Source organism: Cricetulus griseus, chromosome 2 (assembly GCF_003668045.3).
Source record: "Cricetulus griseus strain 17A/GY chromosome 2, alternate assembly CriGri-PICRH-1.0, whole genome shotgun sequence".
NCBI lineage: Eukaryota > Metazoa > Chordata > Mammalia > Rodentia > Cricetidae > Cricetulus > Cricetulus griseus.
Genome location: NC_048595.1, coordinates 7,081,103 through 7,366,240, shown reverse-complemented (window position 1 = coordinate 7,366,240; position 285,138 = coordinate 7,081,103). Strand labels below are relative to the sequence as shown.

The 285,138-nt window shown below is 44.4% G+C and overlaps 7 protein-coding genes and 1 long non-coding RNA gene across 21 annotated transcripts in view; 3 read left to right on the top strand and 5 right to left on the bottom strand.

The window, feature by feature from the left end:
- Pex14 (peroxisomal biogenesis factor 14) overlaps nucleotides 1–64,069 on the bottom strand; it is a 143,120-nt gene extending 79,051 nt beyond the window's left edge. Inside the window, exons 1-3 of one of the 4 annotated variants that reach the window (XM_027398247.2) lie at nucleotides 63,924–64,069; nucleotides 38,309–38,356; nucleotides 2,437–2,521 (exon numbers count right to left, since the gene is read on the bottom strand). In XM_027398247.2, the coding sequence (XP_027254048.1) occupies nucleotides 2,437–2,521; nucleotides 38,309–38,356; nucleotides 63,924–63,959 (169 nt within the window). In that variant the 5' untranslated portion in view covers nucleotides 63,960–64,069. The remainder of the gene's footprint in view (nucleotides 1–2,436; nucleotides 2,522–38,308; nucleotides 38,357–63,923) is intronic. The other 3 variants (XM_027398245.2, XM_035439417.1, XM_027398246.2) reach the window with 3 other exon arrangements.
- On the top strand, nucleotides 50,790–63,224 carry LOC118237995. Its single transcript, XR_004768116.1, has 2 exons — nucleotides 50,790–50,906; nucleotides 62,867–63,224. It is a non-coding gene; the product is annotated as an uncharacterized LOC118237995 (long non-coding RNA).
- A 6,615-nt stretch (nucleotides 64,070–70,684) lies between the features above and the next one.
- Dffa (DNA fragmentation factor subunit alpha) lies at nucleotides 70,685–79,229 on the top strand. Its single transcript, XM_027398248.2, has 6 exons — nucleotides 70,685–72,452; nucleotides 74,047–74,208; nucleotides 75,404–75,546; nucleotides 77,762–77,951; nucleotides 78,128–78,279; nucleotides 78,938–79,229. The coding sequence occupies exons 1-6, from the start codon at nucleotides 72,317–72,319 to the stop codon at nucleotides 79,148–79,150; spliced, it is 996 nt and encodes a 331-aa protein (XP_027254049.1). The 5' UTR covers nucleotides 70,685–72,316; the 3' UTR covers nucleotides 79,151–79,229.
- A 6,582-nt stretch (nucleotides 79,230–85,811) lies between these two features.
- On the bottom strand, nucleotides 85,812–89,375 carry Cort (cortistatin). Its single transcript, XM_035439416.1, has 2 exons — nucleotides 87,139–89,375; nucleotides 85,812–86,083 (listed from the first exon to the last, which is right to left on the bottom strand). Exons 1-2 carry the CDS (start codon nucleotides 87,268–87,270, stop codon nucleotides 85,874–85,876), a joined length of 342 nt encoding a protein of 113 aa, XP_035295307.1. The 5' UTR covers nucleotides 87,271–89,375; the 3' UTR covers nucleotides 85,812–85,873.
- A 145-nt stretch (nucleotides 89,376–89,520) lies between these two features.
- LOC100765487 (centromere protein S) lies at nucleotides 89,521–99,587 on the bottom strand. Of its 2 annotated transcripts, none has more exons than XM_027398258.2 (5): nucleotides 99,450–99,587; nucleotides 95,594–95,717; nucleotides 94,757–94,790; nucleotides 91,243–91,342; nucleotides 89,521–89,974 (listed from the first exon to the last, which is right to left on the bottom strand). In XM_027398258.2, exons 1-5 carry the CDS (start codon nucleotides 99,495–99,497, stop codon nucleotides 89,837–89,839), a joined length of 444 nt encoding a protein of 147 aa, XP_027254059.1. In that variant the 5' UTR covers nucleotides 99,498–99,587; the 3' UTR covers nucleotides 89,521–89,836. The 2 variants fall into 2 exon arrangements, with proteins under 2 accessions (XP_027254059.1, XP_027254061.1); XM_027398260.2 differs by having other exon boundaries at nucleotides 91,243–91,309.
- On the top strand, nucleotides 98,260–104,067 carry LOC107977343 (formin-like protein 14). Of its 2 annotated transcripts, XR_003481838.2 has the most exons (3): nucleotides 98,260–98,650; nucleotides 100,340–100,501; nucleotides 103,827–104,067. XR_003481838.2 is itself a non-coding variant. In XM_035439415.1 (2 exons), exon 2 carries the CDS (start codon nucleotides 99,150–99,152, stop codon nucleotides 99,687–99,689), a length of 540 nt encoding a protein of 179 aa, XP_035295306.1. In that variant the 5' UTR covers nucleotides 98,260–98,650; nucleotides 99,110–99,149; the 3' UTR covers nucleotides 99,690–99,897. The 2 variants fall into 2 exon arrangements, 1 of the variants encoding a protein (XP_035295306.1); XM_035439415.1 differs by lacking the exons at nucleotides 100,340–100,501; nucleotides 103,827–104,067 and adding an exon at nucleotides 99,110–99,897.
- Nucleotides 104,068–106,317: 2,250 nt separating this feature from the next.
- On the bottom strand, nucleotides 106,318–126,074 carry Pgd (phosphogluconate dehydrogenase). The gene is made up of 13 exons (XM_027398256.2): nucleotides 125,920–126,074; nucleotides 125,295–125,370; nucleotides 124,221–124,400; nucleotides 121,729–121,794; nucleotides 120,672–120,790; nucleotides 119,711–119,780; nucleotides 117,375–117,509; nucleotides 114,225–114,414; nucleotides 110,180–110,310; nucleotides 109,849–109,982; nucleotides 107,496–107,595; nucleotides 107,235–107,357; nucleotides 106,318–107,136 (listed from the first exon to the last, which is right to left on the bottom strand). The coding sequence occupies exons 1-13, from the start codon at nucleotides 125,925–125,927 to the stop codon at nucleotides 107,017–107,019; spliced, it is 1,452 nt and encodes a 483-aa protein (XP_027254057.1). The 5' UTR covers nucleotides 125,928–126,074; the 3' UTR covers nucleotides 106,318–107,016.
- Nucleotides 126,075–136,411: 10,337 nt separating this feature from the next.
- On the bottom strand, nucleotides 136,412–273,003 carry LOC100770947 (kinesin-like protein KIF1B). 9 transcript variants are annotated; one of them, XR_003481837.2, is made up of 48 exons: nucleotides 253,703–253,882; nucleotides 235,220–235,296; nucleotides 233,600–233,779; nucleotides 233,127–233,192; nucleotides 229,622–229,800; nucleotides 228,962–229,073; nucleotides 226,075–226,152; nucleotides 224,849–224,914; nucleotides 222,229–222,304; nucleotides 221,087–221,165; nucleotides 220,124–220,266; nucleotides 219,100–219,141; nucleotides 216,007–216,218; nucleotides 211,712–211,791; nucleotides 210,197–210,272; nucleotides 206,709–206,788; nucleotides 206,143–206,249; nucleotides 205,269–205,352; nucleotides 204,483–204,663; nucleotides 204,277–204,349; nucleotides 186,743–186,839; nucleotides 185,982–186,130; nucleotides 184,327–184,505; nucleotides 183,227–183,364; nucleotides 181,935–182,183; nucleotides 176,162–176,280; nucleotides 174,134–174,219; nucleotides 173,793–173,922; nucleotides 173,467–173,629; nucleotides 171,610–171,700; nucleotides 169,244–169,362; nucleotides 167,746–167,801; nucleotides 165,640–165,748; nucleotides 164,031–164,097; nucleotides 161,007–161,091; nucleotides 159,794–159,899; nucleotides 152,341–152,455; nucleotides 151,472–151,605; nucleotides 150,471–150,532; nucleotides 149,089–149,234; nucleotides 148,716–148,955; nucleotides 146,062–146,133; nucleotides 144,619–144,740; nucleotides 142,088–142,237; nucleotides 141,566–141,758; nucleotides 141,242–141,360; nucleotides 140,988–141,077; nucleotides 136,412–140,677 (listed from the first exon to the last, which is right to left on the bottom strand). XR_003481837.2 is itself a non-coding variant. In XM_027398251.2 (48 exons), the coding sequence occupies exons 2-48, from the start codon at nucleotides 253,806–253,808 to the stop codon at nucleotides 140,635–140,637; spliced, it is 5,436 nt and encodes a 1,811-aa protein (XP_027254052.1). In that variant the 5' UTR covers nucleotides 253,809–253,882; nucleotides 272,708–273,003; the 3' UTR covers nucleotides 136,412–140,634. The 9 variants fall into 9 exon arrangements, 8 of the variants coding, with proteins under 8 accessions (XP_027254052.1, XP_027254051.1, XP_027254054.1 ...); XM_027398251.2 differs by lacking the exon at nucleotides 140,988–141,077 and adding an exon at nucleotides 272,708–273,003; XM_027398250.2 differs by lacking the exon at nucleotides 140,988–141,077 and having other exon boundaries at nucleotides 216,007–216,140.
- Nucleotides 273,004–285,138: the final 12,135 nt, after the last annotated feature.

Here is a 285,138-nt window from a genome sequence, read left to right as displayed (position 1 = left end):
ATTTACCTCGGAAATGGATAATTACCGAGTGAAGGAGCATTTTAGAGGATAATGGAGATGAGAGATTAGCTTCCATGATTCCGGGCTTAAGTATAGGGTAAACCAATGTGGTTCTCTTTAGAACAAGAAGAGCTGAGTAGACCCCTGGTTCCCAACACCCAAGTTTCTAAAGACTAACCAGCATTCATCTCTTTCACAGTCCTGTGCATACACAGCCGAGAGCCATCAGACAGGCTTAACACCACACCTCTCCTCCAGCCCTGGCGCTGCTCACCTCCACTGCAGTTTTATTTCCTCCCCAGACACCTGCCACCTGAGGTACCATTAGTTCATGTCCTGTCCCCCACCCTGTTAGAACAGAAGTTCTGTGAGGACAGGGCTTTGTCTTTTCTGTTCTCTGTGAATTCCCAGTGGAAAGATCAGGGTATGACATAGGGTGGATGTTCACTCTTGGGTGAACTGATTAATCAATCAGCTGGATGTTTTCCTTTCTCCCTTCCTTCCTTCCTTCCTTCCTTCCTTCCTTCCTTCCTTCCTTCCTTTCTTCTTTCCTTCTTTCTTTGTTTCTTTCTTTCTTCCTTGCTCCTTCTTTCCTTTTCTCTTTTTTTCTTTTTTTGTAAAGAACAACAAAGAATAATTGCATAAATCAGCTCCCCCTCTATAGTGGTTATGAGCCAAGTAACTCAAAAGAAGTATTATTTGGTCCAGAGTTTCTCCCTCTCGCTCTCGCTCTCTCCCTCTCCCAGTCAGGGATTTATTAAAATTAAACAGATTAGATGGAGCTCCTGATACTAAAACTGCTCAGCAAAGCCTGCGGTGGGGAAGTGCCGAGCAAACACCAGAGACATTTGTCTCTAAATTGCTCTAAATACCTTCTGCAAATGAAATTCTAACCCAGCTGCGTTTGAGAGAAAATGAGGACTAACTGGTCATTGTCGGTGGAGGAGAAGATCAGACAGTTATAATACTGCACAATGTACTGGGCTAAGGATCTCTCGGCAACCATAGATTTTGTCTCAGGTTACCCCGGGTAATCAGCTCAGCTTTTAGGCTCAGCTTTCCCCTGCTTCAATGCTTTGATGAGAGAGCTGAAATCCCCAAGCTTTTATGATTAATTACTCCCTATAGGTACACATATTTCAAGGAAAATCTCTTTTATGGCATGATGCTTGCGGAGTGGAGAGGCCAGCCAACACACTCCAAATTTTAATAATCTCCTAATGATGGGGGTTAGCACCATGCAACCAGCAAGCATGCAGCTCCTTCGTGTGAAACGTGCCTTGGGTCTGCTGCTATGGCTGAAATGTTTGGACCTACTGTGCCCAAACCCTGTGAGTGGGGCCCTGTCAGTGGGTAGAGCACTGTTTTGATCCTAGAGCAGCGCTTCGGTGAGATACCATGGGGGCACTTAAAAATGCCTTGAAAATATCCTATCATCCATTTCAATAAAAAAATGACAGGATCACCAGAATTTTGAGGCCAATATTCTAGCTTTTAAAGAAAAACTAGCCAGGCGTTGGTGCGCACGCCTTTAATCCCAGCACTGGGGAGGTAGAGGCAGAGGATCTTTGTGAGCTCGAGACCAGTGGTCTCCAGAGTGAGTGCCAGGACAGCCTCCAAAGCCACAGAGAAACCCTGTCTCGAAAAACCAAAAAAAAAAAAAAAAAAAAAAAAAAAAAGAAAAGCTAGTTTGGGGGTAAAGACCCACACACACACACCCTCAGTGTTATGTAAAGCTCTTTAAGTAGCCTCCTAGATCTCTAGAAAAGTAAAAGTCCTAAGAATAAAAAGTCTGCCTTCTTTTTTGGTTAGATGGTTGTTTTTGCTTTACAAAAAAACCCCAAAAATATCCTAAATTGCAATAGAATGAGAATAGGTTCTATCTGCTTCAACAATACAGAACTTGTCAGGATCCATTTTATTCCAGTCTACAGAAATACCAAAAAAATTAGGAACCTACCGTTTCAATCTGGAAATCAGATTGATCGGAGCTTGGCCTCATCTCAACTGTTTATTCACCTCATTTCCTTGGTCTTTTGCTTCTCTGTGGTTCTTTACCAAAGCAGCTGACCTCTCCTAGCCCAAGAAGGTCTTTTGTAGTCAGGTCACTAGCAGACTGACCAAGAAGCAGGAGTCCTCCAGGCTTATTCAATGGGCCAATTCTGCTACTGAGAGCTGACTGTACCATGATGCTCTTGGTCTCATATCTGCTGCTTACTTGTTCAAATCCTGTAATTTCTCTGCTCCACTGTGAGTAAAGAAATGTGCATCCCATTGAGGGTGGTCACCTCATCCCTGTGTCCCACCCGCACACGTGGACAGCCGTGGGCGACCCTTGATGTGCTCGGCGCCTGTCTCCAGCTGTGATTCGCAGCTGCCACACCCCAGCCCTATCTACAGGCCACTGCCGCTCTACACTGCCAAGGAAACCTGTACCTTTCTTCTTAAGAAATGCTCTCCTGGTTGCAAGTGGGCTCTGCCGGACCCGAGAATTCTGTAGGAACTTCACTGCTGTGGCAATCTGGTGGGGGAATAAAACAGAAAGAGTAAACTTCAGTAATCTGAATTTCAAGGCCAGAAATCTCGAGTTCCCAGGGCCACAGACGGAAAGATACTGCTGGAATCAAATATACAGCAAGCTACTTCTTCAACTAGAGACCACCTAAATGAAGATAAGGCATCTCCTGTCTTCACTGACTTCCCGTTTGAGAGGAACAAACCCCACCTTCTTGGTTTAGCTTTTAGGACCTGCACTGAACTTTTCCCGTCTTCCTGGTTCACGCTGCTGCTTATTATCCTTTTGCCATTCACACCCTCATTCTGGGAAGGCTTCCCTTGCCGTCTCCACCTGTCTACTCATTACACAACACACCAAATACACTACTCTGTGTGTGTGTGTGTGTGTGTGTGTGTGTGTGTGTGTGTGTGTGTGTGTGTGTGCGTGTGTGTGTGCGCGCGCGCGCACGCACACGAGAGAGAGAGACAGAGACAGAGACAGAGAGAGAGACAGAGAGAGACAGAGAGACAGAGAGACAGAGACAGAGAGAGAGAGAGAGAGAGAGAGAGAGAGAGAGAGAGAGAGAGAGCGTGCCATATACAGCCTGTTCTGACTCCTCAGAGCTTTCCCTAAATCATTAAAGCCTTTCCCATCTTCCCACCCTCTTCAGTTCTTCAGTGCTGTAGTGTGCACCATATAATTGAAGACATAATTAGACTGTCTTCTCATGTTCAGGCTGCCTCCCAACTACACCTTAGGTAAGGAAGGGCAGGGAAGAGACGATGCTCCCTATCTAGGACCTGGCAAAGCACTGGAGCTGAAGGGGTTTGGAAAGAAGACACACACAGCTGGCCACACTGGTCTCACCAATGCGGTAAAGCTGAATTCTGATGAGCCTTCAAAGGGCAAAGTTTGGGATTCCCTGGCTATAAGCCAACAAACTGACAGGATATCTCCCTACGACTGGTATGAATATTACTTATTAAATCTTCATATATACAAATAAGTAGGGGGTAGAAGAGGTATCAGCCCCCACACTCAGCACATGCAAGGCATGTGTTTATACCGCCTGACTGCTATCCACAGCAAACATGGTCCTCCAGGGCAGGGAGTGCCAAGCTGCTCCAGTGGGACAGGGGCTACTTAGAACGACCGGCACTATTCACCTCATTGAAACCAAAGGAAAAGCACCATGGTCTCCTGTCAAGGAAAGGCCAATGCAGTTCACTTCTCAGGGGCCAGAAGTAAGGGTGTCCCTGTGATCCCGGACTAAAGTCCCCCTGAGACTCAGGAGAGCCAGGCTGTACCTGTGAGCAGGGTTCAGGCTGCACATCACATCCTGACACCAGTGTTCCCAGGAGCAAAAGAAATGAAGGCAGATCAGGAAGAAAGAGGAGAAAAGGCCAAAAGCCAGGGAAAGCCTCGTTCTCCCGACAACCCCTTAGTGGGAGGCTTACCCTGAGCTTCTCCTTAAAGGCCAGGCTCAGCATCCTGACCCTCCAGAGCTAGACCTGTCCAGAGATACTACTGATCTCAAGAGCCAAGCCCAGCTCCCTATAGATGATGATCCCTCCCCAACACTGCAAACTGCAGGACAACCACAGTTCTAAGCTACAGAAAATTCAGTGTGGAGATTGTAGAACGCCAAAACTGACATTTACCTCTCAACTAGATCACCTCCAGTTACAGTGGGGAAAAAAAAATCTAACAAACCTCTACAATATTGTGATGAAGAGATGGGGGGGGGCAGGAGGGAGGAGAAACAAGAAAAGTCCAAAGGAGACACAAGAGAAAGGGGGGGGGGTGGAAAGAGAGGAAGGGAAAGGAAAGAGGAAAGTGGGGGAGGGGTGCTACACTCCAGAAAGAGAAGGGACAGGTACACATCACAGGCCCGCAGGTCAACACCAATCTGCACAGCACAGGTGACTCAGGTAGAACTCTCTTCACCTGAGGAAATCACACACCTTCTACGGCTGGAAAATGGCAGCCTCTGTGGCTGTGCTGTGTGGACCAGGTGTCACAGGAAATGTGGATGGACAGGTCTTGGGCAGGAGATGTGAACTGCACAGTTCCCATCGTTCACCCATACAAAGAGAAAGCCTTCGTGCATCCTTCCAAAATTCCCCGTGACAGAGAAAGAATACAGAACCTCACCACTAAAACGCCCAGGTTTCACCTTGCTCTTTTAATACAGTCCTTGGTATATGCATTTCTGGTCAGAGAGCAAAGTTCTGATGGGTTTAATGGTGCACTCAATGCAGTGCTTGGCGCATTCCATCAATTTTTTTTTTTTAAAAATTGCATCTCTTATTTCTTTAAATACATTAATCAGCCTAGTGTAGGCAAAACGGATCCATCGGACAATGCAATAAACATGAATTATCATCTATCCAACACGCATAATGGCTTAAAAATACATAATAGCAGGTGTAGTTTAAATGATTAGTTATTACACCTGTGGTGGGTCTGATTCAATTGGGAAAAATCATCTTTAATAGGTTAAAAGGTTTAGATCACCATGCTTTCCTTAAAGTGGCTGCAGAGAGGGAGTGATGGAGTGCTCTGTCATTAGTAATTCATTTAAGAAAAACGTGGGGGATATAGCAAAGAACAGCATAAACGAGCGAATCCAATTTAAACATCAGGTAAAGTAGAAAACACCTTTTAAAAAAGCAAGATAAATGAATTTGGAAGGGAGATGAAATTGACGTATTTATTTTAACGGGAATTTGACAAAGTCCCGGCACACTTCAAACTTGCAAAAATATGAACAATTTCTTTTAAAGTTTCCACTCACTAATTTCAAGTCATATAAAATAATCCTGCCAAACACCTACATAAAGTGTTTCTGAGGCTTGTTTATGTTCCCCTCGATCTTTGTCTGAAAATGCAGGCGACAGGCAAATCACATATTTAACAGCATCGATATCACTACGCTAGATGCAAAAATATAAAGCACCCAAACTAATAGCCTCAACTTAATGTGCTGAGTAAGAAAGATGCCCAGATAGCAGCTACGTGCAAGCGTGACACACGGAAACCTCTCTCCTCTTTCACTAATTACTTCTCCAGCCACTCTTCTCTCTTCTCCTCCTCCCCACAAGACACTAGCACACTGAAGGGGGGGGGGGTAAAAGACTCGTCCAATCTACAATTTTATAGCCCTATGATTCATGCATTGATGGTAGAAGATTTCCCAAAACTCCTTACCCACAATGCAAAGATCTTTGCCCACTGAATTAACGGTCAAGGTGCTCAGCTTGGGCCTTTCACCAGTCTATTGTTGGACACTTTTCATTAACTGACTTTTCCCTCTGCAGAGGTCCCACACTGCACGCTGTGGCTGGGTTCAATGATGGTGTGCCTGCAGCCTAGCCTGTATCATTTCATTTTCTAATTACAAGATGGATGTGACTACACACGGGTTATATTTGTGTCCAACTAAATTACATAAACTCAGGCCAAATCTTCCGCCTCAATGTCAAAAATGTAAAATGGAGACGGGAACTTTATTGCACACGTTGTGCGAGTGCAGCGAGCCATGGAGAATTCTGGCGATAATCTCCTGGCGCCACTGTTGAGCCACTTGTGTGGATCCCACTCCTCACCTTAGACTGAGTTCTTAATGAGTGCACTCCACGAGTGTGCCCCCAACCGGCAGTGGCTAGTGAATGAGTGCACCCTCAACTGGCAGTGGCTAGTTAATGAGTGTGCCCCCAATTGGCAGTAGCTAGTTTGATTTTAAACTTAAGCATAAACTCAGAAAAAAAACCAGAACCAACTGTCCCAACAAGCAAAACAGAATAACTCTGCCAACCACAGACTCAATGATTTTAGGGAAGTTTGTAATTTCACTATTTATCCCTTTAAATCTACAGGGAAAAAGCAAAAAAAAAAAAAAAAAAAAAAAAAACCTGAAGAAGACTAAATTCTCTTCTCTGCAATCTTGTAACAGTGGTTATATTGGAGTCCCTGACAATGACTTGGGGAGGAAGTGTGTGTGTGGGGGGGTGGACTATAAAATACCTTTCGAGTTGGTCAGCTGAGCAAGGTCAGTATGGGAGGGAGACCAGGATCTGCAGCTTCATACAGAAAGGAACACAGCATAATGCATTCCTGGTGATCTGCTATTGGATGCAAAACACACAGTGTGGGGTAAGCAAGCCTGCCAGGAAGAATCCAGGGTCCTGATAGTCTTCACTGAAGAGACACTCTCAAAGAGTTTGTCATTCTCCTACAAAAGACCTGCACACCAAAAAAACAAAACAAAAAAAAAAAAAAAAAAGACCAGCCGGGCTTTGGTGGTGCACACCTTTAATCCCGGCACTCGGGAAGCAGAAGCAGGCGGATCTCTGTGAGTTCCAGACCACCCTGTTCTACAAGAGCGAGTTCCAGGATACTCTCCAAAGCCACAGAGAAACCTAGTCTCAAAAAACCAAAATAAAAAAAAATAAAAAAATAAAAAAGAGCTGCACACTGTGATCTCCACACTGTTTTCTGCTTGAGGGAACCAGGAGAACACAGCCTGCCTAATAACAAACCTGGGTTTCAGGGAGTCTTAGCACTTTGTACCTGACATGTAAACCCTGATGCACTGTCTCTGATGACACTTACTTGGAGTGCCACCAATTCCAGCATTCCTGTGTACAATGTACACATCTATCACCTAAAATGTGATCATTCATTAGTCAGCTTAAAATATTAAAAACATTCAAAAATTAATGATCTTAACAACCAAAACTAAGTCCCTTTTAACCGTGGGAGATGGCACCTAGAGGGCAGGGAAGTGGCTAGCACACAGGCCTGAAACCCCACTCCACTGCCCATCGCTCCTACACGGCTCCCAAGATTAAATTGCCTGTGAAAGGGTCTCCACTCCAGCGTTAAAGAAGACACCCAGGACCCTGTTAACAGGCACTAGACCAAAGAGAGCATGAGTCTTAACGAGGGCTGACTTTAAAAGCCAGGCAGTGCTGAGGAGAGAGCCCTCATGAAGCGGAAATGCTGCATTTTAGTAAGAAATCAGGAGTTCCTTGACAAATATGGTCATCGGTGGCACGAGGAAATAGTTGCAAAGCAGCTGTTAATCAGAGAAACACATCGTAGAACGCTGATGCTAGCACTCATGAAAAAATGCAACGGGCTAATTATGAAGCCATATATCTCACTAAAGAGGCTGTGTGCCTTGAGATTCCAGGCAGAGCACACTCAGATCCGGGGTCCTAGGACAACATAATTCTGGTCCTCTGCACCCAGATTCCTCTCTCATCTACAGTGCAGTGTCAAGCTCTCTGTTCTTTCTCTTATATTTTTGGTTGTGAGCCTAGCCTTTAACGGCTGAGCCATCTCTCCAGCCCTCTCTGTTCTTTCTCAATTCTGCACTCTCTTTCGAGGTAGGGCACAGGCTGGGGAGAGAAGGAAGCAAGCAGGGGCAACCACAAGCCATTCCAAAACACTGTAGGAACACATCCAAAAGGTGACAGACAAGGGAAAGTCTATAAGCTGGAAAAAAAAAAAAAAAAAAAAGGAACTGTTGGGCCAGAGAGGAAGTGTACCAAGAGAGCAAATGTGTGGGAACAACGTCAACGGACAGGACGAAGAACCACGTCTATAAACAAAAAACAGAAACAGAGTGCACGGCAGAAGCTCAAAGAAAGACAGGAGCTTCCAGAAGCCACTACCCGGGAGGGCGTGACATTCAATGCAGAAAAGCGAAGGGTCTCACAGCCAGGTACAGGAGGGAAAGTTAATATGCAGAGGAAGGCTCGCTCAGCCAAAATTCAATACGATTTGCTGCAAGGACAAGGAGGAACAGGCTCCCCAAACCAGACTGGGGGAGGGGGAGGAGCGCCAGAGCACATTCGAGCAAAACCAGTGGAATGGCAAGAGGGGAATAACCTTGAGGTGGACATGCAGTCCAGAACCCAGGCACAGAGTCAAAGTGCCCCCTAGCCGGAGCCAGCGGAGGTGCAGGCCAGAGGTGGCCGCTTGGCTAGCTCACACAGCCCAAATTAAGTGTTTTCACTCAGGGAAAATGAAATGTTTTGCAAGATGAAACAGAATGAAAATTGAGGTTTTAGGTAATTACTAGTTGGCATTTACATATCACGGGCTGGTTCAACACCTATTCATTTTCCTTTTTATTTAAAAAATTGCTCATTAAAAATGAACAGATGACAGTGACAAGGTTTGGGGTTTTTGTTTTTGGGTTTTTTTTTTTTTTTTTAATTCTTTCCCCTTCTCTGAGGGCTCCAAAATTGAGAGGTACTTTTTAGTCCATTTATCTACAAATTAGCACACAAGTATGTGAATGCAAGCATGGGTGCACACATTTATGTTTAATTTATATTAAGTAGAGGACAGAGATGGGAGAGTGTCCACAAAACCCTGAAGTTCACAAACTAAAAACAGCAGAACTTAGCCCTGTACTGAGGGAAGGATCGCCGACCGATCGAGTGTCCTGGTGCTCAAAGGGTTAAAGGAAGAAGTCTCTCTTTCAGTTGGAATTTCCTGGTTGTGGTCATTGTGTCCTTCCTATTGTTGATGGGTTACAACCCTGTAGTAACTATGCTTGTGAGCCCTAATTTCCTGTGTTTTATTTTCCTTGGTCCTTTTGTTTTTTACATTAAAGAAATAAAATACCTCTGGTGGAAGCACAGAGTTGACATGATACAACACAATATATTTTAGGGGCTATTGTGTAAATCTGTATTTAGGGAATTCTAAAGCATGCATTATTGACCCTAGTCTCTCTTAAAACATTGATATATGAAGTAAAAGCCTCTATGAAAAGCGGCAACTTCACACACGCAAAAACTACCTTTCAAAGTGAAATATCTCTGTCATCTACATTTTTCCTTGGCCCTAGTTAAAAATACTGCATAAGCGACAGAATGCCACTGTTTTGTTGCTTTATGGGAGTAGTTCTTCCAGAGAGGTATGTGGTGGTAACCTCGTCCTCAACTACCACACACTACTTAGTACCCAGCAACAGTGCTCTTAGGGACAGAGTGACTTGGGAGAGGTTTTTCTACTCAGCAGAGGACTCTGGGCCAACTTACAGCACAGAGGGAACTGGAGCACGGACAGAGGAGCCAGCCAGCCACGAGGCAGGGCTGCAAATGCTGCAGCCGCTGAGCAGCTGAGTATCGTCGTCACACAGAAGGAGTGAAATACACAAGCTCGCTATAGAGGAAACGAAAACCCCAGCCTCTGGGCTGAGAAGATCAAAGTTCCTTTTTAGGAAAGGTTGGGAAGGAAAAGGATTTTCTTCTCTAGGCAGAAAGAAAAGCAAATTTAAATGCCTTGTCCCCACGCATCCCCACCTGAATTTCCACAGCAACCCCTCTAATTTTTGATGCAGCCAACAAAGCAGTTACCCAAAGAGGGGAGAAAAAAAGGATGACATTTGCCTTTTCCTTGGCTTTGAAATGCAACTGGCAGCAGACTGTTTGAAGTCCTGTCTAGGAAGAAACTGCAATAGCCTCCAGACTGAAAAGAGGAGGGCAATGCCATTATACTCGATCACGGTAGCAGTGACCTCAGCAGAGAAGGCAAAGAGCTGGCTGTGAGCCGGAGGTGCGGCTAGCTAGCACGCCAGGAGCAGAAATGAAAGGTCTATGTGACAGAGTTGAGTGGCGAGAGCTGGGCACTTGGTCCTGGGCAGCACCAAGAAGAGTGAGGAGCTCAAATCCCAGCACAGCATTTCTCAATAGCTCCTTGACTGCTCTTCTCCCAGTGCCCGCTTTTACAAATTCAATATTCCTCTAACTCCCTGCACCTTTAAAGGAGGGAGCGAAAACACCTAGGCTTGGTGTTGTAAAATTAATGAAGGTGTCAAGCTGTTGAGTTGAATCACTCCAAAGGAATGTAATGACTCAGGGTCCAAGATGCTCCTGAGGAGAACCATGAGCTCACACAGTGATGGGCGCCTGTGGCTCCAACACTAAAACTATGTAGCACGAAGTCCTGGGCCCTCTTTCTCTCTCCTGCCTGCTGGATCTGCTGGATTGTACTGCTCCACTCAGGGAGCTGGGGACTTTGCAGATGGAGCACTGTTTCATCTTCCACTCTCCCTGAGAGTGGGAACCTTAAACATTATTAAGACATTACTGGGGCTAGATACAGAATAAACGACTACCAGGTAGTGCGCAGAGTGCTCCCTCTGGAGGGCTCAGACACCTTCTGACCACAGAGCAAGACAGGCTCGTGAGTACCAAGGAAGAGACTCTCTGCACCAAGAATCTTGGTCTACCATCACACATGGTACAAAAATAAAATCAGTTTTTTGTTTTGTTTTGTTTGGCTATGTAGCCCAGGCAGGCCCAGAATTTACAACCCTCCTCTTTGAGTCTCCCAAGAAACTGGGATTATAGACATGTGCTAAATATCGACATGAACTAAATACCCTTGTAGGAGTCGTTACCAGCACCTCTGACAAATATCTAAGGGGGGAAAAAGACCGATGGTTAACAAATAGATTTGAATACAAAAAAAAGACCAGCCACAGCCTATAAGGGGCTTGAGAGATGGCTCAGCAGTTCAGAGCACTTACCCTCCCAGAGGACTGCGATTCAATTCCCAGCACCCACTGTGAGGCTCACACCTGTCTGAACTCCAGTTCCAAGGGTTCCAACACTCTTTCCACATCTGCAGGCACTGGGTACACAAGTGGTACACAGACAAACATGCAGGCAAAACATTCATACACACTGAATGAATGAATGAATGAATGAATGAATGAATGATTAAAGACAGCAAGAATTAAAATGGCAAATTTGGGTAGCTAAAGATCACCTTCAGGTCCACCAAGAAGCAGACTCACGGCTAACACAAGACCACCAAGTCCTAGTTCTGCTGTTACTCTAGAGAATTTCATGGCCTGGGGGGGAAGCAGAAGTATGACTTCCAGAAGCGTGGTTCACAACAGAGTAGATAGTAAAGTGATGGGGACTGGAAATATTCTACTCAAAGGTGGGCTATGAGCAGCTCGTCTTGCGGGGAGGCTGTCCTCCACAGCAGACACACAGGCCTAGAGACTCACACCTCGAGGAACCAGCTCGAGGAGGGAGTGAGGTGGCAGCCATCAATGAGCCTCACATCCACATGGGCCAAGTTCACGGCTGGGTCAGACATCCTCACAAGAGGAACCCTATTCAAGTCCATGTCTGTAGACAGCTTCCTAAGTAAAAGTCCATGCGAGTCGGGCAGTGATGGCGCACACCTTTAATCCCAGCACCAGGGAGGCAGAGGCAGGAGGATCTCTGGGAGTTCGAGACCAGCCTGGTCTACAGAGCTACACAGAAACCCTGTGCAAACCCTCACAAAACGAGTCCTGTGCAAAATATCCACCAGAGAGGGATTTCTGATGCCCACTAAGAAGAGGTCCCGAAGTAAGGACGGCACAAGTGTCAGACCTGTGCCACAGGGCACGTCTTTAGGACCAAGGTAAAGATGATAAAAACCTCAAGCAGCACTGCTAATGAACGTCAACTTAGAAATCTTCAGCTCAGCAAGGAAGCCTGTGATACGCAGTAACAGTTCTCAGGGTTTGGAACAATTCGGCAACCTTCCACTAGACATCCTAGGCATTCTGTTATTAACAAATCCAGCTATTAAGAATCACACATACATAAAGGAGGAAGAAGCGGCGGCAGCAGCGTCCCAGCACTTGGGAGCAGAGGCAGGAGCATTTGTGAGTTCCAGGACAGCCAGGGCTATACACTAAGACCTTGTCTGGGGGAGAGGGGGGAGGACCAACATGAAGGCCTACTAAGCACCAGAGCCATGCTGGCCACAGAACTGCATCTGACCCACAGAGGAAGATGGAAGGAGCCTTTGTATGTTAGTCTGATGCTCTTACGAGCCCTGGGCATTTAGGGCAGACCAAATGAGCATGCGATACACACAGCATTACCGCTAACTTTACACAGTTCTCACCATTAAGAGAGCCAGCTTTATTGAGTATCCTTCTCAAAATCAATGGTAACTCATTTCAAACTCCTTCCAGCTCTGCGTGGGGAACAGACGGAAGTTCACTTCTGTTATCCAAAGAATTATGAGCTATAACCCTGCTCTGCAGTCGTCTTGATTCCTCACTCTCTTTATGGAGTAAGGTACTTGAAAATTCACAAAACTCCCTCAAACGTCCTCAATTTATCTTCTTGTAGCTCAGCGAATTTCCTGAAACATCCATCACTCATTGCCTTTTGCTTGCTATCCCTTCTCTCTCCCTGACTGTTTAAACACACGGACATGGAGTTATTAACTTTTACAGGAAAGACAAATAAAATAACGCTGAAGCAAGAACGCAGTGATGTCAGTCTGCAGCTAGCACCACTCATCTGGGGGAATCTGATTAGCGCTCGAGAGGCAGAGCTACCTGGAAAAGTGCTCACAATCAAATCAAAAAATGATACCAAAACATTAACCTGATGGCTAAAAACTCCACATTTAAACAGTTAAAGTAATAAAGGAGCTTTTATTGAGTATTTTTTATATTTCATTATGCCTCAAATTGACGAGGACTCCCGGATACATTTTCTAGACTTTTGGTTCCTCAAATCAAATGCTCTCTGACATTTTTTTTTTTTTTTTTTTTTGGTAACTAAAAGGAAACAGCATTTCTTGTAAATTTGAAAGGATTAAAGCTCCTATAATATCGAAATCAGCCTTGAATGCAAACACAGCCACAAACAGAAGCCTCAACCTGCTCACCAGACAGCAAAGCATTTCTCTGTGATTTTTTTTTTAAAAAAAAACTTTACACAAGTGTCTACATTTCCTTATTTATACAGTCTGCTCAAAACAGTCAGGGAACAAAAGCTAATGGTGTGGCAGGGCAGGAGCCAGCCAGCTCTTTAGACAGCTGAGGACAGTGTCCAACTGATGCCAGAGTGCCATAAAACCAAGCTCCTTGCATCTCTGTGTCATGACTGAGTCCTTCACTTCTGTAACACATGACCCCTCACTTTTTCTTCTCTCTCTCCCTCCTCCACCCCACTCAGGTTTTTGAGACAGGATTTCTTTGTGTAGCCCTGGCTATCCCGGAATTCACTCTGTAAACCAGGCTGGCCTTGAACTCAGAGATCCACCTGCCTCTGCCTCCCAAGTGTTGGAATTAAAGGTGTGTGCCACCATGCCCAGCTCATTTTTTTTTTTCCTTTCTAAGTCAATCTCATTGGGTTAGTCTAAGACAACTGCCTCAGCCAGGACCTTAGGACAAGGACAGTTTGGACCAGAGCTGAGGCCATGGCTTAGTGTCGAGGCACTGCTGCACAGGCATGGGGAGCTAAGTAGGAATCCTCATACAAATAAAGCCTGACACAGCAGCAGCTGTCTGAAATCCCAGCATGCTACAGCAGAGATGGGGTCCCTAAAGCTCATGTGCCTATTAGCTTGGTGCATACAGTGCCAAGAGAGACTGCCTCAAACAAGATGTGGGGTGAGGACCAGTGCTTGAGGTTGTCCTCTGACTACTTCTGTCTAATGGGGAATGTTCTTTATGCTGTTAACATATGTTTCTCTTATTGGTTGATGAATACAACACTGATTGGACAGCAGTCAGGCAGGGAGAATAGGTGGGGCTACCAGAAGAGGAGAATTCTGGGAAGAAGAGGCAGAGAGAAGCCTCAAGAGAGGCCAAATAGCCACTGGGAAGATAGGATACCCAGGCACTCTCTGGTAAGATGAGACCAGGTAGAAGAAACACATAGATTAATAGTTATAGGTTAATAATTAAGAGAGAGCTAGCCAGTAAGAATCCTAAGCCATCGGCCAAACAGTTTATAATTAATATAAGCCTCTGTGTGTTTATTTGGGACTGGAGGGCAGTGGGATCAGGTGGAATAGAAACTCCGTCTACAACTGTCCAGCACACCCTGAATCTACACAGATATTTCACAGACAGACAAGACAGAGAGAGAGGGGAAAAGGAAAGGGCAAGAAAGAAGAAAGGAGGGAGGGAGAGAATGAGGGAGGGATGGAGGTTATGTGTATATACACGCATACACAGATCAAAAAACAAATTTTAAAAATTAAAAAAGGAGGCCGGGCGGTGGTGGTGCACGCCTTTAATCCCAGCACTCAGGAGGCAAAGACAGGCGAATCTCTGTGAGTTCAAAGCCAGCCTGGTCTACAAAGCTACACAGAGAAACCCTGTCTCGAAAACCACCCCCACAAAAAAAAAAAATTAAATTAAATTAAAAAAGGAGAAATTAAGGACAAGACCCAACTTTTTTCCTTTTGAAAAAAAAAATACATCTATCAAGTTGTGGTGGCACACATCTTTAATCTCAGCATTCAGGAGGCAGAGGCAGGAGGATCTCTCAGAGTTCAAGGCCAGCCTGGTCTACTGAGTGAGTTCCAGGACAGTCAGGGCTATATAGAGAAACCTTGTCTTGAAAAAAAAAGACAAAACCAATTGGGGGATGGGTGGGAACAGGAAAGAGGAAGAAAGAAGTGCCACAAAAAGATGTGGAAAACCCATCTTTTTACTCAGAGAAAAGCATTCTTGACACTATGTACTATTTATTCTAATATAAGCGTGGTTACCTAGTTAGTGTCAGGAGAAACAAGCTAACAAGTAGAAGGCCACCTAGAGAACAGACACACTGCAGAAAATGGCTGACAGCAAATTCAAGAAAGGAACATCCATGAAAAGCAAACAAAAGGTTGCTTTTTTTGTTTGTTTGTTTGTTTTTGTTTTTCCAGACAGGGTTTCTCTGTATTGCTTTGGAGCCTGTCCTGGAACTCCCTCCTTAGACCAGGCTGGCTTCGAACTCACAAAGATCCGCCTGCCTCTGCCTCCTGAGTGGAGTGCTGGAATTAAAGGCGTGAGCCACCCAGGCCCCAAAAAGTTTTAAAAGTTACTACTTCAGCATCATTTAGCATGGTAAACCACTCAGAGCAGGGGCCAATACAAAATCCATCTGCATTTCAACAAGCAAACAGGCCTATGCTTACAACACAATGTAAACATTTACATCTAAAATGATATTAAGTCATCATTTTAGCTTAACCCAGCAGGAATATATGTCATCTGTTTGCAATCATCCCTGGCCAGAAGTGGTGAAGGGTTTGGTTTACTTGTTTTCATGAGGATCTCAATGGTCACTGACAAGGTACACCTAGCCATCCAGAATGACTGGGGGTGAATGGGGGAAGCAGTGACGACACAGACATTGGTTTTCTGAATTGAATAAAAAGAGTTTTTACATGTTAGATTAAGAATCAGAAAGCAAAAGATTAAACAATGAATAGTTACCAAACACTCATTGGGGCCTCACAGTATGACAGGCACTTAGAAAAGCAAAAGCAACAAGCAAGATGCTGCTCTGCCATAATCTAGGGCAGGGAAGAGGCCAAAAGCAATCTGAGGCCACCTGGTCCCACTCATGATCAAGGACTCCTCTCTTCAATGACAAATGATCAGCAAGCCTCTACTTAAATACTTACAGTGGGCAGGGACTCATTTCCTTATTCCCTCAAGAGCCTGTTGCCTCACTTTCCCTTCCTTTCTTTTCCATGTGGAGTCCTCCCTGTGCATCCCAGGCTGGCCTCCAACCACAGACACAGACACAGACACAGACACAGACACAGACACAGACACAGACACAGACACAGACACACACACACACACACACACACACACACACACACACACACACACACACACACCACACACCCTCAGCCTCCAAGCTGCTGGGGTTACAGATGAGTACAGAGCACTGGGTCCCCAGGCCTCCTCCTTTAAAACAATTTAAATTCCACTTTCCTGACTCTGCCATCCACTAGTCCTTTCACTACACAGAGCATTATTTCCTGGCCCATGATTTGAAACTCAGGGAGAAAAATGAGCACATCCCCTCTGCTTAGTAGCCACAGTGAGCACTGGTCTCACTGGATCAAAAATTTTGAAGAATTCTGCTCTTTGGCTTGATGAGAGGAGCCAAGACCTTTCTGGAGAGCCAAGGCTACACCTGTGATGTCAGGACGCATTAGCAGTAACAAAGGCCACAATAATTCGAGAGACCACTTCATACACACGTCATTCCAAAATGGCTAAATTCAATCAAACATGGCAGCGTTTCCTACAACGCTCTGATCACTGGGGCCAGCAAGTGTGACGTGGGCACATTTACTGGAAGCTGCTGGACTCAGAGTGAGCGCCTCCACTTTGAGACCATAATGGACAGGGTTTTTACCAGCCTAAAAGTGGTTTGGCATTCTTCTTTCCCAGGAATTACCTAGAAATTCATTTAACATCTGAAGACTGCAAATGAACTCCAGAAGGTTTCAAGTCCAGAGAGAAGGGAGAAAGAGGACAGGATCCTTAACCGCACCTTAAATACAGAACTCTCAAGCAGGGAGAAGTGGACTCCTCTAAGACGGTAATCAAGAATCAGAGCCAAAGACGCCCAGATTTACTTCAGTCACCAACTTCTTCAGTGACCTTCCGGAGTTTCCGCATCTGTAAAATGGAGCTGCTGCTGTTGCTTCAGAGACTACCCAGGTTACAAGGAGTAATTAGTTAGCATCATACAGCACTTTCATCTTCAAAGCAAGATTATTAGACTATAGAGTAGAGTAGGTGTGGTTTGAAAACTCAAGCATGTAAGCAAACAGAGACATACAAAACTGGCTGGCATCATCTTCTCCAGCCAGAAGGCACTGCCTCTGCAGGCACCTAACAAATGTTCACAGAGAGAGACAAAGGCACAAAACCCTGCCGGAGAAGGAATGGCAGGAGGCAGAAAGGAGAAAAGGGGAGAAAGGTTTGGGGGAAAAGGCTGAAGAAGTGAAAGGAAGAAGTGACAAGGAGGAAGAAAGGGACAGGAAACGAGGAGGACAAAGCACCCCAGAAAAGCAGAGACGGGAAGAGAAGAGAAGGAAAGGCAGAAACACCGGATTCATTAAGGAAACATGTTTCCCTTTTTTCAAAGGAAAAAAATGAAGCTAAAAGTTCAATTTTTTTTTAACTAAAAGAAATGAGGGAAAGAAGGACAAAGAGCAGAACTAGAAAGAGAACAGAAGCTTTCGGGAGAATGTCTGGAAAGCAGAGGATGGAAGAGATCATTAGCAAGTCCAGTGTGTCCATGGTGCTACTGTGTGGATCAATTCATTTAACATTGCCCTGTACATTTACAGAAAAGTACCTCTGATATAATAAAGGCTCATAAACACGCAGAAATTGGGTTAGACCCGTTTCGAATTCCTGCCAAACAATGGTTCAGAAAAATGAAGCTCTATTTTAATTAGCTGGATCCGTGAGTGATTTGATAACGGCAGATGCTGTCTGGATGCTCTCAGCTTGATGGGCTCCACATACATGAACTTAGAGTGCTTCTGATGCAATTAGGTATTTCTTTCTGCTCCAACATGGCAGGCCCAAGGATCTGACATGTTACTACTATATATATATCTGCACATTAATATTTCAAACCACAAAGAGGAGAAAAATGATCATGAGATACATAGAAAAATTACTTTTTAAAGTCATTGGTAGATAGAAAACTTCTTGGGTAGCTGAGAGAAAGCCGCACAGAGCACCATCGGTGTAGAAACACCCAATGCCCCCGCTGAAACAGGACACACTGCATGCACACTTCCAATTTCCCAATCGCAGTCCAGCACCACGGCAAAGGATTAGTGCACCTAATGCAAGCCTGGCCTAGGACTAAGTGGCCTTCAAAATGTCTTTGTAATCAGGTAGCCTATTATAAACCTAGAGCACCATTCCCCGAGATGCAGAGCTCATGATCACAGCCCTGAAAGTCCAAGTATCTTCACCAGGTGCTTTCAAGCCTGGCACCTAGCTGCCCCCTCTCCCTTTTAAGCACTCTCTCTTCCAAAGAGCATTCTGTGCTTTCCCCACAGTGCTCACTGCCCTCTGCCATGACCACTTAGTGCACCACCACCCATATGCACTAAAGGACCAGCAGAGAGCACAGCAGCTTCCAGCGTCAGGATGCGTCTAATAGGAAGATCTAGTCAATGCATTATCTGCCTGTGTGTCGTGGCTGGGCTGAGAAGAGGAGGCTAGGGAGAGGGGGTGCAAGGGGAGCCCCTCCACTACTTCAGAAGTGGGCTACTCTTCTGATTAGGCTCTCAACATTGCCGCCCCCCCCCCCATTAGATGGCATGCAGTGTGGAGAAGACAGAATATGGCTGAGTCCTCTGGCACTGCTGTGACAGGCACATGAAGACACACAACTCGGTTCCTTTCTCCCACAGAGGACAAAGCGGACACAGGGACCTTCACACCATCTCCCCTTCATCGGCGCTAACAAGCTGAGCACTGTAAATCAAGGATGAAATTCCTGTGCCAGGAAGTGAATGAGCGGTGTTTCTTCTGTAAAGAGCCCCAAGATGTCGTCTGCTTGGAATCATCACTTTGGGCAAGAGGTGGGCAGGCAGGGAGTACTGTGGCAGCAGGTCTTCCCCTAATAAACAACTTTATTACATACAGTGGCCTTTCTTCAAAAATTATTTATTTCACAAAACCACTTTGCTAAATAGAGGTTTCAATCTAATTGAATGGCATCTGCATATGGTAACAACAGAGTCTCTGAGATCCCTGCCCTGTCCACAGGCGAAAGGTTCACTGGCTCCTCCCCACTCTGTACACACACAGACCGTAACAAGAGTGTAGAAGACTGCCCCTTAAACTACACAGTCATTGTAGAAGACAGAGTCTGTAAAACAGGATGGTGTTTACAACACCCCAAAGGACACACACCAAGAAGGCAGAAGGAGGGGTCTGTGTAGCGGGGCCCACGACTGTAGGCGGCAGGTGTTGTCTGACCGCACAGGTCTTCAGAAGGCACCCGCCCACCACTACCTCCTCCTTCCCTTCCTGAGGAGATGGGAAGGAGCCCCTCTAAGCGGCTCACTGGAACTCTCCTGGCTCTTGGCCACATCCCAGAGTAGCCAAGTAAATTAAAAGAGATACAAATAAAAATGAATGTTTTTAATAATAGACAAAAAAAGTTTCACTAAATCAAGCAAAGTAGGAGTGAGGGTGTTGTTTTTAAAGGAAAAAAAGTACCCAAAGCAACAGATTACCTATGACTGACTGAAGAAATGTAGAAACAGGTCAGGACTTTCCATAAAGGCTCATGTTAATAAAAAGTAACCAGGATATAGAAAGAAACACTGTTATGAAGAAGAAAGCAGAACACAGAGCCTAGAATCCTGATGCTACTTTACTCCTGGTGGCAGCCGCCTGCATTCCTGGCTACCCAGGAGGAAAGCAGAGGTGGGAAGACGACAAGTTAAAGGCCATGGGCTTCTGAGGGAAGGAGGCCCTGTCTCATAAGACGGGTGACAGTAACAGGAGAGCGGGTCTGGAGTCCAGCACCAGCCTGGGATGCACATCCTGTGCTATGGTCAAGTGTTTCTCCCCCCTGTTCCTCTTGTTCATGTTACCAAGACTTTTAACTTTTTCAAGAACTACATCCCGGGAAAACATCCCTGCTCCCAAGGCTAAACACCTTGTTTAGAAAAACCCCCTTCTGCCCCCCTTGTCCTCTACTAGACCAGCCTGTCCACGCAAACTTCATCATCTACCCTTCCTATCAGAAACACAGCAGAAAGATGCAAAGAATACAGATGAACAGGAGAACCCTGCCACAAGCTGAGCCTCCTGCCACACTCTTGCCCACAGCCTGCACCTCTCGTGCCTCCTATGGCTTCAAAATGCAGCTGCACACATCTCCTCAAATTCAGACTTCTAGCACCTCTAATTACAGGCCTCTTGAGCTAGGCTCCTTTAATTAATGAACCTGACTCCTCTCTCTTCAAAGGAAATCTGCATATGAGATGCACACAGTGAGCTGACCTATCAGTGCTACGTGATCGCTGCCAATGGCAGCCAGCACTCTGCACCCAACAGAAGCAAAGGTCCTGTGTGTGTGTGTGTGTGTGTGTGTGTGTGTGTGTGTGTGTGTGTGTGTGTGTGTGTGTGTGTGTGTGTGTGTGTGCCTCTCCATGGCCCAGTGTGTGTGTGTGTGTGTGTGTGTGTGTGTGTGTGTGTGTGTGTGTGGCCTCTCCATGGCCCAGTCCAAGCCGTCCTCACCCAACACAAGCCAACTGTGTGCTTAAGGCCATAAGACATTTCTAGGAACTCAAGAGAAGAAGAGAAAAAAGCTCTGCTGGGCATGACTGGCAAGACCAAAAGAGAATCTGGTTCTCCCTTGTTCATGTGTTCCCCGATTTCATTTTCTTCCCTCTGCCAGAGTGAGTGTGGACTGCAGGCTGGAGAGAGGACCGCTGCTCAAGGCCAGACCAGCCACAGAGGGAACAGCCTGGATTCTGAAATATCCTGAAAGAATTAAATACAAGAGGCCTGGGACCTGCTATCACAGGACTGAAATAAAACTGGTTAGAACTTAATATAAACCAGGCAGGGAAAGGCTCATGAAGCAATGCCACTGTCCACCAGGCGTGGCAAAGAAGAAGAAGATCCTAGGAGCCACAGGCCTCGGGCTCCCTCACTCATCCTCTGCACCCCTCCTCATTCTGCCTATAGCCCCTCTCCCAAATGTGGCATGAGGTGACTTGTAACTAGAAGCATACTGTCTTCAGACTTCACAGGGTCTGGAAACAGTTATAAACAACACCACACATGCCAGAAGAGACAAGATCTGAGCCAAATTAAAACAATTCCAGGTAAAGTTTCAAGATTTGAGAGGCAGTAAAAAGATCCCACAGGTTTGGCAAAAATGAAAACAGCATCTCACAGCCATTTCTCAATGGTCCTACAGCAGGCTTAGGAAATAATCTTTTCCATTACTTACCAAATAAACACACCTCTTCCACCAGGAAATAGACATTCTTAGGATACACAGGCTTCTCACTTAGGGTCACAGTATAAAACCAGGCTAGAAACTATGAATGAATAGTACCAAGATTAAAACAAAGCTCAGAGCACAAGACTTTGACCACTGAGTTCTCCCACAGTATGTCACAATACAGATGTCCACCATTTCTGTCCGTTTCTGCCACTGTGAACATGGCTGTGGAAGGGAGAAAGAATCACACGGCATTCATTGGTCTAGCTAACAGCCAGCCTGGCACACCAATGCAAGGCACGCTCACGGAGCACTGAATCTTCCTTCTTTGCTTCCCAGCCAGGGTCACTCGCCACTGTTATGCCCAGTGCCCAGGGCCTAACATGGGTCATTGTCTCTGCACTCCCACTATACCAAGCCCGAAACCTATCTGACTCCTTACTCCCAAAGCACAAGCAGCCAGAGATGGCCAAAGAATTTTAAATTTGGTTTGGCTTTCCAAACAAAACATTCTATAAATTCTTCAGAGTTACTTGAAGTGGAAGCATTTAATTTTCTATCAAACAAACAGGTAAGAACAGAAGACCAGAGAATGCAAAAACTAAAGTGAAGGTTAGAATGCACAAAAGTAAGGGGCTGGGAATAGCTGAGATCAGGAATGTCCAGGGATTGTTGGCATGGGAAGCCACACCAGCCAGCCAGGCACTCTCTTTCCAGGGTGTCTCAAGGGGAAATCACCCATCGATCCTAGGACACACGCGCTCTAGGACCAATCCCTTACCTCAGATCTGCCTCTGCCTCAAATTCCTGCTTGCGCTTTAATGTTTAAATTATTAAATGCATTAATGTATTTACATTATTCAAGTCTTCTGTGCATTTTTTCTAAGATAATTTATGTATAAGAGTTTGGATGTCCGTGACTGTTAATGTCTACAACCCTTCCTGTTCATTATTGATTCTGGAAGAAAAAAAAAAGTCAGAGTTTTAATGCCTTATTTTTAATGTATTAAGAGTCTGAATAAGTGCATTCTCTTTTTTCTTTTGTAATTTCATAATTTAAGTAGTGCATTTATTAAACTGACACAGTATGAATTGTGGTGGAGCCTGGCATGGCTCCATGCTGCCTAGCAGCTCACTGCTCTGCTCCTGTGCAGCCAGCGCTCTCTTAGAGGGTTCCCACCGCCACAGCAGGGAAGGGGTCAGCCTTTGCCTGGTGCATGCTTCCTCCTTTTCAGGTTCTTGCCCATATCAGCCCTCCTTACTACTTGGCTCCCAGAATGCATTAAGAGGACCTGTCCTCTGCTCATCGGAAGTCCTCATCTTGATGCACTGCAGGCTGCATCCAAACAGAGCTTGCAATCAGCACACAATTCTCAAGAACAATAAGCATGCTTGAAGCTTACCATAACAAAATCAAGCAAACAAAATAACTACTTTTTGAAAGAACTCTCAAACATCTCTATCACACAACATCTCCAACTTGGGGAATAAAAGCTTGTTTCTACTGAAATCCAGTTCCCTTAGCAAAGAAATCACTTTCAACTATAGCCAGCAGATCGACAGTGACACCCAATGGCCCATTAGTTTAATCCCAGCTGGGCATCCCCCAGAGTCTGCCCCTGGGGAACAGAATTTTAGGCAAAGAGTTCCTGTGTGACCATGGGTGGGGCTTGAAGGAAAATCAGCTACGGATGCTTTTCCTAAGGCTGAACTGCTCAGGGGTAAATGGCTAACCCCACCTCGACCAGACATACATACTTCCGTGCAAACACTGTACAGCGGAACACACCAACAGCTGCTTCTGGTGGGAGGTGTGAGCACGTGTGCACCACGTAAACACCTACACATACATGCAGGTGTACACACACTAGCTGGCTGAACAGCACTGTCCCTATCAACTGGAAGTGGAAAAAGGAAACCAAAAGCTTGCTGATGCTTTTAGAGCCTGACCCTGCCATGTCCCACACTGAATGCATGCGTGCACACACACACAGACCCACATATATCTGAATACATTCGTGCACATACACACACAGACCCACACATATCTGAATGCATGCGTGCACACACACACACACAGACCCACATACATCTGAATGCATGTGTGCACATACACACAGACCCACATATATACCATCTTATATATTTTCTCCCTTTCTTTTTTTCTGCTTTCCTGTTTCCTTTTTTCTCTTCTTTCCCTTTCTTTTCTTTTTTGGCTACTCATTACCATTCTTTAACTGTTACAATTTATATCAGCATATAATGTTAAATAATTACAGGGAACGGAGCTCACTCTAGTGAGGATATAAACGCGCTGTGGGAATCTACAGATTTAAACAAATAACACTCACGGCAGGGGGTGAGCGGATGAATTAGCATTAATATCCTGCCTGGGAGATCCCAGTGCACTGGTACTGCTTAAATACAGATCTTTTCTGTAACAGTCAATATGACAGCTCCCGGCAATACGGCCCCTTTCCCTCTCCCAGTCAATATAGCAGCCGGTGAAAATAGAAACGGCCCTATAGCAATCAATATAGCAGCCAGCGAAAATAAACCCTTCCCTTTTAAGGGCTATATAATAGTCAGCTAAATGGAAGAATTGGCACCCCTGCTGGATAGCTCAGCAGCAAAGCCAAGGAATGAACAGGTCAATGAACACAGGCCCTGCCTAGGAAGGGAAAGGATGTGCCCTGGAAGGAAAGGAAGTAGGAGCTGCTGAGGGACACCGGACAGGCTGCCTCCAGGACCTACGAGCAATCACCCAAGTAACAAGGCCAGCCCACACCCAAGTTTAATTAAAACTGCCAGAAATTTTAGAATAATTTAAACTAAGCCTATTCAAACTGTTGTCCTCAGAAAGGAGTGGTAGTATCTGGATTTGAACCTGGTACCTGCTCCCACCTTAGTCTGAGAAGGTCAGTGCACTAAGTTAACAGGTCTGTGGTTTTCTGGTCCCCAGCACCAGGGCTAGTGAGTGAAACATCCAGCCATGTGAAGGAATATATCACTTGGTGTGAACGGTGCCCAGTGTACATACAGAGTTTGTCTTAAAAAAAAACTCTTAGATATTTTGATGAAACTATACAAATCTGGTACTCCACACATACACACATCATGGAAAGTAGTCTCTTCCTTCAAGGCATGGGGACAGAGGGAGCATTACAAAAGAATTTAGGAGATGATTTTTCTAAAGGCTAAAACTGACCAAAGGCCTTCTTAAAAAAGGAACGAGGATGGGGTGTCTGAGTGAGAAGCCCCTGCGTCTTTTCACTGGAACTAGTTACTGCTGAGATTAGTCCTGCTGGACTTAGGGGTTTGACAAATGTGGAGAGTGACGCTGACACCCGCACAGGTTTCCAACCAACAAGCCCTGAAGTTAATGCTGGGACTGTTATGCTCCAAAGCAGCTGAGCAGCAGAGACCCACCCCGTCTTCATTAAAATTCGACAATCTGTCTGCCATCCTTTGAGTGAATCCACAGAGAGTCCCTGTTTCCCTGGCCAGGTGTTTAACACCCAACGATGCTCATGTCATCATCAATCAGGTGACTCAGTCAAGAGCCACAGTGTCAGGTGTCAGGAAAAAAAGATTCTCCAAGTCCTGGTTGAAAGCCCGAGTACTTGAAGTCTTAGATTACACCACCTTACCTACAGATACCTGCCCTTCACGTCAGAACCCCAGCTACAGAGCACCTTCAGGGTTAGAAGGGTCGGCAGGGTGTAGGAACTCTAATCACAGAAATATGCATTCTGCCACACTCGTACAGTAAACAAATCAATGCCTTAGAAGCCACAGGCCTCGGTACCTGCAAGTCACAGGTCCTACAGCCCCTAAAAGTCACAGTCCCTTAGAAGCCATTCCAGTAAGTTCTAGTGCAGGTGGTCACACTGTGGTTCTACTGTGGCTGTGGCAGCCACTTGGTGTGGGAAATGGATTTGGAGGACAGGCTCAGGGTGCCGCTATCTTACACAATGTGAGGTCATAGCCATGAGTCACTGCTATGACTTGAAGTGGCACTCAGCTTCCAGCACTAACCCAATGAGTGCTTTGTAAACAAGACACAAAAGTGTGGGGTAGATGTCAGAGGGGTGGCTTGGTGGTTAGCAGCACCTGATGCTCTTGCAGAGGACCTGGGTTTGGTTCCCGGCACCCACATGGTGGCTCACAGCCATCCCTAACTCCTGTCCCAGGGCATCTGACACCCTCTTCTGACCTCGAGGGTACCAGGCACACATGACGTACACATGCACATATACAACAAAACACTCATACACATAATACAAATCTAAAAAGTTTTTTTAATTGGGGGTATATACTTTTAATCAAGTAGCATTAAAGCTAGAGAGAATGCATTATGATGTTAGCAAAAACTCTTGTTAACTACAGATGCCACTGTAGTCATCAAAGGTGAGCAGGAGGCAGGAAGGAAGGGAGGGACAGAGAAAGAGAGAGTAATTAAAGAGAAAATAATTCTGAAAGGGAAGAGGGAAAGAGAAACATAAAAGACAAGATAAGAGATAACAGAAGAGCTCACAAAGAAAGACAAACCTCTCTGGCATTTGCAGCTTACAGCTTTCGGGGCATTTGTGAAATGACAGTGGCAATAAAACACACAGAATGGTGAGTCATCTGGTTTCCAACTTGAGTCAAAAGGGGCTGTTTCTAGACAAACTGAAAGGAAGGCAGCTCTGCCTGCACACTTGACAACGCTGCTGCTTGTCATGCGTGCACCACAGCTGCAGGACAGGATGTGGGGAAGAACGAGGAGGTGGGAGTGAGTGCTGTCTTCACTGGTCCCAGTGTCACTGCAGATAAATACTGTCCAGATTTAAACCATAATCATGGAAAGGCTATACAGGTCTCAGTTGCGATACTTCCTGATGCTCCATTCATAAATGCCCCTTTCTGTTGCCCACGTGGCAGTGCTCCACTAACCATGGGTACATGTGCACCCCAGTGGGAATGGTGCACCCTAGGTTCTCAGCAGGAAGCCAGGCACCAACTGTGCAATCCAAGTCTTGACTCATCATCTTCAGCCTGTGTAAGTGAGCACACACTCACTTCCATCCCACACGGGTGCACTGAGTGCCATCCAGGAACTAAGGGTTATGTATAACACACGGCCATCCCATAGCAAGGTCAGCAAGATATCCACGTGCCAAATGCCCAGGAAAGCATACACAAATATATTCCATGTGGACACACATCTGTGTAACACGGAGACTCCTTTACCACGTGGACAGGACAGCTAAAATCCTCCCACACACTCCTGGTGGCCTACTGTGAAATGCAGTTCCCTCTGCTTTGTGCTTTGTATAGACTGCAGGTCAGCAGCACTTAAAGGAAGCTAACTGGGTGCTCACAGAGACCATTCTTGGATTCAGCAGACAGAAAGGTTAAAAAAAATGGTTTCAAGAGATCATTTCTGTAGCAGGGTGTGGTGGTATATGCTCTTAGTTCCAGCACTCAAAAGGCAGAAGCAGGCAGATCTATACATATATGCTACACACACACACACACACACACACACACACACACACACACACACACACACACACACACACACACACGAAGAAAAGAAGAAGAAGGCAGGCAGCCAGGAGGTGGTAGCAGCCTTTAATCCCAAAACTCAGGAAAGCAGAGACAGGCAGATCTCTGTGAGTTTGAGGCCAGCCTGGTCTACAAAGCAAGTTCCAGAACAGCCAGAGCTATACAGAGAAACCCTGTCTCAGATAGAGAGGAGGGGAGGGAGAGGGAGAAGGGGAGGGAGAGGGAGGGGGAGAGAGAGAGAGAGAGAGAGAGAGAGAGAGAGAGAGAGAGAGACCATTTCCCAGACTCTGAGTTGACTCCCTAGATAACACCAGAGAGCCACAAGGAAAGGTAGAGGGCTGGGATGCAGCTCATCAGTAGAGCTTGTCTCTAGCATGTACAAGGCCTGGGGTTCAACCCCCAGTACCTCCAAAAGTAAAGAAACGCTACCTCCTACAAACTAAGATTATACGCATGAAGGTTGGGCATGGTGGTACCTGCCTTTAATCCCAGCACTCAAGGGACAAAGGCAGATGGCTCTGTGAGTTCAAGACCAACATAATCTACAAAATGAGTTCCAGAACAGTTACATACATAAATACCTCAGATACATGACAAGGAGATACAAACTAAGACAGGTGGATGGGTATAAGAACAGATGCCAGGTTACAATGAGGCTAACCTGTATCATGAGAGGCAATCGGGGAAGTCAAAGTATAAAACTTAGGAAGGACTGACACAGTAGACTCAGCTTGGTGGCCGACACAGGGTGATAGCTCACAGTTGCTAGGCGGGCAGCCAGCGCCAACCACAAACCACCACTGGGCTGCTGTCCCTGTTGATGTGTAACTGGTGAGCCTGTGATAGAGCCGGCAATTATCATTAGGCCTCCTGTATTTATTTCACAGACGAAGGAAGCAGGAGAGACCAGTTAGTAATGAGTAAGTAATGACCACAAAATACACTGTATTTCATAGAGCGGCTACGGAGGAGATGCTACTCAGAAAATAAAATGTGAAAGAATAAAATAAGCTGGAAACTCAATTTTCTTCTTCTTCCTCCCAAAGCCATACTCAGGATAAAATGAGGTTTGTGCAGGTTAATCCTTAGGAGGTAAGAAAAGAATGATTAATACATTTAAAAATCAATTGTACATTAAACCAAATCCAGGAACTGCAAAAACAAACACCACAGCGCTCCTCCAGCCAGTATTAGCTACAGTCTGGTCAGCAGGGGATACCCTACCTGACAGAGTCCGATGAGGTAATGGGGGGGGGGGGCGAGGCACAGAAAAGGAACTGCCGATCTATCTGGATTTCACTGGAAATAAAGTGATTTCCAGATACTACAAAGTAAGAAATCTCCTATAAATGAACCTTTGAGGATCAAGATGAAACCTTCAAAACTCTAATGGCAATAACAATAATGATAATCATTTGATACACAGAAGTTATAAAATTAACACAGTGTTAAATGATTTGCAACTGTTTCTAGATATTCCTTCTGCTCATTAACAAAGTGATTTCTGGAGTGACAACAGGCCTGGTGAGGTGAAGCTGCCTTTGTCTTTGAGGGGCACGCTTGTGAGGAGGCTCCCGATTCCCAGGGCTCCAGCAAGCCTACCAGAAGGCAAAGTCACAAGAAGGGGCCTGGCTGCCTGCCCCTCCCACAGGGGCCAGGACTTGCTTCAGCCATGCAGTTGAAGCTCAGGGCCAGGGTAGAAGGGGCTCTTCTGGGAAGGCTGTCTGGTTTACTTGCTTCCAATGAAGCCCACGGCCCAGGAATGTGTTAGACCCCAAAGTCTCAACAAGTGGCAAACCCAGTTTTTCCTGCAATGTGTTTCTGCAGGTTGGACTTGTGGAGAAACCTCTGAAGCCTGCCAGGGTTGCAAGGGAAATGGGTAATCGACCACATGACAGTGTATTCTCACTAAAGAAAGGCAAGACTCATGGAGACGGCTCCAAACCTCACAGCACTGTTAGAGTGTGTTATTGATGGCTAGCAGTTGGCAGCAAGAAGGCACTGACAAAAAGACTACACTCCCTTACAGGCATCTCCAGTCTCTCATCTTCAAAGAAGGCAAGGGCTGCTCCCTTAACTGAGGGAAGAAGGAGTGGATGCTGATGCGGACACGGATAAAGGATTCGCCGGAGGGGCAGAGGAAGGGGAAACAGATGATCCTGGATGTTGAGTTCCCTTTACTTAGGTGGATTCCGGTGACTCCCGGAGGACCTGCACAGCACAGCACAGCTTTAAAAGCTGGAGTCGGAGAGCAAATTGCTTGTCCAACCTTCATTCTGTCAGCAGGAGATGAAATAACAGGCAGCTGCTGCCCCCTAGAAGCTACCTGAGACGTAGCAGCTACCACAGAGACATCAGATGAAAAGATCCCATTATCTCCCTCCATCTCATAACCTGTCATTAGTGAGGTACATGGGTGCAGACGCCTCCTCCAAGCCTGAGGAGGCGCACATCACCTGTGATAAATTAATAGGTGCCTTCTCAACAGCGAAGATGCACACAAAGACTCCAACCAGGGAGAGCACAGTAAGGCAACAGCTTCACAGAGCAAGCCCAGAGCAGCAGGCAGCCCCTGCCGCAGCCACAGCCTGTCTGTGCAGCATCTCCTCACCGTGACAGTGCCAGGGAAGGCGAGGTCAACACTGTGCCCGGATCTGCATTTCCCACCCGTTAAGTTGTGTAGTACGTGTCTGAGACCTTAACCTCAGCCCACCTCAGGCTTGGTCTGGAGGCCCAACTGCCTTGAGCTTCCGGTCCCTCGCTATAAAATAAAGAGCAATCCTCACGCTGGGGTGAGCATTGAACCAGACAAAAACAAAGAAGCAAGCACTGAGGCCACAGAACTCCACAGTGGCCAGCCCTCTTGCACCATGAGATCAGAGCTAATAATTGCTCAGTTAATAAAAAAGGGTTTTTTCAGTTACACTGAAGAATCATTAAAGGTGGAGCCTACTCTACATACCTTCAACATTTATACTACCTGAAAACCTATAAACACACAGTCATTCCCCAATCTTTTGATGTGGAGCCAAGACCTTTTCTTTGAGTGTGGGCCACAGACTGGAGTTCCCAGACGCCTTTCTCCTGAACAGACCCCACCCACAGCACACCCTCCATATTCTAAAGCAAAGCAAGAGCCTACAGACAGTACAAAAGCAACTGCAGCGTGGATTCTTCTGGATTTGTATGTTCCCAGCCTGGTGGTTATTGTCTCATGCTCAATCTGATGACAGTTTTTGTTTTTTGTTGTTTTTTTTAAGTTCACATTCACCACACATAGAGCTTATTTTTAAAAGAATTTTTTTTCACTTTAATCTTTACAGAGCACCTCACTCTTGTAGAATCCTCTCCTCACATCTATCTCCCTGTTTATATCATACTTAGTGAAACAGCATTGCTCAATAGGAAACACACCTGGCAGAGAAGGTTTAGGAACTGACCGACTGACACTCAGTGTGAGGAAGAGTGTGTGGGAGACAGGCCGGGCTGCCTCATGACAATCCTGGCCAGGTGAGGAGGTTCTGGAGGCCTGAAAGGCAAACTGGCCAGTTGCAGCAGTGGTTCTCAACCTTCCTAATGCTGCCACCCTTGAATATGGTTCCTTGTCTGTGGTGACACCCAACTATAACATTATTTTCATTACTACTTCATAACTATAATTCTGATACTGTTATGAATCATAATGCAAATATCTGTGTTTCCTGATGGTCTTAGCAACCCTGTGAAAGGGTCATTCAACCCTGAGGTACCAGTTTTGACAGAACTACTGTCAAAAGCAGCTCCTGATACTTCTAAAGATATGCATATTTGGAGTACCCTGCTTTATTTCACAAGAGAGCCGCAACAGTGCACACAGGATGGTGAGGGGGCCCAGCGGGCAAAGGCACTCGGCGCTCGGCACCAAGAATAAGAATGTGAGTGTGAGCTCTACATGTATACCATAGCATATCATATGTGCACACACGCACAAATAAATAAATGTAAAACAACATTTTTTAATGTACATGCAAAAGCCAGAGGTGTGATGGGAAACTGAGACAGGAAGATCAGAAGTTCAAAGCCAGCCTGAGCTATAAAGTGAGACCCTATCTATAAAAAAAAAAAAAAAAGTATAGGTACATAAGACAAAAAACTGGAACAAAAGAAAAATACAGGAAAAGGGGAAAAACTATTAAGTAAATATTTATTCCCCATCTCCAAAATTCATCTCCAGTGAAGTGTGGAAAAAATATGAAACCATTTATACAAACACTAAACTTGCACACTAGATTCTGTTGTCAACTAGCTCTTGGTGACCGATCACAAGGCTAGAAAAAGAGGTCCTAACCCAAAGATCCCCTCAAGTGGGCCTGGATACTGAGTCACAGCTGACACCAACAGTGAGAGAGGCCTCCTGGAAGATCCCTTAGTAAAAGGAACACCTGGTAACCTGAGCACCACCCCACAGACACAGACAGAGGAGCTGCAGCCCCGGTGGCTTCCAGGCAAGAGGTCACAAAGGTGGCATCGTCTCGACAGAGCCATTCATCCTCATGCACGTACTCCACTGGGGGCCATGTGTTAGCCCCTCTCTGCCTCCAACTGTCAAGGGATGCCCCTAGATAGATTTACCTCTGGAATCACTCAATGTCAGCCCATCTCGAGCCTGCTCGGACAAACTCATAATGGCAGAGCGAAGATTTGTGGAGCAACAAGCATAAATCTTGGTTATAACTACAAACCATAAAAGAAAGGAGAGCTGGGAGGGACGAGGGAAGGAAGGGCGGCAGATACGTCCTTCTCCCAAGCACCACTTTATCTTCCTGGGGCCCTGCACACACAGGGGAGTAACTACAGGACATATTTTTCAAGCCCAATCAGTCTGTGTAGCTTGACAATGGGCTCAAACATTTTTAAATGGAAATTATCCTGGAAACGTAGGGCACACAGCTGTCCTAAGAACAGCATGTTCAGGGCTCTTCAGAGGGCTATAGGGGCTCTGTGTCTGCTACCCTACAAGCCACACTAAAAGACATTTAGACATGAAAAATCTTCGAGTACAATAATGATCACTTTTAAACAAAGGAGGAGCATTTTTAGAAATGTTCCTCTGGCCCAGTAAGAGGTGTGGATTCCACCTGCAGCAGCACTACTGGAACAGCCGAGAAACTCAGTCTATACCTCCAGGAGCAAGGGACCCACAGGATTAAAAAGAAACCCTCAGCGTGCTCAGAAAAAAACATACAACCGCTCCAACCTTGGATCCTACATCTCCAAAATAAGAGCGCAGTTCAGTGATCTACAGGGGCAGGGCCTCTCCTTACCGAAGCTGCAGCAAACACAAAATATAACCATGAGAAACCAGGAAGCTAAAGTATAAACAAAGGTGAAAATGGCCTCACCGCCATTTCTCTAATTATCACCCCTAAGAGTTGCAATTCATCTAATAATTATTTGTAAAAGAATACCTCCAAACTGGGAGAAAAAAAAAAAAAAAAAAAGCCTCCTCATCTACCTGAAAGAGGAAACAACTAAAGGGCACCGCCTAGTCTTCTCCATAAGCCTCCTCAGACTGTAATAGGAAGGATGGAGTAGGAAGAGGCAGTAATTTCAAAATCAGTAAGTGGCCTGGAGATTAGAGCCACCCAGAAATGGAATGAGGCGCTTTTTTCCGGCTCATCCATTTCAGCATTTAGAGCTAACCAGTGTTCCTCCCAGATCTGTCAGGAGGAGGGAAGCATGGGTGCCTTCCCCACCAGGGGCTGGTCTATGTGAACATTAGTGGTAAAAGGGCACACTTTCTTCACTAGAGGTAAGGGAGTGGAAAGGAGGAAAGCCAGCATGTCTTCCTGTCCTGGCTCATCACACAGTGACAGCCTCACCCTCAAGAGGCACAGAGAGCCCTGTCCTCCAACTCTTTACATGGGGTTTTGTTCCTGAGAGTCTCAACAGCACACACAGCCAGTGACAGTTCTACTAGTCAGACAGCTGAGGCTGAAGAATCAGAACAAGGGCAGCCTGGACAATATAAATAATCCTATCTTTTAGAAAAACTAAGTAGTGGGTATTACACTATGTGTCTAGTGTCAACCCTATTCACGGAATCCTGACAGAGGTCTCTGAGCAAGAAAATGGCAGAAGTGACAAGCCATTATGTAATACATAAATTACCATATATACCACCTCCCTAGGAAGAATGACAACTTCCTGAGAGTCCCACATTTCTGGTTTCATTACTCACATGTGTAAAACACTCTTGCAAATGTTAACAAAAAACAAGTGTATGTCAGGTGTGGTGGCATATATCTATAATTCTAGCACTTGGGAACTGAGGCAGAACTGGCATGAGTTTGAGGCCCAACCTGGGCTACACAATGAGTTCCAGACAATTGAGTGAGATCACCTTAATGCCCCCACCTGCACCACATTTCCCCACAGAATACTTTGAATTTTGTATCTTCATTTGCCATTACATACATTATATACATGATAGGCAGGGTCAGGCAGACCTCCATGAGTTTGAGCCTCTCCTGATCTACAGTGAGTTCCAAGCCAGTTGGGTATATATAATGAGACTGTCTCAAATCAAACTAAACCACAAAAAGCAAGAGAAGAATCTTAGGCATCCTGGGTGTGAGCATCCCCAAAAGGACCAACTAAAGGCAGACACACTGTAGAACTCCACAGGATGCAAGGTTCCACTCAGGCTACATGGAGTACTTCCATCCTGAGACCACCAGATCTGCAGGGGCAGGGCATCTTTTCTTGTAAGAGTTCAGTATATTGAGATGGCTCAACAGGTAACAGTACTCACTACCAGCCCTGGCAACCTGAGTTCAATCCCCACAAACCCACATGGTAGAAGAAAACCAATTCCCAAAAGTTGTCCTCTGACCTCTACACAAGTGCTATGGCACATTAAGACCACCACTACACATATACACACATATGTACAGACACACATACTTTAACGCGCAGTACGTTAAAATAATAATCTACACTGAGTCCAAAGATGAGCATCTACAGTTCCAACACTAAGGAGGCAGAAGCATGAGAGATGCCACAGTCTCAGGCTAGGAATGATCATATAGTGAGACTCTGTCTTCAACAAGTTTTAACCTAGAAAAGCTGTCAGGGTAGAAATCTACTATCCTCTTTGGATTATTCTAGAGGAAGGATACAGGGAATAAAGATTGAAAGCAAAAACAGCAGAGTAGGTAGTGCACGCCTGTGATCTGAGCACTCAGGAGGTGGGGCATGAGGAGGCCAGACAAAGACAGCATGAACTACAGATTCAGACACTGCATCAAAACAAACAAACAAACAAACAAATGGAAGATCAGAGGCAGCAAAGACAGCAGGAGACTCAGCCATTAGAGAGAATTTGGTGTTCAAGAACAAGAAGCTGAAATTCTAGTTGAACCCAACACAGGGCCTGTGTAAAGTAGGTAGCAATGGAGTTGCTGAATATTGAGAAACAGAGGGAGACAAATGAGCAGATATGCAAACTGAACCTCATTTACCACTGACTTCAAATAACCAGAATCAGATGACTACAAAGAAATCTCAGGCTACCTAAGCCTAGCTGGTGAGCCCCAAGCTGCCCCTGCACTCACTGGTTTTGAGCTGGAATCCATTTTGTGTCACACACGCCGCACAAGTACTCTACTGCTGAGCTTTCCACGCACAGGCTCTCACCACACAGTTCCAAGGTGGGCCTCAGTGTCACAGTCCTCCTGCCTCAGCCTCCTGAGCGCTGACTAGAAAGTCAGCGCTCAGGAGTGTGCACCATATGCTCAGCAGCCCTCATCCTTAAAAAAACCTTTATCTGATCCCCCAAGGGAGTCTAGGGAACCAGGGGCAGATTATAAATGAGCCCCAGGCTTTTAAAATTAAATAAAAAAACTTATATGACCTTAAAAAAAAAAATGAACCCCAGAAGGGCGCACACATGACCATTGTCCTGGTTTTGTAGGAGAGTCACAGGCTGTTTTCAACACATCTGACAGAAGGCAGGGATCAGCCCTCTCAAAAGCTGTCAAAATTCCTTGCCTCAGGACCAGGGAGACAGCTCAATAGATAAAAGTGGTTTCCTCAGAACTCACACTGGAAAAAGAGAGGCAACTTGGCTGTCCTGGAACTCACAGTGATCCACCTGCCTCTTGCACTACACCCAGCCCTCAATTGTAGTTTTTAATAAACCCTTTACTTTTTTAATGAGGAGAAAACTTACTTCAAAATGATCGACTAGTAAGATGGCTCCGCAGGCAATAAATATCATTTGCCACACAAGACTGACAACCTGAGTTTAATCCCCAGAGCCCACGGGGGGGGGGGGGGGGGGGGGGGACCAGCTTCCCAAAGCTGACCGCTGTATGCATAGAGCCCATGAAGTGCTGCAGCAGATGCATGCCCACACTCACACACACACTAAACACACACACACACACACACACACACACTAAACACACACACACACACACACACACACACTCAGTCATTCACACACACACACAACACACACAGAGCAAATGAAAAATAAATCCATTTTTAAAATGATCATCTAGGTTTTTTTTATTGGTGGTGATTTGTTTGGGGGGTTTTTTGTTTTATTTTCTTTTTTGAGACAAGGTCTCATTGAGCCCAAGCTGGCTCCAAACTTACTGTGTAGCTAAGGATGATCTTGAACTTTCAATTCTCTTGCTTCTACCTCCCAGGTGCTAGGATTATAGGCATACACCACCTGTCCTGTTTTATGTGGTGCTGGGGATGGAACCCACAGCTTCATGTGTCACAAGGAAGCATACTACCAACTGAGCTACAAACTCAGCCCCAATGATCATTTAGTTCTGGAAAACAAAATAAAACTATCTGCCTCCAGCATCAGAAAACCACCATTAAGGAATTTTGTACAAAATTCACAAGCAAGCTGGGTGGTAGTGGCGCACGCCTTTAATGCCAGCACTAGGAAACAGAGGCAGGTGGATCTCTGAGTTCCAGGACAGTCAGGGCTACATAGTGAGGCCCTGTCTGGGGGGGTGGGGGAGGAGTTACAATGAGTTCAAAACAAATGTAACTTTATCATCTTAATCCTCAGAAACTATCCCTAAGCTCCACCCAACAAGGCCGCTGCTCCTTCTCCTCTGAATAAGACGCCCTCTCCCACGCCCAGACAGGCAGTCTGCACCAAATTATCCACAACTTTGTGCTGCTTCCTAAAATTACATACAGTGCTCCCTTTTTGCTAATTGTTTCATGTACACAAATGCCTTTTCTTCCCCAAATAAAATACATGAATTACTTAAAAACAAGGCCTGTTTGATTTTGTAATTGTCTATTCTCCAGTGCTGCAGTTTAGCACTCAGGGAGCAGCCACCACACTGGGACTGAACAACCTCCCTCCCTGCTGCAGGAGCTGAGCACTGAAGCTTCCAAACCACAGCCCTGTGCACTGAGCTGCGGGCCTGAGCTGCTGCCCACTTCTCCTGCCACCGGTCCACAGCAGCCAAGAGCTCTCTGCTACTCAACCTGTGCCCCCGGCCTGCCCCAAAAGCCAGTCCTCCATAGGCTCCTCTGCCTGCCACCCTCCTGCCACCACTCCCAAGAGGGAGGAGTTGTTCACATAAGACCATGCAGCTCGGCTGGTGCCCTCATTTAATCAGGCTTCGGCAAATGGCTGGCCAAAAGCAATAAGGGCATGACTGAGAGACTGTGGGAGTTTAATATAAAAAAATTAATAAAAAAAAGGGGGGAAGGAAAAAGGGTCTACCTTTTAATAGGGCCCTAATTACCCAACTCACAGGATCAGCCCAAATGAGATGGGAGTTTATTTCGGGGTTTTTTTTAATTATTGTTTTTTTTTATATATATATAAATTGCTGCTATGTGTTTTCTTTCCTCTGAGCAATTATGCAGTAAGTACGTAAAGAGGAGAAAAAATATTAATTAAATATAAGGTAATTGTAGAGTTGGCCTGGAGAGAATGAGTCTGAACTCTGGGCGATCACAGGCTACCAGGGTTTGAAGACTGCTCAGGGGCTCCCAGAAAAGAAAGAAATAACATAACCAACCAACAGGCAGATGCACAGCACAGCGAAGGGGCCACACTCGGAACCCTACGCAGCACAGGCCTGCAGGGCCCCACATCCAGGAATTAGCCAGTTTAAGACACTCTGGCCCCCAAAAGATGGCCTGTCCTCGCTTTTTTAAGATGGAAAGCCAAATCAGGACGTTTCAAAGGAGCCCATAGCAGTAAGGGATAAAAAAAGACACTGTGTTCAGTTCAGTTTGGACTTCAGTCTGAAAGGCTTGAAAGGAGACCACAGAGGACACACGGACACTGGTAGAGTGAAGCATGCTAAGAAAAGCCAGGCAATCCCGAAAGGGTGAAAAGAGGTCGATACTACAGAATGCTAATATGAGCCGGTAACTGGTGACAATGAATAACAACATCACTCCCCTGGAAAAGTCTCAGAGGTGCTTGTGCCCTCTGGGCCTATCTGCGTCACAGCCAGATCCATCTCACCCTCTGCCTAGAAAGCCTCAGAACATGCTAGAACCTGGACCTGTTCATACCAGCCAGGACTTCACATCATCCCCTCTAACTTGGCCAAGAGAGAGTGAAGAAAGCATCGGCCTGCACTACGCAGACCGCCAAGACAAAGCCTGGCGGTGTGCCCCTGTGCACACTCGTTACCACCACTCCAAGAGAGGAAAGGCTTGGCAAAGTCAAACCAAATGCTGGCACACCCCTAAAACTGATCTGGTTTGCACAGAACCGGTCTTACTACCCAGCCCACAGGATTTACATCAAGTCCAGAAATGCCAAACAGTGAAAACAGGGCAGGCGGGCAGGGACTCTGGCTCAGACCACTAAAGCAAAAACACTCTGCAAAGAGAGTTACTTAGCTGAATGTGGTGGCATTCGCCCTCTAATTCCAGCACTTGTGAGGCTGTGGCAGAAGAACTGTTGTGAACTTGAGGCCAGCCTAGGCTACTTAGTGAGTTCAAGGATAGGCTGGGCTATAGAGTGTGACCCTCCTTGTTTAAAAAAGGAAAAAGGAGAAAAAGCAAAGGCCTCAGCATCCAGTAGACCTCATTCCTATCAGAGTCTAGGATACTACGGGTGATGCCTATCACAAACTGAATCCCTGGCCACACCAAACCAGAATCCCTCCTCTTACCAGTTCCGTAAAGGCACCTCAGGCGCTTCACTGAGAACAAAGAGTGGCTGCAGCTTTAGGCTACCCTGGGCAGCACGCAAAGTGCTCTCAGTTCCAGAAAAAGACTAAAGAGGTCTTTCTAATTCCTTCTGCTAAACAGAAGTCAAGAGGCCAGAGGTCAGGCGCAAGGCATCTCTAGGGAACACGCACTGGGATGCCACTGGTAGGTGTCGCTTAAGGTGTCACAGACATAGGTCCATCAGGCTTCTTTACAGTCACACAGGATCCAATGACTAGAAAAGGGTCCTGTGGGCCTTCGTACTTACCAATGGCTCTCGAGGCACCACATTTTCACTTCCTGGAGAAGAGCTTGGCTGCAAAGAAAAACAGAAACAAAACTAAGATCACAGTGCCACCCAATGGACATCAGAAAAACAAAGGTGTGCTGCTTCCAAGTCTTTCCCTATTCTTCATGGGCTGCTGTCAGACAAAATTTGTCAGGAAACACAGACTGTCATGGCCCCTCACAAACAGGGCTTGTTTTCACCCAGGAGAACTGAGGATCAGATATAAGCAGGAGGGATGGGGGCCATGACAAAAAAGACCAGAGAAAGGCTAAGCAGAGGCCCACATTTCTTTTTACCACCTTCCCAGCTAGAGGGAACTACAGAGCAGAAAGTGTAGAACAAAAGGCAGCCACAGGGGGGCATTAGCTACCCATACTAGGGGGTTTCTCTACCTGGAGCCAAGTGCTGCTTTCTTTGGGTTGTTTTGTGTCTGTGTCAGGGTCTCCATGTAGCCAAAGCTGACCTCAAACTCACTGCGTAACTGAGTGTAACCTTGAACTCCTGATCCTCTTGCCTCAACCTCCAAAGTGCTGGGATCAAAGGGATGTACCACAAACATACCGCCAGCGGCTAGGCTGGTTAAGTACTGCCCATAACAAAGAACCCTTCTTCAGAATAGTCTAGTGACAGTCTGAGAGATAAACAGACCAACCTCTGAGCAAGCAGACAGTACTGTGACCAGATGAGCAGGCTCCCATCTATTTCCACAGCCTTCCTCTCACACATTCAACCAGTTACTGCACTAGCTAAAACTCAGAATAGGGCTGTGGGGACAAAGCAAGATGCAAATCCCCAGAAGGGCACTACCAACAGCCTGTCTGAATGAGTTGTAGTTAGTTTACTGTTACTGATGTTAGAGTCAATTGCCAATTTTCTACAGATGTCCAGACAAGTGCAGTCAATGTGTATCCCAGGAGCTGGCCTCCATCCCCTCCTGGCTAGTTCAGACAGCCTGTACCAGGCATCCCACGAAAAGGGCAGAAGCTGCAAGAAGAATGGCTCTTGAGAAGAGTCCTAAAAACTGTCTTACTTCACAGCTGACACCACGCAAAAAGCACCTGACACAGTGTCAAGGCCTCTGCTGGATGAAGGACCGTATCCATCTCTCCATCCAGAGTCCTGTCTTAAGAACTCCACCATCCCAAGACCAGAAGGCCAGGCAGCTTGAGACTATAACTGGAGGTCAGTCCTCACACCTGAGTGACCTTCCTCTACCCCCTGCCATCCTCGCAGGCTCCCAGGTGTCAAAAGCTCACACATTTAGATCTCTGGGTCAGATCCCTGACCTCCTTCCTGCCCCTTAGACTGTGAAGTCTGACACAGACGCCCCTGACTCCACCATGGACGCTCTCCTCCAGTACTGATGAAGGCCTCCTTCAAGAGCCCCCCCCCTTACTCCCCAAAGACACCCACTATCTCCTCCCGCCAGGCCTCCCCTCTAAGTAGCCACGGGATCAACCCTCTACTTCTCTTTATCTCCACCGCCATCACTTTGGTCCAAGCTTCCAGAATCACTTGCCTGGACCACTGCAAACGCTTTCTAATCAGCTTACCTGGATTCACGCTGGCTCTCTTCCAATTCACTTTCCACAACACAAAAAGCGAATAATTTATAAAGGAAAACTTGATCATCTCCCTTACTTACTCATCCACCCCGTAAGTCACATCAGCAGCAGCTTCTTGATGTTCTCAGAAGACAGGGAGAGCCCTTAGTGCAGTCTTGGAAAGCTCACATTAACCCTAACCACATCTCAGGTCTCATGTGCCGCTAAACTGCCAAGCTCTGTCCACAACAGCCACCAGCTTCTGCTTTCTTTCAAGGGCTGTGCACAGACTGTGCCATCCTCTCCTCCCCCAGAGCTGGCTAAAGCACTTTCCCCAGGGCGAATTCCTTCTAAGGCCCCCTTGATTAGGTCAGGTCTCCCCATTACAGACTCATGACACCAAGAAAAGAAGATGAGGGCTGGAGAGAGGGCTCGGTGGTTAAGAGCACTGGCTGCTCTTGCAGGGGACCCAGGTCCAGGTCCCAGCGCCCACATGGTGGCTCACAACCACCTGTAACTCCAGTTTCAGGGGATCCAGTGTCCTCTACTGGCCTCTGAGAGCACCATGGACACACTGAGTTCACAGACATACATACAGGCATATACTCATTCACAAATAAATCAATAAATAAATACATATTTTTAACTTTTTTTTGAGACAAGGTTTAGCTGTTTAGCCAATAGCCCTGGCTGTCCTGGAACTAGTTCTGTAGACCAAACTCAAAAAACTAGCTGCCTCTGAATGGGATTAAAGATGAACACTGCCAAGCCTGGCTAAAACACTTTTTTAAATAAAGAAACTGGATGTACTAGCAACGTTTGTAATCCCAGCACTCGGGAGCTTATGAATTAAAGGGCAATCTGCCTTACAGCATGAGACCCTGTCTCAGAAAGAAAAGAGGGGAGGAGTCCAGGAAAGTGGCAGGGAAGAAAAGTGACAGGTGAGGGGAGAGAGAAGAGAGGAGGAGAAAGAGGGCCAAGGGACCAGGGTGAAGTTCACTGGTGAAGCTTTTCAGCCCTGGGGTCAATTCTCAACAAACAAGCAGAGCAGTTGTTCTAACTCACTAATTCACAGGGGATTACGTGCTCAAGTTCACTGTCTGCCTGACGCTTCAATGCACTCTGAGTGCCAACACTCCCTCAGCTCTTCCTTCACTTACTTCTCACACTGGGTGGACAGAATTATTGCTGATCAAGACACGGAAGCAAAGGAGGTCACATAACTCAGCAAGCAGTAGTATCATTGGGATTTGCACATGTCTAACTAAATGAAATAATCAAATTTTGTTTCAATCATATTTTATTAAGCAGCAGCCTTAATTTAATGCTACTCCATAAGAAATAATGTTGTCTATTGGACCAGACAAAACAAACACCAACCATATGGTTCAGCAAATAAGGGCATTTGCTACCAGGCCTAAAGGCCTGAGCTCAGCCTGCAGAACCCCACAAGTTGTCCTCTAACCTCCACACTCACAGGTGTGAGCTCAGGCATATGACACGCATACATGCAGAAAGGTTTGAAATGAACACAAGCATCTTTCATAATCAAGAAGTCTCTCTCTCTCTCTCTCTCTCTCTCTCTCTCTCTCTCTCTCTCTCTAAGACAGTTTCTCTGTGTATCCCTGGCTGTACTGGAACTCACTCTGTAGACCAGGCTGGCTTCAAACTCACAGAGATCCGCCTGCCTCTGCCTCCTGAGTGCTGGGACTAAAGGTGTGCGCCACCAACGCCTGTGGCACTGGTGTACTAAAGCCCCTCCCCCTTTAGTTTTCTGGAGACAGGGTCTCACTATGTAGACCAGGCAGACCTGAAACTCATGATGACTCTCTGGCCTCTGCCAAGTAGTGGGATTATAGGTGTACAACATTATGCCTATCCTAAAATCCTTTACTTAAACAATTAAAACAAAGGAACTACTTGGCATATACAAGCCCAAAGGAAGCAAGCAACAACCACAGCTATATCGTTCCCTGAAACATATATGAACCTGAAACATATATGAGAGTTTTCATTTAATGCTGTGGCCCAATAGTTATCTGCTATGGAACAGTATCACTCCCAAGAGATATTCAGACACATGTGAAGGTCTTTCTGACTCCAAAGCTCCACTGGCTTTGTTTAGGGACAAGCAGCCAGTACAGAACTATTCTACCGCAAACACCTTTGGAAGCCTTGGGGAACCCTGACCAAGGTTCTCTTACCTCTTCACACAGGCAAGTAGTCTCCCATCTTAACTCCAACTTCAGGTGCATTCGGAAGACGACCAGAGTCAAGCAGCTCACTGCCTGCCCAAGCTGGACCAGCCCAGCCAGTCTGCTGGTCGCCTAGTCCAGCCTTTGCAAACTGCCTAAGGTTGTTAACACCTGCCCCTAGAGCTAACTCTTCAAGTGATATCTGCCCTGAAAAAAAGATCCCTACAAACTAAATCCCAACTTGACTCTGGAATTCTTCAAAAGATCCACAGCTAGCAGGGCGGTAATGGTGCACACCTTTAATCCCAGCACTCGGGAGGCAGAGACCAGTGGATCTCTGTGAGTTTAAGGCCAGCCTGGTCTACAGAGCAAGTCTCCTGAGAGGTCAGAATGGGGACGTTGGGACAGGAAGGAAGCAAAGGATTAAGAGTGTTTTAAAAGAATCCAAAGTTGGGGTCAGTGAGATGGCATAGTAGACACTTGCCACCAAGCCTGATGACCCAAGTAAAACTGCTCACTGACAAGCCTGGAGACCTGAGAGCCATAGACCTACATGGTGGAGAGGGAGAATAAACTCCAGCAAGCTGTACACATACAACATACACACATACATGCATGCACACACACATACACAACTTAAAAATAGTTGGATATAGCTGGGCGTTGGTGGCGCACGCCTTTAATCCCAGCACTCCGGAGGCAGAGGCAGGCGGATCTCTGTGAGTTCGAGGCCAGCCTGGTCTACAGAGTGAGTGCCAGGACAGCCTCCAAAGCCATACAGAGAAATGCTATCTTGGAGGGGAAGACACTGTCTCAATAAGCAAAAATTAGGGGGCTGGGGAGATGGCTAGGTCAGTAACATGCTGCTGCTCAAGCCTGAAGTCCTGAGTTTCATCCCCAGAACACAAGTAAAAAGCCTGGCTGTGGTAGTAGTGGGTTTATAATCCCAGTGCTAGGGAGGTGGAGGCAGGAGAATTCAATCCTGTCTACTTGGACACCCAGGCCACCCAGCCTTGCCTAACCTAGTGGGAGACCCGATCTCAAAAATTCCAAGTTGGATCTCTGGCATGAATATGTACACACTGCACACATGTGCAAGAAGACATGAGCATACAGAGACACACAAAAGCAAAAAATACTTTAAGTAAAACAATAAAAAGACCACAGTGGAAGAGAGGGAATGCTGCAGTGTGACAGAGACAAAGGTGTGCCCTCACCCCTACTGTGGAGGGGCTGATCTTCCTCTGCTGAGAAGCTTGCCAAGTGTTCACCTCACCACACAGCAAAGGCCAACCTCCACAGAGGTCATGAACTTGAGCAGTGGGAGAATCTCCCAGACTGTGACTGCGAGTCATTGTCGCTGCCTATGTCCTCAGCCAGGCTACACAAGCAGCCCTTTGCTGCGAAAGAATGAGAAGTGATCCACACATTCTCTGAGGCTATGTGGCATATGGAAAGGGCTGTGCAAACTTGGGCACTAACAGCTGAATGACTGGGCATCAACCTAACTGAGCCTCAGTTCCCTCAGCCATGGGGATGAGTCTGCAACACACACTCAAGAGGAAGAAATAAGAGGTCTTATGAGGCCTTTGCCGCTCCGATGGAGTAACAGGGGAAGGACTAGTCTCCCAGCAGGTGAAATGCTTGAGAACTAAGCTCATGAGACAGATAGAGAAACAGTAGGAAAGACCTGTGTGCTTCCGCCACCCTGGCTCTCCGCCATGGAACATACTTCAGACAGAGAGGAGGGTGCCTGGCGAAGCATGACTGTCTTAGTGTTCTCAGGACTCAGACCAGATTTAAGGGAGGCTAAAACAGAGGAAAGTGGCGGGGAGAGCTCTCAAGAAAGCTATGCAGAAAGTAAGTTCCAGAAATCCACATGGAGTCTTCTTTGACACTGTTCAATACTAAAATCTGTGCACACACGTGGTGAAATTCCACAAAGGTGAGGAGGAAGCTGAAGAGCTCTCAGGTTGCCTGCAGAGCTCTGAACCCCAAGCTGTCAGAATACAGTGTCCTGCTGACTCGGGGCATTCCACAGACACCTGAAGTCTCCATATTGGGGCAGGGGGCGCTGTCAAGTTATCTCCAGAGCAAAGGCTATTCTAACAAAGCTTAAAAGAGGGAATTGAGGGGCTGGGGAGATTACACTTACAATCACAAAGACCAGAGTTGGAATCCCAGCACACATGTAACAAGCCAGGTACACACACACTTGTGTCCCAGCTCTTAGGGGGACAGAGACAAACAGGTGATTGCTGCGGCTTGCTGGTTTCCAGCACAGGGTTAGGAGATACCCTGCTTCTAAAGAACAGGCGGAGCAATTGAAGCAGATACATGGTACCCTCTCCTGGCTTGGGTCTAGCACACAAATCCACTTAAGCAAAGAAAAGAGGAGGAGGAAGAGAAGAGCAGGACTTGAAAGAGTCACAGCCTTCTGTTCAGACAAAGCCCAACATTCTTTAACGACCACAAAATCCAGCCCAGTGTGTCACCACACACCTGTAACACTATCATTCAAGAGGCTGAGATAGACAGATCCTGAGTTCAAGGCCAGCCTACGCTACATAGCAAGACCCTGTTTCAAACAAACAAGCAAATACCCCACAAAGGAGGACAACTGAGATAGCTCAATGGGAAAGGGTATATCCTGAGTTCAATTTCCAGAGCCCACATGGTAGAAAACTGACTCCTGCAAGTCCTATGACCTCCACACACAAACACATACACACCCTAAATAAATTCATAATAACTTGTTTTTTAAAAAAAATAGACAAAATTGCCAGGCAGTGGTGGCACACGCCTTTAATCCCAGCACTCGGGAGTCAGAGGAAGGCAGATCTCTGTTGAGTTCAAGGCCAGCCTGGTCTACAGAATGAGTTCCAGGATAGCCAAGGCTACACACAGAAACCTTGTCTCAAAAAAGAAAACAAACAACAAAAAAGGTTAAAGACCAACCTTTACTACACAGAGAGCTTAAAGACAGCCTGGGATACAAAGATCCTGAAGAAAGGGGGGAAGAAGAGGAGGAATCAAAGGAGGGGGACTGAGAAGGGGACAGAAAGGAAGGAGGAGAGAATAAATGAGTATCAATAGTTGTATTCAAGTACATAAAGAAAAACACGCACTGGGGACTGGAGAAATAGCTCAGTGGTTAAGAACACTTGTTGCTCTTGCAGAGGACTGTGGTTCAGTTCCCAGCATCCACTTGGTGACTCACAACATCCTGTATCCTGTTCTAGGGCATCTGATTCCCTCTTCTCTTCTGACCCCTCCCCAACTCCCCGCACACTGCAGGAACATGATGCATACATATAAATACAGGCACAACACTCACATATGTGAAACAAATCACAAAAATAAAATAGATCATCTGGATATGAAAAGTGTCATATAAAGTAAAAATCAGTTCTTTGTGGGTGGCAATGAACTAAAAGAGCCTTGGTATCAGGCTGTGCTGGGCACCCACAGTGGCCCTCAGCGCCTGACCGGAACAGGAGCTGATATGTGCTTTCGACACTGGCATGTGTGCCTCCCACTCCTTGGAAACCATGAGAGCAAACAAGCTCACCTCTGCTCTGCTCCAACACAAGCCAGGGACCACCCCAAGCAATTTTCCTCCACAAGATCAAATCCCAGCTGCCCACCACAAGCTGCTTCACCACCAAATGGCCCCAATACCTTTTTCTAGAGGCAGGCCAGGCCTGAACTGAACTGGACATTGTGGTGCACACCTTTAATCCCAGCACTTTGGAGACAGACAGGTGGATCTCTGTGAGTTCAAGGCCAGCCTGGTCTACAAAGTGAGTTCCAGGACAGCCAGGGCTGTTACACGGAAAAATCCTGTCTCAAAAAAAAAAAAAAAAAAAAAAAGGAAGGGGCTAGAGAGATGCCTCAGCAGTTAAGAGCACTGACTCTTCTTCCAGAGGTCCTGAGTTCAATTCCCGGCAACCACATGGTGGCTCACAACCATAATAAATAAATAAAATCTTAAAAAAAAAAAAAAAAGGAAGGAAGGAAGGAAAATGAGGGCGCTGGAGAGATGGCTCAGTGGATAAGAGTGCTTGCTACTCAAGCATGAGAACCTGAGTTTATATTCCCAGATCTCCTGTAAAAACACTGGCCATGAAATTGACCTGTAACCCAAGCATTGTGGAGGATGGGAAGAAGAGGCTCCCTGAGACCTACCTACTGGCCACTAGCCTGGCTCCAGGTCCTGTCTCAGGAAATGAGGTAGAGAGTGACAAACACCCTCCTCTGACCATCACATACACACAAATGTGTCTATACTCACAAATATAACACATGAACACAAATAAAGATTTTTAAAATGATAACAGCAGCCGGGTAGTGGTGGCACACCTTTCTTTAATCCCAGCACTACGAGGCAGAGGCAGGTGGATCTCTGTGAGTTCAAGGCCAGCCTGATGTACAGAGTGAGTTCCAGGACAAATCAGGGCTACATGGAGAGACTGTCCTGAAAAAAAGAAACATGGGGCTGGAGAGATGGCTCAGAGGTTAAGAGCACTGACTGCTCTTCCAGAGGTCCTGAGTTCAATTCCCAGCAACCACATGGTGGCTCACAACCATCCATTATGAGATCTGGTGCCCTCTTCTGGTGTGCAGATATACATGGAAGCAGAATGTTGTATACATAACAAATAAATAAAATATTAAAAAAAGAAAAGAAACAAAGAACAGGATCTATAAGAAAAAGTAAGTAAGCCAGGCGTTGGTGGCATACGCCTTTAATCCCAGCATTCAGGGGGCAGAGGCAGGTGGATCTCTCTGAGTTCAAGACCAGCCTGGTCTACAAGAGCTAGTTCCAGGACAGCCTCCAAAGCGACAGAGAAACCCTGTCTGGAAAAACCAAAAAAAAAAAAAAAAAAAAAGAAAGAAAAAGAAAAGAAAAGTAAGTATACTTCAAAACGGACAGGGGGCTAACCAAAATGAAGGATTAAGAAAAAGAATGAGGGGGGCTGGAGAGTTGGCTCAGAGGTTAAGAGCACTGGCTGCTCTTCCAAAGGTCCTGAGTTCAATTCCCAGCAATCACATGGTGGCTCACAACCATCTACAATGAGATCTGGTGCCCTCTTCTGGTGTGCAGATATATATGGAAGCAGAATGTTGTATACACAATAAATAAATAAATTCTTTAAAAAAAAGAAAAAGAATGAAAAATGAGTGTCAATTGTCAGTCAGATGTGTGATCTATCAAATACCATAACACATATTTTATTATAGAACCAGAAAAAAGAGCAAAGCAAACAAAAATGTGAAGAAATAATGGCCGAAATTTTTCAAAGTATAAATCAAACCATAAGCACAAAGAGCCAAGAAAGCCGACAAGTGCCAAGTAGAGCACACAAAGCGCTCAGGAATCAGAGCTCACAAAACACCGAGAAAATCCTACAAGCAATCCAAGAAAAAGAACATTGCCCGAGACTACTCACGATCAGCCATGATGCAGGGAGACTTCAGAAACCATACAAGCTACCACATAATGGAATATATCTGTCAAGTACCACCAGTGGGGCTGTCAACTCAGAACTATATCCAATGAAGCTGTCTTTCAAAACTGAATACAAATGGAAGTGAAGGAGTTGGGAGGGAGGAAGGGATGAATTTGTCAACCAAGTGTCAGACATTAGTACTGGGGCTGTTGGCTAAGGAATGTTAGGAATCACAGGCATTCAAAGCTGAGTCAGGAGAATCACAAGTTCAAGGGCTGCCTAGGGAAAAGTGGGAAAGACCCTGTCTCATAATAAAAAGTAAAGAATTAATAATAATTTTAAGCCTGGCAGTGGTATCTCACACCTTTAATCCCAGCACTCAAGAGGCAGAAGCAGCCTCTGTGAGTTCAAGTCCAGCCTGGTCTCCAGAGCGAGTGCCAGGACAGACTCCAAAGCTACAGAGAAACCCTGTCTCGAAAAACCAAAAAAAAAAAAAAAAAAAAAAAGCAAAGCGTTCATGTACAAAATAATCTTATTTAAAAAGCAATAAATACATTTTTAAAAAGATGAAGCATAGTGATCTATGCCTTTAATCTCTGAGCTCAGAAGGATAGAGGCAGATGGGTCTCCATGAGTTAAAGGCCAGCCTGGTCTACATGGTCAGACCTGTCTCAAAAAGAGAAATGCTAGAGAGATGGCTCAGTGGTTAAGAGCACTTAAGAGCCAGGTCAGGTTCCCAGCACCACACTGTGGCTCACAACCATCTATAGCACCAGTTCCAGAGAATCTGGTGCCCTCTTCTGACCACCACTGGCACTGGTTGCACTTAGTACACATACACAGGCTCACTCACATACACATATGAAAAATATTTTTAAAAAAGAAAAAGAGAGAGAGAGAGAGAGAGAGAGAGAGAGAGAGAGCAACCAAAACTGCATAAGCAGGAGGCAATGATACCTGACGAAAACCTGGATCCCCTGACAGGAAGCCAGAGAGCACCTAGGCTGGAGAACACAAACACCTCCAGCGGCTGTTCCAGAGTTTGACTTTTAAATCTGTGTTACCTGAAACAAGGTCTAGCTCTGTGGCAAAGACTGGCCTTGAACGTTCATCAGCCAATTGAATGCTGGGATTATGGCATATCTGGCTTTCATCGCCCCATCTCAATAAATCAGTCAATAACAGGAAGAAGGAAGGGAGGGAGGAAAGAAGGAAGGAAACTGAAAGTACTAGCAAAAATTAGTAATTTTTATGTTTTTAGAAATTAACACAAAAAAACAAACAAATATTTTAAAGGGCCTTTAATTCCAGCACTCAAGAGGCAGAGGCAGTAGGATCTCTGTGAGTTTGAGGCCAGCTTGGTCTACAGAGTAAGTTCCAGGACAGCCAGGCTATGTAGAGAGACCCTGTCTCCAAAAAACTAACTAAATCAATATATAAATATGGTAAAGCACTGGTGAAATGGTTTAGCAGGTAAAGGTGCTTACTGCCAAGTCTAACAACCAAAATTTAATCCTTGGGACCCACATGATACAAGGCAAAAACAGACTCCCAGAAACAGACTTTCACATGAATGCTATAGCGCGAACACACACACACACACACAACACACACACACACACACACACACACACACACACACAGATTCATGCACACATGCACAGGCACACACAAACATGCACTTGAAAGGCAGATGGGAGGTAGGTAAAACAATAAGATGGAAAGCAAATAGGAAAGACAACCGACATTAACCTTTGACCTCTACATTCAATTGCACAGGTGCGTAGTCAACACACACACACACACACACACACACACACACACATACACACATACACACAATGGGGATGTCTTCTGTACATATGTTTCTCTTATTGGTTAATGAATAAACCACTGTGGCCATTGAGGCAAGATGATGGGATTAGGAGACAAGAAGGATTCTGGGAAACTTAGGCAGAGTCAGTCACCATGTAGAATGTGAGAGGAGCAACAGGTCTGGACTCTTCCTCTGGTAAGATAAGACCACATGGAAATACTTAGATTGATAGAAATGGGTTAAAAATTAAGACAGAGCTAGCCAATAAGAAGCCCAAGCCAACAGCTAATGCAGCTCTGGGACCAGGCTGGCAGGAAGAATACTCTTAACAAAATGGCACCAGCAACATGGTAAAAAGAATTTCCACATAAACCTCACAAAAGCTTAAAAGGGGATTCTTTTTTTTTTTTTTTAACTTTATTTTATGAGCATTGGTGTGAAAGTATCAGATCCCCTGGAACTGGAGTTACAGACAGTTGTGAGATGCCAGGTGAGTGCTGGGAATTGAACTCAGGACCTCTGGAAGAGCAGTCAGTGCTCTTAACCTCTGAGCCATCTCTCCAGCCCCTTAAAAGGGGATTCTAAAAACAAATGAGCAGAGACAAGCACAGCTTCTTGGTAACAGCATTTTTCTCGGGTGAGCTCTATTGAGACAAGCAGAAGCTCACGGCTCCTCTAAGAGCCGTTTCTTTACTCCGCATAAGCAATGAACAGCAAAAAACTGCCTCATGGCTCTTTTACCAAACAAGTGTAAGTAAGCAGATCGTTGGATGTGCACACCTTTAATCCCAGCACTCGGGAGGCAGAGGCAGGCAGATCTCTGTAATTTCAAGACCAGCCTGGTGTAGAGAGTGAATTCCAGGACAGGCAAAAAGTACAGAGAAACCCTATCCCAGAAAATGAAAAGCATACAAGAAATAATTTTTTTACTTTTTAAAAAAAAAGTCACATAAAGATGGAAAATACACAGAGAGTCTGGATACTGTATGTTATTGTGTTATCTTTGAATTTTTTGATTGCTGAGGAACAACAACTGCTAAAAGACATTTGAGTATAAATGCTGCTGGATTAATCCAACTTATATATTTTGAAGATGCTTTGACTTCTAAATTTAAGTATAAGGACAAGTTACTTGGAAAAAGAGTTTCTCTTTTTGTTTCCACAGGAAAATTAAAAAGCGGTAGATTCCTTCCAGACTAATATGGTTTGATGAAGCAAGACCCCCTGAAGCAGTCAGTGCCCCAGATGATCCAGCATCTAAAGCAGCTGAGACGATACAGCCTTAGAAACTACTACAAAAAGGACTTGATGGGGAATGTTGTTCTGTGTATATGTTTCTTATTGGTTGTTGAATAAAGCATTGTTGGCCAATAGGGAAGCAAGATAGGTGGGACTAGGAGTCAAGGAGGATTCTGGGAAATGTAGTAAAGAGAAGTTGCCATGTGATCCAGGCAGTAACAGTATATAAGAACAAACAGGAAATTGCTCTCTTCTCTCTGCTGAAACACTGAACAGGCGAGATGTAGGACACCAGAGGAGTAAGAAGTCCCTGGACCTTTCTCCAGTAAGGTAAGGCCACGTGGGAATACTTAGATTGACAGAAATGGGTTTATAATTAAATCAGAGGTAGCCTCTAAGAAACCATAGCCAATGGCCAACAGCATTGTAACTAAGAGTCTCTGTGTGTTATTTGGGGGCTGAAGTGATGGCAGGACCTAGCAGAGCCAAGAAAACCTCACATTACAGGACTTGGCCAAGTTTCTGTGTTTTCTAAGGATCCCCATGGTATTTCAACACCCGCTAACAGCTGGAAGTAGTTTGGAGAGAACAACACCCAAAATCCCAAATATTGTTTATAAATGTTTGTTTTCATTTAAATGGGGTTGGTTATAAACGGTTAAGGATCACAATCTTTTTTTTTTTTTTTTCAAGACAGGGTTTCTCTGTATTGCTTTGGAGGCTGTCCTGGAACTCACTCTGTAGACCAGGCTGGCCTCAAACTCACAGAGATCCACCTGCCTCTGCTGGGATTAAAGGCATGAGCCTGTGTGATGGCACATGCCTTTAAGAAAACAAAAAGATTAGCTATCAGTAGATACCAAAAAGAGCAAAAGACACCATTCAAAACTTACATTTTTAAGATTTTTTATTTATAATTCTTTAGGCTTTATTTATAAGTGTCTCACCTACATGTGTGTATGTGTTATCACATGGGGGCTTGGTGCCCAAGGACGTCAGAAGAGGATGTTGGATCCCCTCAAACTGGAGTAACAGATGGTTAAGGGCTGCCATGTGTGCTGGGAACCAAAGCCAAGTCCTCTGCAAGAGCAGCCAAGTGTTCTTTTTTTTTAATATTTATTTTATGTATATGAGTAACCTGTCTTTATGCACACCAGAGGAGGACATCAGATCTTATAGATGGTTGTGAGCCACCATGTGGTTGCTGGGAATAGAACTCAGGACCTCTGGAAGAGCAACCAGTGCTTTTAACCTGAGTCATCTCTCCACAATTTGCTTTTGAAATTTTCTTTAAATTTTTATGTGTTTTGCCAACATCTGTGTGCACCACTTGCAGTGCCTTCAAAGGCCCAGGAAGAGTTGGATCCTCTAAAACTGGAGTTTTAGAAAGTTGTAAACTGCCATGTGTGTACTGGGAACCAAACCTGGGTCCTCTAAAAGAGCAGCAAGTGCCCTTAAGCACTGAGCTATCTCTCCAGCAGAATTATTTTTAAATGTTTATCTATTTACATGAGTTTGTGTGCACCATATGCGTGGAAGATCCTGAGGAGCAGAAGCGAGCATGAGATCAAGAGGAATTACAAACAGTTAGGAGTTACCATGTGGGCTCTGTGGGTTCTACAACTCAAACCCAGTCCTCTGGAAGAGCAACAAGTGTTTCAGCCCCACAAACAATATTTTGAGAACAAAAAACAAAGTAAGAAGTAGTGGATCTGCCTGTGGCCTAAGCTATTCAAGCTAATAAGGCATGATGTCTTGAGACCAGGAGTTTGAGGTCAGTCCCAGCAATGAAGCAAGACCAGGTCTCTTAGAAAACAAGGCACCCTGGTGTGGTGGTCCAGGAACACCTAGAATCCCAGCACTCAGGAGGCAGAGGCAGGAGGACTGCTAAAAGTTCAAGGCCATCCTGGTCTACATAGCAAGTTTCAGGAAACCTGGCCTACACAGTGAGACTATCTCAATAAATAAATAAACAAACAAACAAACAAACAAACAAACCAGCCAGCCAGCCATAGTGTCGAACACCTTTAATCTCAGCATTCTCTGGGAGGCAGAGACAAGTGAATCTCTGTGAGTGTAAGGCCAGCCTGGTCTACACAATGAGTTCCAGGAGGGCCGGGCTATGTAGAGAGACCCTGTCTTAAAAAAACAAAAAAAAAGGCAAGCTAAAAACTAAACTATGAGTTTCCTCATTTTGATGAAGGGAACCTCTACTAAAACCCTCCAGCAAAGGTCACACCTGAGTGTGGAAGACGACATGCAATCCCTCCAGATCACCACCAGGAAAGAAGTTCACACTCACTACCCCTTTGAGCATCTTAAAGTTCTAGATAATACAATAAAACAAAAAATAGAAGGATCTGGACACAGTGGTGAGGAAGAACAGCTGGGAAGAAGGAAGAGGAAGGGGGAAAGGAGGAAGAATGAAGGTTAAACTCGAAGAGCAAAAGCAAAGTTGCCTTTATTTGTAGATACCAATACAAATCTATGAAATGCTGCCAAAATGAAAATCAGGGGCTGGAGAGATGGCTCAGTGGTTAAAAGCACTGGCTGCTCTTACAAAGTACATAGGTTCAATTCCCAGTACCCACATTGCAGCTCACAACTGTCTGTAACTCCTGTTCCAGGGGATCCAACACCCTCACACAGACATATAAACAAGCAAAACACCAATGTACATAAAATACAAATAAATAATTTAAAAAAAAGAAATATGGGGGCTGGAGAGATGGCTCAGAGGTTAAGAGCACCGACTGCTCTTCCAGAGGTCCTGGGTTCAATTCCCAGCAACCACATGGTGGCTCACAACCATCCCTTATGAGAGCTGGTGCCCTCTTCTGGTGTGCAGATATGCATGGAAGCAGAATGTTGTATACATAATAAATAAATAAATCTTTAAAAAAATGTATTAAAAAAAAGAAACATGTTAAAAAAAAAGAAAGAAAAAGAAAGCCAGATCTAACAAAGTTGCAGACACGTGGCCAAAACATAAACTCATAATTTCATTTTATACACTAGCATTAAATCACTAGCATTAAATAATTAGAAAAAAATGAAAGCTGGACATGGTAGCACACGTCTATAATCCTAGCACTTGGGAAGTGAAAACATGACAGTCATGAGTCTAAGGCCAGCATGTGTAGCTGGAATTTTCTTTGGGGCCACCAACCAGTTCCCAAATAATAACACAGAGACTTGTTATTAATTATGAATGCTCGGCCTTAGCTTAGGCTTGTCCCACTAGCTCTTTTAATTTAACCTGTTTTTATTCATCTACATTTTGCCTCAGGACTTTTTACCTTTCTTTCATTCTACATGCACGACCTTCTTGTTTCCTCCATGTTTGGCTGGCTGGCTGGCTCCTGGTATCTTTTTCTTTCTTCCCCAAGCCTAAATTCCTCCTCCTACTTACTTTCCCAGCCTGGAAATCCTGCCTATACCTCCTCCCTCACTATTGGCCAGTCATCTTTTTATTAGACCAATCAGGTGCCTTAGGCAGGCAAGGTGAAACAGCAACACATCTTTGCATAGTTAAACAAATATTCTGTAGCAAGCATGGGCTACATAGGGAGGCCCTGTGGCAAAAACCAAAAATAAATGAAAACTGTAAATACAGTAGCACTCTCAATAGAATGTAACTAAAGAAATTTAATAAAATGTGTCCATGACCTACACACTTAAAACTGTAAGATACTTCTGAGAAAAACCAAAATATCTGAGCTTAATGAAATGAGTGTTCTCTCCCCAACTGACCTGTGAGCTACACTCAATCCCTATTAACTCCAGCAAGCTTTTATGTACTAATTTTTAAAAGGATACTTTGTGTGCACAGGGAGCCGGGAGTAAGTGGAAAGAAGTGAGACTCTGTAGCCCAGGTTGGCCTTGAATTCACACAATCCTCCTGCCTCAGCCTCCTATATTCTGGGATTTTAGGCACGAGCTATTGTACATGATTAGAACTATAAAATTTACCACTAGAGGATGAAGAGATGGCCCAGTCATTAAGGTAGTTGTTGTGTAAGCATGAGGACCCAAACTCGGATCCCAGACACCCAGATAAAAAGCCAGGTGTGGCAGACACTAAGCCCAGCACTAAGGCAATAGCAACGGGATTCTTGGAGTTCACTAGCCAGCTAGTCTAGTCAAATCAGTGAGCTTTAGGTTCAATAGCCCTTTCCCCCCAAAATAAAAGAGCCAGATATGTGACACTCAAGAGGTGCAGGCAAGCTATAAATTCAAGGCCAGCCTGGTCTACATATGAAGTTCCAGGACAGCCAGAGCTACATAGAGAGACTCAAAGCAAACAAGCAAACAAAAGTGGAGAGCAACAGAGGAAAACACCTGATATCAACCTCTGGCCTCCACACACAAGCAGGCACACACATGAACACACAAGTTACCAGGAGATCCAAAGCTGAACTATAACTTGGCATCCTCATATCAATAAATAAATAAAAATCAGTATAAATACATAAAGGACCAAAACTTAGAACATTTGTTTGTTGCACCACCACACCCAGCAGATTAGCTGAGAACTTGGAAGATAGCTTGGGGGTTAAGGGCACCTGCTACACAGCATGAGGACCTGAATTCAGATCCACAACACCAATGTAAAAGGCAAACATGGACCTATAACCGGCTGTGTGTAGAGACATTGGGGCTTAATACCCAGCCAACCTAGCTAAAAACAAAACAAAACAAAAACCTAGCAAGCTCCAGGTTGCATGAGAGACCTTGACTCAAGGGTGAATGACAGGGTGATAAACCAGAATACTGATGCCTTTCTCTGGCCTCCACAAGCACACGTATAGGCATGTACATGTACATTCAGAAATAAAAGCATGTACATGCATGACTATAGGCATGTGCCCAGCACATACAAAGGAGGGATGAATACAGTTACAGCAGGGGCTGGAGAGATGCAACGAGCAGCTCACAACCACCTCCAACTCCAATTCTGGGGGATCCAACACCCTCTCCTGGCCTCTATGGGTACATGCACACAAATGACATACTCACACGCGGACATTTTCTCTCTCTCTCTCTCTCTCTCTCTCTCTCTCTCTCTCTCTCTCTCTCTCTCTCACAGACACACACACACACACACACACACACACACACACACACACACACTGAATAAAATAAAATTAAAGTGCTGGCTGGGCACTCTGGAGGCAGAGGCAGGCAGATCTCCATGAGTTCAAGGGCAGCCTGGTCTAAACAGTGAGTTCCAGGACATCCAGGACTACACAGTGAGACCCTGTCTCAAAATAAGGGGAGGGGGGGGAGTATTAATGCAGCTGGAGATCTAGGGGGCTCAATGGTTAGAAGCATTTGTTGCTCTGGCAGAGAACCAAATTCAGTTGCCAGGACCCACATGGTGGTCACAACCATCCGTAACTCCAGTTCTAGGGAATCTGATGCTCTCTTCTGACCTCCATGGGTCTATGTGTGGTTCACAGACATTCATACACATAAAATAAAGTAAATAAACTGAAAAACATTTAATAAAAGGAAAAAAACTTAATTTTTTTGTTTTGTTTTTTGGTTTTGGGGAGAGGGTTTCTCTTTAGTTTTGGAGCCTATCCTGGAACTCACTCTGTAGACCAGGGTGGCCTGGAAATGTAAAAACATAGTTACAGATATCAAAACAGTATGCTATTTGTAATAAGAAGCTTAAAGATACACAGAATTGAGTCCACAAATTGACCTTTGTGCATACTTAAATAATTTGATTTTTAACAATTGTAAAGATAACCTAAGGGAGAAAGGGGAGTCTTACCAACAAAGGACACTGAAACAAGGGTACCACAGAAAACAATTAACATGTAAAACATGGGCTCAGCATTAGTCATCATATGTAAATGAAAGCCACGAAGCAATCCCACCACACACTCTACAATAGTTAAAACCAAAGTGACAGGCAATACTAAGTGCCAGTGTGAGCGTGCAGCAACCACAGATAGTGCTGGGGGGGTGAAAGACATAACAGCTTTACAAAAGAGGTCCGTACAAAGCTACACACACACACACCAACCATATGACCTAGCAATTCCATTGTGAGAATTTACCAAAACCATGAAGAAACCACCCACTCGCCATGAATATTCATTGCTTTCGGTTAGAATCCAGGCTATGGGGAAGAGATCCTACGACGACCCCCACCTGCTGACATGTGTGTCCTTTGGTATTCCCTCCCCTAGATTATGGGTGGACTCTGTGACTTGCTTCTGCCAAGAGTATGCCAAACAGGACAGGATGCACCTAATTACAAGTATGTGGGCAAGACACAGACTATCAGGTACCTTTAAAGGTACACACCTTTTATCCTAGCACTCTGAAGGCAGAGACAAGTGGATGGCTGGTAGTTCAAGACCAGCCTGATCTACATAGCAAGTTCCAGGACAGCCAGAGCTACATAACAAAGAGACCCTTCTCAAAAAAAAAAAAAAAAAAAAAAAGAAAGAAAGAAAGGGAAAGGAAAGGAAAGGAAAGGAAAGGAAAGGAAAACAATTAATAAAAGTAATGTATTTTTTTAACCTGCCAAATCTGTAATAATAGTGTTGTAGAACAATAAAAAACTAATTCAATCTAAATGCTTATCAACTAGTGTACAGAACACTACATAATGAACTACTCCTTAGTAATAAGCATGGAGGGGCTGGAGAGATAGCTCGGAGAGCACGTCCTATTCTTGCAGAGGACCTGAATTTGGTTCCCACTGTCCACATAAATAGCTCACAACCACCTGCAACTTTGGGTCCTGGGAATCCGACGCCCTAGACGCCACAGGTACCTACACTTACATACGCACACACAGAATTTAAAAAAAAAAGAGGGGGTTCTTTTTTAATTTATTTTTAGTGCATTGGTGTTTCGCCATGGGCATCAGGCCCCCTGGAACTGTAGTTAGACAGCTGTGAGCTGACATGTGGTTGCTGGGCAATGAACCCGGGTCCTCTGGAAAAGCAGCCAATGCCCTTAACCCCAGTAGCCATCTCTTCAGCTACACACACACACAATTTAAAAAACAAAACAGACTCCAGAGGCAGAGGCAGAAGTGGCTTTGTGAGTGTGAGGCCAGCCTGGCCAGCCAGTGAGCTCCAGAACAGTCAGGAATATGTAGAGAAAGCTTTTCTCAAAAAATAAAATGAGGCCGGGCAGTGCTGGTGCATGCCTGTAATCCCAGCATTTGGGAGGTAGAGACAGGTGGATCTCTGAGTTCGAAGCCAACCTGGTCTATAGAATGAGTTCCAGGACAGCCAAGGCTACACAGAGAAACTGTCTCAAAAAAACAAACCAACAAATAAATACGTAAAAATTTTAAGATAAGATTAAAAAACAAAACAGCCAGGTGTTGGTGGCACACATCTTTAATCCCAGCACTCAGGAGACAGAGGCAGACAGATCTCTGAATTCAAGGCCAGCCTGGTCTACAGAGTGAATTCCAGGGCAGCCAGGGCTACACTGAGAAAACTTGTCTCACAAAAACAAAAACAAAAACAAAAAACAAAAAACAAAAAAAAAATGAGGTGTCCAGATGGCCCAATGGGTAAGGCCCTCAGTCTGATGACCTTAATTCAATCCCAAGGACCCATATAGCAGAAGGAGAGAATCAACTCCCACAAACGACCTCTGATCTCTGTATGTGCCATGGCACATGTGTACAAACACACACCACATATAAATAAATAAATGTGTTTTTTAAAATAATGAATTACAGGTAAAGGAGATGGTAAATTTCACAAACATTATGACCAAGAAAAGCCTAAAAATTAGGTTCTAAACTCATTTGGATGAATTACAGGTAAGACTAATATCCTATAAAGAGAGAAGCCTGAGGCAGGGGTTCCCAGGGAATAACAGAGCACTGAAGGGTAGGGGGAGTTTTGATCTTGACTCTGGTGGTGGTTACATAGGTACAATACCACAATCCCTCAAAACTTGTTAGAGTTCTGCAGTAAAGTTCAGGGGACAAAGGACTTTGTCACACAATAAGATATTGAATCCAGGGCTGGAGAGATGACTCAGCGGTTAGGAGCACTGACTGCTCTTCCAGAGGCCCTGGGTTCAATTCCCAGAACCCACATTGTGGCTCCCAACCATCTGTAATGAGATCTGATGCCCTCTTTTGGCCTGCAGACATACATGCAGACAGAGCATTGTACACATAATAAATAAATCTTAAAAAAAAAAAAAAAAAAGATATTGAATCTAAAGTAACCCTAGCAAAATTGCAAGCAAAGTCACTGAGCACAAACAATGCTGCCTGGATGACAGGCTCACGAGTATTTAACTTCATCTAAACCTGTGAGAACAAAACTGAAAAATCAAGAGAAAACATCCTGTAAACAACAGCCTCAGGGGCCTCCAAGCCTGACAATCTGACAATGGAGAGTTCAATCCCTGAGTCCTGCTGTGACTTCCTGAAGTACTAGGAATAGAGCCCAAAGCCAGCACATTCTGGGTAAATGCTACGCCACTTATCTGCCTTTTTAAACTAAGTCTTCCTAGGTATTTCAGACTTAAGAGTTTTAAATTCGTGGGGTTTTGTTAATTTATTTATGTGTGTGTTGATTAGGGGTGGGGGGTTAAGGAGTCAGGGAACCCCTTTCAGGAATTGGTTCTCTTTCCCTCATGTGGGTTCCAGGAACCGAACCCAGATCTTCAATCTTGGTGGCAAGCATCAGGCTGGTGTAGAATTCAATATCCTTTGCCTCAGGATATGAAGCAAAAAATGGAATTCCAGCAACTGTCTTAATTACAAAATTATATGCTGTATAATTTTATATACAGACTAACTAGAATCTGCTGGCATAAACACTGACACTTGTCATGGGCATTTGTGGAATCTTTTCAATTTTCAAGAGAAATTACTTCCAAACAAAGGAAAAAAAAAAAAACCAACTTCGATAGAGTAGCGTCAACATACAAAAATCATACAGCAGATGCTGCAGTGTGGCTTAAAGAAAGACCTCCACCCACCTAAGGGTGCAAAAGTCCAGAATGTATTAAATGGAATAACAATGTACAACCCTTATGTCTCGTAACTAAGCACTTTTACATAAATTAACCCACTTAGTCTTCAGAGCAACCCTAGGAGATAGGCACTGGTCTTTTCCTACCTTATTACGTCAGAAAAATAGAGGATATAAAGTTAAATAACCTGTCCAGGTCTCAGCTGGTGGCTACTGGCTAGAATACCAAGCCTTGCAAGCAAAGAGGGTGCTTCACTCTTCACTAGAAACCGGAGATGATACCATAAGTCCAACTAACAAACTTTCTAAGAGACATAAAATACTGGTCAGCCCCATGGATCTATAAACCATATAACCAAGCTTGGGGAATTATTCAACAGCCCTTTCATACCACTCTGCTCAAATGAAGAAATGTCAGGCAAATGCAATGAACACTGGTTCTCTTGAAATGTACACTTAGAGTGGGCTAAAGAGATGATTCAGTGGATAAGAAGACCTAAGAGTTCAGTTCCCAGCACCCATGTCTAGCAGCTCACAATTGCCTGTAACTCCAGCTCCAGGGGATAAACTCCTTCTGAACCCTGAAAACATCTGCATAGACACACATATACACATAGAAAAAGAAACAGTAGCTGGGCAGTGGTGGCGCACACCTTTAATCCCAGCACTCGGGAGGCAGAGGCAGGTGGATTTCTCTGAGTTCAGAGGTCAGCCTGGTCTACAGAGCGAGTGCCAGGACAGGCTTCAAAGCTACAGAGAAACTGTCTTGAAAAACCAAATAAATAAATAAATAGTGAATCTGTCTTAAAAAAAAATTTTAAATGGCCTTAAAGCTGTCTATATGTCCTAGAAGGTAAAGCATTTGTCACATGAGAAGCCACAGAAAGATGGAAGGAGAACCAACTCCACAGAGTTGTCCTGTGACCTCCACACAAACATCACAGCACACTCATGTCTGCACTCACACACACACACACACACACACACACACACACACACACACACACACACTCACTCACACAATTAATATATGGGGGAAAAATTTGTAAGTACATTTAAGGGTACTGAAAAGATGGTTCAGTAGGTTTGCTGCACCTACACTTCACATTAAATCTGAACACGGAAACACATGCCTGTAATCCCAGCACTGGACATGCAAAGATAGGAGGCTTGCTGGGGCTCACTGGCCAGCCAGTCTAGCCAAATCCATAAATTCAAGGTTCAGGGAGAGATCCTGCCTCAAAAAATAAAGTAGAAAAAGTAAACAAAGAAGGTAGAGAGTGACAGGGTGGTGGTGGCGCACGCCTTTAATTCCAGCACTTGGAAGGAAGAGGCAGGCCAATCTTTGTGAGTTCGAGGCCAGCCTGGTCTACAAGCTACACAGAGAAACAAAGAATGGGGCTGAAGGAGCTGGGTTGGCAGTTAAGAGCACTGGCTGCTCTTACAGGGATCGCTTGACTCCTGGCTTTCACACGGGGCCCGACAACAGTCTATGACTCCAGTTCAGGGGGTTAAGAAACACTCTGCTAGCACCTGCAGGCACCAAGAATATACAGACCCACACAGCTGGGCATAGTGACAAATGCTTTGAACACAGCACTCAGGATGCAGCACCACATGGAGCTTGAAACTAGCCTGGTCTACATAGTGAGTTCAACTAAGGGCTACACAGTAAGACTGTGTCTCAAAAAAAAAAAAAAACAAAAACAAAAAAAAACAATTAGGCCAGGCATTGGTGGCGCACACCTTTAATTCCAGCACTCGAGAGGCAGAGGCAGGCGGATCTCTGTGAGTTCGAGACCAGCCTGGTCTACATGAGCCAGTTCCAGGACAGCCTCCAAAGCCACAGAGAAACCCTGTCTCAAAAAACCAAAAAACAATAAGTTAAATAACTAATTAAAAGATTTTCTAATTAAAAATGAAGCTGGGAATGTAGTGGGTAGACTGCCTGCTTAGCACAGGAGGTCCTATTTCCATCTCTATTATCAACCACTTGCTGGCACACCCATGAAGTCTCACTTATAAGGTGAGGATCTTATAAGCAGGAGAATCAGAAGTTCAAGGTCATCCTCAGCTATGTAAAGCTCAAGACTATTGGTTTACATGAACTGCTGTCTCAAAAATGGATAAACAAGGAACACATATGTGTACTTATCCTATAACAGTGGCACATACCTACAATCTCTGCACTGGGGAAGCTGAGGCAGGAAGATCCCGCCTGGGCTATTCAGTGAGACAGACAGACAGACACAGACACAGATACAGACACAGACACACACACACACACACACACACACACACACACATATGGTTTTTTCAAGACAGGTTTATCTGTGTAACAGCCTGGGCTGTGCTGGAACTCTCTTTGTAGATCACACTGGCCTTGAACTCACAGAGATCTGCCTGCCTCTGCCTCTGCCCTCTGCCTCTGCCTCTGCCTCTCTGCTCTGCCTCTGCCTCTGCCTCTGCCTCTGCCTCTGCCTCTGCCTCTGCCTCTGCCTCTGGAGTGCTGGGATTAAAGGTGTGTGCCACCAATGCCTGGGGTGGATATATTTTTTAAATGTGTTATTTATTTGCCGTGTATTGTTAGTGACAGAACATGACCAAATGAGTTCAACTTTCTCCCAGGCTGCCAGCACACTCTGACGCAATCCCATCCCTATCAGCTTTGGAAAGGAGGACAAAGGAGAGGCAGAGCTGAAGCCAAACAAGTGCTGGCCAAACCCTTAAAGACCTTAGACCCCTCGAGGCCAGCTTGGTCTTACAAATCGAGTTCCAGAACAGCCAGGGCTGTTACACAGAGAAACCCTGTCTCGAAAAACCAAAAGAGAGACTTTAGCCCCCTTCCACATGTACAAAGAGGGTGATCTCCAAGACTTTTAGTACCCTCCATAAAACTGGAGGTGTCCTGGAGAAATCAGAAACTGTGGACACATTTCAGTCCCATTCCTAAAGTTCTGGAAAACTCAGGCACCACGGCACTGGGGCAGCTAAGCCAACTCGGTGGGATAAGGCAAGAAAGGGGGATCCCTCTTTCAGAACCCTGGACAGTGAGAAGGCCAGAATCATCCCTAATTGTTGGTGCTGTCTTACAGCACACACATTACCCATACCACCAACAGAGGCCGATCTAAGTGTCTACCTCCTCTAAGTGTGATTCCTCTAATTGACTTGTCATGAGCAGGAAGACAGTAAGTGTAGTTCCCTGCCTAGGAAGGAAATGAAATATTGGCAAGTAGCTGGAAACTAAGGTGCTTCAAGGAGGTGAGAGATGAATGAGATCCCTAGGCTCATTTTTTTTCTTCTTCCTAGGTCTATCCTAATGAAGTTTAAACATAGACGGCCAACTAGCGGCGTCACTCAGACACAGTGTGGGTTGAAATCTAGGCTCAGCGACGCACGTGATTGAGGACAGGTTGCAAAACCTCGCTACCCACTTCTGCACTTTACAAAGGGTACAGGCAAGAGTTAGATAAGCGACACCACTCAGTGGCCCAAAGAGATGGCTCAGCAGGTAAAGGCGTTTGCTGCCAAGCCCGGGGACCTGAGTTCCATCTCGGCGATCCACGAGGTGGAAGGAGAGAAACGACTCCTGCAAAGTTGTCCCCTGGCTTCCATCAGCGCCGTGGCTGGCACACATACACCAAAAATAAACACAACCTAAAAGTAAGCGCGGCTTGTCTTGTGCACGGCAGCATACAAGCCCCCAAAGGGCTGTCTCTTGGCTGGCATCTCGGCGCGCCCCACTCCTCCTCCTCGGGGTTGTAAACCCCACCCGGAGGCCTCACCATCACTACTTCCCCACGGCAGAAGCCCAAGCACCAGCACTGGCCGGTCACCGAGGCGGGATTCGGTTGTAAGCCTGCAGGCGAAGCGCTCTGAGGGGAGTCCCTGGCCAGGACGCCCAAGCCCAGAGGCGCGAGGGTCGGCTCCGCGGCCGGCAGCTCGCCCGCGTCTGTTAAGTTAGGGGGCTCAATTCGGGATGCTGGCCCCCGATTAGGGGGCTGCGGCGGAGGGCGGGAGTCCTCGGGCCCTCCCCGCGGGGCACAGCGGGCACCAACGAGCCGAGCCCGCCGCTCCCCGGCCCCCGGCCCCGGCCCGCGGGCTGCTGGGGGCGGCGGTGGGGACAGAGGGGTCCCCGGGGCAGGGGCCGGGCGGGAGGACCCGGAGAGGGGCGGGGCCCGGAGCAGGGACCCAGTCGGGGGGCCCCGGGCTTCAAGGGCCCGGGGTCGCCACGCCGCTGCCAGCCAGCCGCGCGCCCGCCGAGCGACGGAGCGACAGAGCGAGAGCGAGCGAGCGAGCCAGCGCCGCCCCGGCCCCGACCCGACCCCGACCCCGACCCCCGGCCGCGGCGCCCCGCTCCCCTCACCTGGCTCGGCTGCTCTGCCTGCTCCGAGGACGCCATCTTCCTGAGGCCTGACTAATCGACCGCCGCGGGCCCAAGTTCCTCCCAAGAGCGCTCGCTCTCGCTCTCCAGGCAAGACCAGAGTAGAAGGCCCGGAGCCTGTCGATGGGGGCGGGGCCCCGGCGGCTGGGAGGTCGAGCCTGGCCTCGGCGCTCCCGCCTCCCTCCGGAGCCGAGCTCTCAGGTGTGCGCCACGCCCACGTTCTCAGGGGCCCAGGTCACAGCCAGGGGCTGTGCGGTCGCTAAACACGTGAACGTGGAAATTGACTTCTAGCCATTCGGGACAGCACTATTCACGGAGGGCCTGCTGTTTCTCACGGGTATAGCAATAAACGGAGCTAATACTGTCCGTCTCTCTCTGTGTTTTGTTTGTTGTTTTGTTTTGTTTTCGAGACAGGCTTTCTCTGCGTAGCTCTGGTTTTCCTGGCACTCGCTCTGGAGACCAGGCTGGTCTCGAACTCACAGAGATCCGCCTGCCTCTGCCGCCCGAGTGCTGGGATTAAAGGCATGCACCACCAATGCACCACCAATGCCCGGCTCTGGCAGACTTTTCTATGGAGCAGGAGTTTGTTTTTCTTCTTCTTCTTCTTCTTCTTCTTCTTCTTCTTCTTCTTCTTCTTCTTCTTCTTCTTTTTTAAAGATGTATTTATTTATTATGTGTACAGTGTTCTGTCTGCATGTGTCTCTGCAGACAAGAAGAGGGCACCAGGTCTCACTACAGATGGTTGTGAGCCACCATGTGGTTGCTGGGAATTGAACTCAGGACCTCTGGAAGAGCAGTCAGTGCTCTTTAACCTCTGAGCCATCTCTCCAGTCCCTGAAGCAGGAATTTTGAAGGACTGTCCTGCCTTATTTTGGCAAAGTTCAGCAATGACTTTCCTGTGTGTCCAGCAGAATATCTGCCAGACTTTTCTGTGGGAATCTCGAAGGACTGTCCTGCCTTGTTTGGGCAAGTTCAGCAGTCACTTTCCTTTGTGTCCTGCATGTCCAGTTTCTAAATCATACTGTCAGCAGTCAAGGCAAGGGCAGTTTCTTGCCCAAATGGCTGGCTTTGCCATATTGAAAGCAAACTCCATATGATGGTTCTTCAATGTCCATCTTACTTTATTATGTAGATTTGTGCTGCCAGGAGCAGCTGTGTCTTATTGTCATGAAAATCCCTATGTTAACAAAACATTTTAAATGCCATACCCTGAAGGTCTTTGAAGTGTTTGAAGACCATCTAAAATATATTCTCTGTATGACCTTGAAAGCATACCTAACATAACTACAAGTTTGATTGTTATAGATGACTGCTAACCTGCATTTCTTAATTATCCTAAATTGTTTACAATAATAGCTTTCAAGGACTAGAACGTTATCTTACACTTTTAAATGAATTGCATGGGTACAATACCTTACACAAGAGTAGAAACATATATACAGCATAACAAAAATAACTTTAAAATTGTATCAATATACCAAAATCCATACTGATGTAAAACATTTGAGGTTAATAGTTGTCTTTTTATCCTATATTCCTGTAACCCCACTAAATGATGACAAACATTCATAATCCACCAAATAACCAAAAACCACCCACTCCATCCTCTTGGGAATATGGGTGTCATGTTCTCTAATCTGCTTCTTGTTGTCTGAGGGTGATGGCATCTTTAGGGTACCCTGAGAATATTGAGATAATGATCAAGTCCTGGGAAAACCAGTTGTAACTTTTGTTGTCCAGTCTCAGAGCTGTTGAAGGAATCTCTTGAAGGAATCCACAGCCTTTCATTTCCTGTGCAAACAAAACATAACGTCTTCCCCAATTCAACACATTTTCTGAATTACAGTTTAAACTTAAGGCATTCCCAAAGTTTCTAGGCTGGGTTAATTCAGCAGTCACTTTTACAATCCAACGTCTCTCTTAGCAGGTATTGTTAGCTCATCATCATGCAAAACGTTTAAGCCAACACAACACCATGCAGGATCCAGACTCCCTGTGTATTTCCCATCTTTATGTGGCTTTTTTCTTCTATTATTTTACACTCTCTCTAAAGACTATTATTTATAAACTCTATACTTTTTCTATGACTGTCTATACACATTTTCTTTCTTTCTTTTTTCTTAAGCATGCACACATTTTTAAACACACTGTAACCTGTTTGGAGGGGTGTTTTTCCATCTGGACCTATCTTTACTGTATGTCTCTAGCCTTTTCTGACCACACTGGCACTGGCTCCACCCCTCTCCAGTCTATGAGAGCTGAGCTTTACACCCTATGAGCCTGGCCGAGAGCTGTTTTTAACCAGGAGCTTTATTCAACCACCCCAGCTCTGCGAAGCTGGTGCCCACACTGCAGCAGACACTTTTACTTAGCTTGCTGTTTTTCCTTAATTTGCTGGCTACTCAAGTGCTCGCTGTATGGCAAGAGCTGTATCCAGTTTTTTTGTTTTGTTTTGTTTTTAGCTTTCTCAGGCCCTATGTGGAAATTCAGGTCTCATGTTGGAACGCATAGACAAATGTAACACATCTATAGCATGATTACTAAAAGCTCAGAGACAGATATCAGGCTTCAAGCTCAAGATCGGAAAAGCAAAGCAGCCAAACCACCAGAGAGTTCTTACCTCTACCAAGGCTAAGATCAAAGAGGGGATCCTGTCCTCAGTGTGACTGCAGACTGCAGTGCTCACCACCAAACTCCTGCCTTATATTCCTCTCTAGTGCTGGGATTAAAGGCCTGTCATCCCAAATGCTGGGATCAAAGGTGTGAGCTGTTTCTCTTTTAGACTGTATCACTCTCGTGTAGCCCACGGTGGCCTTGAACTCACAGAGATCCATCTGCCTCTGTCTCCCAAGTTTTGGGATTAAAGTTGTGGCCACCACTGCCTGTCTTCTATGGCTAACTAGTGGCTTAGGTGTGTGGCTATCTAGTGGCTTAGCTATGCACTCTGATCTTCAGGCAAGCTTTATTTGTTAGATTACAAACAAAATGCCACTACACACATCTTTACATAGTTAAAGTAATAATCCACAGTAAAAAACAGACTAGTATTAGAGCCAGGAGGAATATGTTGCCATGCAGTGTCTGAACATTTCAAACAGCTGTGTAATTCACATTTTCCCTTCATTTTCTGGTTTTTGACCTTATCATTCTGTCTTTCCAAAAGACAAATGTTCTTAATTTCCATATCTGTTTTTTTCAACTCTGTAATCAGGCTCCACTTCATTCTGTAAAATACAGTGATGTGTTCCCGATGAGCAGAACAGAAAAGGCTGGTTTTATAGCCATAAAAGGTGCAAAAAAGAAAAAGGATTGTCACATCAAAGTTGCTTGCCTTGTAAATCAAAGACAAGGAGATTGAACAATAGAAAAATAGCTGGTTAGTCAGCATCAGGCCACTTCACATGACCTTGTGTAAGAATTAAGGCAGAGGGAACTTCATCATCATGCCAAGCAGAGCTAGCCTTTTTGAGAAATCTCTCTCTCTAATCTTGATTTCTGGGAAGTTCAGATAAACATCTTGTTTTGAATTCAGTGATGTAAAATCTTAGCATGAATGTATCCTCCCCCGTACTAGGAATCAAACTTAAGGTCTTGTTCAGACTAGGCAAGCGTTGTAAAATTTAGCCATTCCTAGTCTGTATTTTGATTTTTAGCCCAATTTGTTGGGGTTTAAAGCAACAACTTAGTTTACAACAATGTCCTTCTGTTACTGCTATTTAGCAACCTTTTTAAAAAATATGCATTGGTGTTTTGTCTGCATGTATTTCTGTGGGAGGGTGTCAGATTTTGGAGTTACAGCTGTGAGCCGCCAAGAGGGTGCTGGGAACTGAACCCAGGTCCTTTGGAAGAGCAACCAGTGCTCTTAACCACTAAACCATCTCTCCAGCCCTTAGCAACCTTCTTGAAAATGTAGTTAAGAAGTGGCTGGTAGATGGCTTATCAGTTAAAAGCACTGGCTGCTCTTGCAGAGAACCGTGGGTTTGGTTCCTAGCACCCACATGGAGGCTCACATCCTCTAGAGTTGCAGGGCCTCTGCTGTCTTCTCCTGGCCTTGGCAGGCACCAGACAAGTCTGTAGTGCAAAGAGACAAAAACATTCATACAGATATTTTAACTGTTTTCCTCTTATATGACTTCCTTTCATTTTTGGCAAGACTGAAAATTAATGCTCCATATTTAAAACTGACTTCATTCAAAATAGCCTGAAGGTCAGGGTATCTTAGAACTACTGGTGGGATGAAAAGACCAGGAAAGTTCAAGGGACATGCATCCCTCCCAAATCTGGTTTGCATTTCCTTACAACTGCAAATCAAAAATCTCCACCCAAATAACAAAAACCACTGTTAAGTTTGCCTGTATGGCAACAATAATCCCATTTCTGAGCAGTGTCTGTTGAAGCAAGTACTGACCCTTGTAGCAGGCTTTCTCTGAGCCACCAACCAGCTCCCAAATCATGACACAGAGATTAATTACCAATGCTTGGCCTTAACTTATTTGTCCCACTAGCTCGTATAACTTATTTTAACCTTTTTTCTCTTCATCTACCTTTTGCCTTAAGGCTTTTTACCTTTCTTTCATTCTGTATGTCCTATTTTTCCTGGTTCTTCCATGTCTGACCACAAGCATCTCCCTTGTTCTCTCTCTCCTCTTGAGTCTACATTCCTCCTCCTACTTATTCTCCCTGCCCACCAGCACCACCTAGCCCTCTCCTGCCTAGCTATTGGCTGTTCAGCTTTTTATTAGACCAATCAGGTACCTTAGGCAGCAAAGCAACGTGTCTTTACATTGTTAAAAAAATATAGCATAAACAAATGTAACACTCCTTTAAATCCTTAAAGTAACATTCCGCAACAGACCCTCCCTGTGACCCTTGAACTTTGTCAGCATTCTTTTTTCTTGTGTAAGCCTGAACATAACTGCCTGATAGAAGCCAGGCACAGGGGAGGCCTATGGTTCCAGCATTTAGGAGGTTCAAACTTGTCATCCTCAGCTACATAGTAAGTCTGAGGTTAGCCTAGACTACATGAGTCCAGCCTTAGAAGGGAGGGGGGTTCAAAGGAAGAAGGAATAATGAAGGAAGAAAGGAAAGGAGGGAGGGAAGGAAGAGAGGCAGGCAGGAAGGAAGGAAAGAAGGGAAGGAGGGAGGGAGGGAGGGAGGAAGGAAGGAAAGAAGGGAAGGAGGGAGGGAGGGAGGGAGGAAGGAAGGAAGGAAGGAAGGAAACGTAAGAGCTGGGAGATGTTTCAGAGCACACTTGCTGTGCAGGACTGAGCGCTGTTCGCACAGGAGGATCCTGGGGTCTGGCTGGCCACAAGTCTAGCCAATCAGTGAACTTCAGGTTCAGTGAAAAAAACTGTATCTCAAAGGATAAAGTAGAAAGGAAAAGCTGTGCTTCTCAACCTTCCTAATGCTGCGACCCTTTAATAGTTCCTCATGTCGTAACCCCAACCATAAAATGATTCCATTGCTACTTCAAAACTGTAATTTAGTTTATCACTGTTATGAATCATAATATAAATATCTGATGTGCAGGATATCTGCTGTGTGACCCCTGTGAAAGTGTCCGTTCAACCCCCAAAGGTTGAGAACGTCTGTAATAAAGGAAGGCAGCACGTGACTGTGCAGAGAAGGAAGATGGGAGGTGGAGACAGGCAGACACTGGGCACGCTAGCTAGCCTGGCCTACTTGTCAACATTGCAGGGAGAGACTGTCTCAAATAAAAGTTGGAAACAAATTGAAGATGACACAGGAACTTATTCTCTGAATTCCAGGCTGGCATCTTGCACAAACTTGCATCAACACCCAGAAACACACACACACACACACACACACACACACACACACACACACAAATCTCATAACTTCATTTACAAAAGGAATTTGGGGGTCAGTTTTCAAGACAGGGTTTCTTTGTGTAGCCTTGGCTGTCCTGGTACTAGCTGTGTAGATCAGGTTGGCCTCAAACTCACAGAGATCCATCTGCTTTTGCCACCTGAGTGTGTGTGCCGCCACCACCTTGCTACAAAAGGAAGTTGTTTTTTCTGTTGTTTTTTGTTTTGTTTTTTTGAGACAGAGTTTCTCTGTGGCTTTGGAAGCTGTCTGGAACTAGCTCTTGTAGACCAGGCTGGTCTCGAACTCACAGAGATCCGCCTGCCTCTGCCTCCTGAGTGCTGGGATTAAAGGCATGCGCCACCAAGGCCCAGCTGTTTTGTTTTGTTTTTTTCTTTAAAGAGAAATAAGTAAAGCAACTCTTTTTTTTTTTACTTAATAATAATTTTCTAACATTTATTTGTGTGTATGTTTGGGTGTATGTGTGTGTGTACACAGGTGCGCACAAATGTCAGGTTGTGCTTATGGAAGTCAGAGGACAGTGATAGGGAATGTACTGTGTATGTTTATCTTATTGATTGTTAAATAAAATACTGTTTGGCCAATGAGACAGCAAGTAGATGGGACTAGGAGTCAAAGAGGATTCTGGGAAATGTAGTAGAGAAGTGGCAATCCAGGCAGGAAGTGACATAGCAAGGGGACTCATTTAAGCGAAGGAGAAACAGGAAGGGTCTCTCTTTTCCCCTCTGCTCCTGCTCCAGCGGCAAGATGCGATCCACCGACAAGGAGGGACGCCAATAAGGTGTCCGATAAGATAAGTCTTATAAAATATAGAGATTTATGATAATTAAGACTGAGCAAACAGATGAGAAATCCTAGTCATTGGCCAAGCAGCTGTGAACCCAATACAAGATTCTGTGTATTTATTTGGGCCTTAACTCGGGCAGGCAGCTGGTGTAAAGCTCACACGTGGTGGTGGGGCTCAGCGGCTTTTTGCGGAAAGATTTATCATAACAGGACAGCTTCTGGAAATCTGTTCTCTTCCTCTACCATGTTGGGCCCAAGAATCAAATCCGGTTGTCAGGCTTGGCAGCAAGCCCCTTTACCCTCTGCGCCATCTTGCCAGCCATTTAACATAATGTCAAGTGTTTACTTAATCTTTAACATGCTTACAAATTGAATCCTTTGAACACTGTACTTCAAAGTTACAAAATCAGTCCTGAAGTGCTTGAGGCCCTGGGTTAGGTCCCTAGCACCAAAAAACTAAAAGCCACAACATCATCATCCAGACCCAGTGGCATATCTCTCTAATTCTAGCTACTTAGTAAGCCGTGGCAGTAGCAGGATGAGTTCAAGGCTTGTCTGGGCAATTTAGCAAGACCCTGTCAAAAAAATAAATACTAATGATAAAAAGGGCTGGTGATATAACTCTGTGATAAAGCATTTGGCCAGCATGTGTGTAAGGCCTGCTATAGCAAGAAAAGAAGACACTTGCCTCCTACCCCTCCCATTGCTCTTAAATCTGTCCAGTACCCTATTTTCCTTAATTAACCCTTTCTTCAATCTAATCCCGAGATTCTTCAATGAGCATAAACCAAGATCCTGGCTTCACCTGGGTAGAGGGGTTGTTAATCCTGAAATTCGACAGAGAAAAACCAGTTCCGCCATTTCAGCCGAATTAAAGCACGCATTTACTAAAATGTTAAATACTGACCAAGATGGAATTTAGTCAGGACTACTACCTGGAACCTTCCTGGGCCAGTGGCCTCAAGACAGGCCTCAAGGCTTATACGGCCACCGTACTTGGGGCAGGTGAGGCTGACAGGTTAACTTCAGGTCTAATCGTGTCTGAGAACTCAGTGTTCTCAGTCTACACAGATCTCTAAGGCTGGAACAGGAAAACCAAAGCATAGAAGAGTAACTTATACCTGTAATCCCAGCACTTGGTATGCTGAGGCAGGGGGTTTGCCAGCAGTCATTATTTATTTATTTGCTTATGTATTTATTTTTGGTTTTTTGAGACAGGGGTTTCTCTGTGTAGCTTTGGAGCCTATCCTGGCACTCCCTTTGTAGACCAGGCTGGCCTCGAACTCACAGAGATCCACCTGCCTCTGCTTCTGCCTCCCAAGTGCTGGGATTAAAGGCGTGCACCACCATTGCTGGGCTGGCAACTCTTAAATAAAACGTAAAATCGTGGCTGGCAATGTGCAGATCATAGTGAAATCCATCATACGGTTTTTTTTAAGAGAAGGAGAAGGGAGGAAAGAGGGGGAAATGAGAGAGGAAAGAAGAAAAGAATAGAAAGAAGAAAGCCACCCCTTTTCCTGAGCTGAATCCCGCCCCCAACTTTGAACCCACAAACTCCAACTCCAGTAGTGCCCTGCAAAGAACTCGATTGTCCGCCACTAGAACTACATCTCCCGGCGTGCCTTGGTCTTCGCGTAACTTGACGTGGAGAGAACTACATCTCCCGGCAGGCCACGGGAGGAGGGGTGTCAGAGACCCGGAAAGCGGCTCTGGGCTAGCAGTCAGGTCGCCCTCAGAGGAGGATGGCGCTGTTGCGGGGAGCCAGCGCCCCGGACCCGGACGATGTCCGGCCTCTCAAGCCGTGTCTGCTGCGCCGCAACCACAGCCGCGATCAGCACGGCGTGGCGGCCTCCTGCCTCGAGGAGCTGCGGAGCAAAGGTTGGCTGCCGGGGGCACCGGGAGGGGTCGCGAAGGTGACGCCGGGAGCCGAGCGGGGACGGCGCGGCCCGTGTGGGTCGCTGACCTCCAGTGAGAGAGAGGCTCTGTGCAGATGCAGGTCGCCGGCCCGCTTTGGATCACTCGGAGGCTAGCGCGTCGTCTCTACTCTGGCTCGCAGGGGCGGTCCCGGGTCCCTGGCGGGTGGCATGGGTGTCCACGGGCAGCACCCGTCAGCACCTGCCCTACAGTGCGCACCAGGGACGTGAGCGCACGGACCCGGGTTCTGAGCCTGCCTATGCTGCTGCACTCGTGGGCCTGGCGCTTAAACATCTTCGGACCCTTAGTTTTTCAGCAGCGTAGAGGGTGCATTTCCAGCCCTGCTTCAAAGGAATGTTGGAGCTCTCAAATGAGGTGCTGTGTTCAAATTATTTACAAGCGTTGTTATCCCAAAGCAACAAATTAGGTATCGAAAGACATTCTGCAGGTCTCCCATGTGAGCTAACCCCAGGCCTGTTGTGTTTTCGAGGTGTGCATCGCTTCCTGAGAGCCACTGAGACCCTGGAGCTGGGTTTGATTTGGTGACAATGATTCTGCCACATCAATGTCTGCATTTCACCCCTCAATTTTAGTGCCACTTCAGTTGCATTGGCTGGGTGTCCTTGGCACAGAGGCCTGCCTGTGTTCTCTGCAGCTGTGCCTAAAGCAGACTGACTGTCCTATTTTGGGTGATGACAGCATTGTTGGGAGCCTCTTGCCTGGCAATAATAAAAATGAAAAGATACTTAGACAAGCTTCTGCTGCCGCCGTATTTTCCTTTAGATAGAACAGCCGTGGAGGAAGATAGCTACACAGAAAAGAAAGCACTTTTCTTTCTTTTTTTTTTTTTTTGACACTGGATATGTGGAATTTAAGCTGACTACTGAATAAGTGAGCAAGAGGCAGCGTTACTTGTCCACAGGTAATCAATCAGACCAGGTTCTGGCTAATGGCTCCTATGTCAGGATGCAGAGTAGCTGTGGGAAACATTTTCAGGAGCCACTCTGGGTTTAAATCTCAGTTTGGAGTGCTGGAGAGAGGCTCAGCTGTTAAAAGCACTGGCTGCTCTTGACAAGAACCTGGGTTCAGTTCCCAGCACCCACATGACAGCTCACAACACCCATAACTCCAGTTTTAGAGCATCCAGCGCCCTCTTCTGGCTTCCTTGGGCACAGACACGAATGTGATCCACACACATCTATTCAGAAAAAAACAAAAAACATTCATACATACAAAATGTACAAAATAAAAATGAATCTCAACTGTGCCACTTACTGTGGGATTTTTAATAAGCTACTTAATCTCTCTGAGCTTGGTTCATTGCCCCTAAATGGGGAACAATAATAGTAACTCCCTTCCAGGATTAGTGGTTTACCTGAAAAGCGGTTAGAACAATACCAGGCATATGATAAATGTTATATTAGTGATAAGAGTTATGGTTACGATTTAAATATTATTATGTCCCAGCAGTTCTAGTTAGCTCTTGGGACATACATGAGAGTACTAATATCATTTCTTTAGGATGTTGGTCACCTGCCAAACATTTTATTCTTCTCAGCTTGTGAAATCCTGGCCATTGATGAGTCCCTGGCCCCGGTCACGCTGGTGCTGGCAGAGGACGGTACAATAGTGGACGACGACGACTACTTCCTCTGTCTGCCCTCCAACACCAAGTTTGTGGCCCTGGCCTGCAATGAGAAATGGACATACAACAATTCGGGTAGGAACTTTAGGCTGTGCAGCCAGCGAAGCTGTCACGATTCATTTGGCTGCCGTTCCCCTGGCTGTCTAAACACTAACACAGCAAATGTTCCCTGAGCCCCTCTGTGTGCCAGGCACGGTCCTAAGGGATGCAGATGAGTGAGACATCTTACCCAGGCCACAGCAACTGAAATTGGGGGTGTGAATCATGGCTCTGCCATTCCTAGCCAGGTGACTGGGCAGATCACATAGCCTGCCAGGTCCTTATTGAAATAATAATTACAGATTACAGTAGCTGTCTCTCCCGACTGTGACAACCAAGAATGTCTCCAGACACTGTCCATGGCATCGTCTTAGTAATTATTCTCATCTGGCACACAGTACGTAGAGGTTAATGATGCCGTCATCGTCATCACTTCAGATTCAGAGAGGCAACAGCAGCTACAAAGAGCTGGAGAAGCATCTTTGAGAAAGGCCATTGCCACTACACTGAGAAATCACCCTTCGTCAGCCACCATTGTGCATGCCTTCCCAGTTAAAGAAAGAATTGATCCCTACCCCTAACCACCCCCAGGAGAAGTCTAGTGAGAGTGGAAACCTTCACATACAAAAGCAGAACACAGCCAACCATGGTGGTAGGCTCCTGTGATCCCAGAACATAGGAGTCAGGAGGAGCAGGAATCCTAGGCTAACCCCAACTACATCGTGAATTCAAGCCTAGCTCGGGCTACATGAAATCCTAGCTCCCACCTCCCCAAAAATGAACACACCCAAACACAAAGACTAATCAAAGAGAGGTGTGGTAGGACCTTTGGCCCATGTGTGACCCACCGTACCTTAGGGCTAAGTGGCTGCTGCTTCCTTTTTTCCCATTAGAAACAAGGTCTTCCTGTGGAGACCAGGCTGGCTTCAGACTTGCTGCAGTCTCCCTGCCTTTGCCTCCTGATGGCTGGGATTAAAGGTGTTAGTTTCTCTCCAAAGAATGCAGTGTGATTTCACACAGAAATAGGGGATGGGACATAGAAGAGAGAACACTAAGGCCCGAGGTGGGGATTAGCTTTCCTGTGAATCCCTGAGACAGGGGGCCTCCTGGCATGCTGTCATCCTGAGTGGTCCGGCAGAAGGATGCGCTCACTCTCCATGCTGCTGTGTGTCAGGGTGGAAGGCAAAGCGGCCCCTGAATTACTGACCTGACTGGTGTTGTCTCTAATCAGATGGAGGAACAGCCTGGGTTTCCCAAGAGTCCTTCGATGCCGACGAGACAGACAGTGGGGTAGGGGTGAAATGGAGGAACGTGGCCAGACAGCTGAAAGAGGACCTGTCCAGCGTCATCCGGCTGTCAGAAGAGGACCTCCAAGTGAGTGCCCTCCACAGCCCACAGCGCCCGCCAGCGTCCTCTGCCACAGCACCTTAGGTTCTGTGCTCCCATCTCTCCCGCTGTAGTAATTCCATTTTTAAAAGGTGTCTATTGATACCTTGGTTCTTTTCTTTCCTCTTTCTTTTTCGAGACAGGGTTTCTCTGTGTAACAGTCCTAGCTGTCCAGGAACTCGCCCTATAGACCAGGCTGGCCTCGAACTCACAGAGATCCGCTTGTCTCTGCTTCCCGAGTGCTAGGATTAAAGGCACACAACACCACAATCTTATTACATAGCTCAGGTTGGCCTTAAACTTGCAGTAATTTGATCTTGCTGCTTCCGCCTCCCAGGTGCTGGAACTTCAGGTGTTCATCACCACATCTGGCTCTGTGATTACGTTTATACAGATTTGCTAGAATTTGCAGTACCAGGGATACTCAAAAGTAGATTAAGCTGAGCATGGTAGTACAAGCCTAAACCCCAGTACTTGGGAGACTGAGACAAAGGATCATGAGTATGTGGCCAGCCTGAACCACATAGTAAAACCCTGACTTCAAAGAAAACAAGCTGGGCCAACGTGGCACATGGCTTTAATCCCAGCACTCAGGAGGCAGAGGAGGGTGAATCTCTGAATTTGAGGCCAGCTTGGTTTACAGAGCGAGTTCTAGGACAGCCAGGGTTACACAGAAACACTCTCTTGAAAAACAATAAACAAAATAGCAGTGGATGAATGATCACGTGGGCTCTGGCACTGATAAGAGCTAGGGAGTAATTGCTAATGAGTTTGGTTTTAGATGGTAACTTTTTTTTCTCAGTGCTCCACACATGCTTCATCACTGAGTAGCGGGGGAAATTGTCTAAGATGGGCTATGGTGGTGGAATATGCTGAAACTTCCCAAATGGTTTTCTAATTTTGTGTGTGTGTATGTCTGTGTGTCTGTGTGTATTGGGTGCACATGCCTTCAGAGGCATCTGGTCTCCTGGAGCTGAGGTTCCTCATGTGGGTGATGGGAACTGGACTAAGTTAATCTGGTACTCTGGTCTTCCTTACTGCTGAGCCATCTCTCCAACCGTGTGTGTGTGTCTGTGTGTGTGTGTGTGTGTGTGTGTGTGTGTGTGTGTGTGTGTGTGTATGCACACACGTGTGAGAACAGGGCAGTGCTCACCTGTGCGTGCATATGTGGAGGCTGGAGGTCCATATTGGGTATCTTCAGCCATTTTGCAGAGATGCTGGTCTGTAAAATAAATTCAGAGCGTACTTGCTCAATTAAGGATTATGTGCACTGAAAGCATTGGCAGGTTCCCAAGAGATAACGAGCTAAGAGCCTCAGAATGAGATGGAGCCTGCATGGGGAAATTGGGGCCAGTGCTCTGGACAGAGGGAAGGCAGGGCCTTTTCAGTTTGCTTGTGGTGTGGAAGCCAGGCTCCCTTCTCATTTATTTTCACAGGCATAAACAAAAATAAATAAATAAATACTTTTTAAGGCACAGGGCTAGCAACACAGTGGGTAGAGGTTTGCCATCAAGCTCAGGGACCCACAGGGTAGAGAGACTCAGTTCTCCATGTGTGCACCCTGTGTCTTCACGCCTACCCTCACATACACCAAAAACACAGTAATAATAATAACAATAGATTTTTTAAAAATTCTTTATATTGATTCATCGTAAAAATGATCAGTTGCCTCCTTTAGTGTCGTGTTGGATCTCTCTCTCTCTCTGTGTAAAATTTAATTCTATGTGGGGTGTGTGTTGTCTGTGTGTGTGTGTGTGTGTTGGGGCAGTATGTGCACGTGAATACAGGTGCCGGTAGAGGCCAGAGATGTGGATCCCCTGAAGCCGGAGTCACAGGAAGTTGTGAGCCATCTGGCACGGGTGCTGGGACTTGAACTCAGGTCCTCTGCAAGATCAGGACAAACTCTTAAGTGCTGAGCCATCGCTCCAGCCAATGTAGTTGAATTGTTTGTTTTTTGAGGCAGGGTTTCTCTGTGTAGCCCTAGCTGTCCTGGAACTCGCTCTGTAGACCAGGCTGGCCTCGAACTCACAGAGATCCGCTGCCTCTACCTCCCAAGTGCTGGGATTAAAGGCATGTACCACCACCGCCCAGCCAGATTTTCGTTTAAGGTAGCTTGAGAAAGAGATGAAATGTTCTGAAATGGGTGTGTTTGAGAGCTGCCACACTCCCTTGAGGTTTCTCAGAGCCTTTGCTTGACCGCCAGGCACTCATCGACATCCCATGTTCAGAGCTGGCTCGGGAACTTTGCCAAAGCTGTGCCACTGTCCAAGGGCTCCAGAACACACTCCAGCAGGTGCTTGACCAGAGAGAGGAGGCCCGCCAGTCCAAGCAGCTCCTGGAACTTTATCTCCGGGCCTTGGAGAAGGAGGGCGACATCTTGTCCAACCAGGAAGGTAGGCCTCACACTCGGCTACTCTAGGAGCATCCTTGAGTAGCCTTGACAGCGAGACCTTGTTGGCAGAGCAGCCTGATTCCCTGAGGCCCACAGGGAATGTGGCTTCTCTCACCCTGGTGGCTGCCTGCCTAGCTGAGTGACTGGTCTGCTGCTTTTCTCTCATCTACTTTGCAGAGTCCAAAGCTGCCCTCAGTGAAGACTTGGATGCGGTTGACACGGGCATCAGCAAAGAGATGGCTTCAGACGTGGCACTGACGAGCCGAATCCTTACCACACTGAGGGAGAAGCCTTCTCCAGAGCTGAGTTTATCTAGTCAGGATTTGGAGGTGGGCGAGGACTAGGGGCCCTCAACTTCAGAGAATGGCTTTACCAGGAAGTGTAGTTTGGTTCCCTTCACCTCTGCAGGCTGACCTACCCTGCCGATTTGCCTTTTAACACGGCCAGAGCATTTGCAAGCATCCCACCTCATCTAAATCCAAGTGGCTTGTTTTGTTTTGTTTTGTTTTGTTTTGTTTTGTTTTTCAAGACAGTATCTCTGTATAGGCCTGGCTGTCCTTGAACTTGCTCTGTAGACCAGGCTGGCCTCAAACTCACATCCACCTGCCTCGGTCTGGTCCTCAACCCCATGGGGAATTAGAAGGCAGGCGTACAGGGCCTGGCTTGTGCTGGCTGTCAAGAGTGGAGAACCAGTGGCTTGACAAGGGAGTCCCTCAGGGTGGCTATTCTCTACCCTTTGTTCCTGTCCCTGTGTACCAAGTACCTCCCAATTCTGGGTAGAAGGGAAGGAAACTGCATCAGCTTGAGCTTGGCTCAGTTTCCTGGTGGGCTTGAGTGATCATGGCTATGAAAGGCAGGCCATACTGCACTCAGGCTGGCCTGGCCTCATATAGGACTGTATCTCTGAAAAGAAGAAAAGGAGGCGCTCGAGAACACGGGCAAGGGACACAGAAGCTGCAGTTTCAGTGGTTCTTATTCTTGCTGCAGTTGGTCTCCAAGGAGGACCCCAAAGCCCTGGCTGTTGCTTTGAACTGGGACATAAAGAAGGCAGAAACAGTCCAGCAGGCCTGCAACACGGAGCTCACCCTGCGCCTACAGCAAATGCAGAGCTTGCGTTCACTCAGGAATTTTTCAGCGAGGAAGAACCCACTGCCTGGGGAACAGCAGAGTCCCAAACGAGCCAAACAGGACCCCGAGTAGCTCCACCTCAGCACAATTTGCTGAGGAGAACCCTTGGTTTTGTTATCAGTAAACAACTTCCCCTTGTCATTTTACTACCTACGGTCTTCTCTGCCTCCTGCTTCCAGGGGCTCTTCTAGCACAGGTGGCTTCTACCCCTCCAGAAGAGCTGTTCTCGTCTATGCAATGCCCCTCTACCTCCTCTTAATGTAAAAAAAATATTATTTTGGTTTTTCAAGACAGGTTTTCTCTGTGTAGCCCTGGCTGTCCTGGAACTCACTCTGTAGACTAGGCTGGCTTCGAACTCACAGAGATCCATCTGCCTCTGCCTCCCGAGTGCTGGGATTAAAGGTGTGTGCCACCACTGCCAAGCCAGATTTTCTTTTCTTTTCTCTCTTTTTTTTTTTTTTTTTTTTTTTTTTTTTTTTTTTTTTTTTTTTTTGGTTTTTCAAGACAGGGTTTCTCTGTGTAGCTTTGGAGCCTATCCTGGCCCAGCCAGATTTTCATTTTGTTTCTTGTACGTGTAGGAGTGTTTTGCCTGTATGCATGTCTGTGCACCGCATGTGTGCCTCCAGTCCACGAAGAGGGTAACAGCCCCCCTGGAACTGGAGTTACAGAGTGGGTGCTCTGGAAGAGTAGCTATGGCTCATGGCCACGGAGCCATCTCTCCAGCTCCCAGAATACACTTATTGTATAGGAGGCCTTGGGTCCCTTGTCAAAGGCTGAGAAAACTTCTCATACTTAGGACTCGTGTCCTGATTCTCCAACTTGAACAGTAGAGTTTCAGACACAGATAATGGTAAAGAAAAGGCTAACGGGGGCCAAGGCCATGAACTTACTCCTCAAGTTAATGAGTGTGGTTGCTGTTTGTTTAAAGGAATATACTGCATCTGCAAGCTCCAAGTCTGTGAAGAGCAGCGCGCATCTGGCTTTTCTCCAGTGTCTGCTCAGACTTCTGCAACTTCTGCAATCTCCAGTGCAGCCAGCCTGCAGGGAAAAGACGCTTAGTTACAGGGCATTTGACCTGCATACGCTGGGAAGAAAATGGTGCTGTCTAGAGACTCGTGCCCAGTTACCTTTCAGGGTGTGTATGTATGCGTGTGTGTGTGTGTGTGTGTGTGTGTGTGTGTGTGTGTGTGTGTGTGTGTGTATTCAGGTTCTGGGAACTAGGGCCTCATACATGGTGAACACATGCCCCCTAATGAACCACCCCCCAGCCTCACATTAGCCACCTAAGCAAGGAAATGTAGCATTAAGTCTTGGGGTGAAGGTGGGGTGCAGAAAACAGATGGCAGGAACTGTTTTCTCTCCTACAGCAGGAGCCATGTCCGTCAGCAGTTTTTACATCTCGTAGCACCAACAGTTCCTCCGAGTCTTTGTGTTTTTGTTTGTTTGTTTGTTTGTTTTTCCAGATAGGGTTTCTCTGTGTAGCTTTGTTGACCAGGTTGATCGCAAACTCACAGAGATCCATCTGCCTCTGCCTCCCCAGTGCTGGGATTAAAGGCGTGCGCCACCACCGCCGAGCCCTCCAAGTCTTTGTGATGCCTCTCAGTCCTTAAATAAAGCCGCCGCTATGATGCCTCTCGGTTCTTACTGTTACTTGTTCAGAAACACTAATCCCTTCTAAGTCTAATAGTACACAAACACAAAGGGAAATACCCTCCAATAAAATAGTGTGTACAACACTGTCTGTGACCAAACACACACAGCAAAGCTGCCACGTTGTCGGCTTACCTTGAATTTGACAGGCAGGCTGGCAGAACAAGTTGATTGTGAGTTCTAACAGCACACAGCATTGTCCTGGCAGTGAGATTTCCCCAATGAAGTTCTCAACAGAATAACACCTGTCCTGGGGTTACCTGTTAAATGTGTATGTTCCTAGGAATCCAGGTATATTAAAACTAAAAATAACTACTTAGATAATCCCAACACTCAGGAGGATCTCTGTGAGTTTGAGGCCAGCCTGGTCTACCGAGTGAATTACAGGTCAGCCAAGGTTACAGAGTGAGACCCTGTCTCAAAAAATAAGAGACAAGCCTTGCGATAAGCCGAGTACTATGCTAAGGCACACCTGTTACTCAGCTTGAGAGCTGAGGCAGGAGGATCATTTGAGGCCAGCCTGGACAAAATCATCTGAGATAGGAAAGTGGTACTACAGGCTATGGAACAATGCATGCCTTGTGTTCCACAGATTCTTAACAGTTTACTTATTAAAATTTTTAGATTTACTTACAGTGTAGGAATGTTTGGTGGCATGTGCACCACACCGGTGCCTGGTGCCCACGGCGATCAGAAAAGAACGTTGGATTCCCTGGAACTGGGGTTACGGATGACTGTGAGCCAGCATTTGGGCGCTGGGAACAAACCCAGATCTCTCCAGCCCCTTCCTCCATTTTTAAAAAAAATGTTATGTGTGATGTGATGTGAAGTGGATGAAGGCATTGTGGGTACCAGGTACACATGTGAGTTAGGGAGATCAAGCTTACGTCACCAGGCTTGCCCGCTCAGCACCTCTGCTGGCCGGGTCACCTCACCAGGCCAGGACAAGCCCAGGTTGAAGAGGTCACATGAAATGCCATGTGAGGGGAGGGTGTGGTCCCTTTCACGTCCCAGGGCAGGAGGGTGTGAGGCGGGAGCTGTCAGCACTGTCAGTGTATAAGGAAAGATGAGAGCTTGTAAAACTCTCATTGGTTCACCCCATACCAATCGCCTTCCCCACGCCACCGTGGTGCCTGACGGCAGAGAATTGCAGTGGCTTGCCAGGATGCCCCCAAATAGAGAGGCTGAGTGAGGCCTGCCTGTCCTGGTAGGAGAAAAGAATGTCGACGCCAAGCAGAGACCAATGATCTCCCCATTAACCTTACTCTGTTCTTCCGACTCCAGTCAAAATGGCGGTCCCCATTAGGCAATTGGCTTTGACAGCAGCTCTGCTAATTACCACTTCCCAACCTTTAATTTCTGGGTAAAAGCAAGAGAAGAAAACGAGTGGTTTTTCATTTTCCAGAGAGAAAGGGCTAATAGTCTTCTTTAATATATGTATACATGTATTGAATTCACTACAAGAGTTATTACTGAGTCCTTACTATTTAGCCATTCAGTTCCTAATTAGCCATGCATTTTGTTTCTTCAGATTTGTCTATTATATTTTATTTGTGGGGTTTCATATATTTGGTTTTTTGGCTGGATCTTATGCTGTGTTTATTCTTGGATTTTTTTGAGAGTTTTTTTTTTTTCCTTTTTCTTTTTTGAGACAGGGTTTCTCTGTGTAAAAGCCCTGACTGTCCAGGAATTCACTTTGTAGACCACACTGGTCTTGAACTCAAGAGATCCGCCTGCCTCTGCCTCCCAAATGCTGGGATTAAAGGTCTGTACCACTGTGCCAGTCTTTTTTTTTTTTTAAAGAGTTTATTTATTATGTATACAACATTCTGCTTCCATGTATATCTGCACAACAGAAGAGAGTACCAAATGACCACTAATCTGGCCATTGCAGCCACATTAGCTAGGCATTGAATTGCCAGGGTCTGCCTCTGACCCCAATAATGGAGTCAGGTCACAAGTATACACTACTTCTGACTTTTTTTTTAAATGGGTGCTAGGGATGGGAACTCAGGTCCTCATGAGTGCAAGTACTTCACCCACTCATCCCTGCCTTATTAATCACGAGCATAGCAATCCATTCTGTCTTACTTAGGGTTTCTATTGCTGTGATGAGACACAGACACCATGACCACTGCAACTCCGAGTGCTGGGATTAAAGGCATGTACCACCACCACCACCCTGCATGGTAACTCTTTTTGTGTGTGTGTTTGTGTGTTTGAGACAGGATTTCTCTGTGTAGCTTTGGAGCCTGTCCTGGAACTCGCTCTGGAGACCAGGCCTGCCTCTGCCTCCTGAGTGTACCACCACCACCTGGCAATACGGCAACTCTTATAAAGGAAAACGTTTAATTGGGTGGCTCACTTACAGTTTTAGAGGTTCAGTCTATTATCTTCACGGGGAGAAGCACAGCAGTGTGCAGGCAGACGAGGTGCTGGAGGAGTAACTTAGAGTCCTGCACCCTGCAGGCAACAGGAAGTTGACTGAGACACTGGGCGGTAGCCTGAGCACAGGAAACACACAGCTGATGCCAACTAACAGTCTCCTGTCACCTGCTTTAGTGTCCTCTGATGGGACACAGTTAAAGCCCACAGCCTTAAGATCGGTGCAAAGGCTCCAAGTGAACTTAAAACACAAAGAGTTTCTGGAGACTATCTGGCCTTGGTGAGACATCTCCACCAGTACACTGACCCCAGCACAGTGTTCCCGGGCTGCTGTGCAGAGGCGTGATGCAGCTGTCTCTTCCACATTGCTGTACCCAGCTAGTTATTAGGACCAAGCTCAGCTCTGAGGACCACAGAGTCAAGTCAGCAGTCACAGCTGGGGGCTGCTCTCCAGTGTCCATCTGAATCTCTGCATCTCCAGCCAACCTTGGGCCTTTCCCCATATATAATTCTAGATATAGATCTGTAAACTTTGAGTTTAGCATCTAAGCAGTTGAGTCCCAGTCTCACTCCCACTGCAGTGGCCCTTGGCCCATTGTCAGTCTTCTGAAGAGGGAGGAACCCAGGCAGTCTCTGAACTCACAGCAAGCAGGGGGTTGAGACTGCAGCCCTAACCCACCACACCTAGCCTGCCGTGGCCCTTCTTGCTTGTCTGCATACGACTCAGTGAGTAAAGGCAACTGCTCCCAGGCCTAATAACCTTAGTTCAAACCCTGGAACCAATATGGCAGACTGGAGAACAGATGTTTGCGGTTGCCCTGATGCCACATACACACTGTGAGGAAGTTTAGATTCTAGAATCTTCACCCTGGTGTTTCTCTTAATGACTGTGGCTCAACAGTTAAAGCGTGTATAACCAGAAAGGATTTCAGTGCTATGGAGGAGAATTAAAACATGCTAGGTTTGGAAACAGCAATTTGCTCCCAGCTTCCTTGGGGAAGACCAAGATCCTGCTCAGCTAGGGGCTCAGTGGTTGCTTGGTTTTATTGCACAGAAAACAGAACTGTCTCTCATCTAACCGTTATTCACTGGAAATTAAAATGAAAAGCTAAGACAACTGCATATAAAGTATTTCACTGGGCAAAGTCTGTGTTAAGTTTCAACCCCAGGACAAACAGCTGAGGTGCCTACTTAACACATCAAAGCTCCTGGCCCCCCCGATTCTCCCAGAATCCTTCAGTCCCTACCTGTTCCACAGTATGGCTGGGACACCTACCCTCTTCCCTGAACTCTCCAGCCCAGGGGCTGGGCTGCCCTTCCCCAGAGGCTCTTCCCTATGTAATCCAGACATTTTGGTTACCTGCCCCTATTGTACCTTAGGCCTCCTGGCTCCTTCCCATATCCTCTGCATTGCCCACCTCAGCCTGGTCATGTCCACTCTGGAGCCTCCCAGATGTCCCTGGCTCTGGCTCCGCTCTCCCTTTTATCCACAATAAACTTTCTCCTCCACCACACCTAGGAGCCGTCATGTCCGTCCTTCCCTTTTTTTTTTTTTTTTCATTCATTATGGATACTGGATTTTGGAGGTATCTGTCTCAGAAGACAAGGCAAGCCAGGCATGGCGGTTCACACCCTGAGTCCCAGCATGCGACAGGCAGAATTAGGTGGCTCAGTGTGAACTGGAGGCCAGACTGGTCTGCACACCAAGTCTCGGGCCAGCCAAGGCTAAACAGTGAGCGACTCCCAGCTCTGAAAGCAAGTGGCATGGGCTGCAGTCCGGTATAATCCTTTTGTTAGAAGATGTCTTTCCTCACAAAGTAAAACAGCCAAGAAAAAGAAATGTAACAAATTAGTATTTCTAATTAAAACTGCTGTAGAGCGAATTTGAATATAACTTTTATAAGCATGTCAGCATGGTGTCAGCTTAATAGCATAACATTAGTTTTAAAATTAATTTTAGCTAAAATATGAGATTAATCACTGTGCTCTTTGAGCAGGGTTTCGAACTTGCTGGTGAGGTTCACAGTGCCAAGGGTCAAAGGCAGGGAGGGCCCTGAGGCTTCGAGGTGAGCACCCTGTTTAGCAGCACAGCCTCAGGCCCAGGGACTTTTAAATTGGACAATTCATATTAAAAATAAACTGGGGAACAGCTGGAAGTGATGGTGTACCCTGTAATATCAGCATTCAGTAGGTGATGACAGGGTGTGAGTTCAAGACCAAGTGGGCAACATGTAAGACCTGATCTCCAAAAGCCAAGAGTAAACAGAAAACGCTGTTTGAACTGCAGCCTGAGCTGGGTGTAACCCTAGGACTGGAGAGGTAGAGGCAGTAGGATCAATTCAAGGTCATTCTTAGATACACTGGGAGTTTGAAGCTAGCCTGAGCTTACATAGACCTTGTCGAAAAAATTATTTGTGTACACACACACACGCACGCACGCACGCACACACACACACACATGCACACACTCACACTTTTAGCTGTTTTCAGTTGAGAGAACGGAGATAAGCCCTCACCTCCCAGCACCAGAATGGAGCCCAATCAATGGCCTGCTGGACACACTCTAGAGACCACCACCAAAATTTGTTATTTGGAGGGTTCTCAGTTCCTTTCTTCACCTATTGTTGGTAGGAGCCTTTACAGAAATTTAATAATTCCAAATGGCGTGGGAAGAAAAGCTGAATTAAGAAGAAAGCTCCATGCTGCCTGACATTCTTTATTCAGACTGTGGTTGCATTTCACAGGGTGGCCAAGGTGGGGTTATTTGCAAGAGGAGAAGGTTTTCCAGAAGAAGTTCTTGCAGGGCTTTTTATCTTGGCGCGGGGGCTGCTGGAGAGGTGGGCTTTCCTGCCGCTTAGACACCTTGCTGGCATCTGCTCCAACCAGGGCGCTGGAGCTGGCTTGGGAGGTCCACTCATGCCACCAAGTGAGGAGAGTCAGGAGGCCATTTCCCTTGCCTTTGGAAGCATCCTGTGTTTTCAGAGAAGCAATGACAAAGGAGAGCAAGGAAACCCATGGACTCACTCAGCATTAGGAGATGCTCACCCTCCTCCCTGTCAGAAAGCAAGCTTCTCCTCCACAAACCACATTTCCCTCAAAGGTTGAGTCTGAAAATCCCAGAGAAACTACTCTGCAAAGGGAAACAGACAAGTTAAAAAAAAAAAATTGCTAATTTGGCCACGCATTGTAGCACAGGCCTTCCTCAGCACTCATGAGCAAAGGCAGATGGATTATTTTGAGTTTGAGGCCGGCCAGCATTGTAGAGTGAAAGCGTGTCTCAAAATATAGGTAAATGAATTGCTACCTCTATCTTATCATCTTTGCTGAGGTCCTCAGCTATGACACTAGGAAATCTGCCAAGGTGACTGACAGCTCAGACGCCCTGAGCAGACTCATTTAACTTGTTTCCATCTTCAGATACCCTCCTGGATGTTCAGAAAGGCAAACAGACTGAGATGCTAACGGGTGGTACTTCAAACTCCGTGGGCAGTTTCTAGGAGTATTCTGATGATAAATGACCCACCTGAAACTCATCTGGTAATTTCAGAGAAAAATCCATTTCTAATGGTCAACTTATATACTCTTTCTTGGAACTTTTTCAAAATTGAAAAAAAAAGAGAAAATAAATCATTTGATGAAATTATAAATTTATGCTATGGAGAATGGGATGATAGGAATTAATGTGAGTGAGAGCATAGCTGTGTTCATCAATTAAGGCTCTGGGAGTCTGTATGACCAATAATGGCAGGAGCTGGTCCACAAGCACACAGTGACAGCCAGAAGTCTAGCCAAAGCAGGTACCAGCAGAGAGAGGAAGGAGCCCCTGAATAGACACAGGCTAGGGTAGGTGAGAGCAAAGGGAAGACCAGTGGTCTGAATGGGACATTGTAGTATCCTGGGGTTCACACATGAAAACACACCACACACACCCCCCCCACACACACCATACTTAGGGCCACTCACTGAGTGGTCAGAATTCCAAGAATAGAGAGAAACAGCAGCCTAGCCTATGCAAGAGTGGGAACTGTACTCACCACGCTGTCCTGGCCAGTGGGACCACTCCCCAGGGGAATGGTGGAGGCTGCGGTTCCCCAGAGCAGCAGCAGCAGCAGCCCGAAGGCTGACAGCCACTTGTCTCTGGCACTGTAGCCACCCATCCTCTTTGGCAGTCCTCAAGTCAGCACTCTGCGAATGAGGGTCTTCCTTTGGAGCCTTGGTATTTTAAGCTCCAGGGCCAGCTGTTTTGGGGTCTGCACACATCCATTAAAAACTTGCAAGCCTCTCCACACTCATGCCGTGACGCACAAGCTGGAGCAATCAGTTCTCACAAAAACATTTGTGAGGTTGGATTTAGCCCCTTAATTAAAGACTCAGGACTTTTCCTGGGCTGAGAGTGAATCTGCTCTTATTTTAGAACTCCAGCGTACTTGCTGTGAGGAAGTTTTGCTTCCTTGCAATTGTGCCTACAGCAAGCAGGAAGCCATTAGAACAAAGCCAAGCGATTTAACAGAATAGGAAATTAGGCTGGGGTAAAAAGCTTAAAATGTGGGATCCGACCCACATGAAAGCGAGGCTGAGGGCTGGGCTGCAACTCAGCATAGCGCGTGCTTGTCATGTGTGAGGCTCTGGGTTCTGTCCCCAGCACCAAAAACGAAGTATGTCCGAATCTGCTGCTATAAGCAAAAGAAACTTAGTGCAGCGAAGACTCGGGGCAGAGGACAGCAGCAGTGTTTCACCCAGTCACAAGGATGAACCAAGAGCTTGTCCCAGCACTACCTACCCTCTGCCAGGACCAAACACTGGTTCTTCAGCCAGACAGACCTTCAACTCACTGAAGTATAGATACTGATGCAGAAACATGGGAGAACCAAGGGCCGTCTGCATCCCAGTGACACTGAGCACTGACATCTGCATCCCAGTGACAATGGCCCTAGCATAGTTGGTGGTCTAGGGCTTTCCAAACTCCCCATGTTAGCAAACCGTATGTTATTTTTAAAATTAGGCCAGTGAGATGGTTTAGCAGGTAAGTCTGTCACCAATCCTGATGGCCTGTCAATCCCCTGGGACCAGCATGGTGGGAGAGAGAGCAGATTCTTTCAAATTGTCATGAGTATGCATATCATAGCATACCATAGCACACCATAGCACACGCATGTGCCCACACAGGCCATGAACGTTGGCACACACCTTTAATCGCAGCACTTGAAAATAAACATTTTATTCTAAGATTGGTGGTGCTTATTATTTTGATCCAAAAAAGGAATGGCCAACACTCGGGAGGCAGAGATAGGTGAATCTCTGTGAGTTCAAGGCCAGCCTGGTCTACAGGCCAGCCAGGGCTACACAGTGATCCCTGTCTCAACAACAGAAACAGAATCTCCATGTTTATAGGGTCAGTGAGGTATCTCAATGGGTGAAGCACTTGCTATACAGACCCGATAACCTGAGCGCCATCCCTGGAATCCACATAACGGTGAAAGGCGAGAACACACTCACCTTCACACTCAGGCTGTAGCACACTTGTGCCCCTCCCCCAGACACTTTTTTTTAAATTAAGAGTGCATGAGGATAGAGATGTACCAAGTGTGAGATGCCTTTTTTGCTTAGGTTACCGTTACCATCTCAGAGACCTGTACTTGGCCAGCTGAGAGTCCACCCCATCCCCAAGACAGTGACAAAGTGCTGGGCCACCTCTCGGCTCTTCATGGGTCCTAGATTCAGAATTGTGGGGACAAATGCACAAACCCCTCCTAGCCAGACAGACCTGAAAAACCCATCTCAGTCCACTAGAGACCACTACGATCCAAGGAAAGTTCACACCCAAAACAAACTGAAGAAGGTGGCTTCTTCTGAAAGATCATGTCCCTATTCTGGGAGTCCATTTTCTCTTCCATCATGGGACTAAACTCAGGGCACCTTGCTTGGCAAATGCCCTTACACACTGAGCTATCTTGCTGGCCCCAGGAAACCTCTGTACCCCTACCACTCTAAGGGAAGAGCAGGCCCTGATCGCCTAGGCAGCCCATGGGACACCAGCTCACAGCACCACATTTCACACTGTGATGTCCCCCTCAAGCTAACTTCTGTCATGAAAGCTAAGGCTTAGTTACAAAATTGCTAGAGAAGTCACACAAACTGTTTCTGAGAAAGGAAAAACAAAAAACAAAAAACAAAACACCACTAAAGAGTAAGAAATGGAGAGATGGCTCAGTTGTTAAGAGCACTGGTTGCTCTTCCAGAGGTCCTGAGTTCAATTCCCAGCAACCACACGATCTGATGCCCTCTTCTGGCATAAAGGTGTACATGCAGATACAGGGAAAAAAAAAAAAAAGAGTTAAGAAATTCATCACCACCCTTCGCTGAAGATCAAGGGGTCACGGATCTGAAAGAACCTTAGTAGCCAGAGCTAAGTAAACAGAACTTTATTCACCATTCAGAGACCGCCATCTGGCCTAGAAAATGAACAGTGAAGGACTATACCTATCCCCAAACACCCAGCATGTCTAACTGCTAACACGGGGCCATCAGCCTCAGCCACTAAGTCACATCACGCCATCCAACAGCAGCCGTTCCCGTGCAGAGGAAAGCATGGGTGGCTTTGCAGGAACTCCCGGCTCTTTTAGCTGTATCAGATGTCTTGAAGCATCTTTCCTTGTCCCTCAGACCGCTTCTGGTGGTGTGTGGTTCTTCATGCTCAAGCTGCCGGTCTCAGGTGGCCAGGACTTAACTGTCACTTCCTACCACATCAGCATCCAGCTCCATGAAGTCCCTGTTCTCATCCTCTGGCTTCCGTTTCTTCTTGGCCTTTCGCTCTAGGTTAAGCTGAGCAATCTCTTCATTTTTCTCGGTGATGTATTTTAGCTATGTAAATACACAAAAAGCAAAACTATATTTAAGTCTTTAAACCTGTCTGTAAACTATTTTATAAACCTAAAAATAACCACAGTGACTTATGCCTTCTCCAATATTCCAGAAGAACTGATTGGAAATTCATTGACTGAGCTGTTTATCAGTACTAAAGCTGTCCTAAAGCTGGAGATGGACACAGTTCAGAGTGAAGACCCTGCCCTGTGGAGAGGATATCATAGGAAGGCCAAGACCCAGAAGGGTCACGATATTAAGCTACAGCCAGGTGACCCTGACACCTCTAAGTGTCAAGTTTCTTCACCTAGAAAATGACAGCTTGATCAAAATGTTTTAGATGTGGAAAAAAAAGAAAGAAATTGTGTTCTCATTTGCATAACCAATCTTGCAGACTTCCATCCATCCCCGGGGCCATCAGAACTGTGGGTATGGCTGGGCCTGGGGGGCACACCTGTAATCCAGGCTACCAGGACGCTGACACAGGAGGAGGGTCTCAAGTTCAAAGCCTACCTAGGCTAAAAGTCAAGTTCAAGACTGGCCTGTATATTCAGCATGACCCTTGCTTTGTCTTAAAACAAGAAATGGGGCTAGAGAGATGGCTCAATGGTCAACGGCACTCGTTACTCTGTCAGAGGACCCACACTGTGGCTCACGACCACCTGCTAACTCCAGTTCCAGCTTATCTGAGACCCTCTTCTGACTTCTAATGGCACCAGGCAAGCAAATGGTAGGTGTGCATGCACATAAGCCTAACGCACATACACAGAAAACAAAATAGTCAACCTGAAAAACAAGAAGCAAAAAAAGAAAGGGGGCGAGACACAGTGCAGCGGTACAGTGCCTGCCCAGCACGCACAGTGCAGCGGTACAGCGCTTGTGTAGCCTGCATAAGGCTCTGCTCCTACTTTCAATCCCTAGCACGAAGTGGGGGTGGGGTGGGTACCACAAGGAAACCATCCCCATTGGACTAACCCATGACTAGTCTGTGACATCATGTTGTAAATGAAACATGGGACCAAAGTTTTGAGATATTACAAAAAAGGTAAATTATGAGATCCAGAGAGAGCTGATTAGAAAATTTCAAATTGGCCATGCAAGATCCATCATAAAGAAAGGCGACTATAAATCACACCAGGTCTGAACGGTTCAACCATCTCCAGTTTTTAATGCAAGGTGCCCTGGAGAGTAACCACACGCCTTCAGTGATTAATTGGGGATAATGTATTCCGGTGGGGAGGGGGTTGGGAAAGAGATTCATTTCTCACCAGTGAATTACTCCGCCTGGCTAAGAGCTTCACGTCCTCAGTGGTGACTGTGCTTCTTTTTGCATGTCTGCGGAGAGGGCAGAAGCAGTCACCAGAGTGTCTGCCAGTGAAGTGGCGATGGAACAGAAAAGTTCATGGTCAAACCTCAGAGGAACAAGGAGGCCTAAGTGGCCCATGTCGTCAGATTCACGCCATTGGGCAATAATGACAGAAAAAATGAGTGAAGGTGCTAAGTCCACAGAGGACACTGAAGCCCATCTGTCAACTGGGCCTGAGAATCAAACGTGCTGGAGAGCTAAGAAGGGGTTAGAGGTCACCTGAAGTCATCTTTTTTGTCACCTAGACCACGATGCCAGGTGAGTACACAACACTGGTGAAGAGAAAGTAGCACACTGTAGGATACAGGACTGCACCACTGTAAGACACAAGACATCCATGGTGCCGCACGGCTTCTGAAGCTCCTTACCACATAAAGCACACGAAGTCCCTCCTGGAGCCCACTTCCCGACAAGCTACACACACACACACACACACACTCTCTCACACACACACACTCTCTCTCTCTCTCTCTCATACACTCACACACTCTCTCTCACACACACTCTCTCACTCACTCTCACACATTCTCTCTCTCTCTCTCACACACACACACACTCTCTCTCTCATACACTCACACACTCTCTCACTCTCTCTCTCTCATACACTCACATACTCTCTCTCTCTCACACACACACACTCTCTCTCTCATACACTCACACACTCTCTCTCACACACACTCTCTCACTCACACATTCTCTCTCTCTCTCACACACACACACACACTCTCTCTCTCATCACTCACACACTCTCTCTCACTCACTCACACCCTCTCACACATATTCTCTCTCTCTCTCTCTCTCTCTCTCTCTCTCTCTCTCTCTCTCTCTCACACACACACACACACACACACACACACACCACACACCACACACATAAGTCCAGCAGAACCAAGAACTGCTTTTAAACTGGTTCTGCCTCCTCTCACAGCTTGGACCCAGGTCCTCAATGTCCTCCTCCAACCCTCAATAGGAAAGGTGGTGGCTACAGAGAGAGCTGCTCCCTGCTCTTACAGAGAACGGAGTTTAATTCCCAACATCTAAATACACCTGGCAGATCACAACTCCAGCTCCAGGGGAGCCACTGTCCTCTTGTGGCCTCTGTGGACACTCCTGCTCGTGACTACACACACATGCAGATGCACACACATTCACATGAACAAAAGATAGCCTGAGGTAATAAGCTATACTATACCATCTATTACTCTGATCATGTCCTTCCCCACCTTACTAACTTCTGTCCAAACTAAGAGCTTCATAAGCAGAAAGAACTAGCACTGTGTCCTTAATAACGAGCTCAGGGGTCAGCACCAACTAGTTCTCACGGGATGTCAGTTCGCTCAGGTGAAGATGGCAGCACACAGCAATCACACTCCATTTAATGACCAGATTGATTCATTCTCAATGCCTGGCTAACTGTGTACACTCCCTGTGTCATTTCATGCTAACAAACAGCAGTGCTGTGTATGAGGACATACACTTTAAGATTAGAAGAGGGTTCCAGGCCAGCCTGATCTACTCCATGGAATGAGTGCCAGGCCAGGCAGGGCTACACAGAGAAAACCTGTTTTTTTAATTACACACTCCCATTCCCAGAAACCCTGTCTTGAAACCAAAGCGAAACAAGATTAAAAGAGGGTTGATACAGTGGTCTCATTGTTCTAGTACCCAGGCTGGCCTCAGACTGGCAATCCCCCTGCTTCTGCCTCCAGAGTGCTGAGATTACAGACATGAACCACCAGGTTTGGCTTAAACCTCATTAGGCAGTGCTGGCGGCACCTTTAATCCCAGCACTCAGATTTTCCTGTCTCAGGAAAAACAAACAAACAATCAAACACCAAAAATGAAAAACAAAGGAAGGAAATGAGTATAGAGCCTTTTCACAGAGTGACCGTTTGGGGAGTTTGTGGAATGTGACACAGTGGACACCGTCTACCTTTCAGCACGCACCTGGTATGTGTGCCCGATTTTATGTGCTCACCGTCCAGCTGGAGGAGCAGGTATGCTGCTCACCTACCACTGATGTCCTATCAGGAACTCCCCCATGCAAGTCCCAACTCTAGCAAATCACTTCAATGAAAGGAATAGTGCTTACATAGGCTTCATGGGAGTGCCACATGCATGCAGTGCCCACAGAGGCCAGAAGGGGGCACCAGATCCTCTGGTTGTGACCACCGTGTGTGCTAGAAATCAAGTGTGGAGCAAGGCGTCTTGGAGGCAATGTCTCTGTACCACACGAGTGCCTTGTGCTTGAGGAGGTAAGCAGAGGGTGTTGGAACCCCTGGAACTGGAGTTGTTAGCAGTTGTGAGCCACCGTGTGGGTCTAGAATTGAACTCTGGTCCTCTGTAAGAACAAGTGCTCTTAGCCATCTCTACCCCCAGTTTCTGGATTTTTTGACAAAAGCTTCAGTATGTAGCCAGGCCAGTCTTGAACCTGTACTCCTGCCCCGCTTCCCAAGTGCCAAGATTACAGGCACACCCCAGCTTGTTCCTGGAGCTACACCAAAATAATTTTTAAAAATGTTATTGACTTCCATAGCTAACACGAAAGGGGAAGCAAAGGTGATAATACTTCATGGAACTTGGGGGTGGGACACACGTAAGCAGCAGATGAATGAGCTATCAGCATCCCATAATAGTACCGTGTCCCTCTCCCTAAGCAGTTTTTAGGGTCTGGTAATGTACACAGGAGAGGGGAAGATTTAGAGCCACCACCCCAACCCACTGCTCTAATTCACAGAAAATGTTCAGCCCAGAAACCGAGTGCAGGGGAGCAAGGTGAGGAGTGTGGCCCCAGAAACTGAGGGGAGCAGAGGCAAAGGAAAAGCCCTTTCAGGCCTCAGCCATTCCAACAGCTGCATGAAAGCAATGGCTTCCAATTACCTGAGGTGCTAATTGAGGAGACGACATAAATCACCTGTAAGAGCTTGGGCCTCTCCAGCTGAAAGCAAAGCCTCCCCCACTTCCCAGGGAGACTGTCTCCCTCGAAGCAAACACGGAATAAAGGCCCTGCCTGTCATTCTCCATACAGCAAGCAATCACAGTTGCGGCACTATGAGGCCCTCTCCATTGAGGGACCAACCCCCAGCTTCCCAGAAGATCCTGAACAATCAAGCCATCCCCAAGAAACGGTTTTTAAAACAGGCAGCCACACACTGCAGATATGGCCCTGGAGATTCAATCCAGACCTTTGCCAGTGAGAGCCTGGTAACTCAGAGATCTTCAAAGGACTCGGAAGTACCAGACAATCCGAACGAAACTGACGTGTTCAGAGCAGATGTTAGCTCCCAGCAGCATCTATCGTCATCAGCCACAAGACCCCAGAAAACAAGGCGTCACAGAGCCCCTGAAATACACCGCCAGATGGGGGACAGTGATGTCAACGGACCTCAAATTACACAGCCAGCTCTTCTACCCACCTGGCAAACATTTCAAGGTCTTTGGCAAAATTTTCTGAAAGAGAGGGAAAAAATAGAATTCAGCTGGCTCATCTCCACCTTCACAAGAGTGAGGCATTGGCTTCTAGTCCCCATAGACACTGGGCAAACCTTGGAGGTGAGCAAAGGCACCCAGACTAAGAGCCACCCCAGCCTAACTAACAGCTACCAGTGTAGGGAGAAATCCTGATTAGAGGTACCGCTGAAGTGGGCGTGGTCAGTGGTACCTCCTCTAATCAGGATTTCTCCCTGCACACCAGACAGGATTTCTCTGTGTAATCGTTCTTGATTGTCCAGGCTGGCCTTGAACTCAGAGATCCGCCTGCCTCTGCCTCCTGACTGCTGGGTTAGAGGTGTGCGTCATGCCTGGCACCACCAGCTTTTTAAAACCATGGCCTCACCCCTGTCCTTCCTAGCACCCTCTTACAAGCCTTGTCCTGTGATGACACCGCTGGCAGCTAAAATCTGCTCCAAGTCACAGCTCATAAGGACACTAATTCCGTCTTGTGTCAAGCAAGCTCCAGCACCACGGGCTCAGCTGCCACATACACTATGGAAAGCATAGAAGTGCCACAAGGTTCCAGCCACCATGGCCGTTTAAACAGGGTGCCAACCCTGGTACTGGCACAACAGGACAAGCTAGCAGTCTTTCCCAAACAACACCCAAATCTTACAGCCATGAGGTGATCAGGGAGACTGTGGCCAGGGGGTGGGTGGGTGGGTGGGTGTGTGTGTGTTGGGGGACGATGAGTCACACCACAGTTTCCACCCACATGGGCCCCCAGACAAATCCCACAGAGAAAGGCAGTGGCCTCGTACCGCACTGTCGAAAAGTCACCTCCGAGATGGCTGCAATGGTCTGCTTGCTGAACTGCACCTGTTTATCCAACGCAACTTCCTGGCAAAGACAGCCGACTGTGTAGTGAACTGCTGCCTTCAGCCTCTGTGGGGAGATCAAAATTCTTCAGGGGCTGCAAGCAAGAGCTCACACACACCTTGACGATTAAGACCAGGAGAGGGGCTGCCCCGCCTAATTCCTGCAGTGCATCCCATCATGGCCGAGTGACACTTGGGTGCACTCGTCAGTTAATGACACCCTCTGGAGTGTGACTTGGGGGAAAAGACTTTCCAGCTAATGTTATGGGGGGGGGGGGAGACAAGGCTTATTTTTTTTTTCTTTTGGTTTTTCGAGACAGGGTTTCTCGTGTAGCTTTGGAGGTTGTCCTGGAACTCTCTCTGTTGACCAGGCTGGTCTCGAACTCACAGAGATCCGCCTGCCTCTGCCTCCCGAGTGCTGGGATTAAACGCGTGTGCCACCAATGCCCGGCTCCAGTTAATGTTATAATTTAGGTCACATAAAGATAAGAAGCTGACAGTCAGCACTTGCCTAACCTTCAACTACTGTCCAGCCCCTGCTCATGAAGGGTCGGTTCATCTGGGAAATACAATGAGAAACCAGTTTTCGGCTTTAAAAATGGCTAATCAAAGACAGACAGGTCCCACCCCTCTGTTCCAAGTCCCTAGCAGCCCCAGCCCTCTGTGCACAGGTGACTGGACATACCAGGACGGGCTGATGACTACACACCTGGCCACCCTTAGATTTAGTGGGTTGCAAGCCACCTCAACAGCCTTCCTGTCCATCAGGAATCCCCCACCCGCACCCCATTTTGGCAGTGCCAGGGATCAAACCAGAACCTTCCATGCTAGACAAACCTCCCACTGAGTCACACCCTAGTCCTCAGAACCCTTTCAAATACTGAAAAACCTCACTCTTTCCTAGGCAGAAGTAGCCAGGGGAAGAAGCTCTGAGCAAGCTAAACAGCAGCCCCGGGTGTCTCCACTCATGTGTGACCTCCTTCTCTGGGAGGGGGGGTAAACCAGCATCTACCCCTCCTCACAGTACTGTCCACCCATGTCTAACTTTGGGGAACCAATGTGTTTACTGGGTACACCTTATAGAGCACGGGTGACCCCAAAGCAGCCACAGGACTCCAGAATCTCACCCCAGCAGAGATGATAACTTCCCCATGATTGCACACAAAGTGCCTCCTTCTGGTAACCTTTAGTCTATATTTTTGTCTATCACTCCCCCGACATCCTGAGGCAGGTGCAATTAGGGCAGAATTATACGCAGTTGGCTGGGAAGGGCAGGATGGGATGACTGAGATCAGGTGAGAGTCTAGTGGCCCTCTGACAATGAGGGTCTCCTGAGTAGCCACAGCTGCTGCATGGAAGACAGCACTACTTGACATCTGAAGACAGAGCTGAGGCAGGCGGGTGTCACCTGAGTCCAAGACATCAGTGACATCTGAAGACAGAGCTGAGGCAGGCGGGTGTCACCTGAGTCTAAAACATCAGTGACATCTGAAGACAGAGCTGAGGCAGGCGGGTGTCACCTGAGTCCAAGACATCAGTGACATCTGAAGACAGAGCTGAGGCAGGCAGGTGTCACCTGAATCCAAGACATGAGCAAGTATTCACCGCACAGGTAAGATGAGGACCAACTGCAGAAACGGTCCAGGGCCTCTGGGCAAGGCCAGGCAGATAGATGAGCTTGGGACCTGTTCCCTAACCCTTTGTCTGCGCAGATACCAGGCAAGTGAATCTAGCCTTTAGCAGATGAAAAGAATCATCCACCCAGGAGGAAGACCCTTAAGGCTCTTTGGGGGGGGTGGCTGGGGACAGGACACACCTGGCTCTGGGAAGCTTCGTCCGCCTCTGTGGCTGGTCCCTTTCTCTTTCCATGCTTTAGACCTTGGAAGCGAAATCACAAGACTCTAAACTCAAGGGCACGACCCTGTCCACCTTATTCCATGTAGTATACATGCCAAGAGTGATGGTTGAGGGGGCGCTGGGGTCCTCTACAGGTACCTCAGAGCAAGTGCAAATTTGAGCTCACTTTTTTTTTTTTTTTTTTTTTTGAGACAAAAAAAGAGGGTTTGAGGGTTTGAGAGGGTTTCTCTGTGTAGCCCTGGCTGTCCTGGAACTTGATTTATAGACCGAGCTGGCCTCAAACTCTCAGAGGTCCGCCTGCCTCTGCCCCCTGAGCATCGGGATTAAAGGTGTTCGCCACCACCGCCCGGCATAAGACCGTGTCTTAAAAATAATGAGGGTGCATGTGTAGCATGATGGATTATAGATAAAGGTGCTTGCTACCAACTCTGCCAACCCAACCCCTGAAAGTTATCCTCTGACAGCACCCCATCAAAATAAATAATAGTAATAATAACCATAAGACTATAATAAAAAGCCATAGTTCCCTGCTCTCCCATCATCCAATCTTGGCCTTTAACGCACTCTTCAAAAACGTCAGTGTCACAAACAAGCGTGACCCAACCCTTGAGTTGATCCTAGATGAAGGAGAAAAGAGGACTAAATCTTCAGGGCAAATGGCGACATGTGACCTACAGAGACTGTACGTCCAACAATGGAATTCCATTCAAGTTAGACTTCCCAGCTGTTGCAGGCCTGGAGGCTCGTGCCTGTCATCCCAGGTTGCGGGAGGTGGAGGCAGATCAGACATTCAAGGCCAGCAGGAGCAACCGGAGACCCAGCCTCCAAACCACTAGAGGGACTTCTGACATGTGACAAGCTACTGGGAAGACGTAAGGACAGACTCCCTTCCTTGTCTGCAGGAGACGCGTGCTGAAACACCCCTCCCTGAACCTGACCTGTCACACAGGGCCCACTGTAACACCGGCTGGCCTGGGACTCGGGGATCCGCCTGCCTCGGCCTGCCTAGGGCTCGGATCAAAGGCTAGCGCCACCAAGCCTGGCTTCATCCGAACCGAGCGCCCCCCTGGTGGGCAGCCGATCTCTAAGCAGGGTCACCTGAGAACAGCGCTTCTTGCTACAAGAGGCCAAACAAAGCAAGAGGTAAGCAACTGCTGGCATCAAAATACCTAAGAACCCCGAGCCCCAGCTCGCCTGGCTTGGTCTGACCTCCCGGCAGCTCTGATGCGTGAAACTGAGTACTGGCTCTGACAGCACCCGGAGAGGTTACAGCTCCCCCAGCCTTGCAAAGGCGCAAAGTGCACGTGGGCCCCAGCAAGCAGGGGCTGGATCCGGGCATTTCTCAGGTCCTGGGGGCGGGCAGGCTGCTCGGATCCTCTCTTGCTCTTTACTCCCGGGCTGGCCGAAAGCTCAGAGACGAGTCTGCTCTACTCCCGGGCGCAGGGTGGAAGGCCTGAGCCCCGACGCCCTCCCTGCTGTAGAGACGGGGCCTGTCTAGGTAGCTACTGATCTCAAGCTCACAATCCTCCTGCCTCAGCTTCTGAACCAACCCCAGTCCCTCTCTGTGGCGTTGCCGCCCCTCTCCTCCCCCTCCTCCCCCAGTCTCCTTTCAGCTGGCCGCGAACTCGATGCGTCGCGGGGGATGACCTTACGCTTGCCTCCGCCTCCGCCTCCCCCGCCCCACCGCGCCGGGATCTCGGTCGTTCGCCGCCAGGCGCTGGACTCGAACCCAGGGCCTTGCGCATGCGTGCCGAGCGAGCACTCTGCCAACTACGCCCAGCTCCTCCTCCCTTCAGCGCCCACGGCCCAGCCTCAGCCCGGGGACAGCGGGGACTCAGGAGAAGCGGGAGGAGGCCTCGGGGTCCGCCGCGCCCCGCCGCGCCCGTTCCCTCTCCCCGGAACCCGCCGTCCTGCCCCTGCGCGGACCCCGTTTACGTCCTACCTGCCGGTGAGAGAACCGCTGCTGCTCCTCAGCCTCCGCCTCCTCCATCACCGCGGAGCGCCCCGGCAGGCGAGCCCCCCGGCCAGTCAGATTTTCCCGCTCTACGTCCGCGACGGGCTGCGCAGAGGGTCAAAGCGCGAAGCGCCTCCTCCCCGGTCCGCGCGCGCCCCCTGGCGTCAGCTCGCGGAAGGGCCTTGCTGGCGTGAGGGCTACCCCAGCACCCCGCGCCCGCTTCCTTAAGAACGCCATGAGACAGCTCAGTGGTTAGCAGGGACCGAGAGCTCCTGCTGCTCTACCCGCTCACAGAGCACCTGCAACTCCCTAGAGGCGGTCTCCATGGGCGCACACACACGCGCACACACACGCACGGACATAAATAACAAAAACTAAAGAGAGCGGGGGTGGGGGGTGCACGCCTTCAATCCCAGCACTCGGGAGGCAGAGGCAGGCGGATCTCTGGAGGAGTTGGAGACCAGCCTGGTCTCCAGAGCGAGTTCTACGACAGCTAGGGCTACACACAGAAACCCTGACTCAACCCCCACCCCCAATTAGAAAGACTACGTATGTTCTGGGTATGGTGGTGCACATCTTTAATCCCAGCACTTGGAAGTCAAAGGCAGGAGGATCTCTGTGAGTTCAAGACCAGCCATGGCTGCATAGTGAGGCCCTGTCTCAAACTAAAAAAAAAAACAAAAAAAAACAACAACAACAACAACAAAAACACCCAAGCATGTATAGCCCTCAATGTGGTAGAATATTATTTTAAGGTGTGTTACTTTTGTTTATGCTGTGGAACATTTAATGCTGTAAAGATGTGTTGCTTTTGTTTGTTGCATTTGTTTAACTTTGTGAAGCTCTGATTCTTTGCCTGTCTAAAACACCTGCTTCAGCTAATAAAGAGCTGAACTGCCAATGGCGCGAGGCAGGAGAAGGCGGGGCTGGCAGGCAGAGAGAATATACAGAAGGAGAAATCTGGGAGAAAGGAAGGAGGACTGCAGAGGCCAGCCACCCAGCTACACAGCTACACAGCCAGACCTGGAGTAAGAGTGAGGGTAAGATATACAGAAATAAGAAAAGGAAAAATCCCAGAGGCAAAAGGTACTCGGGTTAATTTAAGACAAGCTGGCTAGAAACAATCAAGCTAAGGCCGGGCATTTGTAAGAAAGAAAAAGCCTCCGTGTGTGTGATTTATTTGGGAGCTGGGTGGTGGGCCCCCAAAAGAGCAAAAACATCTGACAACAGCACAAATAACAAATGATAAAAAATTGGCCAGCAAGATGGCTCAGTGGGTAGAAGCACTTGCCCCTGGAAGCCTGGGGCTTCAAGTTTGATCCCCAGAGCCCACAGAAAAGGAGAACTGATTCCAAAAGGATTGTCCTCTGGCCTCCACTGTGTGCTCACCCTCACACACACCATACACACAAGAACTAACTAACAAGCTATTAAGTGCAGTGCTTTCTGTGGTGAACTCTGCACACACGCAACCTCGGGTGCTTTGCAAAGAGCCACGGGGTTTTGTAGTTCTCCCACCAACTGCAGTGACCCAAACCAGACTGAGACTGTTTGCCGACTACCACCCATTCAGAGACAATGGTTCACATTGCCAGGGACAAGAGAGTGAGTCTCCCTTCTGTTGAGATGGCTCAGCAATCAATAATACCTGCTGCGCTTTCAGAGACCCTGGGTTTGGCTTGCAGCACCCACTTGGTGGTTCACATCTGTGATTATTGTTTTAGGGGATTCAACACCCTCTTCTGACTTCCAAGGGCACCAGGCACACACACGGTGTACAGACATGCATGCAGGCAAAAACGCACATACACATAAAATAAAAATAAACCAACCAGTGGGCTTCAAGGGATCAGCACTGGGTGTGAGGAAGATGAGGTTTTCATAGCTCAGGGCTATGTTTTCAAATGGAGGAGTTGGCAGACAAAATAAGCGGCAATCCAGGAGCAGAACATAAGCCTGACAAGCTAGTCATAACGACCTCCTGAAACAAAAACAGTTGCAAGATGATCCTAACATGGCAGTCAAAACAATCTTTTGAAACAAAGGTGGGGTTGCAAGATGGCTATAACAACTTTTTGAGGCAAAGATATGGTTGCCATTCCCAGGACAAGTCACAGGTGGGGCCTAGCCCAGTCCTGGAATAACAGGTTTAATCATAAACAGAAATGAACCTAGTTTGTCTTTAGTATAAGACAGCTTTCAAACCTAAGATGGAGGCAGGCTGGTTCATCAACTACAGGGGGAGTAATGGAAAAAGAACAGAGAAGCCTGAGGCACCAGTGAGGCCCTGGCCAGCACCAGAAAGAGAAAGGCAGAAGAGGGAACTGTTCTGAGTGAGGACTTGAGGGACTGACCACAGAACCCCACGGCAGCTGTAGGGACGGCACTATAGGACAGGAATCCTGGAAAGGAAAAGCACACACTCTTAACTTGCTTTCCGGGGTGTCTGTCCACTGGGTTAAGCCTGAGGGAGGAGAGAAGGGGAAGATCCATTCTTCACAGCAATAAGACCTTGAGTTTTGATTATTCCTTTTCTTTAAGCCTCTGAAGGGCTTAATCAGCCTAATCTCCCCAGCAGTTCCTCCCTGTGTGAAAACCACCTACGTTAGCCAGGAGGGTGGTGAACACCTTAGGCTGAGGCAGGACAGCGAGCTCAAGGCCAATATGGGCTACTGAGCAAAATTGTCTCAGAAAGAGCTGGGAGCCGTGGCTCACACCTTTAATCTCAGCACTCGGAGGCGGAGGCAGGCCAGCCTGGACTACAGAGCCAGTTCCAGGACAGCTTGAAAACAAAGAAAGAAAAGAAAACTATCGAAACAGTGACTCTCAGTCAGTCCCCACTCTTTGCTTCCCACATGCTATCTTGTGCTGAAGCGGCCAGTTCCCAGGGCTAATGAACACCACTGTGGTGGCCTGTGGAGTTTGAGAGTCTAAGAACAGTCTAGGTCTGAGGCAGCATATGGCAGGATGGCAACAACTTCCAACCAATGGCGCAGGAGCCTGCATCAGCCACTAGATGTCACCATTGCCTCACTGTGATCAAGGTCAGCGCTGTAATACCTTCGTTAGCACTGTGTGCAGCCTTGTCCGGCCCCAGCCCCTAGGTGCTCACTTTCTCTCATCCACCCGGTGCAAGCACCGATTCACAAGTAGAAATAGTTACAAGCACAAAAGAGTTCTCCATGGGATTAAACTGCTTGGAAGTGGTAGAGGCCAGAGTCCATCCTGAACGGTGGAGCCCTTGTGTTCGCACTGGTGCCCTCTGCTTACTTCCCATCGTCCTTAGCACAAGTCATACATGCATTAAACAGGACACCACAAATAACTCAGTTCAGTAGCATCTCTTGTTGGTTTTCCTTAAACTGAACTGTAAAGTACGATTTGGAAGGCAGTCTCCAGTAATGACTAACAAACACCTCGGGATTCCGGCTGCATCTCTCACCACTGTGGAAACGGCACCCGGCACACAGTAGGTGTGCAGTTAATGTGACAGAGGCTGAGGGAATGAGATCTGGTCTGTGCATGAGGAGAGGTAAGGCTGTCTCACTGGCTGGACCTTGGTGCCAGAGGGCTAGGGTTGCTCCATTGGTTAGACAACTTAACCTCTTGGGATTCACTGGGCAGTTTGGGATGGTACCCACTGAGTCCAGTAGAGAAGGAGGACATCAGTTAACTTGTGAAGAAGCATTTAGGCTTGACACACACTGTCTTAGGTATGGGCCCTTTATAGACCCTCAGGAAGGCCCAAGCAAGGTACAGATTTCCCATCTCTGCCGCATAGCAAAATTTCCTCTCTAGGAGAGGTGTGTGTGGCAGGTGGTATTTTCTGAAGACTGCAGGACATGTGCTCATGATAGGCAGTTCTGGACTTGTTTTTTTGAGACAGGATTATAGCATGCACCTCAAAATGGCTATGTAGCTCAGGGTGATCTTAAACTCTCAATTCTTTTTTGTTTTTAGATTTATTTTCTTTTGTGTATGGGTGTTTTGCCTACATGTATGTATGTGTTCTGTCTGTGTACCTGGTGCCCTTCAAGGTTAGAATAGGGTGTTGGATCCTGTCAGCTTCACACATACCTTTTAATCTCAGCATTTGGGAGATTTCTCCAAGTTCAAAGCCTGCCTGGTTTATATAGAGAGTTCCAGACAAACGAGAAGCTACATAGTAAAACACTGTTTTAAAAAAAAAAAAAAAAAAAGCCATAGGAAGGGTCTATCGATGCCATAGGAGGTACTTACCGTAAATGTGATTTTAAAAAAGAAAAGCCCCGGAGGTCTCAGGCTCTGGGGAAAACCTACCTCTGTTGTTTCACTGAATAAACCTGTTGGCAACTGTCTTCTAAGGGTTTATGTGTGTCCCCATAGGTTGTGCTGCTCTCAGCCTTGGCCAGAGAAGCTGCTTCCGCGTGGGCAGTGGTTAATGCAGACTCCTAACAGTCAAAGCACTTGTGTAAATCCAGCATGGGCCGCATGGCTGTGACCCCAACACTCAGAAGTAAAGGCAGGAAGATAAAACATCCAAAGCTGGGGCTGCAGAGATGGCTCAGAGGTTAAGATCACTGGCTGCTCTTCCAGAGGTCCTGAGTTCAATTCCTAGCAACCACATGGTGGCTCACAACCATCCTTTATGAGATCTGGTGCCCTCTTCTGGTGTGCACATATACATGGAAGCAGAATGTTGTATACATAATAAATAAATGAAATCTTAAAAAGTTTTTCTGTTTAAAAAAATTCAAAGCCATCCTCAGCTACAGAGTGAATTTGAGGCCAGCCTGGAACACAGGAAGGAGACTGTCACACAAACAACAGAAGAGCTTCCAGCTCAGCCTGTTAGTGCCTGCTTGTTATCTCAGCACTTGAGCAGCTGAGGCAGAAGGGTCAAGGGTTCTAAGCTAGTCTGAGCTATATATAAAGACTGCAAAAAAAAAAAAAAAAAAAAGCAAACCTCTTCCCTCTTCTCCTCGCTTCCCTCTCTGGCTTGTATTGTAGGTGTCCCCTGGCCTTGCGCATGGTGGGCAAGTACTCTGCTTCCCTGGAGGAAGGTGAGGGGTCTGAGACGGGGTCTTGGTACACATAGGCTGGCCTTAAAGTCTCCATCCTCCAGCTCCCTAGCTCCCTAGTGCCAGAGTTAGAGGCATCATTACACCCAGGCCACCATGCACACTATGCATGAATGTGGAGGTCAGAGGTCAACTTCCAGGAGTTGGGCCCAGAGACTGAACTCAGGTGGCCAGGCTTGGCGCTTCCCTGCTGAGCCATCCTGTGCTGCTTCCAGTGGCCCTGGGCTTGGCTTGAGCACAGGGCTTCACTCACACTAATCGAGTGCTGTGACCACAGCTAGTAAGCAATGGGGCGGGTTAGAACCCACGTAAAAAGCAAAGATCATCAGGCACCAGGCATGTGCTTGAAATCTCAGGCTGGGGAGGGAGGCAGAGGCACAGGCAGATGAATCCCGGGGTTCGCTGGCCAGCCAGCCAAGCTGAATTGGGTGAGCCTTGGATCACAGTGAGAGAGCTCCTGTCAAAACAGAGGGCCTCCACAGGCACGCCAACGAACTGTCAGGTGCCTGGGTACACGAGGGAGACGCTGCAGGACAGCTCTGACTCTTCAGTTCATGGCCTGGATGACACTGTACATTAGTCCCATGGCAGTTTTGCTTCTTGGGTTCCTTTTGTGTGGGTTTGTGTTCACAAGCATGCAAGGGAGCAAGGACACCAACTGAGAGCTTGTTGGAAATGCAGAATGAGAGCTCCACCCCAACCAGTACTTTCTGATTCTCTCCAGGGGGACATCATGCCGGTGGTATAGCATGAGAAGTGCAAATCTGTTCTTAATTAGTACACCTACTGTGTGCTTCAGGCAGGACACTGGCCAGAGGCCTTCTTAACATCCGAACAAAGTGAACTCCCTATCAATACAAGGCAGGTGCTTGTTCTCACTGGAGATTCTTCTACCCCGAGAAAACAGGCCATGGGCAAGAAATGACACCCCCAGTTACACAGCTAGCAGGAATGGGGCTGGGTTAGACCCCATCCTACCTTCCACAGCTTCTCGGGTTGGGGGTGAACCAGGAAGGACTGGAGTTGAGCTTCCTGCCTCTCGGGCCTTTGTGTTCATCCTCCAGCGTCTGTATGGTTTCTCCTCAGAATCCACCCTATTCTCCAAGCATTCATCTGCCTCTCTAAGGTGTGCCTTTCAGTCCTCAGTCTGTATGTGGGGGCTGGAGGGGCAGGTGGGCCTCCAAGAAGAGTTCATGTAAAAATGCACCCTGTACTCCAGGAGGCTTGAGGCAGGAGGATTTGATGAAAAGCTGCTTTTCCCCATTAGCTCTGCTTCTCCTGCAGCTCCAGAGACTGGTGAGACGTGCCAGCTGTCCAAACAGGCCCTGTCTGCTCTGCTCTGGAGCCCCTCTAGGGACTGACTCTAAGTTGGAACAGAAAAATCAGCATGGAGCAGAGTTCACTGCTGGCCTAACTCAGTCTGATGGCCCCAGGCCAGGCATCTCTATCAGTAAACAAGGCAAATGAAAACCCTGGTTCAGGCCCATTTCCCCATGGAAGGATACTCTCTCAGCCTCAATACACGGGGAGGACCTAGGCCCTGCACCAAATGATGTGACAGACTTTGGTGATCCCCCCATGGAAAGCCTCACTCTCCCTGGGGAGTGGGGGGGGGATGGGAGGGAGAGGGAACTGGAATTGATATGTAAAATAAGATTGTTTTAATTTAAATTATATATATATATATATAAAAAAGCCTGGCTCAGGAACAGACCAAGAGCACTAAAAAATCCCACAGCAGACCAGGGCAGGACAAAGACATATTTGGTACGGGAGAGAACACACAGAGGACCAAGTCAGTCTAAAAAGTTTATTTTAAGTGTGTGATTGGGTGGATGTGACATGAACATCCAGGTACCTACTGTGCCCAGTAAGAAAAGACACGAGAGTCCCCGTCCACCTACTCCTTGGTGCCTCCTCACCTCCCTCCAGACGAAATCATTACCCTCAATTTAATGTGCCATGAGTTATTTGGAGTCTTTAAAAGGAAAAAAACAAGCCAGAGTCAAAATGAATAAGGCTAAGGGAAAGCAAATCAATCGCCATACTGTGAACTCAATGCAGACCTTTCTGCCAATGGAAAGGCAGTTGGAATGTCCAGGCACGCCCAGAAACCATCGTAGAAGAGGAAGTATGTAAGCTTTTACTGAGTGGAGGACAACAGAACCCACACGCATGATCCACGGTTCAGGTTGTACAATCCCACACACACATGCCCTCTGTGTGCCAAGAGCTGCAGCCTGTCTGACCCACATGGCACAGCTCAGTCAGGGAGCAGTCACGCAGTGCTGCACGAGATAAGTTCCTGGGCAGTGCAAAAGGTTGAGGCGGGGCACATGGTGGTTCAGAACTATGGGACAAGACCTCAGCGACTTCTTCGGCAATCAAAGCCGACACTTGGCTAAAAGATCTGAGCAGGAACTAGGACAAAGAGGAGTGCTGCATACCACAGGGACTGTCCTGTTGGTGGGAGGGAGGGTGACGACACAGTCCTACTAGGCGTTGTATGAAGAGGATGACACGCTGCCACCGTGGCCTGTCCAGTTGGTATGGATAAACTCTCCTGGTTTGGCTAAGAGTTCATAGGTATGAGCCCCAAAGTAATCCCGCTGAGCCTAGGAAAGGAAGGCAGTTGGTTAGTTAGGGTGATTCGCAGACACACAACCCTCAGGAACCAGCCAAGTTCAAGGGGACCACATGCTCCCAAGCTCACCTGGATGAGGTTGGCTGGTAGCACCTCGTGTCTGTACCCATCATAGAAGGAGAGGGCAGTAGTGAAGCAGGGCATGGGAATGCCTGCTTGCACCCCAGTGCTGACCACCCGCCGCCAGGAGTCCTGAGAACAGAGAGCAGAAGGTCAGTGGCTGGGTTTGCCCAGAGACACTGAGGTTCTAGTCTGCAGGAGACCCCACAGGCGTCAGTGCTGCTAACTGAAACCCAGAGAGCCCAGCACCACCCGCTGCCAGCTACATACCTGGCAGTTGTCAACTGCTGACTTAAAGAAGTCATCTAGCAGCAGGTTCTGAAGTTCTGGGTTTCGCTCAAATGCATCTTTAATTTTTCCCAGGAACACACTGAAACAGTTTGCAAGAAACCAGTCTTAAAAGAGCAGCAGGTTGAAATTCTGGAAATAATACTCACGGCATACTCCATAGAGGGGCAAAGTCACAGTTCTCACCCCAAGAGCTGGCAGAGTGACATTCACACGCACAGAGGAGCCATGAGACGACTCAGCAGGTAAAGGTGTTTGCCACCAAGTCTGACCTAATGAACTCATTCCTGGCCCCACACGGTAGAAAAATTAATCCCCACAAACGGTCTTCTGACCTTACACACAACTGTGGTACATGTGTGCCACCCTGGGCGAGGGTGGGGTAGGTGGGGGGGTGTTTTGCTTGCATGCATGTCTATGCACCAGGTGCATATAGAGCCCAGGGAGGCCAGAAGGGGGTATTATACCCCTTGGGATTGGAGTTACAGCAAAAACTTGAGTGGGCCCCAGGAGACAAGTCTGGGGCCAGGACACTTCTCCCAGAGCTACTTGCAGGGTGTGGTCTAGACAATCCAGTTGGAGAAACTGAGTGTCCCTCAAGTGTGGAGAGGGGATGGGCTCAGTCAAAATTAGTGGGTGCTTAAGCCCTTCATAGAACAGGCTAGTATGTAATGGGCCGGTGACATGGCTCAGTGGATAAAGGGCCTATGACCAACCCTGAAGACCCCCAGGTATCACAGATGGAAGGAAAGTACTGGTGGTGAGTGTGGGTATGGTTATGGCAGCACAGGCTATGACCACACAGCCTGACCTACAAGGGCAGAGTAGCAAAGATTTTATGGTGGCATGACTCTCATGGCCCTTTGATACTGGCCAAGTTTCTAGGGATGGATCAAAAAGAAGCAGAGAGCTCAAACAGTGAAAGAAAGGCCACACTGGATCGTAGCGAGATGGAATCTCAGCTCATGAGCCAATTTTCAGACTAGAACCCCTTGAATGAAGGAAAGCCAGGTCCCCTGAGGAAGGGCATTGACCCAATTACCTAAGAGTTTTACTGTTAGCCTTGCTCTAGTGTTTCTTCAGAAGGAACTACAGCCTTTCACTAGGGTAACTGTAGGCTGGTGGGTGGGGGAGAATAAGACTTTGAAGAGGCTACTGAACACTGGTTCCAAACTGACATTAATTCTGGGAGATCCCTCCAGCTAACTTAGGAGCTTGTAGAGGTCAGGAGATGTAGAGAATGGAGTTTTGGCTGAAGTCAGACTCACAGTAGGTCCAGTGGGTCCCTGAACTTATCCTATGAGTTTCCCCAGTCCCAGAATGTAAAACTGGGATAAATATACTTAGGAGTTGGCAGAATTCCCACAAGTTCTGCTGACCTCCACATGTACCTGGCACCTAGAGTGTCTTCTAGAGAAGTAAATGAAAGGTTTTTAAAATTACCTACACAAACCTTGTATATTTTAAATCACTATGAGGTAATTGTTACATAAAGCAGGTTCACTGTACTGCCTAGGAAATAACTCTAAGAAAACAGTCTCTAAATGTTCAGAACCTTTATTTGGTGCTGGTGGGAGAGTTCAGGACCTAGCAAGTGTTCTACACATTTTGTTTATTTGTTTTTTGAGACAGGGATTTCTATGTAGCCATGACTGTATTGGAACTACAGAGCTCGGGCTGGACTTGAACTCACAGAAATGTACCTGCCTCTGCCACTGGAGTGCTGGAACTAAAGGCACGTGCCACCATACCAGGCCCCATTTTTTTTTTTTTTCCTTTCTTTCTTTGGTTTTTCAAGATAGGATTTTTCTGTGTAGCCCTGGCTGTTCTGAAACTTGCTCTGTAGACCACGCTGACCTCGAACTCAGAGATCTGCCTTTGCTGTGCTGGGATTAAAGATGTGCGCCACTCCCCCTTCTACTCTACCCCCACATACTCATCTTTTTTTTTTTTTTTAATTTCTAAATACGTTTGAACTACGATTGCTTTAAGATGTAGACACCTGGTCAGGCAGTGACGGCGCACACCTTTAGTCCCAGCACTCGGGAGGCAGAGGCAGGTGGATCTCTGTGAGTTCGAGGCCATCCTGGTCTACAGAGTGAGTTCCAGGACAGCCTCCAAAGCTACAGAGAAACCCTGTCTCGAAAAGAAAAAAAAAAAAAAAAGATGTAGACACCTACACTGAAGGGGGGCTGCACGAGACAAAAGTGAGCTGTGACAATGCAACGCGCACTGTTGCCAGTATTCAGTGACAGGATGGCTGTCCCCAGTTACAGGGAAAACGCAAGCACTGTGCGGGCCCTGTGCCAGCAGCCCGAGCTCACCTGTCACTCACCTTCTGATGATGCAGCCCCCTCTCCACATGAGGGCAATGCCACCATAATTGAGGGTCCAGCCAAACTGCATGGCTGCCTGTCTGAGCAGCATAAAGCCTTGCGCGTAGGAGATGATCTTGGAAGCATACAGCGCCTGGAGGGCAGCACAACTTCAGAGATAGCTTCGGTTAGTGGGGCAGCCACTCACCTCCCAGCTTCACTCTCCCCCAGAGGGGACCCCAGAGAGGGTGACAGAACCAGGAAAGGCTAGAAATGAGAACATGGTAGAGGGTCTCTAGAACCCCCAAGCTTTCCCTGGACCAGCAAAGTCCATGGCTGGGGGCTGCCTACCTTTCGAATGTCCTCCAGGAATGACTCCTTATTGTGGGCCAGCTGAGTCTTCTGAGGGCCCGTCAGCGTTTTGCTGGCCTGAACTCGCTCCTCCTTCAGAGAGGACAAGCACCGAGCGAAGACAGCTTCTCCTACATAGGGAAGAGAGAGCCCAAATGTCAGAGACAACACCCGAAACCAAAGGAAAGGGCGTGCACAGCCAGTGGTCAGGTGAGACCCATCCAACGTTTACAAGAGGGCCAGTCAGAAATCCCCAAGACCAATACCTGAAACCTGAGAAAAGGGATGTGGACAGGCAGAGCAGGAGTGAGAGAGATCCAATCGCCACCAAGAGCTGGGTGCTTTGACCTTAGCTCTCAAATTTAACCTGGGTTAGGAGCTCTGAACAGTTGATTCCACAACTAAAACTCCAAGTTAGCCTCCTAACACAAATGCATCCCACCACAAAGACCAACCCAAAATTCAGAGGCAAGGCACAACTACACATAATCACTCAATATTAACCCAACAGTAAAACTTCAGTTTCTATTTAGAAGAAATCAATTTTGTTGTGAGATGGAATTTCATAAAGTACAAGCTACCTTACGGCATGGCAGAGAATGGCTTGATTCCCTGGTCCTCCTGTGTCTGCCTCCCAAGTGCTGGGATTAAAGGCATAGGCCACTGCTGCCTAGTGACTGTGTACACCAAAGATTCATGACCAGGTGGTGATGTATGCCTTTACTCTCAGCAATTAGGAGGAAGAGACAGGCGGATCTATGAGTTCAGGGCCAGTCTAATCCATAGAATAAATTCCAGGACAGCCAGGGCTGTTACACAGTGAAACCCTATCTTGAAACCCCCCCCCAAGAGTTTATTTTTTGTGTGTATATTTATTTGAAACAGAGTCTCTCTACTTAGTCCTGGCTGTTCTGGAGCTCACTATGTAGAACATGCTGGCCTTGAATTCACTACCACCATGCACAGCTTTAAAAAATGATTTTTAATGTATTATTTCTATGTGGCTGGGTGCTCTGTTTCCATGTGTCTATGCACCATCTGCATGCAGTGGCCACAGAGGCGAGGGAGGGGCATCAGATCCTTTGGAACTGGAGTCACAGATCACCACTGACAACCATGTGGGTGCTGGGAACTGACCCAGATCCTCTCTGTAAGGGCAACAAGTGCTGTTAATAGCCAGGCTATCTCACTAGCCCCCAGGCTTAGTTCTTATATTTTTAATTTTGCATGCATGCATGTGTGTGTGTGTGTGTGTGTGTGTGTGTGTGTATACACACACATGAGTGCAAGTGCCCTCAGAGCCAAGAGTCAGATGTCCCTGGCACTGGTTACAGGGGGCTATGACCACCTGATGTGGGTGCTGGGAAGCCGATCACTGGAAGGGAGGATACGCCCTTAACTGCAGAGCCAGCTCCACCCCAGGCTGCTTTCAATACCCATAACTCTGGCTTCACAACGTCCTTCAGTACGGCAGATTAAGACGTCTAGTACTCTCGCTAGGCGGTGGTGGCGCACATCTTTAATCCCAGCACTTGGGAGGCAGAGGCAGGTGGATCTCTGTGAGTTCGAGACCAGCCTGGTCTCCAGAGCGAGTACCAGGACAGCCAGAGCTACACAGAGAAACCCTGTCTCGAAAAACCAAAAATAGAAAAAAAAAAAAAAAAAAGATGTCTAATACTCTCATAATCCACCTTTGTGGCAGGTCACTTGCTCAATTTATTTAAGATGAATGATCTTCTTTCCCTCTGAACAAAATGGGTCGATTCTCTGGGACTAACAACATGGCACTTCAGTTTTGGGGAAAGGGTACCAGCCACAACTTGAGAACAAGATGACAAGATGTCTTCTTGCCCTTACCCAACCCCTTTCCTTCCCTGCAGCATGACTTGACAATTGTGCAACAGTAAGTGTGGCAAACTCTTCCAGTCATACAGTGAGCTGGACGGAGACTGTGTCCTCTTCCTCATTAGGGAGAAAAGCCCCACATCCGTCCAGCTAGGCGGGAGTGGGAGGTACCCGGGCTCTACAACTGAGCACAGCGACACTGTTACATGTAGCCCGGTCAGTGGATGCACACAGCACCACTGAGATTGGCCAAAATGCAGCCAACTTCCTCCTTGTGCAGGACTCACACAGGCAAACCAATCCCTGGCCTGCCCTGCCCCAAGTGTCTAACACAGGATGAGGTATGACTAATCAGAAAATAAAGGAGGGAGGAGGAGAGAGAGACATCGTATCTGGAAGAGTAAACAGAAAAGTGTTATTACTGAAGAAACATTCCACCAGGAGCAAAGACTCTGCCAGCACCTGACTCACTTTTTCCAATCTTGCTTAAGAAAAAGGACAGGGTCGGTAGAGTGCTTTTCATACGAAGTCCCCAACACCTGTGTAAGATAACCATGATCTGTAAGTGGCTGGTTAGCTATTCTAGCCAGTCAGTGAGGTCCAGGGTTAATGAAGAGACCCTGTCTCACAAACCTCTGGCTTCCACATCTGTATGTATGGGAATGTCCACTGGTACACACACACACACACATGAGCACATATGCACACCACATACACACATGTCCAAGGTGACCTTAAGCTTCCTAGGTCAAGTGATTTTCCTGTCATCGCTTCCTAAGTAACTACGCTACAGGAGCGGACTTTGCCTGTGCCTGTCTTTATTTTATTCTTTTTTTGTTTTTTTGTTTTTGTTTTTTCGAGACAGGGATTCTCTGTGGTTTTGGAGGCTGTCCTGGAACTAGCTCTTGTAGACCAGGCTGGTCTTGAACTCACAGAGATCCGCCTACCTCTGCCTCCCGAGTGCTGGGATTAAAGGCGTGCGCCACCACCGCCCGGCCTTTTTTTTTTTTTATTATATTAATTACATTCTCTCTCTGCCTCCCTCCATCCCTCCCCCCCCCCCCTCTGTGTGTGCAGAGAGGACACACTTGTTGTCAGAGGACAACTATCTTCTATCATATGGGTCTCGGTTTGAACTCAGGTCATCAGACTTGGTGGCAAGAGCCTTTATCTGCTGGGTCACCTTACCAGTTCCCAGCTCCTTTTATTTATCCCTTTTTTGTTTTGTTTATTTGCTTGTTTGTTTTTCAGACAGGGTTTCTCTGTGTAGCTCTAGCTGTCCTGGAACTCACTCTGTAAACCAGGCTGGCCTAGAACTCACAGAGATCTACCTGCTGGGACTAAAGGTGTGTACCACCACCTCCTGGCTTTTAATTTTATTCTTAAAGAACCAGTTTTTGCACTCAAGAGACAGAGACACGCAGATCTCCAGGAGTTCCAGGCCAGCTAGGGCTACAGGGACACACTGAGATTGTCTCAAAACAACTAACAACAACAAACCAACCCACAACCAAGTTTTTGTTTCTTATTCTCTTGTTCTCTGGGTTTGGTTTTTTGCAGTGCCAGGGATCAAGCCCAGAGCTGCGCAGCACTCTACCAAATGAGCCATACTCCAGCTTTCTATCTCTGAGTTGGATGTGTAGTCAATTAATAGTCTTGGATAGGGGTTTTCTTCTAAAAGAGGAGAAGGAACCTAGGTTATGCCCTATTTTTCAAGTATCTGTGGGCAGAACCTGTAAAATATTAATAAATGTTGACTATATAAACACAGTGTGTTAGTCTGTGAACTTCTGTTACTGGACCCATTACAGAAATCTTAGCAAAACAACAAACAAGTCAAAAGTGCCTGCATTCCTGGCACTCAGGAGGCTGAGGCAAGAAGATGTACATCCAAGGCTAGCCTGGGCTATTTATCAAGACTGTCTCAGGAACCAACTGGACAAACGTCTTAGGTTACGGACTAAGCTTAAGCCAAATGTTAGAATATCCCAAAGTTAAAACCGCACAGAAAGGTCAGCAGCTACTGCATTTACCTCAGAGCCCACAAGAAGACAGAGTCCCATGTGCAGAAAGAGGAAAGGGTGCAGTGACACTGAGCAGGGCCAAAGACTGTTCCAACACCTGTCCGGAATGGACTCCCAGAAGGACACCAGGGTCAGAGCAGTGCGGCCAAAGGCACAGGCGAGAGGCGTGACATTACCGATGAGGGTGACGGGCATGCCATATTCCAGCGCTGAGATGGCGGTCCACTTCCCAGTGCCCTTCTGCCCAGCGCTGTCCCGGATCTTTGGTAACAGCTCTTGGCCATCAGTGTCTCGGAATTTGAGGATATTAGCAGTGATTTCAATCAGGAACGAGTCCAGCTCTGTCTTGTTCCATTCCTCAAATGCCTACACACAGAAGAAAAAGCAGGGTGGGTTCTCTGGGCACCCTGGCTCATCGGCCGTGTCCCTATAGCTGGTGCTCCCACTGCTGAGTACATGGTGCCGGCAGGTGCTCCTCCTGGCAGCCTGTGGACTCCTGCTCCTGCCTACTGAGTCACGCTCACCAGGTCAGCCTGGTGGTTTAACTTCTCACCACTGGAACTGCCTTCTCCTTGGATCCAACATCCTCACTCCATTTGGGGTTATGCATGCTGTCACCTCCTTGCCCTATCTAACTCCATCTCTTGGGACTGGGTGTAGCTCAGTGGTGAAACACAAGCTTCTAATAGGGCTGGAGAGATGGCTCAGTGGTTAAAAGCACTGGCTGCTATTTCAGAGGACCCAGGTTTGGTTCCCAGCACCTACATGACAGCTCACAACTGTCTGTAACTCCAGTTCCAGAGGATCTGGCACACTCACACAGACAGACATACAAACAAAACAAAGCAAATAAATAAATAAATCCTTTTTTTTTTTTTTTTGAGACAGAGTTTATCTGTAGCTTTGGAGGCTGTCCTGGAAGTCTATCAGTAGACCAGGCTGGTCTCGAACTCACAGAGATCCATCTGCCTTTGCTGGGATTAAAGGCATGAGCTACCACCACCAAGCTAAAAATAAATAAATCTAAAAAAAAAAGAAAAATCTTGCCTGCTATTCTCAGCTTGCTTTTGTCTATAACAATGATTATTAATTTTAAACTCTATAGTCACTATTACTGTTTGTTTTCAAGCTCCTGAGGCAAAGACTTTCACTGTCACATGTTACACATGACAGCTACACACGACCTCTGAGCTATGCCCAGCCCTTCACTGTCTTACACTTATAACAGTATCTTGCATATAGTAAAGCACTCACTTTCGTTGTAGGGATGGATATATTACTATGTAAACGAATTAAACACAAACACAAAAATAGTGAAAACTAAGTTCAATGTTTTAGAATAAACAAGGGCAAGCCAGTGAGAGAAGCAGCTGCCAAGTAAGTGAGGGTCAGGGCTGGGGGTGAAACTCAGTGACAGTCCATGAGGTCCTGTCATACACACACACACACACACCCTTGACTCTGTATGGGGACGCCATGGTACTGGGAGCTTGAAGAGCTGGTCACATCACAGACACAGCTAAGGGCAGAGTGAGCTGGTGCCTGTGTGCCTGTCTGCCTTCTTGCTCAGATCAGCTCTTCTACTCTCAGTCAATTCAGGACCTCGTCTAGAATGGCTGCTGAGCTCATGAACTCAAGTCAGTTGTTTACCTGTGCAAGACCCACAAAGCCAACAAAATCAGCCAGTATTCCAGCAGGACAGACAGACAGACAGAGAGAGAGAGAGAGAGAGAGAGAGACAGACAGACAGAGAGAGAGAGAGAGAGACAGAGAGAGAGGGAGGGAGAGAGAGGGAGGGAGAACACGGGGAGGAGGGGACATCATGGGGTTTAAGGGTGTAGGAAGGGGAGTAGAATGGGAAGGCTGGGGTGGGTATGATCAAGATACACTGTATATGTGCATAAAACTGTCAAAGAATAGTGGGGGGGGGGGGGAGAGGTTGGTGGCACACACCTTTAGTCCCAGCACTCGGGAGGCAGAGGCAGGCGGATCTCTGTGAGTTCGAGGCCAGCCTGGTCTACAGAGCTAGTTCCAGGACTGCTAGGGCTGTTACACAGAGAAATCCTGTCTCAAAAAACAAAAAAAGAGATTTATTTATTATGTATACAGTGTTCTGTATGCATGTATCCCTGCAGGCCAGTAGAAGGCACCAAAAAAGATTCTTAAAAATGATTGGTAAAGGGGGCTGGAGAGATGGCTCAGCAGTTAAGAGTACTGACTGTTCTTCCAGAGGTCCTGAGTTCAATTCCCGGCAACCACATGGTGGCTCACAACCACCTTGAATGAGATCTAGTGCCCTCTGCTGGCATGTAGGCAGAAGACTGTATACATAATAAATAAATAAAATCTTTAAAAAAAGTAAACGATTGGTAAAACATGCTTGCCGCCAGGCAGTGGTGGCGCACGCCTTTAATTCAAGCACTTGGGAGTCAGAGGCAGGTGGATCTCGGTTCCAGGACAGCCAGACTGTTACATGAGAAACCCCACCTCAGAAAAACAAACAAATAAAAACCATGTTTGCCTATGTTTGTAATGAAATGATTATCTAATGATGCTGTATTGGGGAAAAGGTCTTGTTTCCCACAGATTACTTTGGAATGTCTCCATACAGGATGAAACAGTATGGGGCTGGACAACACATGGTGAGTGAAGTAAAATGCTGCGGCAGGATCCAGGTGGTGTGCACACATGTGTAGACAGTGAGGTTCTTCGGTGGGATGAACTCTAAATTGTTTAAATATTTACTGTTTATTAATATATTTCTTACATATTTGGGTGTTTTGCCTGTGTGTATTCATATGCACCACCTGTATACAAGGCCCACAGGGGTGAGAAGAGGACATCAGACACCCTGAACAAGAATTATGGATGACTGTGAGCCTCCACATGGGTTCTGGAAACAGAACTCCACCCGGCCCTCTGAAAGAGCACCAAGTGCTCTCAACTGCTGAGCTATATTCCCAACTTGATCAACAGACAGCTACTCAGCTCCCTTATGGAGCAAAGGAACTGGGATGGGCTCTGTGACAGAGAACTTGCCTACTGAGCCTAAGCTAGGCCCTGGGTTATTTGGGGAGGGACACATATGAGGTGACACACAGTGTGTGACAAAGCATGGCTCACTAACTGCTGATGGTGATTACTGCTTCATGGCCGGCTATCACACTTTATGATGCCTTTACCATAGCTTCCCTTACATTAGGCTGAGTCCATGCGGGCCACCAAACAACCAGGCAAACAGGAAGGAGGAAGTACTAATTGTCAGTAGCAAGTTCTCCCTCAACTGAGCAGTGATTACTCAGGAGGAGACTGTGCCTGAGACTCACCTGGGCCATCTCCTCGTGCTGCATGCCCAGAACATCCTTCATCAGGTGGTAAGCCTCGCAGATCAGCTGCATGTCGCCGTACTCGATCCCGTTATGCACCATCTTCACAAAGTGCCCAGCCCCCTCTTCTCCCACCTGTCAGGGCAATAAGCAACAAGAGGCCTTCAGAGCAGAAGACTATACAAGAGAAGTCTCAGAAGATGCAGAAGACTCCAGAAGGGCTCCTTCTCATACAGAAATAACACGAAAAAAAACAGTGCTTTTTTTAACAGGAACCTCCCAACACACCCAACCTCTTCAGCCCATATTTCTCACTATTTCCCACTGTTAAAAACAACGCCCTGTGCCCCAGCTCCAGCCAAAATTTAAAGTCTCCATGGTCTTGAAGTTATCACATTTCTAGTTGCTGGTTAAAATAAATAAGTTGCATTTTCCTACAAATGTTCCTAACAGTTCCTAACAGTTACTGAGGGTAAAACACCCTTATATCTGGGACCTTTTAAGTCCCAGAAATGCATTCTCTCATAGCCCCATCACTGGCTAAGCTAGTAGGATGTATCCAATTTATCAGTTTATCATGGAGACTTTAAGGAGGGTCTTTCAGTTGTGTTAATCTGAGCAAGCCAGCCTGCCCTCTAGAAAGGCCAACTGGGAAGCTAGGTTCTGAGAACTATCTAATGGACAAGGGGAGAGAACAAGATCAGCAGAGCCCAGCCCTTCATGGCACTGGCTCTTCAGTCACATCGGCTGTCTCCAGGGCAGGGCAGCTGGACAGTCTTTATGGCAGTCGCTGCTGTATCGATGCTGTGGTGTTTCTATAGGACAGACTTTCTCTATCACTGGCCTGCCCCTTCCGATTTGGACACTAACTGTGTAGTATGAGGACATCTTACTTCACCCTTCCTGTTGTTCCAGCATTGCATGACCCTAGGGTCACCTGCTTTCAGTCTCTATACCATGTATTCTTACGGCCTGAACCCAAGCTGCAGCCCACAGCCGTCAACTCTGGCTGAGTAAAGACCCTCAAGTGCAAGCTGGCTTTTCCTTTTGACTCTGTCCTAGAGGGAGTTAAGTAAGTCACTGTCACAGAGCTCTAACGGTAGTGCTCTGCTATCAAGGAAGGAGTCCCTTAGACTCAGAAGATGGGAACGACTGGGCAGCTTTCACAACACAGCCTCTGACCACCCTTAGCAGAGGATGACTGAACTTGACACGGACCCCTGGGGAAAGGCAGCCACCAAAGCAGGCAGGTCAGTGGGAAGGTTTCTTTTACGCCCATTGGGTCCTTACTCCTAATTATACATTTACTAAAATACTAAGTGAGCATATAAAATAACAGATATAAAAATGGGGTGCTAGGTGTGGTGGTGCACAGGCCTGTAATTCTGGAGAATGAAGGAGGGGACTGAGGGCCCAAGGCCTGTTTGGGCTCCCTAAGCATTGAGGATGGTCAGATGGTCCACCGGGGGCAGGTACTTGCTGCTAAGCTTGAAGACCTGAGTTTGATCCCAGCACCCACATCGTGGAAGGAGAGAAGTGACTCCTACAAATTGTCCTCTGACCTCCACATGAAGCCTTGAACTCTCCCATGCTTACACACCAGATAGAGAAATATAACTCAAAGACAGACAGACTGACAGACAATGGAAGGGGAAGAGGAAGGAAAGGGAAAAAGAAGAGAAAGTAAAGTTAAAGGAAAGGAAAAGAGGACGAAAAGCTGCTGAGAGCAGAGACTGTCCAGCCCAGCTGGGTGTCTCTCACACCAGCCTCCTGCAGTGACCTGCCCCATGTCACTTAGCAAAGAGTCCTGGTGGCACTCTTCTCTCCCTAGGCCCATGTGCTTTCTCCATCCATGCCACGGCTGAAGCCACAAGACAGGATAACATTTATCCTCACAGCCACACGGGACAGGAGGGAAGTGCCGATGGCCAGATTCCTGAGCTTTGGTGAACATCCAAGTACAGAAAACCCACAAATCAGGCTATGCAGAGGGATTCTTCGATCCTCGTGGCCTGAGATATCTGCTGTGACAGGCAGCAAACCCACTTTGATCTCGAATTCTCTGGCCATGAAGGAAGCAGCTATAAAGACCTCAGGTCTCTGCTGCTATTTATGACACTCCTTTCAGTAGGACTGAGGAGCTGCTTTTAACACTTTAACCTCCAGGCCTGAAGGTTTGGTGAGGTTACAAGGGCAATCAGAGGGACAGGTATGTGCTTTAGGTACTAGCTGGGCAGTGACTTAGCCTGAGAAGCCTATAGCACAGAGCTAACCACTGGGACCAAGGTGGTCTTTCTTCAGCTGCGTGCTTTGTCAAAGGGGAGCCCAGAACTTGCCCAATCACAGCAGGGTTCTCCAGTTCCCACTTTTGCAGCGATGGCTTGGAAGATCGTCTTGATGTGGGGCCTGTGGAAAGGGGGAGTATAGTTCAGCCAACCAGAGAAGGCCGAGCTTTCAGGTCAATACTCAAGGATGCCTCTCTAAGAGTAATAGATGTGCTCAACTTTCCAGAGAAACTCTGGTCCCGACTGCTGACAAGTGCGCACCTCCACACCCTGTGTGTGGGCCTGAGAGCGGATGCTGCAGAACACCAGAGTCCACACAAAGGGAAAGGCAAGGCAGAAGCACCACAGAAGCACCAGAAGAGAGGCAAGAGACGTGGCTCAGTGGCAAAGCGCACATTTAACTTGCACGATGCCTTGGGTTCCATCCCCAGCATCTCGCTACCCCGACCCCCACAAAGCACCAGAAAAAAATTTTCCATCCCTTTATCAGAACAAGCCATGATTCCAACCCAAGCAACACAAGACCATCTTCAAAGACACCCTCCCCATCTGGGTGTCTGTTACCAGGTACAACATGACTCTGCACATTTGATCAGAGACAAGCCAGGAGCTTGCAGTGCATTAAGAGATGCTCTCATCTGGAGCAAAATGACTCTTCGTGTCATCCCAGCCTCACTATGAGTTCCCAGTAACTGCAAAGACCTTCCCCTCACTGTTCTACCCTCTACCAAAGAAAAGTGCGTCTTCTCAAAAACTTTTTGGTACAGAAACCCCAACCTGACACCTGCAGAGTTAAAGCTCAGGACTAGGCTAAGGTACCTTCAGCATCCAAAAGTCAGTGATGTGTCCCTAACAGGACATAGGAGAGCAAGCACATACGTGACACAAGAACAAAGTGTCTAGGTGGCAGAGACGTGCCCCGTGCCTCCCAGCTCCAACCCCACCACCGCCACAGATGGAGCGCAGATCAAGGCTGGGCCTGGGCTGAAATGCACGTGGTGCTGATACTCACCAAGCCTCTTTGTTCCCTCCTGGCATGAGTGACGGCCCATACCGAGCCCCTTCCTCACCACCACTGACTCCACTCCCCACAAACAAGATTCCCTTGGCCTTGAGGTCCCTGCATCTCCTCTAGAAGAGAGAGAAACAATTTTAGGGTTATCTCACAAAAATAAGTTCCTTTTGATGAACCAGAAGAGGGGTAGGGTAGGAACAGGGTGCTCACATTTGCTACTAAATGACCCAACGGACTACGAGCAGCCAACCATTAGAGACAGTCTACACATTCAATGTGGATGAGCTCAACTTTCAAAAATGGTAACACATGTCTGTAAGTCAGGCACTCAGGCGCTACAAACATAGGAGGGGCCGGGCGTTTGTGGCTCACGCCTTTAATCCCAGCACTTGGGAGGCAGGGGCAGGTGGATCTTTGTGAGTTCGAGGCCAGCCTGGTCTCTAGAGCGAGTGCCAGGACAGGCTCCAAAGCCACACAGAGAAACCCTGTCTTGAAAAAGAAAAACAAACAAACAAAAACAAAACAAACAAACAAACAAAAAAACATAGAAGGGTAACAAGTTTGAGGCCCTCTAAAGAAAATTAAAAGTAAAACCTGGTTTTAGAGAGATCTACACCATCCTCAAGGGGGGCACCTGAATACACACTCCCATCTTAATAGACAAAACTTTACAGGGTAAAATGCACCGAAGAAAGAGTTCATCGAGTGATTTACACACTTCACTTTAGGCCATGTGACTTGCCTTGACATCTAACACTGTAAGAGCAATGCTTCTCAACCATGCTGCACTGTGGCACAGACATGCATCAGAGAAGGCAGAGATTATGCAAAAAAGCTCTCAGCCTGCTATGTCTAAGCCATTGGCTCTAGTTACACACGCAAGTAGGGGTCTCATTATCAAGTGTCTTAGCAGAAAAGGGCTGAGATCTAGCTCACCAGCACCAATCCCCAAAGGCTCACAAGACAGTTCACTCTTGTGTCACATTTACAATGCTAATATTTCTTTCTAGAATATTCTCAAGACCTGAACGACTTTGAACTGAAGAACACTTACTGTTGTATCCCGGTATTCAGAATTTCCTCCATCAATGATGATATCACCAGTGTTCAACAATGGTACCTGTAACCAAATACGAGCTTAGGTTGGACGAAAGACAGAATAAGACATACCCTAGCCCCTAAAAACAAGAACTTATTCCAAATAAATAGTGGGAAAGCATTCACCACGTAGACTGCAATGATCTTCTCTGGCTAGAACTGTACCTTGAAGATGGAGGCACAGACCCACCCACATCATATTCTTTCTCTCCCTCTGCTTCGCCCCTTCCCTCCTTGACAGGTTCTCACTGTGCAGCCCCGGGGGCTGGAATTTGCTATGGCTTCACTCCCAGAGACCCACCTGCCTCTGCCTCCTGAGTGCTGGGATTAAAGGTGCGCACCAACGCCTGGCTGCAAGTTTTACTTTATTGTTCAGTCTCCCCTTCCAAAGTTCCATTTGACATCATGTTAGTACTTTCCTAGGTTGAAGAAAAAGCAGCCAGCCTTTTGCCCACTGTTTGGGAGCTAATGCTGGGTGATCTGGCATCACAAGCTTTATCACAACATCCTCTCTTTCTCAGTGAACTAGTTACACTGTTTCCTCTCTTGGAAGCAAACCTGATAACAATACTCTTCCTTAGAAACGGCAATCACGGGTGGTGCACAGCACTCGGGAGGCAGAGGCAGGCAGATCTCTGTGCGTTTGAGGCCAACCTGGTCTACAAGAGCAAGTGCCAGAATAGGCTCTAATGCTACACAGAGAAACCCTGTCTCGAAAAACCAAAAAAAAAAAAAAAAAAAAAAAAAAAAAGAAAGAAAATGCAATCACATTATTTCTAACCCCCCGTGGTTATTGCAGTTATTTCTGAGTATCTAAATAAATTTTTCTGCTTGTTCTCCTTCATTCATTAACATCTTTTCTCTATAAAGATATTCTTCTTAAAGCAAAAAAAAAAAAAAAAAAAAAAAGAAAGAAAAAGAAAATGGTACAAGGATGTTAAATAAAACAACTATTTATGAGAATTGTTTTATAGGAGTACCAACCCATTTTGGACACTAAGGTTTACTAGTGGGTAGCACTAAATGTTCATAAACATTATAGTCAACATTGTAAGACATCAGAGCTGTGGATACATCACAGTGTTAGACAGATGAAAGGTGAAAGGCCTCAGGTCCTCTATTCCTCAGGACCAAAACAAAAGCAGAAAACACAGACAGGCATGATAAATGGTTAGATGGTGACTATAATCTCAGCACTAAGTTGCTTGAGGCAGGAGGATTGTCAAGATGAAGGCCAGCCTGGGCTGTTCCATAGTAAGTACCAGGCCAGCTAGAAATAGAGATACACAGTAATGCTCTGTCTCAAATCAAAGAAAAACTAAAACAAAACAGAAAAACATCTAGGATGTGGTTTAGGCAGGGTGCTGTGTTTACCTACTGGAGCCAGAGAAACACAAAAGCAATGCAACCACACACGTCAGGACAACACCAGACTGTCAAATAGACGACTACTGTTCAGATGCTGTTACTCTTCACAAACTAAAATGTCCTTGGTGTCCCAGAATTAGGGCCACCCAAGAATATAGCATTATGGGGCCAGTAAGATGGCTCAGTGGGTAAAGCACTTGTTGAATAAGCCTGATGACCCAGGCTTGAACCCGGTAGCCAAAGAAAAACCGGAAGAAGCTGGGTGTGGGGGGGAGGCAGTGGCAGGTGGGTCTCTGAGTTCGAGGCCAGCCTGGTCTACATAACAAGTTCCAGGACAGCCAGAGCTACACAGAGACACCCTGTCTTAAACCCTGTCCTCCCCAAAACAGTGGAAGAAGACAACTGACTCCACAAAGTTGTCTTCTGACCTGCACCTGCATGCCCCCCCATTAATAATTATATGTTAAATTAAAATAGAATCTTAGTCCAGTAAGAAGGCTCAGCGGGTAAAGGTGCCTCTCTCATCAAGCCAGACAACCTGAGTTCTTTCCAGGAACTACATGGGGGAAGTAGAGAACCTACCCCCACAAATTGTCCCCTGACCTCTACATCCAATGTACCATGCTTACACCCACACAAATACTAAATACATGCTTTAAAAAAAAATACGGGCTGGAGAGATGGCTTAAGTGCTCTGTCTGCTCTTGCAGAGGACCTGGGTTCGATTCCTAGCATCCACATGGGTAGGTCACAACTGCCTATTAACTCCAATCCAAGGGACCTGACACTCTTCTGGCCTCCTCAGGCACATCAGGAATGTGGTGCAGTTACATATGCAGGCAAAACATTCATACACATGAAGCAAAATGAACATGAAATCTTTTCAGAAAAAGAATATAAAGAGTTACTATTGTGTAAGTGCCAATCAAGCCAACCAAGACTGAATGAGTTAAGCAATCATTTCGTCAGAACTGATCAGTTCGTATCAGGAAACTGAAGATAAAAAGATCTCTGAAGTAAGACAGTTAGAGGGCGGAGCAGACCAAGGCTCTGGAGTCTGGAGAACAGGGCTGGCCATACCAGTTTCTCAATGAAGTCATCAACAGCTTGCCCAGCCTTCACGAGAAGTATGATCCGGCGGGGCTTCTTCAGCATGGAGACCATCTCCTTCAAGGACTTTGCGCCAACCACTTTGGTTCCCTTTGCCTCATTGGCCAAGAAGTCATCAACCTTGGAGACAGTCCTATTGAAAGTACAGACCTGGAGGACAGAAGGCCCATTTAGAGGATCTGGACACATGTGACCTTCCGGTGGTGGGTCTAGGGCCACCAAATGTCTATCTGGCCCAAGGTCTAAAGAGAGCTGGTCTGCCTTCTCTTTTTCTTAAGTGCCAGTTGATCCATCCTTGCAAAGTTAGGTCACAGCAGGATGGCACAGCAGAGAGCCAGCCGCCAAGGCAAAGGCCAGCAGCCACTTGTTGCTTATCAGGTTGAGCCTGTCACTACTGCCCAATCTTTTGTCTGGTAATCCTGGCATCTAACCCTTGTTACTATTTAGAAAGAACATTCAGAGCCCACAGGCAGGAGGTTCCTGAAGCCCTGGCTACTCAGCAGACTAAGATGAGCATTCCTTTGAGCCCTGAAGCTGAGCCTGCACTGCAGCAACGCCGCCGTGAGACACTGTCTACAAGGAGAAAGAAATGCCACTTTCATTTGCAGAGTCTCACTAGCCAACTGAGCCACACTGTGATAGCCTCCGAGACCTGGCTCTCTGTACATTAGTGGTTCTCAGCCTTTAATACAGTTCCTCACGTTGAGGTGACCCCAACCATAAGACTATTTTTGTTGTTTTCATAACTACTTCATGACTGTAACTTTGCTACCGTTATGAATAGTAATGTAATTACTTTTGGAGCTAGAGGTGGTCTGTGGGGTCGGGACCCACAGGTGGAGAAACACTGCTTTACATTCAAAGGAAGCGCTTCCTTCAACTACAGGGACAGACAGCACGACTAAAGCAGGCCTTCCTTTACAAACACGGTCGGAGCAACAGCAGTGCTACCGAGTGGGAAGCACCCTCCCGCCGCCGCCTTGTGATCTGTGAAGAATCAGTGGAATCTCTCCTCGGGAGAGCAACGTGTTCCTCACCACTTACCACAAATCCATGGTCGTTCATGTTCAAAATTAAGTTCTGGCCCATGACCGCCAGTCCAATCAGGGCAATGTCAGCTCTGAGAGGCCGGAAAAAGAACAAGGAGAGGATGTTAGTGCCACTCGATCGCTTTTGATGGGACAGGTAGCCCGCACCTCCCGTCTGCGCTGGCATCGCCCGCACCCCGCTGCTCCACGGACCTTGCAGTTCCCGCTAACGGGCGTCCGGGCACGCAGGGTCCCTAGGGCCCGGGCCCTGGCCATCACGCTGCAGGCCTGGCCCGCAGAAGGGGCGTGGGCCGCCCCCTCCCACCGCGGCCTGCCGGGCTCGCGCTGCCCACGGCGGGGACCCGGAGGCGCCCGGGTGCGGGCTGCGCCAGGAGGGCGGGGCGGGGAGCCGGGGGGACCGGGGGAGCACGCGGAGCCGGGGGAGCACGGGAGTCGGGGGAGCACGGGGAGTCGGGGAGCCGGGAGCATGAGCCGGGGGAGCAGCCGGGGAGCCGGGGGAGCACGGGGAGCCGGGGGAGCACGCGGAGCCGGGGGAGCACGCAAGCCGGGGGACCGGGCCCGCCATCACCGCGCTCAGCCCCGGAAGTGTCCCGGGCCGGCTGCGCGTGCCGGTCACTCACTGGGCCATGGCGGCGGCGGCGGGCAGAGCACAGGCGACGAGGAAGAAGCACCGAGAACGAGCGCTCCGAGGCAAGTGCGGAGACGTCCGGCTCCGGGCGCCTCAGGAGGCTTCCCACGACACCGGCCAATCAGAAGGCAGGGGCGGGGAGATGCCGCACGCTATTGGTTCTCTCCGGCGCCTGTTACACCACCTGAGGGCAAACGGGCCCGCCCACCCCCGGGGCCGGATCTGTGGAGCGCCGAGCAGTCGATGGCGCCCGGGCCGCACGGGAGCGGTGGTCGGGCGGGCTGCCCGCTGCCCGCGCAGGGCTCGGGTCTGCAGGAGGACGGGGCCCTGGGCCTGCTGCGGCCCTGACGGTGTGGTTCCGGTTGGCCCAGCCCGCTGGTGCTCTGGCTCCGTGGCGGCTGCCTCCTTTCACCGTCAGCTCTGAGGCGGGATCCGGCCTGCTGTCGCTGTGGGAGCCCGGTGTGGTGGCGGCGATCGCGGACCGCGTCTGCACTTCAGGGACAGCAGAGAGAGAGAGGAGAGAGAGGAGAGAGAGGAGAGACAGAGACAGAGACAGAGACAGAGACAGAGAGACAGACAGAGAGACAGAGACAGAGACAGACAGAGAGGAGAGAGACAGAGAGACAGAGAGCAGAGACAGACAGACAGACAGAGAGAGAGAGAGAGAGAGAGAGAGAGAGAGAGAGAGAGAGAGAGAGAGAGAGAGAGAGAGAGAGAGAGAGAGAGAGGAGAGGAGAACTGGAAAGGAGAGAGGCGTGGAGGAGAGGAGAGGCTCGACCAAATCTTTATTTTGTTTTGTTTTTAGTTTATTATTTTATGTGTCTGGGTTTTGCCTGCATGTATGTCTATGTACCTCATGTGCGGGTGTGGGCGAGGGTGGCTTGGACCTGGGTCCTTTGCAAGAGCAGCTTGTGGGTGTTTTGGTTTTTCTCTGTGTGGTGGGTTGGTTTGTTTTGGTTTTGATTTTTTGAGACAGGGTTTCTCTGTGTCGCTTTGGAGGCTGTCCTGGAACTCACTCTGGAGACCAGGCTAGCCTCGAACTCACAGAGATCTGCCTGCTTCTGCCTCCTGAGAGTTTTTGGATTAAAGGTGCGTGCCACCACACCAGCCTGTGATTTTTAAATCTAAACTGAGAGGTCATGGTATATTTATTGTTCAGTTGGCAGAGTGCTTCCCTATCATGCACAAAGGCCCGGGCTCTATCCTCAGCACCGGGTGTGATGGTCACCCATAACCCTGCCGCTGGGCGTGGGGCATCGCTTTCTTTGCTGTTTTTCCCTTGCAAGTGTCTGTGCCTCCCTTCTCCGTATAGGAGCATGAGGGTTACAGTCCTCCTCATGCTCTGGCCTTACCTGGTTCCTGGGGATCTGAACCTAAGACTTCATGTCTGCTTAACAAAGGCTTTATGGCCCACGCCTTTAGTCCCAGCAGTCTGGAGGCAGAGGCAAGTGGATCTCTGTGAGTTCGAGGCCAAAGTCCTGCCTTTCGGTTTTACAGAACATGCCCCTGTCTTGGCACTGTCAGTCTCCAGTTAAGGCCTCCCCAGTCCAGGGCCTTATGCAGGCTCTGTACTTTATCACTGAACACATCTCTAGCCCTTAGTTATTGTGTGGCCCGACACAGTCATATTTGTATTGGTGTGTGTGTGTGTGTGTGTGTGTGTGTGTGCGTGCGTGCTTGTATGTGGGGGCACACATGTGGAAGTCATTGTTTGCGCCTTCCACTGTGTGGGTGCTGGGGATCAGGCTTGGCAGCAGGTCCTTTTATCTGCTGAGACATCTCACTGACCCTAGCCCTTAGCTGTTGCAGTGTGTGTGAGTGTGTGTGTGTGTGTGTGTGTGTGTGTGTAGGCAAGTGTGTGAAGGTTCCTGAGAAAGCCGGAAGAGGGAGCTTGAGTTATGGGCTGTTGTGAATGAACTTCCATAACAGGATGCTGGGATCCAAACTCCCCAGCAACTGATGAACCAGCTCCCAGGCTACAGTTACTAGGTTTTTAGTTTTGTTTTTGTTTTTCCAGACAATGTTTCTCTGTGTAACCAACAGCCCTGGCTGTCTTGGAATTCATTCAGTAGACCAGGCTGGCCTTGAACTCAGAGATCTACCTGCCTCTGCTTTCTGAGTGCTGGAATTAAAGGTGTGCACTACCACCGCCCAGCTAGTTACTAGCTTTTTTTTTTTTTTTTAATTTATGTATTATTTTAGGTATGGGTGCTCTATCTGCATGTTTGCCTGCAGGCCAGAAGAGGGCATCAGATCTCATTACGATGGTTGTGAGCCACCATGTGGTTGATGGGAACTGAACTCAGGATTTCTGAAGGAGCAACCAGTGCTCTTAATCACTGAGCTATCTCTAGACCCCCTGTTGCTAGCTTTGTGGTATTTTGTTTTTTGTTTGTTTGTTGAGGTGAGTAAAAGCTCATGATTTTATTGTCTTCATGACAAAGTGGGCCTAGAAGAACTGGATCACTTGGCCCTTTCTCTTCTTATCGCCTCTTAGTTCAGGGTGTTTGTATTTCTTACAGCCAGCATCCTCTTGGATCTGCAGTTGGGCTCAGCACAATCAAGTCTCAGCATGATCTTTTTTGTAGTTTCAGCCTTTTTGTGGAAAACAGGCTTGGTCTGCTCACTGTAGCCACTGTTTCCTGTCATCACTCCGAGTTCCCTGAGTTTACAGAGAACCTTGCTCTTCTTGTGCTGTGTCACTTTGTGGGGCTGGTGGTGGCCACATTTCTTGCACCTTGTTGGTAGAATCGATATCGGCACAGAAAGAAAGCCACTTATTCGCTCAGGCTGACCTCAAATTTGCAATTCTCAGTTCCACCTCCTGGGATTAAAAGCTTGTGCCACAACGCCCAGCTGTGAGGCCTTCCTCTTAAGTCCAGTGGGAAGGAGTAGGACCACAGGGAGGAGCTGGGTCAGCTGTCTTTCCCTGGAGGACCAGGACACTTTGAGATTGTTCCTGTACTGGATGCCACCACCACAGGCATTTCTGTCTCACGAGCCAGATTCGGCAGTTGGCTTTATAACAGACATGGACAAATCCAGCTCAGAAAATCTAGGCAAAGGCTTCACAGAGCTAAGAGGGTTGGCTGCCTTCCAACAGTCCTCTGGCTGTGGTTGTGGGCTCCTGCCTGTCTTGCTGCATCCCCAGGACAGGTGATAAAAAGAGGGAGTCTTATATGAGCCAGTGTTGAGTGCAGAGCGCTGGGTTCAGCCTCCCACATTTGCCAAGGTACAACCACACCCAGGCAAATGAGCCATGGACACTTTGTGCAGAGCTGGCTGTGGTGACCCACCCCTGGAATCCCAGTACCTGCACAGCAGAGGCGGGAAGACTGTTCAAAGTTCAGGCTCGGCCTAAGCTGGGGCTACATAGTGAGACTGTCTTTAAAAATCAATCTCTCGAGGGCAGGAGAGGTGGCTCAGTGGTTGAGAGTGTTGACTGCTCTTCCAGAGGTCCTGGGTTCAAGTCCCAGCACCTACATGGCAGCTCACACACATGTACACTGTGTGTGCAGTGCCCACAGAGACCAGAGGAGGGTACCCGATTCTTTGGAATGTAGTTGCAGATGGTTGTAAAGAGCCACAATGTAGTGCTCTTAACCACTGAGCCACCACTCCAGTCACAATAGTGGTTTCTTGGTCAGGAGATGTAGGGTGGTAGAGTACTTGCCTAGTATACATAAAGCCCTCGTCTTAATCTCCAGCACCTTGTAAAATGGGGTGAGCTGATACATGTGTCTCTAATCCCAGTATTTGGGAGGTAGAGGCAGGAGTATCAGAATTGAGTTCCAGGCTATCGGGAGCTATATGAGACCAAATATGTATGTATGTATGTATGTATGTATGTATGTATGTATGTATACAATATGCATATGTTATATAATTATTTGTGTGCGTGTTATAGGGAGGGAGGGAGGGAGGGAGAGAGAGATTTTTATGTGCATTGGTGTTTCACCTGCCTGCATGTCTGTGTGAGGGTGTCAGACTTGTAGTTACAGTTGTTAGCTTCCTTGTGGGTGCTGGGAATTGAACCCTGGTCCTCTGGAAGAGCAGTTAATGTTCTTAACTGCTGAGCTGAGCCATCTCTCTAGCTCCCCCCCCAATTTTTTTTGTTAGAAAAAAATTCATCTTGTGTGAGGTGCTCAGGGAATTGACTTTGCCAGCCAACAGTTAAATGTCAGAACTGAACTTTAACCCCAGAACCAAGCCCTGGACTTTTTTTTTTTTTAAACAGGATTAGCAAGGCAGGATCATGCCTACTTACAACTTGTACAACTGGCTACATCTGTGTATTGGAGAGTTTAGTTGACTTCAAATGGAAGCCTGTATTGAATTTTCAATGAGGAGTTTGGGAGAACTGCTGTTTGTAGGAAGCATGGCTCTTGTAAGAGAGCCTTAGTGACAGGCACACCTTTCAATTTCAAGGCAACTTTTTCCTCTTTCTGTGGGCTTGCTTCCAATAACAGTTTGTGGGCTTGCTTCCAACAACAGTTTGCAGTCACAGTTTGTTGCAGGAATGGATTGATTGCTCTAGTCTGAGATTTAACAAGGGAAGAATTATGCTGAGTCAATGTGACTAAACACCTGGACTTCCCTAAGTCACCACTGAACAGACATTGCCTTATGCACACATACTCAGAGATCAAATAACTGTTTTTTTTTTTTTAATTTACTACTGTGAAACCCTTCCTTGGATTGTCCAGTTACTACTGCTTCCTAGGATTGTTGGAAAATGAGAGTAGAGTGGCTTAAGAGAGATGAGACCAAGGCCATTGACCCTGGGGGCACCAGTCACATTGGCAAGTATGCTTTATGAGATGCTTAAAACTTAATTTACTTGGAAAACATTTTTTTGGCTTGACCTAACCACATCAGGAAAGGTCAGGAACAGCCAGCCCTCAGAAGGTTGTGGCAGGAGTACTGAAAGTGAGGCCAGCATGAGCTCCAAAGACCTCTCCTCAAAAAAACAAACAAACAAACAAACAAACAAAAAAACAAACCAAAGGGTTGGGTTGGGGATGTACCCTTGTGGTACAGCATTTTTCTAGCAAGTACAAGGCCCTGGGTTCAATCCCTAACACCTCAAAACAAAACTACAAAACAGCCAAAAAACCTCACTCCCTCAGAGCAAATCCTCGGGTGGAGCCCAAGTTTAACTTACATAAGAGAGTGTGTCAGCAATGACTTAGTTGGATACAGACTTGAACATTTCAGCTCTGCTACTGAAGTTGTTGTATAATTCCTATAATTGAGTCCCAGCCAAGCATGGTGACTTATAATCACAGTGCTGGGGTGGTGGAGTCAGGCAGATTCCTGGTGCTTACTGGCCAGTCAGCTTAGCCCACTCAGTGAACTCCAGGCCCAAGAGAGACCCTGCCTCAAAATAGTTAAAAAGTACCTGAGAAATGACACAGGAATGCATAAACACACCAAAACAAATAAATAAAGGTCAGAAAACTAAACAAGTAGCAGAAACGTGCAGTTCCATGAGGCAGCCTGGCTCTCCTCGAAGTGTGGAGAGAGACAGGGCAGCCTTAGACAAGATGAAAGTGAAGTGATCACTTTTGTTTTGTTTTTTGAGATAGGGTTTCCCTGTGTAGCCCTGGCTGTCCTGGAACTCACCAGGTCAGCTCACCAGGCTGACCTCAAACTCACGGAGCTCCACCTGCCTCTGCTTCCTGAGTGCTGGGATTAAGGGTGAGCCCCAGCTTGGTAAACGCCTTTATAAAAACAAACTCAAAGATGATTATTCAGTTCAAACTGAAGTCTGGCAGTTTAGGGGATGCACCGTCTGACATTACACCTGGTGCACACAGGCAGGCCTCCATTTGAAAATCAGCTCTTCCCTCAAGGCTCCATTATCATCCCCTTCTATTACACCATTTCCTTTCTCCCCTTTGCAATAAGAATCTCTACAGGAATTGTCAATAAAGCTGAGCATGGTGGCATACACCTGCAATCTCCGTACTTAGGAAACGGAGGCTGGAAGATAGGGACTTGTAGGCCAGGGAGCTGGGGAGATGACCCAGCGATTAGGAGCACTGTTCATTTCCCAGCACCACATAAAGCCAGTCATGGTAGCACAAAAGGGTAATCCCAGCACTCAGAAGGCAGATGAAGGAGGATCAGAAGTTCAAGGCCATCTTTGGGCTGGAGAGATGGCACAGTGGTAAAAGCACTTACTGCTCTTCCAGAGGACTGGGGAAGATTCTAGAACCCACAAGGATGCTCACAACTCCAGTTCCAGGGGATCTGTTGCCCTTTTCAGGCACCAGGCATGCACGTGGTACAAAAAATAACCAAACTAGGCCCAACTGTGGTGGCGCACGTCTTTAATCCCAGCACTCGGGAGGCAGAGGCAGGCAAACTCTGTGAATTCAGGACCAGCCTGATCTACAGAGTGACTTCCAGGACAGCCTCTAAAGCCACAGAGAAACCCTGTCTCAAAACAAAACAAACACAAAAACAACTAACACAATGCACACACTGCACACCCTCATCTATACTTTAACAGGATCCTCCAAGTTCCAGAAGTAAGGGCACAGGGCATAGCTCACTCAGCTGGTGAGATTGTTTACCGAATTTACACAGCCCTGGGTTTGGCTCCATACCATACAGAGTGGGCCAGGTAGTGCAGGCCGGAGTCTTGGCACTTGAGAGGTGAAGATTTGGAGTTCAAGGCCAACGTCAGCTACACAGCAAGCTCAAGGTCAGCCTGGGCTACAGGAGACCCTGTTTCAAAAACAAAACAGAGAGCTGCTCCAAACCCTCAACTCCTCAGCCCCTGAGACTCAGATTCAGATGAACTGTATTTGCCCCCACCTAATTTGCATCTACTAATAGCAGTTTGATTACTATTAACAGTGACTAGGGCCAGCAGGATGGCTCAGTGGGTTAAGGCACTTGCTACCAAACCTGAAAACCTAGAATTTGGTGACCCATGTGGTAGGAGGAGAGAATGGACCCCTTCAGACTGTCCTTTTACCTCCCACACAGAATAAAAACACCATCTTCTTTTTCTCAGTTGGTTCTGCAATGAACAGTGATGGTGATGAGCGATTCCCTTTCCTGTTGCCCAAACCTGTGGTCATTGCTCAGACATTGTTTTTGGCTCATCAATTTCACAGGATGTGGCAACTGAGTCCTTCCTCTTTGATACTTCCTCACTCTGGTGGCCACGGGCCACTTTGGAGACCTCCAAGCCCATTCCTCTTCCCCACTGTGGGACCTTCATGTACTCAAGTCCTCTTGCTGACCTCTATGGAGTGAAGTGCTTCCACCAGCAGCTACTCACTGCCTGGGGCTTCTTGCCTATCTGGAACCTTCACCTCCACAAAACCCAGCCTGCTCCACCACATCGGGAAGCTTCAGCGCTGCTGTTCTGCGAGGTGCAGCCCAGTGAGCGGCTCTCCTTCCCTCTCCAGCTCCATGGGGATTTTCAGCAAACATAACATTTATTTATTTAGTATACACTGTTCTGTCTGCAGGCCAGAAGAGGGCACCAGATCTCATTATAGATGGCTGTGAGCCACCATGTGGGTGCTGGGAATTTTACTCCGGACCCCTGGAAGAACAGCAGTGCTCTTAACCTGAGCCATCTCTCCAGCCCGAGCAAACATGTTCTCACTTTGTGACAAAATTTCACTACATAATCCAGACAGGTCTCAAATTCAAAATCTTCATGGCTCAACCTCCATAAATATTGGGATTACAGCATGAACCATCATGCCCAGCCCAGCTTCATTAGAAAACTAAATTACATTCATTTTGTGTGTATGTGTGAGCATGGGTGCCAGGATGTGCCTGTAGAGGCCAAAGGGCAACTTGTGCAGTCATTAGTTCTCTTCTCCTATGTGGAAAACTGGGGACAGAACCCAGGTCATCAGGCTTGGTGATAAGTGTCTTTACCTGCTGAGTCATGGCTGCATACACTCAGCTTTAAATGAGACGCATATTAATTCTGTCTTTAACATGTACTGACCTGACCCCACCTCTCACCCTGCATACATATCCACAGTGTCTCTGGAATACAGGGGCCTCTCTACTCTTGTCTCCACGAATCCCACATTGCTTTCCCTCTTGCAAGAATACGTCACAGGCTTCACCACTTTCCCAGTTCACTCTAATGGAATTCCGAGTCCTTAGCCCTCTCTCACCATGTCCTAGCAATGTCCGGGAAACTCCTGTCACTCTGCCCTTTGTTTGCTTCATATTGGAGGCCTTGTCCAAAGGACTTGAATTCTTTGCTTGGAGAGTTCCCTAACAGGATTTACATGGCCTACCCTGTGATACAGGACTCACTGAGTGCTATCTCCTAAGAGGGCCTGTCCTAACTACAGTCTAATTAGATCCATCCTGTCTAGCCATCCCTCTAATCTTGCAGTGGGCTTTGTTCCCTACACTAACATTTACTGCTTCTGACAGACCCCACAGCCTGAAGAGACGAGGCAATGCCTCCCTGGGACAGACACTCAGACACTGTCGGGACTGCCCTAATCGGTATCTGGCTCCTCCATGTGCTCTGCTCAACTAAATCATGTGGTGTTAAACTTCCCACCACCCCCTAGAAGCTTGTGTCTGGCACCCTCTTTGTTTTGGAGATTGCTCTAGGAATTTTCTGAGAGATGTTTCTCCACACCTGGCCCTTAGCCCTTTCGCTTTTAAGATTTATTCATTTATTTTATGTAGATGAGTGTCTATCCAAAGGTACACCTTTATGCCAGACCCACTATAGATGCTTGTGAGCCAGCCGTGGTTGCTGGGAATCGAACTCAGGACCTGTGGAAGAGCAGATGGTGTTCTTAACTGCTGAGCCATCTCTCCAGCCTGCCCCCCTTCTTCTTCTTCTTCTTCTTTTTTTTTTTTTTTGAGTCTCTCTATATAGTCCCAGCTGTCCTAGCACTCACTCTGGAGACCAGGCTGGCCTTCAACTCACAGAGATGCGCCTGCCTCTGTCTCCCGCGTGCTGGGAATAAAGGTGTGTGCCACCAACGCCCAGCTACCTCTCTAGGTTTCTGAGGTCCCCTTCACATTTGTACCATTTATGTGCACATGCACAAGCAAATACACACACACACACACAATACACACACACACACACACACACACACACACACACACTCACACACACTCACACACACTCACACACATACACACACAATACACACACACACACACACACACACACACACACACACACACACACACACACACACACACACACACCCCATTTTCTTTCTAATGCTCTCCTTCCCATTTCATGGCCTGATCTTGGTCTTGGGACCCTCCTAACAAAACTCACTCCTGAAAGGTAATTCTGGGCTTCCCTTCCTGTGCTGACCACTGCATTAACATATTTAACACTGTTCACTCAGTGTTACACATTTGAACACCTCTCACCACAGTGGAGACCTCAGGCTTGCAGTCTGTGGGGGAAACACGCACTCAGTCAGACAGCACACAAGGTGCTGGATGGGCACTCAAATGTCTACTCAATACTTGACTCTTTTTGGTGTTGGTAGGCAGGCTGGCCTGGAATTTGATAGGCATAAGCTCTTAATCCTTCTGCCTTTACACTTCCTGGGAGCTGAGAAACAGTTGTGCACCACGATGCCTGTCTATGTGTTGCTGGAGATTGAATTCAGGGCTTTGTGTATGCTGAGTAACTATTCTATCAACTGAGCTAAACATTCCCAGCCCTGGCCTGCACTCTTGATCCTCCTGCTTTAGCCTCCCCACTACTGAGACTATGGATGTTCACGGCCACACCTGACCACAGTATTGCTTTTGCTTAGGTACAGTTTTCCATGACCGTGGTCCCTTGCCTGTGCTCTTCTCACAAGAGGAAGCTCATGGCAAATTTCAAAGTACTGCCCTCCCCACCCTTCCCCAGATTCCAGTACAATACCACTTATCATGGGTAGTTCTATAAAAGGGGGCTTCAGGAGAATGCCCACATCTTTTAGACAAAATAGTTGCTCCCACATTTGGCAGGAAACTCTTTGAAACACCACCATATATACTTCTCTAGTTAGTTCAAAAAGGAACCTGTAGGTCCCATCATGGTTTTTATTTTAGACACATACCTTTAATAGCAGCAACCAGGAGGCAGAAGTAAGCAGAGCTCTGTGAGTTTGAGGCCAGCCTGGTCTATATAGTGAGTTCCAGGCAAACCAAGATGACACTGTAAGACCCTGTCTCAAAAAAACAAAATGAACTAATAAATAAATTAGCCAGGTGGTAGTAGTGCACACCTTTAAGCCCAGCACTCTGGAGGCAGAGGCAGGTGGATCTCTGAGTTCAAGGCCAGCCTGGCCTACAGAGCAAGTTCCAGGACAGCCAGGTCTACATTGAAAAACCTTGTATTGAAAAACCAAAATAAAATAAAATTAAATAATAAATAAAAAAGAATTATCACTGTAAGAAGCAAAATTAGTATGCAATGACTTTCCAAAGGGCACAAGAATAAAACACAACAAGAGTCATTGATGCACTGGTTGTACCTTTATTATTTTTACCTCGTTCACTAGCAGCTCTGTGATGCAAGGTTACCATACACAGTTAAATAATGTCTGCATTACACATCTAGGGCTATACAGCAAAAGAATCAAGATTAGTACAAATACAAGAACTGTATTTACATTTTGTATACTCAAGCTTCAAACATCAGATATTTACAAAATAAAACATGAAAATGAAATCCAAAATTAATAATGTACATTGTTGCTTGTGCTCAACTCCTTCACTGGGGAGAGATCAGTTTGCAAAGTCTTGGTTCAAAAAGGCCACTTATGCTTCATGGGTTCTGTCACAGCATGGGGATGGTGACGAGAGACTTGGCTCTCAACATGTAAGTACTTTAGAGCCACAAAGTCTAAGACAATGTGTAACCATGAGAAGGCTGGTGGAGTCCTTAGGAGAGCTGATGCCAGAATACACAGCATGGGAAAAAAGACAATTAAAGACATGACAAGCAACGTGTAACATCCAGGATTTGGCATGAGACCAACCTCTGCCTGGACTTTCTGTCTGAGCAGCTATCTACTGGGAGGCTTTTGTCTCTGATTTGCAGTACTGGGGACTGAACCAAGGGCATCACACAGAACTGCCAAAATGCTCTATCACTAAGCTACACCCCTAACCTCTGACTGTGAGCTTTTAACACCAGCTCTGTATCAACTCGTAATTTCTGTAAGATAGTCAGGGTGCTCTTAGGATTTTACAGAGCTCAAGTACCTACTTCATAAATGGCCTTTTGAACGGTAACAGCAATCATCTCTAGCTGATGATCTGACTTACTCCACAGTCTTGGTCTTACCCACTCTTGGCGGATACTGGTTATGGTGGATGGCTGCAGTGCACAGCACCAGAGTTTTATTCAAATGCATTCAGCAGACCTTCTAAGAGCAGCAACAGAATTATTCTTTTCTTCTCATAGAGCAAATTAAAGATTACAATTTCAAAAAGGAACCCAAATGAAAAGTGAAGGACCCATGCCAAACGAGCACCCAGCCCTGGTATTGTTCAGGAGTGCCAGAGTCCCAGCAGGCATCATACAGGGTTAGATCATCCCGTCAGTCCAATGTGCAATTCATTACAGCTGTATAAATATACAAACACCTTACAACATTAAATCTCCCTGTAAACTAGACAAACAGCGCAGGTAATGAAGTCTATGCTTTGAAATACATGCCAGACATCATCTGTCCCTAGACCCCCAAAGACCTTTCATGATCAGCCTTTAGTCCTTCATCTAGACAAGATGAAAAAAATGGAAAAAGTAATAAATATATAGATTCCATGTAGCTGGAGGGGAAAACTAATGGTTTCTTAGTTGATGAAACTTCAGCCCTTGCCTCATCAAGTTTCTCATTTAGGGATGGAGTTCAGAGGCCTGCTCGAAAGCAGCCTGGCCTGTGCTCCTGCCTGACCTTGTGCAGGGACTGCCTGGCCCCGCACAGCCTGGGCCTGAGAGCTGACTGACTCCCAGGGTCGTCTCCCAGAAGCAGGCAAGGCCTGAGCACTGGTCAGGGGGTTATGAAGCTGTACTTGCTTGGGAGAAAGGAGGTGGCACTCACTTTCTGTAATTTTTATGTTTTCATTCGAGTTTTTTTGTTTGTTTAAAGGAGTGCTTTGAAAATTAAAAAAACAATTAAAAGGTAGTCTTCTTGAGGGCTAGTTGTCTTAACTTTCCTACTACCATGGCAACCACAAAAATCTCACCAACAGGTCTTTCCATAAACCCTTCCTCTTTCAGAGCTTCAAGGCAGAGATGACCTAGTCTGGAAATGGAGCATCGGCCCCAAACTGCTCAGATTCCAGTCTGAGCATGGGCTACGGCAAGAGCAGGCAGATAGAAACACACCACCACATTTCCTGGCCTCCTGACGAGGCCGCCTTATCTGGGCATTTGTGAAAGGTGGTCCAGTCCATCCTAACGCTCAGTATTTGCAAAGCAAAGACTCTACACCAGTGTTGTGTGTGTTAAAAGAAAACACAAGTCATGGAGGGTGAGTGGGTCACACAGTTTCCCTCCCTCAGGCTTCACACCTCTCGTCACAGACACGGATCCTTCCATCTAACAGCAGCAACATCGGTGATTTAATTTAAAAGAGACTTTTCATCTTCATTTCCCTGAAATTAGATTTAGTTCTGGTCCAGGAAGCTGTCTCCAAGCACAGACAGAGCCTGCTGGATTTGAGTATACACCAGAGGGGCATGTTGTATCCATTAGACAACAGAGACTTCTAACTACATTAAAACCCTCATACATATGCTTAGAAAACAAGTAACATTACAGTTAGTGACCTATGCTTGAAGGAGAGAAACAAAGTTTTAAAAACCCACCAAAGTATTTGTTGATCATTTTTTAGATAAAAACAGTCTGATTTCTGCCCTTTCTTTTCTTCATGGTCCACTTTTCCTCTTCTTTGCAAGGCAACAGTAACAAAGGGAGCTGGGAGTCCTGTTCTTCAAAGAGAAGCCCAACTGAGAGGTCAGAGGCAAGGGCTACATGCCCCCAGGCCTCCCTAGTGGCTGCTCTGCTGTGGAGAGTGAGCCAAGCAGGGAAATCCATCCTACCACTACACTCGGGTGGAGGCCCTCCCAGAGTGGGGGTGAAAAAACAGGCTGGCAAGACCTGTACACAGCAGCATGAATGAGCCCCAGTCACTGGCCAAGTAACGGAAGGAGCCAAACCAGGGCTTTCTGTGCCCTGCTCAGGCCCCTCACACTTTCGGGCAGGTAAAAGAAGAGCACTATTTTCTGATGGTCTTTTGAACCCTGGCCTGGTTTGTGAGAAGCCACAGAAACTGGGAGCAGGGAGCTCTTCTTCTTTCTAAGGGGGCATTTCCAAATCATGTGGGGGACAGGTCAGGATCCAACAGCAAGCCACCAGACAGCTGAGGACACTCCTCATCCCTAAGTGTCTTCTGATTTGTTTAGAATGGTGGTGGGGACTGGTCAATTCTGGCATCCAGAAAACACAGCCTGCCATGTTGGTTTATAAGGGACAAGCATTATTGGGAATGGCCACTGGATTCCGATGGTGACTTCAAAGTTTATACTGAAGCTACAATTCTTTGATCAAAGGGAGCTACAACAATCACAAGCTGCACTCAGCACTCTCACAGCAACCTTGCTCCAGTTTCTCCCAGAAGTCAAACACTCCCCACTCCCCTCTGTGGGGAATGTATTTGTTCATGGCATCACATAATTCCAAACAGTGTCGCCAGTACCAGGAATGCTGAGGACAGAGTTGGGAAACTCCTAGACAAAAGCCTCCTTCCCGATGCGCAACAGAAAGTCTGCAGTTTCCGCTGTGAGTAACCACAGCCATCATCTAAGGGTTACTCTCCTGAGCCACTGCCCGACCTACTGCAGCAGCCTGGCCTTAAAGGGCCAGCAGCAGCGGCCGCTGCAGGCCTATCACAGACCCTTCCTTCTCTTCCACTCTAAATCTATGCTCTAAGCCCTGATTTGGACAGAGAATTCAATCCCATTTCTGAGCTTTCCACAGCTTTCCCTGAATGGAAATGCAGGGATTAGCCAACAACAACAACAACAACAACAACAACAAAAGATAGGAGGGAAAGCAAGTTTTTTTGTTTTTTTTTTTTTCTCAAGGGCTGACTTGCCAAATGTCTCCTCCCGTAGTCTCTAAGCCATCCAGGAAAAAGCAGTAGTATCATAAATAGGATAAGAGAGAGAGAGAGAGAGAGAGAGAGAGAGAGAGAGAGAGAGAGAGAGAGAGAGAGAGACAGAGAGAGACAGAGAGAGACAGAGAGAGAGAGACAGAAACAGAGACAGAGAGAGAAGTTACCCAGAAAACCAGAGCTATACAGAGACAACAGACAGACAGAGATTATGGAGGGATCTACCATTCAAAAAGAAGCTGAAGTACACTGGAAAATAATTTGGAGGTTTGCTGGATCCCCTCAGGGTTTGGGTGAGTGTGAGTGTATATGAATATGTGTAGTGTTTTTTCCCCTTTTGTTAGGCCACATGCTACAAGTCTTAGCACAAGAAAAAGAAGAGTACAGAACCATGGAGATAGGGAACAGGAGAGCTGGAGAAGTGCTGGATGAAAGAGAAAAGTAGCTAAGCCACAGGATTACATACAAGAATAACCGTTAAGGATCACAAAGAGAATGAGAGGTAACACTTTCTTTATCTGTCGAAGGCGAGCAAGGCTCAGCAGAATTGTTTAGTATTTCAGCTGGCTCGGGCATCTGCGAGAGAGTTTTGACCTATGAGGGAAATGAGAGGCAGGGTTAGAAAACTGATCTGGTCTCCTCACAGGTGACGCTGCAGACCCAGCTTTCTATGACCTAAACAATGGCTAGACTGTGGTCTTCCCTATTTTGGGAACTCTGTGAGATAAGCCCTCCAGAAACAGCTGAATTATGGGAGTCCACTAAAGCACGCACAATCTTTACTCAGTGCCCCTATCTATAGACATCTTGAAAACTAAAAACAAAAGGAGATTAAGCAGTGAGCACACGTGTCCTTATGGCTGAGGACACAGAGACCTTACTAGAAGCAGGGGCTCCTTCTCACCTTATACCTTCATTACACTCTTGGCTTCCCTCTATTTTCAGCCCAGTTAGAATGACATCTCTTTTCCTATTTATGCTGGTATCTCAGGGACTAAAAGCAAACAAGAGAAGGAAATTGATTCCTAGAGCCAGGCATGGTACTATACACCTGTAGCCCTGGCACTTGGGAAGAGGTGGAGAACTTGGAATCCAGCCTGGGCTACACAGTAGAACTGTCTCAACAAGACAAAATGAAAGTAAAGAATAGCCCTTTACCTTATTGTGCCAGCCAAAAGTGGGTTAAAGGCATATAACCAGTCACTCATGTCCTTGTCGTTGAGAGCTTGCAAAAGGACCCCGCGGTGCTTTGTGCACACAGCAAAGGTGTTAGGTGTCTGGAGAGAAACAGGAAGTAAATGAGAAAGTTATTGTAGAGGATGAGAAGGGGAGCCATCGTGCCATATTCACAGGGCGCACAGTACTTCAAACAGAAAGTTGAGGCAATCCAGACATGAGGTTGGGCCCATCCAAAGACCAGAGTGCCAAAACTGTAAAGAGAAGGATACAGGAAGCAACAAAAATCAGACAGGACAGACTGACCTTCACCATGGCCTGCTGGTCCTCACTGTACTCCACCTGGGCTGTAGACAGGTTAATGACGCCACGCTCTACTGGGTCTTTGTCACTGTTATAGATGAAGACATAAGGGCGACGAACCACAACGAAATGCTTAGCCCAGTTGCTGGAAAGTGGCTCCTTGAAATGCAGGTATCCCTTCTTAGATACCACTGACCTAAGGGAGTGTAAAAGAAGTCAGTTTCTCCTAAAGTAAATGACAATAAGCTGAGAATCGTCAACACAGGCTTCCACTAGGCAAGCCCTCAGATGCAGTAGGACATGCAAATGGTTCATTTGGCCTAGATTCTCATTGGTCAGTGCAACACAGAAAAAGAGCAAATGCCACAACAACGCAGAATGCCAGGCTCTGTCCGACACCTGATGCACACAGCAGAGCGAGTGGGAGTACTCTCGGCTGGACAGGCTTGCACATAGGCACTAGACAACCACTCCTGATGCCTGTCTCTCCTCTTTGGCAAGAAGTGAGACAGGCACAGTACTCACCCTGCTCTCACTTCTTCAATGTCTGGGACAAGATTGAGAAATTCATGTTTTCCTGCTCGGGCCAAATAGGGTGTCTCCACAGTTGGGATGATCTGAAACTGTTCAAATTCTTGGCAGGGACTAGAGGCACGAGAGTTGGCTTCTGGGGTCCTTACAGGGGAAGAAAAGGGTAAGAAGCACTTCAGGAAGATCAAAGCACATGGACACCACCCTACCAGGACACAGTGCCTCTGCCTGAGTACCAGAGCAAACACCAGCTTCAGAGTTCAGCTAAGACAAGCTGGTGTTACAAAGGTAATTCTCAATTCAACTTTATGCTGTCTTTGCAAAAGGACACTGGGGACCACAGCCTCTCCTGCTATTCTCTGAAAACAAGCACTGAATATGAACTCTATTCCCTTGTGATTTTTCTATCAGTCTCATGGCCAGACCTGAGGCAGCGGTTCTCAAAGCATGGCACTTGACTGGCAGACTTCACAATCAGAAACTCAGGGAGCTGCTTGGCCACTGTACTGTAGCAAGTTTCCAAGGGTTTTTAGTAAGCCCACCATCTTAGGGGACAGTATAGAACGCAAGCAATAAGAAGCATCTAGCTTCCTAAGACCACAGGAGCAGGGTGGTGAACTGCACCATCCCTTAGGTCTCTGTTCTGGTTGTGTTAGGGACCTCCTAGAATGGCTTAATTTGATGATACTGTACCTTTCTGATTCTAAAACTGTATTTTGCTATTTCGTGTGTGTGTGTGTGTGTGTGTGTGTGTGTGTATGTTTGTGTGTGTGTGTGGTGTGTGTTTGTGTGTGTGTGGTGTGTTTGTGAGTGTGTGTGTGTGTTTGTGTGTGTGGTGTGTTTGTGTGTGTGTGTGTATGTTTGTGTGTGGGGGGTGTGTTTGTGTGTGTGGTGTGTGTTTGTGTGTGTGTGGTGTGTGTTTGTGTGTGTGTGGTGTGTTTGTGAGTGTGTGTGTGTTTGTGTGTGTGTGTGTGTTTGTGTGTGTGTGGTGTGTTTGTGTGTGTGTGGTGTGTTTGTGAGTGTGTGTGTGTTTGTGTGTGTGTGTGTGTTTGTGTGTGTGTGGTGTGTTTGTGTGTGTGTGTATATGTTTGTGTGTGGGGGGTGTGTTTGTGTGTGGTGTGTGTGTGTGTGTGTGTGTGTGTGGTGTGTGTTTGTGTGTGTGTGGTGTGTGTTTGTGTGTGTGTGGTGTGTTTGTGAGTGTGTGTTTGTGTGTGTGTGGTGTGTTTGTGAGTGTGTGTGTATGTGTGTTTGTGTGTGTGTGTATATGTTGTGTGTGTGTGTGTGTGTGTGTGTGTGTGTGTGTGTGTGTGTGTGTGTGTGTGTGTGTGTGTGTGTGTGTGTGTGTGTGTGTGTGTGTATGCAAGCTCACGCATGAGGAGGCCAGAGGTCAACACTGGATACCTTCTTCTATCATTCCCCACTTAATTTTTAAAAGTGTGAATCTTTTATATAGTGTCTATTTATTCTTTGAGCGGTTTAACCTGGATACAATGGTTTGATCATCTCTACCTCTCTGCTTCCCCAGCTCCCTCTGACTCACCAGCACATGCCCCTTCCAACTTCATGTTAACAATCCAGTGAGTTCCATTAGTGCTGACTCTACTCATCTAGGTGTGAGCCACCTACTGGAGCAAGCGCAACCTACTAGTGGTCATGCCCCAAAGAAAAATGACTCTTTCCCAGAGGTCATCAGTTGCCAATGGCTCCTCAGCTAGGAAAGGGGCCTTGTGAGCCCTACTCCTACCTATGGTGGCACTGTGTCTGGCTTCATCTTGTGCAGATCTTAGGCAGGCAACCACAGCGGCTTCTGAGTTCATGAGTTGCGATGCCATGTGATACCCAGAAGATGGCATTTCACAGTACTCCTCCCGGTCTCCCAGCTCTGCTCCCTCTTCTGTGATGGTCCCTGAGCCTCAGGGATGATACTTTTGAGACAGGATCTCTCACTGAATTTAGAGCTCAACAACTTTAGCTAGACTAACTAGCCAGCAAGGCTCCAGGATCCATCTGTCTGGCTTACAGGCATGTTCCACTGAAAATGCTTTTTACATGGGTGCTGGGGATCTGAGCTCCGGTTCTCATGTGGCAAGAACTTTACCATATGAGCCATCACCCCAGTCCTCCATGTTTTATCATCTAGTGAACTGGGATGCAGCTTACATTTAGTTGGTGTGTTTAATTAGCTTTTCCTTTCTTAGTGGCACTTATAACAATTTCATACAGTTAATAACACTCTAAATTTATTATTTATTGTTTGGTTTCTCAAGACAGAGTTTATGTGGCCCTAGTCATCCTGTAACCAGAATGGCCTCTAACTTAGAGACCTGCCTGCCTCTGTCTCCTGAGTGCTGGAATTACAGGCATGTGCCTCCATTACCTGGCCTTAAATTTAATAAGATTTAATGAAAAAAAGCGTCCATACATTTCTGAGTGGTCTGTGATAGGATAGTGATGCCTTATTGAGAACCAGAACGACAGGAAAGCTGGTATTTTCTTCCTTATGTCTGTGAGGTCTGAGTACTCACTTCTGATCCATTGAGTTGCTCCTTGAGTCCACCAGAGAGGGGCATGTGGAGGAGGGAGTGAGGGTAGAACTGCTAAAACTGGACACAGAGGGATCCCTTCCAATTGGAGAGATATCAGACAACTAGAAACAAGGACATTACCAATGAGATTCAGCAGCAAAACAACGGAGCTCAGCTTTAGCTAGACTAATTGGCCAGCAAGGCCCCAAGATCCACCTGTTTCTGCCTCAACACCGGGATTACACGCATGTTTCACTGAAAATGCTTTTTACATGGGTGCTGGGGATCTAAATTCGGGTTCTCGTGCTTTTATGGCAAGAACTTTAGCTCTGCCTCCACTGTAGAGAGCAGCAGCAGTTGTCTAAGACAACCAGCACCTCATTTTTATTAAGCTGAATCAAAACTCATTAGGGAAGACAAACCTCAGCCGGGTAGTGGTGGCACACGCATTTAATCCCAGCACTCGGGAGGCAGAGGCAGGCGGATCTCTGTGAGTTTGCCAGCCTGGTCTACAGAGTGAGTTCCAGGACAGGCTCCAAAGTTACACAGAGAAACCCTGTCTCCAAAAACAAAAGCAAAAACAAAAATCCAAACTTTTGGTGTTTTTCCTGCATGTATGTGTGAGGATGTCAGATCTTGAAGTTACAGACAGTTGTGAGCTGCCATGTAGACACTGGGAGTTGAACCTGGTTCCTTTGGAAAAGCAGTCAGCGCTCTTAACCACTGAGTCATCTTTCCAGCACCTGGCCTTACAACTTTTGTGTCATACAAAAACATACCATTTCCTACATCACATGCTCTTCTAAGGGACTCAGGATAAAAACAAAATATTTCCTGTGTTGATGGAGATGTCCTTCTGTATATATGGTTCTCTTATTGGTTGATGAATAAAACACCGTTTGGCCAGTAGAGGCAGTAAGATAGGCAGGGTTAGGAGACGAGGAGAATTCTGGGAGAGGTAGGCAGAGAGAGACCACAAGGGGATACCATGTAGAGACTGGGAAGATAGGACGTGCCAGGCATTTTCTGGTAAGATAAGGCCAAGTAGAAATACATAGACTAGTAATTATGGATTAATAATTAAGACAGAGCCAGCCAATAATCAGCCCTAGCCATAGGCCAACAGTTTAATAATTAATATAAGTCTTTGTGTGCTTATTTGGAACTGAAGCAGCGGTGGGACCTGGTGTGACAAGAAACTCCAGCAACACTGTGTGACAGTGACCCTAAGCATTGTAGAGGGAGACTGCCATCTTCAGAAGTCAGTATTCGGACTGTACAAAATCAGAAGACATACCAGAGAATAATGTTATATACCTTCAAACACAATCTATACCTCCCACAGGCCCGAAAAGCACAAAAGCTGTGACAGGACATGTGGACAGCTGGGAAGAAACAGTCATCACCACCATGGTGAAAAAAACGACAGCCTAGTGTGCTCACCTTACAGTCACTGATGCTGCCATGTACCTGGTTGAATTCTCGGTTGAAAGTATGGGTGAGAAGCTGCAGGCACTAAGAAGAGAGAATGACAGACAGTGAATTGGTTAAGGTTGAACATAAAACTCCACTGGCTACATGAACCCCTGTATACAAGGAGAACATGTCCTATACCTAGGCTAGAGCTCAGATGTCCTCAGAATAACTGAGACTATGCTGAGGAAAGCCACATACATCTAAGTAAGGCCAAAAAAAAAAATCAAATGGATTTAAACAAACATTCTTATATATATATATATATATATATATATATATATATATATAATATATATATATATTTTAATACAGGTATTCTCTGTGTAATCACTCTGGTTGCCCTGGCTTTGTAGACCAGGCTGGCCTTGAACTCACAGAGATTCACCTGCCTCTGCCTCACAAGTGCTGTGATTAAAGGTGAGCACCACCATCAGGCTAAAAAAACACTTTTAATACAACGAAAGCATATTCCTACAAACATAATAGCTTAGGAGTGCTTAGGGCTCAAACATGGTGGGCCATGACAGCACTCAGGAAGCAGAGGCAGGTGGATCTCTGTGAACTGAATTCAAGGTCAGACTGGACTAGGCCAGCTAGGATTATATAATAGAGACACCCTGCCAAAAAGAAAGTGCTTAGGAATATAGCAGCAGGACCAGGCATGACAATATATGTCTCTAATTCTAGCACTCAGCAGACAGAGCTGGGAGGGTTGCTGCAAGATCAAGGCTAGCCTGATCTACATAACCAGTTCCAGATCAGCCAAGGCAATACAGGAAGACTCCTGTTTCAGAAAACCCAAAAGAATGGACATCCCTTCATTTCTCAATTCAATAAAAGACATAGACATGGGTTGGGAATATAGCATAGTGGGTAGTATTTGCCTAGCATATATGAGGATTTAAGTTCAATTCCCCACACTGGAAAAACAGAAACATAACGCTTCTTGTTTAATACATTTTCCTAAACACACTAGAAGACCACTTGACTACTAAAACAAAAACCCCTGTCAGTTTCCTATTTCCTCTGTCACCAACTCCCCAGCAACCACACACTCAGGGATGATCTTCAACAACCCTTTGCCTTCTCCCATGTAGACACAAGTTTCTGTCTGCCTGGTCCCACAGCCATTTGGTCCCAAATAAACACACAGAGGCTTATATTAACTATAAACTGTTAGGCCTATGCTATGGCTGGGGTTTCTTATTGGCTATCCCTCTCTTAATTATTAACCCATTTCTATTACTTTGTGCTCTTGGTTTATGGGTGATGCCCAGGCCTCTTGCTTCCTCAGCTGCTATATGGCATCTCCCTGACTCCGCCTACTACCTTTCTCTATCCCTGTTTGGATTTCCTGCCTGGCAACCCCCTGCCTGTCCATTGGTTGAAACAGCTTTATTCATCAACCAGTAAGAGAAACAGAGTCACAGCATCCAGAAGGACATGGCCCATGATTCCTACCTACCCAGAACCCCTTCTTCACCCTCTTAAAAAGGCTTCATCTTTCCTTCCTGGTTCACTGTCTCAAGGAGCTAGCTCTCTCTTCTGCCACCTCACAAAGCTATCCTTTTTATTTTGATAAAGAAAACTTTTATTGTTGTTGTTTAATTTAATTTCTTGTAGTACTTAAGGTCAAACTCAGGGCCTTGCACATGCTGGGTAAGTACTCTATCACTGAGTTATATACTGAAGGGACCAGTTCCCCTTTTGGCAGCCATAACGGCCGAACACATGCTTGTCTGACCTTGTCCTAGACACTAGAAAGTCAGATGCCTGCCTCGTGACAAGGAACCAATCAGAAGTTAGCTGGTGGTGCTATGCTTTACGACCCTGGGTGTGCTTTACAGACAAGTGCACAGCAATGACACACAGAGCATAGCAACCACCCTGGGAGGGCCTATGGGCCATAACAACCAGTTGACCAATCAACACAGGGCAAGCCCTCCAAGCTGGAGGCACACCAATCCTGAGCCTGTGCGTACCCCTAGACACTCCCCTTACCTGCCCTACAAGATCTCTCGGGAGCCCCTAGGAGCTGTCTTTTGTAGCCATCCGCCATGGCGGGTGGGTGAAAGACCCGAGCTAACATGGGGTTAGCTCGTTAAAAAAAAACAATAAAGCCTCATGCAGTTTGCAGCAAGCTCTCGAATCCGTCTGGTGATTGGGGTGACCTAGAATGTGGCCTGGGACCCCGGATACCTGAGTTCTCCAGGGGTCTAACATATACCATTATTCCTATTAAAGAATTTTAAAATCTTGTTTAAAAAGCATAGAAACTAATATCATTTAAAGTGCTTACACTACGCCCAGGACCCCCTGGGAGTCTTGAGTGCTCCACACTGGCCCCTCCATCCCTGTGTCTCTACCACATGTGCTCCCTAAGCTACCAGGCGCCTCCTCACATGTGCTTCCAAGGTTAGTTCACCACACCATGTCTATGATAGGCTTGCTACCCAGTCTTAAGCTTCAGGGCAAGAATCAACCCTTATCATTTCTACATTCAGGGTTAGAATCAATGTCTTCAAAGAAAACTGCCGAAAATGAAAGAACTCAGGGACTATCTCAGTGTGTCCCTCTCACCCCCCACAGGGACTCTAATCAAAAAGGAAGGGATTCTGCACCTTTGTAGCCAGTTCTTTCTCTCGGTCTACCAGGCTTTCAATGTCTGCTGAGTCATAGCCACTGCTCTCACTAGGTGTGATGGCGCTTTCGAAGGTGGTGGTTGAGATCTGAGAAGACACACTGGTAGAGGTACTGAGGGTCCCACTGCTGAGGCTGGGGGACAATGAGTCACTCAGAGACTTGGGTATGCTGTCACCAAGTCTATCCCGAAGCAGCAAGAAGTGTCGAGTTTTTTCCACCTGAGAATATGAACATCATGAGGCATTTTAACATGGAATCATCCTGCTCTCACATCACAGCAAACCAACAGGCTGCAAGGAGACAGACATGGAGAGAAGGCAGGATAGGACCCGGTGAGCCCTGGGTGAGCACCTCGTGCAGCAGCTCCAGCTTCTCCAGCTCCCACTGGTGCTCCAGGATGAGGCTGTCCCCACGAGGTCTCCAGCCTGCTAGGTTCTCCTCACCCCGCACATACGCCACAGAGGTGTCCAAGACTCTTCTTCTCCGCCTCTGCATGCCTGACAGAAGAGGAAACTTATCTTTTGTTTTTTTTATTCCCTCAGAAAAAAATTTGATTCCAATTTGGGTCAAAGTAAATTACTCACACATTTTTACACAGCAAACTAAATTTAGCCTTAAAATCTATGAGATTTTTATTTTTTATTTTCAAGATAGGGTTTCTCTGTGTAGCAGTCCTGGGCTGTCCTGGAATTCACTCTATAGAAAATGAGGATAAACCCATGGCATTCTCCCAAAGCTTTTCTCTAAACTGGTTTTCATTTAAGACGCAGGGCTCAGACCTAGGGCCCAGTGTATACTAAACAAACGCTCTGCTGTTATTAACCTGTGTCTCAACCCTGACTATGAACCTCTGGTGAAGTACCACGTAAAGCTGATGTTACAAGCTCAATAATGCAAGGCTAACAAAGGATCTTTGTTAAGGTAGTGTACTAAGTAGCTGTGAGGTTTTCTGAACAGCCAGGCATGGTGGCTCAGAACCTGTGATCCTGGCACTTGGATCACAAGAGATCTGCTGTAAGTTGCAGGCCTGAATAAAACCTGGTCTCAAGGAAAGCTTGAGACCTAGGGCGATGGAGAGATGGCTCAGCAGTTAAGAGCACTGGCTGCTCTTCCAGAGGTCCTGAGTTCAATTCCCAGTAACCACACAGTGGCTCACAACTATCTATAGTGAGATCTAGTGCCCTCTTCTAGTATGCAGGCATGCATGCAGGCAGAACACTATACATAAAAAATAAATAAACCTTAAAAAAAGAAAAGCTTTCTAAGCCAAAGTTATTCTAATTCTCAACAAGTTTATATTTTACAGCCTAGCATATCTTGTTGGATACCTTTTTTATAATCATATTATACATCATAAATCTTGTATTTATGTATCTAACCCCCACCACAAAACACTCTCTCTCTCTCTCTCTCTCTCTCTCTCTCTCTCTCTCTCTCTCTCTCTCTCTCTCTCTGTGTGTGTGTGTGTGTGTGTGTGTGTGTGTGTGAGTTCTGAGACAGGGTTTCTCTGTGTAGCTTTGGAGCCTGTCCTGGAACTCACTCTGTAAACCAGGCTGGTCTCGAACTCACAGAGATCCACCTCCTCTGCCTCTCAAGTGCTGGGATTAAAGTAATGCACCACCACCACCTGGCCTAAAATATACAGTTTCTAAAAGATTTCCCACCTTCCAACATGAATAAGATTCCAAATTTTTAGTAACACTTTTGAAGCATATGGTATAGTTACAGCTTACCTGGACTACCAGTATCTGCCATTTTGCATAAGCTCAGTTCATAAATTCCAGTAACTCGGTTGCTATTTAAAAATAAAGTAGAACAACTGCTGAATGTTTTGTAGCACAAAAGTAAGGAAAACCTAGATATGCTTACTTAAGAAAGAGTGTGTCTTCTCAAGGGGCTACAATTCTACACTCAGATGCACATACTCCTTTTTTCATTTTTATTAACTCTGTGTCTGTGTGTGTGTCTGGGTGTGGTGTATTCCTCTGTGTGTGTGTGTGTGTGTGTGTGTGTGTGTGTGTGTGTGTGTGTGTGTGTGTGTGTGTGTGTGTGTGTGTTGAAGGACAGCTTGGGGAGTCAGTTTTCTGCTACCGTAACATGGGTTCTGGGGCTCAAACTCAGGTTTCAGGTTTGATGGCAGGCCCTTTTACCCATGAGCCATTTTTCTGGTCCTAGCTAAGACATGTGTTTTTATCAGTAACTGTTTGTCTGTTTACTTGCCTTCTCTTAAGAGGAGCTTATTTTCATTTTAATCCTTTGACCACTGTTACTTCAATAGAATGAATAAATAGGATAAACTAGAAAATTTATAGTATAAATGAGAAAATGAAAAATTTCTTGACACAAGAGAAGACAGGAAAATGTCTGATTGGGGTGGAATGATCAACAATTCTGGGTGAATAGGAAGGGACACTCAATCTTTCATTGTAATACAGTAACTTATTTTATTCATTAAGCTGGGTGGTGATATTCATGTAGCCATGCCGTATATTCTCAAATATATTTGTATGCCTTAAATATGTACAGTAACTCCACATTCTCCTTCCCTTCATCAGCTCATGCATCCATTAACATTGTATGACATGCCTTATGTGATTCATTGCATCTCAGGTCTCAGTCATGGATGCTTAAAGATGATTAACTGGCAACAGAAGATGGGGTATTCTAAGGGCTGTTGTTTCTTTCTGTTGGACTGGGCAAAGACTTGGAAAATAAAGTTTTTCTAAAAACTTACGAGTCTGGTGACTTTGAGTAACCACTACCAAACAGACTTCGCAGAGAACGTGGTGGTGAGATCTTGGCATCTCGGGAATAGAAGACCATGCACACATCCTTGGTGATGACAGCCGGCTGGATGCAATGATCCAACTGCAAGCAGATAAGGTAAGGTACTGATTGGATGCAGGCAGAGCATCTGTGATGAGAGGCTGTACACAAGGTTTGGAAAGCTGGGTCCAGCTATGGAGATAGGCAGGCTTCTGCTTCACCAGAGACTTTAATGGAAGGCCAGGTGCATTCATGATGAACACATTTATTTTCCATTGATGGAAAGTGCTATCATTTCACGCTGTTTAAAAATGAAGAAACTGAGACATGGAGAGAGCTTATCCAGGGACATCAGAGCCATATGTGATAACACAAAGATTAGAACTCAGGCTCGGATCAGGCATGGTGATGCATGCCTGTAATCCTAGTACCTGGGAAGTGGAAACAGGAGCACCACGTCACCCTCAGCTACATAGTAAGTTTGAGGCAAGCTTTGGATACATCAGACTGTCTCAAAAAATAAAATTAGCAACAGAAGAACTCAGGCTTGTTCTAAAACTTAGAACTATTCATTTCTGTTAACAACCAGGAAAGCATGGTATAAAATGTCTTAATTGCTGATTGGGCTCCTGAACCTTAAGTAATCAAAACAGTGTTGTCTTTTTATCTAAATAGAGCCCTGGAACAGAATCTAAAACAATCAGAACAGTTAGCAAAGTACAATCAAATGAACAATTTAAGGGCATGGAGAGAAAAGAATAAAAATAAGTTGAAATTTGCTGAGCGCCCCTGTCGCTGCCCACTCCTCAGGGCCCGCTCAAGCTCTGGGCCCCTCACCTCCAGATAAGCAGATAAGGTCATGTAGATCTTTTCTCCATACGGTGTCACTCGGTTCAGAAGGAGAGAGTTATGTAAGGAACTGTCCCATACAGCCTCAAAACGGTAGAAGGTCCTGAGGGCAGAAAGACAAAGTGTCAACCCAAAGTACCTGACACAGCAGCAGCAGAGGGGTGCTAGTGTCAGGGATCCTGAGGAACCCTTCGTCAGCGTCAACCACCGCACTCGTGTTTATCTATCACACTCTAACAATGAGGGGACCTCTCTCCTAGAGGAAGGGGCAGGTGCCCAGCCACCGTTTAGGGACACTTAGTTGTGTTCCCACCCCTGATTTCTGATAAAGTTTTTGCTATAAACATGAAGACAGGTGGCACAAGGCTGCAGCTGCAACGCTCAGGCAGAGTCAGGGCGGCTCAGTTTGAGTCTAGCTTTGTCTAAATACCAAGGTCCAGGCTGGGCAGGGCACAGCACAAAGCTCATTCTCAAACAAAGCCAGCACTACCAACAACATAAATTGTTAGAGCATTCAAAAGAATTGAGAAGAATGTGGACAGAGTCTGGGAGGAAAAAAACCAAGCGAGCTGTCCTGTCTGTTTTAATAATGAGGTTAAGTAGGGACTCAGTAACTGTAAGTGTCAGCTCCCATATCCAGATTCCACAGGACAGTTCTGCTGACACCAAGAAATACTCAATGGGATGCTCAAAGGCAGAACAAGCAGAGTTTAGTTATGGAGAATGCAATTTCAATGAATGAACACAAAGTGATCTATCAATAGGATAGAGTAATTTTACAAAACTAGAGGCAGCTAATTACCATTCATTCTTTCTAAATATATCTGAAAAACAACCTTATATTTAAGAAATAATCATAAGCTGAATTTAGCAGACGTTCACCAACAAGTTTAAATTCTTCAATATTAGTTCTTCCTAGTAGCAAAAATGACACCAAGGTGACACTGGTGGGGCTAGAGAAGAATTCCAAGCTCTGTACCATTTTCCTTCTTAGAACTCTGACACCTCACAGGGAGATGCCTCTTGCAAGCCCACACCCTCACAACACAAGCTCAGGAACAGAACAGAGCTCACACAGAAAGTGTTTACAGTGCCCTGTTCCCATTTCTGCTTGTCTAGATTTCCAATGACCGTCAACAGGCATAGCTTCTGTCTAAGCACACCCCTATGCATCTTCCTCCAGAAAACATGAGCAGACAACTTTCTGAAATTGAATAATTCCCTCACCACACCTCATCCTTCCACTGCGAAGGTTTGAGGTGTGGCCATTCTTCTTTGTAGCTGTTCTTACTCAGTGCTTTTCTAGAATGTGACTGTTTCTCAATGTTGAGTGTTGGAGGTAACACATGTGAGTCAAGAAAATTCTCTGTACAGACTCAGAAAGGCATACAGAGAGCAATAAAACAACTAGTGAGATAGTCATCAAGTAACCCAAAGTGTAACAAAAATGCTGTTTTTATGGCTTATAGATGCAGCACCCCAATCCTGTTTAAAGTAAAATCTTCATTTGAATTTGGTTTAAGAAAAACTCTAATGGGACATGACACTCAGCAAAAGAGCTCTACCCTGCTGAGAGCTGCTCTTTTATTCTGAATCAGCTCTCTGGGATGGGACTACATGTCAGCTTGCCAGGGCTGGGGACACACATGGTAAAGTAAATAGGGGGTGCTATGACAGATGTTTCTATCACTGTTGCCTGTCCTTAGGGCTTATTCATTCAGTCCCAAACCCCCACCGAGCTCCACCTAGGCCACTCCTGAGACTTCCCAGCTGACTCTTCCTATTGAGGCAATGTTTACAGCCTTGTAGGAAAGTCTTTTCACACTCCAAGTTAAGGCTTCACTTAATCTAAAGCAAAAATGTTACTACCACAGACCTGGCTAAGCCAAAGGGAATTCTGTTTCTAATTAAAAAAAAAAAAAAAAACAACTTTATTTTGAAACAGTGTCTCACTATTTAGAGCTGGATAGCTTGGAACTCTATACAGACCAGTTTAGCCTCACACTTACAGAGATCTGCTTGCCTCTGCCTCCTCAGTGCTGTGTTACCAAGTGTGGCAACAACTACTTCTTACACTATGGTTACACTTCATGCTCTGTGTGTGTGTGTGTGTGTGTGAGAGAGAGAGAGAGAGAGAGAGAGAGAGAGAGAGAGAGAGAGAGAGACAGACAGACAGACAGACAGGACAGAGGAGAGTCTGGTGGGCTACTCTCCTGCCAATGACATACCCTGTTGAATTCACTCAGAGAATCTCTACCACTGGTGATATCCAGACTAAGATCTGAACTCATTATATTTATACATCTGCCAAATAACGGTCTGGGCCACCTTTTCATGTGTTGTTGGAACACAGTCTAGGAATAAAGTTGTGTGAGGAGAATTCTGAGTATTTGTGAGAAAACTCCAAGAAAATAAGAGAAGACTCTTGTGACCTTAGTTTCCTCAAAACACAGAATTGTCCTTGGGATGTGTTTTTGTTCTCCTCCCAGGTGTTTCAGGCAGGACTGAGTTTACTTCAGATTATTCATGACAGCTGGCCCTTGTTATTTGTTCCTGTGCCTCCATGGAAAACCATGTTTTTGCTACGTGCAGCTTATCCTTGTGCTTACACAGTCCTCATGTGACTCCTCCTAACCCTCAGAATAGAACTGTCTGATGCTCTGAATGAAGGTGGCTATTGCCTGAGATTCACATAGGGAATAAGCCACTGAATCATTTTTAGGCTGCATTCTCCCAAGTTCCACTACCTTTACAACAGCAAATCCTATGTATCATTATTTCCTTCAGTTTTCCTTCCTAAATCAAGTAAGACAAATAGGGAAACACTTCACTATCAGGAATTTTCCTATTCCAAAAGGACTTTTTTTCCCATTCCAAATTTTTTTCTAGACCCCAAAGAAAAACATATTAAGACATATAGATATAAAAAAAGAAATGTTTTAAAATACAAGACGCCAGGAGGGCTGGAGAGATGGCTCAGTGGTTAAGGGCACTATCTGCTCCTACAGAGGTCCTGAGTTCAATTCCCAGCAACCACATGGTGGCTCACAACCATCTGTAATGAGGTCTGGTGCCCTCTTCTGGCCTGCAGGGCCACATGCAGACACAAAACTGTGTATACAATAAATAAATAAATCTTTAAAAAATATAATAAAATACATGAAGCCATATGCAGTAGCACACGGTCTTTAACCCTGATACTCAGCAGAGGCAGGAAGATCTCTGTGAGTTTAAGGCCAGCCTGGTCTATACAGCAAAACTCTGTCTAAAAAGAAAAACCAAAAGAAAAACAAAACATAAAATAGTAAACAAACGAACAAACATTTCTTCTTATAGACTCAACTACCCAAACAGCCAATTTGGTCTCTGTGTGGCAGGCACAGAACAAAACAAAGATATAGAGCAGGGAACTCACCAGCTTTTGAGCGAGGTGGGGGTGGGGAGAGGGGAAGGGAGGAGGGAATGAACGTCAGAGAACAAAGCCTGAAGTTTCATATGAAATGTGAAATATTCTATTTGGGATGTAGAAAAGGACAACCTGAAGATGTGTTGAAAATTTCATATGTGGAATGAGAAACTAATTTAGAGCACTAAGTAATTTGAGAAGTTACACACAGAACTCTACACACATCAGAAGAACCTAAGGTACCAGCAGCATTCTTAGGTTGCAAAAGAAGGTCTTGCTCTTTCTAGGTTCACATAGGGAATAAGCCACTGAATCAAAACAGCAACAAAGCAACACAAGGCAGAGAGCATTCTGTTAACTAGAGTCTCTATGTGCAAAAAAACCAGCAGAAGTACCTAGGAATATCCTTATCAAGAAAGAGCCTGCAAAAACAGAAAGGCTTTCATTAGTAGGGTGACCAAAAGACAGGGAGGGAGAGAGAAAACAAACACATAGAAAGAAACACAGGAAAAATACTTTAAAAAAAAAAAGGCAAAATATGCTAACAAGCAAACTGAATTCCCCTGGGCAGACAATGAACAGAGAACTCTGGGACACAATCTGGTAAGGGACTTAAAGTAACATGGACCCTTCTCCTGAGACTTCGTTAAGAAAAAGAATGGATAGACAATGGGATTATGGAGATCAGATCTATTAATTCCCCACCACCACCACTATGGAGACCTTGTACTTGACATGGTAAGAAACTGCTGTTGAGTTAGGAGAAAACCAAGGCAACTGGTTAACACAGTGTAGGTGTGGGAAGAAAGAGAATCGGGGTCTTGTCAATTATTCTATACTGTCATGAGTTAGAAGTCCTCTGAGACACATATATGGTACTACCAATCTGCAATCTATGCATTCAGTGTAAACACTAGCCCTTAGATAACTAGAACATGAGCCCTCTAAGTCAAACTCACTTAGCAAGTCACCATACCAACCTAGGAGCCTGTAATGGTTAAACTGTGTCAACCTGACAGGGCCTAGAATAGTTAGCTCTGTGGGCACATGTGTGAGGGCCTGTCTAGATTAGTTAACTGAGGTGGGATAGGTCTGTGCCATTCCAGGGTTGGGGTGCCATACTGAATGCAAAGAAGAAAGAGAGCTGAGCACCAGTGTTAATCACTCAGACTCCTGCTGCCCCACCATGATGGATCCATCATGCTCCTTCCTTAAACTGCTTTCCCAGGAATTCTGTTACAGCAACAAGACAAGTAACTAACACAGCTCTCGATCTCCCTAAAAGATAAACATCTGAATATTCCAAACAAGAGAGGTGTCTCATATACCGAGGGTACAGGAACTGAGGTGCAGACAGTTCTGAGTGGCTACGTGGGTCTGAACCCAATCTGAGTCCTCTTGAAGAGCTGTCAGCATTCTTAACTTCTGAGTCATTTCTCCATCCCTCTTAAATCTCTTTATGCCAGCTGTGTTTATTATTATAATCATTTACATTTAATTAAACATTAGGCATATTAATCAAATATGAAGGTAAAAAGAACTTTCTGTGAAGACCAATTTAAATGATTTTTCTAATGTGAAAATTCTGAATTATTTAATTTAGGTTAGATTTTCTTTTATTTTAATTTGAGACACGCTTTCACTATGTGGCCCACAAAGGCTTCCTACTTTTTTTTTTTTTTAAAGATTTTATTTATTTATTATGTATACAACATTCTGCTTCCATGTATATCTACACACCAGAAGAAGGCACCAGGTCTCATAACAGATGGTTGTGAGCCACCATGTGGTTGCTGGGAACTGAACTCAGGACCTCTGGAAGAGCAGTCAGTGCTCTTAACCTCCGAGCCATCTCTCCAGCCCAAGGCTTCCCACTTTAAATCCTCTAACCCTCTCTTCCTCTCAGCTTCCAGCTCTTGTACCACAAACTAGAAAATTACATCATCTATTGTGAATGTGATCTTTACAAGAAAGAATCAGAATTCCAACAAATGACCCCATAATTAAAGACTTCGACCTACAGCAAGAGCTTGATAATGAAAGGGTACACACAAAGCTTCAGCTGACACAGAATGTTCAGGCTGGTGAGACAGCCTGCCCGGAAGCATCATGACCCGAGTTCACTTCCCAGGACTCACACAGTGGAAGGAGAAAAGTGACTCCTTTGACTTCCCTATATGCACGCCCTCACACATGTACACACAATAAGATACAAAAGAAAGAGATCAGGATGTGTATCTTTCGTTTGAGTAAGCATTCCTGAACTTCTATTATAAAAGGTTAGCTGCTTCTGATGAAGCTGAACTCACTTCATATAGCACCTGCCCTGCTGCTGCCCTGCTGCTGCCCGGGGTCTGAGGACTTTTCAAGGTGACCTTCAGCACAAGCACCATCTAACCCATTTTTCAAAGTCCCAATGTTGTAGTGATGAATGCCAGCTGAATGCTGGCTTTAAACACCTGAGAGGAGAGGAAGTCATGTGGTATCTCTGCTGACTTCTGAGACATTGTGTTGTTTATGGTTTGCCCAGTAAGAGGCAATGCTACCCTGCTCCCAGACACAGTACCCCTTCAAACCCACTCCTTTCTTTCCACAGGCCATGCCTACTCTTCTTACATGCAGAAAAGCAAACACAGGCTTGTTTTTCTTCTTTTCCTATCAAAACTGTAACACAAGGAAAAAAAATAATCATGGCCCAAACCTTTTCATTCTATTTCTGCCTCCTGTCTTATCCTGACTCCTTTTCCAACACACAGATAGCAAGTTTTTCAGGGCAGAAAGCAGCATAGAGAATTAATTTCACACAGCGAAGGCAGTGTCCCCAGACCACAGTGGATGTGCATGGGTTCCTGGTTCGCAGCCCTGCCAATTTAAGGAGGTAGATTATCCTAGACAATAACCTAACCTTTCTCTTGGCCCAGGTAAGTCAGACACCCCAAAGACTTAGCTCTAGGCTAATATGGAAAGGTAAGGTTGGCTATATACTTTCTGCACTGCCTGTTACACTTGAATATAAAAAAGGAAATTTATGGAGAATCTAGTTTAAAGTTTTAAATCATCTTTAGGACCAGGTGGTGATGGTGCATGCCTTTAATCCCAGCACTTGGGAGGCAGAGACAGGTAGATCTCTGAGTTCAAGGTCAGCCTGGTCTACAGAGTGAGTTCTAGGACAGCCAGGGCTACACAGAGAAACCCTGTCTCAAAAAACAAAAACAACAATAAAAAAGAAAAGGAGGGAAGAAGGGAGGGAGGGAGGGAATGAGAAACAAAAACTGAACACACATCTCTAATTCTTTTTCTTTTTAGGCAGCCGGTTGGACAAAGAGAGAAAGAGATTTTTATTTTTATTGTAAAAACTTTTTTTTTTTTTTTTCCAAGACAGGGTTTCTTTGTGTAGCTTTGGAGCCTATCCTGGCATTCGCTCTGGAGACCAGGCTGGCCTCGAACTCACAGAGATCCGCCTGCCTCTGCCTCCCGAGGGCTGGGATTAAAGGCATGCGCCACCAATGCCCGGCTATAAAGACTTATTTTTTAGTATTTTAAATGATATATGTTTATATGCATGTTAGTGCAAGTATCCACAGAAGCCGGAGGCACTGGATCTCTCTGGAGCTGGAATTAAGAGACTGTTCTAGAGTCATGTGATATGCATGCTGGGAACTGAATTTGGGTCCTCTGCAAGAGCAGGATGTACTCTTAGCCACTGAGTCATCTGTCCAGCTCTGAAACCAGAATTTTTTTATTTTTATTTTAATCATTTAATTAATTAGAGACAAGGTCTCTCTATGTAGTCTTGGCTGTTCTGGAGCTTGCTTTGTAGACCAGGCTGACCTTAAACTCATGCAGATCCTCCAGCCTCTGACTCCCAGGGCTGAGACTAAAGATGTGGAGCAGCATGCCTAGTGTCTACAGCAGTTTCTAAGCGAGAAGGGAATTCCTTTCTTCATCCGCACCAGGCGTCCTTAGAGACAGGGAGTCTAATGTGAGGCCATCCACAAGGCAGTGCTGACACTTCTGTGTCCCAGGGTGTCCTACCTGCTTGAGCTGTGGGAGGACTTCAGGGACTTGGCAGAGATGATGTTTAGGGAAAGGATAGCATCAACTGCAGCCTCATCCACCTCAGGTTTATTCCTAATCCGACCTTAGAGGGATAAAAATCCAGAGGTGAGCATATAAAAACACAGACGTAACTTTGTTAAATCAAAAAGTCTGGTGGCACAGGCCTATAATCTTAGCTATATTGCTGAAGGATCACAAGTTCAAGGCCAGCCTGGGCAATTTAGTGACATCCTGTCTTAAAAAAAAATAAGGTATAAGGAGACAGTTTACAGGTACCACATGTGCAAGATTGTAGGTTCAATTTTTTTTTTAAAGATTTATTTATTTATCATGTATACAGTGCACACCAGAAGAGGGCACCAGATCCCATTATAGATGGTTGTGAGCCACCATGTGGTTGCTGGGAATGGAACTCAGGACCTCTTAACCCCTAAGCCATCTCTCCAGACCCTGAGGTTCAATCTTTAGTACCAATACCTCAGTAGAAGAACATTTGCCTCTCTCTTGCTATCTGTCTCTGTCTCTCTCTTACATACACTTACTTTCTTTTTTGAGACAGAGTTTCTGGCTGTCCTGGAACTCACTCTGTTGACAGCTGGTCTCAAACTCATAAATCTGGCTGCTTCTGCCTCCCAAGTGCTGGATTAAAGGCCTTGCCACCACTGCCCGGCCCCATACACTTTTCAATCTCTGTAATTAGGTGCTTAGAAGAGATCACTTGGATAAGTGTAGGATCCTACATGATTTCCCAAGGTTGTCTCATTTTGTTTTCCTATTCGAGGGTGAAGGCCAAAGCTTTGCATATGTTAGGTAGGACTCCACCACTGAACCATGGCACTGATTTATCTAATTATTCTACACCTAACTAACTGCACATTCAGAATGAGCAGAGATTTCTTCATGATCTTCTCATAACCTCTAGCTCAGATCCATACTCACTGTTAACAGTAGGATGGCATAGTATCGGGAACTAGGAAAAGGAGTCTCTTTCCTTTTTACAGTAGAGGGAACTGAACTAGGACTAGGCCTCTACTCCTAAGCCACAACCCCAGCATTCAAGAGAGCTTGAAACTCAGGGCCTCTCTTTTCTCTCCTCTGTGTTCTCCACATTTCTACCCCTCTGCTGCACTCAACAAGGAATGATGACATTTCTAGAGTCAGGCTGTCCTCAGCTGTTGGATACACTCACCTACCACCAGCTCACGCACATCTTTCCAGTGGAGCTCACTGCCCTTCTCATGGATAATTGTCACGGTGATCCGTCGCTGGATGCCCTAGGGAATGGAACAAGACTACAATTTAGAATAGTGTGTTAGGAACTTAACAAGGTAGTGAGTGGGTGACCTGGTTTTAAGAGATGCCTTGTAGGGCACAGTGTTTCATACCTCTAATCAAAGCATGAAGGTCGATGCAAGAGGAATTCATGCTTTCTAGGAGAGAGAGACAGAGGAAGAGGCAGGGGTGGGGGTGGGACAGACATGCAGACAGATACACACACAGAGGTGGGGAAGGCATAGACAGACCAACAGACTGATTGATTGAGACCCTATAGTATGCTCAAGGGCAGTGGTTCCCAACTTTTGGGTCTCGACCCCGTTGTGAGTTGCATACCAGGTATCCTGATATCAATATTTACAGTAAGATTCATAACTAGCAAGATTATAGTTATGAAGTAGCAACAAAAATAATTTTATGGTTGGGGTCACCACAACATAAGGAACTGTAGCAAAGGGTCACAGCATCAGGAAGGTTGAGAATCACCGCTCTAGAGCAGAAACTCCATGCAACATGGATGGAAACCTGGACAAGTTGTTTTGAGCAATGGCTACATCTTTCTTTCTTTCTTTCTTTCTTTCTTTCTTTCTTTCTTCCTTCCTTCCATCCATCCATCCGTCCGTCCATCCATCCATCCATCCATCCATCCATCCATCGATTCTGGCTATCCCGGATCTAACTTTGCAGATCAGGATGGACTTGAGCTAAGAGTCCACCTGCCTCTGCCTCCCAAGTGCTGTGATTAAAGGCTTGAGCTACCACCATGACTGGCCTGGCTAAATTTTTTTTTAAAGATGGGATCGTGTTATGTAGCTGAAACTGGACAGGAATTTACTAAGAAGCCAAGACTGGCCTTGAATTCCTAATCCTCCAACCTTCACCTCCTGGATGCTAGAATTACAAAAGTGTAGTAGCATATTAGGCTTTGAATATAATTTTACCAAATGAGTAGCATCCATTTATAAAGTGTATTTTTTAAGCAATTTATTTTTTTATGTGCATTGTTGTTTTGCCTACAGTTTTGTCTGATCTTGGAGTTACAGACAGTTGTGAGCTGCCATGTGGGTGCTGGGAGTTGAACTTGGGTCCTCTGAAAGAACAGTCAGTGCTCCTAACTGCTGAGCCATTCTTCAGCCCTATAAAGTGTATTTTTTAATCCATTCAAACTTTCAGCTGGCTCGACCAAGCTTTTATAATTAATAATAAGTCTCTGTGTCATTGCTGGGGAGCCAGTGGTCCCAATGAAAAACTCCACCTACAAATGATGTCCAATGTCCAGCCATGTATATCCACATATGACCTGAGAAAGCTTAAAAAGAGATTCTAAACACACCAAAATGGAGCCAAACACAGCTTCCTATTCTTGTGTCTCTCATGCTGGCTGAGTTTCAGAAACACATTTCCCAGAAGCTGCCTGCATGCTTGAGCCGACAGTGTCCCATGAGCTAAGCCACATGGCGGGATTAAGGTGTTGCTCATGCAGACAGACAAGGTTACAGGTATGCAGTATATAGCATGGTCAGATAAAAATGAAAAAAAAAAAAACCACTGTAAAAAGGTTATAGTGTGCTTAACAGTATGTGTAGGCTTAAGAAAAAAGATGAGTATAGACAATCATAAGAAAGTTTAAAGGCCAGGTGGTGGTGGCACATGTATTTAATCCCAGAACTCGGGAGGCAGAGGCAGGTGGATCTCTGTGAGTTTGAGACCAGTCTGGTCTACAAGAGCTAGTTTCAGGACAGGCTCCAAAGCTATACAGGGAAACCCTGTCTTGAAAAAAAAACCAAAAAGTTTAAAAAAAATAATAGTCTTTAAAGAAAGAGTCAAGTAATAAAAAATGAGCCATATAAGGATGGAAAATACACAGGCAGTCTGGATTTTATATGACATCTTACTAACTTTTGAATTTTTAAATGCTAATTTACAAAAACAATAGCTTACTAAGAGATATTGAATTATGGAAACTGCTAAATTAAACCAACCTATATGCTTTAAAAATGTCTGAACTTCAAAATGGAGTCTGACAATGTGTTGTGGTGGGAAAGAGGTTATGCTTTTGTTTCCACTAAAAATGAAAGGCCATGGATTCCTTCTAGATTAACAGAGACCACACTTGACAGGGGGTGACCTCCTGAGTATCTTGGCTACAGACATGGGGGAAGAAGCCAAAGAAGACTACAGGACAGGCAACATGTAAGCTGATGCCTGGACCTGGGAACAGCTCTGAGATGAGATGGCTATGTGGAGTCCTCGTGACTTATTATTACATGCCATCCTTTCACATGGTAGAGATATTTATACTATAGTTTGATTATATAGTCCAAACTGACTAAGAAAGTTGACAGATGCCTTTTACCTGCTCAAACATAAAACAAAAAAAAATCACATTTAACTGACTTGTGCATACTGCATAGTCCATACTTATATGTTACCTTGAAAGTTTATGTTTTTAGAGCAAGGAGACCACACATTCTGCTGAAAACTTCTAGAAGGATATGGAAGAAGGAAGCCTCGCTCTTTGTCTGCTTGCCCTCGCCTCACCAGCAAGTCCATTCCTTCACTGACATTAGAACTTACTTCTTTGGGACTCCAGCGTATACTAAAGACCAGCTGAGACATCCAGCCTCATGGATTGAACAAATACTGAATTCTTGGACCTTCTGTTCACAGGCAGCCATTATTGGACTAACTGGGATCACAGTCTGTAAGTCATTCTAATTAAATTCCGTATGTATGTATGTATGTATGTATATGAGAAAGTTATTGCTCTAGAGAACCCTAATACAAATAGAAACAGTATTTAAAGTTTTGTGTTCAATTCCCAGCCATTTTATACCCTGCAAAAATGGGGCAGGACAAAGCAAAAATGTCCTTCCACTTTACCCCTTTCAAATAGAGATGAAAAGTTGAGAAGTCAGTTCTTCTCAGACTTCAGTACCTGGTGCAGCAAAAATGTCCCCTGGCAGGGTAAGCCTGCTGTATGGTCAACCACAGCTGGAATATACCTATAAGAGTAAAAACACAAAAGACAGAGGTCAAGGGTACTTCACCTGCCAAGTCTTCCTGGATTTCTGTAGCCCTGGGGATCTTTGTTTTTCTACACTTGATTCCATGTCTGATCCCATGCAGGCACTTAACCACAGAGCCACTTGCATCTGTCATCCTTTTCATGTATCTGTTTCTCATCATATCTGCCTGACTGGAGTGCTAAAAGAACAATGATTTTTTTTTGGTTCCCTTGCAAAATAATTCAGTAAATAATGTATAACTGTTATAGAACTGGGTAGAAATAAGAAGCAGAAAATTTAAAATTCCAAATATTTTAAGCTCCAGGAAGCAATTAATTCAGTAGAAACCATCACTGTAATTACTTCTTCATAATGCAAGCTAGGATAGATAACATTACAGATCTGTTTATGGGAAGTCACATTCTTCAAAGTGACTGACAACTGAGGAATGACAGAGCTATATTTACACAGGGCAGCATGCACAGCAGACATTCACAAATGGCTCATAGAGCTGATCATTGACAGCGGTGGTTTGCTGCATTACACATGGGGGAAGGCTGCATAGCAGTTACTCCCCAATCAGTGTTAACGCGTGCACCTGCTTGCCTCTTACAGGCGGCAAGGCTCTTTTGTGTTCTTCCCAAGGCATTTAACGAACAACTAGAAACAATAACTGCATTGATCATTTAACACAGCTCATGAAGACAAGGACACGTATGTTCCTGTTACTTTAGGAGAGTGGCTCTTTTTCCAGGCGTATCTTTGGTCAGCACAGCTAGAGAGGGGTGCTACAAACCTGTCACTACAAACCTCTCACAGGTACAGGCCAAGGTGCTGCACAATACCTACAGTGACACAGGGGATATAAAGTGGTTTCCTGCAGGGGAAAGGTAGAATTTTTTTCCTTTTTTTGGTTTTTCTAGACAGGGTTTCACTGTGTAACCTTGGCTATCCTGGACCTTACTATGTAGACCAAGCTGGCCTTGAATTCACAGAGATCACCACGCCTGGCTAAGGTTGAAAATTCTAATTCAGGGAAATATCCAGAGGCCCCCACTGCCCTGAGATTAGTACTCTAATATATACGTGTGTGTGTGTGTGTGTGTGTGTGTGTGTGTGTGTGTGTGTGTGTGTGTGTGTGTGTGTGGTGTGACTGACCATGGCACATGTGTGACCATGTATGTCCCAGGGTCAAACTCAGACTGTCAGGCTTGGCAGCACGTGACCTAATCTGCTGAGCCACCTCACTAGTCCCTAGTAACCTCCATCTGAGCCTGAAGCACCGACCCACTGACCGTCACAGAACCATGTAGTCTTCTTCCCTCATAACCAAGAGCATTTGGTCTCCATTATTGCTGTTGCTAACAAAAGTGTCAACAAATCTACTGGATGACCTCTAATAAACATTTATAGATAAACAGCATGGCACCAAAATTCAATACAAAAGAGGAATTTGACAAGATAATTGCATGAGCCAGAACATGCTCAAAACCCTGTTTCTTAATTCTGAAATACTTTAAAATTTTAAATTGGACTTACTCTCCTGTAGGCTCCAGTTCACTGATCTCAAACCACACCAGAAGGTCATACTTGCTCATGCTCTGCCCAAGGCTGGTTTTGTTCATGGTATTTAACTTGGTGGCTGGAACTTCAAAAAAGTTTTTATAACATGTCAAAATCTGTTCCAAGTTCACTCAGCAAAAGTATAGGCATCTTGATTTTTTTAAGTATCTATTTTTATTTTATGTACATAGGCGTTTTGCCTACATGTATGTCTGTATGAGGGTGTCGGCTCCCCTGGAACAAGAATTATAGATGGTTGTGAGCTGCCATATGGGTGCTGGGAATTGAACCCAGGTCCAGCCCCAGTACAGGAATCTTTAATGTCAGTCTTTAAGAGGATAGATTTCAATGTGAAAGTTGCAAAGAAGGAAAAACATTATGTGTGTCAGTGCCTCTAATCCAGAGCACAGGGAAAGAAAAAGAAAGCTGGTGACTGTTCTGATAGTCATCTAGACAAGCAAACCCTCAGTACTTAGGAAAGAAAGAGGAGAGGGGAGGAGACAGAGGGGAGGGGAGGGGACAGAGAGGAGGGGAAGTGAGGGAATAGGAGGGGAGGGGAAGGGAGGGGAGGGAGGGGAGGGGAGGGGGCTTAAATGTAATTCAATGATAAAATGCTAGTCTAACAGGCACTACAAACAAAACCCAACTACTAGTTAAAAAATCAAAATAAAAAATACTATTGCAAAAAATACAAAGAAGTATCAGGAGGGAAGGAGATGGAGCTGAGTAGGGAGAATGCTTGCCTAGTATAGATGAGGCTTGGGGTTCTTACCCTAGCATCCCATAAACTGGGTATGATGGTACATACATGTACAGGAACTCTGGAGATGTGACAGGAGGGCTAGCACTTCAAGATCATTGTCAGGTATATAGCTAGTTCAAGGCCAGCCTGTTCTAGAGACCTTGTCTCAGGAGAGATGGGGGGGACAGAGAGAGAGGGAGAGAGAGAGAGGGAGAGAGACAGACAGAGACAGAAACAGAGAGACAGACACACAGAGAGATAGAGATCAGGGTACCCCATCCTCAAAGAGACAGAGGTAAAAAGGTGTTCTCTACAGTCTACCTGAGGGACCTGTGCTGTGATCTTGACAACATGCAGAGATCTATAGTAAACCAGAGGAACAAACAGAAATCTTACTGCTTCATATATGGTGAATAAGGTTTTAGGAAAAATGCCTAAAGTTGGTTCTACATCTAAGGCAGAGCTGGTTTAGCTACTAACCATATCGTCTGGGCACCCTTTCACTCTGGAAGCTGGGAACTGGCAGAGAGAGAAAAGGCAGCAATGAGTCAGCCTCATTCTGGAAGGTGGCAACAGCAGAGGAAGCTAGCGCACTGGCGTGCTCAGAAAACGTGTCCAGCACATGCACATTCACACAGCCAGACATGAGAAACCGTGTCAGCTCAGTCTTTCTTTCATGGTCTGAAGGCCGATGGGAATGGGGAACAGAGGGGGGAGAATGAGCATGGGGGAGGGCAGGGATTTGGTAAGTGGGCAGTAAGGAAAAAGAATAAAAATAAAGAAAAGTGAAAACAAGATAAATGAAGAGAAACAAAATCTGGTGTTCTGGTGTATAACAGAGTATCTGTGATTATCAATGTTAAAATGCTACCAGAAAGGATTTTGAATATCTGTACTACAGACAAATGAGAAACACTTAAGATATGGATATACTAACTATACTGATACGTACATGTGTTCCTCAAAGCATAGAGTTACAAATGTATCATATTATATTGTAAATATGCATAATTATTATGTGTCAGTCAAAAACAAAAGTCCCAACAACAAAGAATCAATTTAATGTGCAAAGAAATGCTAAGTAAAGCGACAGAACTAATCACATACAAAGCAGAGATTAAGGAAGAAGAGGTTATCAAGTCTGAATGAGGAGCAAGAGCCCAACTGTTTCTGACTTCCGTCTTAGATCAGGAAGCAAGCATTCTATTCTCGCTAGAAATATGTAAGAGGAACAGGAACACATCAGGACACAGAGAGGCGGAATTCCAGTGTGAGTCTTGTCTGGAGACCATTCAGATAGACGTAAGGGCAGCAGACAGAGTGCAGTTTCAGCTGCTCACCTGGTTTGGAGAGTGGCATGGGCGGTGGGAAGAATCTCCGAGAAGGCTGAGGTGGACTACAAAGAAAGAAGGAAACATTCACTAGGACCAAGCAGAGTTAAGAGTTGACATTAGTGACATGTTTAAATATTTGGTTTTTCAGAAACAGGGTTTCTCTGTGTAGCTCTGACTGTCCAGTAACTCACTCAGTAGATCAGGCTGACCTCAAACTCACAAGAGTTTTTGTTTGTTTGTTTTTGTTTTAATGATTAAGTCTTTTTAAGGAAATAGAAACATGCTGGGGTGTTATGCTTCCTCATTAGTTATGATGACTCCACCCTGAGTCTCTACTTCATAAAGTAAAGGTATCAGAAATTATTACATGCATGTTCTAGCTCTATTGCACCAACTTTCTACCCTATTAAGAATTTCTTCTTACAACAAAAAGAAGGTGTTCAAAGTCATCTGGGCAAAATTCAACTTGCTGTATCTCAACTTAATGATCAGGTTAGCTACAAGAAGGTGGTGACATTTCAAGAGTAAGAACAGGGTAATGGATGAATCTACTACTCAGTTATCCCTGAAAAAAAGTTCTTTTCTTGTAACACGAAAAATAAAAGACTAGGAGAGTGATGTTGGGGTTCAAATTTCAAGCTGAATATTAGAAAAGCAAAGTAGCCAGCTGCCAGCTCTCACCACTGCCTCAGGCTGAATGGGCTGATCCTGCTGCCTCTCCTCAGCATGGCTGGAGAATGAATGTTCCTATCTTCAGTGTGGCTAGAGAATGAATGCCTCCTACTGAATACTGAAGTCCCTGCTTCTATCTTTTATACCCATCTAGCACTGGGATTAAAGGTGTGTTACTCTTTCAGACTGATTCAATTTTGTGTATCCCTGGGTTGCCTTGAACTCAGAGAGATCCGTCTACTTCTTAATCCTGAGGATTAAAGGTGTAATACTAGCTTCTGGCTGCTGGGTGATGTTCTTCTGTATATATGTTTCTCTTACTGGTTGATGAATAAAACACTGATTGGCCAGTAGAGGCAGGAAGGTAGGCAGGACTAGGAGATGAGGAGAATTCTGGGAAAGGTAGGCAGAGAGAGGTGACATGAAGAGATGCCCCATGTAGCTGAGGAAGCAGTAACAGGTCCCGACCCTTCTCCGGTAAGATAAGACCATGAGGAAATACTTAGATTAACAGAAATGAGTTATCAATTAAGAGAGAGCTAGCCAGTAAGAAGGATGCCACTACAGCTGGGATTAAAGGTGTGTGCCTGGCTTCTATGGCTTGTGGCTGACTTTGCTTTCTGAATCCTCAGGCCAGCTTTAATAAATCATAAGTAATATATCACCACAAATCCCCTTTTTTTGTCGAATACAAATAGAAGAACTTGCAAAGTTTGAACCCCAGTATCAGTCTCTGTGTCTTTCATTTTTTGTGTTACACTTTTCTAGTTACTAGGAACTAAAAACCAAAACAGCAACAACAATCCAAGTCTTTGCTCATCTTAACTCAAACCTGTTAAGATCTTGTCCTTGCAGATGGAGTGGGTTCTGCTGGTAATGCCCGAAGACTTCGAATACGATGGGCTTGGTTCTGATGTAGTCCACAAATGACTCAGTGACCTCCACTGCGATCTGGGAAGAAGACAGTCAAGTGAGGCAGCAGAAGGATGACGACAAGGAAGCACACATTTGTGCCTCCAGCAGCCCTTCAGCACTGTAGACACCTGTCCATGCCGGAGGCTCCACTACTCGGGCCTCCCACACCACAAGACAGGCATCCCTCTGCTTTTCATTCTAATGTGACTCTACCAAGCTTCAGCATTCTAGACCTTCCACAGTAGAACTGACCTCACTCTGTTTCTACTCATTATTTTCAAGACTTGTCTATTTCTCTCTACCTGCTTTTTCCTTTGTTGTACCTCAGAAAAGGCCCAAGCTGCAACTCTGCTAGGAAGGCCTTTCCTCCAAAGCCCAGGTGAATTAGTAGAAGAGTAAAACAAACAAACAAACAAGTGTTGACTGTGGACTATGAGCAAGGTACAATGCCAAATGTGATTCACCCTTTCTTCTTTTTCCACCTTCTATTTATGCTACATCTTTCAGGAAACCTACCTTCTTTCTTCATAACCATTCTCCCTCAACCAAGTAACTTAAGTCTTTGCATATGGAATCATCCCTTTTGATTGTTTCATTTTTTTGTTTTTTGAGACAGGGTTTCTCTGTGGCTTTGGAGGCTGTCCTGGAACTTGCTTTTGTAGACCAGGCTGGTCTTGAACTCACAGAGATCTGCCTGCCTCTGCCACCCGAGTGTTGGGATTAAAGGCGTGTGCCACCAATGCCCGGCTCCCTTTTGAATTTAATGAATACTATTTTCATGTTCCCATACTCTATGACTACATTTCTCCTTAGTTCTAAGGTCCTTGGGAACATCTGTAGTTTCATTAGTCAGTGGCTTGTTAAACAGCTGCTCACCATTTATCAAACGCATATTTTATTTCTAGTTATAGATATGTATGTATACCTGTGTCTGGAATACGTGCAGGCTGAGTATGTGAACAAGTACCCTCAGAGGCCAGAAGAGGGCTTTGGATCCCCTGTCCCTGGAGTCACATGCAGTTGCAGGCGGGGAACTAACTCAAGTCTTCTACAAGAGCAGCACACACTCAACTACTGAGCCATGTCTCTAGCCCGTATTTCATACTTTCCTTTTAATTTTATTCTTTGATTGCCTTTTCCTCTTTCATTTAAAAATTTTTGTCTGTGCTAGAGCACCAGTGCAGGATCTCATGCATGTGAGGTCAGCACTCTAGCAGCTGGGCTATAACACAGCTCAGGCCCCCTTCTCACTTCATAGAGTAAACATGATTAAGAGAAAGAAAGGCAGTTTCATGAGGGCAGTGATGAAGGCATGAAGATTCTGGATGCTACAGCCAGGCTTCTTTGTGTTTAAATTCCATCTTTGCCTCTTCCGGGCTTTGTAATCTGGGCAAGTGGCAGGAGCTGCTTGGGTGCTTTCAGCTCTCTCAACTACAGGACAGGGTTGTAACAGTCAAGGTGCATAAGTGAGGGCTCAATGGTGCAGAAAATGGGACCAAGCCAATACAAAATGAATTCTTAATGAACATCAGTATTATGATGAAGAGGACTGGTTTTTATGTTAACTAACTTATTTGTGTGTGCATGGCACTTGTGCTATAGCATGCACATGGGAGCAGGAAGACAACTTGTGTGAGTTAGTTCTCTCCATGTGGGTCCTAGGGATGGAAGTCCAGTCGTCAAGCTCATCAGTAAGTGCTTATATCCACTGAGCCAATATCACAACTCCCCTCAAGACGATTTTTGAATCCAGTCTGAATGAAGTATACAAGTTGGAAAGCCTACTTCCTTGCTGCATGTATGAAGGCATCTATACATGTAAGGGAAATAAATAGATAAATCACAGCTACCAGGGAAACACTCTGGATCTTAACTTAGTTACAGACGGTATTTAATATTTTCTACATTACTTGTAAGCAATAATGTAAGTACCCCAGAGTTTACAGGATACTATGTTAACTTATCAAAAATTATATTAAACATGCTTATCTTTTCTAGGGTAGAAATATTTTTTAAGAACTCATATTCAAGTGGATGGGAGATTTCAATGAGAGAGTAGACCATATTCACTGGGCTACTGTAATTCAGTAAGAGACTGGCTGCTCCTCCCCTGAAGACCATCTCACTGCCCTGGCCACCATCTCTACTGTTCATTCTTTCTGCAAATTTCCCTCATCTGAGCATAAAAGACAGCTCACACCTTACATGATCATCCATCCTTAGCCAACAGAACCAGGGTACATAACCCTGAGGGGTATATGGCAAAACGTTCAGGCTACTCACATTCTGTACATGGTAAAAGCCCAGGGGACTTCCTCTTCCATTGTTTTTGAGGGGTTCAGTGGAGAAGGCTTCATCATGTCGATGCAAAAAGCTTAATGAGGAGAGACAGATGAATACTCCATCAGAATTCATCAGATCTGGATTTGTTTGGTTTTGAGACAGTCTCACTATGAAGCCCAAGCTGGCCTCAAACTCACAGACATTTGCCTGCCTCTGCCTCCTGAGTGCTGGGGTTAAAGGTGTGTGCCACAACCGCCAGCTTATTTATTATTATTTTTTAGATTGATTTTAAGTGTATGTGTGTTTCGCTTGCATGTGCGCATATGTACCACATGTGTATCTGGTGTCTGTGGAGGTCAGAAGAGGAGGTCAGACCACCTGAGACTGGAGTTGAGGATGGTTGTTAAGCACCCTGTGGGTGTTCAGATCTGAATCTGGGTCCTCTGCAAGAGCAACAAATACTCTTAACCACGGAGCCTTCTCTCCAGTCCCTGGGGCGGGGCTGTTGAATAGTGGAGAAAATATCAGTCGGACAATCTTGTTGATGTTCACATTAGTTCATCATGTCCGAGGATGACAGCACCTCTGCCACATGCTCCAAAACATGCTGGCACTGCAGCTTTCTGTGATTATGCATTATCTTTTTGAACTCTTTTTAAAAAAAATACACACAAATTTTGTTTTATTTTATGTGTGTATACATTGGTGTGCTACAGTCGTGCACATTTGTGCCCACAGAGGCCAGAAGAGGGCATCAGAGTTCCAGGAACTGGTGTTACGAATGGTTTAAGTGCCTGGGAATTGGACCCAGGTCCTTTGGAAGAGCAGCTAGTGCTCTTAATTGCTGAGCCATCTCTCCAGTCCCTTAGGCAGTACCTCTGTTTTCTTCCTTTTCATTTTGCCTGTCCTAACCCCCTCTTCTTGCTCCACCACCCCCCTCTATTTTTCCTTCTCCTGGCCATTCACTTATCTGCCAGAGACACCTATGAGCACTAGTGGCCCTGAGCCACCATCTCTCAGTGACACTGACAGCCTTGCTGCTTAGTGCTCCAGGGCACCTGGCCCCACTTCTCTCCATACAGCTTCTCTCACTGTAGACAGCCGTTGCTTTTCTTACATTACGTAATTTCCTTTTTCCAAAGTGCTGAAAATGTAAAACTGTTGGCTAGACAATTTGTTTAACTACTGTTTCTTAAGAAGACATTTTGTCATGAAAAGCACTAAATGCTATAGGTTTATCTGACTCAGATACTATGTTCCCAGAATAAGGGGGACAAAGCAGAGTCCTCTAGCATGTGTGTTGTACACTCCTTGGGGATCCCTGAGTCATTCCAGTGTAGGGTTTTGATTTCCAGTCTCATCTTGAGTGCAGAAAGTAATCTTTCAGAGACTTGCCATCTCTTATCTCAAGAGCCTTAATCTTTCACCTATGTAAAGCACTCTACAGCAAGAAGGAATCTCTGCAGTTAGCAACTAGCTAGATGGGCACAGCAAAAGGATAGTGTGGTTTTTCAGAATGAGAAATGTCCCCCATAGGTTCATGTGTTTTAACACTTGGGCTCCAGTTGGTAGCTGTCTGGGAGGTTATGGAGCCTTGAGGAGGAAATACGTCATGATGGGCAGCATTGAGGGTTTATAGCCCTGCCCCACTTCCTGTTCTTTCTCTCTACAGCCTGTGTGTGAATAAAAATATGGTTGGCTAACTTCTTGCTCACGTTGCCATGCCTTTTTCTCTGCCATGATGGACTCTAATGCTCTGAAACTGTAGTCTAAATTAACCCTTTCTCTTCTCTAAGCTGCTTTTTGTCAGGGTGTTCTATTACAGCAACAGGAAAGTAACTAAGATAGGTGGCTTACTTGAACTGACAAAAGATGTCTGCATACTCTGGAAGGATCCCACTGGCCTGCAGCACAGTCACTCGGAAAGTGAAGGCACTGCCCAGTTTCAGGTGATTACCAATCTCTTCAGAAAATCCTTCCATCACCATCTTCCCATCCAGCAAAGTGCCTGACTTCAAATCTAAAGAGTTAAATGACACATACTTGGATCACCGACTATGAAGAGGAGGAAACTGGGCATTCTTTCTGTTTCTAGTTGACCAAATCAATTATGTTACTTGACTGTAGTAGTCAATGTTTTCGCCTTGAGAGTCTCCTCCAGTTAAAGGACTCTGCCTACGCACCCAAGTCATTCATTCGATTGACTTCTTCTGGAGGAGTGGTAACTTCAGAACTCTGACCCTGTCCTTCCACAATCCTCAGCTCCTCCAAAGACAGACCAGAGCGAGTCATTGCAACTGAAGAAAAGTCACTCTGTAAGTAAGACAAGGCTAGGTAAATGGCATATTCTTCCATTTCTCGATTTATTTTTATTTGTACAATAATCATTTGTATAAAATAATCTGTGGACTAAGAATCGTCAGAAAAGACAAAGGAGTTAGGTGCCAGCATTGGACATTTTTCTCATAAATCCATTTACTTCCTGTTCTTTCCTCAAGGTGTTCCTTCTTTCCCAAATACTTACCTGATTAAAGTACTCGTTATCAAAAGATATTTTAGCTGTTCCTGACTGTCGAATTCCAGAGCCATAATCAGGAGCTTCTTCATCCGCTAAACAGAAAGAAAGCCAGCAAAGACTGAATGAAAGTACATGTGTGAGGGAGCAGCTCTTAGAGGGTTATAAAGTTAGGAGGAAAGACCTTAGTTAAGAATGAATGGCTCTGCAAAAAAGCTATAGCTCCTGCTTCCAACTATTTTTGTAGATTAACTACCTTCCTCTTCTCAAATGAGAATAGTTAAAAAAAAAAAAAAGAACTGGTTTTAGTCTTCAGTTTATTTATAATGTCACATCTAGGAATTCTGGCCCCTTAATATCTTAACAACACTATACTCAATAACAGCTAATGAACATTGAAACATACTGACTTATGGAAGAGACTTTTATAAAACTCAGTGTGGGTGACTATGTGACAGTTTTCCATAGGATAAAGGCTGAGAGGTCATTGTATGAAGCCCACCATTGATGAGTTAAGATAGAAAATAGCCATATTTCTTCCTCACAATGTTGACACAATCATGGGAAGTGTAAATATTTTGATCCATGTATTACATTTAGCAGTGAAATAAATGTGTTCTGTTTTGCTCTGTTTTGAGACAGGGTCTCATACATGAGTCCAGGTGGGCCTCAAACTCATTCTGTAGCTAAGGTTGACCTTCAACTCCTGATCTTCCTGCCCCCACCTCCTAAAATCTGGGATTACAGGTGTGGACCACTATGCTCAGCTGGGGAAAAAAGTCTACCTAGAAATACTCTGAGAGAAAACTAGGCAAGAACAACTAAAATCCTTTGTTATTCTGACACAGCTAAGATATAGTGGTTCAAAGCTCATCAGTTAGGTGTGGTGGCTCATACTTGTGAGGCCAGCAGTCAGCAGATCAAGACAAGAGGATTGTTGAGTTCAGGGTAACCCAGACAACTAAAATACAAAAGTAAAATGTCCAACACTTGAGCCAAGCACTGTGGTGTATGTTTATACTCCCAGTATTTAGGATGCTGAGGTAAGAAGAATCTGAGTTTGAGGTCAGGCTAAGCTATACAGAGAAAAAAACCCAAAAACAAAAAACCACTATCTCAAACCAAAAGAGCCTGTGACTTTTTTTTTTTTTTTTCAAGAGCAGGGTCTTACTATGTATCCCTGGATATCTGTGTAGACCAGGCTAGCCCTGAACTCATAGAAATATGTCTGCCTCTGCCTCTTTTTTTTTTTTTTTTTTGCCTCTGCCTCTTGAATGCTGGGATCAAAGAGGTGTGCCAATAAGACTGCCTTTTTTTTTCTTTTTAACAATGTCTTACTATGTAGCTCAGGCTGGCTTCAAACTACACAATCCACCATGCTTGTCTAAATTGCCCATAACTATTATAAAGTCAACCCAAGAGTTATTAATGTTACACACCATTTTTTCCAAAATAGCAATATCCCAGACTAAAGTGAAGTCTCCTTACGATACTTGCAGTAGTGGGGACATGGATCAAGTGACAGAAAGGAAGCAAACGGAGGCCTTCCCCAAGCTGAGCAAACACACTACCATTCACGTATGACTCAAGTATCACCCACATGGAGGTAGCCTGTCTTCTTTTTGTTTGTTTTCTGTTTTTCAAGACAGGGTTTCTCAGTAGCTTTAGAGCCTATCTTGAAACTCACTCTGTAGACAGGGTGGGCCTTGAACTCACAGGGATCTGCTTGCCTCTGTCTCCCAAGTGCTAGGATTAAAGGTGTGCACCACCACCACTCAGCTAGCCTGCCTTTTCAATGATTTGTTTCTTTTTTAAAAAATATTTTAAGTGCATTGGTGTTTTGCCAGCATGTAAGTCTGAGTGAGGGAGTCAGATCCCATGGAACTGGAATTACAGACAGATGTGAGTTGCCATGTGCTGAGAATTGAACTAGGGTCCTTAGAAGTGTTCTTAACTGTTGAGCCATCTCTGCAGCCCCTACCCTGCTTTTTCTATAGGAAAGAATTCACAGGTCTCATTTAGACAAAGGCCACTCACCTGCAATGGCTTGCACAGCCACACGCAGAAATCCCCTCACTTCCCCCTTCTCACTGACAATGGCCACCCTGTGAATCAGGGGCACCGGGTACAGCAGGTTGCTCAAGTAGACAAATGCCCTGTAGACAGAAACCCAGAGAAAAACATCAGAACAGCTGATGAAGGGAAGAGTGGGGCTTTCCACCAATTGAGAGTATTTCCCCAAACAGAGCTGGCTCCTGGGCCCTTTAAGATCGCCTCCGAATTCCAACATCTTAAATTGCCTCCAGCTGTTTTATCGTGTGATCAATTCATAAGCAAGTGCGAAGACCAACTTACACCAAATTACTCTCTTAAAAAAAAATCACACATAGGTATAAGAGTAACAATTGGAAGTAGATGTTCAAGGATTGTGATTTCTGCAGAGGAGAGGAGCGCACTGAAGAGCTTCACCTCCAGAGGTAAGGATGTACCAAGAGCTCTGGCTTCTTACTATACACAAAACAGAAACCAAGAGATAAAAAAAAAAAAAAAAAAAAAAAAAAAAAAAAAGGCAGGGAAATGTGACTGAAATACAGTTACTAGTTCTAAGTGGATTTTACATCACAGCATCATGAGTCTTTGTTTTACTTAAAGGACTAGTTAAAAGGTGAGAGAAGCAGACACGCAGAGAGGCTGTGTTGCCAGAAATTTCTGAGTAGTGAGCTCACAGGAGAATGGGCATCAAGATAAATGCTAAGGGAGAGGACACTGCCAGCCCCTATGGAGTTGCCCTTTGCTCCTCAAACCAAAGTCACTAATAATAGGGAAGTTATATGTCTCTCCTGCTTTTGCCTCCATTTTCTTTCTTTGTGGTCCTGGAGGAGAAATTCAGCCTTATATTGACTACATTAAGGCCCCAGCCCTCTGAGACAGGGTCTCACTAAATTACTCAGGCTGGCTTTGAACTCACTTTGCAGCCTAGGCAAGCATTAAAAATCTCTGTCCTTCTACCTCAGTCTTCCAAGTAACTGAGATTATAGGCCAACAGTTGAAATATTTCTAACAAACTAGGCAAGTCTTGTCATGTTTGTGCTTTTAAAGGGTTCATTATTTTGTAGATATTTTATTTAATGTGCTCTCACTAGACTGTGTGTGTGTGTGTTGCAGGTGAGGGGATGGCATGTCCCCAGAGAGTGGGGGATGGAAGACAACTGTGGAAGAGTCTGCTCTCTTTCCACCATGTGGATTTCAAGGATCAAGGTCACATAGTCAGGCTTGGTGGTAAGTGCCTTTGCCCACTGAGCCAGCTCACCAGCCCCTGTTCATTTTTTTTCCCTGTTCATTTTTTTTTAAAGGAATTAAAACTGGTAATCACAAATTGGAAGAGCACTCGTTCCAATGATTGGAAAGAAAAGTGGAATCTAGTTCCTACTGTTACTCCTGTCTTCTCACTTGGTATATGCTGATCTTTGTACATAAAAGACAAAGAGTAAATATTACACCAGGAAACTAAACACAACTAAACCTGATGCACAGGACTGTTTGCTGCATTTCCCGAGCTGGCATTTACAATACATAGAGAGAAGAATGACGAAATGGATACTCAGGATTTCAACTCAAAACAATAAAAGAGATTATGAAAATAGGTAAAATACATTAATAACATTTACAAACATAAATGAAGTATGAATGAAAAGCAAACAAAAATAACTGCAAATGATCAGGAAATCGTATCATTATGTCTAATTCCCTTTCAGTCTGCTACAAAGCAAGGGGGGAATATTAACACAGAGGATTAAACTTTTGTTGAACAGAAACTTATTCATGAAAATGTAATCTAAAGAGGATCAGTAGGATCAAATACCACTACCATGACCGAGTTTTATAAACTAAGAATTTGATATATAGAACCAAATTTCACTCCCAAAGCCAGCACACACAGAGACTACACTTCTGCCTCAATGACATTCCAGTTGGACCTGCCCACTTTCCATGTCTGGACCACTGAGAGCCACCGCATGTCTCTCCTGTAGACCTCTCTGCATGCACCCTCCTCCATCTCATGCGTGGGTTTCACACCCTTATTTCTTATTGTCAATGCCAGGACAGGTCCTCCCAACAGCATATAGCTCGAGTGACACACACAACCCTCTCATAGTGGCTATCATTTGCATTTATGTGATTATTACTTTGTGTCTTTATCACTCACCAGACTATAAGACTGGGAGGACAGGAACCATCTCTAGTTTTACTCACCTATCTTCAGAGGCATGGCTTACAGTGAATGCACTCAATATCTGGTAAGCGAATGTCCATGTATGTTAGAACCCAGGAATGTATGTGACCCACTTTATATAGAAGTGAAAAACTTTCAGAAAGATGGGTCATACAAGGGGCATAAAAGCAAGCCACCTAACTTTATACTAGTTTGACTTATGTAGACTTATGATAGAGACTGACTACATAGAACACTTAGAGATTCTTGCTGTTACTTAATTTTACTATGTTAACTATAATTATTAGGAAAAAGTAAAAACCACTCTAGTGCATGTGTTCTTTAGGAAACTGAGCATGTTTTTCAGTACCTTGACAAGTTAGGCAGACACTGTACTGTTAAGCAATGTCACCAGCGCAAGAACTACTAGTTTTTAAAAACATATATTCATAGGCATATCATCATAAAGTAATGCTGGATTACACATTAAAGGTGACAATTCCTTCTGTCCATGGCAAAGTCTTTTCTAAACATAAAAGCACTGAAGGCATCATTGTGTGCCTTCATTTTTAGGAAAGAGTCTATGGCAAGGCAGAGTCATTGTCTCTGTGACACATGGATGCACTCACTAGACAGCTCTCTGTCGTGTTCCCGGGGTACAGCCTTCAGCCCAGTGCTGTATAAAGGTGCACCTCGGAAGCTTCTAAACTAGAATTTCATGGTTGACTCTGTATTGAATGTCCTTATACTTTGACCTAGCAGACTGAAGGAGAACAGGGATGAGAGAGGAGAAGATGTAGAAGACACATTAGCAGAAAACAATGTGAAGTTACATCTAAGAGAAACTAATTTGTCAACATAAAGAAAATCAGCATAATTATGGTGATGCAGAAGGATGTCGGGTGAGGTGCCTGAGAAAAGTCACAAAATAACCATCTTTTGTCCCCTGTAGCCCAGAAGACTAACATATATTTTACATTTCATCCCAAGTTATGATGATGGTTCATAACATCCCAACATGCTATAAGAGAATAGCTAAAGGGACAAGCTCTTTTACTACTGATACAAAGAATCACCAGAGGCAGCCATGGCCAAGAAACAAACCTACAAATGGAATTCAAAGGAAACATGAAAATTTTTACAAGTGAGTTATATTTATAATGAAGTACCAATATGGAAATCTAACCCTCACCTTATAAAAACAGGAAAGGAGTTGTAAGTCTGACACATCCTGAAACTACTGCACACCTGGATGATGTTGCTCTTTTGAACGAATGTGGCTGAGGGCAAAACTGGAGAGCTATTCTTCGCTTTACTGACAGCTATGATTTCACCTTTTCCCAGGATCTTTCTGTTTGGTAATAGGATTTGAACCCAGAGAAATCACCACTGAGTTCTCCCCAGCTCATCACCAACACCTCAGTCCCCTTCTCGCAAGGCAGTGTTAGTTCTAGAGCCCAGAAATCCAAACAAATGAAAACATCAATCTTAAGTCTATAGCTCCACAAATAAAATCAGTGCAGAGTTGACTGCATTATTTTTATTCTTATATATAGTATGACAAAGGAATAAAACTAGGAAAAAGAACCTTATTTAACCCAGTAAGTGTCCACATTAAGGATTTTGACTTAACTCTTTCATAAAACTGACTCAAGATACAAATACTGCTAAGCAGAAGTCTTTTTTTTTTTTTTTCTTCCCCTTTTCTCTTGGAGACAGGGTCTCGCTATTTGCCCTGGCTCTCCTAGGACTCACTATGTGGATCAGGTTGGCCTTGATCTCACAGAGACCTGTCTGCCTCTGCGGTGTATCACTATGCCTGGCTCCTAAGCAGAAGTCTTAATGGCTATATTAATTTTGCTTGTATGGATAATGGAATGTAAAAGATGAAGGGGAAAAAAGGTTTTTTTTAAGGCTTCTTTTTTCCTAACTCATTTAAGTTGCTTGTCCTAAGTTAGTGACAGAGATGCTCAGGACTCAAGGTACCTGCCTCCAGACCACTCTGTCAGGATTCTCTTCACCAGGCCATGGAAGATGAAGTTACCTACTCCTCATAGTGTGTGCTATAGAACATGGCAGATATAGGAGCTGTAGAAAGTGACTAAGCTAATGATCCAAATCTGGTTCTTCTTAGACTCCAGCAGAAGTGCACTGAAAATAAAACACTCTGGACACTACATGCTTTTCTCATTTTAATATAAAATGCCATCTCCAGAATCCTAACACTAGCAATGCACACAAACAAACAATATTCATGGCTACATAATTTCATCACATTTGGTTATAGAGAATCTGTATGTAAAACTCATAGCCCGCCATATTAATTTAGGCTTCACTTCTATCTGAAAGCTTTTCTTTCTGCTCTTATCATTATCTGTTATGAGTTCCCACTAGGGGTCCAATACCACAAGACTTAACTAAGACACAACAAAGTCTTAACCCCGTCTCTCTATTGTGTCAGGAGACAAGTAACTAGTGCTTACCCACTGAACAGTGGTAGATTAATACGTCACTAACCTTGAATTTTTTTGCTTGTGTTTTTGTTTTTTTCAGACAGGGTTTCTTTGTGTAGACTTGGCTGTCCAGGAACTAACTCTGTAGACCAGGCCAGCCTCAAACTCACAGAGATCCGTCTATCTCTGCCTCTCACGTGCTGGGATTAAAGGCATACACTATCACCGCCAGACTTTGTTTGCATTTTTTTACACAAGAGTCTCATGTGTCCCAAGCGAGCTTCAAACTCTCTATGTAGCCAAGTATACAATCTTCCTACTTCCACCCCCAAGTGCTGGGATTGTAGGTGTGTACTACCATTCCCAGCTTAAAGCAATGAACATTCAACTATCAAAATGACTTCATTATGAAGAGTGGATGTGGGCAACAGAAATATGGTAACCTAGGCCTCTCTGACAGAGGGATATGCACACCAAGAGCCAGAAACGATGACTCGGCTTGGGACCTCAAGGTAAAACAGTTTCCTATACTACAAACAAATACTGATGAAAGTGACAATGGATAACTTTCTGAGATTATAATCATGAACCCTACAAGTTATTTCTGGCAGAAGCCCAAGACCTGCAGATAGGTTCAGAAACTAGACACAAGACAGCCATTGTTGACAAAGGAGAGCTAGGCACTCCTGATTCTTTCATAGGACCAGGTCCCCTGTAGTCCTCTTATCTACAAGGTGCCATAGATTCTTTAGCATAACCTCAGGCTTTCTGTGTTCCTGGGCATTTTATCCCCTACGATTCACCCACCACATTCCTTTAGAGATGAATCATCCAGACCACAGTAACATTTGTTGAACCCATTACATCTGAGTCTTAATTAGGGGGGCAATTTGGGTCAAGCTGTCCTCAAAGTAGTCTTCATTAGACGCAGTATAGTGTACTAAGTAGACCATGCCTCACAGACAATGCCTGTGCTTATTCCTAGCCACACTGGCCTTCATAGACCTCTAAACACTGGAAGACTCAGGAAGGATTGTGTGTTCATGAAGTAAGTAGCTAATGCAAGATTATCCAAAATTGCACAAAGAGGCATTTAGAACAAGAGCTGGTCCCTTTTCGCCTTTCTCACAATAACCTCACCAACCTTCCTACTAAAATGAACCAAGGGGATCGGTCGTAAAATGGGTCATGCCCATCACTGAAGAGATCTGATCCCTCTTCCGTCCCTGCGTCAGAGCCGGTGTCATCCACGAATGCCTCATCATCAAAATCCTCCATGTCATCCTGCTGTTCGTCAGCCAGTTCAGTGATGTCGGAATCGGCCGTGGAAAAAGTGGGGGAGGGTGTGCGGTCGGCAAGGCGCTCATTCACACAGCCGTGGAAAATAGGGGAGCTAGACACCAGGTAAGACGCCGAGTAACACAGGCAGGGAGAGAGGAATAGTTGGTTAAACAGGATGCTCAGGTGCCAACAGGACAGAATCCACATGGTAAAAGCAAACAGAAAAGTACAAGAGGAGAATGAGCCTTGACTGCATGGCCCGGGGAAAGGGAGTGGGCAGACTGAAACAACCTGTCAGGACAGAGCCTCAGAACAAGAGCAAGAGCATCCATGAGTAGAGCCTCTTGGGTAAATGGTACACCACAAAATATTCATGTTCTCCAGTTCACACGAAAGATCAGCATCTTGTTCCCCAAGAGCCACTCACTCGTAAGAGAGATAATAAGGCTTAAGTGAATTTTCTTGTCAGCTCGGAGCAGAAAACCAGAGCAGCACAAGCTTGAGTGAGATGTGTTTGGCCAATCCCCCTCTGCAAAGCCTAGTCTACTATCAGAGTGGAATGGAAAAGGTTGACTTCAACAAAATACTGTACTTCAGGAACTCCTTTTCAGTCAGTTCTGTTACATAACATCATAGGGCATTAAAAAGTAACGCAAAATTCTGAAACTAATAAGCTTAAAATTCACCAGGGGGCTGGAGAGCTGGCTCAGTGGTGAAGAGCACTGGCTGCTCTTGCATAGGTCCCAGACTTGGTTCCCAGCACTCACGCAGTAGCTCACAACCATCTGTAAGTCCAGTTCCAGGGGATCCAATGCCCTCTTTTGGCCTGGGTGGGCATCTGGCATGCATATGGTATACAGACATACACGCAGGCAAAATACCCATACACATAAAAAATATAGTATGCATACTGTGAAGAAAGTATATTAAATAATACAGTGGTTCTGAGTGGATAAGATTAGAGAGGAGGTGGCTTTTTTGTTTTTTGTTTTTTTCTTCTAGTGCTGGGAATTGAACCTGGGCCATCCTAGCTGAGCTACAACCCCTGCCTGAGGAGTTTTTATGTACTCCCTTTCCCCGCTATACTCTCTACTAACACTTTAAAAAGTCAAAAGTACTTTTATTATTTTTTAAGACAACAAAATCCTTACATACCTTCCCACAAGTTTGAACCAGTGGAACCGATCATAGAATGGATCGCTGCCGGTCATGGTCGTTTCGCTTTCGTCTTGGGCACCAGAAGCCATTTCGCCTGCTCTGTCATACATCTCCCGCATTAAATCCAGTCTCTGCCTATTCAGCAAATATGGGGCACATTGAGTTAAGACCATGAGATTGCATTAAAACGCCGCTTTGGAAACTTCTTGCATATGAGACATTTGTAAGAAGCCACTCCTACCATTTAATGCTATTAAAGACAGGAACAGCCAAAAGTACAGACATCAAAATGCTCAGTATCCAAAACGTGTGAGTACAGAGAGAAGCCACCAAAAGTAAAAACAGCCTATATAGTCAGATGTTTTCAGAAGTGCGTGCGCGCGCATGCGTGTGTGTGTGTGTGTGTGTGTGTGTGTGTGTGTGTGTGTGTGTGAGAGAGAGAGAGAGAGAGAGAGAGAGAGAGAGGGGGGGGAAGAGGGAGAGAGAGAGATCGAGAGAGAGAGATCTAATTTGACTAAACTTACAGTCATGAAATAAATGTACTTCAGTGGTGTTTGGCATCTCAAATATAACTAGATAGTAGGAATTACTTTATCATACTAGATATAAAAGAAATGAGATGGTCACTCCCTTGTTTATTAAAGATGACCAAGAGGCCCAGCATTAAAGTAAGATAAATAATTGCAAGATTTAAGATAGAAATAAATAAGAGAATTGGCTCATTTAAAATTTAAGAGGGCTTATGAAAGTAAATTTAAAAATCAACAAATGACAAAGTTGTCTGAGAAATGAGTTTCACTGATTTGAGAAAAAAATGGATGGATGGTAATACTGTTGACTGGTCACAGCACTTAGAAGCCACAGAAAAGAAACTGACGTCGTCTTCAGAAACAAGTGAGTGTGAGGGAACCCACTTCAGCAATTTACATTTTTGTTTTTGTTTTCTCAAGACAGGGTCTCTCTGTGTAGCCCTGGCTATCCTGGCACTCGCTCTGGAGACCAGGCTGGCCTCAAACTCAGAGACTTCTGAGTGCTGGGATTAAAGGTGTGCACCACCATACCTGGCTATTTTCTTTTTAAAAATAGTATTTTCCTACTTGAGTTTATCCAAAGACCAATAATGTGTTGCTCCGTTCTTCAGATCCTGGACTTCCACTGCCACCACCGTACGAGGGAAAGGCCTGTCCTCGTGAGTTTTTTCCATCTCCGTGGGAAGTAATTCAGGAGGCAGAGGGGAGTACAGTGTATCAGTCAGCAGAACAAACTGAAACTGCACCTGAGGGAGAGGGTGAAGATGGACAAGTGTACCGTCACTATCTCAGCAGGTGAGACTCAGAGACAAGTGTGCTTATCACTATCTCAGCAGGTGAGACTCAGAGACAAGTGTGCCCGTAAGTACCTGAGCAGGTGAGACTCAGAGACAAGTGTGCCGTCACTATCTCAGCAGGTGAGACTCAGAGACAAGGCTATATAGCATAGCCAAGGGGGCAGAGGTCAGACACAGAGCATATATCCAATAAATAGCTGTGGCTAGCTGAAAAACTGGCCCCCTACATTTTAAAGACAGGGAACAATCTTAATTTTAAACTAATGTATTTACAAACTTTGTTTTCCTGGAGTGGTGATTTTTTTTCCCCACAAACTAAAACCTCAGTAAATATATTTTAGTGGGAGAATAACAAATTTTAGTGGAATATAAACAAGAGATCAGGAGGAGGACACAGTCATTGGCTAATGAGAGAAGATGCATACACAGCTTTGTATTTGAAGGCAGAGGGTAACTATTAATCATAAGAGCGTTTACTACGTAGCAAGTATTGTGACTGTATCATATCATTTATGTCTTGCTATACTACCTTGTATTTTTACCAACAAATACTAATTAAACAACAGGAATAGCAATAAGAAAAGATACAGTTCCTGACTTTAGTCCACTCAATGAAGAGAATGGTCAATAACTAATTCCAAAGTGTTTCGGACATCCTGAGTGAAGGTGACACCTGAGTTCACAGATGTAAAACACCCCCCTAGGAGAAGATAGTGAACTTTCCAGTCTTGTAGTCTGTGTTTCTTCCTACTATACAGTACAGCCCCCAGCTCTGGAGTTGTGAGGCACACAGAAGAATCAAAGATTCCATGTGGAAATTTAATAGCAATATTTGGATGTTGGAGGGCTAGCTCAGTGGTGGAGGGCTTCCTAGGAAGCACAAGGCCTTGTGTCCAGTCACCAGCAGCAGTTTAGGGCTTTGGCGGGTGTAGGTCCTGCCAGTAGAGTTCTGTGTGCACCCGTTCTCCCTCATCTCTCACGTCCCTGGGTAGCAGGTTCTGCTGCCAACCGAAGTCTGTAGATGAGGCAACAGAGCTATGGAACTAGCAGGTCAACTCTACTGCAGCTGGATTAAACGCTGGCTGTCTGAGTGTGGCCTCTCAGAAGAGGAGCAAATTGGTGACAAAGGGGCATAAAGGTCTCAGAGGTACAAACTAAAGTAGAGAACTAAAAGAAAACCAAGACTTTTTTCCCTGGAAGTCCAACAGAAGCATTTATCCATTAACAGATTTACCCAGCTCTCATTTAAAATACTCAGACTTATAAAATGAGCCAGAAAACAACTGTAAACTTTTGATTACTACCTGTTGTGCCAGCACATATGTGGAATAAAGCTGTTCCGTAGCACAGAACAGCTGAGTTCCCCCAAGTGAAGGGTTAGTTTAATTTAAGCGGACCCACTCTGCCTCGAGATACCCTTCATACCTTCTTTTTCAGTTCCACACTGACGGCATTGGCTTCCTTTAGGTATACTGCATTGCCCCAGAGTAAGTCTCTCAATGAAGTAAACTGGTGAGACTTCCATTTCCGGAAGGCCCACTGAGCCAACTCAAACTCATGCTGTGTCCAAGGAACTGAAAGGAACAGAAAAGCACATACACCAGTGACTTCATAACCGTGAGGAGCTTCACCCTTCCTCCGCACTATAGCCACTTCAGAAAAACCTAAAATCAAAGAACATGGCTCTGGGTTGCTTGGTTTGTTTGAGACAGGGTCTCATACAGCCCAGGCTTGCTTCAAATCTGCTATGTAGTCAAGACTGGCCTTGAACTCCTCATCCTCCTGTTCAACCTTCCAAGTGTTGGGATCACACATACTACTCTCATTAAAAAAGAAAACAAAAACAAAAAAACCCCGTAATTTCTTATATTAATTTATTATAAACTTTCCACTGCAGTTCTTTCTTTATTGGGGGGCATTGCCATAGCTGCATGGAGAGGCTCCTATACAACTTGTTAGTCTCCAGGCGCTGGGCAACGGTAGCCCACACCTTTAGACCCAGCACTTGGGAGGCAGAGGCAGCCACCTTGTAGGACACAGCCTAGAGCTGCAGCACTGCACGTCCTTTAACAAGCTCAGCACACGGGCAATAAACAGCAGGGCGAATCTGAGGAACCCAGCTTTGTAAGGGACTAAAGGACTGGTCTGGTAACACTGGTTCAAAAAGACAAGGCTGTGGGGCTCACCTTCCTCCTCCTCCTCCTCCTCCTCTTCTGTTGTTTCTGCTGCCAGAGAGCGAGTCTCGACCTGCCTCTGCAAGGCCTGCAGTTTGCTCTCATAGTCCTGAATGGAAAGAAAGGAGATGACATGTAGAGCAGGGAGGAAATAAGGAAGAAAGGAAACAATAGAAGGAACTCTGTGGGAGCAACAGACAGCAAAGGCTAAGGACAACACAAAAAGGAAGGAGAGGGGGACAGTATCTCACACAACAAGGATTCCAGAGAAAGAAAATACCAGGGAAGATCAGAGTCACCAGTGCCTCCTGAAATCCCAACCTTCTAGCTATTCGAAAAGGAAGATAATTAAGACGACAGGTTTTAAAGCTCCTTGTGGCTGAAAATTAAAAGCCCACAGTACTGCTGAACTGAAATAGTTGTTATTCAAGAAAGGTTTTATTTTAAATATATACTAGTATATGAATTAAAATGAGTACAATACAAATCAGGTTTATCATCCAGTTCTCCACCTGCTCCGTATATTCCCTTTTCTCATGTAAGGATTTATTATAATTTTTAAATTATGTGTCTGTGTGTGAGACTGTGCATGTGTGAGTGCAGGAGCCTGAAGAGGTCAGAACAGGGTGCTGGGTCCCAAGGAGCCAGAGTTATAGGAAGTTGTGAGCAGTCACCTGAACTGAACTCATGTCCCCTTCAAGGGCAGGACATGCTCTTAATTCCTGACATCTCTTCAGCCCTGCTCCATGTAGTTTCAGTACAAGCAGTATTACCTCAAAAGCGGCAAAGTTTATTGGATGATGGGCAAACATTCTTGTTCTTTTGTTAAATTAAGATTTGTTGGCCGGGCATTGGTGGCACACACCTTTAATCCCAGCACTCCTCAGGAGGCAGAGGCAGGTGGATCTCTGTGAGTTCGAGACCAGCCTGGTCTACAAAGCAAGTGCCAGGACAGCCTCCAAAACATACAGAGAAACCCTGTCTCAAAAAACCAAAAAAAAAAAAGTAAAAGAAAAAAAAAGATTTTTTGTTGCTATTATTATTATTATGAATTATTAAATGGAGGGGCTGAGTTTCAGTTCTAACAAATGATCTCATTAGTCTTAAAACTCCAGAAAGCTAAGTCTTTCCTAAACAATAATTTCTTCATCTTTAAAGATTTTAGTATTTGATCTTCTTACCAAACAGCTGGAGAAGGTCAACAGATAAACATGTGAAGGGCCTCTTACATGGAATTATGCTAACCAAATGGCACTCCTTGTGTGTGTGCATGCACATACATGTTTACGAGTGCTGGGGTAAAAGGCATGTGCCACCACACCCAGCTAAGAGATTTTTTTTTAAATGGATGCATATTATATGATGTAGAACTAGCATTAAATTTCTTGTATGATAACCATATTAATAGAAAAGCCTTGATTTAGGAGATATAGACACAGAAGCATCTAGGAGTCAACTATCACGATGCCTCTAATTTTCAAACTAATCTGAAAAGATGAATAATTGGGGGGGAGAGATAGTTCAGGGGTTAACAGCACTTGCTTTGTCCTTGAGGACCTGGGTTTGGTTCCCAGAACCCACATCAGGTGGCTCACAACCACCTTATAACTCCAGGTCTAGGAGATCCAGTGCCTTCTGGAAGGCACCAAGGTGCACATAAACTCACGAAGGCACATTGCATATACATAAATTTAAAAACTCAATAAATAAATCTTTAAAAACTAAAGTTAATAGTACCATTTTTTTTTCAGCTTCTCTGCAGTCTTGAAGTGTGGGCTGGGCAGCTAGTAAGTATTTTCCCCTTACAGCCTGTTTATAATATGGGATTCTTCCAGCAAAAAGAAACATGTCTGCTGTTTCATCAAAAATTAAAAAGCAGGCAGAAAAACAACCAACATTTATCTTGGGGAAATTCTTCAGGAATAAGTCTGTAAGCTGGTCAAACTACCAACCAGAACAAACTCTAGACTCTGCCAGCTAAGGGGTGAGGATGGCTCTCTCTAGAGGCTCTTGCCAGGCTTCAGAGGGAGTAAGAGATCTCTCATCACACTCAGGATGGAGGGAAAAAACCAACCTCCCATGAAATTTTGAATTTCAGAATTTGGTAGTTCAAATAGCAAAACCATTCTTTGAATTGAAGCCCTTTCCCAAACCTGGCTGCATATGGGCTTCCAAGGATATTAGTGTGTCACAAGGTGTGTGCATGCACATGTGTGTTTATGTGCTCCCCAGAGGCCAGAAGTGGCACTGGCTAGAATCACTGGTGATTGTGAGCTGTCTGACATGGGTGCTAGAAATCCAACTCCAGTCCTCTATAATAGCAGCAAGCTCTATTAATCCCTAAGCCATCTCTCCAACCACTAGACAAACATATTGTGTTCTTGCTAAGTAACTGATGCTGCAGATAGAGAGGTTAGTAAGAAAAAGGCCGCATAGGTGAAGGGTAAAGAGGTAATAAACACTAAACATGGTACACACTGTAATTTTGGTAGAGAGCAGCATTCTAAGGAATATAAAGCAAGGTGGAAGATAGATAAGGAAACACCAGAAAGAAGCAAAGGAAGGAGAGGAATTTTAGACTAGGTGTTCGGGAAAGTGAAATGAAACTGACATCAGCCAAGAGATAGGAGAGGTTGCTTTCATTCCTAGAGGCACCTGTTACAGCATCCTGTATTTTTCTCTTGGCCTGTGGCACAGCACTGATAAATACCAGTGTGGTTATCTGCCAAGTGACTGCGTCTCCATAATTCTGAATTTCACAAGTACAGGGACCATAATATCATTTACCACCCAAGCATCTGGTACACATCTCTCTTCCAGACAGCAACAGTCATGTCTTGATCTTCTACATCAAAAGGACTCAAAAATTACTGTCTTTTAGATCAGGGACCAGAACCCCATGGCCTGTGGGCTAGATCCAGAGACCTAACCACATGGTCAACAAAGCTTAAAGTACTACAAAAGACTAGGAGTAGACTTCAGTGGTGGAACACTTGCCTAGCACATTTAAAGCCCCATTTGGTTCCATCCCCAACACCCATTTAAACATGTTACTATTTTGATGGAAAGTAGTGGTGCATGCCTTTAGTCCCAGCACTCGGGAGGCAGAGCAGGTGGATCTCTGTGAGTTCCAGGCCAGCCTGGTCTACAGCGTGAGTTCTAGGACAGGCTCCAAAGCTACAGAGAAACTCTGTCTTTTTTTTTTTTTTGGTTTTTTGAGACAGGGTTTCTCTGTGTAGCTTTGGAGCCTATCCTGGCACTCACTCTGGAGACCAGGCTGACCTCGAACTCACAGAACTCCACCTGCCTCTGCCTCCTGAATGCTGGATTAAAGGTGTGCGCCACCAACACCCAGCTGAGAAACTCTGTCTTAAAAAAAAAAAAAGTTAACTATCTGGAAAATGATTTTCAACCACAGTTCTACTTCAACAGTTTTGGATTTCAAAGGTGCTCAGGGTACTTTGGATGCAAATGATCAAGGCTCATGATAGACCTAGTCAATCATTAATTCTGGGGGTGGAACCATCAACCCATGTTCTCATAAGACCTCTAGGATACTGTGACACTACACTTGAGAAGGACTGGTCTGAGTCCTGTGTACAGATGGCTGGTGAAATGAGCACACAGATAAGGCCCTTATTCTATTAGCTTACATTTTCATGGGAGAACCAAGCAAGTGCACAGACAGGATAACCAGAGGTTGTAATTATTAAAATAATGTGAATTGATAGGCTGCTGCTTGTGTAGCAAACACAAAGCCTTAGATTCAATTCTCAGCACTGTTTAGACTAGGTGTCATGGTACAAGCCTGCAATGTGAGCACCGGGGAGGTAGAGGCAGGAGGGACACAAGTTCAAGGTCATCTTCAGTGACAAAGTTCAACGTTAGAATGGGATACATGAGACCCTGTCTAAAAAATCATTTCTTTATTTTGAGACAGGGTCTCACTACATAGCTCTGGCTGCCCCGGAACTCACTATGTAGACCAGACCAGCCTCAAACTCACCAAGATCTGTCTGCCTCTGCCTCTGCCTCTGCCTCTGCCTCCCAATTGCTGGGATTAAACGTGTGCCGCCGTGTCTGGCTAGGTTGGGCTGGGGTAGGAAGAATGTCACAGAAGCAGGAAGAGATAAGCGTGATAGGAAACAAGCTGCTGGGAGGAGGAGCAAAAGGCCAGAGCTACCTGCACTGTGATGTTGTCAAGATGAGAAATCAGAGGTGGGCAAGTGGCCACAATCTGTGAGAACTCGTAAACAACACTGCAGCTCAGTGCAGAGAGTACGATGGAACACCCCGGAGGCCACTGACAGGAAGTGGCTGGATTTTAAGAAGATGACTCTGGTTTCTGCATGGGCAGTGAATGGCAGGACTCACGCACAGAGGCAAAGACACAAGTCAGTCTACTAGGTGAGAGGTTTGGTATCTCTCAGATGACTGCACAGGCAGTTTTTGACAATAGAAACTTAGCTTCAAATGACAAGAAATAAACAGCAAGCAATCACAGGAAGGGGGATATGCATACCCCCAGATGACACCTCACACTTTGTCAACATTTAAATGTGCCCCCCAGCAGGAGGAAGATCTATGTCTGCTCCCCAGGGACCTGAAAAAAATTTTTTTCTTTTTAAGCAACAGTTCAAAAAAGTTTTTTCGACTTATTTTATGTGAATGAATGTTTTGCCTGTCTGTAGGATCCCAGGAACTGGAACTGGGGTTATGAGTGGTTGTGAGCCACCATGTGGATGCTGGGATCAGACCTGGGCCCTCTGCAAGAGCAACAAGTGCTCTTTACCACACAGCCATCTTGCCAGCCTCCTACTGCTCCTTTTTTTAAAGAGAGAGAGAGGGGGCGTGGGGGGGGGGGAGAGAACACAGGCCCAGGAGGTCTCCCTGTGTCAGTTTCCTCAGTGCTGAGATGACAGGAGTGAGCCACCATGTCCAGCCTATGGCATTGTTTCTAAGGTCAAATCAACTCCCATCTTCTCTTTCCCTTTCATGTCCCTCTTGGCACTGCTTGGAGAACACTCTTTCTCGCCTGAATCAAGTAGCAACTGGCCCACATGGTTCTGAGTCTACCTACCTACAAGATACCTTATATATCAGTGGTTTCCAGCCTCCCGAACACTGTGACACTTTAATATAGTTCCTCATGTTATGGTGAGACCACCAACCATAAAATTACTTTGTTGCCATTATGTAACTGTAATTTTATTACTGTCGTGAAGTATAACATAAACATTTGATATTCGGAATATCTGATATCCAACCCCCGTTGAGACCCAATCCTCAAGGGTCACAATCCTCAAGTTGAGAATCGCTGCTCTATACTGTGACCATAGTGAGCTTTCTTCAAAGGCGCATGCATCTAATAGAGGGCTCTCCATGCTGACACTGGGTTGGCAGTTTCTCTCACACTGTAGTCTGGCCCTCACTTCCTCCAGCCTCCTTGCCTTTTGCCCACAGCAGACTATTCCCCTAACCCTGATCTGATCTCTTCCACTCTGATCCTTCCCTCCCTTATTCTTTCTACTTGGGAAAAACCTTGGTTATACTGTGGGACTTGTCCTTGGCTTCAAGCTCCCTTCTTCCACAAACCTCATCCCCCACTGTCCTCTCTGGATGTGACTCAGCCCAGACAACCATCATTGCATATGCCATACTGCATTGGAATCACCTCTGTGTCCAGGACACCAGGAGTCTGGGAAACTCCACTAGCTTCTCCCAGAGCAGAAAAATACACAGTACTTGAAGGGGAAGGACGTGACGTGAGACCTGGCACACAACAATTCAAGCTGAGCATATTTCATAAAGTACATATTTCTTATTAGGAACTCATGCATATCAGCTGTATATTAGGGACTCGTGCATATCAGCTGTATATTAGGGACTCGTGCATATCAGCTGTATATTAGGGACTCGTGCATATCAGCTGTATATTAGGAACTCGTGCATATCAGCTGTATATCAGGGACTCGTGCATATCAGCTGTACATTAGGAACTCGTGCATATCAGCTGTACATTAGGAACTCATACATATCAGCTGTATATTAGGGACTCGGGCATCAGTTGTATATTAGGGACTCGTGCATCAGCTGTATATTAGGGACTCGTGCATATCAGCTGTATATTAGGAACTCATGCATATCAGTTGTATATACTGTATTCTAATTTCTAACCACAACTGTGTCATTTGAAAAATCCAATAGGTCCAAATATTTTTAGTCTTTTTTATTTAAAAATTTTTATGTGTATTGGGCCTGCGTGTCTGTGTGAGGGTGTTGGATCACCGGAACTTGAGTTACAGACAGATGTGAGCTGCCATGTTGTTGGGAATTGAAGCTGGGTCCTCTGAAAGAATAGCCAATGCTCTTAACTGTTGAGCTATGTCTCAACTGTTGAGCTATGTCTCCATAGCTTGATCCAATTTTCTTTCTCTTTCCGTCTTCCTTCCTTTCTTTCTCTCTTTTTTTTTCTTTCTTTGGTCGAAATTTTTAACAAGACCAATGGCCCAATTAAAAAAAAAGACAAAACCAAATTATCCTTTGTCCTGTTTCATCTTTAACAAGCTAACAATAATCTGAGTGGAGAAAAGCAGATGTTAAAGGGGAGAGAAAGGGTACTTATATTTCAAATCATGACTACATAATGAAAAAAATGGAAAGGTTTAATGTGAGCTGAAATCAGAAAGTATTATTCTTACTCATATATGAAGAAATTTTATTAAAGTTGTCATAAAAGACTGAATCCCTTGTTTTCTTATTGTTTTGTGGCACTAGAGACAGAGCCCAGGGCCTTGTGTGATAGACTAGGTGTTATCATATCACTTAACTACATCCCATGGTCCCAAATTTTGTAAAATAGGAAAGGACATTAAATGAAAAGCTTGAAAATAATCAAGTCCATGCAAAAATATGAAAAAAAAACATTAGGTACACAACTACCTTCTGATGAAAAGGCAATAAATATGGGCCAGGAGCAGACATCAATTAGCATAGCCTGTTTCACTTCCCTCCTCCACACAGAGATAAATCACACATCAAAGAGCATTTCAACTTTTATTTAATGAGGACTTTATATTTTTAACATTACAAACTAACTCTCCCTTTCTGGAAAGGCAAATCTTAACACTCAGACAATCTTCAAGCATTGTTTTAAGGAATTGAGAAGAAAACCACAGTTTACCAACAAGATTCACAACTTCTTTTTACAGTAATAATAAGAAAAATAACACATTTCACAACCAAAGTGGACCAAACTAAGTCTACCTAGAGCAGATTTTAAGATCTGGGAAAGATGACATCAATCCGACAGTTACGAAAATTGTCCATAATGAATTTGTCTCTAATGATACAGAACATATGCTTGCTTTGCAATGAACCTAAGCCTCCTCACTAAGGTCCACAGATCACAGGAAGCTTCCCCTCCTCTCAGGCTTCTGTGTAAACCATTAAGGCAAGTCAACAAAGGACCAGTAAGGCATCAGGTACAGCAGCTGACCATGGGAAACCTGTGTAACTTCCTGTAATCTGACAGCATTTAAAAATTCAGGCATTGATGTGGCAAAGTCAAGTGTTTTGTTTTTAGCATCTTACACCTAAAGCACAAAAGGTCACTTCAAGTCACTTCAATGTAATAAACAATTTGCTGTACTAGAAGAGTCAGAAACAAGAAGAAAGGAAAGGCCCTTTGGTTTAAATTTATTAACCAGATTTCCTAACTGTCCATAGAATTACATTCTGGTCTGGAAAACTCAATCGCAGTAATGTCAGATCATTATATAATTTCCCAAGCAAAAACACTTTTCCCCATTTCTCGATGATAACACCTAGGAATATTTTCATAATACAATAATGCATTAATGAAGACAATTTCTCTTTGGTCTTGTTTAATTTAAGCCGAGGGAGAAATACCACCATAAAAACAAGCTGAGCCTGGTGACACACACCTCTAACTCCAGCACCTGGAGAAGCTGAAGGAGGAGGAGGATTGCAAGTTTGAGGCCAACCTGGGCAAATCAATGAGCCTCTGTCCTAACAAAGTAGTAAGGGCCACAAAAGCATGAGGGCGCTATGTGTTTGTCCAATGACTCCATCAATTTTGTGTAGAGGATTTTCCAAGGTAAGTACTTTGAGATGCATGAGAGGATATCACTAGCGGTCACACGTTGGTTCATTTCTTTCCTGGTCACCTGGGAAATGAGGGCTTCTTTAGGTGTCTGATCATTTCAGTAATATGTGGGTACTTAGATTAGCAGGTGAAGAACAAAGCTAACTCTTTGGACTATCCCTGTGGGTACAGCAGCACCCACATCTACACATGATAATGTTACACAACTCTTCATTCCAATGTCAACGGTGGGAAGCTAACTTGCTCTAGTGTTCAGTAGTAAAAGTATTTTATCTATAACTAAAAGTCAAACTATATGGACTTGAACTGTTATTTCAAGTTTTTTTTGCCAGAGTTGGAACCTAAGTAATTATTACTTTTAAGTTTAGAAAATGAAATTCTCGACAAAAAAAAGTCAGTATAATTATGTGTGAAAATGAAAGACAACTGTAGATTTACATAGATGCATTGAAGTGACTGACTTGAAGTAGCCTATCAAGAGTACATTCAAGCCAAATGGGCACAGATTGTCATCTCATGAAAGTCAACACATAGCAAGTATCATTCACCCAAGTAGAATCTGCCATACAAACTTCTACTGAAGACTAGAACTGCTCTAGCTATGAAAGCAAATATCTCCCCAAATTTTCTTCTGTAAGCAAAAAACAAAACAAAACGAAACAAAACAAAAGGTCAGAAGTGACTTTCTGTGCATTAAAACAACATTTCTCAGAAGAGAGGAAAGGGGGTTAAAAAAAAGAAGCCCACTACAATGAAAACAGATGTGCTCTAATAAAGTATAGCACCCACACACAAAGTAAAAAAAAAAAAAATCAGCACATAATCCAAGTCTAGAAGACGTCCTTGAGTGCTATGCTCTTGGGCGCGAGTTATCATCCTGAGGGGAGACACAAGTTCGGCAGATGACTGGGTGTGACTCAGGGATCTTCAACACTGTCAAGTCAGGTGGTCTCTAGCTCTTCATGCTCACTCTCAGGAAAGCTTCGGACAAGTGCAAGAGATCAAGATGTATACAGATAGCCATTCTTTTCTTCCATTAACATCCACTGTTTCTTTCTTTCTTTTTATTTAATGAGAATTCTCCATTGAGGCAAATGCAACCACAACATGGTGAAGTGAGGTATTATTGATAGTGACTGTTCATCAGGATTTAACTTTCCTTGCTTGAGTATCTGTGAGCATTACTACTGCAGACCAAAGATTAGTTCACTATATGTATATGCAAATGTATATGTATATGTATATGTATGTATATATCACCTCCAGACTCAACCACAGTTAATTTTTATTATCTCATCAGCTACTGGGAAAAGGCAGTGAAGGTCAGCCTTTTCCCACGTCCCATCATCTCCTCCTCTCACCAGATACTCTTCTTAGGAATGAGTACACATTGCTCGAAGAACACAAAATTTTTGTTGGTATTTCTGATGGCATAATTTTAGCAAATACAGTTCATTTTTTGTGTGAGACTGTAAACTTCAAAATGCAAATAAAATAGAAACCCAGAAAGTGCCAATTTAAAGATTTTAGAGCTATGACAAGTATTATATATATTCTGAAACATTAAAATTACTGAATTAGTGCCCAGCAGTGCTGGCGCCCACCTTTAATCCCAGCACTCAGGAAGCAGAGGCAGGCGGATCTCTGTGAGTTTGAGGACAGCCTGGTCTCCAGAGAGAATTAAAGGACCGCCAGGGCTACACACAGAAACCCTGTCTCGGGGGAGAAAAAAAAAAAGATACTGAATCAGTTCCTTAAAAATACAGACTAAGATGACGGTGTGTAAGATGCAAGGCTGTCTGAAGATCTTGGGTTTGAGCTTATAAAAATGCCAACTATATTAGATGAACAGACAGACATCAAGGTGAATCTAAAGCTGTGTCCACACAGCTGCATGGAATTTTTAAGCCAATTTCTAATGTTTATGGGGAATGAGTCACTTATTCTATATATCAAATTCCTCTTAGGAGTTTGTTTACATAAACCAAGTAGCAGGTCTTTTGGAATATCAAATCAATTTCTAAGTACTATAAGAAAATAACAATACTTACACCAAAACAAGACAAACCAGTGTAAGTGCATTAATAATCTAGGCACCATGGAGGGAAGTATCAGAAAAATACAGGGCCTAGATGTTTTATACCAAATTCTAGAACCTGCCCACTGATAATACACAAGCAATAGGGAGGTTTACCAGTGTTTTACGTTTTAGCAATAAAAACCAGTTAGTATTTGGAGGGACACAACATTAAAATCATAATGCACCAACACAATCAATGAGCTAACATTAACACTGTCTGTTTGCTTTGCTACAATTTCAAGTTTGTCCAGTAATTTACTTATACTGTAGTTTCTCGACCAGCTTTGAGATTGGGTGCTGAGAATTGTCTCCTCATCCTTGGAGGTGTCACAAACTGGCTACAGTGGTTGGGTTTGTCAGTCTGCTTTTGACAGCAGCTGGCTGTACTGACCTCTAACTGACCTCCAGTGTTATAATTACAGTAAGACTGACGGTGCTGGTGAATATGACGCTTGGCTTGGAAAGTGTGCAGATCAGCGGCAGGGTGACCCCTGTGGGAGTTTAATGACTCTGCGGAGGAAGCTGTCTGGCAGCCCATGTTTCTCGGGGGGCCATTATTGAGAGAATTGCTTCTCCAGCGTAGCTGAGGTGGTGGTTGTTGACTATTAATGTGCTGTTTGCTAACTTGGATGTGATCTTGACTTCTTATACCCTGGGAGCCCCATGCTGACTGGGGATCTTTAGAAGCTGCTCTACCAACTTTTTCTTGGCTTTCTTCTTTATTTCCTTTTCTTCCTTCTTCATCTTTTGGAATTCTCAGCTCAATAACCTCATCTTCTGTTATAATAATATGTGTCCCAGGACTCCAAGAGTTTCGATGTTTAGGATTGCTCTTAAAGGGAAAGCGGGGCTTCCGGTTTTCAGGAGGGATGAACCTGTGGGGTACATTCTGCCGTCGAAGCTGCTTTGTTATCTCCTGCTGCTGCAGGTTCTTAAAACGGATTTGCTCTTGCCTCATCCAACGTAGTCGTCCACGTCTAAAAGCTGGATCCCCATTCATCAGCTGGGAAACTCGTTCTTCTTTGTCAAGTTCTCCACTGTCTCCTTTATTGACACCATTATCAGAGATGCTGTTAGCACCAGCACCAGGGGGCTCTTTTGTCTTGTGATTTCCTTGGCTTTTCTGTTCCTGAGATCCAATCAATGGCAAAACTTTCTCCATTTTGAGCATTTTATTTCTTAAGACTTTGATCTCTTCATCTTTCATATTATTTTGCTTTTTGACTTCTTGCAAAATATCTTCCAGCTTGTCTATGTGAACCTTGAGGTCATCTACATCTGTCCCACCTTTCCCAGTGGCCAGCATATCTTCTGTCTTCTCATCCCCCACCCCAACAGTGTCCCAGACATCCCTGGCCACTGCTCTCCAAGAGTCGCGCTCATTGGGATCTTTCTTCCCATACATGGCACAAAGCTCTTTCATCTTAACAATGGCCAAGGCTTCGATCTCCTGCCGACTATGCCTAAAATCGTTAAGGGCAACCTCATAGCAAATCTCTTTAACAGCCTGAATCTTAAGATCTGAGATGGTGACCCACTTGGAGTCTTTACTAAGGCGCCTTCTTTGAGGGATTTGATACATTTTAATTGGTTCTCGTTTCTTCCCACTGCTGGGGAGGCCACACTTTTTAACAATGGTTTGTAACTTGCTGGGAGGTAGCTTTTCTCTCAAAGAAGTAATCAGTTTCCAGCTTTCTTCACAGGACCTCTTGTCAGAATCGTCCCCGCTATCAGAGTCCGCGTCCTTTGGAAAAACAAAATAAAAAATGGCCCCCAAATAACCAAAATTAAAATGTAAAAAAGTTAAATCAAATTGAAGAAAAAGCAAGCAAAATGCCTTAACCAAATTTAAAAAACAAAATACTAAAAATTAAAAAGAAAACAAATTAAAAAAACAAAAACAAAACCTAGATAGAGAAGTCTACTAAGACTTATGCATATGCAGATTACTATTAATATAAAGATTTGTTTGTATTCCTGTTCCAAAATTCTACTTCCTGGGGTAAATGAACCATATTTCTTGGAGGGCTGATAGTCTTTTACTTGAGTCATACGAACTAGTGTGAGACAACCCTTCCACCATGCCCAGAAAACAGGCAAAGCCCAGGTCCCACACATGCTAACAACATAACATGCAGCCACTTCCCCACATTTGCCTTGGTTATTGCTGTTGCTTCTTCGAGAGTCTCTTTCCCCCAGAGTGAGCACGGTGCCACACAAAGATGTGACGAGCAGGCAGATTAACAAAGGTTAGTGAAACTGCAGGATGCCAAGTTTTGTTTAGCTTTACTAAAATGAGCAACCCTAGAAAAAAGTTAGATAGAAAGTAGAGAAAGAAGCGAACAGAGATGATGTTAAAAGTGCTAAGAACTCTTATTTGCACAACATATAAGGATCCTGTCAATCAAATTCCTTTTCCTGTTGGATGGGAGGACTTTGAAAATGGTCCTTCTAGAAGCAGATACTGGATTTGCCTTTTTTTTTTTTTTTGCATAGTAAATTAATCCACTTCATTTGTACATTAAGGTTTGTTACTCTGAGAACAAGAAAGCATTTCTTAAAAAAGGATGACAGGTAATTTTTTACACAATAAAACTAATAATAACTCCCTCTAAAATTCTGAGAAGTTACCAGAATAAAAATTAAGTTAGGTAAACAGTCTTTCATTAAACATAATTTAAAAATTCCCAAGGAATAGTGTATTTAGATCTGTTTCCTTGGGAGAAGGTGCTTGGGCCTTGGACATGCTAGGCAAGCACTCTACAACTCTAGTATAACCGAGTATTTCATATCCTAGGCTTGCGAACTTATACCCACAGTCTCAGCACGTGGGAGTCTGAGACTGGAGGATTGCTACAAGTTCCAGGACAACCTAGACTTAGTATAAGATTGTCCCCCAACAAAAAAACAACCAACAAAAATTTTACAGACAAAGTAATTTATGTTTTCTACCTAGAAAACCCATGTGATTTATACCTACTTGGGGACTATTATTTTTAAGTGACAATGTTGCCAATAAACAGGAAGAATAGAAGCCGGGCATTGGTGGCACCCACCTTTAATCCCAGCACTCAGGAGGCAGAGGCAGGCGGATCTCTGTGAGTTTGAGACCAGCCTGGTCTCCAAGCGAGTGCCAGGATAGGCTCCAAAGCTACACAGAGAAACCCTGTCTCAAAAAACCAAAAAAAAAAAAAAACAAACCAAAAAACCAGGAAGAATAGAGTCTGTATACATAAAATGAATACACTTGAACTGTCTTCAGTTATCTGAGTTACAGCATTATTTCTCTTCAAAAAGCAAAGGAAAAAATGTAAACCTGGGCCTAAAATTGTGAAGGGAACTTCACCTCACAGTTCACATGTGTCAGTGTACTGTGTGAGTGCCTGGCGCCCAATGTCGCCATCTGGCTGGCTATGAGACCCCAGGATCCACCTAGCTCTCCTCCCGCAGGTTAGATAGACACATGTCTCCATGCCTGGGTTTTACATGCATGCTGGGGGAATCCAAACACAAGTCCTCAGGCTTGCACAGCAAATATTTTACTCATTATGCCATCCTCTTGTCCCCTCTTCTTGTTTTTAGTTTAAAAATAGCAGAGCGGTAGGAGTTTTAAGCATAGTTTAGTGACAGAGTACTTGCCTAACATGGGCAAAACCCTAGGCTCAATTCCCAGCACATGAAAGAAAATAGTAGAAGACTAATTGTGTGTGTGTGTATGTGTGTGTGTGCGCACGCGCGCGCGCGCATCTGTGTCTGTGTGTTTTGCAATTCAAGGTCAACTAAACTGGCCAGCCGATGAGCTTTAACAATATAGATCTACCTGTCTCTGCCCAATGTCAAGGCTAGGGTCACATGAGTTGCCATGCCTGGCTCTTTCCCTGAGTTCTGGAACCAGAGCTCAGGTCTGTATGCTTGTGCAGCAGTTCTTTACTGAGTGAGCCATCTTCCCAACCTCAAGACATCAACAGATAAGAGTAATAAGCATGTCTGGCTTGAGTGCTTTCTTTCCCCTGAATAAATATATATACACTCAGTTTTATAAAACATAACTTTCCTTTGAGTCTTCCACAGAACTATCACTTTTTTTCTTGGCTGTTTTCTTTTATAACTGCTTAGGGATAAAGTGAATATTACTGAATTTAGGAAATGACAACTATTCTAATCATTACATAAGTGTCAGTCTTGAGAAATAAAAAGTACCTTTAAGCTCTAAAATGAAACATAATAGTCTACATAAATTCAAAAACTTCAAATCAAGCAGTCCTAACTTTCTGGCACTGAATGATTGATTCGCTTTCATTATAAAACAAGTGCATGGTTGCCTGCTGAAGAGTCCTACGGATGAGTATCTGCAAGTGTGAGGAAGAGACAGGAAGTGTGCGAGAGGGCAGGGCTGAAAGACACACAGGTACACAAGAGCCCTAATGTAAGGGGATGCTCAGAAACAGAGACAGGGGCATGTGGGGAGCTATCGTTACAGAAAACTCATCAATTCCAACTTTAAAAACTTATGAAATGTATATATGCATGCATGCACATGTATATGTGTGCATTTGAAAGCCTGATCATACCATGGAGCATGTGCAGAAGTCACAGAACCATTGCAGGAATTAATTTTCTCCGTCTACCATGTAGGTTCCAGAGATGAAACTCAGCTCAGCAGGTTTGCTGGCAAGCACCTTTACCCACTGAGCCATCCTGTGGACTCTGAATTCCAATTTTTAATGCTGGCATTATGTTTAAAAATTACAGTAGTAAATGTTTGATAATAATCTAAGATAATTTATGAATATTATAGTGAAACAGTAATTACTTCATATCCTCTGAATCTTTATAGGGTACATATTGGTTGACATACAGAATCATAAAAAACATTTTTCCACCAGTATTGTTACTGGCAAATAATCTTTAGGCTAAAAGTGTTAAATATCAGCAGTTCCTCTCAAGGTCAAGAAACTTAATTAGAAGACAACTAGACTTCTGAATGGGAAGAAACTTCCTTGCTATTAGGGAGCTGCTCTTAATATCCTAGTTTATCATTAGATACACAAAACAAATGAAAACCAGGACCTCACTGCCTGCAGACTATGGATGTCCCCCTAAAAACCGACATTAAGTATATCTTACAGACAATTGGCTATCTCTTTATTAGTACTTCTCCCTCCCCCCCCCGCCATCCTTTCTTTCCTCAGGAATGAACCCAGAACCTTTGCATGCTACATAATCCCTGTCCCTCTGAACTACAGCCCCTTGCCCTTTTTCTTGCTTGTTTCGGATTTGTAGGCAGTATCTTGCTGAACCTTGCAAACTTTACTATAATCTCATGCTCCTCTTGCCTCAGCCTCATAGTGGCTGGATGACAGTTGTGCAATACCATGCCAGGCTCCATAGGCATTTTTTATGTCAAGGCATCAAACGCTCATCAACTTTTGGAGATAGAGAGCACCAGACATGGTTACTCTTTAATGCCTACTTACTCACAGTGTGCTCCCAAGGGCACTTGCATCATTATCACCTGGGAACTTCTGAGAAACTCATTATCACAGAACCTTACCCCAGACCTCAATCACTACCTGTATTTTAAAAAATATTCCCAGTGATTGAGAGGCACTGACATAAGTTAGAAGACTCAAGTTTAACAGGTATGTAAGGCCACTACTGAAGCAAATTTTTAAAATGTACATATGCACAATAACATTGTTTTCAGCCTTAATCTCAACATAAACTAAAGGCAATGCTATATATTTCATTTCTATATACATCTACCAAACAGAGTTGTTGCAAGGATCAAGTAAAATGATAAATGTTAAAGTTCTTTGTAAATTACAAAGCAACGTACATTAAAATATGAGACACTACTGTTAATATATAAAGAGTGCTTAATTACACCTTTCCTCTTGGATGTCTCACAGACCATGAGAGGAATGTTGTTAGATTACACTATATAATTAGGATGAAAGACTCCTTCATGTGTCACAAACCTTTCAAGCCCTAACCATTAAAGCCAAAGCCAAGTAAAGTAAGCCACTAGAGATACTCTTCCTGTAACATTGATATTATCTTATTCCAAACACTTAATTTATTCTTCCAATCCATATTTTTGAGGGCTTCACTATAATTTAAAAGATAATAAATTAACTGGTTTAATCTACTGCCAAGAACCAAGTGCTCTGATAAAGGCTGCTTTTACTTAGCATCTTGTCTTTCATGGACCACAATGCAATAGTTCTCTAACAGAACAGAGCGTGGCATAAGGCTGTAACTTTTATGTTGTGTTTCATGTTAAGGGAAGAGTCCAGGGTTCATCTCCCTGGTTTCTCATTAATACACCCTTGTTATTGTTTTTTAAAGGGTAACTTCCTAAATTGTATCAATTGTATTCAATCTCTTTTTGCAGCCCTGGCTGTCCTGAAATTCATTATGTAGACCAGGCTGGCCATGAACTCGAGAGATCCTCCTGCCTCTGCCTCCCAGGTGCTGGGATTAAGGGATGCATCACCGCATCGAGCACTGTGGAATTTCTTACTGCCAGGGCTTTGTGGCTGGCTTTAAATATTAACATCTACTAAGAGAAATTTATTCAAAAGACATTTTTATAAAACCTGGGAAATCAATTATCATCATAAAATCCTAACCCATTATAGCTAGGATATTTAACTGACTTTTCAACTGCTTACTAAAATCTCTTTTCAACCCATAGCCAGGAGTGTCCCTCTCCTGTCTGAGACGAGTGTGTAGTCCCCCATTACCCTGTTACCACAAAAGCCACTGAGAACTTTACTGAGAATTCAGACTCCATGCAGGGGAACAGAAAAGGATTAACACATGCAACTGTGCAGCAACACTTTTAGACACAGTTTAACTTAAAACAAAAACAAAAACAAAAAAACCACAAAATAACAACAACAAAAAAAACAAAAAAACAACAATCTGCCCAGCACAAGAATAATCCCCATGTCAGCCTAAGAGCAGAGAATTAGTACTATCAAGTGGCCAGAAACAAAACCAAGGCAAACTCCCATCAAATTCAATATTCAGTTATTATCATTCAAAAGACCACCATTGGAACACATTCAAAAAGCACTACCAAAAGGCAAAGGTATCATAAAGCTCTCATTATTTCATCAAAAAGCTCCTGACCGTGACAGAAGATCTAATTTTAAGAAATAAAAGGTAGAAAATAGTGCCTCTATGGATGCTCTCCCAGACTAAGATTGCCGAGGATATATGATAGGTAGCTCATTAAGAAAATGACAGCTATGTGTGGCACCAATGAGAGCCTGCTAGAAGGCATGAGAGCAACTGCCCAACAGCTGTAGTTTCAGGACAGACTCCTACCAGTCTCTGCTGCTCCAGAAGGAGATCAGCTTCCTCCTTCTCCTTTTTGTACAGGATCTCCATTTCCTGCAGCCTAGAAGCAAAACAAACAACAGAAACAAAACACCAATAAAGAGTAAGTTGTGAAATCCATCCCCAAGCTGCTGTTGTGAAAGCTGCTACATGACTCAAAGTGTCACACAGGTGGCCTAACACTTCCGGGTTACCTTTTCTCCATCTCCTGCTTCATATCGATCCCCTGTTTTTCCAGAAGCTCTCTCTGAGCAAATGTCCAGTCCACAGGCTCCGAGGGCGTCTCAGCAGAGGGAGTCTTCTCCCGCTCAGCTCGTGCTTGCTCAGGGTGGTTGAAACGAAAGACATGGTTTTTCCCCATGATGATACGGTTCCCTACAACAAGCAGAAACAGGGGTAAGAATTCATTACAGTGCTGTGAGTCAAGTCCAGGGCCCTGTATATACAGTATATACCAGAAAATATGCTTTACGTCTCAACTACAGCCCCAGGTCCAAGGAATCAACTTTTAATGAATAGTATCTAGTTTTTAAAATGTAAATCTTGCCAGGCAAGGTGGTGTACACCTACAATCCTAGCACACAGGAGGCCAAGGCAAGAGGCCTTCCCAGGCAGGCTACACAGTGAAAACCTACCTCAAAAAAAGGAACTACAATTTCATCCTCTTAATATATGAAGACAAATACTTGGCTGAGTGTGATGGCCGCACATTTAACCCCAGCACTCAGGAAGATCTCTGTGAGGTCAACATGGCCTACACAGTGAATTCCAAGCCAACCATGGCTACTTAGTGACACCCTATCTCAACAACAACAAAACAAACAACAAGCAATCAAGATTAAAAAGACTGCTCTGCGGTTTTACAAAAACATATATTAGGGTAACTTTAACTTTAGCCTTTAAATAAAGAGCCCAGTCTGAGGTGCTCACACAAGTCATATGTACATTGCTGAAGACTTCAGAGCTCTTTTCAGCCTCACCTGAGCGCAGCTGAACAGGTTGGGACACCCTCTTGCCATTCACATATGTTTCTGAGCGTTCACAAGGCTCTAAAGTCACAATCACTAGGAAGAATACAAACTGATGTTATTGTCATAAACTAGTGCAATCAAACAATGAAAAGTAGTTCACTATCAGACTCATGGTAACTAGAATAGATCCTTGCAACCAACCAAGAGTCTGAAGGGTCTATAGGGCAGTTTTCTGTTTGTGTGGGTTTTTGCTGTTTTTGTTTGTTTAAGATACCATAACTAATTTCAGTATAGGAAGCTATTGGGAGCTATGGTTGTGATAAAAACATTTAACTAAATTTCACAAGCCTCAAAAGCAGATAGAAAATATTAATTCTGATAGAATACTATGCAGCATATGTTTATATTTGACATACAAACAGAAGCTTACATTTGGCTGAGGAAGAAGCTAGTGCCTAGCATGAAAGAGCCACTACACAGCCGGGTTGTGGTGGGAACTCACAAAAGATTGACTTTTTCTTCTCCTTAAGATAAAAATGAATTCTATTGGGCCAATATTAAAGATTTTTCAATTCTTCCATCAACTAAATAGTTACTTTTCTCTTACTTTTCTATTAAATAATTAACATTCAAGACCAAACCTGATTGCCTACATCCTGCTCAGTTCTTGGCAGTAACAAAGGGCTTCTTTTGTTCATTCTATTTTCATGTTAAGTAGCTATGTCTGTCTTTGCATTTATAAACATCTCAGGTTTCTCCATTTTTTTCAATATTTTATTGACAAAAAAATTCCACTAACAGAGATAAGGAATCCCAAGTCCTAAGAATTTCAAATACTCCCAAGGAAAAGGTTGCTTGAGAAATTAAAACACAAAGCTCCCACCTTCACCAGTGTTGTTTCTCTCACTCCGAAAGACACAATGCTCTTCTTTAATGTGGGCCCCACTCAGCACTATGTCCTGGCGCCGCTCAGCATCTGCTTGGCCAACCCTGAACACAAGGGAAAGTGTTTCCCAGGGAAATTCAGACACAGAAAAGCACTTGTAAACAATGAACTGCTTTCTCCCAAAGACCATCTTTTGATATATATAAAAATGCACTGCTTTTTTTTTCTATCAGATGCTTTCAACTACAGATTCTATTCTCAAGTATATGAACCACCTTACATGACCAACACTGATGTAATTTACACACCATAAGAAAACAGGGCAAATCAACTTCTCTAATGAACTCCTCTGTGTTGTTTTAGGGTAACTTATTTACGTTCTTCTAGAGGAAACTGTGTGCTAACCAGTTCTACTTACAACTGGGAAGAGGAGAGAAGGTAATTTATAATCATTCCAGAAAGGAGAAATAGCAAATTATTACAAGTTTTTGGACAATTACCTTAGTTATCAATTATCTAGAAGAAAATATTAGATGAATGATTCAAACTAGAAGCAAATATACCTTGTAATTCCATCTTTGATATAATAAAGAAGACACTCTGACATCAGGGGGTCTTCATTGAGGTTAACAAGATGTGGAGTCTGAAAAAGGTTACAGATTATCAGTTTTCGAGGATAAACATGAGACAGTTGTAGCACCAGGGTTTTAAGGGAGGCCTAAAAGCATCTCATATTTCTCAGAGTACATGAAGGGAAAGGATCAATAAAAGCCTTAGTTATGGCCGGGCATGGCCATAACTTTAATCCCAGCACTCAGGAGGCAGAGGCAGGTGAATCTCTGGGAGTTCAAGGGCAGCCTGGTCTCCAGAGCAAGTGCCAGGATAGGCTCCAAAGCTACACAGAAGAAACTGTCTTGAAAAACAAACAAACAAACAAACAAACAAACAAAAAGCCTTAGTTGTGATTCTGTAAGTAATACAAGAAGCATGCTCTATTGGTCCCCTCAAATTGGACTAATACACCCTGCTTAAGAACATGAGTCTTGCTGGGCATGGTGGCACACACCTTTAATCCTAGCACTCTGGGAAGAGACAGGTGAATTCTCAAGGCCGGCCTGATCTACACAGAGACTCTCAGGCCAGTCAGGACTACATAGTGAGACCCTGTTTCAAAAAGTAAAATAACAACAACAGGGCTGGAGACCTAGCTTGGTAAGTAAGACAACTGTCTGTTCTCCCAGAGGACTCAGGTTAGAGCCCAAGTGCTGACTCTGGTGCTCACAAGCACTTGACACACCTGTTCAGTGGATTTGATGATGTCTTCTGGCCCTTGGACACCAGGCATGCACTTGGCACTCATAACTTACACACAAGCATAACAGACACATAGAAAACAATCCCCCCCATGAACTCTGAAATTAAGAAAACCCACTTTTCTTTTTTAAGTATGTGTGTGTATGAGAGAGAATATAAATTAATATATGTGGGGGCCGTAAGAGGGCATCGAATCCTCTAGAGCAGTTCTTCTCAGTCTTCCTAATGCTGTGACCTTTAATATAGTTTCTTAGGGTATGGTGACCCCCAACTATAACATTATTTTCATTGCTATTTCATAACTGTAATTTTGCTAGTACTATGAATCATAACGTAGACATCTGTGTTTGCCGATGGTCTTAGGTGTCCCCTGTGAAAGGGTCATTTGACCTGCAAAGGGTTAGAGACCTTAAGCACCACTGCCTCATTATAGGCGGTTGTGAAGTGCCCAGCACGTGTGCAGGGACCTCAGAAGAGCAGCGGTGCTCGTAGTCACTGAGCTAACTATCTCTAACACCAGGTTGTTTGTTTGTTTAACAAACATTTGTTTGGTATGTGTGTATGTATGTGTGTGAATGCACATGTGCCACAAAGGCACATGGGAATCAAAGGACAACTTGAGGGAGGTGGTTCTCTCCTTCTACCTTGTATTTTCTGGAGTTCAAACTCAGGTTGTCTGACTTAGTGGCAAGCCCCTTTACTTGATGTGCCCAAGGCCCAGATCCTCATAAGGTCAAAGCATTGTGAACACAAAGGAGAAATTAAAACAGACCAATTCTTGGATAAGTTAAATAAAATTTTTGTAAATACCCAGATTAAGAGTCTTCAAACAGCAGGGTGGTAGTAGTATACTCCTTTATTCCCAGCACTGCTAAAATCTCTACAATGTAGGTAATATGTATAAATAAACACATCATTAAGGTAAAAATGACTCAACCTCAAATAAATATGTAATTGTTGATGTTCTAAATATCTCTAAATCTTTAAATCAATTTCTTCTTTTTTGGGAGGTGGGCTTTTTCAAGACAGGGTTTCTCTGTGTAGACCTGGCTGTCCTGGAATTCACTTTGTAGACAAGGCTGGTCTCTAACTCACAGAGATCCTCCTACCTCTGCCTTCCAAGTGCTGGGAATAAAGGTGTGTGCCACCACACCTGGCTTAATTTTTTAGTTTAAAGATTAATTTTCATTTGTGTGTGTGCATGTGCGTGCGAATGAACAATGTGTGTGTGTTTGGGTACCCACAAGGTCAGAAGAGAGCTTTGGATTCCTTAGAGCTGGAATTACAAGTAGTTTTTTCCCTCCCAACTTGGATGCCAGGAACCAAAGTAGGGAAAACCAGCAAATGCTCTTAACTGCTGGGCCATCTTCCAGCCACTTTCTTCTTGCGTATGATACAGGTTGGTTTTGGATTTATTTATTTATTTGTTTGTTTGTTTGTTTATTTGTTTGTTTATTTATTTATTTATTGGTTTTTCGAGACAGGGTTTCTCTGTGTAGCTATGGAGCCTATCCTGGCAGTTGCTCTGGAGACCAGGCTGGCCTCGAACTCACAGAGATCCACCTGCGTCTGCCTCCAGATGGCTGGGATTAAAGGTGTGGGCCACCAACACCGAGCAGTTTTGGATTTACTATAAAGAAGATAGATGTTGGACTCTGTCTGATCTTCCTGTGTTCACCTCTCAAGTGCTGTGATTGTAGGTGTATGCAACCATACCCAGCTAAATCAATGTTTTCTGTTGAAAATAATATATTGGAATTTGTAAGAAAGTTTTGTGACTATGATTTAAAAGAAAAAGTAAGCAAAAGAATCTCACAAAAATCATAAAAACACTGGTTCACATCAAGCAAAAGTGCCAACTTAAAACTCTTTGACCTTGTATTCTAACCCAGAACAGAATCTATGATGTAGATACCTGCTAACAATACAGCAGTAGGACACTGAACCTGGGGCGGTGCACACGGCAGGTTCCCAGATATACCCAGAACCTTGAAAGAAGCTGACACGTATGCTTGGCACATCAATACATGTGCTACTCTTGTCAGAGAAATAAGCACACAAAACAATTATTTAATAAGGTATTCTAGTATGCAATACTAAGAACCAACTCAAGTAAAAAAGAACACACAAGACATATTACCATTCTAATTAACTAACAGGTTTCTACTCTACAACTATGATTACAGAAGTAGGGAAGTGACTAATCTAATCACTTCTTAAAAATAAAATAAAAAAAAAGGCTTGCTGAAAAGGGAGCAGAGGCATCCAGAGGGTAAGGACTGCAGTTGCTTTACTAAAGAAATGGTTGTAATAGAAACCATAGGACAGTACTGTCATTCACAAACCTCAACTGCTGAACATGGTTCCCAGGTGGCATCCTTCCCAAAAAGTATGGTACTAGAGATCAGGCCTCGTGCTAACTGCACACTAGGCAAGCACTCAGCATTAAAAGTAAAGCAACTGGTGCTAGGGCGAGGTCAGGGAGATAAGAGGAAGAACAAAAAAGATGCTTAAATATACCCAAGGCTAAAAGGTTCAGACTCACTGCCCTGGGTTTTATCTTTTGTAAACACTATAATCATTTTACAACTAGGTTCCCGCTTGTATTGTAAGATGAAAGCAGGAGTGTCTGGTTAAGCTAAGGATCTAGATAGAAACAGCTACATCGGAAAGACATGCAGAGGCTTACAAAGACAAACTGCTTTGTTTGCTTGAGTTTTACAACATGGTTACCGACCTTTTTAGGTGAGAAAACACCAAGTGTTCCTCCATCTTCTCGTATGGCAACTCCCATCTCAGCCAATAATGCTTCTCTAGAAAAAACAAAGCAAAAAGCAAAAAATCCCCAAGTGAATCAGAATACCAATACCAAAACATCAACTAAGTTAGTTACAAGAGAGCTAAAAAACAAAGCAGGAAAGCAGAAGCAGCTGGCTGCATCCAAAGCTGGCAAGAAGACATAGAATGACCAATGAGAACTTGTATTTAATTTAATTTATTTCATGTGCATTGATGTTTCCAATGTTCAAAATAAGTCAAAGAATATGCCCATGCTAAAAGTTCTGTTCCTCCAGGTAAGAATTTGGAAAGGTTATATTCCTTAAGTCTGTGCATTCAACTTGAAAAAAAAAAACAATTTCCCCAGAATCTAAGAAAGCAATCAAAGTAACTTGGGGGTTAGCACCCTGGTTTTAACATTAGTGACGTCACAGATTTGATACAGGGGGTGAGTGGGAGGGTAGGGGCTTGGGTATATGAAATATAGCCTGTAAATGTGATTTTTCCCCAAATGTTATGTTCCCACCCCAGCCCCCATTTTGGTACGGTAATTGTAGGAAGGTTTTTGGTTTTCTGTATTTTTTTTGGTTGTTGTTGTGTTGTTGTTGTTGTTGCTGTTTTGGTTTGGAGTGTGTATATATGTATGTGTACATGTGTGTCCCTAATGTTGTGGGGGCAGCTTTGTGGACTTGATCCTCTTCAACCTTTAAGTGGGGATCGGGAATCAAACTCAGGCAATGAGGCTTGAGGAGAAAGTGTCTTTACATGCTGAGACATCTTGACTGCCCCAATAATGTTAGTTTAGAGAAACCTAATATAAGTAAAAAAATTCTTGGTTACATTTATTGACAGTACATCAGAGCTCATTTCTCCCTCATTTTCATAAAGAGGGAAGATAGGAACTGACTTTTTTAAATGCATACTTTTTTAAAAAAACAGTATAGACAGAACAAGAATTTTAAAAGCTTACAACCTGAACTATACATACCTTCTACTTAAATGGTTCTAGACAAAGTACCTCTGTCTAAAAGTGTGGAAACTGTTAAGCACATGACTCCCTAGAAGAGTGGTTCTCAACCCTCCTAACACTGTATCCTTTTAATATAGGTCCTCATGCTGTATAACGACCCCCAACCAGAACATGATTTTTGTTGCTACTTCATATCTGTAATTTTGCTTCTGCTATGAATTGTAATGCAAATATCTGATACACAAACCCTGTGAAAGGGTCATTCAACCCCAAAGGGGTCATGGACCTCAGGTTGAGAATCACTGCCATAGAGAATCTTTAAATGTGTAGACTTCACCTCAAAGTGTAAATGTGATTGGATACAATCAAGCCCATAGATTTATTTGTGTTCTGTTTTGGGCAGGGAGAGAGTTCTTTGTTTTTAAATCTATTTCATTTTTTATTATAAAAGTAACTCAGACTTCCCAGGGAACTTCGAAGCACACCAGATTTTTATCCCCTGACCTTTCCATTCTGATGGCTTCGGTTTTACGAAGTTTTTCTTCCCAGGTTTCATTCAGCTCAGCAATGATCTTCTCTGACTCCTACGGAAGGGTGCACAGGTTGAAGTGAACAGTCATAATTTAATGCCATATTCAGCAAGAAAAGCATAAAACACACAACGCCCTCTGATGACAAAGTAATGAACCCTTTTTCTTTTTTGTAAGGTAAGAATCATAAATGCTAAATCTAAAACTAAGTAAACCTCAAACATACAAATCTTCCAACTCCTGATAAAAATGGGCAAATAGTGAATCTGTATATGCATAGACAGAGGAGGGGTAATACTAACATCCAAAAATGCAAGGCACTTGCTCCTTTTTTAAATCATGGCTTCAAGTTATAATATTTATGATGTTTAAAAATGTATTGTTTTTACAAAAACTTCAAGGACAGCCTAAGGAAAATGTTATTTGATTGTCACACTAGCAAACCTTTAATGCTAGCAAAGACTAAGTAACCATTTATTACACAATCATTCCACAGATAAGAAAACTGGAGACCAAAAAAACTATATAATTAACCTTAGCCCATACTACTCCTTGGGCTGGGTTTCCTTACTTCCTTTACATTTATTCATTTTTATTTGAAAGATAAGACATTGTGAGACAGGGTCTCATGTAGCCATCCCCGGCCTCAAACTCACTATGTAGCCAAGTTTGATGCTGCTGAATTCATGGTCCTCCTGGTTCAACCTCCTAGATACTAAGACTGTAGTGTGTGCCACCATGTTCAGCTTTCTATTTCTTCTTGATGATTTGATAAGAAGGCAGAAAATTTGATAGGGCAATCAGACATCACACACACACACACACACACACACACACACACACACACACACACACACGAGCGATAGTTTAGGTTTTACATTCAGAAGGTTGAACGATGACTCCATGGAACATTCCTTGAAGCCACCTGATAGCTAAGGGTTTACTGTACTGGACAGCAGGATTCCTGAATGAGCTCAAGTGTGGGTCCTCAGACTGCTTAGCACAGCATTTGCCTCTTTGCCTCGCCTGCTTCTGTGATGGATGTGCATGGGTATTTATAGGATAAGCCTGGGCAACAGCACTCACAGTACTGACTTTGATGCCAGTCTATAAACATCAGAGCCAGGGGCCATGCTGCATGCTTAAAACTTTACTGAGTAAAAAGACCAAATCATGCACACAGCGATTTCAGCTCTGTTCAAATTGTGGCTTTAAAGAAAAATTACATTCCACTATCTTTTGCCAGAGAGGTTTATAGAGGAATCGAGATAGTAACATTATATATGGAAATAGGCTATTCAAGAGGGAAAGAAGTAGCAGCAGTGATGAAGACTGATCTATAGTTAAAGATACACAGAAGCAAAGGCAAATAACCGTTAGGAAGATGAATTAGTCTCCACTGTTGCTGTTTTCCACTGCAGTATTTTTCTCTTGTGGTGTCATGTCTTAGGAATGCAGCTCCTAAGACATTCTCGAGTGTTTGAATTGTACAACTGCTGTCCCACACTCCAGACTAAAGATGTTCTGTGGCTGCATCATTAAAATGCAGGTCTATCCAAAAGCAATTCTCACCATTCACAAAATAAGAGCAGAACTAAGGCTCTTGTGCTTCAGTGAACTACCGCATGACACTGAACACAAAGCTGTAAAAAAGCCATTTGAACTCTAGAATACAGCTAGGGAAAGAAATATTTTACTTATGTTGTTTCAGGGAAAATTAAGAGAATAATTTATTTGCTGATTAACATATTACAGCTTTTTCATGAAATTAGGCAGCTGAGGGGAGTTACTTGAATAATGATAGCATTACTCCCTAGAAGCCATTGGGTGACCTAATACAAAAAAAAAAAAAAAAAAAAAAAAAAAACTCTAGTTATTGTCTTAACTCCTAACATGTGGCAATATTTCCAGTTGGTTCTAGCTGGCAGGCAGAAAGAAATTTCTCCTTTATACTAGAGGAGAAAAAAGATACTCATTTGTGCAGGAAGGCACACTATAACAACAGTTAAGACTCAAAGTCCCCAAAGTGGACATTTGATATAAAATAATAAGAGGGAAGCTTCACTTCTCCCAACTGCCACAGTCCTGCTGGCAACAAGATCACTGACCCTACCTATGAGAAAAGTTGTTAATGAACACACTTTCCCACACAGAGCATCAATGAAGTCCACAGGAAAGCTTCCAAGTCAATTTTCTAACAGTAGAGATCACCCTGTACCTTGCAACCCTGGAAGGTTTCCCCTTCCTCTCCTTTTGCCAGGCATTTTAGAACTTCACTTACTTTCTGAATCAAGACACAAAAGCATTGGTTTTATTTCTGTAATCACCTTCTTTCTGAAGTAAATAAAATGCCAAAGGAAAGGATGGGATGATAAGAAAGAAAACTCTGAAGCCTACTTCATATAAAATCTATTATGCTTCACCTGAAAAAGAAAGCCTCTAATACTGATTCACTTTCAGTAGTGAACATGTGCAACACGCTAGTCTGCCTTTTCTGAGACAGGGTTTCTCTGGGTAGCCCTGGCTGTCCCAGAACTCACTCTGTAGACTAGGATGGCCTCGAACTGGCAGAGGTCCGCCTGCCTCTGCCTCCTGAGTGTACCACCACTGCCCAGCCCTTTCTTAACCTCTACCTATTAGAGTACCACCATTCTCAACTGTCTTTGGATGGGCAGCAATTGGGAATAGAGGATACTGAGTGACGGTGAAATGGATCCCTGACTATAACTTGGTAGCACGGCTGTAACTTCCCCATATTCTACGTGAGTTTCCCCTGCCCGGGTACTGTTGAACACAAAGGCCAAAAGGTAGAGAGAAACAATAATCCTGGAGGTAGTAAGCAAAAAAGAGAAAACATGATGCTCCTGAGGTGGTCTGATGGCTGGCAAGAATGCTGGCAGTTGTCCTCACCACCACAGATGACACCTGTCTGCTCTCACTGTAGTCACTGAAGGGAAGAGCACAAGCACTGCTCCTGACCTTCACATTCACAGAGACAAGACCCAAGTGGACGCAGCCAGCAACAGGCTAAAAGAGCCCTCCATCCACAGAGCTGGGATAGAGAACGGTTCATCGACTTAGTTGGATTTGCAATCAGATACATGTCTGACTGTGTCTGCTGAGAGTACTGCCAGAGAAGCTGAACCGAGAGAGAAAACCCACCATGAATGTGGCAGCACCATCCTACAAACTGGGTCCCAGACTGAAATAGAGAGGGAAGGAGAAAGCCAACCGAGTCCTGGCATTATCGTTTCTCTGATTTCTATCCACAAAGAAGTGAAAAAGCAGTCTCAATCTCGTACAGCCATGCCTTCTCTGTAGACTAACCTCAAACCATGACATAAAAGAAGTTGCTTCTTCTCTGGTATTTGGTTCCAATAAATAACCAAAGGAGTGGGCAACCTGCAAAAATGCAGCACTATGGCCCAGGGACCCCAGGTGCTCCAGGCGGGAGGAGAAAGCCTGCTTCTCCTGTAACTAAGGGCTGTGAAGGGACTTCTAGAAGGCATAATTTCATGTCCCCTAAAAAACCTGATATCACCATTCAAATGTTCAAACTTCCAGTTAATTGTATATTAATTTTGCTAACAGAGGAATGGCTCTATAGAGAATTCTATCTTCAATGAACCCAAAATTTCCAACTAGTCATTTCATTTAAAATGAAATTATTACTACTTTAGAAAGGGTTTCAAATATCACCTAGGCTGGCCTCAAATTTACTATGTAGCTAGGATGACCTTGAATACCTATCCTCCTTTCTCCATCTCCTGAATGCTGGGTCAACAGGTTCATGCTACCATGTCTGGCTTTAAAACTAAACTTACAAGCAACTTCACTATGACTTACAAGTTACCCCCAAATTATTGTCTCTACTCATCAGCTATTTTGCATGGCTAACTTAATGACCTTTCCATTTCTGGCCATGTCAAACTCAAATATTCCAACAAAAAGAAATTAACTTAGCCATGCGGTGGTGGTACATGCCTTTAATTCAAGTACTCGGGAGGCAGAGGCAGGTGGATTTTTGTGAGTTCAAGGTCAGCCTGGTCTACAGAGTGAGTTCCAGGACAGCCAGGGCTATTACACAGAGAAACCCTGTATCAAAAACCAAAACAAAACAAATTAACTTAAAATAGCAATTTCATTTTCAGGGTACCTCTAGATGTTAGTATCTCCATGTGCTAAGCCAACATTTCTGTGATGTTCATTCAGTCCTAGCTCTGCCCTCTGGAAGACATAAAGTGCTTTACATTCAATCTTCAAACTCACCTTCAGACGTTCAATGGCTTCCTCCCCTCCAGGTGTAGACATGATCCTCTCTTGAATACTGGTCACAGATGTTAAGCCCACCTGACTATTAAGTGAGCATGAAGATGGAGATGAAGTAAGGGACCCCATGGATGCTGTGGAAAAATTGCCAGGGCGTTGGTTCTCAGAGGCTAGCAAGTACCTATGCTTATTGTTCTGAAAATCTTTCAGATCTGGGAGACAGAAAGAAGGGAAGGTAGAAAGAGAGAAGGCAAGAAGCAGAGGAGGAAAAAAGACAGGAAGGAACACCAGTGTGAGAAAGGACAGCATCAGAGCGTCAAGACTAACACACACTGTAACACAAAGACAAGCTCTAAAACTGTACTAGATGGCAGTTCTAAAACATGTCACTCTGTAATATTTGATCCTAAGCAGTCAGTCATTTCTGAATTTAGAAATGAGAAGTTTCCAGTGTAGGAAGGTATAACCAGAACTTCAAAGATGTTCTTCCTAAACGCATAAGCTATAGTCCTTAAATTCTTCCTGCTATTCTAAGTCTTCAATAGCTACAGTTTTAGTATATTTTTTAAACTCCAGCAGTTTTTAACAGAAAGGGGAAAATAGCAATTAATATCATGTATTGGCGTAGCTCAGTGTTTAATGGGATTCAACAAAAATTTAAGTAATGTTAGCTTAGAACTCTTAAGCATTTAGTAGTCTGTGCATAGTAGCATTTTAATATGCCAAAAAATATAATCTAAATTTTAAAAAGTAATCATAGAAATGAGAACACTTTTGAGGAAATATGGTATTAACTTTGTAATGAATGGTTGTTTCAACAGGAAAGAACAATTAGTGAATTAACAAGTTTTAGTATATTTTCCGTTTATGAATCACAGCAAACAAAAATTAAAAACCATTTGATAATTTAAATAACCCTTCTGTGTCTAACAGCACAATCATTGAGCCACTGTAAGACTCCTTTCTAATATGATAGCCAAGTTTTCAAGACATGTTTCCACTAAGGTCTAGAATACAACTGAAAATGATCTTAACCTTGGTCCTGGTTTAAGACCTTCTCAAATGAACAACAAAGAAACCACTGTTATTGGTACAATCCTTTTTGTTTTGTTTGTCTGAAGACAGGTTCTCATGCAACTCAGTCTAACTTCATAGTTGCTATATGGCCGAGAATAACCTTGAACTCTCTGGCCTCCCACTCCTGAATGCTGATTCTGCTGGGATTACAGGAGGGTGCCAACATCCATTTACATTTCTATGTTAAAATTAACAGTCCAAAAGTTTTCTTTATTACATTTATTTATTTTGTTTATGTTCCTGTGTGGTCAGAGAACAACTTGTGAGAGTCAGTTCTCTCCTTCCACCATGTCGGAACTAGGGATCTAAATCAGGTACTCAGGCTTGGTAGCACTGAGCCACCTTGCTGGCCCTCATTTTTAAATCTGAGAATCTACATTACTTGAATTCATATCAAAACTGTTTTCCTTAAAGGATATGAGGCAATAGAAGCAGTCAGGAAAAATAGTCACTCTTTGGGTTTACTAATATTTATTGTTTAATGAAAACCAGTTCTTGAAGCACCTTAAAGGCTGTGGTAGTTGCTTCAAGACAGTTTGAAAACTACCATCTGCAAATATAGAACATAGGGAAACAAGCAAAGAGGCATGTTTTAAAAGGCAAACAGGAACTAGAGCAAAAACCATCTGTCAGAAATGGCAGCAAGGTGGGAAAGGGGGACAGATGGATATTAGAAGGTCCTATGGACACATGCAAGCCCTAAAATGAATTAAAAGAAATAGATCCAAAGGTTAAACTGAAGAGTAGCCAAGGCAGCTCTCCTTTGTGGATATAAGATTAGATCTTAGTCATGCATGGTTTTTAGGAAATGCCACAGCTGCTCAGAGAAGAGATAGGCAACAAGCCAGCAGCAGCACCTTAAACACAAAAGCAAGAACAAGAAAGCATCCTCTCCACACCAATATCCTTCCGCTTTGGAGATCTCAGACAGAGCTGTTCCAGGCCAAGAGCCACAAGTGTGTTTGGATATGTCAGTCCTCTGAGCTTAAGTCACCACAGTAACTGGTACTACATTGGGGTTCTCCTATGTAGTCCCTTGTCTGAAATGGCTTCCTACAGACAAACAGATCAACAGAATCTAAAAATCCCCAAACTGAGATTTGATACATCTTGATGAATTATATTAAAAGCATAGGCAACTATTTCCTTGTCAACTTAGTATTTGTATTAATATGGTTTATGATCTTCTGTAATATATAATCTTCATTTAAGTCACATATTTTAGAAATCTCTTTTTAAAATTCTAACTTGTAATTTATGAAAAGAGGAAAAATGTCCATCTAATGATCAAGTAAGATAAGGCCCAAGATAGGCAGAAAATGAATGGAGTATAAGCACAAGTGAGTGCCAACCCAACATGCACAGAGCTCTTTAATTACAGACACTATGACTAACTGGAGATGATTTTTGTAATTATACAAAGACTCACATTTACAATGCTAATTAATGCCTATTAAATAATCTGTTCATAAGAGGAAACAACTCAAGAGGGAAAAGGCAGTGTTGACACAGTAATGATTGAAAGCAAGAGCCTGAGATAAAACTGCCTGACCTAACCACGAGAAGCCATGGCACCTCAGAAAGGGAACCACTCCTGGCTATAGCAAAATGGAGATAAAGTGATTTTACCAATAACAGGAATAAGAGATACTATATTATGGTGCCTAGAACAGGGCCAGGTGTATTACAGACATTCAATAAATGTGAGCAGCTATCATCACTAGCCTTAACAACTGTGATTTTCAATTTGATTTATTTATATGGACAGAAACACTGAAGACTGAGCGGAAGACTCAAATTCTTATACCTCCTCAACTTCAGTCAAGGCATAAACTAAAATTCACTGTTATTTCTAAATAGAGAAGGGTAAAAACAAGAGAATTTGACTTTATATCACACTCTGTCTGGGATTTCCCTGTTAGGAGTGCTGGCATGCAAAGCTCATTGTAAGGCTGACCCAGCAGAGGTCAATCAGCACGTCAGTGTACAGTAAATAACCAATACATGTATACACACATTTGCCTCCACTTCCAGAGTAATCATCGATCAATGGGTCAACTAAAGATAAGCAAGAGGGAAAATACAAGAAGGGTCAAAGTTCAGATTCAGTAGTGACACAGAGTGGGATTTAGCATTTGGGAAGCTAAAAAAATGAAAATTCAGTAATATATATTATCATTTCACAAATTATGTTAATTAAAATCCAAACTCTAATCAATAAGCAGTAAGCTGGAGGAAGTCTGAAGCCTGCTAGTATTTCAAAGTATATAATATTTTACATTACAAATAAAAATATGTTTTACTAAACAAACCCATATTCTATCTGATGGCAAGAACTTTTTTTTAAGTGCTGAGGCTAAAACCAGAGCCTTGCACATGCTAGGTAATAATGATCAACCAGAACCTAGAAAAAGTTGAACTATACACTATACAGAGAGATGACTAGGATTTTAAAAGCACGCTGTACAGCAGTACTTTCTGGAAGTCTAGTTCTTGAACTTGGCAAGAATTAGACTTTTCCTCTTCCCTTTTCCATAGAGAACTCAAAGGTAAATCTCATCTGAAAGTAGACAGAATGGTGAACTCTTACACATGCATTATCACTGCTGCACTAACCCAGGGAAACAAGAGCTTCCAAGTAATACCTTTATGAAGTGGTTAACTTTTTTTTTTCCAGAATAAATTTAACATTAAAAATCCGGGATTTGGGTGCACATTCTACATAAAGAAATTTTGAGATTATTTCATTTCACTGGCATTTTTAAGAAAAAAAAACTCATAAAACTATTTTTACTACCATTTAGTTTCATCAAGTCTCTAAAATCTAAGTTAATTTTATTTACTTATTTATTTGAAGTAGGGTCTCACTGTGTAGTTCTGGCTGGCCTGCAGTTCAGCAGGTAGACCAGGCTAACCTTGAACTCATAGAGATCAGCCTGCCTCTGCCTCCCGGGTGCCCACTACACCCAGCCCTAAGTTTGTTTTAAGCATAAGAATCTGGAGGGGAAAGTAAGAGTCTGTATGACCCGCATTCACTTACTATCAATAATATCTCCCAGCCCCTGAGCACGAAGAAGGTCCTTCAGCCGGGTCACTTCCTCCTTCAACTCCCGAACCAGCTTGGCATTAGGGTCCTCATTGATAACAGCGTTGCATTTAATTTGCTTTGCACGATCTGCATATCTAGATACAGAAAGAAAAGCTGTACTTCTCATAAATAACATACCATTTGCCTCTAAAGCAAACATTTGAAGAGCCTTGATAAATAAGCTATTTGTATGAAGCTTCATAGCACTTTACAGAGGGGACACAGGCTCAGAACTTAAGTGATCTGGCTAAAATAACAACAGAAATAAATACCAGAGAGGAGGTCGGGCATTGGTGGTGCACGCCTTTAATCCCAGCACTCAGGAGGCAGAGGCAGGTGGATCGCTGTGAGTTCGAGGCCAGCCTGGTCTCCAGAGTGAGTGCCAGGATAGGCTCCAAAGCTACACAGAGAAACCCTGTCTCGGAAACAAAAACAAAAACAAAAACAAACAAACAAAAAATACCAGAGAGGACTCACACCCAGTCTGCCGGCCTATGTAGTGTTCCTCTACTCTATTAACAATATCTTTAATGGGAGTAGGGAAGACAGTTTCAGATTAAAATATTCCACATGTAAAAATTCAGTGCTACATGTACTAGTAATTGCATTATTTTTTACAACTTGAACAGATCTATACACTGTCCATAAAAGGGAACACTTCTATTAACAGAAATGAACACTATAAGAAAATTTTCTTATCTAAAATTGTCCAGTATCTCAATCGAGTAATTTGAACGTCTTTCCTGTAAAAAAGCTCTTATTTATCCCAATGAATCTGGAAGTCACAGAGGTAAACTCCATTATAACAAAAATCATCTCCCCCTCATTATCAGAAAAAAAGGTCACATGACAGCCCTCAACACGAAGATCCATGGCAGACAACACTTATCAGCCATTGACACCAAAGCACAGTACCTCAGGGTGCTCAAAGTTTCATCGTAGTTGATGTCTGCTGGGCTCAGAGCAGCAACCATTGCAGTCCGAGAGTTGCCACCTAGGAAAAGGAATTAAGTTTCTCAAATTTCACTTTTTTTAAAAGGAGAATTTTATTTACTGTGTGAAAGCTGAGAGCAGACCGTAAAGTTTAATGAAAAAAATTTTTTTTCATTTCTTTGTCCTGACAAGGTCTCATGTACCTTGCTGGCTTGAGCCGACAATCTTTCTGCCTTCCTTTCCTAAGTGCTGGAATTAGAGCTATGTACCACTAATCCTGGAACCCAAAGACATTCTTAAATGTTCCCATGTTATGCACTGTTCCACTCACATTCTGTTTTCCAAATCTCCTGTTCAGTCCCTGTCCTACTTTCCCTTAAAACCACTCTAGTCAGGTATGGTAGCACATACCTAAAATTCCTACACAGAAGGCGGCGCCAGGAGTTCAATGCCAGCCCCTATCTTAAACAAAAAAACACTCTAATCAAGATCTCAACCACTCCACACAAAAACTGTCCTCAGTGATGGGAAAGTTGACTGGCTGCTTTTTCTTGAGGAGGAGGAGGAGCAAGGAATGAGGAGAAAGGCTGAAAGGTCAGAAAACACCAGTAGAAAGGAAGGAGACTGCAGCGTGTACTTAGTGCAAAGGAATGTGAGCTTCTAAGTACTCTGAGGAAAGGGAGGGCTAGAGATGGCTCAGTGGTTAAGAGTGCTAACTGCTTTTGCAGAAAACAGCGTCTGGTCCCATGGGATCCAACGCTACCTTATAAGCTCTGCATGAACCAGACACACACACACAGTACACACATACACAACTCAAGCACATAAAATAAATAAGCCTTGGCAGAGGCAGTGGGCTCTGCAGAAGGAACAACATTTTAAGCAGCTGCATGGAGTACAGGAGACCGTAACTGCTCCTCAATTTGTATCGTGAAGTTAGTAAGTCCAACCAGGGAAAACCAAAAGCAAAGCCAGAAAAAGACAAGAAGCACTCAAGTGAGTTACTATGAACACGGAGAGATGATTCTTTTCCAAAGCAGACATGGAATAATGAGCCATGACAGACCATTACACAGCTTTAAAATGACAACTACGAAGTTATCATGGACTAGTGGTCAACATACCTAGATTTTCTCGAAGGAGCCAAGTAAGAACAGAATCTCTGTAGGGAATAAAATCAGTTTTCTTCTTCTTTTTACTCTATTAAAGAGAAGGGAATAACTTTAGCAATATTATAGGGGAAAATTCACATGAAAAGCAAACAAGTCTCAAATTCTGAAGTAACCAAACTACAATGGAATTCCATCATGATTGAAATGTTTTACTCACAACTCAATTCTTCAAAAAGCACACGCAAAGTAATTTCTTTTAACATTTCATTTTTAAATCTAACACAAAAAGACCAGGAAGTAGTATTACAATGAACATGGTAGACTTACTACGTAGCTTTAACCATTATTATTTTGCCATTACCCAAATCATTTGATTAAATTGCAGGCACAAATTCTAAATACTTCAGCAGATATGCAGTTTATTAGGAACAAATTAAGTCAATTTAACAATATAGTACTATTATTTAATATCCTACCCACATCGCTAAACCTGCTGATATTTTAAAACAAACCCAGTATTTCACTTATAAACACTCCAAGCACACATATCTTTGTCAAGGAGTCAAAAAACAACATAACCAGTGAGATGGCTCAAGACTTGATACACTAGGTAACACCAAGTCTGGTTCCCAAAAGCTGTCCTCAGACATCTGCACATGTATCACAGCACACGCCACCTCCACAACAATAATAATGAAAATCTTTTAAAGCAAGACCCAAAAAGTGAGAAAAAATTAAGTATTTAAATACTAAATATTTTAATGCAAATACTGCTTCTACCCTGACCTTATCTCATAAAATGCTTAACTAGAAGGTGCTCTGAATAATTTTTGTGCAGAAGAATTAACAAAAAATTTAGAGTATTTGTACACAAATATAAAGAAGAGAAAAATATTGGGTAAAGAAAGATACAAAGAATCTTTCTAGCTTCAGTTAAAAGTTTAAATTGGGAGCTGGAGAGAAGGCTCAGAGGTTAAGAGCACTGGCTGCTCTTCCAGAGGTCATAAGTTCAATTCCCAACAACTACATGGTGGCTCACAACCATCTATAATCACATCTGATGCTCTATTCTGGACAGCAGGCAGAACACTGTATACATAATAAATAAATAAAAATCTTCAAAGAAATTTTTTCCAGGGAATCCCATGCTCTCTTTTGGCTTCCACAGGCACCAGGCATGCATGTGGTCACATATATACCTAAAGGCAAACACTGGTACACATACAATAAAAATAAAGAAAATACTTAAATGTTTTTTAAAGTTTAAATTGATTCTACAGCCTTTACTTCATCTATGTATAACCAAATAATAGGAAAAAAATGTTTTAAATTACTCATAAGCTTCTACAGTGGGAAATAAGTAAGATAAAACAGGGTATAGATATATTAACAATATATAATCTTGTTTTATCTTATTTGTTTGCTATGCTCTAGAATAGGACTACAAGGAAATGTATCTTACTCTCTTCTGAGCAGTTTAAAGAACTATTAAGAGACATTCTTACAGATCACTGGAGCAAACATCACGACACAATGTAAAAGCTTCCTCAAATTCTCTCTTGTTCCTTTATTCTATTCCTTCTCCAAGTGTGAAGTCTCCTGATTCACAACTACCCTAAGCAATCATTCTAAATTCCAGCACCAGAAAACAAGCAACAAGCCCTTTTGAAGGGTCTATCCTAACTTACGCCCTGTCTATCCTCTAAAAATGTGAAAAGCACAGAGCTCATCATTTAGCTACTTCAGTGTGACCAATCCTCACCATACCTTGCTGGTGCAGTTATCCTACAAATGAAAGCATTTAAAGGAGAGAAAAGAACACAGGCTGAGCCTCTAGAATAAATGGAAATCACAGTACTTGCTAGAGAAAAGGAGAGATTTAATTCAAAGTGATTTAAATGATCCATTAATCTAAATTAGTGCATACAAGAACTACTTTGGGTTTTTAAACTAAATAATAAAATCTACGCAAAATTTGTTTTAGCTTTACTGTTCCAATGTTGCAAAAACAAAGACTTTTTAATTTACATATGCACTGCAGAGACAAAGGTGATCTATTAAGATTATAATGGAATTGAAAAATTACAATATTGTTGCTATCTTTAGGTGGGAGCACAATCCATTGTTTGAAGAAATGTTGGTGGAAACAAACCTACTATATTGCCAGTCATATAGAGCATGCAAGTACATATAATTATGTTCAATTTGGCGACTGAGACTCACCTACATATTGTTTTAATATATTCTTTCTACTTACTACAAGACAAAATTTCTAAAAATGCTTTCAACTAATCAAATTATACATAACTATATTTTAAAAAATATGTGTTACTGGCTTATAAATTAACATCATTCTCCAAAGCCACATCATTCAACTATTCCAAAAATATATTTGGTTATTGTGAGGTATGAAATAAGGCTCAAAAATTAATCAAGTTTTATGTCTTTGCTCTAGTTTTACATAGGTACAGTTGTTTTCATTCTACTTTCAGTACAAAGCTGTATTATACTCTAGTCCTAACTGAAAAAAGTTTAAAAACCACATAAAAAGGCTAAAAACAGTACCACCTTCATAAAGAAGCCTAAGTGTCAGTAAGGAGCAGGCATCTCTCAGAGTGAATGGAAAACTCACCACCTCTGCCAAGGCTGAAATCACTTTGCCCAAAGTTGTAAGAGACTTATTAATATTTGCACCTTCCTAAAAAACATCAAACATGAAAGAATTACAACAGAGAATTTCTACTATTGCACACCACATATTGCTACAAGCTAAGCATATCTGCTTCTCCTGCTCCCCCCCCCCCACCCCCGCACACACACACACTGAGCCATCCATCTCCTTAGCCTTCATATCTGCTTCTTTAAGACTCAAGTTCTACAGACACCTGTATGTAGCCTTTGGTCTTTCCTTCGCTCACTTGGTAATATGCAGAGACTACACACCCACCTCCCAAACCTTTCTGCCTTCAAGATGCTTTTGTTGCGAATTTTTGTTTGTAGCTTTGGAGTCGGTCCTGGAACTCCATCTGTAGACCAGGCTGGCCTTGAACTCACTGAGATCCACCTGCCTCTGCCTCTGCCTCCTGAGTGCTGGGACTAAAGGAGTGTGACACCACCACCTGGCACAAGTCTTACAGAAGCAAGCCTTCCTCTCACAACTCACCAGCATGAAAGGCCTGTCCTTACTAAACAGAATCTCTGTGGAGGTCACACTTGTTCTCACACTGTGTCTTATTATATCATAGTCCCAATGTAATGTCTCTTCCACCTAGCCAGATTGTGCCCATTTCTCAAATATAATACAACTCTCACTCTTAATCATAAACTCCTCCCTAATTATTTTGTTGTCTTAGCTTTTCATTTCGTTGAAATTGTAGATTGATAATTAGAAATTTTTCATTAAAAATTAAATTTAAAAACTGGGTTTTGTAGGTCACATAGCCTATGGTGCAATTCTGCTACTGCAGCCCAAAAACAGTCACGAAGGACTAGGGATACTGCTCAGCTAGTAGTGTGCTTAACTAACACACACAAAGCACCAGGTCCTCTCTAGCACCTCATAAAAAAGACATGGTGGCACACACCTATAATCTTAGCACTTGGTGGAAGCAGAAGATCAGAGAGTTCAAGCTCATGCTAGCTATATGTTAAGCTCTAGGTCAGCCTGGACTATATGAGAACCTGTGTCAAAACAGTAAATACCACCACAAACAATTTATAAATTAAAAGTTACAGCTATCTATCAATAGAATTTTATTTGGAAAACTAGGCCGTAACTAGATTTGGCCCATTATAAACCAATTTATAAACCCATGTTACAAACACTGATTGACTAGACCATTTTGCTAAAATAAATACCTTTAATCGAGTTCCTTTGGCACCAGTTGAATCAGCTCGTTCACTTCCTGCTAGATCCACTAAGCTGATTTTACTGACCTAAGAACAGTAACATGGAAATTAAATATAAGCAAGATAGCTAGGCAGGAGGATCATCCATGAGCTCAGACAGTCTGCTCTATATTGTGATACCAAATTCAAGACTTAACAACAAAAACAGGAGTAGTCCCTGTACCCAGGAAGCAGAGACAGGTGGATTTCTGTGAATTCCAGGCCAGTCTGGTCTCCACAGCAAGTTCCAGGCCAGTCAGAGACCCATACTGAGACATGTCTTAACACACAGTGACCTCTTTATGTACACACACACACACACACACACACACACACACACACACACACACATGAAATCTATTAAATTGACATATAAAACATGGAACATTGAACAACTAGAGGTCTCATATACTTCTAGTGGCAATAATTATTCTGAAAACTGTTTAGCCATTTCTTAAGAAGCTAAGTACAGCCAGGCGTTGGTGGCGCACGCCTTTAATCCCAGCACAAGGAGGCAGAGACAGGAGGATCTCTGTGAGTTCAAGGCCACCCTGTTCTACATGGCAAATCCCAGGACAGCCAGGACTATATAATAGTGAGACCCTTCCTCAAAAGACAAGAACAAAACAAAGGAAAAACCCAAACCAGAAGCTAAACATACATTTGACACAAGACTCAGTTCCACTATTAAGTATTCACCAATATAAATTAAAAAAAAATCAAATTGCCAGCTGTGTGTGGTGTCTATAACCTGTAATCCCAACACTTGTGAGGCTGAAACAAGAGGATCATGGAGTTGAGTAGGTTCAAGGTAAAACTGTACTAAAGAATAAAACAAGTGCTCAGAAAAAACAAGAAACAAAAACAAATCTACACACACACGTACACAAATGTTCCTAGGGCCAGTTGAATTAAATAATGAAATATTTGTCAGCAATGAAAAGGAATCAACTATCGACATAGTAACACAAATGAGCCTCAAAATCATTATAAGCAAAAGAAATTTGGCAAAAAATATAGTATATACTGCATCTCATGTGCATAAAACTATACTAAATAAAAACTAGTCTATATTGACAAAAAGCATATTAAGAGCTGCCTGGATCCTAGATACATGAAAGAGGGCCTAGGCTTTCCCCCAAATGATGTGAAGGACTTTAATGGTCCCCCATGGGAGGGCCTCACTATCCTTGGGGAGGGGGTGGTTTTCGGGGATTGGTGGGGGGGCATGGAAGGATGGAAGGGTGAGGGAATGGGGGATTGATATGTAAAATAAGAGTGCTTCTAAAATAAATAAATAAATATCAGAATGCCAAAACAAACACCTGCCTGGATGATTTTGAAAAGGGGACAGAGAAATACCACAAAGTCATGAGACAACTTTGTAGAGTAACAGAAATTCTCAGCATCCTGACTATTCCACATATATAAGCATTCATCAAAAATGATCAAATTTGTTAGGCAGGGATAGCTCACACCTTTAATCAGAGTGAATTCCAAGACAGTCAGGCTACACAGCCCTTCTTGAAAAACAGAAACATAAAGGAGGTTAAATCTTATATTTTGAATGTGAATAGGTTATTACATATCTTTATAACTCAATAAAATTGTTCATAACCGCTCAGGACAGTTTAGACAAAAGCATCTAGAAGAGATTATTTAGAAGCTGCTGGGCTGAGGTGCAGCTCAATGTCAGAACACTTGTTTGGAACACAAAAGACCCTGGGTCTAATTAGCTGAAACAAAAATCAGCCACGAAGCATAAAATGACTCCAGCTTTTAGTGGCAACACTATCAGAAAGCATTCACTTTATAGGGCAAAGGACAGAGAACCCTGTCTAAGTTACCAGGACAGTAAATCTAGACTCAGGTTTGCAACACTGTGAATACAGCACAGGGCTGAGCACTTATCTAACATGAGGGAGCTCTGTGTTCAGTTCCTAGCACCCCACTTACCCCACCCCAAACAAAAAGAATACAGCTGAATGCCACTTCAGAGCTAAAGTAGCATCACCATATAGGTGTTTATTAATTACAACAACAAAATTAACAAATACTGAGTGGCTACTTGGAGCTAGACACTATTACATTCACTTAACCTACATTAATACTTAATCCTTTTAACAGCCCTCTGAAGCTGTTACAGAGGAGAAATCACAGGTATAAGGAGGTTAAGGTAGTTTGCTCTACTAAGATGTAGCAAAGCTATGACTCAATGTAAGCAATTTCATTCCAAGCTCTACAGTATTTAACCACTAACAAAATGAGAAAATAAAAATCAGTGGGGGCTCAGGACAGCTTGCCTAGTATGCTTGATGGGCTTCAATCCTCAGGACCAGAAAAACAAAACAGACAACTACAAAGGAAAACAAGGGGCTAGGAATAGCTCAGTAGTAGAGTGTCTGCCTACCATGTAGTAGGCTCTGAGTAATAGGTTCTCAGGAACAGAAACAAACAAACAAGCAAAGGTATGAAGCATACTATGCATGCCTAATCACCTGCAGACATCACTGCAGTAACTTTAACAATGAACATTATTGCTGTCCTGTCTAGAAGAAAGTCCTTCCTCCCCCGAAAGAACTACTTAACTATCTTGTATAAAATAAGTAAACTATTAGACCCAAAGTTTTAAATTATTTTTTAAATGTGTTTTCTACCTTTCAGTTCCATTAAGACCCACACTAAAAAACGGGTGTGGGGTAAATGATTGAGTAGAAACTAAAAACCACCTCTAGGAAGTAAAAGAACAACACTTATCCTGTCCAAACAAAATGCAGAAGGTGGCAGCATAAAAGGAATTTCTCAAAATTTTCTCCACAAAAATCTCCTCACGACAAGAGATCAAAAGTTCTCCTACCTTCTCAGTGGAAAGGTTAGTCTCAGTATCATGTTTCTTCTGGGTGAAAACAATGGTAAACACAGCGTGGGAACGGCTACTTGTTTCATTCATGTTGGTAGCTGCCACTGTCCTAAATAAACACAAAGGTGATGGTTTAACAAGAGAATTCTTCCTTGAGAGTTAAAATGGATAACAACCACAAACAAGAGCCTTAAACCTACTTATGCAATTGCTCTGAATTCTGTCTTATTTGTGAGCCCATCAAGTTAGCCCACAACTCAAAGGCACCCATCAGAATCACTTTTCATACCCCAGCTATCCCTTTAGTAATCACTAGAGCATCTAATTTTTATTCCGCATTAGGTGCTCATTTATTCCAGAATCAATTACTACCACAGCCTCATCTAGACATTACAGCTAACAATTTACCAGGACTTAATCAATACCTAAGAGTTAACTCAACAAAGGTTCTGACCTGTTTCAACAATCACCATTTTAATGAAAAGACAGCTACTTAATATGTTGAAGCTTATACCTCTGCAGTATAGCCAAAGACTCAAAGGACTCTACAATTAAAACAACATTCATAGCTACAAATGTGGCCTCCATCCTTACACTGGAAAAAAAGGACCTCAAAATATGCCAAGGACTCAGTCATTAGTCTATTTCCTACCATACCTGGCTTTGTTCCCAGCATCCATGAGGTCAGCAATGTCAGTGTAGGAAGTGACTGCCAGCTTGGACAGATCCTCCACATAGGGTCCAAGAAGCGGGTGTTCACGCACACGCAAATTACCCTTGTTTTTGGGATTCAGCAAATCTCGTACTCTTTCACAGTAAATTTCCATGTAGCTCACCTAGGGACATTTTATTAAAGTAAATTAAAGAATCTGGAAAAGATGTTTACACATTAGACACTTTTTCAAAGCTAAGCATATGATACAGACCTGAAGACTCAGTATGAAGGAGGCAGAGACAGAAGGGTCGTACATTAATGGTCAGCCTGAACTACAAAAAGGAGGTCCTGTCTCATTTAAAAAAGACAAAAGTTATAAAAAGCTGTACAATTATAGATCAGAACACCATGGTCCCGGGCCCTTTATTCTACTAACAGTATCATGGATATCAGGCTACATGGGTCAGAAGTAGTCTTTTCTTAAGAAGAAAGGGAAGACAAAACAGGTACACATACTGGCTATTTATCTTAGGCACATTAATTTCTAGTAGAACTTTATGAGCGCTGCCCCCTGCTTTAAAGCAGGATCTTGCAGCTAAACTGGGCCTCAAATTTGCAATCCTTCTACCTCAACCTTCCAAGCGCTGAGATTACAGGAATGTACCATCTCATCCAGCTTTACTGATATTTTAAAAATGTGGTTGGAATGTAATATGAAATAAACAAATAAAAAAATGAAAAAGAAATGCATATTATTGTTAGTATTGAGGCTTAAAGTGAGATTATTCTAAGAGCCTGGAAATTAACATTTTAATCAGTATTAAAATACAGAGAAACCTTATCTCAAAAAAAAAAAAAGAATAACAAAACTAAAAACTCCAAAAATATTCAGAGACAGACAAAGAAAATAAAAGAGACCAATGACTAATTCATTAGTTGGTGGTGGTGGTGGTAGGTGGACACATGTGTGGACATGCATGTGAAGGCCAGAGATAAATCTTATCTTGGGTGTCCTTCAGAAACCAAGATGGAGTCTCTCACTGGCATGAAACTTATTGGCAAGAGGCACAGGGAGTGGACGGGCGATCCCTGCCTGCTCGGAGCTGGGTTCCATGTTCACACCACTCTTGGTTCCTTTGCAGTAAGAACTCTAACTTGAGCTATTTCTCCAGCCCTGTCCCTAGTTCTCTAAGACTGACCACAGTGTTGTTTGCGGCAGACAATGCATCCATGAGAAGGAGTGAGGTTTGTAGATGACAGTGGCTTGTGAAGACTTAGGAAGATCAGACAATATGCTTCATGAACTCTTATCCTATCAGCAGGACATGCCCGCCATGGTGATGAACGAATCATGCTGTGATTTCCTAACCTGAAACAGTATTTATCTAGTCAATTCCCTTTCCTCTAACCCTATGTTCGCCAAATCATCAGGATCAAGACTTCAACAGAAAAATAACACGCTAATCTTGCAAATGTGAGTAGTTATTCCTCATAGGAAAGTAGTAAGCCAACATGTTGGTTTCATAACATCAGCCAAATGAACTTTCACAAGTCTGAACTTTGTCAACATGTTGAGAATAAGCAAATGTCGAACATTCCGGTCCAAATGGACATCTGTATTACCCACTCTGAGGTTCAGGGAACATGAAGGAAGGGGGGCAGGATGATGTAAGAACTGGAGGGAAGGGTAGAATAGTGAAGAACACTGGCTTCTGGATGTGGCATGGCCATTGCACTCAGGAACTCACAGGGTCTGTGATTACCTGCACAAGACTGGGCCTGCCAACACTCTAAAATGGAAGAGAAGGAGTTCACAAACCCCATTCCCTCTCTGAGAATTTACAGGCAGTTGAGTTGCTGGAGGGCAGGGCCCACAAAGCTCCATTCCTCCCTGGTTATAGTTAATGGTTGCTAAGGAAGAAGAGACATCTTCATCAGCATCACAGAAGTTGGTAAGTTGTCCATGCTTCTCTAAATAATCTTTCCCCATGTTCCTATAAGTAACCCCAGCTGAACTCACTGGGTCACACCCTCCCCCAAAACAGATGTGAAGAGTAAAAAACAAAAAACAAAAAAAACCTGTGATTGTATTAGTAATATAGTAGTGAATATAACTGCCTTGCCTTTGAAATATTAAACAAGTGTGTATATAATTTAAAGATGATCAAATACACTAATAATCAAAGAAATTAAAATTCAACAAAAAGCTATGTATTATCAAATTTGCAAAAAAATTAGTAATTTTTAAAATTATGTTTATAAGCATATGTTTGCAAGCATGTGAGGGCAGAAGCCTCCAGAGTCTTGGAAAGGGCTTCAGATACCCTGGAGGTAGAGCTGCAGGTGGATGTGAGCCCCCTGGTTGGGTCCTGGGAACAGAACTCAATGCCTCTACAAGAACAGTCCTTATTCTGAACCACTGAGCCATCTCTCCTGCCCCAAATTTAAAAATAAAAATACTAAGTATTTAAAAGAGCACAATGGTTGCCAATTTCTCCTGGAAGAATGAAAACTGCTATAGTCTTTCTCTTCTAAAAGGCCATCTGCCAATCAAATGTATCACTTAACAACTAAGATACATATTAGCATCCAAAAATGAAGGTACATAACTTTGAACAATTTAATTGCAATATTATTCATTATAACCAAAAGTCAGAAACAGTCTAAACTCATAAAATTAAGGGAATGCTTTAAGTGAGCAGCAACAAAGTTACAACCAAGAACCTTTTAACACAATGGGGGATGACGCTCCAGCTGAGGTGAGGAACTCCCACCTATAATCCCAGAACTGGGAGACAGAGGCAAGGGGCTCTGTGTGATTTCCAGACTAGTGCAAAAGGAAAAAAGGAAAAGTAGGGAGGGAGGGAGGGAAAGGAAAAGGAAAAGGAAAAGGAAAAGGAAAAGCAAAAGCAAAAGCAAAAGCAAAAGCAAAAGCATAAGCAACAGGGCCCAGTGAGATGGCTCAGCAGCTAAGATCCTTTCAACCAAGCCTGACAACCTGAGTTCAATCATTGGGATCCACACAGTGGAAGGAAAGAGTCAACTCTGGCAACATCCATTCCTGTATCATGGCACTTGATTGTATACTGGTGCACAAACACATTGAATTAATTAACCCAATTATTTTGTCTGTTGTTCAAGATAGGGTTGTTCTGTGTAACCCTGACTGCCCTGGATCTCATCTGTAGAGCAGGCTACCCTTGAACTCAAGAGATCCATGTGCTGCTGCCTCCCCAGTGCTGGGTTAAAGGTCACCACCTGCATTAAATGAGTATTTTAAGAGATAATAGAGGGAGGCTGGACATAGTAGCATATACCTTAGATCCCAGCACTCAGGAGGCAGAAGCAGACAGATCTTGGTGGCCAGCCTGGTCTAAGAGTGAATTCTAGTTTCATTAAGACTAGGACTGCATTGAGAGACCCTGTCTTTAAAAAGGGGGTGGGGAATGAAAGGAATGGAGGAACAGAAATACAGAAGTCCCCGGTTTCAAGGACAGCTACACTCACCTCCACAGAGTACGACATCTCTTCATTGCAGTTGTCATTGATCTTCTCAAAGAGTTCTTCACACAACTAGGAAGGCAGAATGGAAGGAACAGCCCAAATCAGAGAAGTGCTATATTATTAACAGCGATAAAAAGATACTCTTTTTCTCTCTCCAAACGAACATGTCATAAACCTTAAACACAATTAATATATTAAATAAAAAATTTTATACTCTGGTATGCTCTTAATTGTTATTCTCCTTCAACAATAGAACACCGATGGGCTATTATGCTACACAGAGAAATGCTGTCTTGAAAAACAAAACAAACAAAATCAATCTTTCCCTCTCAACAGTATGCACCTTTGAGGGAAATAAACAGGTCTCTACCTCTGTGCCTTACATTTCAGTCTCTGAGTATGATTTTTGGCAAATAGAAAGCAATTTGAGACTGAAAGTATTGATAGGCACAGGCGCTAACATTCAACGGCTTTACCTGGGGGATGATGCCAGCTTGGCTTTCTTCTTGTTTCCCCATCATTGTATAGGATTTCCCAGCACCAGTCTGCCCATAGGCAAAAATACAGACATTGTATCCTTCAAAGGCATGTAAGAGCATTTCCTTCCCAATGTCATTGTACACACGATTCTGCGATGCAAAACAGGGATCTTCAGGCTGTAAAGATAAGGAAGAAAAGTTATAGCATTTTACTAATAGTCTTTCCTATAGACTGCTTCCACATTAAACTGTACTATACATTTTTAAAGAAGCTTCTACACATATTTTTTTCATTTTATACACACACACACGCACACATACAGAGGCACTGTAGAAGTTGGAGCTTCAATATATTCTTGTTTTGTTTTGTTTTTGTTTGTTTTTTTGTTTGAGACAGGTTTTCTCTGTGTAACAGTCCTGAACTAGCTCTGTAGACCAGCCTGGCCTCGAACTCACTGAGATCCACCTGCCTCTGCCTCCCAAGTGCTGAAATTAAAAAGTGTGAACCCTCACCACCTGGCTTTTTTTGTTGTTTTTGTTTTGTTTTGTTTTGTTTTGTTTTTTTGAGGCAGAGTTTCATTACACAGCTCTGGCTGGCCTGGAACTTGATATATCAACCAGGCTGGCCTGGAACTAGCAGAGATGCATCTGCCTCTGTCCCTTGACTGTTTGGACTAAAAGTGTGTGCCATCACACCAGGACTTCAAATAAACTGTCTTTAAAAATTAAAATTAAGCTGGGTGGGGGTGGCTCACACCATTAATCTCAGCACTCAGGAAGCAGAGTCAGGCAGATCGCTATGAGTTCAAAGTTAGCCTGGTCTACAGAATGAGTTCCAGGGTGGCCAAAGATACACAGAAAAACCTGGTCTCGAAAAACAAAGAAACAAAAACAAAAAAATTAAAATTAAAATAAATTAAGAGGCTGGGGATATGTTTCAGGGGTAAAGTGCTTCTGTGCAAACATGAAGACCTAAGTTTAAGATCCCAATACCCACATAGAGGCTGCCCATGGCAGCATGCATCATTAACCCTAATACTAAGAAGTAGTCTAGATGATCCTAGGGCTCACTGACTAGACAATCTACCAGTCGGTGAGCTACAGGTTCAGAGAAACCTTGTCTCAATATGGTGGACAGCGATGGGGGACACCAGATATCACCCTCCAGCCTCTACATGTATACACATGCACACAACCCCCAACATACGCACGTGTACACACACACACACACACACACACACACACACACACACACACACACACACCACACACACACACTATACACAAATGAGCAAATAAATACATTTTTTAAAATGAATTTACGAACTAGGAGTTCATTAGCCAAGTGTTATAGCCCATACCTGTAATTCCACCTCTGGAGAGGGTAAATCAGGATTACTGGCCCAAGTTGGAAGCTGGCCTAGTGTAGACTGTGAGCTCAATGGCAATGTGGGCAATGAGATTCTACCTCAAAAAAACATAAAAACAGCTAACACATCTTCCTCAAACACACACACAGAACTCATCCTTGACCACACTAAGAAAATTAGAATCGAATCTGGGAACAACCTAGGATAAAAGAAAGACAAGAAAAGCAAAGGGAGGCAGCAGACTCACCGAGGTGTGAGACCAGTAAGAGTAGTCAAAGCTGAAGGACTTCGGTGCTTCCTTTGGGTTCTTTGGATTAATAATACCTAGAGAATAAAAATATTAAATTGTTAAGTCCTTCAAGTATAAATTCATTAGCACAATATATTATACTATTTGTTCAAATCATCCCAAATAGCATATTTACACTATTAAGTCTTAATAGGACAATCAAAACACAAAAGTATGTTGTTTAAGCATCAGTTTATACTGGAAGGTACACGAACTCACAAGCGCGCGCACACACACACACACACACACACACACACACACACACACACACACGCACGCACGCACGCGCGCGCACACACACACACACACACACAATCAGACCACACATTCATCTGGGCGTTACCCATATTCAGAATAGTGTTTGTCCTGTCTAGGTAAGCTAACAGCTAAGACTTGAAAGTGGGCTGTTTCTATTTCAAAGCACCTCATAAGGTTTGAAATACTGCAACACATTAGAAATAAAAATTAATATTATTATATTAATCCAACCCAATATGAAACAAACTCTTTGTGAAATGCTTGCTATCTACCTCAAAAAAGCATTTAGTAATGACGCATTTATTACAAAGTTTGTGTTTTCTGAACTCCACAGTAGACAATATGTAATCCATGTGCATGGGTATTTATGCAGAACCACAGCATGCTAGTAAGTCACAACCCTCACGATACATATTGAAAATGCTAGTAAGTCATAACTCTCACAATACATATTGAAAATGGTTTCTCCTGTGACTAATAATACCACTGCACCACACTGCAGAAATTGACTGAATTCCAAAGCCGAATCTTTCCTTTTGCTTTCTTTTCTTTTTGAGGGGCTTCGAGACAGGGTTTCTCTGTGTAACAGGACTGGCTGTCCTGGAGCTCACTATGTAGACATGGCTGGCCTCAAACTCACAGAGATCTGCCTGGCCTGCATCTGCCTCCCAAGTGCTGAAATTAAAAGTGTGCACCATCACTGCCAGCTAATCCTTCCTTTTTTCAAACAAACAAAACTCCCAAACATGTAGTCATGAAATCTCAAAGATGGGATACCTCAACCAAATCATTTTGCTGAGGCAAGGCTACATCCCAAACTGTCAGTGAAAACAGGATTAAAAAGGAAGCCTGTTCTCGGCAGCTGGTGTGCAGGACATAAATAGCAACTGTTGCTACGGTGCTTAGCTCTCCCTCTTGCCGGATTCCTCTGGGTACAACCACATACTTATGTTCCAACCTCAGATGCTGACAGAGTATTAATAAGGCTCACATTACACATAAACACGTGACAAGAAAACACGGTTCTAGAAAGAACATCTCCCTACAAATAAATGGTAATTTAATCAAAGTCTAACAAAAGAGTACAACATACCAATCAGCGTTTGCCACACTGCTACTCCAACCCATAAGTACTTTATGTTTAGTAACCTTTCTTATCTCCCAACCACTCAATGAGGCAAATGTTCTCTCATCCCCATTTTTATAAAAAAACCATCAAAGAAAAGTTCGATATTCCTCAGGCCACACACAGAGGCACATGCAGAATTTGGATTTGCAGGGCTGCCACAATTAGCCAAGATATCATCCTATAGATGCTTATTGTCCTCATACACTGATTATGAAGGTGAAACAAAAGGCATCCTACACATTTGTATACGGCTACATGCATATAACTAACTCCTAAAATTAAGCCACAGGCATTGTTTAAAACTCTTTTTATTCACTTAAACTTTCCTTGTTTTAACAATGAGAATTAGACAACAAACTCTATCAAGAAAGTAAAAATGAAGAGTCCTACTTCATTAGTCAGAGCTAAAAACTAGTAAGAACTATGAGGTGCTGGGCATGTCCCTGATATCAATTTTTACCACTTCAAAGCATAGTTAAAATAAACACTTCCAACATCTAGAACATTGGCTGTTATCAAACACTTAAGCCATACTTCCTTCATCCAGTTACCAGTTCTGTCAAGAACATGACAAAGTACAAATTCTCAGATTCTATCCCTTGATTTCTCATTTCCCTAAGAGGAAAAACAAAGAAAATCTACAACAGAGTGTAATAAGTTCACATAAAATCTTTTTCTGCTTCCTCTGAAAGCTTTTCTCTCAGATCTTTGACGCCGCTGATAATAAGTAATACAATCAATTGGGTTTCTTGTTTGCACACTGCTGAGACTGAAATCAGAGCTTTGCACATGCTAAGTATGTTAGCATTTGCAATATTCCCAGCCCCTCCTGTTCTTCTAAATAACAGCCTATATCAACAATAACCAGGCCAGGCAGTGGTGGTAGGTCAGTCTCTGAGTCTGAGGCCAGCTTGGTCTACAGAACAATTCCCAGGAAAGCCAGGGTTCCACAGAGAAACCCTGTCTCAAAAAATACAAAATAAAACAAAAACAACAAACGGGAATACACAAATTTTCAAAAGCTCTTTATAAGGCTTGGGATCTAGCTCAGTGACTTCCTAACACATGTAAGACCCCGGGTTCAATCCCTAGCAACACACACACACACACACACACACACACACACACACACACACACACACACACACACACACAGTATAATTGTATAATAGTTTTCATAAATATTAAATCTACCCATATTTGAAATATTTCAGTTCCCAAATGAAAAAAGATTATACAAAAATCAACATTGTTACTTATCTTGTTAGAAAGGAAAAAGTTATTAGGAACCTCAGAAGGCATGGTAATTCCTACTACTTTTTAAAAAACACCTTATTTTATGTATATGGGTGTTTTGTTTGCTTGTATGTTTATGCATTTCATGCAGGGCAGAAGAGGGCATCAGATTCCCTGGAACTGGAGTTACATATGGTTGTTAGCCAAATGGGTACTGAAAATCGAACCATCCTCTGGAAGAGCAGTCAGTGCTCTTAACCATTGGGCCATCTCTCCAGCCTCTAATTTCTACTTCTTAAGAAGTTCTGTATCTGCAATTACAGAATATTATTATTACTTTTTTTTTTTTACTTGTATGTGAGTGTTATGGTAAATCTTTCTGCCAAAAGCCGCTGAGCCCCACCGCCACGTGTGTGCTTTACGCCAGCCGCCCGCCTGAGTTAGGGCCCCAATTAATGCACAGAGAGATTTGTATTAGGTTCAAAGCTGCTTGGCCAATGGCTAGGATTCCTCATCTGTTAGCTCAGTCTTAATTATCATAAATCTATATATGTTATAAGACTTATCTTATCGGACGCCTTATTGGCGACCCTCCTTGCCGGTAGATCACATTGCACTGCTGGAGGAACAGCAGAGGGGAAAAGGGGGCTCTTCCTGTTTCTCCTTACTTATATGAGTCTCCTTGCTATGTCACATCCTGCCTGGATCACACTTCTCTACTACATTTCCCAGAATCCTCTTTGACTCCTAGTCCTGTCTAACTTGCTGTCTCATTGGCCACACAGAACTTTATTCAACAATCAGTAAGATAAACATACACAGTACATTCCCATCATGTGAGTTTTGCTTGCACTATATGTATGCACCACTGACATGCCTGGTGCCTGAAGAGGGCAGAAGACGAAGGTTGGATCCCTTGGAGCTAGAATTACAGATGGTATAAACCACCCTCTGGGCACTGGGAATTAAAACCCAGATCCTATGGAAGTGCTCTTAACCACTGAGCCACCTCACCAGCCATATTCTTTCTTTAGACTGGTTTTCAATTATTGGGGGCGGGGTATATGAAGCATGAGTCCATGTACTTGAGTTCAGAAAAGGGTGTCTTGAGAATCCTACAGCTGGAGTTATAGGCAGTTGTGAGCCACCCAAAAAAGATGCAAAGAACCAAACTCAAAACCTCTGCAAGAGCAGTGTGTGTTCTTAACCAATGAGCCCTCCTCACCCCTCTTATTTTTTTATTTTTATTATTTGTGGATTTCACATCATGCCTTCTGTTCCCACTAACTTCCCTGTCCCCTCAAATCTGTCCTCTGCCCTTGCAACACCCCCCCAAAAAAAACCCAAAAACAAATTTAAAAGAAAAACCAAACAAAACAAAGAAACAAAACAAAAGGAAAAGAAGAATCTTGTCCTGGAAGCTGTAGCATAGCCAGCCAGTTTCCCCTTTCCTTTCGTCTGCTCCTTTTGTCTTTACTATCAAGTGTTCACTGGTCTGGTCTCTGCTATACCACTGGGGCTCCTCTTAGATACCCTGTTGTCCTGTGTCATAGAGATCCTGCTGTTTTGGATCTGTAGGTTCACCCCTTTCACATGTCCCAACAGTTCATACATGTGGTGGATGCTCAAGTGGGACAACTTGTAGCCCTGGTTCCGAGCCCAGGTGGTAGCCGGGTTGGTCAGCTTTCCTCCATTGTCATGACCCAGAAGACCTCTACAGCACTCACCCAATGCAGCCTACAGCAAGGAGCTGGGACAGTTCTGCTCTCTGACCCTCATTCCTATCACCAAGGCCAGCTCTACTGTTTTGCCCAGGCAAGGTGCAGTACCCTCTCTCCTGACTGTTGTAGGGGGGCATAGGAGGGGATAGTAGGTGGTCAGCTCTACTGCTCTCCCACCCTCAGGGCTGGCTGCGACCATGACAACAAGGTTAGCTCTAGTGTGCTGCCCAGACTGGAAGCAGAGGTTGCTTTCTCATGCACTGCAGCCACTGAGGGTCAGGACTCGCTCTCCTACTCATGACCCCAGGGCCAGCTCTCTCACCTGCCGCAGGTAATAAGTGAAGGGGGGAGGGCATCTTCTTACCCACGCCACCACATGGCAGATGCTCTCATGCCTTCAGGGTCAGCTCACCTGTGTCCCCACCACAGGGTTAGCTCTAGTGTGCTTCCCAAGCAACGTGCACACCTATGGTGAAGGGTAGGGCATTCTTTCCCAAGTATAGGGGCAAGCTCTTCTTTGAGGGGGAGGACCAGCCTGCCTGCTGCAACATCCAGTGAGGGGCAGGACCACCCATCCCAGGGCCAATGAAGGGGGGGGCTGCCTCAGCACACCACTCTTCTAATGATCCCCATGCTAGCACCAGCCATGGACATCACCACAGACCCCAGCAGCAGCAGGTTCGTGAACCCAGACATTGCCCTTGGCAGCATCTTGGGCCCAAATGCCACCATTGCCCCAGTGACAACACAGCCCCCTCAGATCAGCACAGCCCCAGCAGCAGCATGGGCCCTGGGCATCAACATGGTCCCAGGTGGCTGGCCAGACCCCTGGTATCCCCAGAGCCCTCAGCAACAATTAGAGCCACGTTGTAGAATATTATTTTAAGATGTGCTACATTGGGGCTGGAGAGATGGCTCAGAGGTTAAGAGCACTGACTGTTCTTCCAGAGGTCCTGAGTTCAATTCCCAGCAACCACATGGTGGCTCACAACCATCTATAATGAGATCTGGTGCCCTCTTCTGGTGTGCAGATGTACATGGAAGCATAATGTTGTACACATAATAAATAAAATCTTTTTAAAAAAGATGTGCTACATTTGTTTATGCTGTGCAGCATTTGTTTAATGATGCAAAGGTGTGTTGTATTATTTTATGTTGAATTTGTTTAACTTTGTGAAGCTGTGTTACTTTGTCTATCTAAAACACCTGACTAGTCTAATAAAGCACTGAATGGCCAATAGCAAGGCAGGAGAAGGGACAGACGGGGCTGGCAGGCAGAGAGTAAATAGGAGGAGAGACTGGGAGAAGGACTGAGAGGAGGACATCAGAGGGCAGTCACCCAGCCACCCAGCCACCCAGCCACCCAGCCACCCACCCAGCCACCCAGCCACCCAGCAAACCACAGAGTAAGAAGTAAAGATTACAGAAATAGAGAAAGGCAAAACCCCAGAGGCAAATGGTAGATGTGATAATTTAAGAAAAGCTGGCTAGAAATAAGTCAAGCTAGGTAAGGCTGGGCATTCATAAGAAAGAATAAGACTCCATGTGTATTTATTTGAGAGCTGGATGGTAGGCCCCCAAAAAGAGCCAAAGAGAAGAGAGTTTAAAAAACAATTACTACAGAGCCATGGACAACATTCCAGATCCCAGCCTCCAGTGGGAGTAGGGATGCCTCTGACTCTTCCATCTGCTCTTGTGACCCTTTTCCTCCTACTGGATTGCCTCACCCAGCCTTGATATGGGGGTTTGTACCTAGTCTTACTGTATCTTGTAACGCCGTGCTCATGGATATTCCCGAGAAGCCCGCTTTTTATCTGAAGGGACTCTGAGGAGCAATGGATCTGGGGGAGAAGGAAGTAGGGTGTGGGGAATGGGAGTTTATTAAAACTGAGAATGATCCCCTAAGCTAACTGGGAGCATGGGGAGGGGAACATCTTTAAACAATGGACCTGAAATGTTTCAAAAGCCTAAGTTTAATAATGAACCAGAGCTAGTTATACTCTCTTTCTTACAGGCACTTCAAGTTAAGAGTAACCTCAGAGGGATAGGGAGATGGCTCAGCAGTTAGGAAGGCTTACCACTCTTGCAGAGGAACCAGATCAGTAGGATCCCAGCACCCACATGGTGGTGTACAACCACCTGTAATCCCAGTTCTAAGGGGTCTGACACTGGGGGATACCATAGTACAAATAAACTCACACAGGTACACACACATACACACAAATAACTAATATATAATTTTTAAGAAGCAAAACATTAGAGGACTGGCAAGACTCGGGGAAAAGTGCTTGCCATCAAAGCTTACAACATCGGTTTGGTCCCTGGGGTCCTCACAGTGGAAGGAGAGAACTGACTCCCACAAGTTATTCCCTGACCTCCACGGATACAGACACACCACAGTGGGTATGTGCATGCATGTGTTTGCACCCACACAATAAACTAAATAATGTTAAAACACAATTAACCTTTCCAAAGCCTGGTAAATATTCAGCTTTACTCCTTCCCCCTCTTCTCCTTGCCTGCTTTCCAATTTTGTTACCACAGCACAAAGATGTAGAAATGTTTTCATTACTGAATCCTAGAAAACAAGGCAGTTAAAAAAGATTTGTATTTAAAACCCTTTTTATTTTCCAGAATAATTTTTGTTTATCTAATATCTCAAAGTCACTAATGTAATAATTATACTGTTGTCGACAAACTCCTAAGATTCTGCCTGCAACTATAATTAACATATCAGTGTGGGAGCACTGTAACTTTATATTCACTTTTTCTCAAAACCATGTTTGGGCTTTTCTCAAAAAACATGCTTGGGTTTGTTAAAAATCCTAGTGATAGACTAGGTGTGGTGGCTCACGCCTGTAAACCTAGCATTCAGGAGGCTGAGGCAGGAGGATCATGAGTTTGAGGACGTCTAAGGCTGCATAGTAAGGCCATGCCTCAAAAACACAAAACAAAATACTCCGGTGATACCAGAGTGGCCTTCCTCTGCCAAAAGCAACCTATGTCAAAAATTAAGAAAAAATGGCACAAAATAAAAATTTTATTTACAACAGCAATATTTAAATACCTAAAGCCATATCCTTGTAGAGTCTTCTGGAAATATAGTAAAATGGCAGAAAGCACAGAGTAGATTTGAACAAAATATCTATAGTCATAAAGTCCTTTAATCATCTGAAATAACAAACTACATAAAAACAGGTGTAAGTATATCAGACATGTTCATCATATATACTCAATCCCAAAAAACTAAACAATGTATAGTGAGAACAGAAGCTGGGAGTGGTGGCATGTGTCTTCAACTCCAGCATTCCAAAGGCAGAGGCAAACAGATCTCTATGAGCTCTAGGCCAGTTTGGGCTACACAGTGAGTTTCAGAACACCCAGGGCTATATAAAGAGACTCTGTCTTGGAAAAGGAGTGTCACCACAATTCTAAAATACAGATATATTGTGTGATGAAGCTGGAGAGATGGCTCAGTGGTTAAGAGCACTGACTGCTTTTCCAGAGGACTCAGGTTCAGTTGCTAGTACAAACATGGCAGCTCACAACCTCCTATAATTCTAGTTCCGGAGAATCTGACCTTTCTTCTGGCTTCCACGGGCACCAGGAGCACAGGTGGTACAGAGACATGTGTTCAGACAAATATTTATACACATAAAAAAAAAATTTAGAACACACGTTATAGTATCTTCTAAACCTCTTGAAGCTAAATATGGTGGGCACATGCCTGGAATGCCATCACTCAGAAGATCAAGGCAGGAAGATAGCAAGGGTGAGCTACACAGTGAGATCCTACACTCCCACACCAGAAAGATGATGAAGTTGGGGCCAGAGAGATGGCCAGGGGCAAAAGCACTAGCCACATAAACCTGACACCCTGAGTTTTGATCTCCAGAGTCAACATAAAACAGTCAGATGTGGAGCTATGCAGATGGCTCAGCAGGTAGGAGCACTCGCTGCTCAATTATGAGGCCTAGAGTTCTGATCCAAACATCCATGTCAGGCAGCTCACTGACGCTTGCAACTCTAGTTCCCAGAGATCTGACATCTTCTGGCCTCAAAAATCACCATAAACATGGACATATGCACAAACAAATGAACAAACCTTGAAGGCCAATGAGTCTGGCAAACAGAACAACAGAAGAATCAAGAGAGATGCCTCAACAAAATGGAAGGCAGGAGAACCAACTCTAGAAAATTGCTCTCTAATCTCTACACATGCACCATGACATGTGGACACTCCTCCTTGCTTGCTAGGCATACATGGACACACTAAATAAATAGATATTTAAAACAAAAAACAGATACATGTGGTGGCTCAGACCTGTAATTCAGCACTAATGAGACAAATTCAGGAGGATAACCAAGAGTTCAAGGCTAGCCTTACTTACAAAGCAAGTTCCAGGCCATTTAGGGTCACACTACAGTAAGGCAATCTCGAGGGAGGGAGGGTGGGAGAAGAAAGGAAGGAAGGAAGGAAGAGGAAGGAAGGAAGAAATGAAAGAGAGAAAAAGAGAAGGAAAAAAAGCTCCTGGAAGGTCCACATCTCATTCAATCTCAGTAGCCCAAAGACTTGGGACTTGTGCCCTTCATTCTGTTTTATGATTTCATTTAATAAAGAATACAAAGTCAGGTGGTGGTAGCAAATATCTTCAATCCCAGCACTCGGGAGGCAGAGGCAGGAGAATCTCTGTGAGTTAAAGGCCAGCCTAGACTACATTACAGAGCAAGTTCCAGAACAGCCAGGGCTATACAGAGAAACCCTGTCTCAAAACCACCCCACCCAAAATAAAATAAAAGGTCAATCTTAACCTAAAGTTATATCCAAATTAGACAAAAGTGTTATTGAACAAGATAGTAAAACAGTAACTATCTTGACATGTACTGCATGGGTGACTCTTACAAAGGCTGAGGGGCCCGGGTCCAGATAGTCAAGTATTTTCAAGACAAAGGAGAGCCCAGGAAATCAAGACAATCTCTCCTTGCCTCAACTGACTTCAGTGCAATGAGAAAGTTAAGGAAACCAGATAGATTATTCTGAAGTCTGAAGGAATTAAAATTTGTAAGTGCCTAAATATGACAGCTTATGTGTTTACTGTTTTTAAATTAGAAATCACATTTTCCCCACAGTAATAAACAATGTAAAAAGTAAAGGTTTTTGGTTTTCCCTGCACATATTTTGCCTCAAGTTTTTCACAGTGAAAGGGATGCTTTGGTATCTGGCCAGAACATGTCTGGGAAACAATAAATGTAGTTAAATCATTTCCTCATTGTGTTCTCTGTCCAGCCAAAACAATGGGCTTCTAAGAAATTTCCTACCTTTCCCCTCTCTTCCCTCCCTTATAAAGAGGCCTCTCCTCAGTGCTTTCTAACAGGCATCAAACTACTTCAACTACTTACATTTATATCCAAAATAAAACTCTAAAGAGCTCCGTACCCTCTGCTTGTTGAATAACAAAAACCCAATTTCCTGTTTATACCCACAGCCCCCACATTACTGAACAATACAACTGTGAATAGTATTTAGTCTACTACAATGCGCAATCCTTGACAAAGCAAAAACTGAAGCTATGAATGCCTACCTTCCCTGACAGGAAACAGCAGACCAGCTTGCTCTCCAGCTTGCTAGTTCACCTTCCACTTTACACCTCACCAGGCTACCAAAAGCAATCACACCACCAAGCTACTGACATTGATTTTTAAAAACAGACTCTAAAATGGAAAGCAGAAAACAAAGGCCAGGTTTTCTAGCAGATCTTATTGCTGGGAGGGCATAGTGGCAACACATTTTTAATCCCAACACTCAGAAGGCAGAGGCAGGCAGCTAAGTTCCAGGCCAGCCTAGTTTACACAGGTGCTCCAGGCAAGCCAAGACCGATGGAGGTCAGAAGAAGGTATAGAATCCCTTAGATCCAGAGTTTGTTGGATGGTTCTGAGTCACCCACCCCAGTGTGAACCTGGTCCTCTCCAACAGTGCTCTTAACTGCTGAGCCATCTCTCCAGCCCCCAGCTTAGCTGTTTTGGTATGAAAACAATTCAAGCAGTTAAAGAAGCTTATATATAGTAAAATTGGTCCTTGGGACAATGAGAGGTATAGGCACTTGCCACCAAATCTGATGACCCATGTCTAATCCCCAGAATCTACACAGAAGGAGAGAATCAACTCTAAAAGTTGTACTCTGATCTCCACATGTGCCCTGTGACACAAACACTGTTCCACCATATACACATGCTAAACACATACAACTAAATACATGAATGAATGCATGAATGAATGAATGAATGAATGAATGAGTGTAATTTAAATTTTTTAAGGCAGTTTTGGGGTCAGCAAGAAAGCTCAGCAGGTATGGGTACTTCCTGTGCAAGCCTGATAAGCTGAGCTGGATCTCCGGAACCCATGTATGGCAGGCAGGAGGGACAAAACTGACACCCTATGGTTGTTCTCCACGTGTGCACCATAGCAAAGCATACATGTACCACCCCCTATGAGAGAGAGAGAGAGAGAGAGAGAGAGAGAGAGACAGAGAGAGAGAGAGAGAGAGAGAGAGAGAGAGAGACAGAGAGAGAGACAGAGACAGAGACACAGAGAGACAGAGAGAAAGAGACAAAGAGAGGGGGGAGAGGATAAAACAGGTTTGAATAAATATGGATAAATGAAAAGCAGTTCCCTATACACAACAGAAAAAGCCGCCATTCAACTTACACACAATTATTTCTAACTTTAAATTTATATTCCTGGCTGGCAAGATGGCTCAACCAGTACGATGCTTGAGGCTGAGCCTGGCGAAGTCAATCCCTGGGAATCCACAAAGTAGAAAGAGAAATGACTCTCACAAGTTGTGCAATGGAACACACACACACACACACACACACACACACACACACACACACACACATACACACACACACACTAAATGCAAAAAACAAACAAACAAACCATTAAACTTGGCCTGGAGAAATGGCTCAGCAGTTATGAGCACTGGATGCTCTTAATGGTCTTTCAGAGGACCTGGGTTCATTTCCCAGTTCACAACCGTCTATAACTCCAGTTCCAGGGGATCCAACAACCTCACACAGACATAAATGCAGGCAAAACACCAATGCACATGAAATAAAAATTAATTAATTAATTAATTAAAAAATTAAACTGAGCCAGGGGGTAGCGGCACACACCTTTAATCCCAGCACTTGGATGGCAGAGGCAGGTGGATCTCTGTGAGTTCAAGGCCAGCCTGGTCTACAAAGCTACACAGAGAAACCCCGTCTCAAAATATCAAAAATAAATAAATAAACTGAAACTCTGACTGAAAATAACTTTGGTACTAAGATTAACCACAAAAATTACTTTTCAAACTTTATCCTACAAGTATATATTATTCTATTTGATCCTTGCAAATAGCCCTAGAACAGAAAGTTGGAGAGACATCTAGCTCTGGAATCACATTGTTCTGTTTTATGACAGGTTTTCATTATGCAGCTATGACTGGACTCACACTTATTAAGTAGCCCAGCCTGACCTGAAAATCCAGATCTCTTGCCTCAACCTATCCCAAGGGTTGGCATTACAGGTCTAAGCCATCAAACCTGGATGAAATCATGGTCTTGAAGAATACTCAAGAAATGAGAGCCAGGCAGTGACGTAAGGCCTTTACTCCCAACACTAGGGAGGCAGAGGCAGGCAGATCTTTTTGAGTGAGGCCAGCCTGGTCTACAGGTCAAGTTCCAGGAGAGCCAAGACTACAAAGAAAACCCCTGTCTGAGGGGTGGGGGAGATGTCTGTCTGTCTGTCTGTCTGTCTGTCTGTCTGTCTATCTATCTATCTATCTATCATCACAAAAGAAAAAGGTAAAACAAATTCTATTTACTGAACACTTTATTAAGGAAACACAACCTCATAATTCCTCCAAAATTATGAGACCGACGTACAAAGTAAAGCGTATACATGGGCACCTTGCCCTTAAGGCCAGGCCTGCAGTAAGGCAGTGAAGAGGATCATCAAAGCCAGATGAAGGAACCCTGAGAGAGTAAACTGAGCATGCTACTTCTGGTCTGCTGAGAAACAGATGATGCCCAGAACTGGCTAGATGCTCAGTAAAAGAGTTTGCCATGAAGCCTGATGACCCAAGTTTAATTCTTAGAACCCACATGGTAGAAAGAATCACTTCCCTAAATTGCCCTTTGACCTATACACACACACACACACACACACACACACACACACACACACACACACACACAAATAAATAATATGTATATGGATAAATACCATGATATCTATAGGATAACTATTCTAACACTACCCAGTGTTTTCCTAATATAACAAAAACAATTACAACATTGACAGCAATTACTGCTGCAAACTGATTGTTAAATCAAAAGAATCCTCTTTTGTTTGTAGAAGCAGCCAAAAGATACATCATCTCTCTTCCTCAATGCAGTGCTATAAATAGAGCTCCACAGCAGGAACTTCTAAATAAACACAAGACAGACCATACACACCAAAAAACAGGTTCCAACACTGATATTCTATTAATCTGTGTTCATAAACCCAACTAACCCTTCAGAGCAAATAGATAAATAGAAATAGAATACAGAAGAAATACTTCTAATTTACCAAAACCAGTATTATTTTTGTCAACATACAAATATATCTCAACATGATATGCTCAAGTAATCAAATACAGTAAGACATTTAAAGCAAAATGGAAAACAAGAAATAACCAGGGATCAGGGATGTCACTCAGTTAGCAGAGTTCTCGCCTAACATAATCAAGTAGAGGGCCCCGGTTTGACCCCCAGTACCCTATATACTGGGCAGAGTGATGGATGCCTCTAATTCCAACATTCAGAAAGTGTAACAGTAGGATCGGAAACAAGCTGAAATTAAAAACTATCCTCCACTATATAGTGAGTTAGAAGCCAGTCTGGGGTATAAGAGACACTGTCTCAAAATAAATTTTTAAAAAAGTAAGGAGCCACGCCTTTAATCCCAGCACTTGGGAGGCAGAGGCAGGAGGATCTCTGTGAGTTCGAGGCCAGCCTGGTCTACAGATCGAGTGCCAGGATAGGCTCCAAAGCTACACAGAGAAACCCTGTCTTGAAAAAAAAAAACAAAAAAAAAAAAAAAGTAAGGAAAGGCGAGCGGGAGAAAGGGATGTTCCTGACATCTTGTCTGTAAATGAGAACACAACCTATTGCCCTTCTCTATGACCCTGAACTATATCCTAGAAGAAAAAAGAAAAAAAATGGGTACAGGGTCAGCAAGATGGCTCAGTGAGTAAAGTGCTTGCCCTACAAGCCTGAAAGCCTCAGTTCAAGCTCCAGAACTCACGTAACAGTGAAAGGAAAAGGGAATCTACGAAGTTTTCCTCTGACTTCCACACCCACATAGAGACACACACATTTGTTTTACACACACACACACACACACACACACACACACACACACACACACACACAAATAGATAAATAAACCAACAAATCTAAGTCAGTAAATAAATAAACAAACTTAAAGGGACTGAAGAAGGGCCAGAGTGAGAAAGGTTCACCACAAACTCAGTAGCCAATACAATACACAAGCCTGTGCCAAAGAAAGGTGGCCCTGAAGATCACAGTCCTTCCAAGCCCTGACACTACTGAGAAGGCCACTGACAGTGCAGGATAGGACCTGGACACTGTCTTACTTCTGAGAAACATTTAATCAAGTAGACATATATATGGCTTTAGAAGTAAAGATTCTGGGAGCTGGAGAGATGGCTCAGGGGTTAAGAGCATTGACCACTCTTCCAGAGATATGAGTTCAATTCCCAGCAACCACATGGTGGCTCACAGCCATCCATAATGAGATCTGATACCCTGTTGTGGCATAGAGGCATGCATGCAGACAGAACAATATATATATACATATATATATAAATATATATATTATATATATTAAAATAAATTTTTAAAAAAGAAGTAAAGATTCCTTCCTCTGAAAAAGGAACAGGCTATGTGGCAAGGCTGTGCCTTAGAAGACACACCCCAACTTCTGCTGTGGACAAGCACAATGTACCCAACTTCTTTTTGTATGACTGATTAAGATTAGTTCATGATAGAAAAATCATACAAATTTAAGAGGACTCCTCCTTTCTGCCATTGTGCAATGGCTCACAATTGGAATCCCAGCACCCACAAGACTGAGGTACACTAACCTTGGGTATGAGACAAGCCTAGGCTACACAGTGACGCCTATCTCAAAACAGCAAAACAATAAAATAAAAGCATCCTATTCAGCCAGGTGTTGGTGGTGCACGCCTTTAATTCCAGCACTCGGGAGGCAGAGGCAGGAGGATCTCTGTGAGTTTTGAGGCCAGCCTGGTCTCCAGAGCAAGTGCCAGGATAGGCTCCAAAGCTACACAGAGAAACCTGTCTCAAAAAAACAACAAAAAAAGTATCCTATTCTATTCTAGCCTTTTTCAAATCGCTGTACTGGCCATGCCCTTCCAATACCCCCTCTTTCAGTAGACATGGAGCACCCTCTGTGCCAGAGGTGATGCGCATGTGTGGGAAACCTCTAAAGGTGCACTGTAAGTAATCAAGACACAAAAAGCAAACTACGCCTATCCCACTGAGCTTAGGAATAAAGAATAAAGATTCTAAGACACTAGGCAAAGAAAGACTTGATTAAAAAAAAAATGGATTTACCCAGAGGCAAGACAGAATTCTATGAAAGACAAAGCAAAATACTGCAATTCAATCTTAGACCTTGTGAGAAAACCAGCTCTACCCACCTCCTCTTTGTCTGAGGGAATTTGTGTTCGTTCACTGTCTTCACACTTATACAGATAACTTAAACATGAATGTCAAAAGCTACGTCGTTACGTTTGACCCATTTTCCTTTTTACGAAGTAAAAAAAAGCTTCTAAAGTGGAAGAAATGTGGGATATAAATGGGTATTACTGAGCAGTTATCTGTCTGTGTTCAGGACTCTAAAGTATTTAAGGCAGTAATATTTGTCTGTGCCAGAAAGTACTTCCTGAAACCACAGGGCACATAAATCAAAAGGCTACCAATAGGCTTTCAGATTTTGCATATTCCCCAAAGCATCTTTATGCTTTTCTACATTTTGGTAAAAATTATTATAGATGGGGCACTCCAGCTTTTTTGTTGTTGTTGTTTTGTTCCATGTCGTTACACACTGAGTTCAAGGCCAAGCAGGGTTACATGAAGATTGCCTCAAAAAAATGAAATAAGCCGGGCCGTGGTGACACACACCTTTAATGCCAGCACTCGGGAGGCAGAGGCAGGTGGATCTCTGTGAGTTCAAAGCCAGCCTGGTCTATAGAGTGAGTTCCAGGACACTTAGGGCTGTTACACAGAGAAACCCTGTCTCAAAAAAACAAAACAACAACAACAAAGCTCTTCTGGACTCCTCAGGCACCAGAAGAGTACATGGTACAGGCAAAACACTCACATTCATACACATAAAATAAAATACAGATCCTTTTTAAAATAGCCTTAATCTATTTATTCATCAAGTGCTCCCTACAACTGTCTCATGACTGACTTATTTTATTTGCCCTTTCCCAAACTCACACCTATAGTTTTTGTTTTTACTTTATGTGCACGTGTACATTCGTATGTAAACAGGTGCACGTGCACATGTATATGTGTGCATACAGAGACCAGAGGTCAATCTCAGAGCTTATTCCTCGGAGAGCCATCCATGTCATTTATTAAGACAGGGGCTTCAGAACTTGCTGAATATGCTAAGCTGGCACACTAGCCAGTAAGCCCCAGGAATCTGCTTGTTTCCACCTCCCCAGCAATGTGATTTCACATTGTTTATTTGTTTGTTTGTTGTTTTTTCAAGACAGGGTTTCTTTGTGCAGCTGTACCGGCCCTGGAATGTGCTCTGTAGACCAGGTTGACCTCAAAATCAGAGATCCGCCTGCCTCTGCCTCCTTTGTCAGGGGATTAAAAATGTGGGTGACCACCACCCAACCACATTTAGCTTTTTCAAGTGAGGATTCTAACATCAAACTCAGGTCCTCATGCCTGCACGGTAAGCACTTTACTTACTGAGTGAGCTACCATCCAAGCTCTAATTTTTATTTTTACTTTAAGACAGGGCCTTGGTATGGCACGGAAGCTGGTCTCAAAGTTACCACCACTCTGCCTTAATTTCCTGAGTTGAGATGACAGGTATGTACCACTATGCCTCCATGCATTTGCACTTTTTAAAACCTCAGTTTATAACAAGTATCAGAGGACCAAGGGTCAAGGTCATCCTTAACCACACAAGTTTGAGGTTAACACAGAATATATGATACCCTATCTTGTAAGTTTTTTTTTTTCTTTTTTAAGGAAAAGAGTTTAAAGGGGGCTGTAGCAGATGACCTGATTGCTCTGTATGGGGAATCAACACTTAGTTTTCAGAAGCAAAGATTTTTGGTGCTTGTGTTGTAATCCAGGCAAACCTGGCCCGCCTCTCACCCACCTGCCATGGCAGATGTGTGTACCCTGGCTCTTTAAAAGAAAGGTCCACCCACTTCCGTTCTCTTTCCTGCTGTTCCCCTGGGGCAGACAGGACTTTTCCTGTCTCCTGCTTCTCTTCTGTGCCTGTGTCTCTTCACCTCTTTTCTACCACCCCCCCCCACCTTCCTTGTCGGATGAAACTTCTCACTTAAGCTCTGTCTGCCTGATGTGTTTGTCCCTCACCCACCATGGAATCTGGTCCCCCACACGCTTTCTCCTAACAACTTGGGCAGATGATCAACACTGCCCATTTTGTGTCTTGTTCTGTTTTCAAACAGGAGAAAGTGAGATGCAAAGCAGCATGTGTCTGTCTTTCTGCTTCCTGATTATAGATGCAATGCAGCCAGCAGCCTGATGCCCCCATACACCCTCCAACACCCACACACATGTCTTTCCTGCCACAATGGGATCGCACCCTCAGACTCTAAGCCAAAATAAATCTTTCCTTCCTTATGTTGTTTTGTCAGGTATTTTTTTTTTGCAGCAATAAACAAAACAATTAATGCAGATGGATCACTAGTGACACACAATTATTTTAGTATGTCACATTATCCCTATTGTAATAAGAATTCCACTGTGAGGCTGTAGCAGAAACCAGTCTGAAGAAGAAAAAAAAAAGTAACTCTGCTTTATTACAAAGTAGAGGCAAAAAGATAGTAGTGTCTACTCCTATCTAAAGTAATATTTTGCCTATACCCCCATATAAAATAATTTAGTAATACAAGTGCAAGGTAAACAGCTTAAGCAGTTTAATAGAGAGACAAGATAGAAAGAAACGACTTTTTGAGTGTATGTTGACTACACTTCATTTTTCAAGATAAGGGCACTATATAACCAGGCTAGCCTGGAACTCACTCTGTAGCTCAGTCTGGCCTCAAACTTCTTCCTGCCTCAATGCCCCATGATTTATAGGTGTGTACCACCGTGCCGCAGTTTACTGTATATTACAATTATAACCAATGCTCAAATCAAATATTTCAATTAATGAGAATAAAGGGGGGGGTGTTTGTTTTTGTTTTGTTTTTTTTCTTTTGGTTTTTCGAGACAGGATTTCTCTGTGTAGCTTTGGAGCCTGTCCTGGAACTTACTCTGTAGACCAGGCTGGCCTTGACCTCAAAAAGATCCACCTGCCTCTGCCTCCCTCATGTTGGAATTAAAGGTGTGCATCACCACCAACCAGTTAAGAAAATAAATTTTAAGAATATCTTAGCAAGCGCAAATTGTATTTAATAAAAGAAATCAAAGCAATCTTGGGGCTTTAAAGTTACATTTTACTTCAGAATTTAGTAAAAATCAATATTTATATCTTTACTGTCATAGAATCTAAACTTGGTAAGTACCATCAACACTAGCTAAATTACTTAAGCTATTCAGGTTCTCTCAATTATAAAGAGTGAAATGAACAGTCCATATTTAAGTACTGCAGCAAAGAGTCCTAAGTGGAAAACATTCACTAGGTCATTCTGAATGGCAAAGTTCAAAGTGTTAGGATGCAGATGCTCATTTATTCTAACCACGTGGAGGAGGAGGAAGAGACGGTAAGTTGTGCACTGATGGAAAACAACTTGTACTCACTGGTCGAGTTGCCTTGCATCTGAATGATGCACTTAGACTCCTTGCTGGTCTCTCGAGAATTGAAGGGCCTCACTCGAACAGCCACCTTCACTGAGGCTCCCGACATTCTGGTGGCCTTATAATATATATGCAATCCAGAAATAAAAGCCAAATCTTCTTTTGAAGTTATGTTCAAGGTTCCTTTAAAAGAGAAATATTGTACACAAGGTCGTCAGAATTAAGGGACACACAGGCTGACTCATGAGCACTGTCAGTTCTATTCCTAAAAGCCTATCTATCCTTTTCCTCCTCTACAAATCTTATTCATTAGAGTAACTTAGCAAACAATAAAGATGGAAGCTCCTTTTCTTATCCTATTACTTTTCTCAAACCCTAAAAAGTCTCTAACTGATTAATGAAAAATAACATGCAAAATAACAGGCATCAATCTTTGTCTTTGGGTCAATCTCCAGCAATAAATAAAAAAACAAAAACTTCTGTCCATTGAAGGAATTCCTTAAAAATAAAAGTTTAACTCACTCTGTAGACCAGTATGACCTCAAACTCAGAGATCCACCCCCCTCTGCCTCCCAAGTGCTGGGATCAAAGGCGTGAGCCACCACCACCCCACTAAAAACACCATTTATTACTTTAAGGAAAGTTGGGGAATTTTCTCTGGAAACACTTAGCTCTAGTTTGCTCCTTTAGCTACATACTGAGCTTCCTCACTATGACACTGACAGACGCTTCTCTTTGACCCTCAAGGCCCCCGGCACAACAATCAGGAGATCTGCCAGTAACTTGTGAGTTGAATCAAATCACCAAGCAACCATAGGAAAAACACAAACACTTCAGACAGAGGAAGCTTCTCTCCACAGACCAAAACTAATGCAATCCCATAGGAAAGAAATTAAAACATAATCCATGGGGGTTGGAGAGATGGCTCAGAGGTTAAGAGCACTGGCTGCTCTTCCAGAGGTCCTGAAGTTCAATTCCCAGCAACCACATGGTAGCTCACAATCATCCACTATGAGATCTGGTGCCCTCTTCCAGTGTGCAGATAGACATGGAAGCAGAATGTTGTATACATAATAAATAAAATCTTTTAAAAAATAAAAAAAAAGTAATCCACAAGTAATTTCCAAAAGAAACAACCAATCTCTTGACTCAGGAAGAAATTTTTATTCATTATATCTTCAAGAAGAAACAAACAATACCAGGCAGCGGTAGTGCAAGCCTTTAGTCCCAGCACTTTGAGTTCTAGGACAGCCGAGGCAACACAGAGAAACCTTTACTTGAAAAATAAAATAAAATAAACAAAAAGCTAAAAAGTGTTGAAGAGTTTAAATATCACAGAACCTAGTAGAACTTTAAAATGACCAATATTTTATTTAAAAAAACAAAAAAAAACAAAAAACAGCTCCCATATCAGAACATCTTTTTACTTTTTTGAAGTTATGATCAATTTTGAGCCATTGAGAAATTACATTTCAAGGTATGTAAGATGAATGTATTCTAAATGTTTAAGATTATGTCATTTTTACTCTTCTTTCTCCCTCCAAATCCTCCCACACCCCATTCCATCTTTCAAATTCATAGCTTTCTTGTTATTGCCTTCGTGCGTGCATGCGTATGTGTATGTGTGTCTCTGCCACACAGAGTCTTAAATATATAAACACACCTGCTCTGTATAATGTTACTTCTATGAATAAGTTTTCAGGGCTGACCATTTGGTTTTGGATAATCAATGGATGTGCTCTTCGGTGATAATATTATTTCTCTTACTCTCAGCATTGTTTAGTTGCCTATAGTTCCATGCTAACATATCTCTTGGTGAGCAGGATGTGATGGTGCACACCTTTAATCCCAGCACTCAGGAGGCAGAGGCAGGTGAATCAACCTAGTCTACAAACTGAATTCCAGGATAGTCAGGGCTCCAAAAACCCCAAAACTAAACAAAATATGTCTCGGCGTCATCCCTCTTCAGCTTATGTCTAAAAAGCTATATTGTTAAGACTTCATGGATGTAGCTTCTTTGACTTTTCTGGGAGACAAAATCTCATAGCAAACTGCCTGTTCTGGCTCTTACAATCTTTTTGTCCCTCCCTCTCCACAACGATTCCTGAACCTCAGATGTAGGAGTTGTGTTGTAGATACATCAGTTAGGACTGGGTTCCATAAAACTCTGTATTTAGATCAGCTGTGGCTTTCTGTAATGGCCTCCATCTGTTGCAAAGAGACGTTTCCTTGATGAGGGGTGAGAACTATACTAGTCTGTGGGTATAAGGATATTTAGAAGGTAACTAAGGAATATACAGGTCTAGTAAAGGGACAATTGTAGGTTCTCTGGCAAGATCTATGACTTCTACCTCTAACCTGCAGAAGTGTTGACGAGGTTTCCAGTACCAGGCACAATTTCCTTCTTCTTGTTGTTTTCCTTTGTTTTATTGAGATGGGGTCTCTCTATGTAGCTATAGCTGTCCTGGAACTCACTGTGTAATCCTGGCTGGTCTTTAATTCACAGAGAATTGCCTGCCTCTGCCTTCTGAGTAATGGGATTAAAGGCATGCACCGTCATACCCAGCCTTACAATTGAGTAGGTCTTAAACCCAGTGAGTCCCCGAGATGTCCCTGTCCCAATACTGGGATTACAACCACCACACTCAGGTCTTTTTACATGGTTTGCAGACTGAATTCAGATCCTTAGCCCTTTACTGACTAAGCTATCTCTCCAGCTCACTTTTTTTGCATGTCTCTGCCTCCGAAGTGATAGGATTAAAAAGCATGTGCCACCAGACCAGGCTCTTTTTGTTTCTTTTCTTTTTAATTTTTACTTATTTATGCATATGAGTGCTCTATCTGCATATATAAATGCCTGGCAGAAGAGGGCACCAGATCCCACTATAGATGATTGTGAGCCACCATGTGGTTGCTGGGAATTGAACTCAGAACCTCCGGAAGAGCAGCCAGTGCTCTTAACCTCTGAGTCATCTCTCCAGCCCTTGTTTTGTTTTTCAAGACAGGGTTTCTCTGTGTGGCCCTCGCTGTCCTAGAACTTTCTCTGTAGACCAGGGTGGTTGGAACTCAGACATCTACCTGCCTCTGCTCCCAAGTGCTGGGATTAAAGATGTGGGCCACCCCTTCCTAGCTTTGTTGTTGTTGTTTGTTTTTCTTATTTTCTTAATAATATAATCACTATTTGAAAATTTTACTTTTGGGAAATATCTTCTTTCTTTCCGTTTTTCTCACCAACCCAAACTGCTCAGAGGTCTCTTGTCACAGGGTTAGCACCTAGGACAGTGTCTAATGTGAGAGCTCAGTACCCACTAATGGTGGAGACAGTGTGTTTAAGTCCTCACTAGGGTTGATGACTTTTGTTTCAAGTTATTAAAATATTTTATATTAATCTTTTAATACACACACTGCAATGTTTTTTCAGTCTTTTTTATTTTATTTTATATTAACTGAAGAGTTCTTAATATAGCAAATACTTCTGTGACCACATTTATCAAATGAAAGCTTAGAGTTATGAAGTTTCCCAATTAATGTTGCATATGCTATAATAACTAGTTCAGTGTTATTCCCCCACCCACCCACACACACCCACACACACACACATATACACACACACACACACACACACACACACACACACACACACACACACAAACGAATGCAGCATTGCAGAAAAAGCTACATATAAAAACATAGTTCAGCCAGGCGTTGGTGGCGCACGCCTTTAATCCCAGCACTCGGGAGGCAGAGGCAGGCGGATCTCTGTGAGTTCGAGACCAGCCTGGTCTACAAGAGCTAATTCCAGGACAGGCTCCAAAGCCACAGAGAAACCCTGTCTCGAAAAAAAAAACAAAACAAATAAACAAACAAACAAACAAAAAACATAGTTCAATATGGTTACCACAGGGTATGTCTGTAATTACAGCTACCCAGGAAGCTAAGCCATGAGGTTTGCTATTGCTAGTTCAACACCAGTCTAGACTTGACCCAATATGACCTGTCTCCTAATAAGAGTTTTTAAAGGGCTGTAGATGTAACTCGGTGATCTTTACGTCTATCGATGGATGGATGGATGGATGGATGGATGGATGGATGGATGGATGGATGAATGGATGAGATAGATGGATGGGGGAGATAGAAGGGAAGAAAAGAGAAAGACAAACCACATCAACATTTCAATCACCACAGAACTTTGATATGTAACTATCATTTTAACTATTATGTTGTCCAAAAATCATTTATCTCCCTAACTAACAATCTATCAATTTCCCACCTTTTCCCTGCTTTTGGAAACAAGGTTTCACTATGGAGCCAAGGCCAGATTTGAATTCTCCATCCTCCTCTACCTCAACCTCCCAAATGCCGGGCGTTAAGTTCCTCCCTACCTCTCTCATTCTCATTACCTGAACTCTAATCCATGCCTAGGATTCTTGCAACACATAAACTGTTCTTTGAGCTTTCAGTTTGATTCAATAGTCCTTTAGCAGGGCTGGACAAAACAGAACTGAGAAGCAATAAGCAGAAGACAGCCACTGGCCAGTGTTCAACAGTTTTAAGATAGGCATCAAGTACTGAAGTTTTGTCTTTAATTTTTTATTATGTTCAACTTATTTTGAGTGTCAGGGGACAATTTCTGGGAGATTGTTCTCTCTGCCCACCACGTAGATCCTGGGAATGGAACTCAGGCTGTGAGACACGTTTATCCGATGAACAATCTCACTCCTCATCAAGAATTACAGCTTTAAACCTAAACTCTGCTTCAAGATAGACCTTCATGTGGAGGCCAGAGAAAGATGAGGGTCCTGCTCTACCAGATTCCATTGAGACAGTATCTACAGAACCTGAACCTCACTGTGCGGCTGCTAGGCTGGCCGGGTGAGCGCCAACAATCCTCCTCCTCCTTCCCTTGCAGCACTCCTGCCACAGGCTTATGAGGCCATGTCAGTTTCTGCAGGGGGCACAGGATCAAAACTCAGGCACCCATGCTTATGCACTAAGAGTCCAACCCCCAAATCAGCCTTCCTTAAGTATGACTTTCCCTGTCACTCTCCATTTCTAAGAACCTAAGACCAAAGTCAAAGGACACCATCATGTTCTAGCCAAACACCTTCACTCGCCCACACTCGTGTTCTTTCACAATTCCTCACTATGACTCCCTTACAACAGAAACCACTGGTATTTCCTAAGCATTTTCAGCTCCAAGCACACAGTGAGAACACTCTACACTCTAGCCTGTACTGTTCTGTAACAGCTCCTCAAAGGGAACATCCTCGTCTCCCTTCAAAACTTCAAAAGTCACTTTGAACTTGGGCTGCAGAAGAGGCTAATATCATCTCAGCAACAACAACAACAAAAAATCAGCCTGATCTTAAGACATTTTAGTTAGTCCCAAAGTTAACATCTGTCAAAAATGACTAGAGATGCCAGACAGTGGTGGCACGCCTTTAATCCCAGAATTCAGGAAGCAGAGACAGGCAGATCTCTGGGAGTTTAAGGAATATAGAGCAAATTCTAAGACAGGCTTCAAAGCTGCAGAGAAATACTGTCTGGAACAAAAAGAAAAAAGAAAAAGAAATAAAAAAAAAAAAGAAAAGTGCAAGCTGGACATCGGTGGCGCACGCCTTTAATCCCAGCACTAGGGAGACAGAGGCAGGTGGATCTCTGTGAGTTCAAGGCCAGCCTGGTCTACAGAGGGAGTTCCAGGACAACCTCCAAAGCCATACAGAGAAACCCTGACTTCAAAAACCAAAAAAAAAAAAAAGAAGAAGAAGAAGAAAAGCATAATGAGGGAAAAAGAAAAACCAAACAAAAAACCAGCCAGGCATTGGCAACACATTTCTGTAATCCCAGCACTTAGGAAACTGAAGGCAAGAGGATCAAAGACTTCAAGGTGATCCCCAGCTATGTAGGAGGATGACACACACACACACACACACACACACACACACACACACACTCTCTCTCTCTCTCTCTCTCTCTCTCTCTCTCTCTCTCTCTCTCTGTCATACACACACAGACACACACAAATCAAATGTATAGTCTTAAATTCAAATAGCATATCTTTTATAAAATATTCCAAGATAAAGAAATAGTAGATAAGGGTAAACTATTTTTTTTTTCAAGACAGAGTTTCTTTGTATAACCTTGATGTTCTGGAATTCGCTCTGTAGACCAGGCTGGCCTCAAATTCAGAGACCCACCTGCCTCTACCTCCTGAGTGCTGGGACTAAAGGCGTGCGCCACTACCTCCCAGCTTACTATCTTTTTTAAAACTTATTTTCATGATTTTCAATTGTATGTTTCCCCCCCCAAAAAAAATCAAGCTAATAAACACAAAAAAAATGAGAATGTTTCTCTTTTCTAACTCTGGCAACATAAAGGCTTTCTTCCACAATCATCACTGGTTACTAAAACACATTAAATGAAAGGGTGGTTGGTGGAATATTACAGATCAAGATGAAGATGAATGGCCAGGCGCTGGTGGCGCATGCCTTTAGTACCAGCACTTGGATGGCAGAGGCAGGTGGATCTCTGTGAGTGTCAATGCCAGCCTGGTCTACAATGCTCCAAAGAGTTCCAGAACAGGCTCCAAAGCTGAAAAACTAGAAACAATGAACAATAATTCATTTTGTGATTACTAGAAACAGGACAACATGTTTCCTGGTGTCCTATAAAAGGAAATACACAGCACCACCTACCTACTACCTAGTAAGTATTCTGGCCTCCAATCCCGTAAAAGAAAAATGAGTAAAATCAAGTCTTAGAAATTCATCATTTTGCAAGACATAAAAAGTAAAGAGAGGCTTGGAGAGATGGATCAGAGGTTAAGAGCACTGGCTGCTTTTCCAGAGGTCCTGAGTTCAGTTCCCAGCAACCACATGGTGGCTCACAACCATCTGTAATGAGGTCTGAAGTCCTCTTCTGGTGTGCAAGGATACATGAAGGCAGAACACTATATATATAATTTAAAAAAAGAAAAGTAAAGAGAATCTGGATAACATTCAAAGAGTTATCCCAATCCAGAATATAGGAAGAAACACTGAACAAGTCGCCTAATTTCTTCAACTAGAAAAACTAGGGAGAAGGAGATTATAAAAGAGACACCATTTATCAATGAAACAAAATGATTTTTCAGCCAAGAAAATCTGTAGGAACATTTTTTTCCAGATAACTGGGAATAGAAAAAATAAGATTGCTAAAATGTTGATAGTTATATGGAACACTAGATGTTTTTAAGTGTTCCTCTTTTTGCGTTCTACCTAGGACCTGGTAAAGTACTCAAAGCTTCTGACTTAGAAATAAAATGGCAAATACTGAATGCTCTTTGCTCGGCTCTGACATGAAAGACGTGCAACTATGAACTCAAACAGGGCTATCTTTAACATCCACACACAATCATTTTGCAGCAGGCTTAATTCCCCTCCCTAAATATTCTGCCAGCATTTCATTCAACCTCACACAACCAAGGTCAAAATACCTCACCCAAATACAAGCTTGTTTCCTCTATCCATCTAATCAGTCACTAACATGTGGCTTCTAGCTATAAAGCTCCTTCCAACCCTACCATATCCCTGTTAGTGAACCAGTAAACTCCTTTCTAACTAAAAAAGCAATATAGTTACATCCGTTTTATATTCTCTCCACACTTCCCTCCTACCCCATACCCCTTTAAAGACATGGCCTCCAATGACCCAGGCTGAACATAACCAACTTCCTAAGTTATGCAGATTATAGGTAAAAGCCACCACACCTCTATGAGATGGTTGAAATCCCAGCTTCAGGCATGCTAGGCAAGCACTTTACCAACTAAGGTATATCCCAATAATATATACATTTATATTTTTCCCCATAAAATACAATGAGTGAAAAAAACTTCCCCATAACATAAACGTGCAAAAATAAATAAAATATAATACTTTTTCATATAACTGTGATAAAATTGAGACCATCTTCACAAATGAGTTAAAATTTAATACAATAATTACAGTTTTGTGAACTATAAAAAGTTACTGTGTAAACTACATACAGCTCTAGTCTTCTATAACAGATCAGAGAACTACAGTCCATCAATGAACTACAGCTTGCCAGGTGTGATGGCCCACGCCTTAAATCCAGTACTCAGGAGTTGGAGGCAGGCAAGGGCAGACAGATCTATATGATCTGGTCTACACAGTGAGTGTCAGGCCAGCCAAGACTAAATGATGAGATCCTTTCTCAAAAACAAAACAAGTACCTGTCCCAGAGGCAGGGACAGAAGGATCTATGGAGCTTGCTGGCCAGCCAACCAATCTAATCAGGCAAATGAAACACCTTGTCTCAAAAAACAATGGATGACTCCCAAGAAACCACACCTAAGACTATTTTCTGTCTGTATATATATGCACACACAAAGACACATGTAGAGGACACAAGAAAAGCAGCTGGACAGGTCACAATCTGCACTCTTAAGTCTCTTATGTACCCCAGTTCTAGACTGTCCTACTGACTAGTTTTCATTCCTTATGACATAGGTAGAAGCATTCGGAAAGTATAATGGAGCAAGACTTCCAGAAGCTTTCACTAACATTAAAGGGACAATAAAACACTGAAATTTACCATTTGCATAGTTCTCCAAGTTTGTCTGTCTTTGATCTTGTGAGATTCCCATTTGATCTCAGAGGCAACATGGATTATTAGGAGTAAGGAGAAAACAAATTGATTCTACTGCAAAGTGAAGAAACACTAGATGTGTTAGCTAGTATTTTGTCAACTTGACCAATCTACAGTCATCTGAGAAGAAGGGGATTTCAGTTGAGAAAATGCCTCCCTAAAAAGCTGTAAGCAAACCAGGGGGCATTTTCCTGATAGATGATTGGTGTGGGAAGGGGTCATCTTACCCCTGGGCAGGTGGTCCTGGGTTGTGTAAAAAAGCAAACTGACCTTTATCCCAGCACTCGGGAGGCAGAGGCAGGCGGTTCTCTGTGAGTTCCTGGCCAGCCAGGTCTAGAGTGAGTGCCAGGATAGGCTCCAAAGCTACACAAAGAAACCCTGTCTCAAAAAACCAAAAAGGGACATATACTACCATGCCTGTGACTGAATTAGATTTTTACACACACTTGTAATCACAGCACTTGGGAAGTAAAAACAGGAAGATCAGGTATCCAAGGTTATCCTAGACAGTGAGTTCTAACCTAGGCTGCATGAGATCTTGCCTAAAAAAAAAAAAAAAAAAAAGAATAAGCTAGCCAGGAAGAGTGAAGGCAGGAAGATGGAAAAGATTTCAGAGCAGCCTCTACTACACAGGAGTTAAAGGCTAGCCTATACTGAATTAGACTACGTTTCAAAAAAAAGAATAAACATATCACAAATGAAATACATTTCTATAGTAGAGTCCTATTTGAGAGTATCCATAGGCACTGGAGGGATGCGGGTGGCTCTGATGGCTCTTCCCAGCACCCACTTGGGAGCTCACAATGCCTAGGACTTCAGTTCCAGGGAATCTGACAGACATACAAGCAGGCAAAACACCAATAAAATAAATCATTAAAATAAATAAACATACGTTAATAATTATCCCTTTCTATGTAACATTTATGCATTTCTCTATCCAATAACTTCCATAAGCCCAAGCACGTTTTAGAGACCATGACTATACTTATAAAATGGCTCCAAATATGTAAGAATTTGTGCGTGTGAGATAGACAGACAGACAGACACAGAGGGTGTGTGTGTGTGTGTGTGTGTGTGTGTGTGTGTGTGTGTGTGTGTGAGTATACTCTTGATGTTTGGTCTTTGGTCATTCTGTGAGACAGGAATTCTGCCTTTTGCATCCTAACTCAACGCCAACAGTCAGCCTGCACAGGAATCGTCTCCAACAGATCAGATTTTCAATCTCCAATGTGGCTAAGCAGGCTCAGCCAGGCTCCCCAACTGTTTCCTTTTAACTACTGTCTAAAATAAACTGATACAATTTTTAGACTTACCAAACATATGTCCCCCTGCCTGGGCGCTATGAAATCAAGAATCCTCCTTGCACTGCGGACATGTATTTTTTTTTTCCTCAGAAATCAAGAGATGCCTCAAGAAACAGTTTGGAGTTGGAGATGTAGTTCAGTTGTGTGCAGAGTGCTTGCCTCATGTGCACAAAGCCTTGGATTCCATCCCAATCTGAGGGTTTCGGGGAGGCACCATGGATTGGAGAACAATAGTCCCTATCTATGGTTCATCAGCTTGAAATAAACTATTCTAAATGGAAGTCAGAATGGAATTTTTTCAAAGAGCCAAATTTGATTAGTTAATATTAAATCTACCTAGCTTTAATAAATAAAGCTAGTTAGCTAGCTTTAATACCTAGCCATATTCTATAGATTTTTAGAAGAAGGAGGAGGCAGGTATGAAACTGCCTTTCAAACCCCAACATTCCACTAACATTATTCTGTGACCAAAATAAATGGTAATTATTCCTGAAATTGCCCAGCAGAAAGTGAGTTTAGCTTAACATGAAACAAAAATGGCAAATTTTAAACAAAGGACAATTAAGATTGACTACGATTTACTTCTGAAATCAATTTCTCATCACACCTACATACCCAGGTGATAACTCAACCTTTAGAGGCAAGAAGGAAAGTCCAACTTTACCATGTGGCAACAAAGTAACAGAAGATAAACTGGATTTGAATTAAATGTTTTCTTTTAGATGACAACGTAGAATATAAGTATTGCAAGTTTTCCCAGGGCTGAACCATGAGTTTGGGGCTGATATTCACTAATCTGTATATAAAATTGTACATTTAAATTATACAAGTTATATTTTTCATAGAAAACAATTAAGTTATATTTTCAGCTTGAAATGCCAGTGGATTGGGGGGGGGGCTTTGTTTTGGTTTTTGGTTTTTGAAGACAGGGTTTCTCATTGGAACAGCCTTAGCTGTCCTGGAACTAACTCTGTAGACCACACTGGCCTCAAACTCACAGAGATCCACCTGCCTCTGCCTCCAGAGTGCTAGGATTAAAGGCATGTGCCAACCACCACCTGGCTTGGATTTGTCACCTGGCTTGGATTTGTTTTTGGTTTTTTTTTTTTTTTTAAGCATTTTACGTGTGTGTGTGTGTGTGTGTGTGTGTGTGTGTGTGTGTGTGTGTGTGTGTGTGTGTGTGTGTGTAAAATTTGTATTAGTGAATGCTGGAAATAGAACATAGAACTCAGGTCATCAGGCTTATCGGAAAGTGTCTTTACCCACTGCCAGCCTGTGGATTAGTTTGTCATCGGATCTTTTGTGTTTTTGAAACAGGGTCTCACTATATAGCCCTAGCTGCCCTGGAACCCACTAAGTTAACCAGATTGGATTTGAACTCAACAGAGATCCTCTTTGTACCAGGATGCCAAAACACCTTCCCATTAAACCAGTGGTTCTCAACCTGTGGGTCCCGATCTCTTTGGTAGGGGTTGAACCATGGTTTCAGTGGGGTCACCTAAGACCATCAGAAAACACAGATATTCACATTAAAATTCATAACAGTAGCAAAATTATAGTTATAAAGTAGCAACAAAAATAATTTTATGGTTTGGGTCACCACAACAAGAGTAACTGTATTAAAGGATCACAGCATTAGGAAGGTTAAGAACCACTGCCTTAGACTATCTCTAGAATTTTATTTTGTTTTATTCAGATGGGTCTATGTAGTCCATACTTACCTCCTCCTGCCTCAGTCTCCTGAGTGCTGGGCTCATAGGCATGCCCTACCACACCTGATCCACTTTAGAATTTAGCATCAGATAAAGTGTCTCTTGACAAGCCATTAACTTTTCTCTTCTTTCTTTTTGTTTTGTTTTGTTTGTTTGAGACAGGATTTCTCTGTGTAGCTTTGGAACCTGTCCTGGAACTTGCTCTGTAGACCAGGTTGGCCTCAAACTCACAGAGATCCATGCTCCTCTGCCTCGAGTGCTGGAAATAAAGGAGTGTACGACCACCAGCCAGGTAAACCATTAACTTCTCTTTTGCCAGATTAAAAATCCTATGGTTTATCTTTTCCTATTTGCTTTGACTTCTAAATGTCTCAAAACTAAACTTAACCACATTAGCCCAGGCAAGCTGTGTTTTAATTATCCCTAGGTACACAGATTTTTGGGGTTTTTTATTTATTTATTTTTTCCAGACAGGGTTTCTTTGTGTAGCTTTGGAGGCTATCCTGGCACTCGATCTGTAGACCAGGCTGGCCTCGAACTCACAGAGACCCGCCTGCCTCTGCCTCCCAAGTGCTGGGATTAAAGGCGTGAGCCACCAACACCCGGCTTTTTCACTTTTTTTAAACAGCCTTATTATATACTTGGAGCTTATAGCAATTTGTTCAAACACTTTCCAAGGGTAGTACATATTACAAATTATAAGTAAACAAAAATTTATTTTACTATTTACTTTAACTGGGATACATGTTATGCAGTCCAACTGCTAGTTCTCAAAACCAAACAACACAGCAAGTCTTTGAAAATCATACAAAACCTTGTGTTCAATGAACTTGACAACTGTGTAAGTGGATAGGATCGAAGGGGACCCAGTAGACTGAAACCAGCCCCACAACACAAAAGAGGAGAAAAGTCCAAGGACAGAACAAGCTAAGTGAGCAATACTTCTAAAATGATGATATAAAATGTGCATGCCACTCCTCCTTCACCTAGCAATAAAGGCTGGAAACCTAACAAAAACAGTATCAAAGATGTAAGGGAGCTAGAACCACTCATGCTGGAATGGCAAAAAGTGAAAATGCCAGTGGCCATCATAACTGATTGATAAACAAGAGAAAGGAGAGAGGATGAGGCGATCTTTCTCCCCTTATCACTTTGTTTTTAATATAAAGACTTGCACTTTTGCATGTTTAATCAACACATGGCATACATATGAGGAACCCCTGTCTTGGGGGAACTTTCATTCTACAGGGGAAAGAGGCATTAAAAGCAGTGAGCTATTGTGAATGTAACTGAAGGAGGGAAGTAAGTCAAGAAGAAGCGGTGTGTGCAGCTAAGTCAGGGGAGACTTTGCTGAAGTGCCAAAATATTAAGCAAAAAACTGAAAGAGGTGAAGGAGTTAGCCAAGAAGATTAGACAGAAAGAACAATTCTACCTTGAGTCCTAAGGTAGAACTTGCCAGGAATGTTCAAGGCACATTGGGGAAAGTCATCGAAGGAGAAATAAGAACAACCAATGAAACAAATCCCAAGATTAGGAGCCAGTGATAACACAGAGCACAGGCCAAGGGATTAGCTAAAGTCAGGGAGTATAACCTTTCTCAGACTGCAGAAAAGAGGAGGGGGAGGGCAGGGAGGTTGTCAGAAGAAGGGGAAGACTGAAGGAGCTCATGCCTTGTTTTCCTATGAGGTAGCAGATACATTTTCTGCTACGCACGGGCAGTGGGAGTTTTAAGCCACTGTGAACATCCTGATCGGATCAAGCAGACCTGTTTCAGCCAACATCCATGACAAACTGAGGGACTCCGTACTGATGGTGGCACTAATCTCCAGCCTTCTGTGAGGCTTCTCCATGAAACCAGAGCAAGTACAGAAGGTATGGAGAGCAGGAATGGCTCAAGCTGGCCTGTGGATAGTGGGCCTTCAGAAGAGTAAAGAATCTCCAACAGCCAATGTTGATGCTGCAAGATAAGAGCTGGAGCAACAATCCCCAGACTGTATGGGCAAAGAAGCGACTAAGAGCCTTGGAGACTTAGCATGGGAATACACAAGCAGGGACTACAGAAGTAAGGGCTGTGAGTTATCAGGGTTTAAGATCGGAGGCAAATCTGAGATCTGAAAGTGATGACGTGTTAAAAAATGTGGCACAATACTGACTAGCCAGAAAAGAACCAAGCCAGTGTCTGAGGAGAAGTGAAGGAATTTGAAGGGAAGGGTGGTTTCTAAGGAAGTTCAGCACAATAATAACCAACCTAGATCTAGTGATGGTAGGAAACTCATTTAGCATATTTAAGTTTCTTCACATAAGAAATGCAGACAATAACTATATACTGTACATACATTTCTAAGGTCTTGTTCAAGGTATTGGACCTATACAGCTCTTTTATCAATGTAATGCAAACTTGTAGTTCTTCAAAGTTATTATTAGCAACTATATAAGATAATAAGGAAATGTGGGTCACCTATTACAATTGAACCTATTACAATTAGGTATGTTTAGATATATTTTAGAAAGACAAGTTGTCTTCAAACACTTCAGAGATCTACAGAATGTGGCATTTAAAATGTTTTAACAACATAGGTTATTTTTTATGACAATGAGACATATCTGTTCCTGGCAGCACCAATATACTTATGAGAAGATGCTGGGCACTAAAGAAACTTACATGGAGTTTACTTTCTTTGTGGCAAAAGCAAGCCATTGGGCATGAAACTGCTCTTGCCTTGACTGCTGACAGTAAGCTGTCCCAATTGGACAATCAGGATACAAACAGAATGCAAACTTTAGACAAAGCAGAATAGTCCTTCAGAAAATCCAGATACTAGGCCTATAGGCCAAAGATGGATGCCCCAACATTTCACAGGAACCTTGGGTGACTGTCCAGGCAGCCAGCTATTTTTGTCATTTCTCACACTTTTTGGAAGTCCCTTGATCACATTTACTCAATTAATATTATTTCCTTCTCAGGTCTCTGAGGGAATTGAAGACTAGATAGTATAGTTAAAGTTTTCATTGTTTATCAGACTCAGAACAAAAACTCACTAAAGATGTGTAAAGTGTAAATGGTTTGAGAAACATTAAAAGGTATTTTGATAATGCAAATTAGAATAGAAAGTAAATTAGGTACAAGACCAAGGACTCACAAATTTAGGATAGATAATGAAGTAGTTTCTCTGAATTGTCAAATGTAAATGGATTAGGTATTTTCTCTGAACTTATCAAATGTAAATGGACTAGATATTTTCTCTGAATTTATCAAATGCAAATGGGCTAGACATTGATGATAAACTTACTATCTGTATATATTGTATATACTTATTGTACTTACTGTATATAGTTTTTCTTATGTGAGTTGTAGCCTTCTTTCTGTATTAGACAAAAAAAAGGGTTTGTGATAATATGTTGTTTATGATTTATTAAAGCTTGCCTGAGGATTCAGAAAGCAGAACCAGTCACAAGCTATAGAAGCCAGGCACACACACCTTTAATCCTTGGACTCAAGATTAAGAGATAGACGGATCTCTGTGAGTCCAAGGCCACCCAGAGTGAATCAGTCTTAAAGAGAATTCATTATAGCTCACACCTTAATCCCAACATTAGGGAAGGATATAAGACAGAAGCAAGGTCTCAGAGAGGCATTCGTTCTCCAGCCACACTGAGGAGAGAGGCAGCAGTTTGAGACTTGGTGAAGAGCTCAATCATGGATCAGCCCTTTCAGTCTGAGCTAGAGGTGAGAGCTAGTGGCTGGCTGCTTTGTTTTTCTGATATTCAGCTTGAAGCTTGAACCCTGAACCCCAATATCTGTCTCTGGGTCATTTATTTTTCGTATTACACTACTTGGCATGGTTGCCTATGAATTAAATTAACAAATGTACTTACAAAAGATTCTGACATACAGAAAGTGCTCAGTAGGAGGAAAACAATACTTTTATCATTATTGCTGCTACTACTGTTTATTTATTAGCCACTGACATCTGCCAGATGATGTGAAAAATTCATATGAGGCTGGAGCCTCAGCTCGGTAGTAGAGTCCCTTGCCCAGCATGTGCCAGGTCCAGGGTACAATCCTTAGCAACACAAAAATAACAATAAAATAAAACTTGAATGGAAGGGAAAACTAGGCCGAAGGATACCCAAGTTACTGAAGGGGAAAATGACAAAAGAGTATAACTGAATGACAAGCTTTGCTGTAAACAACATGATAGTAAAATCTTCAAAAGGGAAAATTAAATTTAAAAGTTTTATGGGTTTGGGGATTTAGCTGAGTGGTAGAGCACTTGCTTAAAACGTGCAAGGCTCTGGGTTCAGTCCAGCTCCCCCAACCAAAACAGATATTTTCAGTCTTTTAACTTGAATCTCATATGAAGCCACAAGCAATCACAAAACCATTAGCACTACACAGCGTGACAAAGAGAAAAGAGGCTGACTGAAAATCACAGCGCCTTCCACAGCACAAGCACTACACTCACTGCACTAAAATAAAGGGAGGTGGAGTCCAAGTCCAAGTGGCAGGGCTTACACTGTTTAGGATAAAGAGCTGAGTCTCCATGTGGGCTGGGTCAGCTCCTAACTGCTAAGAGAACAAATCAATCACTGAGCTGTTAACCCAAAGAAAAAGAAAGCTCCAGATTCACAAGACTTTCCTGTCACAGCCAAATCTGTTTAATGTCTTCTATCCTGAACCAAAATAAAGGCTCTAGCAGTGTACACATTTTATTCTCTCTCTTACGGTGTCCACAAGTTTACTGATACCTATTCAAAGGCCTCTTTCAAAGGGAACTTTGTGAAATAAGAATGAGACACCTTTAACTTCAGGGCATTGTGAAATTCTACCACATCAGTTTACAAACCGTGGGGATATACTTACTCTTGGGAAAGGCTTAGTACAGTGAGTAGCCTGGGAAGGGGTTACAACCCAGGCAGCAAGGACTCACTGTTGTCCTTTATTCTGTTCGCAGAACAAAACCAAAATCGAAAAGTAGGCTAGAAAGCTTTGACCTTGGAAACTGTTGGCAGACTTTTCTTGGGCAATAACTTATTCCCTGCACAAATTTAGTAGAAAAAAAAAAGAAACGTGTATTCATATCTGGTCTTGAAATGGAAAACAGTCTGCCCTATGCCTTAGAAATTGGACTTAATTGGGTGAATTCCAGAAAAATATTCAATAGTGAAGACCTATACAGACTTAAGAAATCTTTCCCACACTTCAGATTCACAATCAGGTCTGATTTTATCAAATGCTTAAATTATATTTAATCACAGTCCTTTACATTACTTACAACTATTTCTTGTTTTTGACATGGAACCATAAAACATTCTGTTTCTTGAATATTAATATACTGGAAAAACCACTGACTTCAGGCTAGAGAGATAGCTCAGCAATTAAAAGCTCTTGAGACAGACCCTTGTGCAGCTCCCAGCACCCATATGGTGACTCACAATCACTTGTCACTCTAGGTCCAAGGGATCCAACCCCCTAGTCTGTCCTCTGAGGGCATCAGGCATACATACGGTGAACATACATACATACAAGCAAAACACTCATACACATAAAATAAATCAAAACCAAAAAACTAGCATATGTTGAAGTTTAAAGAGGTTGTTCAATGATAAAAAAAAAAAGTGTATTGACTTCTCATAGAAAAACTGGAACTTGGTTTTAGTAGTTATTCTTAAATAGACAGAAAAATTAAAATAGAAAAATTTTAAATAACTTAGGCACTAAAAATGGGATATGGTGGGTGGGAGTATAGCTCAGTAATAGACAGCTTGTCTAACATGTGTAAGACCCCCAACCACTGCCCAAAACGAAAATATATATATATAATAAAGTTTAAATCGAAGGACATAAAGAAAGCAGGAGTCATACCATCTCCCCAGGTCCTGAGCATGTTCAAAGCATAGGAAAACACAGCTATTGATCATTTCTAGATCTGCTTTAAAACACCAAAAAGAGTCATCTTCATAATCCATCCTCAAATAGAACAGAAACAACTTCAATTACTTCATAATCAATATCAACAAAATCAGAAGGCACTACCACACCTCTCAAATGAAAACACTAGCTAAAATTTTGTCATGACTAAGCCAAGTGCACAGTCTGTAAATAAAATAGCCACCATAATACCGCTTTTTAACAGTCACTCAAACCCAACCACCACTTTGTCTGGGTTAGGACAGGCACATCATGACACAAAGCAGCATGCTCAGTGTTGGCAGAACAGCTGCTTGGAACAGTGAGAGCTGCATAAGCAAGGGATCTGTTGACAATCTAATTTAGGCTACCTCTAGATTCCACAACGATGACAACCTGCACCCTCAGAAACACTGCTGCAAGTCTTCTCTGCTGTCAGAATATTCCAGTTTACCTAATCTCTGCATGTTGAGGTCCTATGCAAATCTACCCACGAAATGCAGAGGGAAGGCATCAACAGGACTGCTAGGGCCAAAGCAGCAATGGATATCGGTGGTCAGAACAGAACCACGGATTTCACCCCAACAAGAATGGAATCTTCGAGCCAGCTTACCCTGAAGGCTCAGACAGCAATTCACCAAAGAGAAAAGGTGATTTCGGAGCTCAATTCTGCGATCACAGTCGGCGAGGGTTTGCGTTGCATGAACAATGACTAGCTTGCTCCGAGCGGCCTCCCAACCCCCACAACTTGGCTTCTGGTGCGGCCAGTCACCCTGAAAGCTGCCAGGGCTGTCACTCGGTGCCTTCCAGCAACCGGACTTGGCTCCTAAATGATTTGTCAGATCATCCTCCCAATATGGCTGCCAGAGTAATCCTGGTCGGCTGAACGTCGAGCCCACACCACCCTTCCCCGGAGCTGGCCAGCATCCAACAAGCCCCCTCCCTTTGCATCCTGCCTCCGTCCAGCCCCGGAGCCCTCCGCGCCACCGGATGCCCTTTCCTACCTTCATCGGGCACAGGGGCATCGCCACACTCCCAGTCGGAACCCTGATGCCAACCACAAGGGGGGTGAGAGAAGGACCAGCTGGCCTCCAGCCGGGCAGGGCCGGCTCCGCCGGCGCTGCAATGTGCGCAGATACGGCGGGACAGGGACGGAGCGGGGCCTGGCAGCCCGGGGCCAGCGGAGGGCCGGTGCGGGGCACTGCGGGGGACCGGCAGGCCGCTGGACCCAAGCCCGGGGCGCCCCACTGAGGGCGAGGCTCCTCGGCGCGGACCCTGCGCCCCGGCCGGCCGGCCGGCCGGCCGCGCCGCTTCCTCGCTTGGCCCCCAGGCCCGACCCCAGCCCGGCTTGAGTGTGTCCCGCGGGAGCGGCCCCCTCCGCGGGCGCGCGCCACCGCCGCCCACCTCCCTCCGCCCCTCCGCCCGGCCTCCTCACCTCAGCCGCGCTGCGCTGCGCTGCGCCGCGCTGCCCTGCGCTGCGGACCGACGACGGGCGAGCCGGCCGAGTCAGAAGACGCCGCCGCGGCGCGCAGGGGCGCGGAAAGCCGGGCACCGACGCACCTCAGCGCGAGCAGCGGCCGCCGAGAGCCGCAGGGCGCCGCTCCGCAACCCCATCACGCAGCCGCCCAGCTCTGCATCGAGGGTCGGCGGGAGGCCGGGGCGCGGCGGTGGATGCGGCGAAGGCTCACGGGGAAGCTCGGACGCGAGCTGTCGCCTCCCAGGACCGCGGCCGTCTGACTACACCGCGTCGCAGCTCGCCAAACTCCGCCCGAAGCCGCCGGCGCGGGACACCGCCCCGAGCTAGAGCGCCGCGCGTCACTTCTGCCCGCCCAGCAACCGAGACCGACGCGGAAGACGACCAATCGAGATGAAGATCCTGAGACGGGCGCCCAATAGCGAGGCGAGTCCGTCAGAGGGGGCGGGAGAGGCTGGCGGAGCGACGGAGACGCTCGAGCGCCCCCTGCTGGTCCGGGAGCCGGTGCGGGTGCGGGCGTGTCGGGTGGGCGAAGCCGGCGCCCGGAGTTCCCACCCGGGCGACCCCCCAAAGGGTGTGAGCGGGTAGTAGCCGCGCCTGCGTGGCCGGGAGACCCGCGTCGTCCAGGGACACCAGGTGGGCTGAGTGACCCGGCAGGACCGGACGGTCCAGTCGCCATCGGAGAGCGGGGAGGATGCGGGAGCGGCCGGGTGTGGAGTCATTGTCCCTTTGGAAAACAGCTCGCACGGTGAAGCCGCCGAGCCCGGCGCGGTGGGCAGGGAAGCACGCGCAGGCATGAGTGTCTCCAGCGCGAAGCTTCCCGGCCTATTCTTGTCGAACCCCAGCACAACACCTCCCACACGCCACCTTGGGAGAAAGGGAGGAATGAGTAATGGGGAAGCATGACTTAGTGGGCATTCAGCGTCTCCTCGGGAGACGGAGTGCTGGTGTGAGCAGAGGAACAAAACGCTTTGTATCCCGCCCTGTGAAAGGACTGAGCGGCCCGTGAGAGATGGCCCTAAAGGGGGTTACCAGGGCTCACGAGAACACAAAAGCTCTACGAGCCATGTTTAAGAAGAAAAAAAAAAAAATCAGATTTAGGTTCAGCTCAAAGGAAAGGCCTCCCCGCCTTTCATGAGCAGCTCAATTCAGTACTTGTTTAAAAAATAAATAAATAAATCACAATGACAACCTGCCAATCACACTGTCTTTGAAGGTTGAATAACGTCTTTTGGATTTACTAGCAGAAATTGAAAGTAAGATTTTTTTTTTCTCATCCCTAACTTTAATACGGTATTTTGAGGTAGAGAAAGGCCTACACACACTGAAACATGAAAATTAACTTTCTACACTGATTCTGAAAAATCACCGTGACACTGAGGCAGTCTCCCCAGTTATTCCACATTTATTGGGCACTTCTCATTGTATTTATTTATTCGGCTTTGATTTTTTTCTTTTTTTTTTTTTAGAAAGGGTCTCACTTTGTAGTTCTGGCTCTCCTGGAACTCACTATGTAGTAGACAAGGCTGATCACGAACCCGCAGAGATCTGTCTGCCTCTGCCTCCCAACTGCTGGGATTAAAGACACCCCTATGAATAGCTCTCGTTTTATTAGAATTTATAATACTTCACCATCCCACAAAAGGATCTGGTGTAATTTATACTGAAACGTGCAAGCAATAAAATTGCTTAAAATATTAGGAGGAAGATTTTTTGAGTTGAAGGCCAGCCTGGGCTACATAGAGAATCCCTGTCTTAAACAAACAGGGCCAATCCAAATGGCTTAGTGGGTAAAAGTGCTTCTGATGAAGCCTGATGACCTGAGTTCCATCTCCAGAACCCATGTCAAAGTGGAAGAAGATAACCCACTCAACAAAGTTGTGCTTTGACATGGACACACACTTCATACACTGCACTGTAACAATATTAAAATTTCAACAGACAAAAACATTAGTAAGAGTTGACCTACAAGTGTAGCTACATTGTGGAGCCCTTGTTTAGCGTGTAGAAGCCCTGAGTTCAGTCCCTAGAATGGAGGATGGGGAGAGATGAATCACTGTTACGTACAGGGAAACATTAATGGATTTGCACAGGAGCCAGAGGCTCTGAGGTGCTGTTCACAGCAGGGTGTCCATAGGTAACACTATCACACCGGTGCACTCAGAAAGCCAGGAGAAAGGGCCGTGAAAGTTTTCAACATAAAGAAGGAATTTTGTTTTGTTTTTGTGAGACAGGGTTTCTCTGTGTCGCTTTGGAGACTGTCCTGGAACTCTGTGGACAAGGTTGGCCTCGAATTCACAGAGATCTGCTTGCCTCTGCCTCCCAAGTGCTGGGATTAAGGGTGTCCTGCACTAAGAAGGAATATTTGAGGAGGGGGCTGAGAGATGGCTCAGTAGTTAAGAGGGCTTCCTGCTCTTGAAAAGGACCTGAGTTCAGTTCCCAGTACCAGCATTTCAGCAACTCACAATCACCTGTAACTGTAGCTGCCCGGGGATCTGATGTCTCTGGCCTCCAATACACACAGTTTTTTAAATTAAAAAATAAGTACTTTGGGCTGGAGAGATGGCTCAGAGGTTAAGAGCACTGACTGTTCTTCCAGAGGTCCTGAGTTCAATTCCCAGCAACCACATGATGGCTCACAACCATCTGTTATGAGATCTGGTGCCCTTTTCTGGTGTGCACATATACATGGAAGCAGAATGTTGTATACATAATAAATAAAAGTAAAATCTTTAAAAAAAAAAAAAAATAAGTACTTTAAAAATGTTTGAGATAAATATGCTAAAGCTAAATTAAACATTATTCAATGTATATATGTTCAAACATAATATGATATCCACATTAATATATGCAATTTTAATATCTTTGTACACCATAAAGTTTTTTTAAGCAAATAAGACGCTATGAAGAAAGGCCTACTTGGGCCAGGAATGGTGGCTACAATCCCAGCACTCAGCAGACAGAGGCAGGAGGATCTCTGCAAATTGGGAGCCAGCCTATGCTACATATGGAGTAAGCTAGCCAGAGATACATAGAGAGACCCTATCCGGAAAAACCAAGCAATAAAAAAAATCTCAGTAGACAAAGTGGGACAGTAAAAACAGAACCATTGATAAAAGCAGAAAAGGCTGCCATGTGCAAGCTTGACCCTCTGACAAATGAAGCCGGTCTGCACAGTCATTCAACTGCTCAGTTAACAGATTTTTGTATAAAACATCACCTCTAAAATCACAAATACAGTGAAGAGCAAATGCACCATGTTCTGATGGGGTTACCCCTGAAATGCAAGGAAATAAAAGTACAAAGAAAGTTCGAGAAAAAAGCCATTTACGTAGTTGAGAGACTCTACATTGCACAGATTAGAGCTCAGTATGATACACAGTCACACACTGGGAAGGGAAGACGGGAATCAGATACCCACAAGCTGGGTAACACGGTAGCAACAGGGTTACAAATCAGTCATCGGGCAGAGCCAACCTACACATGATAATGAACAATGCTGGAATAATCAAGACAGAATATGACATAGCAAGACACGATGCGGCAGATTTATTCTGGAGCCTAAGAAAGAAGGACCAGGAGTTCAAGGTCATCCTTAAGTTTGAGGACAACATAAGATACATGAGATTCCATTTCAAAAAACAACACGAAAAATGTGGAAACTTGATTTTTTTAAAATACCATACAAAATAGAAATTCACGTAGAGTAAAACTTTCAATAAAAGCCTAGCACAGTGGCTCAGGCCTTTAATCCCAGCACTCTGGGAGGCAGAGGCAGACAGTGCTCTGTGTGTTCTCTATAGTGAGTTCCAGGATAACCAGAGCTGCATAGAGAGCTAACCTTGTCTTGAAACAAATTAACAACAACAACAACAACAAAAACCTAAATAAAGAAGAAACAAAAAGATTAAAAACCTAAATCAGACAAGGCAAAGCTTTAATCATTTTACAAAATATCTTTATGACTCTGAAATAAAACATCTCAACAGACCAAAGACACTGACTGCACAAGACTGGTGAATTCTGTTACAATAAAAATACATTTATGGCTGGGTGTTGGTGGTGCAAGACTTTAGTCCCAGCAGCACTCCGGAGGCAGAGGCAGGCAGATCTCTGTGAGTTCAACACCAGCCTGGTCTACAGAGAGAGTTCCAGGGACAAGCTCCAAAATAATACAGAGAAACCAAACCAAACCAAACCAACCAAACACGTTTATGGGGACTGGAGAGATGGCTCAGCAGTTAAGAGCATTGGCTGTTCTTCCAAAGGACCAGGTTAAATTCCCAGCACCCACATGGCAGCTCACATCAGTCTATAACTCCTGTTCCAGGGGATGTGATGCCCTCACACAGATATACCTGCAGACAAAACACCAATACACATAAAATAAAAATAAATAATTTAAGAAAACACATTTACACAACAAAAGATAAGCAAAGCAGAACTGCAAGCCATTGTCTGTTAAGGAAGTTCATACCTGTAATTTCAGACTGTAGAATTCAAGGTTGTCCATGGCTACATAATTAGTTCCAGATCAACCTGGGAGACAAGAAAGAATGTTTAAAAAAGGAGGGAGGAAGAGAGACAGGAGGAGAGGAGAGGAGAGGAAAGGAAAGGTGAGGAGAGGAGAGGAGAGGAGAGGAGAGGAGCTTCATATATTGTTTAGGACATTTGCATCAAATAGAGAAAGACACAGGAAAGCCATAGTCACCAAATTCAGGATGGGGTTACCCCTGAGAGAGAAGAAAACACCATGGAGCAGGGCGTAGAAAGATGCTCTTTACCAACTGAGCTATGTCCTCAGCCTCTAATGTTTTAGCGAGAGGAGAGAGAGAGAGGAGAGAGAGAGAGAGAGAGAGAGAGAGAGAGAGCACGCTCAACAGGTAAAGTGCTTGCCACACAAGCATAAGAACCAGAGTTTGAATTACATATGGCAACTCATATATTCCAGATCTTGGAAAACTGAGACAGCAAACCCCTCAAAGCAGGCTAGTTATGTTCTTAAGGAATAAGGTAGACAGTATAAACATGGGAGGTTGCCAACCTCAGTCTTGGTCCTCCAGAGGCATGTGCCCACACACACGTGTGAACACATACACACATGCACCACACACAAACACATTAAAAAAAAAAAAAAAAGATGCATGGGCTGGCTAGATGGCTAGGTAGGTAAAGGCACTTGTGGTCAAACCTGATTCTATGAGTTTGATCCCCATTCCGAGGCCCACATGGTGAAAGGAGAGAATTGTCTCCCATAAATTGTCTTCTGGCCTCCACAAGAACACAGAACCCACTCCCTCACTAAATAAATAAATGTAATTTTTAAAAATTACTTAAAGGCCAGGCGTAGTGTTCATGCCTTTACACCCAGCACTCAGGAGGCAGAGGAAGAGCTCCATGAGTTCAAGGTCATACTGGTCCACAGGTGAGTTTCAAGCCAGCCAGAGCTACAAAGCAAGACTCTGACTCATAAAAAAATAAAAGTTTTTTTTTTTTTTTAAAGTGGGACTGGAGGCCAAGGGGTGGTGGCACACGCCTTTAATCCCAGCACTCAGGAGGCAGAGGCAGGCAGATCTCTGTGAGTTCGAGGCCAGCCTGGTCTACAAGAGTGAGTTCCAGGACAGGCTCCAAAGCAATACAGAGAAACCCTGTCTCAAAAAAACAAACAAACAAAAAACAACAACAACAAAAAATCAATTCTCCCCAAGAAAAAAACTTGATTTCTTGTTTTTGTTTTGTATTAGGTACATGGATGAATTCAGTTTTTAGTCTTTGAACTTTTACTATTTTTAAAAAATGGTCCTTCAGCACTAGAAAAATGGTTCAGCAGTTAAGAGCACTCACTGGCTGCTGGTCCAGAGGACCCGAGTTCAATTCCCAGCACCCACAGGACAGCTTACAACCGTCTGTACCTCCAGTTCCAGGAGATCTGACACCCTCACACTAATGCACATAAAATGAAGTGAAATAAATTATTAAAGAAAATAGTTCTTGGGCTGGAGGGCACAGCTCAGTGGTGGAGCATTTGCCTAGAGAGTGTGAGGCCCTGGGTAATAAAAACACCACAATAACTTATGAGCTATATTTGTGCAGGAGCATCTGAACCAAGACACCACAGTAATCCTTAGATTAGGACAGCCGCGGCTGGATCAGAGTGCTTGCAGGCCATGGCAGCTGGGCCGAACCTGAGTCCACGTGGGCGGGACACACTGTAAAAGCCTCCACATCGTGCCCAAACATTTAGTAAAATGTGCCTGACGTCCGCATCCCTTCTGGTTCAGGGACCGGACACAGGTGTCCTCACTGGAGCTTCAGGAAGTTCTGAGAGTGGACTCAAACAGGGGCCTTGGAGTTTCAGCTTGAGAGCAGCTAATTTTGCTTTCACTCTAGATCGCCACAAGCTGCCACTGGCACTGACAAAACCATTTGAAAAGCCTATTTTTATTTTGGGGAGGGAAGATTTTCAAGACCTCTGCTGAGCTATCCAGGCGCCTGAAGGGAAAGCATTCTCCAGTCACTTTGCCGAAGGTCAGGTAACACATGTTCACTCGTGGATCCTGTTGCATACTTAAAATAGGAACGGCTTATATTTTTGGACCTAGGAAACTAGAAATCTCTACCCTGTTAAGTCCCCATACTTTATTTTCCTATACAAAGTCTTTATAAAAATTATCCAATACCGACTCTCTATATGCAAGACTACAGATTGCATTAAACCTTTGTATTAAATTATCAGAAGCTCCTGGGCGTCAGTTAGTCCCCCAATGTTTCCAGTGAGTATTTTAACAACAGAATGTAATTTGGGTTGACTCATTAATATTAACATATGGTGGCACCACACATGCCAAGGTTATTTGGAACCAGTTAGTCTACTCTATCAGAAAATGAATGATGCACACAGCAAGCCTCTAGGGTGTGAGCCACTTCTGTTTTTTTTTTATTTATTATTTTATTTACCATCAGTGGTGTGTGTGTGTGTGTGTGTGTGTGTGTGTGTGTGTGTGTGTGTGTGTGTGTGTGCTCATGCGCGTGTGTGCCTGTATGATGTGGAGGTCAGAGGACAGCTTTCGGGTGTTGCTTCCTTCCTTCTGTCATGCTGAGGCAGGATCTCTCTTGGTTCTCTTGTGCTGTGTATAGGAGGCTAACTGCCCACAAACTTTGGGGTGATTCTACAGTATCCATTTCTTATCTCACCATGGAAGTCCTGGGGTTCCTCATGCAGGCCGCTGAATGAGAGTGTGTTTATGGGTTTGGGGACATGAGCTCAGGCTGTCAGACCTCACCCACCGAGCCCTTCCACCTGCCTGCCCTTTTCAGGGTTCTTTTTCCCTCCCCGCCTCCCTTTCCTCCTTTCTTAGACAGAGTCTCACTAAGTACCCCTGGATACCCAGAACTCAGTACCCACTATGGAGACTAGGATGGCTTGAACTCATAGAGACCCACTTGCTAGGATTAAAGGTGAACTTGGTTTTCTTCTGAGACAGGGTCTTGTTAAGGAGCCCAGGCTAGCCTGGATCTTACTGTGCAGTAGAAACTGACCTGGAACTCTCAACAGAAGACAATTTTGTCTATTTGTTTGTTTTTGCTTTTTGAGACAGGATTTCTCTGTGTAATTCTGGCTGTCCTGGAACTCACTCAATTAACCAAGCTGGTTATCTATAGAAATTACCTGCTTCTACCTCCCAAGTGCTTGGACTAAAGACCTGTGCCACCACCACCCAGCAAAGATTTATTTATTTCTGTATTTTATGTATATGAGTGCTCTACTGTCAGAAGAGAACATCAGATGTCATTACAGATGGTTGTGAGCCACCATGTGGTTACTGGGAATTGAATTCAGGACCTCTGGAAGAGCAGCCAGTGCTCTTAACTGCTGAGGCATCTCTCCAGTCCCCCCAAAATGTTTAAAATGTGTTCATTTAAAAGTGTTATTATTGGGCTAGAGAGATGGCTCAGAGATTAAGAGCACTGACTGCTCCTTCCAAAGGTCTTGAGTACAATTCCCAGCTACCACTTGGCAGCTCACAACTGTCTATAACTCCGGTTCCAGGGGACCTGGCACACATGGCAAAACACCAATGCACATTAAATGAATAAAATAAAAGTAAATAATAAAAGAAATCCACTTATTCATTTATTTATTTGAAACTGGGTCACACAGTAGTATCTTAGGGTGATCTTAAATAAACAACAGGCTCAGTGTCTAGTTATCAGTATTTTAATACCTCTCTGTCTGTCTGTCTGTCTGTCTGTCTGTCTACCTGTCTTTTTCTCTCTCTCTATTTCTTTGGGCTCAAACACAGAGCTAGGCAAGTACTCCACTACTAAGCCCTGCCCCAGCCAGTCTGAAATTTTAGCTAGATAAGTTAGAAAGAAATTGAAGATGAGAGAGTTTAATGTTAGGGGAACTTAGGATTATTTACAAAGATTGACCTTAATTTAATTTTTTAAAAATTGTTATGTGTATGCCAAACCTGAATGGATGTCTATGCACCATATGCATGCAGTGTCCACAGAGGACAGAAGGGGGCATCGGATCCCTTTGGACTGGAGTTACAGACAGATGTAATCGTCCAAGTGGGTGCTGGGAACCAAACCCAGGTCCTCTGCAAGAACAGCCAGTACTTTTAACCATTGAGCCATCTCTCCAGCCCCAACAAAGACTGACATTTAAAAGGCATATATAGGAAGCTGGGGTGTGGTGGTTTGAAAGAAAATGTTCCCCCTAGGGAGTGGCACTATTAGGAGGTATGGCTTTGCTGGAGAAGGTGTGGCTTTGTTGGAGGAAGTGTGTCACTATGGAGGCGGGCTTTGAGGTCTCCTATGCTCAAACTACAACCAATAGGAACACAGACTTCTGCTGCCTGCAGATCAAAATGCAGAACTCTCAGCTCCTTCTTCAGGACCATGTCAGCCTGCATGCTGCCATCTCCCACCATGATGACAATGGAACAAACCTCTGAACTGTGAGACAGTCCCAGTTAAATGGTTTCCTTTACAGAGTGGTCGTGGCCACAGTGTCTCATCACAGCAACAGAAACCTAAGATATGGGGGTGTAGCTCTGCAGCTGGAGAGCTTGACTGGCATGCATAAAGCCTAGGTCAGTCACCAACTTGGAACCAATGGCACATGGGAAGGTAGAGGCAGGAAGATCAGGGTCTACCCTGGTGACTACAATTTAGGGCCATCCTCAGTGACTGGAGACCCAGTTTCAACAAAAGGTGGCAAAGAGCAAAGAGCACATGTAAAGCCTCAAAAACAGCCATCTGGTGGCATGCAGGTACAAATGGCTTTTGTTATTTCAAAATCCAAGTACATACTGAATGTGAATGTCTGGTGCTGGCTAGAGTGGTTTCTATCACGCTGTAGATGGAGAAACACAGCTCTAGAGATTTTATTGCAAAAACCTATTGAGTAAAGGGCAGAAATGATACCTTCAAGAAAATAAGATTCTATGGCTGGTGAGATGGCTCAGTGGGTAAAAGCATCTGTCACCAAGTCTGGTGACCCAAGTTTGATCCATGGGGCCCACATGGTAGAGGAGGGAACTAACACACACACACACACACACACACACACACACACACACACACACACACACACACACACGCACTAGAGTGTTACTAAATCAATAGGTAGAAAGACAAAGCATAATTAAAGAGGCTAGTCCTCTGGATGACCTTGAGGAGAGAAAGTTTTTGGCTTCCTGGGTCACAAGTTCTGACCACCCTGAAGGCAGCAGCAAAATCAAATGGTGACAATTCCTCCCTGTACCTTCAATGCTACGCAGTTAATACAAGGTAAATCTAAGATATGTAACGTTAAGAGACGGTTCAGTGGGTAACAGGACCCACGTTCAGTTCCTAGAACCCATGTTGGGTGCTGCACCTATGTTAGCTATATCTCCACACATGTTGGGTGCTATTATAACCTATAATTCCAGCTCTGGAAGTCCAATGACCACTTTCTTCTGGCTTCCAGGGACACCTGTACCTAAGTGGCACTCACTTACACAGACATATACACATATACAAATAAAAAAAAATTTTTTTTTGGTTTTTTGAGACAGGGTTTCCCTGTGACTTTGGAGGCTGTCCTAGAACTTGCTCTTGTAGACCAGGCTGGTCTCGAACTCACAGAGATCTGCCTGCCTCTGCCTCCCAAGTGCTGGGATTAAAGGTGTGCGCCACCACTGTCCTGCTAATAAAAATAATTTTTAAAAAAGAAAATCTTTGATGCTTTAGTAAAGACTACATAAATGTTTTGTTGTTTTGTTTTGTTTTTTAAACAGGGTCTTATACTATAGCCCTGGCTGGCCTGGAAGTAGACCAACTTGGCCTTTGGAGTGCTGGGATTGAAGGCCTGGCTGCTTGGCCTGGCTGCATAGGAAGTTTTAATTTGATGTTTCCCCCATAAGACAGGGTTTCTCTGTGTAGCCATGGCTGTCCTGGGACTTGCTCTGTAGACCAGCCAGCCTGGAACTCAAAGATCTGCCGGCCTCTGCCTCCCAAGTGCTAAGATTAAAGGTGTGCACCACAACCGCACGGCTTGATATGTTTTCCTGATTTCCAGCAATTTATTCAGGATTTTATTCTAATCAGCTATTGGCTCTCACATGCACAGTCAGCCTCTATAATCAGTGAGTGTTTTGAATCTCGTTGGTCCTGACAGGGCATCTATCATTTCAGCCAGATAAGGGCACTCTGCATGGATTCTCCTCTTCTGAATTGTAGTGTGTGCAATATTTTTCCCTAACAGGCATTTTTACTAATTAGGAACAACCTTGTATCAATTAACTTCCATCTTAAAGCCATGATTTGAGAACGAAATTGTTGTTTACTGGGATTGTTGTGCCAGTGACAGATGGCCCTGGAACACGTGGATAAGTGACTGTGACTGAAATGGGCTCCCTGCAACACGAGGGAGAGAGCCCCGAGACACAAAAAACGGGGTGGGGGTGGGGCATGGGCTGTGGACTGAGCTCAACAGTAAAGCACTTGCCTAACATATACAAGGCGCTGGGTTCAAATCCCAGGTCAGGTATGTGTGGGTGACAGAGGAGAGAAAGAGACAGAGACAAACAGATGAAGGGAGGGAGCAATGGGGCGAGGGAGCAGGAGATTCCTGAGGAGATTCCTGAGGAGATTCCTGAGCTCAGAGCACAATGGCCACTGCTAAACAGTTGCAATATTCTAATTAACCTGTCTTCTCCACCACTCTCAAATTCCCAGCCGGAAGAAACCATCCTGACAACTCCAGTCACCTCAGTCCTCCAGCTCTCAGACAGTGCTCCTGGGAACTGAACTTTATTATTTTTTATTTACATTTTCATTTACTTTCTGTTTCCATAGCTTGTGTTTGGGATCAAAGGACCACTTCCACCATGTAGGACCCTGGAGATTTCACCAGGTTGTCGGGTTTGGTGGCAGGTACTTTTACCCGAAGAGCAACTGTCTGCTGGCGAAGAGAGGGCAGAGGGAGAAGCAGCTGGCCGGCCCTGACGCTCAGTTAGTCAGCTCTCCATCACTGAGAGGAAGTACCTGAGATAATTACATGACAACACTCACAGTTTCTTAACCACTGAGCCATCTCTCCAGCCCCGGCAAAGCTCACAGTTTCTTAAGAGATTTCAGTCCATGGTCACTGAGTTCTGATAAACTTCTCACGCTGTGCCAGGCCCTGGGCTCTGTCCCCAGCACTGCACAGACAAACACAAACGTACCCAAGAAACTGGATTTACTGGTTGCCGAGAACATCAACTAATGGGAAAGCAGGGCTGCAGGGCTGATTTCGGTCCTGATCTATATAGATTTGTGTGTTTTGACATATAGACTCTCACGGTGCAGCCCAGGCTGGTCTGGAACTCATAATGCTTTGCTTCCGGCCTGTGGTGTGTAGCTCGTCATGATGGGAGTGTGTGACTGGGGACACTGGTCACTTCATGGTTATTGGGGTGGGCAGGGATCTATAGAATTGGAATTTTTAAACATTTTCACTTTATGTGAAATTTTTTAATGTAAGAAACCTTTGAGACGTGCGTAAATTAGGACTTTGTGATCAGAGATTGTCTGGGACTATTAGGTAGACCCAAAGTGTAATCGGATGGATCCTCAGGAGAAATGGGTGGAGGAGGCAGGTCCACACACACAGATGTGAAGACAGATGTGGGAAGCAAACACTACAGAAATGGGGACGCAAAGGGACACAAGCAGCCATGGGGAGCTGGAAGAGGTGGGGAGCAGACTTCTCTGAAGCTTGGGGAAGCAGCTGAAAACAGCTTTGTTCCAGCCCAGCCATGCTGATTCTGAGCTTCTGGTGAGATGGCTCGGCAGGTGAAAGCAACCGACCTTTCGAGCCTGACAACCTGAGTTGCATCCTTGGAATCTACATG

What these genes read in the sequence shown, in the direction of transcription:
- Pgd (XM_027398256.2), bottom strand. An exon ending in GAGAACCCTGCTGTGATTGG is followed by an intron (nt 117,510 to 119,710) that starts GCAAGTTCTGGG and finishes TTGCCCTGACAG; the next exon opens with GTGGGAGAAGAGGGGGCTGG. An exon ending in GGGGGCTGCATCATCAGAAG is followed by an intron (nt 107,596 to 109,848) that starts GTGAGTGACAGG and finishes AAACTGTTTCAG; the next exon opens with TGTGTTCCTGGGAAAAATTA.
- LOC100765487 (XM_027398258.2), bottom strand. Translation starts at nt 99,497, where the DNA reads ATGGAGGAGGCGGAGGCTGAGGAGCAGCAGCGGTTCTCTCACCGGCAG. An exon ending in GGTGACTTTTCGACAGTGCG is followed by an intron (nt 94,791 to 95,593) that starts GTACGAGGCCAC and finishes CCTCTCTTTCAG; the next exon opens with AAAATTTTGCCAAAGACCTT. An exon ending in GACCTTGAAATGTTTGCCAG is followed by an intron (nt 91,343 to 94,756) that starts GTGGGTAGAAGA and finishes CTTCACTGGCAG; the next exon opens with ACACTCTGGTGACTGCTTCT.
- Cort (XM_035439416.1), bottom strand. Translation starts at nt 87,270, where the DNA reads ATGGGTGGCTACAGTGCCAGAGACAAGTGGCTGTCAGCCTTCGGGCTG. An exon ending in AGGACAGCGTGGTGAGTACA is followed by an intron (nt 86,084 to 87,138) that starts GTTCCCACTCTT and finishes CTGAAAACACAG; the next exon opens with GATGCTTCCAAAGGCAAGGG.
- Dffa (XM_027398248.2), top strand. Translation starts at nt 72,317, where the DNA reads ATGGCGCTGTTGCGGGGAGCCAGCGCCCCGGACCCGGACGATGTCCGG. An exon ending in CATCTTGTCCAACCAGGAAG is followed by an intron (nt 77,952 to 78,127) that starts GTAGGCCTCACA and finishes TCTACTTTGCAG; the next exon opens with AGTCCAAAGCTGCCCTCAGT. An exon ending in TATCTAGTCAGGATTTGGAG is followed by an intron (nt 78,280 to 78,937) that starts GTGGGCGAGGAC and finishes TTCTTGCTGCAG; the next exon opens with TTGGTCTCCAAGGAGGACCC.
- LOC107977343 (XM_035439415.1), top strand. Translation starts at nt 99,150, where the DNA reads ATGACCTTACGCTTGCCTCCGCCTCCGCCTCCCCCGCCCCACCGCGCC.
- LOC100770947 (XM_027398251.2), bottom strand. Translation starts at nt 253,808, where the DNA reads ATGTCGGGAGCCTCAGTGAAGGTGGCTGTTCGAGTGAGGCCCTTCAAT. An exon ending in CATGCCACTCTCCAAACCAG is followed by an intron (nt 165,749 to 167,745) that starts GTGAGCAGCTGA and finishes ACTTTTTTGAAG; the next exon opens with TTCCAGCCACCAAGTTAAAT. An exon ending in GGCAGATACTGGTAGTCCAG is followed by an intron (nt 149,235 to 150,470) that starts GTAAGCTGTAAC and finishes CTCTTCTGTCAG; the next exon opens with GCATGCAGAGGCGGAGAAGA.